This window comes from Erpetoichthys calabaricus, chromosome 7 (genome assembly GCF_900747795.2).
Source record: "Erpetoichthys calabaricus chromosome 7, fErpCal1.3, whole genome shotgun sequence".
NCBI classification, from domain to species: domain Eukaryota; kingdom Metazoa; phylum Chordata; class Cladistia; order Polypteriformes; family Polypteridae; genus Erpetoichthys; species Erpetoichthys calabaricus.
Window position 1 is genome coordinate 57,392,913 of NC_041400.2, and position 288,358 is coordinate 57,681,270.

General features: G+C 36.8%; 1 protein-coding gene and 1 long non-coding RNA gene across 16 annotated transcripts; one reads left to right on the top strand and one right to left on the bottom strand.

Moving 5' to 3' along the window:
• The first annotated feature begins 24,798 nt into the window (after positions 1-24,798).
• On the top strand, positions 24,799-212,071 carry LOC114654283 (myocyte-specific enhancer factor 2C). Of its 14 annotated transcripts, none has more exons than XM_028804737.2 (12): positions 24,799-24,981; positions 73,346-73,485; positions 110,296-110,483; positions 139,415-139,618; positions 179,409-179,468; positions 179,619-179,756; positions 182,988-183,174; positions 185,847-185,894; positions 197,726-197,898; positions 200,116-200,245; positions 202,318-202,453; positions 208,318-212,071. In XM_028804737.2, exons 3-12 carry the CDS (start codon positions 110,430-110,432, stop codon positions 208,544-208,546), a joined length of 1,359 nt encoding a protein of 452 aa, XP_028660570.1. In that variant the 5' UTR covers positions 24,799-24,981; positions 73,346-73,485; positions 110,296-110,429; the 3' UTR covers positions 208,547-212,071. The 14 variants fall into 14 exon arrangements, with proteins under 14 accessions (XP_028660570.1, XP_028660573.1, XP_028660572.1 ...); XM_051930078.1 differs by having other exon boundaries at positions 24,801-24,981; positions 179,409-179,552; positions 208,222-212,071; XM_028804729.2 differs by having other exon boundaries at positions 24,801-24,981; positions 208,222-212,071.
• Positions 66,329-73,418, bottom strand: LOC127528843 (uncharacterized). Of its 2 annotated transcripts, none has more exons than XR_007935446.1 (2): positions 73,267-73,418; positions 66,329-68,037 (listed from the first exon to the last, which is right to left on the bottom strand). It is a non-coding gene; the product is annotated as an uncharacterized LOC127528843 (long non-coding RNA). The 2 variants fall into 2 exon arrangements; XR_007935447.1 differs by lacking the exon at positions 73,267-73,418 and adding an exon at positions 71,935-72,300.
• Positions 212,072-288,358: the final 76,287 nt, after the last annotated feature.

Sequence of the window (288,358 nt, forward strand, 5' to 3'; positions counted from 1 at the left end):
CCTGGCTCCAGAGTGGGGCCCCGGTGACCCGCGTCCGGGCAAGGGAAAATGCCGTCCAAAATGGTTTTTCTTCATAGGAGGTTTGTTTAACCGCTCTTTGTCTCATCCCTCACCTAGGACCAGTTTGCCTTGGGTGGCCCTACCAGGGGCATAAAGCCCCGGACAACAGAGCTCCTAGGATCATTGGGACACGCAAACCCCTCCACCACGATAAGGTGTTATGAAATTTCCTTCTGTGCAATACCAATGCAATGGCACTCAAAATGCAAATAATCAGCTTGTAAAGATTAATGAAAATGAACATGTAATCTGCTTTCTAAGCCCTCTTTTAATCCACAGGTAGCCAGAGCCTTTCACAGAGCCATATAGACAGTAACCTGTCCTGGACAGGAAAGCATTCAATAACTTAAAATTTGGTGGAGGGGTTCCAAATGGTTCAAAACACTTGGATTTATTTTCAGAATATGCTGATGTCTATTAAATGAACCACTTTTTTAGGGGGAAAGAAACTAATCCAACCAGAAAAATCCACACAAAAACAGAAGAAAGCACGAATAACTACATACACTGAAATTGTTGAAACTCAAATATTTCTCACTGATACTGTGTAAAATTCTATTTACTACTGTATTCTACCATTCATTAAAGGATATACTGGTTAATTATATAATTACACTACAAAATACACATATGCCAAAAACAGACCAAACAACTTTAAATGGTAGAGTTCATCCATCCATCCATTATCCAACCTGCTTTATCCTAACTACAGGGTCACGGGGGTTTGCTGGAGCTAATCCCAGCCAACACAGGGCGCAAGGCAGGAAACAAAACCTGGGCAGGGCGCCAGCCCACCGCAGGGCACACACACACACACCAAGCACACACTAGGGACAATTTAGAATCTCCAATGCACCTAACCTGCATGTCTTTGAATTGTGGGAGGAAACCGGAGTACCCAGAGGAAACCCACGCAGACTCCATGCAGGGTGGACCCAGGAAGCGAACCCGGGTCTCCTAATTGCGAGGCAGCAGCACTACCCACTGCGCCGCCAATGGTAGTGTTGTTTTGCTTTTATTTAGCAAAAAAAAAAAAAAAAAATTGCCAATGAGGTAAGCAAAATTTACTTGACAAAAGTTCTTAAGGTAAGCTAAATAATCGTAAATACAAGAAAACAAGATTTACTGTCATGATATAAATACTTTTTTTTACTTGCTCAGATTTCATTTTTTGCAGTGCATGATCCATATTTTTTCACACCTTTCCCTCCTTCAATCATATTCTCTATTGAACATTTAACAACAGTTGACATACATTTATAAGTAGACATAAAAATTTGTCTATGTAAATAAAATCATAATGCATAATGCTTTTTATGACTTAAAATGTAGCTGCATTTGTTGAGGAATTCCAAATGGCTCAAAATACTTGAAAATGCCAGCTAGCAGCTGGCATTTTCAGCAGTTAGCATGATTTGTGGTGCAAAAAAAAAACTCCACAGTCCAACTGTCTTTGTTTTTGAAAGTTTTAATGGAGTTCAAAGCAAACAGTTCACACAGCAAATAAAGAAGAAAGCTAATAATACACACACAAAAAACGGGGAGTGGTCTCCCGTAGACTTTCTCGTATACTCAGATATGGTGATGGATATTTGAGGAGTAAACCACAAGACAATGATTACATTTTTATATTATCTACATTAAAGAACCACCAGCAATAAATCAAATCAAATTAATAATACAGTGCATCCGGAAAGTATTCACAGCGCATCACTTTTTCCACATTTTGTTATGTTACAGCCTTATTCCAAAATGGATTAAATTCATTTTTTTCCTCAGAATTCTACACACAAAACCCCATAATGACAACGTGAAAAAAGTTTACTTGAGGTTTTTGCAAATTCATTAAAAATAAAAAAATTGAGAAAGCACATGTACATAAGTATTCACAGCCTTTGCCATGAAGCTCAAAATTGAGCTTGGCTGCATCTTGTTTCCCCTGATCATCCTTGAGATGTTTCTGCAGCTTAATTGGAGTCCACCTGTGGTAAATTCAGTTGATTAGACATGATTTGGAAAGGCACACACCTGTCTATATAAGGTCCCACAGCTGACAGTTCATGTCAGAGCACAAACCAAGCATGAAGTCAAAGGAATTGTCTGTAGACCTCCGAGACAGGATTGTCTCAAGGCACAAATCTGGGGAAGGTTACAGAAACATTTCTGCTGCTTTGAAGGTCCCAATGAGCACAGTGGCCTCCATCATCCGTAAGTGGAAGAAGTTCGAAACCACCAGGACTCTTCCTAGAGCTGGCCAGCCATCTAAACTGAGCAATCGGGGGAGAAGGGCCTTAGTCAGGGAGGTGACCAAGAACCCGATGGTCACTCTGTCAGAGCTCCAGAGGTCCTCTGTGGAGAGAGGAGAACCTTCCAGAAGGACAACCATCTCTGCAGCAATCCACCAATCAGGCCTGTATGGTACAGTGGCCAGACAGAAGCCACTCCTTAGTAAAAGGCACATGGCAGCCTGCCTGGAGTTTGCCAAAAGGCACCTGAAGGACTCTCAGACTATGAGAAAGAAAATTCTCTGGTCTGATGAGACAAAGATTGAACTCTTTGGTGTGAATGCCAGGTGTCACGTTTGGAGGAAACAAAACACTGCTCATCACCAGGCCAATACCATCTCTACAGTGAAGCATGGTGGTGGCAGCATCATGCTGTGGGGATGTTTTTCAGCGGCAGGGACTGGGAGACTAGTCAGGATAAAGGGAAAGATGACTGCAGCAATGTACAGAGACATCCTGGATGAAAACCTGCTCCAGAGCGCTCTTGACCTCAGACTGGGGCAACGGTTCATCTTTCAGCAGGACAACGACCCTAAGCACACAGCCAAGATATCAAAGGAGTGGCTTCAGGACAACTCTGTGAATGTCCTTGAGTGGCCCAGCCAGAGCCCAGACTTGAATCCGATTGAACATCTCTGGAGAGATCTTAAAATGGCTGTGCACCGACGCTTCCCATCCAACCTGATGGAGCTTGAGAGGTGCTGCAAAGAGGAATGGGCGAAACTGGCCAAGGATAGGTGTGCCAAGCTTGTGGCATCATATTCAGAAAGACTTGAGGCTGTAATTGCTGCCAAAGGTGCATCAACAAAGTTTTGAGCAAAGGCTGTGAATACTTATGTACATGTGATTTCTCAGTTTTTTTATTTTTAATAAATTTGCAAAACCCTCAAGTAAACTTTTTTCACGTTGTCATTATGGGGTGTTGTGTTCAGAATTCTGAGGAAAAAAATGAATTTAATCCATTTTGGAATAAGGCTGTAACATAACAAAATGTGGAAAAAGTGATGCACTGTGAATACTTTCCAGATGCACTGTATATCGAGCAATTATTATAAAAGTAAAGTTGAATAAATCGAACTCTGCAGCTGCATGAACAAAAGGTAAAGTACCACATGTTAGTGGAAACAGTCTAAAAGTTAATAGAAATCTACGTTTTGTACCTAATACTTGTATGCAAAATTTGGTTGAAATGAATGAAAGTGTACTCAAGTTACCGTATTTACATATACACACACACACAGACACACAGACATAACTGACAAATGTTCAGACTCAGGAAGATCTAAAATGTCGAGATTCATCAAAATCTCAAAATGGAATTTTTGGAGGATTCCAGTACAGGTTACGTATCTTCTCTTCACTAATGAAAAAGGTGAGGAGCATAGTGCACTTTTAATGGGTAAATCAAAACTGACACCATTGAAGCATGTCACTATTCTGAAACTGTAGTTTACAGCAGCAGTTAAGGCAGTCAAAATGGATACAATGCTAAAAAGGGAACTTCAAATACCCTTGCAACCATCTGCCTTTTGGTCTGATGGTACCACAATGGTAAAATACTTGGCAAAAGAAAACACTAAATTCAAAACCTTTTTTGGGAACATAATCACAGTAATAAGAGATCATTTATGATGAAAATATGTCACATCTGTCATAAATCCAGCAAACCAAGCATCAAGAAGACTGAGCATAGAAAGCTTCATCAAAAGTGAATCATGGACACAAGGTCATAGTCTCCTACTGAAACCAGAATATGAGTGGCTGTGAAGACCAGATCAAATGAATGATTCTCTCACTGAAGATGATCAAGTGATCAAAATCTGTGCAGTTAACTTGACAAATATTAAAAAAAAAAATCACTGAACCTGTAACTAAACTTGTAACCTACTACTTAGAATGGCCACCCTTAAAGAAAGCTATAGCATGGTTTCTTAAGTTTAAATAAATACTAATGCACTTGAAGGATGAAATAAAAAATTTCAACTTGAGGTCAATCTGAATTTCAATCTGAATTATTTATCATGGAACACATGACAAAGTATAAATTGACATTAAAACCAAACTCAATTTCTCCAGATGATTTTACTAAAGCTTAAACACAACTCATCCACCTCAGTAAACAAAGGAAATATTGGCTGTAAAGAAAAATGCACTTGTGAAAAAGAACAGCCACCTCTTCAAATTCATTCCAACTTTGAAATATGATATACTGTGAGTTGGTCACAAACTCAACAAAGCTGCTACAGCAGAAGAAGCTAAACATCCTGCAATTCTCTAGAAAAGAGCACTTATTATTTCTCTTATACTGCAGCATATCCACAAGAAAATTGGATATTGTGGGCGTACTCATATGCTTGCACAGTTACGACAGAAATATTGGATCCCTCAAGCCAATTCAGTTATCAAAATCAGTTACCATCAAAGTGCACAACATGCAGAAGACACAATGCCAAAACAAAAAAATTGCAGATTTGCCAGAAGATCATTTACTACCTGACCAGCCGCCATTATTTCGGACATCTTCAAATTAAAAGAGGACAAATGTTGGTCAAAAGGTATGTTCATCTGTTTGTTTGCCAGACAATCATGCAGAAATGGCATAAGTGAAATTCACAAAATTCACTTCAGTCAGCAGCAGTAGTGTGCTGGTGCTGATGGGAGGATGCCTTTTTGAAATGTACAACATTTTGTACTAAAAGATCTCATCTAAGACTGCAGATACAGCATTTTCTTCTCAACAAACCTGAACTGCAATTGAATTACCTCACTGGATTACATACTGTTTTTCTCACAGTATGTCTTTTTGTCTAAATGTGGGTTGTGTTTAGCAATGTTAAATTTCCAAAAGGCAGTTTATATTCACCCAGATCCTTTTCTAAGAGAATATATGTGTCCAAAAGAGGAGTATGAAGTTGCCAAACCCTTAAGGAGCAATGGTCATTTCTTCCTAAAAAAAAGTTTAAAACTGCACAATGACCCATTTAGTAAGTTTCACTGTTGGGAAATCACATGCAAAAAAGATGTTTTGTGCCAATTTTGCAAAACTGTATGCAAAAGGAAACTTGGTTGTTTGACTCATTATTACCTATTATATTGTGATGTTATATTTTACATAATTTATGGCAGGAGGTTTGGGTCACCAGCCAAGGGTAGTAGCAGTGTGGTGTATGTTAGTCAAGCAAGCAGATTTCATTGCACACATTGTACACACATATGACAATAACTCTGAAATGAACAGATGGCACTAAATTTTTATCAAAGCAAAACCTAACATTTTCTGCAAAAGCCATCACTATTACACACCTGCATATTGTTATTCTTTAAACTTACTTATTGTATTATTATTTTTGTCTGCACAACTCTATATCTTTTAATTTCTTTATCTTTATACTCTTACCAGGGCCTCAAGCCCCCCAGCGCCTTCGTCGCGCAACCCCCAGTTGCGGCCAGAATATTAGTAAAATCTGTAAATGAACAAAAGAAAAATTATTATTTATTGGAGTAAAAATCACAAAATTCTATAAATATATAAAAGAAAAATTAATTATTATTTAATGGAGTAAAAATCATGAAAAGAGAATAAAATATTTACTCTCTTACCGATTGAAGCATTCCCGTTAAACTGAGGTCCACTATGCTCAATGAGTATTTATAAGAAACGATCCATTCGTTTTAACTGATATTCTTATAGATAAAAAACTCTTATTAAAAATGACTTAAATAACAGGAAAACTCACGTGAAAACTAAGGTGATATGCAATGGGTCATCGTAACTCGACCTTAAATTAACTAAATCACCTAAATACAAACATTGATGTTATGAATAGATGATTTTATTAATAGTTTGTTCCTGTAAAAGAAAGTTTACTTGATCAAAAGTAAAAATCACGACTTTCTTGATATTAAAAACCACGACTTTCTTGAAATTTTTGTTTATAATTTAAAAACGTAATAAGAATCTGAAAATCTAACAACATTCTGAAAAGAATGATACCAAACATATATATGTAGGTTTTAAAATAAGCCCGATTTAAAGTGTGACATAAAAATGTCACATAAAATCGTTGCACTTTTACGCGTAGGATTTTATGTATAGAGAGTAGATTAACACTAGAACTGTTTCTGCCTTAGCAAAACATGAGTATGAATTTGAATCTTGATAAGCCATGATTAAAATAGAATGAAGCTTGATTTTCTTAGGGCATGTCAAGTTGCTGTTCACAATATGGTAGGAGACCGAGGAAACCATTAGTTACTTTTACTGTATCTTGATGGTAGACATTTCTTCAAGTACTTTTTATGACAAGACAGCTCTAATTTTAGGGTTTAATGCCAATAAAGTGTCTATATTGTATCACTTTAAAATCAACTTTGACAGCTTTGAATCACCTATATAACATTATCAAATACCGCCACTGGTACTGTCTCCTGTAAAAATACAGAGACCTGCAGCAATGTCTGTGAACTCAAATTTAACCAGCCATTTATTTTATTTTTTTAATGTGGAATTAAATATCTATTCATGAAGTCACAATAAATCAAAATATACAAAAAAGTTGCATTATTGGTTCAAACAAAGCAAGGAGTTATGATATGTTATGATAATGGAGAACACAGAGAACAAGTCCTTGATTCATGAGAACAGAAAAACTGATAGCTATCAGAGAAGTAGTGTACCTCATGGATGGGACACATGCTTTTGAGCCAGCAATGACAAAAGGATTAACATTTATTAAAACACATAAATATTTACTTTCTTACCTTGACTCATTATACAAATACACTTGAGAAAAAGCTAGGTACCTTCTGTAGTTTGAAATATTCCAGTTATAATTTTATAAAAATGTAAGTTAAATCAAGGATTAACAGAATGTTTAAAGTAAAGAAAAATAAAATCAGTGCATTTCTAGATAACATACTATTTATCCTTTAATAGGGTAGCACAGTAGTTAGTGTTACTGCCTCACACACACACACACACACACACACGCAAACACACATTCAGCATTCTGGGTTAGAATCCCACACTTGTTTGTTGTCCATGTGGAATTTGTAACTTCTCCCCATGCCACTCCTAGTGACCTTCTGGGTACTTGGTTTTTATTTTCACATACACAAAGACATTCAGGCTGGATAATTCATGAGGGTAAAGTAGTCCTACATGGGTGTGTGTGAGGAAACCTTGCAACGGAGAGGTGAAATATCCAGGGTTTGTTCCTGCCTTGCACCCAGTGCTGCTGTGATAGCTGGCAGCCCCTCTGCAATCTTAAATTCAATGAAGCCAGTCTGAGAATGATGCTATTTTTGTAAAATATTGACATTTTATTTTTCCTTTATCGTAGCTTGATTTTTCATAATTTATAAGCACTATTATTTGATGGCTATTTAACTCAGTTGTTTGCTATACACATACAAACACACATATCATACATATTTGAACTAAATGTTTTGTGTTTTACAACAAGCAATTGAACAATTTTCTTATATTTATTGTGGGTATTGATATAATAATAATAATAATAAGGGGATTGGAGCATGTCTTAGCAACACAACGTAGGTTTTGCACACAAAGAAACACAGACTCTTTGAATACATTTCCACTTAATTTGATAGAAAGTAGGACTTTAGTGTTCTTCAAAACTCAACTCAATATTATTTTGGAGAAAGGAATAGGACTGGCAAACTTTGTTTTGCCAAATGGCCTGTTCTCATTGAAATTTTTAAAATGTTTAAATTTGGATGGGACACTAGTACATCACATAGCCAATTTTCACACACGCTCACACTCTTACAGAGGGCCAATTAGAATCACCAAATAACCTTGCATGAACATCTTTGAGATGTGGGAGGAATACTAGAATACTGGCATTATGTTTCATTTCTGATAATCAAAGTTGAAATACATGATAATGCAAAAATGAATATTTGACTTGCTGGAAAATATTGATGACATTACCTGTAGATTGTAAGATGTGAGGCACAAAGACAGTTAATTATTCAAACCCAGGTCTAGAACAATGGGTCTATGCACACTGAGGTGGGAGAGGTAGCAATGTAGCACCCAAAAAAGGTGTAAGGTAATTCCAGCAAAAGAAATTAAATTGAAGACCTCTATTTCTTAACTGACTGACTAATTCATACTTAATTATATTTTAATGATGTAAAAAACCTGTCGGGTTTCTCTGTGAGCACAATGCAATTACCCACACATAACCATGCACTAATAAGGTTTTGATCTGATAGAACTTCTCTGAGGTGGAAGACTTTTACGTCAGTCTAGAGGTCATGCACTTTGATGGTTTTTCTAGTTTTCCATCTTCTGTGCTTCTCTAGCTTTTTTAATACTCTGTAACACCGGTTCAGTTTACAGTTGTTACATCTTTAAAGTTTCCGGTTTCTTCTGTGCTTCACAGATACCTTATTATTATCTGAGGTGAGTGACATCTTATTTGTATACAGTTAAGTTGCAAATATATGTCGAAGGTTAGGATCTGAAGTCTTTAATTTACTCCAAATAAAAACTAAACATAATTTTTCATGGCGGTGCAAGAGTGCATAGGTTAAGAACTACTAATGTAGGAAAACAGTAACAGATGTAATATACTGAAAATAATTGTATTTTTTAATTTTACAAAGAAGATGTTTAATTGTACAGATATATAGAAGCTCTCTAAAATAATATATATATATACTGTGTGTATATATATATATATATATATATATATAGTGACGTGTGAGTCCCTGTCTTGCACCCCGAAACATAAGGCTGAGTCTCAGTACATCTTGGAGGAAACTTTGCGAGCCGCATACCTGGGCCAGACCAATAGCCATTGTTTGCCCAGGTGGGAGATGGTACGTCTGAGTCAGATGTCCGAGTTGATCACAGTGAAAGCAGCTGTGTTTAGTCTGCACTATGGTGTTCACTCTCTGGCATCTTCTATTCATTGTGCTGACGACCCTGAAGATCTGTGTCAGCTGGCTCGAAATCAGGGACAAGCCTGAGTAGCCCCGTTGTTTCCAGGTGGCTTGTGCACCCTCAAGTCTGCGGGTCAGATCCAGCAGCGAGTGGACGTTGTTCCGTAGCATTTCATCACAAAGTCTCTCATCTGTCCCTGACAGGACTGCATCAATGCGCTCAAAAGGGTCTCTGCGGATTCAGCTTTGAATTAGGTCCACTAAGCCCTGGATCTGTCCTCGGACAGGGTGATCTGGTTCAGTATGCCACAACCAAAACTGCTACCCCTTGACCACCAGGCTCACAGCCGTGCAGAGGAGGATCTGTTGCTTCAGTACAGCTTGGAGGGCTTCTCCAGTTAAAAACGGGGCTAAAATAGTTGCCCAGGCTCCCCTGTCCCAGCACATCAATGTTGCCGTAAATTCAAAGCAGAATAGGAAACACTCAGGGTCATCTCAGGGAGCCATCTTCGGCAGCACATCCCATGGCAATGCCAAGGCAGTGGCAGCCAGTGGAGTCTCATATTGCTTTGGGTTTTGACGTATTTTTTGGGGATCCATCAGTAAAAGGACCCCACTCCTGCTACCATGTGACGTGTGAGGCCCTGTATTGCACCCCAAAACATGAGGCTAAGTCTCAGTACTTTAGCAAAACCAACTTTATTCAGCTTGAAACAGGAACAGCACGTTTATTTATTGTAGTGCGATCTACCACTCTCCTATACACAGACACAGCAATCAGGCAGGGTCGTGGTCATGTTAGTGGCCAAGTAATTCTGTTGTCTGCATTTACAATGTTCCTTGCATCACCCATCGACAGCAGGTGCTCATAGCGTGACTGCAATCTTTTCGGATTTATTTTTGCAGCGAGTTGCTCCAGCACTGGGAGCCCGCGGTTGCCCCAGCAACTGATAGGCAGTCTTCCATAGATGCGGCGATCGCACTTTGGGGCGCTCCTCGCATGTCATCCTGTTGGGGACATACACATGCACACACACTATTGTCTGAACACACACCAGAATGACTTAAAAGCAAGAAAATTAAAAAGAAAGAAAACCTTTGACTTGGTAGTCACAGTCACAGTGAGGCACTATGTTGGTGTTTTGCCATTGGTATAAAGAAGCCCCAGTAGGGTTCTGCTGAATGATTCCTTGGCTGAAAGTCATCAGTATTAGCGTGTCATTTAGATGATGTGCTGCACTGTTCATAATGGCACTCAGATTTGTATTAATTTTCTTCATCGCTACTACCTTCGGGGTGCCCAGAATGTGTCCCATAGCTGACCTTGCCCTTTTAAACAGCTTGTTGATTTGGTGGGCTTCTTTTGAAGTGATGGTACCAGCACCCAACACACCAGAGCATAGAAAATTGCACTGGCCAGAGAGATGTAGAAGATATGAAGGATATCACTTCTCATATTAAAGGAACATAGACTCCTAAGGAAAAGGAAACTGCTCTGCCCTTCCTTATATAGTTCCTCTGTGTTCCAAGACCAGTCCAACCTGTCATTAATGTGGCCCTCCAAGTACTCATAGGAGTGAACCACCTCTACATCCATCCCTTGAACAGTGACTGGACATAGAGGCTCTTTGGAGTGGCGAAAGTTAATAACCAATTCCTTTGTTTTGCATATGTTAAGATGCAGACATATCTCTTTGCACAAAGAAACAAAGTCCTCCATCTGACTGCTATACGCTGCCTCATCTCTTTTAACAATACACTCCATAAGTGCAGATAAGCAGAAATACAAATGGCATTATAATGGCATTATAACAAAAGAAATCGTAACATAATATAATATTCTCTAATCCACGTTAACGTAATACAGTGCAGTGGGTGGGTGAAGCCTATCCTGGCAGCATTGGTAATAAAGTTAGAGGCACCAGTCCAACACAGGGCATGGCTATACAATAAAATTACAAAGGAACAATTTAGAAATGTTAATAAACTTAACACAAATGACTTTGTTATTGTGGGAAAAAGACCACCTACATAAAAAAAAACTGAGACACAGGGAAAAGGTACAAAACCCACATAAATCAGGATGTTGGATCTATGAGGTAGAATTAACGGTATTCTTAGTAGAAAAATACAGAGATTGTGTTAACATTCTCAAAAACACACTGGCACAATAACTTTACTGAAAATGTAGAAATTACAAATGCATATCCTTGTAATGAAAACTGTTTCATGCAACATATAAGTGAACGATGAAAGAAAGCAATTCACCAATGAATAACCAGCATAGCTTAGTTACCAAAGACATGCTTATCCATCCCAAATACTCAATTGCATAGTTTCACTCTCATCACGTCTTCATACTCACCTGGGACGCTTTTTTTAGTAACCAAAAATATTTGCTCTTTAACAATTCTTCCTCTGCATTACAGCGTCATTCATTACATAAAGATTTTTCCCTGCATGATTTTATAAAGAGCTGCCTAGAAGACACCCATGTCACATTCATGACAGAGGTCGACATACACACATTACTTCTTTAAAGAAAATAGCTTTTCATTCGAAAGTGGCAGTCAAAAGTGACATTAAAATAGCCTTTCAGCTATGAAAGAAGAAGGCTATGTGAGTAAGTGAACAATTGAGTTTGTTTTTGTGACTTTTAGGTTTTATTTTTCAAAATACCACCTACAAGTCACTAAAGCACTGATTGTCACCACATTACGCATTGGATGTTCACCAAAATATTAGATTGCTTCCCATTGTCTAATTAAATTATTCTGTGAATAAACAGTCTGAGTTTACCACTTGCACTTTCCTGTCCTGCCATATTACCTTGGCAAATTTAACTTGAAAAAGTATAAAACATATTCATGCTGGTGTAAATTTTGCCAGATACTCACTGCTCACCATAAAATGTTTATTAACTCATTTATGTATCATTTTAATTTTAGAGTTGTTAGTATAATGCCAATGTGAACACCAAGCATGTAAAAGAGAGATAAAAGCATCATTTTTATTTTATGATGGATTTTCAATAGTTACCATTATTAAAACATCTTTGTTTCCATAGTTATAGCTACAGAGAATATAAAAAGCCTATCACACACATGAAGCAGCCCCAGACCATAGCAGGGCTCCCAGAAATGCGTAACTGCGTGCACATACACAAGGCAAGTTCGGTTTCATCATTCGACATACTAGTGAGTCTTTAAATTTTGTAAACAAAACAGAATCATCAGTGGTAACAGACAGTATACATACATAAACATTTGATGCAGAAGGTACAATAGTCTTCATTCAAACTGGCATTCAACCCCGTGAAGTGGGAAGTGGAACTTTCTGAGCTACCATGCAATTTGTGTTGGATCAAGGGTACAGATCTCTCTTGATCCTCCTTTTTGTGGGTATAGGCTGCTGCTGTAAGAACCCCGGCTTAGGATCACAGTCTTGGTATAATGAAAGACTATTTGCCTTCTATAAAATTAAGTACACTATGAATAATACAGTATATTTTAATTATTTGATCCACATCTTTGGAATCTTTACATGGTAATTGTCTTTAATATATTTGATTCATAGTCCCAAGGGTAACAGTCAGTTCTTGGCAGTAAACATTTCTGGTTGAGCAGAAGGTTTGGCTTTTAATGTAAATCCTACATAATAAGTAATTCTAAATGCCAACAGAGCTTGGGGCCTGGTTTGGTGCCCGGTTTTAGTGCCTACTGTATGGCATTTACAAATTCTCTTTGTGTTCACATGGGTTTCATCCACAAACTCCAATTTCCTCCTACAACTCTACTGAAACACTGAATTTAAATTAAGTTTATTTGTATCTGTGTATGTTTGCATCCAGTATTACAGTTTCTTGCTTTGGTTCCATTGCTGCTAGGTTAGGCTTTCTTTTCCTCCTCCTGTTATCCTGACGATGTGCCCCTTAATATGGCTACAGTGAAAATGAGTGAGAAGACAGCGATAAGACTAATGATGGAGTATGCACACAACATATCTCCAGTGTCACCCTGCTTATATATTCACTTTATCAGTTCACATTGTCTCTCTCTGTCTCTCTCTTTCCCTTATAGATATATATGATATGTGTGTGTATACACAATCAAAATAAAATATTATATGTAATTAAATTTAAACTGCTCAAGAAAATTTAAATGAACACTTTGAAAACACATCAGATCTCAATGGGAAAAAAATCCTGCTGGATATCTATACTGACATGGACTGGGTAATGTGTTAGGAATGAACGGATGCCACATCGTTTGATGGAAATGAAAATTATTAACATACAGAAGGCTGAATTCAAAGACACCCCGAAAATCAAAGTGAAAAAATGATGCGGCAGGCTAGTGCATTTTACTGAAATTTCATTGCAGCAACTCAAAATCATACTCAGTAGTTTGTATGGCCCCCACGTGCTTGTATGCATGCTTGACAACGTTGGGGCATACTCCTAATGAGATGATGAATGGTGTCCTGTGGGATCTCCTCCCAGATCTGGACCAGGGCATTAATGTGCTCCTGGACAGTCTGAGGTGCAACCTGGCGGGGTCAGATGGACCGAAACATAATGTCCCAGAGGTGTTCTATTGGATTTAGGTCAGTTGAGCGTGGGGGCCAGTCAATGGTATCAATTCATCATCCAGGAACCGCCTGCAAGCTTTTGCCCCATGAGGCCAGGCATAGTCGCACCAGGAAGAACCCAGGACTCACTGCACCAGCATAGGGTCTGACAATGGGTCCAAGGATTTCACCCCAATACCTAATGGCAGTCAAGCTGCCGTTGTCTAGCCTGTAGAGATCTGTGTGTTCCTCCATGGATATGCCTCCCCAGACCATCAATGACCCACCACCAAACCAGTTATGCGCAACGATGTTACAGGCAGCATAAGGTTCTCCACGGCTTCTCCAGACCATTTCCTGTCTGTTACATGTGTTCAGGGTGAACCTGCTCTCATCTGTGAAAAGCACAGGGTGCCAGTGGTGGACCTGCGAATTCTGGTATTCTATGGCAAATGCCAATCGAGCTCCACAGTGTCAGGCAGTGAGCAAAGGGCACACTAGAGGACTTTGGGCCCTCAGGCCACCCTCATGAAATCTGTTTCTGATTGTTTAGTCAGAGACATTCACACCAGTGGCCTGCTGGAGGTCATTTTGTAGGGCTCTGGCAGTGTTCATCCAGTTCTTCCTTGCCCAAAGGAGCAGAAACCGGTCCTGCTGATGGGTTAAGGACCTTCTACAGCCCTGTCTAGCTCTCCTACAGTAACTGCCTATCTCCTGGAATCTCCGCCATGCCCTTGAGACGGTGCTGGGAGACACAGCAAACCTTCTGGCAATGGCACGTATTGATGTGCTATCCTGGAGAAGTTGGACTACCTGTGCAACCTCTGTAGGGTCCAGGTATCACCTCATGTTACCAGTGGTGACACTGACCGTAGCCAAATGCAAAACTAGTGAAAAAACAGTCAGAAAAGATGAGGAAGGAAAAATGTCATTGGCCTCCACCTGTTAAACCATTCCTGTTTTGGGGGTTGTCTCATTGTTGCCCCTCTAGGGAACCTGCTGTTAATTTCATTAACACCAAAGCAGCTGAAACTGATTAACAACCGCAAACTGACCAGATCAATATCCCTGAAGTTACACTGTCTTGATGCTATACTCGGATTAAAAACTGTTCATTTCATTTTTTTGAGGCTAGATAGATAGATAGATAGATAGATGCACATTAAATAAATAAATACACACTCTCACACACACACACACAATCACACACAAACTATGGTCTGAACACACATCAGAATGACTAAAAAGGAACACTTCTCTTATATTGACCCTGTTGCATACTTAGTAATATTTATTGTTATAGAAAATTCCCTTTGCTTTGTTTAGCAATGTCTTATTGTGTCATGTACTATAATATGACTGTATGTTTGAAGTTTGTGCAGCGAGGACTACCAAAATGAAGTTTTCATTGTTCTGTAAGATATAACAATAAATTCAGTGGAGATGAATGGGATATAAACATATTAATTTTATCATTAGAAAAAATCTGTTATCCTAAATAATTAGCATTACAAATGAAAATTACTTATTTTTGTGTGCTCAGGTTCTTCCTTTCCATTTATTTCTGGAATGTGACATACTGACTCTTGAATGTTCTTGACTTGCTATTTCAATAGGAGGTGAGGTGAAATAAACATGTAAAAATATGCACTTTCAGAAGTACTTTGTGCAACTGATGTAAAGGGTTACCTTATTCATTCTAGTAAATTTATTTGTCAAGGATAACATTTATAAAAATCCAGGCAGCAAAATTTCATAGGTGAAAAGATCTCATGTACGAAGTCTAGGCACTCTAGCCTGTGATTGGCAGTCAAAAGCTTCATCTTGTACTAGACTTCAGTATGGAGGCATGTTAAAGGATCTTATAAGTTTTGCTAGTCATAAGAAGAATTCCTGTGACAAGTTGAAAGTTTGTCAATTGGTTGCGAGGGGCAAGGCCACAACTAGGAATGTGGATAATCCCACATTAACTCTATAGGAGAAAGAACACAGATATATAGTGTCACACACATGCGCATGGGAGGCAGCTAAAGGGCTTGAGTAATAATAATAATAATAATTCATTACATTTATATAGCGCTTTTCTCAGTACTCAAAGCGCGATCCACACAGGGAGGAACCGGGAAGCGAACCCACAATCTTCCACAGTCTCCTTATTGCAAAGCAGCAGCACTACCACTGCGCCACCTGTGAGGGCAGTTCCGAATCATACCAGGATGTGGCAGAGTGCACTGACTCTTTTTCTCCCTTTACTGCAGACCATTCACGGAAGAATCCACCTGGCCCTCTTGACGTCACTTCCAGGTCCGAGCCTATGGAAGAAGACCTTGCCGGCTCCGGCCCCTGTGATGTCACGTCCGGGCTCGAGCCTGTGGCTGAAGATCTTAATGAGCCCGACCCCTTTGACCTCACTTCCTGTCTTCCCCTTTAAAAGCCTCCACCTTTTTCCTATTCCCTCAGTTCTGTTTTGTGCACAGCAGCGCTACCATTTAATCTTGATTTGCAGCCAGGAAACCAAATACACGGGAGGCTGCCCCAAACCTTGCTATGGCTCTTTGTGGCTTTTGTGACAATAGATAGCTGGAAAGGTTGTCATGCATATGAAAGCATGTAAGGATAGGCGCCACTATGGATAAGAACACCTTGTGAGTGTAATACATGTCTGGAGGTGCCACAGGTTACGAATATTACATTAAAGTGGACATCAAACCTCATAACTGAAGTGGCTAACAGTGACGGTCTGTAATACTGGCGCTACACTACAAAAAATCATGTACAAAAACTAGACAAGAAAACGTTAAACGGGAGTTGTTTTGCTTTTATTTAGCAAAAAAATCTGTCAATAGGGTAAACAAAATTTACTTGAGAAGATTTTTTAAAGTAAGCTAAATAATTATAGATACAAATATTTTGATAAGTCAGTAATTATTAAAATAAAGGAAACAAGATTTAATGTTGTGATATGAAAACTTTACACTTGCTTAAATTTCAGTTTTTGTAGTGTGGGGTGCCATCCCCTTCCAAATATTGTAAAAACTATACTTTATTAAGTAATGCAAAATAATCTTGAAATAAATTTGTTTATTTGCACAATGTGCCCAGTGTCAGCGCTTCTGCCTCACAGAGCTAGGGCTACACGAATGCTTTCCAGGTATGGCAAGTTCATCCACAATCTTGACACTTATTTTTTTTATTCTGTATTGGTACGTAAAACATGATATATCAGAAAGACAAGCCCCTTTTCTGTATGCAAAGACCAAAATATCTGAACTACTTATTCTTTGTAGCTGAATTATATACATTGTACTTCCAGCTGAGTGCTCATTGGTTCTCAGCTCTCACACACACATAGCCTGCCTTTACAACTTGCATCAAAGTAAACCTTCTACAGACTGGTTACACTAAGTCTCTAGACGTGTCAGACCACATGACTGGAGATTACAGGAGCACGCCATTTCCTGCTCCTGACTTGGTAAGATTATATAAATGAAGTCTGTGATTGAAAATTGCTGGAAAAGTTGAGTAATGTGACAGGGCCTTTAGACAACCCATTACTCTTTAAGTAAGCTAGAATGAGCAAATGTAGGGTTGCTCTTGACCTGGGAAATTACTGTATTTCATGATGGAGTATAAAGCTGCTTCATGAGGATTTCGTCTCCTCCATTTCTTCAACATGGACACTTGAGACATCTGCTTACCCTACTGTCCTATTTTAACTTCATTTTATTTACTTTTTTGGGATATTCTGCTTTTGCATATTATAGTAAGGATTCATATAAAGTGCCACCATCCTATGTTGTTTAACTACATTTTATCCTGCCCCACTTTGCAACCTTTAATCTCCTTCAGGTTGACCCTCTTGCATAGGATGTAATCTACCTTTGTGCATCTTCCTCCACTGTTTTACGTCACCCTATGTTCCTCCCTTTTCTTAAAATATGCATTCACCACAGCCATGCCCATCCTTTTTGCAAAATCCACTGTCATCTGATCTTCTTCATTCCTCTCCTTGACACCATACCTACCCATCACCTCTTCGTCTCCTCTGTTTCCTTCACCAACATATCTATTGAAATCGGCTCCAATCACCACTTTCTGTTCCTTGGATACACTGTCCATCACTTCATCCAACTCACTATAGAAATCTTCTTTTTCATCCATTGCACACCCAACTTGCGGGGCATATGTATTAACAACATTCATCATCACACCTCCAATTTCCAGCTTCATAATCATTACTCTGTCTGACAGTCTTTTCACTTCCATAACACTATTGACATATTGTCTCTTCAGAATAATTCCTACCCCATTTCTCCTCCCATCCACACAATGATAGAACAATTTGAATCCACCTTTGATCCACCTGGCCTTACTCCCCTTCCATTTAGTCTCTTGCATGCACAATACAGTATATCAACCTTCATTCTCTCCATTATATCTGCTAACTCTCTCCTCTTACCAGTCATACTGCCAACATTCAAGGTTCCTACCCTCAGTTTCACTCTCTTTACCTTCCTCCTCTCCTCTTTCCTCTGGACACGTCTCCCACCTCTACTCCTTCTTCAGCCAACAGTAGCCCAATTTCCGCCAGCACCCTGTTGGCTAACAGTATTTGTGGCAGTCGTTCTTAACCTAGGACTCAACTGGTCCGGTATGGAAATCTGTACTGTTGTCCGCATGTTGATCTGGCAAAATTTTACACCAGATGCCCTTCCTGATGTAATCCTCCCCATTTATCCAGGCTTGGGACCGGCACGAAGAAACACATTGGTTTGTGCATCCCCTGTGGCTGGGTTTGCTAATTTTAATGAAGGTTTAATGATTATTTCTGGATTGTAAAAACACATTTGAAGAAAGATGATTTTAGAAAAAAATGGGAAAAGAATCTTTCAGTTAGAGTTTCAGATTTGTACATCACTCACAACACTTACCTTCTTGATAAACTTGAAATGCCACAGCTGGACACAACCTTGTATACGTGGGGCTGGCAAGAACTCTGATGCTTCCTGAGATTAAAGATGTTATCAGATTTTTACTGAGGGGAAAGCCTTTTGGCCCATATGGATACATAAAAGTACCCAACAGATTAATTACATTAATGCAGTTATGTATGAACAAGGTAAAAAATCTCTTATTAAAAATGAAAGCAGGTCTTCCCAAAAAACTCAGAATATGCATGCTGCAAATTAATCTCATTATTGAGAAATGATGCTATGATTATGGTGAAGTCCATAACAAGAAGAACTGAAAAATCCATTCTATCTGTAATTTGCAATTTCAAACAGGACTTGCTAATGTAAAACAAAAACTATTAATCCTTTAATGAATATTCTATTTTAATATATTTTTCTTCTTATAAAGGTCTTGCTATTTTTTCACGCAGAAGAGTTTTTAGGACCCACCTTATAGTTATGGTTTTAACCAGGGTGTCAAAATCAGTTTTATTGATAGCTAAAAACAAACACTTTATATACCCAATACCAACCAGAATATATCAACAAACAACTATTGCTGCATTTTCTTTACAAACATAGGTACCTCTCTGCTTATCACAATCGTATGTTTTCCCTCATGACTCTTTTGGAACTGTCTTTCCTCTTTATCACATTTTCTTTTCTTGGACATTGCAGTGGGATAGGAAAGAAAACAGTGGCCATGGGACCAAAATCAGCACTGATGGAAAAAATTATTTTGATGCAGGAAGTCAATCGATGGCTGCATTCCAGAAATTTGTGAGATTGTGAATTTTTTTTTGTGTAGTTTTGAGATTATACTATTGATCATTAATATGCAAATTTGTGCATAGCTAATGTTTATAAAAATGTACCTAGAATAACTTCTAATTCTGCTTCTTCACATACAGTATACTTGACTTAATTAGCTATGAAAAGGAAACCTTGAGTTTCAGCTCCTCTTTATAGCCTTTGTTTAGTGTATTTACTACTACTAACTACTATAAATTAAGTAGGAATCTAGTGGTTCAACATGCATTGGTACCAGTGTTTAAGACATTTTAAGAGTGAAATTATACCCTTGCAGGATAATTAACTTTTCCAACTGTCCTTAAGCTGCAACATTTTCAGCACAATAGATATCTTCAGCATTATACATTAATTTGCATAACTTGAACTCTTGCATCTCACATTTAATCTTCCAGCAACTCATTTCTTCTATTATGCTAAAGTGAGAAATTTTGTTATAAGACACCTGCAAGGCGTCTCTAGGCTTCCTTCAAAATCAGTGGTAGAAACTATACTGTCTTGCAATAGTGACTATACTTAAGATACACATAGTATTTTCCTTGTGCTATGCTCGTTTTAAAATACTTTACTACTGGACGATCTGAGGAACCATTAGGAAATTGACCTTTCAATTAGAATTTATGGTAAAGAATACAAATCAGCCATTGACAAGATACAGTCCTCACCAGTCCTTTCAAAGCATTGTGTACATGCCTTCTTTGGCTTAGATAGTCTAAAAGTATCCAGGTCAAGACTGTAGTTATGAACAACACCATCAGATACCTGCTTGGCTTGGTTACCTACTTTGAGATTCCCCCTCACCAAGACCAAACTATGAAAAAATCTTTGCCTATCTGTCACCCAGTATTGGAATGACTATTTCCTTTATAGCAGTTTTTGGAATATCAATGGATGGAATGATGTTGTGTAGTGAAAAATGTGGTAAGATATCTACTTTGCTTGCTCAGTACCTTATCTCATTCAGTTCCAATTCAATTACAAAATCCTCATTTATTTCTACTATAACACAGTGAAAAAGAGATGTGGCATTCCATTTAAAATTTCAAAAAATAAAATTTTCTATTTGAAGATCTACCCAAAGCTTCTTTACAATCCGGCAAGATGTTTAATAATTTTGTCATTAAGTAGGCATATTGGACCTCTGTTAACCTTTTACATGATTTAATAGCATGAGTTGATGTTTGAATTGACGTTGAATTTTGATATGAAATGTGATTTTTATTATATGCCCAGAAACTTTCTATCAAACTTGTAGTAAATCTGAATAATAAAAAATATGTATTAATTAATTGAGATTAATTGAGTGCAGACTCAACAGAAATGTGTACTGTAAAAAAATAATGTTAAATTTATGGTAAAGTACTGGCAGCTGTGGTTGCCAGAATTTCATCGTAAAAGAGAAGGTGACAATAATTTTAGGTCTACGGTGTAACATTGTAGTAAATAACTGTTTTTTCTTTACAACATATTCCAATAGAAGTGATTGTTTAACCATAACCTGATATGCATGCACTGTAATGAATATCTTCTTCTTCTTTTGGTTGCTTCTTTTAGGGGCTGCCACAGTGGATCATTTTCTTCCATATCATCCTGTCCTCTGCATCTTGCTCTTTTACAACCAACACCTGCATGTCCTCTCTCAGCATATCCATAAACCTTCACTTAGGCCTTCCTCTTTTCCTCTTACCTGGCAGCTCTAACTTTAACATCCTTCTCCCAATATACCCAGCATCTGTCCTCTGCACATATCCAAACCAACGCAATCTCACCTCTCTGATTTTACCTCTCAACCGTCCAACCTGAGCTGACCCTCTAATGTACTCATTTCTAATCCTGTCCATCCTCGTCACACCCAATGCAAATCTTAACATCTTTAACTCTGTCACCTCCAGCTCTGTCTCCTGCTTTATGGTCAGTGCCACTGTCTTCAGCCCATGTAACATAGTTGGTCTCACTACCGTCTTGTAGACCTTTCACTTTTGCTGATACCCATCTGTCACAGATTACTTCTGACACTCTTCTCCATCCATTCCACCCTGCCTGATCTCTCTTTTTCACCTCTCTTCCACAATCCCCATTACTCTGTACTGTTGATCCCAAGTATTTAAATTCATCCACCTTCACCAACTCTACTCCCTGCATCCTCACCATTCCTCTGACCTCCCTCTCATTCACACACATGTATTCTGTCTTGTTCTTACTGACTTTCATTCCTTTCCTTTCTAGAGCAAACCTCCAACTCTCTCGCGTCTCCTTGACCTGCTCCCTACTCTCACTACAGATCACAATGTCACTATATGCACTGTAATGAATATGCCAATCAATAAACCATTTCAAAATGCTGTCGGGATCAAACACCAAGTACACAGTTTGCATCAGTAAGGTAACAACAGCTAATAACAAACATGTATTACTCAATTATATACATTGAAAAGAATTCAATGTTTAAGGACGTTAGAGCACATTGTCTGGTGGAGAAGTAAAGTTTGCTTTTGTGGTATATGGTGTCCTACAGGTGTGCCAGCTTATTGAATACAACCCACCATAAACCAGTTTCCATAACCTCAAAACACTTTTCAGCATGTGGGGAAAAATAAGTCTGCTAACTTTGTTTTAAGTTTTTTTCTCTACTGTTCAAAGGTATGTAGTTCACCAGGAACAATCTGGTAAAAGGGGGTGTGTCCTTATGCAAATATCGTAACTTCGGTGTTACTGAAACAGAGCTTTACCGTTTTATATTTTATAGTTGTTTACCTTTGCTTTTTAACAGTTTTGCACTGTAAAATTAACAGAGATTTTTTCTGTGTAACTGTAATGTATCGGATAACAGTATGTAGCATATTCTGAAGGAACAAAAAATATTTTACAGAACTTGGCTGTAAAAATAAGGTAATGTAATGTTTAAGATATACAGGTAATTTTCAGTAGAACATAAGGTAACTTTCCTTTTTTTTCAGAAAAGGTATTTTACTTTCACCATTTACAATATTTTACTGTTAAATTTACTGACATTTTTTACAGTGGAGCACAAACTCAGTGAAAGGGGGGCCACAATCTGGAAAGAGAGTAGCTAGAAAAAGACAGGAGATGAGAAAAGGAAGGCTTTGACGTAATTCTGTAGTGGGGAAGTGGACAAACCACATCTCAGATACACAGGTGTTTAAGACCTGTAAAAAATGACCCAGAGGGGCATTAGGTTTTCTTTTTGTATACCTCAGTTGAGCATTCTTCTTAATAATGTTGCCACTTTTCATACATTTCTGTCCTTCTTTTTTCACTTCTGGCAGTATACAGCTGACATGAGAGTTTACTTCTATCACATACGTGTTAAAAAGTGCCAGTACACATACTATTAAAATGTAATTTTGATATGGCATGCCAGACGTTCTACATAAGGAGTCTATATAATTTAAGTATGTTTAAAAAAGTGAAAATCCAAACATGAAAAACCTGTTTATCCCATATTTTAAACAATGGCTTGCATCCCTAATAATAATCATGTAAGTTTGTGTACATTAGTTTGGTTTGTTAACTACATTGCAATGAAAGTGGAGATTCTACAGTTGCCAGGCTATTATTTAAAACCAGGACTCAGAAGCTATGGCTGTATTATAGACAGTAGTAACAATTACACCGTGCCATTCATTATGTTTATGCTGATAATTAAAAATGTATAAACCATGATATAACACTTAGTACTATCATTGCAGTCATGGTGTGTTTTTGAACAGTGAGGAATTGCATATTTAAAAAATCAATAAATAATGATTACATGTTCAAAGATTATAATTTGCATTTCATCCATTTTCTGAACACAAGGAGAACAAAGTCTACAAGGCAGGGAACAGATGGAAACTGCAAAAGATCCGTTGACCTCATGAGGCAAAACCATGCATCTATCTATCTATCTATCTATCTATCTATCTATCTATCTATCTATCTATCTATCTATCTATCTATCTATCTATCTATCTATCTATCTATCTATCTATCTATCTACAGTATGTCTACCTTAATCAACTGGCGTCTGTATGGACTAATAAAAAAATACCATAAATAAATATTGCCTAGCGTCAAATGTTGAGAAACATCAGGTCATAGAAATATTAGCAAGAAGTACAAAGAGCAAAACAAATGAGTAATTTCATCTGACATGTTAGAATTTTATTAATTTACACCAGCAGAGAAAACTGTCCAGTGATTTTAGATGAACAGTGTGGAAAGAAACAGGATATTCTGCTGTCCACTTAAAGCTCTAGCTGAAGCAAGAACCGTAAAAATAATATTTTTTTTGGCTGATGGCCTCTGTAAATCTTCCAGAGAACAAGGCCTTATTCTAAGTCTAGAATGAGTGGTAGTGTTTTCAGCTAGTCACACCTTAGTATTACCATACCTAAATTAATCTGTGCTTTTGCAATGTAATATAAAAATGTCAGATTCCACTAAGATCAGTTACAGCACAAGGAGCTAGAGCAAAAAAAAGGCTATCTGGTTTCTGCCATTCTGCCATTGCCTTTGTAACCTGTTTCTATCAGCTGTCCATCCATTACCACATATTTTCCCCTCATACTGAAGCTATACTTACCCCTCGGAGGAATGTGCTTCTAGGAGTTGAATGAGAAAGACATAAAAACTTTCAAACCCCATTTTGACAGTATGCTTTTTAAACATCCTAAAGGTTCAGAAAATTACAATTAAAACAAAATTTTTTTCAAGAATCTTTGAAATTATTTATTTCAAAATCCCAGTGGCTAGCCAAGCTAGGAACATTGCACACCCACTCATTTTGCCATTTGGGTTGACATACTTCCTTTTAATAATTTTAAAATTTCATTTATTTTCATATATGAACAAAATCTGTTTATGGTTTTGGGAATGAAGGACATTTTTCTTGGACAGATGGTTAGGAAGGCTGTGTTCTTGGAAGGTTGTTTTTTCTGTCTTATGAAAGCAAATTACTTTCCAATGAAGTGAGTTTTGGATAAGAGTGAAGATTCTTTTTTTCCATTTGGATCACTGTGTGCTTTTAGGGGCAATGATCCTGCATTTGCAAGCCAGTACTGACAAAGGTCTGCCTGTTAGTGATACCTATCAGTGCTAAATATACCACGGAGTGACAAGAGCAGGTGCTCGGGGGCCTGCCAGACACTTGCGCGAGCAGATCACAAATCTTACAGGTCAACAACTAAGCAGGGGGGGAAAAGAACTTCAGTCTTCAGTGTGGAGAGAGATCTGAGGAAAAACACAACCCAAATTGGGGGTTTTCTCTTCAAAGCCAGCTGGTCTGGCTTTATTTCTGTAGGATTTTTTTACCTGTTAAAGTGTGATCAACCGAACCCTCAGCAGGTGCTGTTGGGTAAAACTTCCTGGTGAAGGCAACGCTGGCACTGGTAAGTTTTGGCATGCATGGTCGCTTTTGTTACAGACAAAACAAAATCGGCAAAAAAAAAAAAAAATCTCTTTGTAGTCCTTGCACATCAGCCTTTACATTAGAGTTTTCGTTTTTTTCAGAAAGTATATGAAGGAGCATTGGTTTGTAAAATGTATCAATAAATACTTTGAAAGTATTTTGTTATTTTTCCTTCTTCTTTAGAACTGAAATGCAACAATTTGAATTTTATAATATCTTAGTAACTGCAATGTGTGCACATACTTTGCATGTATATATACACATACACTTACAGAACCATATATATATATATATATATAGCTTTTTTTCATTTTCATAACCCATTGCTGTGGAGATTAATTATTACTATGTTCTCTCTAATGCCATTTTCCTTTTGATCAGACAAATGATTAAGACCACCTTACAATGTGCAGTGATCTGTTATTAAAATGTGTATGTCAAAATGTTGCTTGCTTTCAAATGCGCCTACCCCTGAGGTATATACCTAAGTGGCTACAGCAGACTTCAGCTTTAATTTATATCTTGTAACCTACTGCTTAAATATGGCATTTCCAGCTGTGTAGTCAAATAGAAGAAACCTTTTTTTAAAGTAATAGACATAACAGAAGCATGGAGAGACGTTTATTTTAAAACAAAGGGACTGCCAAGTAGGACCAAAAATCAATCATAACATTTATTCAGATGTCGGGTATATAATTTTTGTTTTTTTTGAAAGCCTGAAATCTTTTTTTGTTCCTTCTCTCACAAAATTTTATAAAGAAAATAGCCGAAACCCAAAGAATTAATACATTCTATATACAGGAGACAAATTGGTTTTATAGTGCATCTCTTTCATTTGCTTACTGATGGAATACACAATTGTCTTTAGAAAAGATTGTCGTGCCCCAGTTAGATAGAAGTTAGATTGGAAGAAACAAAGGCTTGCAAAGGTGGAATGTAAAATATAGCTGGGGGGAATATGTTAATTATTTACATGATTGACCCCTCCCTTATTATAAACCTTAGGGAAAGAACATCCTTTTGATCTGAGAAAGATTAAAATATAGATTATGGGGTGGGTTTAAATTTTCTCTGAAGCATTCTTTGATAGAGTTTTTACTATGCAGGAGTTACATATGAAGCAGAGTGGTAATGCTAATATGTGGAAAAAAATGTATATCGTTCATTATGTTAGATACTTTATTAACTCGATTAATCCAATTAATGGACATAGAGGACTGCAACCCTCCTGGTAATATTGAACAAAATGCAGAAGACAACCAGGAATGGTGTATTGTACCACAAACATTATATTCTGGTAAAGACACTTCACTATATTTTAACTACAGACAGCCCAAACCTGCAGAGTGCAAGAACTGTACTGTAAATGCCTTTAGTAGGTACAAGGCAGTTAGCTACTTTCAGCCTTGTACAACACTACAGTTCAAAATATTTGAAGCATTCTTAATTAGTTCAATTTATCTCAAAAGCACATACTGTATATCTCTAATGTTTCCATCAAGAATATTAAATGCACTGTTTCTACTTCAACAAAAATCAAGTCTAGAGGCAAACAACCTCAAGCATTGTGTATTAGTTGAATAGACCGAATGCTGAATTTCCTGATATTCAAAACAAGACTATTTAGAAGTAAGCCATTGTTGAGCTCTAATATTTCCACGTACAGTGCCCTTTTATGAACCTTCAATCTTTCAAAGGCATACAAAAAAGACAATTAAACTTACAATGGAACTACATTAAGTCACAAGGGGAAACACATTTTTAAAATACTAGTTGAACGTAACTGCATTACAAGTTATACTTTATAGCAACTGTTTCTTTATTTACTATTTTGTTGACTACCAGACTTTTATAAACCTGACATTTACAAAATTTTTTCAAAATAAATTAATGGCAGTAGTCCAAGATAACAAAAGTGGACGTACGAGCAGCATGAACACTAGTTGCCGAGTATTAAAGATCAAAATGTCCAAATAAAAGTTTAGCCATGGTTGCTTTTTCGCACTTTCATAATTATACATTAACTAGGCATAACATTTCATTGTTCAATGCATAAAAAGCATTTTAATAAATGTTTTAACTGTATTTATTTAGAAAACATAAATATTTTTTTAATTAAAAATAAGAAATATATACAATATTATAGATTGTTTGCAGACATTACTAAATGTAAGTTAATTTGCAAGTTTTTATTTGCAATTGAATTTTATGACACAGTGGCAGATAAGCAATTAACTGTATAAGAAAATGCAATATAGATAATATGCCAGAATAATAAAAAACAGTTTCCACTTGTAATATGATTATCTTTCTTACACTTGCAATAAAACTGTACTTAACATCCCTTTATTGTTATATTCAAAGTATAAAAGAATAACATTATTGCATTAGCTAATTTATTCCTAGCATAATGGAACAATAAGTCAAAAATACCATTAAGGAAAGTGATATTTATATTCAATTATTAAAAAAGTAGTTGCAGTATATGCTTACATAAATAAATGTACATGAACATATTGTATGGTGTTTTGTTTCAACATTATTTTTTACAAAACACTTAATTTTTTAATTTACTTATATTATAGTTTTATTGTGAGCTGAGCTTATAATTGGAAGTTCGCTTCATAACAATAATTAGAACATAATTAAATATTGCAAACTTAATAGCCAAACATTATTTACTGTGTATAACAGTTTTTATAATAATTATACAGAATTATTTTTTTTATATAATTTCTGTAAATGGCAATACATGTAAAATCTTTAGAAAGGTATTGCAATATCTATGCATTGTCAGTAAAAATGCTTTGTTGTCTGTTGAACATCTGCCAGGCAATATTAAATTATACATACCTTTATAAGTTCATAACAAATGTGTAAATTAAGTATTAGGAGTAAATTCTTTTTAGAAAGAAAGACCTGAAAATGAATATAAAATGTCTGTCATTGTCAAAAAAATTTATGATATATCAAACTGTTAAGTCTTTCCTTAGAACATTAGCTGCAAAGCCTCCTCACATTTAAAGATAAATTGGAAAAGCTTAATGAGTACACCACAGAAGAAAAAAAAATGCAGTCATAGGTTTAGTAATGGAACGTATTTCAAACAGTCTGTTTACAATGTAATATGTCTGTAATAAAAAATCTTAATACTTAAATGGTCCATTAAATGCATATGATACTTAAGGGTGTAGCTGCATAGGGGTTCAGTTAACTTTTAAGAATTTCTAGTCATCTGACTTTTTGATGTTTAAATTGCATTGGTTCCAGGAGTTATCAATTGTTCAAGCATAGCGTGTTGTTTGTAAAAGTTCTGTTACATTTGGAAAAGAAACATAAACAAAAATGATAATATGAAAAAAAAGTATTTTCAACATACAGTATGATACAGAAAAATATTTGGTTTTGACTTATGAAGAATATGATCATTTTGACATATTTCATCATCTAGTTCAACGTTGTTTGTCCAAACTTAAGTGAACCTGTGTCCTTATTCATATTTTGTCATATCGTTCCATTTTGTTCTTTTATAATTGTCAAAAGCATTTTCTGTCTATAGTAGCTATCACCACACATATCGTATTTTACTTGTATTCAAGTGTATATTCAACCCCCTGTTATATGCATTTACTGCTGTTTAACATACAGTAAATACTAAAGTATGGACATATTTACAGTAACTTAACATGTGTCAAATTTTCATTAAATAAACAAAGTGTCATTGAGAAGTTGTTCTGTGGTACAAATAAAACATGTAACATTTTTAGATTACCAGATAGCATGTCTTATAGCACATACTGTAATTGTATCTGTGTGTGTGTATATACTGTATATAAATATGTTGTCATCTACAACAGTGAAAAGATAACTCTGAGACACTGGTGTTAGATGTACAGTTTCAATTAGAAAGCCATATCTAAAACTGGCAAATAAAAACAAAAGGTCAAAATGGAAAAAGTTTGGAATCATGAAGATATTCATCCTCCAATAGCTGTGTCCATTATTCTATTTTAAAATGCCCTTTTCACTGTTGGACACCGGTGTTTGCTGTGTAAAGTCCTTTATCCTGGTTAGATCTAATTTGCCCTTTCTCTCAAGACAGTAATGGGAACATTTCTAGGAAGTCTTCAGGTTGTTAGCAAAATGTTGCTTGGAATAAACTTCTTTTCAGAAAACAACAATAAACGGATGTTTTTCTTGAGAAAGCTGTACTGTTTTGACCATGTTTGAATGAAGAATTGAACTGCACTAATGCAGGTAACTCTGGTAGTATCTGTAGTGATCTTGAGCTATTCTCACACCCTAGCATTACAAACATAGGATATCAGAACAGGGTCAACACCAAGTACAACAACAAAGGAGAAAATTGTGAAATACCTAATACACCACAGTACATACAGTATTTATACAAATAAATGACTCTAGCTACAACGTGGGGTGGCTAGTCCACTTTCTCAGATATATTTCCACTATATTCTTTTATCATTTTCTTCTGCGTAAGGCACCAAAACAATTTTTCCACACCCTTACCTCCCTTCTTTGTGTTGTTTGAGCCCTTACTAAAGAGTTACCTCTGAAATCTCCTGGAGGTTTTCTTTGTTTTCTTAGGCAGTCAAGGCTGGGGGGCTGTCAAGTGGCAGGGCCTGTTAAAGCCCACTATGGCATTCCTTGTGTGATTTTGGGCTATATAAAAATAAACTGTATTGTATTGTATTGTAAATCTTACTAGCACTATAGCTATATAGGACTGTAAAGTTCTATCCATAAACTACATCTGTGTTTATTACAAGGTCCCTGGTGTTGAATAGAAGCCCATTAACATTATAATACAGCATATATGGATCACAAAAAGCCATCCACCCCAACAGAACTCTAAAATACTACCTTCTAGTTTCTCACTGACTCTTATTACCTTGTGCTGAGCTTTGTATGGCTATAAGTTCATCAGGTAACACTCATTGACTCATCCAGGCCAATGAAATTAACATGCATGTCTTTATGATGTGGTCAATGATCAGGGTACCTCAAAAATGCACACAGTAACTGCTGCCTTTTAAAATAAATTAAGTCTAGGCCAGGCAATTTATATTTAATAAAGAAGTTCCCATTTTGCTAATCATCTTACTGTTCTTTGCAAAGCAAGAAAAAAGCAGCATTAATATAACTGCGGCTTTGAATACAAAATGGAGTTTATTTAATTTGCCTAAATGATAGCCGGTTGCCTTGTGGGAAAAGAAGACAACTTCAAAATGCAACAGATAGTTAGTTTGCATAATCACAGAACATATGTATCTCAAACTTCCCTTACCCCAATATTGCCATTCTCCTTGCTTTCTTCTAGTTTTCACAGTGTAGATCTGTCTCTCTGTCTAAGTGTCTTTGTAAGATCACTTTACCTTAACCATTACTTTACTTTAATACTTTAAGTTAAAGTTCCCAGTAAAATTTTACATTAAATTACTTTTAATAGATGTTTAAATCAGTCTAAATTGTCTCTGATATAGATCTCCAAGATTGTGCATTTTGTATTCTTATATATCTTTTAGGGGTGTAAGCTTCTGTAATTTTTAGTGGGTAAGGTTGTGGGTTGGTGGATATGGAAAGTCCTACGTATATGCTTTTAGCTTCTTGCCAGCTCTTGTAATTCAAAACCATAAATCTGTTAACATTTTGTTTATAAAAGTAGAAGTACAAAAGTGAATCATAGTTAATCATTTTAATACGAAAGTTAAAAAAGCACACATGCCATGGGTGAAATAGGATTAAAGGACACATCAAGACAAAAGAAAACCCAACAGTCCATGTGAGCCTGACTATAACTGGCTTGTGGGTCCTGTCAGGCAGGTGCAGTGGTTCATTTACTTCCTCACTTGGAAAGTGCCAGTAAAAACCTTTCCTCACTTTCTGTTACTCTCTATTTCAACAACCCAGATTCTTCCTTCTGGCAATGACCTTTTATCCCCGATTTTCTCCTAATTTCTGAGACAAAATACCGTTTTCCTACACCAGTCTTTAAAACTCACCCTTGGAGTCACTTCTCTATGAGACCCTTGAATTAAATGAAGGACCAGGATCATTCTGATTTAGTTATAAGAACATCAAGCATAGGCTTGTTCTGCTGGCTCCATGACATCTGCATCCCAATTCTCTGTATAACCCTAAAATGGGAGATACAAGTTCCCTCTCTCCTGGGCAGCAGAGTTCCATCTGTAAGTATTCTACTGCCACCTGTCAGCCTTTGGATTTTCTGGTCTCTAGCCACCCCCTCCACGGCCCCTTATTCAGTAAAGAAATACGCCAGCTGCCACCTAGGAGGTAGTTTCTTTTACCAGCACAAGTTTCTACTTAACAGACTATTGTTGTGGCCAGTTGGGCATACCATCACATGGTCTAGAAAAATTGATTTCTAGTGACAGTTGGCAGATTAATTTGGTATACTGAAAGAACACCAGAATGTTATATTAATTGTAGCATGAGAAATAAAAATGGTGAATAAAAGGTAAGACATACTATACACATGGTGTTATGGACATATTTCTGCCAGAACCTAGAGGCATTTTCTTCACTATTACTCTGGATTATTGCCATTTTTGGCATTCTATTTCCTATTTTAAACAAACCTTGAATGATGACAAGCGATTTTCAAGAGAGACGAATATGCAATATTACATGGAGTACTAAATATTAAAACAACAGACACAATTCTTAGTGAGTTAACTGGAGGAATTCAAAGTATACAACTCTAAAAGTCAGTAATCAGCAGCTGCTGGCCTGGCTAACATTGTACAGTACTATATAGTTAATTAAATCTAGAAGTCACATAGGAGTAAACTGTTCCCTGGCAACTAAGGAACGCACCAAGTACCATCTAATTGGCTATTACTCACTCAGTAATTGACAATAATTCACACAAACTTTATCTTACCAGACACAGACTATAAACAATTGAGCAAATGAAATGATTAGTTATTTTACTCTGTTTTTTATCCTCAAAGAATAAGAAAACATCATGTTTGTCCCTAATTATTAAAATTCATTATGACTAAGCTTACGTTAAATACTAATCTATGTATATGGCCATGGTAAATACAACAATTGTATGTTTATATAACACTATTCACATGATTACATGACTCAGAACATTGAAACAGACAAACACAAAGACAATAATCAGTAATGCATTCAAGTTAAAAATGTACAAATAAGCAGCAAAGGCACAACAATTATTCATATGCTGAACATTCCAAACTAAATGGCACCTAAAAAAGGAAAAGGAACTATCCAGCATGATCTAAATGTAAGACAGAAATAGATTCCCTATAGACCCCCAAGTCTTCCCATTAACAAATGATGAATAAAAATAAGAGAGGTGGCTATTCACCCTTCACCTCCATGCCAGAACAACAAAATACAAGTGAGACTATAAAGATAATGTGTCCAATATTGTAACTTGAGAGTTGGAGTCTATTATATAACATTTTGTAAAGCAGTTTGAGCTACATCTTGTGTATGAAAATGTGCCATAGAAACAAATGTTGTTGTCCAAATTTACAAAAGTATTTTAAAGCTCTCACACAGCACAAGATCAACCAAATAGGTAGAAGTTTTCAGGAGGACCTTGTTATTTATTAGTAATTAGAAATATTCCATACATTGAGGTGTGCTCACAGTTATTTTACAATTATTGGTAGGAATCACTTAAATTAGGTAGTGAAATATATACCTTATAGAATTTTACCAAAATTTGCTGCAGAAGACAAAAAAAAAAAAAATTACAAACCAGAACCTCACTTTTTAATCCACAGAAAGAGCAACAAATTATTGCAAGCTTAGGGACTATGTGTGTAGGAAGCCTGGGGTAGTCAAGGTCATTAATTACAAACTTCCCAGGCATATTAGAAATATTTTAGAGAAAAAAAACCATTTGTAAGCATAAATATATATTAACTAACAGCAAACTCTTTCTTATGTCCACATACATCCATTTTCCAAAAATAATCCATCCATCCATTCTCCGACCCGCTGAATCCGAACACAGGGGTCTGTTGGAGCCAATCCCAGCCAACACAGGGCACGAACCAATACCGGGCAGGGTGCCAACCCACTGCAGGACACACAAACACACCAGGGCCAATTTAGAATCGCCAATCCACCTAACCTGCATGTCTTTGGACTGTGGGAGGAAACCCACGCAGACACGGGGAGAACATGCAAACTCCACGCAGGGAGGACCCGGGAAGCAAACCCGGGTCTCCTAACTGCAAGGCAGCAGCGCTACCATTGCACCACCATGCCGCCCTTCCAAAAATAATGAATCTATGCAAAATGATAAAAAACTGGACAGTATCAGGTACACAACTATGGAGAACTATCTGTGCCAGAATTAAATGTAATCTTGCATTCCATGAGCATGCTGTACATTTATTGTTTTTGTGTCATATTTAAAAAGAAATTAATCATGAAAGAGAAATGAAGTAACTTTGCTTTACTTTTAGTTAAGGAACATTCAGTGCTTGATCTAATGGACATGAATTACTTGTAACAACATACTACAATATAAGTTTCTATTGCATTTCAAATTGGCGCATACTGTATAAACTGTGCCATACTGAGAGAATAAAATACTTGATTTCTTTGTAATTAATAAAAAATCAGGCCAAACTTAAATGCCTGAAACGAATATGCATTGCATTTTAGTGTATTTTACATGTTGGATTGCATTTCATTTTGGCACGTATAATCCATACAGAACTGAAATCAAATCTGGTGAAATATTTATTACAGAGCACACTCACTCACATAGATACCCATACTCACCCATATCGGACCACTTTATGTAGAATGTGGATGAAAATCCACAGCACCCAAACACAACCCCATGCAGATGCGAGAACAACTTGCACTCAAACAGTGCTCAGGTCATATTCTGAGCCTACTGATTCCTTCTGTTTGTTTTGATATGTATCATCAAGAAATACTAAACCTACTTTAACACAACTGGGAAAGCTGCAGTTATTTTAAGGTTTCCAGGAAATACTAGCTGGGACCTACAGTTCAGTGTAGTACTCAAAAAAGCCATAATGGCAGCAAGGCATTTTTGCTTTATAAAATACTTTTTCAAAAATAGAGTTATTGTACACATTTAACTAAATTACAATGCATTATTTTCAAGCCTTTGATGAAAAGGTCACTTTAATTCCCTTTAAAAAAAGTGTACTGTATATGAAGGATAAAAACACTGAACAATAAAGAAAAACGAGGGAATTATGGAATGATGGGGTCATATAATGTTTTTTCCCTTTAACATATATGTTTGTGTGGTACAGATTATGAAGGATTCTGCTTGTTAAGTCATAGTGTAGAGGCTCTTTATCTTGAAATCAAATCTGTAAATGTTAGAAGTGCTTCCTGATTTTCTTGTACATACAGTACCCCAGTCATCTTCTTTGAAAAATGTTTGGGATTGTTTTCACAGCACTTTTAACAAGGGTGTCATTAATATTAAACCTGATTGCATTTAAAGATTATTTTTGATTGTTGTAATGATTAATGATTATTAATGTAGCCAAAGTAATGATGTTATGGTTGTCTCAGCCACATAATGATATGCCAAGAAGCACAATTTCTATATTTAAATTAGAGCGGTTTTCAATCTCATATCCTGGAGTTTCAAATTTTAATTCCAGTGACTTTCTTATGTAGTAAACAATGCCTCCTACTAATGGAACACACTTCTCTTGCCTTGATTTTAATTGACTCGTTCTTTAATATTCTGAATCCTGAATGATTTTTACCTTAACCAGCAGCCAAACAAAAAGAGACAAAAATTGAGCCAACAGATGACCAGCTAACTAAGAAAACAAATCAGTGATGGTCTGAGAAATATTGATTTGCTGTGGTTCATAATAAATGTTGATGGTACTTTTAGAAAAAAAGAAAGTCAGCAGTTTTGGATATGTCTGGTGTAGCACAATAAAAGTACTAACAAACCATAGAATGAAATAATGTGTTTCATTAACAGAAAGAATTGGCTTCTAATTAAGAAATTTGTTGGAGTGAAAATGGTGGACCTTGAAGAGATTTGAGCCCCCGTGTTAGCTCGGCATTGTTGCATGCTGGTCAGTAACATTGCAGTTTGGCCCTTATTTGCTGGTGCTTTGTCCACAAGGCCAGGTGTAAAAAGTATAAGAAAGGGAGAAAAGAGGGAAAGAAGCAACAGAATGAAAACAAAAACAACAAATACAATTTTTCTGTTATGGTTATGGAAGACATTAGATGATTTATCCTTTGTTTAGCTTTTTTGGAATCAGAAATCTGGGGTTGGGTGGCATGGTGGCATAGTGGTAGCACAACTGCCATGCAATAAGGAGAATGAGATTTTTATCCTGGGTTCTCCATGAATGCAGTTTGCATGTTCTCCACAAAGGGTTTCCCCTGGGTGCTCTGGATTTCTCCCACAGTCCAAAGACATTCTGGTTTACTGAATTGGCATAGTTAAATTGTTATAAGTGTGTGTTTTTGTGTCAGGGTGTTCACCGTGCAATGGACTGGCACCCTGTCCAGATACTGTTAAAAGCCTTGCGCCCAATGCTTACTACAGCTTACCTCTGACTCTGCTCAGGATAAACGGGTTTGTAAAATGGTGGGATGAATGGATGGAATCTTGGGTTCTGGATTGTCAGAGATACAGAAAGATTAAAGAAATACTGCACCAATATAATAATATATATCTCATCAGTTACTCAATCTGTGTAATTTGTAGTTCTGATCAAGAAAAATTCTTAATTTCATATTTTTTATAAAGAACAAAGGAAACAAAACTGGCATCTATGAAAACATCCATGAGAAAAATTCAGATTACTCATGTTGTATAATCCACCTGCCAAATATCCAGTTTTACGTTCCAGATGTGTATTTTGGCTCAAATATTGTTAAACAACTACTTCTAGAAAATGTGTTTACTCACACTGAAGATAGTTAAAATAGAATTAAGTGTTTGAATTGAAGCCCCACCTATCTTCTCATTAGTTGGTTGTTAAGGCACAGTTTCAATACATTTTTATTGACCATTTGTGAAATTACAGCAGTGAATTGATCTTCTGTTTATTGAAGAATCTCAGGTATAAACAAATGTGATGCATATTTCCTACATGATAATATTTTCAGTCACTTTCTTTAACTCTTAATCTCTAGTTGTACACGTCGGTCTGACCACATTCCACAATACTGATGTCACAGGAACAGGGTGTTAACCGATAAATGCACTATTTCTGGACAGGACTCCTGACCAATGAATGAAAGGATGAGGAAGGTCTTCAATTCAAAATCTTGCTCTCTTTTCAGCTCACTCCATTCTCAGGCTGAGAGGATTTTCCAAAAATGTTTAATTTGCCAATATTTTAGCAAAAATATACGTTTGGAATGTAGTGAGCATATGACTGAATACATGACATGTGGGTGTACTCGACCGGAGAAGATTGAATTTTTTTATTGACATTTTGGTATGGTTTACTGTTGTTCAGCATTGGTTACTATTGATGCCTATGGCAGTGGTTCTCACACTGTGGGGCAGGCCCCCCTAGGGGGGTGCGAAGTAACAAAAAGGGGGGTGCGAAGATGTGAAAAAAAGAAAACAAGAATCGAAAATATGAAAAATACATCTATTGAAACCAAAACAAATTAACTTAAACTACATTCTGATACTAGAAAAATAAATATGGAGTTAGATAAATGTCAATAAAAGTTAAGTAGGTATAATAAAATATGCATCTATGATATATCATTAATTAAAAAAGAACAAATTGGTATTAGTGGGCTCCTTTCAAAAAAAGTTAGGGGGCGCGATTAAAACTGTTATGAAAACTTGGGTCACAAATACTTAAAGGTTGAGAAACATGGGCCTATGGTATCAATAACTTTGTTACTTTCATTCTCCATAAAAGCCACAACTACAAACAACCTGGTGTAAGTACCAGATAAAAAAATGTATCTTGTTTTTGTGTGGAGTATTTCTTTGAGCTTTACGGCTTTTCCTTTTATGTTATTGTTTTTTCAGTGCATGTTCTTTGTGAGTCGTAGATCATCAGCTTTGTTTGATTCCTGTTATACTGAAACATTCTCGGTAACAGAAAGTTGTTTTGATTTTTTCCAATATAGACATCCACATCACGCTAAATTTCTGTTGTCCAGTTCCTGTGAAACCCATTATGTAACTCTGATGTCACCCGTTCAGTCAGTATTGAGTTAATTTTGTAGTATTTTCCTGTTTAGCCAAACATTTAATGCCCAGTGCTATCTTCTTGTTTTACTTTACAGTCACTTTACAGTTAAATAAGCCCCATTTGAGTTAGCATATACCCATACAGCTTTGCTTTTATCTTGTCTGTGCTAATGCCAACTTTCACTTGTGGTGTGCTAGCTGCTTTTTTTTGTTTGTGCAGCCACCCTTCTCTTAATGAATCAGGGTGTTGTTTTTTTCTGTCCAGTTTATAGTCTAGTTTAAAGACATCATATGTCCTGTTTGTCCAAATAGTTTACTTTATTGTTGCTTGCTTTTTGTATTCTTGGTTTTGACCCTTCTGTCCTCTGACTGAAAGTCTGGGAGTTTTGTTCATTGCTGTTATCTTTGTGTTTTCATTTTCGTTTGCTGTTCTTTGAGCAGTATACCTAATTCAGCAGGCAAACGCAAAAGTTTATTGTAATTTTTTCATCACTCTCTTGGCTGTGTAAAAAAAGAGGAAAGATACAAAAGACAATTTTTAGAGGACTTATTGTGATGTACAATCAGAGCACTCATCTACTGTAACATGCAGCTTACATTAAAGCTAATTGATACCTATAAGCACAGCCCAACAATGGTGCCCACTTGGCCAATCCATTGCTTAACTGATAAGGTATTAAGACTCAATAAATGCTGAAGATGAAATAACAGATTAAATCCTACTTTGTTTATGCCAAAAATCAGTGAAAGAAATAATAAAATAAAGAGTTGAAGAATTTGTTACACAAATCATCTGATGAGTTAAATGCTAGCCAGACCCAGCCAGCTGTGTTTACACTTGATGGAAGCAAACTCTTGCGCCATGAGAAGGAAACAAATGTGATAGCTGATGGCACCTTAAAACCAAACTTTTAAACGTGTCATTCACCATGCTAAAAATGTTTTTTAGTAATGCAGATTAAAATCAAACACTGCAATTATAAAAAACTGACTAAGGTTGAGTGTGGCAGTGAAAAGCATAAGAGCCCAATAACCACAGGAAAAAACCCTGTGTTGTTCATCTTCCATTGGTGCCTTAAAAGCAAATGCTTGTTTTGCTTAATGGTTAATTCAGGGCTGGCAACACAGGGTCTAGAACAGTCAAGTGAGACAGACTTACAAACTACCCCTCACTTAATGAGACAGAGATGGAAAATTAAACCCAGAACAACTTTGGTTATTTAAGGGTATAATGCTGTAGACCCATTAATACTTTCAGGGGGAATTTTACTGTTTTTGTTTGGGGTGGGGGTGGAGAGGGTAAATTATTCACATGGGAATGCATTTGGAGGACATTAGAAAATCACGGGTTTAAAATATTTGGGTTGGAAAACCAACAGTGGACATAAGAAGTAGAACTTTACATACAGTATATTCTAGGTATTTTCAATAAATACTTCTGTTTACATCTCAGCAACATTTTGAAAACCATCATCAGAATGCGTGTATGATTTTGAAATATGGGGTAGGAATGCAATTCAATTGAAGCAAATTTAGATAAATTAACTATTCATTTTACAAACCCACTTATCTTGAGCTGGGTCAAGGGAACACTAAAGCCTGTCCCAGCAAGCATTGGGCACAAGGCAGGGACAACTTCTGGACATGGTGCAAGTCCATCAGAGGGTCAATACACAGACCAATTTACCGATGCCAGCTCACCTAACTGGCATGTCTTTGGACTGTGGGTGAAATCCAGAGCGCCCAATGGGAACCCACACATACACAGGAAGAACATGCAAACTACACACGGTTAGCACCTGGGACAGAAACTCCAGTCTCCTTGTTGCAAGGCAGCAGTGCTACCACTGTACCATTGTGCCTCCGGTATATAAACTGTTTACCAAATATTGATAAAAAGTGACTGTTGTTATTATATAGAAATACACACATACTATAACACAGTTTCTTACTTGCATTTTTATAATGACTTTGCTCATTTGTCTTCAAAGGGCTTCATTTTATTTCCTTGTTATTGGTTAGATGGCTTCTTGTTTCTTTATTCATTTCTTTTTTGCATTTGTTATTAAGTAAAAATCATATAAGTACTGGCAAGCAGATCACCGCAAAGTTCTTTTTTCAGATAAAACTTAGAAAAATGAATTAAAACAGCTGTTGATGGGCAAGTAATTTTTATACCCAACAGTTAGATTGCAAACTAAAGTGTTAATTAACAAACTGCAATATGGTGTGAGCTAGTGACAAACATATGGCTGATGACAGTGTTGAAAGAAGTTGTTATATGCTAGTCAACTTTATTGAAAGATCAAACTTTTCATTCACTTAGATTAGAGTGGAGGCAAAACTGTGTGGCTTTTTTCTCTTATGTATCATGTGTTCTTTATCTGATCAGCAACTGCAACAAGGCTTCCCATCCTATGGGTTTTAAGTCTCTAGAGAGTGTGGCACACAGTTAAAAGAGATGCAAGACCAGAGAAACAAAATTTCAATGTGGTAACCTAATGTATATGTAGATTTTTAATATGTAGGTCTGAAATAAAGACAGAAGTAAATGAGAATAATTGCATACTGTAGTACATATACTGTATATATAAATTCTCAAACCTGCTTAATCAAATTTAGGAATGTGGGAAGGGGAGGGAGATTGAATTTGCTGGGCCTTTAAAAAACAAGCTCAAAACAACAGGAGTACCCTGAGAACAATCCATTGACATAGAACACTGAGAAAATACAGTAGCTATATTTTATATTTATAGTACATTATGCCTGGCTTTATTTCAATTCTTTAAAATTTAGATTTTTTTGTTACTTAATTTGCCTAGTTATACATTTCTAAGCAGTGTCCTAGCATTTCACACCATTAGATGAAGTGGAATTAAAAGGTTAGGAAACATTTTAACAATGTACTATTAAGATTGTTTATTTAAATAAATGCATTGAACAAGAAAAGTAAAATATTTACAAAGCATTTTGAAAGACACTGTACAAGCCATGTAAGTATGAATGTGTTCATTTAAAATGTATATTGGTTTTAAGTGCAAAGACTCAAATACTAATTTGATAATAGTTTGCAATAGAGATACTGCGACTTTCAGTATGGTATTGCACTCTCCCCATTTATGATCTCATCTAAAGTGTACTGGCAATAAATTTATAGGTTCAAATGAAAGATTACAGTTCTCCATAACCCTTTTATACTGATACTTAAAAATACAGAGTACCATATATATCTTAAAGATAATGCACATGATTTACGAATATACAAATGACAAATGTTTTCTGAAGTCAAACCTCTAAATTCAGTTCTTTGTTGTATTGTCTATTCCTGTAAAGATGCCTCAGTTTCTTTTCTTCATGTACTTTGAAATATCTACTAACTTTCTGTGCAGATTTGTTTAATGTCATGTGCACTGTGAAATGATTGGTTGATTTGAGAGTTTATATAGTCGGTAAAGTGAAGAGTCTCAATAATAGGAGCCTGAAAAAGCTTTGGTAAGTTGAGCAATGTGTATTAAATTAAAATGAGAAAAGTTTGAAAGCAGAGCTGTTCTTAGTTAATGGCACAAACACATAATGTACAAAAAAATAACATTCAAAGATGCAACAACATATAAATGTATACGTACATACAGCTGACTGAGTACAAGCAGTGGAGTCATTTGGTGGAAAGTAAGCAGCGTGATTTCAGCAGCTATATGCACTGAAGAACTTGCAGCTGGAAAGCTAAAAGTGAACAGTTTGATTTTTGAGGGCAGAGGCAGTTGAGATTCTACAGCTGGGAGGTATGAGTACCTGCAGTATATTATATGTGTGTAAAGCAGTATTTACATTAATTTCTGTATGCAATTGTTTTTATATTAAGGAAATGCAGTTGTTTTTATTTTAGTGTCTTTAGACATTGTAAAAGCTGGAGTTATGCACTGTAGTTATGCAATACAGATGCTGCAAATTATTTAGTCCAAAGAGGAAAGCTCTTCCTCACCATGTATTTGTTTTCATATATATTTTTTAAGTATTACGCATCCTTTTTGCATTTCCCATTAAAAAGGAAGACATATAAGCTGTAAGTGGACTGTTGTGTATTGGTCTGACTCTTTCTGTAACCTTGCAACATCATAAAAAAACGGAGCTTTCTCTTTTAACAAGTACGCCGCACTACAGTTTAGCACTTATTCAAAGTAATCCATTACCAAGCAAAGACCCTGTTCCAGCTTGTTAACCCAGACGGCTATTATTCAATTAATGGGTCAGAAAATAATATTGTCTTTGTTTCCGATATTTGATTTTATGGGTCAGTTTGTATGAAGATTTAAAGGGATGAGTTTAATTTCCTATGGCTCGAATGGACATCTCAATATGTTTTAATTACTGCAACAATGTATGCATACATGGTGTAAGTATTTACGTAATGAACTTAAGTGTGATTTAACTGGTGGAAACATATTTATTTGCAAATAATTTATCAACATTGCAAAACTGCAGGGTGAAGGGGCAATTCAAGATATTTACCAAATAAAATTATTCCACCTTATATTTAGAGGAAAATAATTTATCATAAGAATGGCAAAAAGTGTATGTCACCCTGTGCTACTCTGTGTCAGGTAGGCTACCTCAAGGGACAAATGACTTCTTTGTAATAAATCACTTCTTTAGGGAGCCATTTTATTTTTCTTTGTTATACTTTATTCCCATTATACAAGTCGACCAAGATTGTATTTTTTGATTAAAATAAATCCAAAAACATATGAATTGTTGCACTTTTAAAAATTTGCAGAATGCAGTATTGTCATTGTTGTGCTGAAAATGTCTTTCTTTGCCTGTTTAAATGAATGTTACATGTGGTCTTTGCTTTTTTAATATGTTTTTCTTACCCTATTGATTTTTATTTAATCAAATATTTCTTTTGCATCCATCTCTCCATTTTCTGTACTTGTTTTTATTATGTTTGGTGTTGCTAGGCAATGTTTTTTTTTGTCAGCAGCAATGGTGAAGCACTGTTGAAACTAGCACTGTATGTGAAACTACTGTACAGCAGGGCCAAATATGTCTGTATGAAATAATGAGATTGTGGGAGCATTCATAAAGGAGGCACCTCAATAGGTAGTTGAATCAGGTCCTCTGTAGTATAATGTGACAAAGATATCTGTGACTCACTCACCCCAGTCTCCATTGTAAATAACCATGTAAAAGACTGCTATCAAAAATGCACACTAAATTTGCCACCGTGTCACAACAGTCTATTTCATAACCATATAAACTGGCAATAATAATCTGCAGAATGTCCAATAACAAATATTTTTGATGTACAGTAATCTGTTCGTGATGGTTAAAAACATGTGATTAAAGGCAGAAACAAATACATGGAAACATTTATAACTGACAGGATGACATTCAGTGTTCATGCATTATCATTCAATTAGTTCTTAAAGTTTTTTGATATTCACATTTCAGTTTTACTGCTGGTACTCAGAGCCTTTTTTGTAAGGAAGGACTTACTCATTTTTTGTTTTGAAAAGACTTCCTGCTTTTTACTCTAGTGTTCTCAGACATGCTCTGCATCATAAATGCAGCATTCTGGTCCTATGCCTATGATGGGTTTGCTTAATCTCCCTGTGTCTGTGTGGGCTGTGGACTGTTATCTCTCACATTCCAAACATATAAATGTTAGGCTGACAGGCAATACTAAATTGGCTCTGTGAAAATGTGAATGAGGACGTGTGTGAGTAGGCCATAACGGAAAGTCATCCATCCAGAGGTGGACCTTCCTTTGTGTCCCTTGTGACCCTGAATTAGATGATGCAGATTTGAGAATGCTATGTTATATTTGAGAACTCTAAAGAACTTGGTGTGGTCATTATATAGCCCTATACTCTTCCCTGCTGAAGATTCGAGATAATCAGCTGCCTTTTTTGACAGAACAGGTCGTGACCTTTCATTCTTAGCTGGACCTTGGTGGTCTTCTCTGCTGAACTACTACAGCTGTTATGCCTTGTGATGCATAGGGCCCATAAATGCATATAATGTTGATAATCTGGCCTAACTAGAACAATATAGAATTTGAGCACAATGATATTTTAATTGTATTCAACACATTTTACCATAGGCGGGGCAGTGTTTATTGTAGTTTGATTGTATTATTGGAGGGAATGTGAAACTTATTGCATGAGTTAAGTCAAAAAGGCAGTCTCATCCCATGATAGTCAATTTCATTGTACCCGCATAAATTGACAAAGCTAAAATAGGCCTTAAACCCTTAGCTGATCATGATAAAAATAAGGAATCTCTCTTAGATCAATGAGTATTTCCAAACAAAAATAGAACGAAAGTCAGTTTCAGATGTATTACAGTAAATACACACAGTACTTTGTGTTAATATGAACATTTACAGGCTACAGTAACTCAGTTACTACTGGTAGCTTCATATCTTACAAATGGGATATAAGACATGTATAGTCCCCGTAAAATATCCTCAGAAATGTAATTATTGCAAAGCCTTTACGTCGCCTAAGGAATACATGAGGACTGAGCATGTGTTTTAGAAATCCTGGCATTGTTACCTTTCTCATAAAAACTGTTTTGCCCTTTAGCTGTATAGTGCATGTTTAGTAAACTGTGTTTTCTTTCTTGAACTAGATGTAATTTTTATGTCATTATCAAGCATGGGATATCTGGGAAGTACATATGAACATGCTTTTTTTCCATTTTCTTTTGTGTAGTGTTTCTTGCGGAGTACAAATCCAAAGTTTATAATCCTGTTTACAACAAAATGCATAAACAATAAGTAAATAAATCATTCAGTCTTTATATATAGTATATGTAACACACAGTAAAGCAGAATTAATCTCATGGTTACAATATACAAATTGTGACAATCTAAATTTTAATTTTACTCCAGAAAGTGATGGTGCATGCAGCACAAACCCCATTCAAAATGGCAAGGTGGTGAGCTCACTCAAAATAACAAAAAATAAACAAACCAGTGTAAAAAAAAAATGAATGAGTGTTCTATAAATGCAACGGATTAAGGAAGCACAAGCATTATGTGCTCAAGTATGTATTCATCGATAATGTCTCTTAGGTAAACAGGCTTCAAGCCATTTAAAACTTTTCATGCAATGTTGTACCGTGTTAGCCATTATGGGTGTAGTGAGAAGTCAAGCATTGTGACACCTTTGATTGGCTAACTAAAAGATTACAATATGCAAGCTTTCGAGGCAACTGAAATCTTTTTAGTTAGCCAGTAAAATGTGGTGTGTTGCTTGACTTCTTACTAAATGCTAGAAGAAGGAATTTGATATCTGCCCTCAATTTAACTAGAAGCCAGTGTAAATTTTTAATTAAAGAAGTAATATGACTGAACTTCCCACTTCTAGGAAAAATCCTTGAAGAATATTTTTGAATTCACTAAAACCTAAAAAATAGAACAATGTGAGCAGCGTGTAAATAACACATTACAGTAGTCACTTAAATAAATACAGTAGTCGTTCATATTCTTTGCCTACAAGATGTTGATTTTGATATAGTGTTGTAATGTGTGGGTTAAAACACTGACTGTTGTCAAAGACAACTCTTAACATGTGTGATGATTCAATTTAAACTCAAGTTTAGTGGAAGAACTTGTTGCTATCATTCAGTCAAATAGTAATATTTTTGTCTTTACGTTATTTAAATTTAATTATTCATTATTCTTCCAAATTTAATGCATTTTCATTATTAATTAAAGTTATTAGGTTGTACAGAACAATGCACCCTGCAGCTGAGTATTATCTGCATACTGTTTTTTAGCCATGTCTGCCAAGTAGCAATGTATAGACCCAGTACTGAGTCCTGAGAAGCACCATATGTACAGTACATTCAGATAATGGTTAAAAAGAATTTCTTTAGAAAGAGTACAATACACATATAGAAAGTAGTGTGGTATGCAGGCTTATAAAACTCTTTTCATGTTTTTCTGTACATACTGACATAAATACTCTAAGTATAAACTCAACCATACAAATACATTGCCTAACAATCCAACAGAATTTTAAAGCTTGCGTAATAGTATAGTGTGTTCAAAAGTGTCAAAAGCTGTGATTAAATCTAGCAATATAATAACTGTAGCATTTCATCCATCAAAAGACATTAGAATGTTATAATATGATTAGGGCAACAGCCAGAATTAAACATTAGTGATAAGTTGTTATAAATAAGGTGAGACTGAAGCTGTGATCCTATAACATTGTCAAGCACTTTAAAATGAAGAGGTTAGTTTAATATTAGACTATATGTGAGTATTTGAATATCTGAAACCTCTTCTGATTTTTTTTTTCAAAAGTGATCTGGCAGTCAATACTTTCAGTACATCATGGACTATGCCAGTCAGTAGAAGGCTACTGATAATTTTAAGAGCAGATGCAGCAAGAACAGGGATTGAGCTTTTCACTCTTTTAGGTCGAATTGGGTCTGAAGGACAGGTGGTAGGTTTCATTTTAAAAACAGAAGTTATGATTTCCTGGTTTGCTATGCTGAAATTATAAAATCAATTTTCACATAGACCACTAAGGATTGACACTGCAATACTATTCTTCTCTGATTACTATACTATACTATACTATACTATACTATACTATACTATGAAATATTATCTATTTTATCATTGAAAAAGTTCATAAATTCTATGCTACAAATATTTATTGGGATTTTCCATGGCAGTTATTGCCATTCATTGATTTCCCATTTGTGCATTTAGCCACTATTCTAAACAGTCTGTTTTGATCTGGAATGATATGTAGTGCTGGCCAGAAAATTAGCTTTTTCATACCCTTTCATGTTGTTAGTCCCTGCTGTAAGTTGTGTGAATGTATGCGTACATGCTGAAACCATTATTGTATATAAAAAATTTGAATATGGAGATAGCAGGCTTTATTTATTTAATGTTACAACATAATATAAACCTTCCTAATACAATTCAGAGTTGCTGGGGACTGGAGCCTATTCTGGCATTACAAATTAGGAAACGGCTCTGGACACGGTGCATGTTCATTGCAGGGCTTTTCTGATTTTCTTTAACTCTCTCTGCTTTACATATTGAACTTTAAATATCTATAGTGGATTCAGAAAGTATTCAGAACCCTACTGTTTCTGCACAATTTATTGTGTTGCAAATGTAATTTTATATGGATAAAGTTTATATTTTTGCACATCAATCTACACTCAATAACTAAAAACCAAAAACTGAGAATTCTCATTCATAGAAGTATTCAGTACTTTAAGGAAGTTCCTTTGGCAGCAATTACAGCTTTGAGTCTTCTCTGGTAAGTCTCTACAAGCTTTGAACATCTGGATTTGGGCAGTTTATCCCTTCTTCCTTGTAGATCCTCTCAAGCTCCATTAGATTGGATGGGAAGCATCTTTAAACTGTCATCTTCAGTTCTCTTAAGAGACGTTTTGTCGGGTTTAAATATAGACTTTGGCTGTGTCAATCAGAGACTTGTACCCAAGCCACTCCAGTGTTGTCTTGGCTGTATACTTTGGGTCATTGCTGTGCTGAAAAATGACCTATCACCTCAGTCTGAGGTTGTGTACACTCTGGAGCAGGTTTTCTTCAAGGTCCTCTCTGTATTTGGCTGCACTCATTCTTCCCTCAACTCTCCCTGTTCCTGCTACTGAGAAGCACTCTCATAGCATGATGCTGCCACCACCATGTTTTACCATAGGGATTGTATTAGACAGGTGAATACCACTACTTGATCTTTGCCAGACATAATGCTTTGACATCTGCCTAAAGAGTTGTTTTGTCTCATCAGACCAGAGAATCCTTTTTCTCACGCTCTGAGCTTCCTTTAAACTATCATTGGCCTTTTATTTAAAAGTGACTTCTGTCTACTCACTCTAAAATAAACACCTGACTGATACAGTACAACTGAGTGGTCTGTCTTCTGACAGGTTTTCCCAGCTCAGCAGACAACTTCTGAAGCTCTGTTAAAAGGACCATTGGGTTCTTGGTCACCTTCCTGACTAAGGTTCTTCTTGCCCTGTTACTCTGTTTGACTGGGTGGAACTTTAGGAAGAGTCCTGGTGGTTCCAAACTTCTTCCATTTCACAATTACTGACACCACTGTGCTCCTGGGAACACTCAAAGTTTTTGAAACGGTTTTATACCCTAGCCCTGATCTATGCCTCACCACAATTTGATCCAAGAGGTCTACAGAGAGTTCTTTGGAATTCATGGCTTGGTTTTTGTCCAGAAATGCAGTGTGAATTGTTGGACCTTACATACCAAGATGTGTGCCTTTTTAAATGATGTCCAATCAAATGTGTTTGCCACAGGTGAACTACAGTCAAGTTACAGACACATCTCAAGGATAATTAAAGCAATCTATAATTTAAAGGTGTCTGAATACTCTGAATAAATGAGAAATTTCAGTTTTTGATTTTTAATACATTTGGAAACCTTTCTGGAAACATGTTTTCTCTTTACCATTATGGGTTACTGATTTTAGATTGATGAGTAAAAATGACAAATTTATTAATTTGCAATTAGATCTACAAAAAAATAAATTCTGCAGTAAGTGAAGGGATCTAAATACTTTATAAATCCACTGAATGAACATCAAATTATATTCCTTTTAATATTCTGTTTCAATCTAATAATCTTAGCAACATTTTTAAAATGTATCATAATGATATACACAAATAAATATAATCAAATAATTCCAGCAATTATCAAAACTGGACATGCCAGGACAGCAAATTACAGCAATAAATAAATCATATATTATATTCCAGAAAGACATCTGCACCAGAATTTATATATGACTAAATAACTGTTTAACATACATCATCTGATGATTAATAAAAACATAAATCTATGAAATTAAAAGTACACAGGCTAAACAGAAGTGTTCAAAGTGTATTGCATAATAATAATAGGCATAAAGAAAAAAAAACACACAATAAGATAAATACCACAATCATCCAAACTCTGACTCAGCCCCATAGAGGAAAGTAACAGGAATATATGACTAATAATGCCCAAGGCTGGCAATGGAGAGGTGCAACCTATACAGCAAACCCTGAAGGCTCTGAAATTAATTATGGATAAGTTGCAAATATCACTTGCCATACAACACAAGACCTTCCACACCACAGACTGACACTTTTAAATGTTGTACTTAATGATCTATTGATCCTCTCAAGTGAAAGTTCAAGAAGAACAAGAGGGAAGAGATAAAGAGGGAAAAAAGTCATTAGATTTCCAGCAAGAGTTGTAGAGTTATCTGTGCAGCAATCATACCCACAGAGACCAACATCCACTGGGTGGAAGTAAGGGAAAGAGAGTGTAGAGAGGTGCGATTGTTTGAATATTTGAAACAGGAGAGGGATGGTGATGGATAGAATGGTAGACATGAGGGTGAAGACCAGTACGCAGATACTAGGGGGCGTTCCTAGAATATATATAAAAAAGGGCCTGGGACATTCACAGAGCAAGAGTCGCAGTAATGGTGTTTAGTAGTACTTATAGCATGGCACTTATGAGGGCGTGACACCAACGTGGATAAACTGATGAGTGGGTATTTTTAAAGGAAGTAAAGAGTATTCTTAAAAACTAGGATATAGAGGGTGTAAAAAGAAGGTCTTACTGCCACATTGAGTGAATAAATTGTGTTTAATTGGATGAACTGTGTAAATGTATAGCTGCTGCAGATTTCAAGAAAAAGGCTAGAGAAATACAAAAAGTATACAAAAAATGGCAAGCAAGTAGAAATGATGGTTTAGGTTTAAACCTAAAAATGGTTTAAATTGTAAATATTAGAAAATGAAAAAGGGAAGGAGGTTATATTGAAAATGGAATATCCAGAGCCCATGGTTCTCAAAAATATCCTCAAGAGTCAATGCCTGGGCAGGCCCAGTAAGGAAAGGATATGAATTTGCCACCAATACAAAAGAGCAGACTGCTGAATATTGCAGTACAGTATATACTGTAAGTGCCACATTGGGGAGGGTCACAAATGCTTCTCAACGTTACGCAATACAGGATCATAGGGGTAACATGGAAAGCAAATCAAGAATGAACTTTGAGTTCATTTCTGGGCACACTCATGAACATATTTGTAATCACTAATGCCACTTAAACTAACACCTGTGTTGCTGCGTTGTGGGCAGAATACCAGAAAAACCCCCGAAAGGCCAAAACTACAGGGAAAATGAGACAACTCTACAACCCATTTTCTGGTGCTGTGAACCAGCAGTGTCAAACATTGTGCCAGCCAACTTCTGTCATTTTAGCTCTTCATCTCCATTTTCTTAAGATGAAAAGATTGATCCCTGTCAATCTCTTCCTCATAGCTTGTAATGCAAAATCCTGGAATGTGTGTACTAGTGATGTTTTGTCCTTCTTCTAATGTGTACATCAATCTGTACAGAAACGTGTTCCACACAATCCTTAGCATAAATCTGTGCCTTTTATAACTGTTTCTGTATAACGTTTAGTTGTGATCACACTCATTGTCAATAGGCAATATTTTTAGATTGTGTTCCCCAAAATCTGAATTTGTCCTAGTCCAGTGGCACAGAGATAGGATGTAAGGCAGATATGAGTAGATACAATTAAAGATAAGTGTTTAGCATTTTTTGTGTTGTTTATAGTGATCATTTGTTACTAATTCCATTTTAATATCATCTTATTACTGGTAAAAGATCAGATTCTTTTCATTTGGTTTTGTAAATTTTCTTACTTGTATTTTTGTGTGGGTTTTCTTGGGACACCTTCACTGTTAAAAGAAACAGAGGCCTGCTTAATCTCTAAATTACCCCTTAGGGCTGTTAGTTGTGTTGAAATGTATTGACACCTCCTCTATGGTGTAGTCCACCTACTTACAGTAAACAGGCCCCTCCAGAATGGAATAAAAAAGCTTATGGTAATGGCTGAATAGGTCTTTGATATTTTCACTTTGCCTAAAGCACCCTGGAAACTGTCAGAAGAAAGAACAAAAAAGTGGAGCTGGCGTTTGTATTTCGATTTATGTTAACTTATGCTTTTGTGCAGCATTTAGGCATATTTTCTCTCTCTCTGCACTCAGTGTGTCCCAGATGGCACAAATTAAATGAGTTTGAAGCACACCAGCAGATGTTGTTCTCCAGATGGTCCCATGGATGCTTAACAGTATTCAGATGTGGATTTTGTGCCAGCAGCAGCAATAGATACAACACATATTATATTGTAACCAAGTGACATGTTTTCTGTGCTACTAAATTGTTGGCTGCTGAAAAGCTAACTCTTTTTGAAGCATGTTTTATTTTGAATTCAAGGTTTCAGTTCATTGCAGTGGATTCTGGTTAACATTTTACTGACAACAGCATACATCCATGACACATCCACCTAATCATTAGTAATGGACACATTGGCTTTTCCATTCCCCACCTAAAAACTGAAAATATACATTGAAGAAACCAAGTTTGCAGTAATGGACAAAAATGTAATTTAAAAATTTTTCTTGTCTGAGTAAAACTCTCTAAGAGATGAACAGGTGGTTGAGAGTTTTTATTAAGTAAACGAAAATGTCAGGAATTCTCGCATTTTGAAGCTTTCAGATTGTATGAAGCACCATGAATGTTAAAAGCTCATCTTGAAATTAGAAAAAAACTGTAATGCTTTTCTTTCTTAAGCTGAAAGAAAATAAGAGATGTGAGAATTAAGTTAAAATGGCTACTTTACATCAACCAGCACAAAATGAGGCTAACGCCGAGACAAGTAGAATAATCAGACATCTCTAGGAAAGTATTTTATTTTTACTACAATATGAAGAACAAATTAGGCTAGCCAAAGTACATGATGTGACCTCGGATTACTAGGCAAGTATTGGAACCTTCCTTCTACTTCTGCCTGTGTAGTTATTATAATTGTTTTAGTCTGTAAATATTCCATCCTAAAGCTGTTTCACAGAAGCTAATTGTACTTTCTTTACCCAAAGTTGCTTTGTACTTTTAATAAATGGATACTTCCATTAATTAAACTAATTGTTTCATTTGAATTTTGTTTTTGTTAAGTATCCTCTTATGTGTAAAACCAGCTGTGAGCACCATTGTTGTTCATGAGGGGGAATGCATGTTATTAATGTCTGTTAGGCTCTTCAATGTCTTTGACATACAGCTGCAGAAATGAAAGGATTTCTCATAGAGTAAATGATTACAGTATGTATAAATGAGTGCATTTCACATCCTTCAACTCCTCATTCCTTGGCGTCCCGCCTTGTACCTATCACTTCCAGGAAACACGCTGGCTGGCTGGCAGTGAACCTCACCAGAGATGAGGATGTATAGAAGATGAATCAACTAATGGATCAGATCTCAGCAGGTGCTTTGAAATCTGGTCTTAATACTCCGATAAATAATTTTGCGTCACGCAAACAACTCCACAATGTTTTCTTTCTATTTGTGTAAAATGCATGACCTCATTTGGACTGCCGAGATTTCTTCGTAACAAAACTGGTTCTTCCGTAAGGTTTAATTGCAGTTTTCCGTGTATGAAGAATATGCAAAGTTGTTTCTTTAAATATATTATATGAAATGATGATATACTGTACAATGTATGAACAACCAATTGTTAGACTACCATAATTCATTTTTCTCACACTTACATATTACCTGTTCTTTAATATGTCAGACTAATTCTTGTTGGATTTATGTCTTTACTTTGAACATTTAGCTCAAAATTCTGTAAGTCATTTGAATTTCAAGTTGTAGATAAACTATTTGATGAATTAAGCCAAAACAAGATAAAGGTGCTGATCCTGAAAACAATTTCATTATACTTAAATAATCATTCCAGTGGATAACATGAATTCATCCAGACAAATCAGTGTAGTTAACTCAGCTAATTTACCTGCTTGCTGAATTACATTCTCTGAAATACAAGCCAGTTCTGCGAACCAGCATTGACCGGACTGACAGTCTAAGTGAGAAAGTTTCGTAGTTACTCACTAAAGTAATTCTTAAAAGAAATCCACTTAGAACTGAATGAAATTAATTAAGTTGATGTAAATTACTAATTTTCATTCATTTATTAGTTACATTTCCAAACCTTCTAATTTTATTACTGGCTGTCAGAACAAACTCTCAGCCTAAATAAAATAAATAATTGTTAAAATCATAAAGTTTATAGTGAAATAGTTTTAATAAAACTTTTTTTTCATGGTACAGAACTCTCTTTCATGCCATTTAATATATAAAGTAATTGTTATTTTAGCTCATTCTAACAACATCACCTTGCCAACTCAATAAAAGAACACCCTGACAACCAAATTTATATCTTTGTTCTCTTTTGTGAATTTAGAGTTTTAAAGATTTCATCTTTGATACGATCGCTTTGTAATACATTTTCACCACGTTTTCACTTATACTTCATTTTATTCAGTTGTTCTTCATTTTTTATTGATTTAATTCAGAAATGCAGTTTAATTCATGATTTTTTTATTAAGTCAGGTCTGCTTCAGCAAATCCATGACATGCTATAGTTCAAGTGACAAAGTGAATTAAATGTATGTCAGTGAGAGGGTTTGAATCAAGTTAGTTGAGTCAACAAAAGAGAATGCAAGTGCCTAACATGTGCCTTATGGATTCTCTTTGAAACACTTAACAGTATTGTAGAACTCTGTGTTAAAAGATGAAAGAATAATATAATACCGCACGTCTCATTATTGCAAATTCCTGCTGTAGAACTGTCAGAGAATGCTGATTGACCTTGGATAATCATACCTTGTGGCATGCCTTCTTTACAAAAGTACTCTGAATAACCTATTTATTAAGCATACTTGTCTAGCTGGCCCCCAATTTGCCCTCAAACAGCCTCAGATTTTTAGATCATGCAGTACAGGCATAATAGTCAATGTCTACCCCAGTGTATTCGTTAGTACTCCACATTATTCATACAATTACATCCCACAGATGCTAGACTGGATTAAGATCTAGTGCAGAGGGAGGCTAAGTTTTTCTTGCCTTGTAGATTAGAGCAGTGGTTCTCAACCTGTGGGGCAGGCCCCCCTAGGGGGGCGCGAAGATGTGAAAAAAAGAAAACAAGAATCGAAAATATGAAAAATAGATCTATTGAAACCAAAACAAATTAACTTAAACTACATTTTGATTCTAGAAAAATAAATATAGAGTTAGATAAATGTCGATAAAAGTTAAGTAGGTATAATAAAAGATTCACCTATTATATATCATTAATTAAAAAAGAACAAATTGGTATTAGTGGGCTCCTTTCAAAAAAACGTTAAGGGGGTGCGATTAAAACTGTTATGAAAACTCGGGACGCAAATACTTAAAGGTTGAGAAACGCTGGATTAGAGCATTATCATGCTAAAAATCACTGGTAGGCAAACTCATACCATAAAAGTGTATTCCTGATCAGTAATAATTTTAATATATCCTGTGCTATTCAATCTTTTCTCTTCTTATATCAAGGTTATGTTCAAGAGACAAAATTGGTTCTGCAAAGACATATCCAAACTACATCCAACACTCATCTATGGCTGTTACAGGCCACAGGACTACTTCTAGATTGATGTTTTTGAGTAATGAACCATTCTTGTATATTTTTCAATTCCAAAATGACAGAAAATTATTTGTTGTGAGCTCCACTGGTGCAGAAACATACAGCAACACCACAGTATATGGTTCAACAGCAATTAAAGACAACTGCATTGGTATCAAAAATAAGCACATGGATACATAGCTGATATATACTGTACATGTAACTCATTAATGGTCACTAAAATGTAATCAATAGTGCAGACAGATAGGTAATGTAAATGCTTGCATAATGGAATCTTGGACACAAGTTAACAGTTTAATATCCCGCTTGTAAAAAGTGTTACAAGTCTGGTGCTACTGAACAACGCAAGAAGAACACTTTGTGTATATTCTTATCGGTGCAAATTTCATGTAAGGATGATTCATTGGCACTTCAAACAGCTGTGCACATACAGCATATACAGTATGTTGTTTTAACTGATTGAACAGTTATTTACATAGAAGGATGGGCAAACTTAACATGGTGGCCACTTACAATATTACACCTTTTGGCAATTAAAACAAAAAATGGGGCTCCTTTGGTCATAGCATTCACATTACACCTTCTCTTCTTGTCAGTGTTTTATACTTTTATCTGTTGTCAGAACTTTTGCAAGCTTTATCTGGAGCCATATCTGTTCTCAAAGATTAATGATATAATTTGATTTACATGTATTTATCTGATGGTTGTGTTATGTTTGATTATCTTGTTTATGCTTAATTTGTCGAGGTGAGTGCTTGCTTTATTTTTGTGGTTGTAATGAAAAGTGCTACAAAGGTAGACATAATCAGGCAATACCTCTCAGGAACAAACTTACTAAAATGAAGAGTAACAAGGGAGTAGAGGCTGTCCTCAGAGCATTGGGTGCAAAACAAGATCCAGTTCTGGACAAGGCACCTGTCTATCACACTATGTAAACTAGGGATCAATTAAATGAATGGGAATTTTTTATAGTAACTTTAAGAATAAGTATTCAATCAAAAGCATTCAAAAAGACATTTTATTAGTAAGTTGATTAAATGCTAAGAGAGAATCAGGTAAAGGAAACAGAGTGCAAACCTGACAGTTACTTAAATTTCAAATGTGTCTTTTTAGTCTTATCAATATTACAATTCAGAGTGGCTTTGTGGATGAATTAACTACAGTTGTTTATATATAAGAATAAATCTGATCATTTAGAAAATTAATCCTAATAAAACCTCACTAAAAAGAAAGAAAGCAATGAAAAATTAAAAATGAAGAGAGAAAAAGTAGCAAGTACGGGCATTTGGAAGAGAAATAAAATGGCTGAATGGAAATGGGTCTGCTATATTTCTTTTATCAAAAGCAGCAAAACTTCAACTTGTAAAACTTACACATTTTTTTTTTTACATGTGAATTCTGTTTCACTTGTGTCTCATCCAGGGTTGCTTTCTGCATTACGTTTACTACTGGAATAAACTCCAGCCCTCAATAACCTTGTACTTGGATTAGATTATGTGAGTTTCTAAATTGATGCATGGATAAATTTCAACTTCAGACTTTTTAATTTTTTAATAATTCTTACAGTATGCAGGGACTGTTTTCTTTGGTGCCAGATGCTGATTGTCAAACACATACACTAGAAGTGATGTTAGTGTGTGTTGCTAGAAGTATGACAAGTTATGATTAGTGTTATCTCTAAGCAATTGGATATTTAACGTGTCAGCTTCTTCCACACAGGTAACTATAAAGTTTTATTTTTTAGGTTTTTTAATTGAGTATGGCTGACTTATATTAAAATAATAAATTAATTATAAATGAAACACATGTTCCATTTTCCTATTTAAATTTTGGCAAAAGGCTTATAAGTCAAAGAATGTTAAAACGTTCAGAATGTGAGCTTCACACTTACTGGATCTGAACTGAATATTTAAATAATGAACAGGCAGGGTTAACAAATATATTTTTGATAAGAAACATTTAAAATTCTTAGACACCTTAAGATCACACTTAGAAAAGTCATTATCTGCATATTTAAGTTAAATTTACATATGAAAGTTCAACAGCAGTTAAATTAGTGTCATTTGCATGTGTATAAACTGTAAGTGTTTTATATCCAGAAGTTAAGGAGGGTATACTGTTTTTCTTCCTGAATTTTTATGGGTTTAAAATATTTACATCTGATTAAGCCACAAATGGCCCTGAATTCACAGCTCTATTATAGACAGCTAAATACCAGAAAACACATCTATGAAGGTTGCCCAGAATGTTTTGAAAGATTTTTTTATTACAACTAATTTCTTATAATAAATGTTTAAAGATACTCATGAGTGTACTCCATTTATTTCCTGCACTTCTTGTTTTTCTATATACTCTCGGATAACTTTGACAGACTTGGTGTCAATAAGAAACGAAGAGCACAAATCCTCTTCTTGAGCCAGTTTTACACTTCTTTAATAGTCTCATCATCAATACCAATGGATGGGATCACTGAGGGCCCCTAAGAGGCAGAAATCGAAGGCAGCAAGATTGGGGCTATAGGGAAGATGGAGAAGAACAGTCCACTTGAGTTTTGTGACTTCTTCCATTGTTGTGAGTGGTTGTGTGTTGTTATATTAATGGACGATTTTACCAACATTATGAATACATAAATCTGAGTTAACACTTTCACCACGTCTACCAAAATTATCACTTTTATACCCCAAAAACACAGTGACCATGCTTTTTTCTGCTGAAGGAATAACCTTAACCTACTTCTTCCAAGAAGAAATAGGATGATACCACTGCAATGACTGTCTTTTCATTTCCGGTTGAACATGAGGGATCAATGTTCCATTCCTACAGATGATCACAAAAAAGCTTTAATTCTAAGCCTTATAACAGGACAGCAATTAAACTTCCTGGGACCCAATATGCAGAAAATTTTGATTACCCTTAGACACCAATAATTTTGTTCTCACAACAATTTGGGACTGAGTGCAAAAATTCCAGTTACAATCAGTAAATCGATTTGCATGAGTTCATCAGTATTTTGAAGCCATAGTCAAATGACTATACATATCTGTGAAGCCCAATGACAAACTGTAATTTTAATATTTACATTTTCTGTTAATTCTAAATGAAGCATTAAAAGGATATGCAAAAATGTTTAGGGCATTTTTATATTACTAATGGGATAATTAATGGTTTTTGAAATGTGAAATTAGTTTGTTTCATTTTTGAATTTTTTTACATGTGAATTTCTCATTGTTAATTTTTCTAATTGATAATTTAACAATGGCATTTTTTTCTTGATGTAATATGGTCATTGCCATTGTGATTGTCCAGTTTGGAATTGGTAAAGCACTCGACAGGAAGTGTCAGGCAAGAGAGATTGAGGCACACGAAGGGAAGACAAGGCATAGGAAGGACGCTGAGAGTCGCCTTCAAAGACAGGAAGTATTTACAAGAAATCAAATGATGTTTTCACAGTAGGTAAAAGCAGACAGGAGGCGAGAAAGGAAATTGAAATGACAGCATCTGAGAAGCAGGATTCACGTGAACACACTCAAGAGAGGTTTAGACACACATGAATACTGAGAAATAGAGTATGAGGAACACTAAAAGTACACATAGGGCAAGAGATATCAAATCACAATTATTATAAAATTTATGCTATTACCTGTCATTGAAAAGATATTTCAAATATCAAATAGTTTCAACTTTATTCTATTATCTGTCTTAGACAGATAACGTGAATAGTGACACTATAAACACCAGTAATGTTGTTGGTATTCATAACCATTGACAAGTAAAATAAAATATTCATTGTTGAGCTGTATATTGAACAAGCTGTCATAGTGCCACAGTGATTATTGCTGCAGCTTAACAGCTCCAGCAGACTGAAACGCTGGCCCAGTCAGTGTGGTGTTTGTTAGTATTTTCTAGATTAATCTGTTTTCTTCCCACACACACACATTGCAAATTGCTTTGGATCCTGCCTTGTATATAGTACTGCTAGTATAAGCTCTGGTTCCACTAATACTAAAGTGGATTAAACAGATTAAATATTAGATGGTTGGAAGGGGTTTAGTAAAAGAAAATGTTAATAGGATTAATAGGACACCTTTTTAGCTTTAAAGAATGATCTTTAAGTTTCAAAACAACAAAACTTCCATTCATTTAGCACAAAGCTAACCATTTTAAAAGGAGCTACACAACTGTGCAGTACAGACATAAATTACCTTTCCATTACATTAGTTAAACAATTATAGTGCAGCTATACGGTCAACAAAAGATGCCATGTAATGCTCATGGTCGTTCATCTATAATGCATAGAATGCCTTGTTTTCAGTGTTGCTTAACACATGTAATAGTCATAATGAACTACTATTTTAGAACTGAATACATTACCTTGGTGTTTGTTTGGTATTTAGTCCTGTGGGTCACTGTAAAATATTCATATTCATAATAAAATTATCATTCTCTTAATAAACTTGACATTCTTTAAGAATGTTCATTCATGTATTATTACAAATAGATGTGAAGTATAAATGTAATATTATCATCAATTATAAAAAAGAAAAATAAGTCACGATAAGCAACATAGAAAATATATTACTTTTAAATAAAGAACACCTTCACTTTAAATTGGATATATTAAACAAAGCTTTGATATCAATTTAAAATTAATCTATATCCGTCGTGAAATCATTAACAAATTATTGAAACAAAACTTGTGATATGATGACAAACTTGTCAATGCTAAATACGTAATTGGAAATAAAAAAAAATTAGTGTATATTCTCTTCCTACTAAGGACCCATAGACAACTGTACTCCTTGACTTATTTTCCAGCTTTTGCACACTTGACTCACTGCCATTTCAAGTAGCTTTCAGCTGGATTTCTGTGTGGCAACAAGAGAACCCCCTTGGTCTGGACTGATTATTCACTTCACTGGAGCTGAAGACTGGTTATACACTAGCTAATTTATGAAAATTCAATGCACAGCATATTTTAATGTCTTGCCCTTCATATTCAGAAAAGCAAACGTATTTCATATACCTCAGTACTTCTCTTGGGATCTCTAAAAAATAGGTATCTAAGGGAAGTGGTACTTTTAAAATGAGACTTTGAATGTTAATGACTCAGGACATGAGAAACAGACATCTATTCGCTTGACTGTGGCAGCCTGATTCGTAATTAAGGTTACAATAACATTTGAAATGAGAGCCGTGAGTTCTGGTTATCGGGGCTTGGTGGCATGAACATCATATTACATTGAAGCATAACTGATGACAAGAAAGTAATCCTTAAAGAGGTTTATAGTCCAGCCATTGAGGAGACAGGACTACAGTCTTTTTTTGCCATATGACCTGGTCATTTTCCTTCTTGTAGCTCTGTGCTTTGGATTACATATGGAGATGAGCAGTAGACTATGTACCCTTTAGCTGTTTTAATATAGTATTTGCAGACCATTTTGTTATAGACAATGCTGTGACCTGTAAGTTCAGCCATTATTACTAACCTCAGCACCTAAACAGATTTTTATTTGTATATAGCTTGAAGGTGGATGAATTTAGGCTTTATAAAATTAAAAGCAAAAATTGTTGAAAAAATATGAGTTTGAATGTTTGTAATAAGAAGAATCATTTTTACTGGATGCCTGTATAGCCTATGTCACAGCAAATATTTTAAAAAGTCAAGCTAACTTACTAAAGATATTGAGGATTTGCAAAGAAACTAAATCAGCTGTTACCCACCAACCAATTCATTTTAACATCTTAATTTTTGTCATGGCACTAATAATATAAGTAATATGCCATAAACAGAACACACTCTCCTTAGGTTCAAATTGATTTCTATGAGATGATTATTTGCCACACATACCAAGCATGCTACCTTTGCCATATAGTAAACTATCTCTGCATTAGCCTTCCAAAGGATTATAGATAAAGATCTAGGATGAAAAGTTTCCCTAGAGTTAATGAGCCAAATGATGAACCAAAACATAATGACACTCTCATATGAAGCAAAAGACAATGACTATCTCTTAACAAATACACAGAAGACATGGGGACGTAAGAAGACATGAGTGATTTTGATGAAGGTCTTGTTATAGCCAGACAGCTGGGTCAGAACATTTCGGAAATAGCAAAGCTTGTAGTGTGCTCATGGTCAGTCATAGTGAGTACCTAATGACAGTGATCTGAGAGTGGAGACAACCACAAACCACTGATAGAGTATTCTGCAGCCAAGACTCATCAATGCAAGAGGTCAATAAAGGTTATCCCATCTGGTACAAAACAAAAGATGAGCAACTGTCGCACAAGTTGCAGATAATTTTAATGATAGTTACAGCAGTAATGTGTCAGGGCATCAAACCCTCCTGTGTATGGGAGTGCATAGTCACAGGCCAGTCAGAGTGCTCATATTAACCCATATCCATTGCTGAAAAAGTGCCTACAATCAGCACACCAGAATTAAAACTGGAACTTGGATCAATGGAAAAAGGTTGCCTGGTCCGATGAATCCCATTTTTTTGTTGTATCATGTGCTGGAACAACAAGTCCGATCCATGGAGGCTACAGCTTACAGAATTTAGAAGTTTTGCTGCTAACATACTGGTGCCACATACCACAGGACACCTTCAGAGGTTTTGGGGGGTCCAGGCCTCAGTAGATTTGCTGGCACATGGAGGGGCAACAGCATATTAAGCAGGCTGTCATAATGTCATAATGTTTTGGCTCATCAGTGTGTACTGTATATATAAAAAGGTGTTCTTTGTTAAACACAGTTAATCCACTGATAGTCAATAGATACCATTTGTGAAAATGTGATATGCTGTCTGCCAAACTCAAAAATGACAGATTGTTGCATACACCTGGCAACATGCACTGGCAGCCCAGCTGACTATAGTTGCCATGTATGTTGTCCCACCTTAATCCAGGCCAACCTCCTAATCTTTGACTATCAATTAATAATAAGCATTGCAGTTTACTTTATGTCCAAATAATTCTATTCAGTTACACTTACTTTATCGATCAAATAGTTGTTCTTTACTTTTTGCATTTATTACCTTCTTCGCATTCTCTCATTTCATTTCTGAACTGTAAACCTTCATCACCCATCTATCTGTCTTTCTGTCTAAAACATCAACACAACACACCTCAATGTGAAATTTATTTTTGTTTATCTGTTTTAATTTTTTTTATTTCAGAATTGCTTGTTTTTTTCTTTTTTTCTGAAAAGGTTGATAATTTTATAATCTTCTCTGTCTAATTTCCCTACTTGAAACAGAAGCATAGTGATGGAAATATTTTAACTTATTAGTTTTAAAAACAAAATGACTAAATAATGTGTAGAAACTTGTGGTATTTGAATCTTTTATTTACAATTTTCTTTTCCCTTTTACTAGATTGTTATTGGTGTATTAGTAGTTTCAAATGCTTCAAACCTGAGTAAATTAAAATGCCATTCAAATTATTTTTAAAATAGCATTACGCATTAACGATTACGCTTGAAAATGTTTTTTTTCTTTGAATTGTCAATGAAGACAAGAAAGACAGTTAAGAAAGATGATAGCAAATAACATTTGATATAACCTTGGATAGGTCAACAGATGTCAAAGTGTAAGTGTATAAAACATAAGGAATGAAGTAGCTGTGAAATTTCCACAGACTTACTTTCATTATCACCTTATTGTATAACAGAAATACAGAATTCTCAGTTGTAAATCATGCATGAGTAATTGCAAAAAACCTTTCACAGGTCTTTGGAAGATAAAGTTGCTGAAGTTCAGAGAGAAAAAGCAAATGGTAAATATAATAATGTGTTTTTTGTTTATAAGCTTTAATCAAATTGTTCCCCCAAATTAATTGCTATGATAGAAACTTCATCCTAAGTTGATTAATACATGATAACTACAATAACCATAAAAATAACAAATCCAGTAAATATATCGTTTTTTGGTGAGTGCTGCCATATTTTACTTTACATGCAATAAACCTGTGAATAAAGGGAATAAAAGTGAAGAATAAGATAATAGGGTTGAATTTCAATATGTGTGGATAGATAGATAGATAGATAGATAGATAGATAGATAGATAGATAGATAGATAGATAGATAGATAGATAGATAGATAGATAGATAGATAGACATTTTCTGTATTTATTTATAAAATTCCAGATTAATTTCAAAGACTAAAATAATCTTAACTGTGTGTGTTTTAGAGTCTGAATACATGGAAATACGTGTTTGGGAAATTCTAAAAGATTTTATTAGTCAGAAAACTTACCATTATGCTTTGTTTTATGCTATTGTCTTTTATGAGGGAAAAGGCTATTGCTTTTTAAGATATTCTTCATATTTTAGAAATATATGAATTGAAAAAGTATATCTGCTCAACCTACATATGGAAACAACAGCAACCTAAAGCATTTGTGAGGCACATATTTCAGAAGACTGGAACAAAAATATTTTACTCTGGCCTCCCTTAAAACAAGACAAAAGAAATTTCAGTTTTTTGAAAAGTGTCAACTTTCATGAAGCAAGTTAACATGCAGAAACAAACTGTCTGTTGTGGCAGTGATATATTCTGCCAGAGCCTGCCAAGCAGACAAGCCTCATAAAACTCCTTCAAGATTTCTTAGAAGTCGAATGTAGTCAAAGGCAGATACATGACTGAAGCTAACACCTGCTGTACACAAACACCTTAGGGGACAAAATGTAAACAACACCTCAAAAGACTCATGGAACACTTTCCTATTTTGAGAATATTTACCTATATCGAAAATCTCAAGAGTAAGACAAATATCTGACAACATTATCATCTCTGACAGTCTCTTTGTATTGTCATGTGAGGAGCGTTTGTAGTGACTTTCAAAAACTTCATCTGAATTCCATTCAAAACCTGTACAAATGTGCCCACCATATGACAGGCAGACAGAAAGACTAAAGGTCTCTTTTCCACAAAGAGTGATTCTGGGGAAGCTGACAGCATAATGATTGTTAAAACATTGTATTATTTTGAAGTATAACATGAGATGTAATTAAGACAGCAAGGAATGCCTGACAAAGGAATATTTTCAAATTCATAATGCAAAATCCTGCACAAACATATGCTATGGTAATTTTCCACTTTGTTCAAATTGTGCATCTTACTGGCTAGTAAATATGAAACTTTCACAAATGGGCTTTCTTTACCATATTGGTAATAATAAAGCTCACTCTTTATTAAGTCACTGAAATGGTATGGTGGTTACCTCTATCTTCTCAGCACCTTACTAGCTATTCCATATTTCTCCGAGTTTACTCTGTAGATTTAGTTTCTTGTGTCACATTTTAATGAAAATGTATGAATTCTTACCTAATTATCCACATTTAGATTTGGGAAACAAACTTTGTGAAGAAGCATTGCTGCCTTCCAAATAGGCATGTCCTCTATTTCACATACAAAAATGTGGAATTTCCTCTTTATAGTACTATCATTATTAGTTGTACTATATTATAAATATCTAAACAGGTAGAATACTCTGCGGTGGGCTGGCGCCCTGCCCGGTGTTTGTTTCCTGCCTTGCGCCCTGTGTTGGCTGGGATTGGCTCCAGCAGATCCCCGTGACCATGTAGTTAGGATATAGCGGGTTGGATAATGGATGGATGGATGGTAGAATACTTAGTATTCATTTTTAAATGCAGTTACGATGACAGGTGACCATTTATCAAATTTTGGAATTTTAAACGCACAAGATATTTGCCATTCATTTTTACATTATACAGTAAATTTAATAAAATAATTTAATATACAACTATTTGAATATTGTTTACTCTGTGAAATGTGTAGCTTTTTTCTTCTATTAAACCTCAAAATAATTCATTTACATTTATAGTAACAAATTATTTCTGTCTTACTGTTGAACCCATCCATCATTTCTTAACCTCCTCAAGCTTGAATCAAGTGTAGATAAAGTGCCAGTCCATTCCAGGGCACACTTGTGCACACACTGATAATACATTAGTTTAAAGTTACCAATTAATATTACATGTATGTCTTGGGGATATGTTCTCAAACGGTAACCAGGCCAGGTTACTGTTGCTAACCAGTGAACCACTTTGAAACCCTTGCGCTGTGGCTTGGCTAATGTGACTTCAACTTTGTTGCTTTTATTTTCTCAAAAACTTTCTGTACTGTATATCTACGGTACATTATGAGGCTATTTCAGTAGGGATATTTCCATTCATAATAGAAACTCTTGGATAAAATAAAAAATAGTCTCATTTTTGATATTGTCTTGTTCCAGAATATCCATCCATCCATCCATTTTCCAACCCGCTGAATCCGAATACAGGGTCATGGGGGTCTGCTGGAGCCAATCCAGGGCACAAGGCAGGAACCAATCCAGGGCAGGGTGCCAACCTACCGCAGGACACACACAAACACACCCACACTAGGGCCAATTTAGAATCGCCAATCCACCTAACCTGCATGTCTTTGGACTGTGGGAGGAAACCCACGCAGACATGGGGAGAACATGCAAACTCCACACAGGGAGGACCCGGGAAGCGAACCCAGGTCCCCCAACTGCGAGGCAGCAGCGCTACCCACTGTGCCACCATGCCGCCCTGTTCCAGAATATGATTGTATAAATCTGTACTCTCTCTGCACTCTCTGTACTTTGTTCTTTCTATGCATTTTAATGTCAAGGATTTTATAGTCTCTTTCTTAATAACTTTGAAAAAATGGTTTGGTTTAGAAAATGGTTAAATCTATGTGTGATGTATGATGTAACAGATTCAATGTTTATATTGCACATTTTGATACATGAAAGTAGCCCATTTTGCTTTACAATAATAATAGCTAGAACAATACAGTTACAGAAAATAAAATAAAAAAGAAAAGAACAATTATTTATAAAAGGTCTTTTTAGACAGTAAAAATTAGAAAGTAAATGTCCAGCTTAATAAACAAATGTTAAGATCAGGTGGCCTTGTTGGATCTTGGAGTCAAAGCAAAAACTCCAGGCTGGGAGGATGCCAGAAAAAATAAATCTCTAAACTATATAACCACCTAAAAGTCAAACACTTCTGACATAGAGGAATACCAGAATCTACAGCAAGAGATCAAAAAATGCATTTGAAACGTCAAAAGAGAAACCGAAATAAAAATTGCTAGAGAAGCCAAAATGAACAACAAGCAATTTTTTTGTACTATTCCAATAAAAAGATGATAAAAGAGAATTTAAGAAACCTTGGTGACATGAATTGAGAAATTATTGAAAATGAGAAGGAAATAGCAAATGAACTGAATAAAGATTTCACACAATTATGTATAAAGGAAGAAACAAATGGAATACCTCATGCAGAAGTAAAAACAAACAGAGTTCTTAGATTTTAAAACAGAAGTGTCAGATGTGGTTCAAGTCCTCAACACGTGGAAGACCAATTAAACCCATGGACCTGATGGAATATAACCAATTGTACTGAAAGAAATGAAAGATGTCATCTATAAACCCTTATTGGGCATATTTCAGCTGTCACTTCAGAAAGGAGAAGTATCTATCTATCTATCTATCTATCTATCTATCTATCTATCTATCTATCTATCTATCTATCTATCTATCTATCTATCTATCTATCTATCTATCTATCTATCTATCTATCTATCTATCTATCTATCTATCTACAGTATCTGAGGATAGGAAAGTTGCAAATGTCACTCCAGCCTTCAAGAAGGGAGACAAAATGGATCCTAGTAATTACAGAACAATTAGTTTTAGTACCATGCAAAATTATAGAAACTATAATAAATAAACAAGAAAATTACGTAAATGAAAGTAATATTCTAAATAGCAGCCTGCATGGGTTTATGACAGTAAAATTGGAGGGATGGCAGACATTGAGGAGGCAGCAAAAGGCCTGGACAACCTTCAGAACTTGGTGAACACATGGAATATGCAGTTTAATGTATAAAAACACAAAGTGCTACATGTGGGCAAAAGGAACATAAATTATAAATATAAGATGTGAGACACTGTCATAAAGGAAGCAACCTCTGAAAAGGATTTAGGGGTATATGTTGATACAAAATTTTCATCAACTACGAAATGCACAGAAGCAGTTAAAAGAACATATAAAATGTTAGCTTTTATCATAAAAACTGTTGAATTTAACTAAAGGGACATTATGCTCCAACTATATAATGCACTAGTATGACCACATCTGGAGTACTATGTGCAGTTCCGGTTACCATGCTACAAGAAAAACATAGCGGCACTTGACACTGTGCAGAGGAAAGCAGCCAAGTGCATCCCAGGACTTAAGGACATGTCCTATTCTGACAGACCCTGAGAATGAAACCTGATTAGTCTCATGTAGAGGAGACCCTGTGGGGACCTAATCCAGGTATTTGAAATCCTCAAAGGCATTGATAAAGTAAATCCAGAAACATTCTTTTGGCTTAAGGGTGAATCACGTTCTCGAGGACATCAGTGGAAATTAAGGGGAAGTGCATTTCAAACTGAAGCCAGGAAGCACTTCTTTATACAAAGTGTTGTGGGACTCTGGAACAAACTACAGAGTCATGTAGTTGAAGCAGACACCTTGACAAAAACTGTTACAACTTATATATTTAATGTGCATATTGGCAATAAATTATGGGAAAAGTACATGTTTCTGGCAATTTTTAAGACAGGTAGCACCATGTGGTATTAACATCTGAAATACATTTTCAGAATGATTTTAGTATCACTTTTACTATTTATGCCGGTTGGCTATCTGAACAATAGAAGAAATCAAATAAACTTCACAATTTACAAATTAGCTCAAAAACAATTAAGAGTCACCAAGCAAAATATTACAAAGAAGATTAATTACGTAGGCCATTTTTTTTTGCATAATTGTATAGTAATTGTTTATAAGAATTTAATATCTGCTATTATGAGATATGTTGATGTGGTGGTTAGTGCTGCCTCCCAAAATTCTGGATTTGTACTGTATCTTGTGTTTAACCATTGCCCAAATGGAGTTTGCACATTCTACTGGTGTGTGAGTGGTTTTCATTCCACACAATCAAAAACATGCAGATTAGATTAATTTAAATTTCAGAGTGATGGATTAGTGGATTTGAGAATGTTCTAACTGTAAAATCACACGCGATAACTAAGAATTTCTTCTGCATCACCAGCAGAAAAGAGGAAAACACTAAATTCTTTGTGCTGAGAATATCGGAGGAAATACATAACCTATAGGTCTCAAAGGTCCTTGAGACAAACAAATCTATAGCCACACCAGTTGACAGATCAGATTTGTACTCAGCAGTCCAACTCTGTCAAACTGGATTGTTGATGACCACTCAACCTGAAGAAAAGAATTTCATGCATTATTAATGATATATGAAGGTATCATTGTGGAATTCACTCAGGGAATTGAAAACATTGACAAATATATCATAAATATGTGTTAAATAATCAGAGCAGAATGTAAAATTAAAAAAATATAGTATTTGTAAATATGAATTAAAAATGTGTACTACACAAAATACTGTATTTACTTTGTGCAGGGTAAAAGTTTCATTTTTCTTACACTGCACACTCCCTAGTGAGAATTGTTTGAGAGTTTCCAGTTTCACATACTTATTTTGATCATTTTTGCCATAATGTGAAAAATGAAACATAAGCCTTTTGAGGCAATAAATCATAAGTTATGGTGAGAACCAAACTTTCACAAGTCTAACATTGGCGTGAAAACTGGTGGACACTTAAAATATCATACCATAGCAAACATTACTTTTTAGTGGTTTTATGCTCTTATATTCACTGTGGGGTGCAAAGTAGACTGTGAAATATTCAATATAATTCATATTTAAAAGCATGATGAAATAAATCATTTTTAACTCTTCTTGAGTAGTATTTCCAAATAGAGGCTTGTACCAATAGGAGGCACATAGAAAGCAAAGATCACAGACTATGCAGTGCACCTTTAACTCTTGACATGTTGGCTTTCTTTATTGCTCACAGACAGTTCTCTTTTCCTCATTGGGCAAAAGGTCTCTCTCCTATTGCCAGAATGGAAAGAAAATTCAAGTACTTAATAAGAAAGTTCAAATAAATCATTGAGCTACTGTATGTTCACTATTTCCTATAGTGGGGACTGTCTTCTCCAAGCTAAGCAGAGGTGGGATATTTTAACATAAATTGCTCCATGGAATAGCCTTACAGGGGAAGTTTCCTCTTTTCTCTGACCTCTTTGTTTTGGTGATAATTCCCTTCAAAATCCTATTGTCCATCTGGACGGTGTCCTGTAAGATGTAATTCCAGTTGCTTCCTGAAAAAAAAAAAACGAGCATGCTTTGAGGTATCTGCATTTCTTAGTCCTCCTTTTCATGATTTTCTCTGTGCTTCCATATATTTTTGTACAAGGAAGTAGGGGTTAACAGCAACAGAGCCCCACAAAGCAATCAGGCTGACAGTGCAAAACAACTAACTTTATAACAGCATATTTAATAGGAATAGCAGTTGTAAAATATATACTGTAAATGAAAAAATGAAAATAAATTGTCAATCTATAAAAACTGATGCACCTTAAGTAGTGGTCACTATGCTATTTTTAATTTTTATTTTTTTTTCTAAAATGAATTTAAATAGGCTGTGATTAAAAGAAATCTTATTTTTTAATATACTAAGATAAATATTCTATCTGCTCCTGGATGCAATGAAACTTTTTCATTATTTTCTATGAACTGCACGTATGAATTAAACATAGTATTTTGGGGATGACAAAAACAATCATGGAATAGGGAGGTTTCCATCAGTGATTAGTGCAAAGTAAACAGCTAAAAGTTTCTTCGTTTATACGCCATTGAAAGAATGCATTTAGACCGGAAAAAATGACCAATGGAAGAATGGTGTTGATAAGCACACAATGTACAGTGCAAGAGATTCAGATTTTCCCTTTGCTCTTAATTTTCCATAGTTAGCCACATATAGGCATGTTAAATCTGTTTTATTTGCTACAAATGGTTACCAAGGATTAGATATTCTTTAGTTTTTGTAAAATAACATCTTGAATGATGATTGAATGGCAATGTTTACGAAAGTGCACAGCAAACAAGTACAGTAGTATAGTTAATTGTCGATGGACAACATACACCATCTTTCTCCCTGTGTATACTGATTGGTGTGTCTATCTACCTGGCTAGGACAAAGCAGGAACTGTCATAGCTTTATAAATGACAGATAGGGGGATAGGGAATTGTGATGGGGAAGCTGGCTTTTTGCAGAAGCTCATTAATAAATAAATATTATGGTCTGAACACACAACAGAATGACTAAAAAGAAAGAAAACTTAAAAGAAAAAATCTCTGACTTCCCAGTTACAGTTGCAGAGAGGCATCATGGAAGCGTTTTGCTGTTGGTGTAAAGGGGCCCCAGTAGTGTTTCTATGTCTGCTGAATAATTTGTTGGCTGAAATTCCTCAGTGTTAGTGTGTCAAAGAGAGGATGTGCAGTATTGTTCATAATGGCACTCAATTTTATTTTAATTCCCTCCATCGCTGCTTCCTCCAGTAAGCCCAGAGTGTGTCCCATAACAGAGCCTGCCCGTTTAATAATTTGTTTACTTGTTAGGCCTCTCTTGATGTCATGTTACCAACCAAGCACACCACAGTTTAGACAAAAATTCTTGCTATTACAGAGTTGTAGAATATGTGAAGGATATTACATATTCTTACAGGAAAACAGTCTTCTGAAAAAAAAAAGTCTACACTGCCCTTTCTTATACGCTGTAGTTCCTCTGTGCTACAAGAAATAAATTTCATGACACACATGACACATCATGACTCGCATGGTTGAACAGAAGAGCTTGAGAAAAACATACACATATTAAATATAGATTAACATAAACACATATGCTGCAATGGATACTCAAGGTGAACTACATCTGAGCAGCGATGTGATTTTTTTTAACATTCTTCACTGTGTTGTGATAAAGCCTTGATGTTCTAATAATATATATTCAGAAATGCAGACATTATGGATTTGCTTCTACATATGAAAACTCTGGAATTCTCATTACCATCAGGGGGAAGGTCACTCTTGGTGACTCTAAATTAGAGGACAGCATTTAAAAGACCATCATTATTTTAATAATTTTAACATGCCACAAGTTGCAGAAATTAACCTGAAAATCTAAAGGTTATACTTTAACAGGCCTAGATGTAGATGCCATATGAAAAAAAAAAGTGGGACGGTGCATAGCCTACAAATAAATAACCTAACAATCTCAAACCTGCTCAGTCCATGTCTAGGTGAAAAGGAGCATCAACCTCTCCTGACAGTGTCAGGTGCAGTACAGGTACCACCCTCAGAACGGGTGTAACTACATTGCAAGGCCCACTCATATGCATGCATGCACACACACACACACACACACTCTCTCACATGGAGCTAATTAGCTTAATTCTAGGGGAGGTGGGATGAAAATTGAAGTACAAAAAGGAAAACCCGCTTAGATATAGGAAGAATATTAAAAATCTACACACAGTTAATGACAAAGCACTGTATTTGAATATAGGAGGCTGGATTTGTGAGGCATTGTGCTAACCTCTGCACCAACATGCCACCACCAACTGATGAATTCAGCTAAAAATTAAGATAAATCAGAAAGTGTGCTAGAAGTAAAGACTTTATAGATTAATTGTGCTAGCTTACAAATCGTATAAATAAATATAGCTTCCATTAAAAAAAAGTCCCAGAAAGTAAATTACTCTAACCAAGATGTATTTTCACTTGGGACAGGATCCAGCAAAGGCAGTGCATAAAGAACTCTTGGCCCTGGTGAAAACTCTCCAAGTGAGACCTTGCTCCCAGATGGTGATGAAAACTCCCAGAGGCTCTGTTCTCACATGTAGAAGCAAATTCATAATGTCTGCTTTTCTGAATATAAATTGTGAGAAAATGAATGCTTGAACACAACATTCAAAGTATGTTAACAAAATCACAGTAGCTACTTTGGTTTGAGTGAAATTTTTAAATCTGTGCAGTGCAAATTTTGTTAGGTAAAAATGTTCTATGGCTTCATCTTGCTTTCTTGGCAAACACAGTGGGAAAACAATGAATGGCATGTTGGAGAATGCTTTATTCCCTTACCTTTAGAAAAATAGAGGTTTCTGGGAAAAAACACTTCCTAGTGCACTTTAAAATACAAGACAAAAGTATGCTTTGAGTGCTTGCATAATTTCTTTTTACTGTTCACAATTACTTAATTACCAGCTTTCTCCACTATTAGAAAGAATATGAGTAATAAATGCATGATGCAATACTATTTAAACAAGTTTTGCTTTGAAGGACTGGAGTATACTATAGACAACAGCACTTAAATGTTAGTGTATCCATGGCAATAAATGTACTGATATATTAAAACACTTGTTAATTTGTTATTCTCATTTTTAAACAATTGATAGGGTTATGCATATTTAACATTATAATATTTGCATGGTGTAGTACGAAAACAGAAACGATAACAATACAGTGTCTATCAGTAAAATACACACACATACACTTACACAAGGATTTTTTTCGGAGTGCGACCAAATATGTAGTATAGCGAATATCTTGTGACTCTCTCTGGTAAAAGCGCCTTCATGGATTTTATTATAGGATGGATATAACAAGCACATCTAATCCGGGCCCTCTCGAGGGTTAAAAGAGGAATGGGGAGTCGTACATTGAGATCCACCCCTTGATAATTCGAGCCAATAGCATTTCACATTGATGTAGAAAGTAAAGAATGAGAAAGACAGCTAACAAAAAAAAAAAAAAACGTTCAAGATAAACAATGAATCCTTGCCGTATGCTTATTGACACGGATAATTTAGCCTTGTTTGCTTGACTGCTTTAATTTTTATGTATACTTTTATGAACTTTTAGTGCATATAAATAATTAATGCATCGCAGTTTCCAGATACTAATCGAAGACCAGTCAAATAAGTGCTAGTTTACCCGCATCTGCATTTACAGTTTCCGAGGCTGGGTTTGGCAGTGGGGATACCTTAAAGCTAATTAACATCCGAATCCTCTTCAAATGAATATTATTATCTATGCACTAAGTGATTGTAATCACGACAGTTTTGGAATCAAGTGACACGTTATAACAAAGGAAATAATTAAAAAGAAAAAAAGCAATTGAGATGTGGATGAAATTCATTTTAACGGTGTTTACTTACCAGGACAAACAACGAGTGTATTACAGTTATCATTTCTGAAGAGAAGCCCGTTAGCGAGCACCCTAAAGCGGAGGGATACGGCTTTCTGTATCTTCGTCGACAAGGCGGAGCCGAGGTTTCCAGGAAGATGCGTGACAATTGGTATGCCAGCGCCATAATGCCACTGAGCCTCACCATCTCTGTCTCTTCTTTATTCTTCTATTCTGACACCCACCGGCCGAAGAAAGCTGTTCTCTGACAGACTGTAACGGGACTTTTCAAAATAGCGTATAGAAAGATCTGAACGCGGACATTTTAGCGTTCCTTTGTTGCGTAGACACAAACTGCCTTTCAATGAGTAGCCCTGTTGTAACTTCGATTAACTCTTTAAAGAACAAACAGGCGAGTCTCGCCGCTTTCAAACAATAAAGGGATTTAAGTAAATTGATTTCCCAATGTTACCTGCGCTCTCTCTTTCTTTTTCGCATGCTCTCTCTTTCTCCCTGTCTCTACCTATTGTAGTCCGGATTATTATTTTTTTTGTTTTCTGTTATTGTCCCTTTGAATATGTAACGCCATTAAAACAAATAATTTTAAATGGAATAAAAGTTCCTCGTCATTTATATGAATGTCATGCAAATCACACACTAGTAGTTTCCAAGGTTCGCATCATGCAGTGTGACATTTAGATATTATTAAAGTAGTCTTAGTAATGTTTTTTTCGACAGAAAGGACAGCCGATTTCTTAGAATTGTAGTAGTTTAGCTGATAGGTGTGTGTTGGCAAAGTCCAGTATAATGTCAACTTTTCTTCGTGCCACTCACTCCACGTGCTCTGGCGCTCGCACCTCGCAGTGCTCACTACCTGTACATGACCGCGCGCACGCACTAGTCCTACGGGGGCTGCAAGGTGTACACGACAGAAGAGCGATCGAGCGCAAAGAGGTTTATCAGCTTGCACTTGCATTTCTCATCCTTGACAGCATCAGGACCTTGTTGTGGGTTGTAAACGGCGCTGCTTATGCACCGAGCGCATTTTCTGTTCAGTCTCGATTCAAGCAAGCCCCGTAGCACACAGCAGATGCTTAACCTCCTCAATGAGATAAAAGCCAGACGTGGTGAGAAGGGCTTATGCAGTTAGTTGTCGCTAATGGTTGCAAATAATACGACAGCATAACTACATGAAACCGTCGTTTCTTTCTTTCTTTCTTTCTTTCTTTCTTTCTTTCTTTCTTTCTTTCTTTCTTTCTTTCTTTCTTTCTTTCTTTCTTTTAGATGTTTGTTTACATTCTATCTATCTATCTATCTATCTATCTATCTATCTATCTATCTATCTATCTATCTATCTGCTTACCTGCCTGCCTGCGTGTCTGTCATCATCATTATCATCATCATCATCATCATCATTACCAATTTTGTCCTGTTCCTGCCAGGTGCCACAAGAAGGACCGGAACCTACTCAGTGCCCGCAAATGATACATACATCAGTCTGAAACTCCGAAAGAGAAGTCTGTTAAGTTGAAAGAGTGAAAGAGGCTTGCATACAGGACGACGAGAAGGCGGAGGGGAAGGGGTGAGCGAAGAGTCTTTAAAATGTCATTCTTCACGTTGCATATGTTTAAAAATAGTGTTTCTTTTGTAAAGTTAACGCAGAACAGTGACGTGTGATTTTGTAAAGCAGTTCATGTATCAGGGGTACGGGCCAACAGACCTAGATTAGTTCTCAGGAGTTCCACAGTGTACCAGCTTATTGCAGTTCGTTGCAGGTTATAAATTACATATTTCGCCATTCATTTTTCCGGAATATGCTTAAAACCTTTTAAGGCCAAGAAAGATGGAACTCAAGATCTCCACCGTTTCTACACAGTTTAATTGAATATTAGAAAATTACATACAGTACATAACAATAAATGAGCAAGTATGAAAATGATAAAATCTATCTATCTATCTATCTATCTATCTATCTATCTATCTATCTATCTATCTATCTATCTATCTATCTATCTATCTGTGAAATTGTGCATACAGGTCCTACTTTATAAATAAAGATCCATGGAAAGAAGTACACATTTTTTCTTTACTTTGATGCCCTAAAGCGCGCAGATGTTCTCATTTGTAGAACTACTATTACAAATGTCTGGCCCATATAGCTGATTTTCTGAATAAACAAATACATACATACATACAGTACAAACATACATACATAATTACATAGATACATTTTTTAAAGTGAAAATTTCAAATATACTATAGTTTTAACTTACTTTCCTCATATATGCATGTTAGGTTAACCAACGTCCCTCAATTGGCCTTGTGTGCCTGAATGTGACCTTTTGTAGAACCGGAGCCCCTTCTAAATTAGCTTCTGCCTTACCACCCAAGATGCTAGGACATGGTCCGTCCTCCGCAACCTTGAACTGGATTGAGAGGCTTCGAAAATGGACAGACGAATTTTTGAACATTATCGGAAAATTATGGATGGTGCTTTTATTGTCTGAAGACATTCAAGAACAGATGTCTAATATTATATAACTTATTCAAACGCGATCTGTTGAATTCGGGATCACTGCTTGTATACAGAAACTAAAATAAACTTTTGAAAATCTAAATTTTACATTGATCCGTTGTCTTAAAAATTAACTTTTGAACGGGATAAAAAAAATCGAACAGGTACCATTCAGTTGAAACACTGAAACTAGATACAAATAAATAAAAATAACTTAGTCACTGTATGAAATGTGAGCTGTTATAATATTCTGCGTGGCGCTGAAAAAAAAGTAATACAGTGGGGCATTACCAGGCTCATTAACCTTGTTAATAAGTATTTCAGGGGGCTTGCCAATACAGTGCAGACACATAACTTGAGATTTGTGATTAAAGTTTGTAAATAGCAATTTACAGCGTTTAGGGAAGCTGGCATCAGTGATCTGCGTGCAGTGACACAATCTTGGATGCATTTATCGATCTTTTTAAGAGGAAAAAAAATGACAGGCATTAGTCGCTTTATCGAAATACAATAGTCTGGAAATGAAATCCCGCCCATTTAGTCAAGAGTGAAACTGATTATTCCTCTCGCACTGGAAGAGCCGGAGGGAGAGACTCGGTTGGGATTGTGGGAGAGAAGAGCCACACCAGACCTCATCAAATCAGGCGGTTCTTTGCCTGGTGCGTCTTTTGCCTTTTGCTTCCTTCTTCCCGAAGCTTTCTGCGGAGGGGGGGCGGGGGCTGATACTTTACTCCCCCCTCTTTTCCTTAAGACACTGTCATTTCCTCAGCATTTCATGCCAGACGGGCGATCGGCTACTTTTGTTAACCCAATTTCAGAGGCACTTTCTTTCGTTCTTTCTGTCTGTCTTTCTTTCTTCCTTTCTGTCTTTCTTGCACATACTCTCATTTCGCTCCACGTTTGCCCGATCGAGTTTTTTTTCCTTCAGTTCTGTGGATTTTAAAGAGTTTTGCAAGACACTTTCATATTTGAAGAAAGAAAGGAGAGAAAAAAAGGTTTTCATGATTTTTGTACCAGGTGGAGGAGCCTACGATTGTGTTTTTGTCTGGCAACACTTATTTAACGGACCGGTTTCATGCACTATAAAGTAAGTAGCACAACTGAAGCCGTGCTCAGCGCGCTGTTATTAATAAGCTGTGTAGCGATGATGGTAAATCTACACCACTAACGTGCTTAGACCAAATGGTTTTTGCATTGCATCTGCGTTATGTCATTAGGCATCGCAGGCAAAGTGTTGTATAATTATAGCCGGCTTTTTAAAGCATGATATGAGCAACCGCTTTTTTTGTTACTGAATCTCACAGTTTCGCAACAAGATTAAAATCTAGTCTCCAGGAAAGGGATATAAATTCTGATGAATGAATATACAAATCTAGACCAAGTACTGTATACAGCAATGGGCAGGACTGAAGTGGAAGCCAGTAAGCATTTTTACCCGTTTGAGGAGCATTCAAGGACTGTCATGCGGTCTGTACAACCGTCGCAACCAGCTTCACTTTTTCAGTACTTCTACACACAAAGTGTACGTTTCATCTTAAAAACAGGATTATCGGGTTCGAACTCTACAACATTTAAAATTTTGTAACTTTTTATCCAGTTTGATGATTTTCCACACTGAATATAGCACAAGAAAAGTTAATGTACGTTGAGTAACTTAACAAGGCATTTAATCATTTATATATATGTGTTTGGGTAATGCGCTATATACATATATGTCACATTAGTCTTGTGTGGATATATATATATATATATATATATATATATATATATATATATATATATATATATATATATATATATAATATATACACAGACACTGCATGTGTACACACACACATGCATGCATACTGTGTGTGTGTGTGTGTATATATATATATATATATATAGCACATTTTTCACACACATGTCTACTGGATCAGTTATAAACACACCAGTATCGCACATTTTATATGAAGCCTTATGTATATTATATAAAGCCTCATATTGGAAGGATAATGTTTCATTATTGCTTATTTGATATCAATCAGCACAGCATTTTATTATCTCAAGCTGTTCTTTATGAAGATCTTACAGACCCTAAAAGTTTGATAGTGCTAAGTGAATCGGAATGCAATTAAGCTGAAAAATCAGCCCCTGGGTTTGGCATTATTCGTGTTTCCACTTTCTTCACTGTAATTTGCAGTACTTTTTGTCTGGCCAAATATTATGTGGACCTTGTTTAGCCCATTCCTCCATTCACTTACTTAAAATATAATGATCATGTGTCTCTTTAAATAACATTGTTTGTAGTTTTTGTTAATGGTTCCACATCTTTGAACACAATATTTTTTACATGTACTTATTATCTTACATACACTTATTTTGTCAGCAAGGCTAAAGGTTACGTGTCTGCTTTAACTTTTTAATTCATCTGTCTTTTACTAACAGGTGATCATACTTATAATATTGTTATGCTTACACAGGGCTCTAGCAGACCTTGAACAAACAAGCAGTGGAATATTTTTCTTATTCTATATAAATATATCTGTGCAAACTTGGCTTTTTAACATCTTAAACTCAACAAGACATATAGTTATGGTAATTGCAATAACCAAAGCTACCTTTTTATTTAGTTACGTTATACAGACATAGAGGAGATAGCTTTTTTAGTTATGCCAGGCAGAAAAGTGACTAGTTTTGTTTTTTTCTTGCTCTGCGTTTTGGGTTATTGTGGCTGCATAGTAAGTTGATTATGCAGTATAATAACAGTAATCCCAAGAGGTCTGACACTGATATGAAAATATTGCCACCTGTGAACTCACATTAGCTTTTCAATATATTTATAACATGTTTTAAAGATTGCAGCTTTTACATCACCCTTAAGATATCCAGCCACATATGACTTTATCTGTTCATTTTCTAAAACCATTGTATCTTTTAACGGTTATTTGAATTGTTAGACTTATACAGTAAATTTAATTTAGAATTTAAAGACCAATTTGGAGATGCTTCTTTTTGTCAGGCTTTCATTGGAATAACACATTAAAGACAGAGTAAAGTTAAAAATAGTGTACTTTCACTCAGTGTTCATCTGTTAGTTGTGGCTATACCACATATACGCCCATGTTACATTTCTTGATCATTTAAAATTCAGCTAATGCCCCATAAATATAACATTGCTTACCAATTACTTGAAACTTTCTTAACCATGTAATCATTGTATCAGATGGGATTTTACATACATCGTTGTGATCATTTCTGAAAGAAATCACCATCCTCACTGAAGAAAAAAACTTTTACAAACTTTTATTAGGGCACTACAAAGAAAAAGGGTCTATGTTATATTTGTAATATAATTGGAAATGTTGATACAAGAAACAGATGTACAGATATAAGAAAGTACTATAATGGCCTAAAACACTATAAACCAATTTATTTTGGTAAATTTTTGCTGGTCACATGGCTGGTTTTTGTTTTATGCAGAGCCTTTTTTTATAAGAGTTGATCAATTTGTATAGCCAAAAGGGATATTAAATATGGGCAGTAAAATTAAGTCAGATATATGCATGGCATATTTCAAAATTACTTAAAGCCAACACATTTCCAGGCAACACTATGTAACATGTGAAAAACAAAACAGCAGGGTACTATATAAAATTATCACTGTTGTTAAGATAGAGACCCATGAGCTTTGACAAAAACCAAACTACAGTTAATGTGACTTTAGTTAGTTATTTGATATCTGTTGAAAATAAATAATGCAATTGTGTAGACATTGAGCAAGTATAGAAGTATATTGTATTTGTTTTACACACTTAATTTATTATTTTATGTTGGATTTTTTACATTATATTTGTCTTATGGTTGGGTTATGTTGTTATGCAACGTGTAAAAATTCAGTATATAATTTTTTGGAGTTAATAGACCATAAAAGATACCCAAGTAATTTTTCATCTTTTACCTACTGTTTCTTTTCATATGACACCGTGTTGGTTAGCCTGTTGCTCCTGATGGATTAACAGTAATCAGCTTAGATCTGAAGTAAATTTGCTGCATGTGGACAAATGATTAGACTGGTGTCTTTAGAGTAGTACTTTAATCTCAGATTCACAGTGACAGCAGTTCAGTCCGTTTTGTTCACGGTGACCTGTCATCTTTAGGAAATCAGTCTGGCCTTCACATGCAGTTCACAAAAACTAACAGTGACCACAGAGTCTTAGGTGCCTTACAAAAGAAGGATTAATGGTTCTATGTGTCTGTGATTGGTCAGTGGCGACAGCTGATTGCCATGGCATAGCACGACAGAGTTTGCTTTCGGCTGTTTATTATGTAATTCTTTGACATCTGAATTACTAAGCCTTTATAACCTTTATGTAAAATAATTTCAAATACGGTGGATTTAATGACAACAACTTTATTAGGCATACATATATATTTGAATTACATGAAGAATGTTATCCATTATATGTGTTGTTCCGTTTCAGTGCCTACATAAAGTGCTTTAGCACATGATTCTTTATGGAAGGTTCTGTGTAAAAAAACATTTTGTGCTTATAAATCTCTCATTATTTGTCAGTTGATAAATGACTTTGAATTATTGTTGTTAACAATCAAGTTTAAGGTAAAATATTTGCTTCTGTGTATATAAAATACACTATTATATGGTCTGAAATTGATTGATAGACTAATTATGTATTTTTTAATATGTTCACAATGATTGAAGTTCAGATAAGATATTACAGAAAATATTTTGACAATTTCATGATAAATTGCTGTCAATATGTTCTGGTAGTGAAAATGTCTCTTCTTTCTTTAGCTGGTGTGGTGTAAGTTCAGTATTGATTTTATTTTGGCATATAAATAACAGAATAAGGTGTCTTTTACAGATAAGTGTATATAACATCACTGAGTGGGGTCTTGCTCATCAAGGAAAAGAGAAACCAAATACATCTTTAAAGAATACTTAACACAAGGTTTCGAGGCTCCGGTCTATATTTTGTGCATTATGTTTGGTAGTGCATATGTGTAGCACTGTCCACAGTACATAGTTCTTGGTTGGTATTGACCAGAACAACAAATCACTTTAATTAAAAACAGTAGGACTTAGTATTAGTATGGAATGTTTATGTGAATTTAAAAGAAAAGGTTGCACGTATTGCTTTAGCTACATATCATTTGTATAAATGTTAATTTTATATATATTTATAAATGATTCTCCAGTCAAAATATTATTTTACATTTTTCATAAAACATTTGTTATTAGTTCTGTATTTATCAAAATTATATACTGTAAAAACATATGCATTATCACTTGAATGAAGACGTTACCAGTTATTTTATTGCAACAGTTCTTACCTGTGTCATTAGTTCTTACTGTCACTCATAAATTAATGCAAGTATAACTGAACATATTGTTTCATTATTTTATCAAAACAGTAAAGTGATTGCCCTACATATGTTAGTATATATAGTTAATAAAGTATTAAAAACAAAGATGTTGTCAAGTAAAGGAGAAATGAAGAGTGAGTAAGGAAGGAGATTTACGGCATCGTAGCAACAACAAAAAAAGTAAATTTTATTTATTTATGGCATTTATATTAAAAGCAGATGGTATAGTAAATGCCCAATATGGCAAATAATCACTTGCTGTCACAAGCTGGTACAGCTTGATAACATGGTGAAGAACTAAAACTGGAAAGTGAAATAAAATGTAGTCTGTTGTACAAAGTTGTTTTAAAGATCAATCTTTGGCACCCTAATTTTTTCCTAAAACAAAATGGAGTTTTTCAGGGCTATTAAAATAAAGTTTTTCAGGATTATGGAATTAGTTGTCTTGGTTTCAGAGAGAAAAAGTTAATTGCATAATTTTGGAATTCTTTAGGGGAAGACTTCTTTAATGTCACTATGGTACAGTATATTGTTTGTTATTTTTTCATATATTAGTATTTGTTTATGCTTTACTTAATCATGCACTGTGATTTTTGCCCAATAATCAGAATATGATAAGCACATTTTTTAGTACGACCATCTTTGCATTTAACTCTTTGGAAAAATCCAAGTTTGAAAAGGATAGACATTTCAGAAATATGACTTAAACAAGCATGCAAATAACAGAAATTTTCCAGTAGCTGGTTTAGAGTCTCAGTTGGTTAGAAGTTATGTGACAGTGTGCTAGTGCTCTGGGACCCCTCTTTTCTTCCACAGGAGTGCCTTTTATTTGTTTATTGCTCTTTGTTCTTGGATACTTTTATCTTTTAAAGCTGCTAGTGTGAGCTGATAATTATTTTTTTTTGGTTCTTGTGGTTGTATAATATTCTGTTGTACTCAACTGTACATGAAAGGCCTGTGTATGCCAAGAGTTTTAGAAGGTGCAAACAGGTTATTGAGAAGTCCACTGGTTAAACTTAAAGAGCTTTGCTAGCAGGTGTTTCTCCTTTTGCTGTTAAGAAGGAGTCTATAATGCTTAAAGCCATTTCTTTATAAATGCTTATAATTTAAAATAATACCAACAACAATGTTCTTTGAATTTATACAACAGAAGCTAGATTATAGACTGCTTTGCTAAATGTGCTTGAGTGTTTTAGAAGTGTGGCAACTAGCCATGTCAAGTATCGATTCACCATTCATACTTTGTTGTTCAACCTCACTAAATAACACTGAAATAAATTTGTGAAGTAAATTTTCACAGTTTTACACAGTAGTACAACCATGCAACTAATGATTGTATAAGTAATATTTGTCTTGTAATACCATAGCCGCAATATGCTCATTTCTTAATGTGACATTTCAGACAAGCAAGCTAGATTTTCTAAAACCTTGGCCATTTGTATGTATCAGCTGAAACCTTTTTTTTCAAATGAAAAAGTTCAGGTCTACTTGTTAAGTATGCTTATATTAGTCTATTCTAGGAAATGTTTCATACTGATGTGGTTTAGTGTCACTGCAGTATATATTTTTTGACTTATGTAGCTAGGCTATGTGTGCTTCACAGACTACGCACCATGAAAAAAGTACATAGGCAAAGTTCTTTTAAAACTAGTAAACCTGTCAGAGAACTGACCATATGGTGTTATTTTCTCAGTGTATTTACAATTGTCCACTTTATCAGCATTTTAAAAATGTTAAAATGTAACAGCAAAACTAAGTTTGCTTACAACAGTTGTAGGATGGTCCTTTCGGTCTCGGTGAGTTTTTTGGAGGAGGTGAATTTTAACTACATTTGGTAATAATTAGAAAGCAAGATGAAGTGTTATATAGACGTTATTAATTAAAGAAATCAAATACCAGTTTTTCATTTAATAGGCATGTGGTAAAGTCTGTGGAAAATTTCTTTGCTTACTTAAATTTATTATATTATTTTTTTATTGTACTGACCAACCTCACAATGGCATACTGCTTGCGTATAAAAGTAAGAATCAGGGAGTGGAGCTCCCATGCTTTGATCTTTTTCATGTATTGAAGTTTCCTTCAGTTTCCTTCAGGAATGTGCTGTCAAGTAAGTTGGTGACGCTTTGCACCCTTTGCTGTGCAAGTGTGGGGTGTCCCATATGAAATGAGGTCTGGCCTTGGGTTTTGTTCATTGGTATCAGTCTCCCCGCCTCCTCAAGCTTAAGTTATGAATAAGCAAGTGAAGAAAATGGGTAAAAGAGACTGAGTACATATTCTTTATGTGAACGCTAAATATTTTGTTGTTTAAATGGGAGTTTCTAGAATAATAATAACACTTTGTGTGTCGATGACAAGCTGTGATTGGTGTCCTTATAACATAATATGTAGTTCTTTGAATATGTAAATCAACACCATGTACAAATATGCATCTCGATTTGTAAGATATTTTAAGCGTGGTATACAAGTGCTTGGAATCTTTAGGTTATATTGTAAAAATAAATGATAACTTCAAGGCAGAATTTGTTGTATGTACTGCTTTATTCAATTGTGGTAACACAGTGAAATATTTACTTTTTTTAAATAACATAATGTTGAGAATGGTTTAAGGTTACTGTGAATCACATTTTACAATATAAATGGTTAATAATAGAAAATATATACTTAATAATTCTGAAATAGAAAAACGTTTCTTTTAGAAATAGGTAAATTATTAGAAATTGAATATATTAATTAACAGTGTATTTATCATTTCTCAAGATGCTACAGTATTTCTTTGAATCATAAATAACAAAAACATTAATTTACATATAAGCAAAACTCTTTGCTCCTATTTCTAGAAGCATGGCCACATTCACTGTAATTATTGCCTTCACAAATTCACAAATCAGACCATAAAGATGTCTTTTTCTTTGCCCCAAATTCTTTCTTTTTGTTCTTTGACACTTTGTATAAGATATATAAATTAGATGCCAAGGTGCACAAGTGGTGTTTTTCCACTGTCATCTGCCCCATTCCCAGCAGATGCACGCAATCTGCTCTGCTGTCACAAACAGGGTTTCATTTGTGAAAAGAAAATGTCAGAACATGCCGTTGTCGTCACCCTTAAACCCTGCCTCAAGAGTGACAGAGTATACTCACTTAGTCTTCCCATTTCACCATCATTATGTTGTTATATAGTGCTTCTGTTCATCTCTAATTCGAATTTTCCTTGCATAGCCTATAAAATCAAGTAGTCACCTGAGCCTGCATGTTATTTTAAATGAGAATTATGATGCAGAAAATGTGCTGATTGGTTAACTAGTGAATTGTGTATTGTATAATCACAGACTACACAGCCGTAATGCTCAATGATTAAGTGACCCAGTGTGGCTTTGTGTTTAAGTGTCAAGAAAGAGTGGAAAGTTACTGGAAATACCATAAAGCAAGAGTAAGCAGTCTGAATAGCCTGACCGAATATTTATTTTTAAAGCACATTTTAAGGATTTTTTTTTAAACAAATTGTGCTTTTATTTTACCCTGGCATAAAATTATGTCTTGAGACCTGTAAGCCATCTTACTGTTCATTCAAATCCAGCTTTCACTTTGTGTTTACTTCAGTTGGGCTTAGAAGTTACCCATCTTATTTGACAACCAACAATTTTCATTCAGGTCTTGTAGCTTTACGTTTTGTACTTTTATTAAAGAATCACCATGATATGTTATTTGGCATTTTCTTTAATAGTATTTTTATAATCACTGCATATTTGTGTCAACCCTTGTAGTGTTTTCACAGTGGGAAGAAAGCATTTTACAGATTTCCTAGTGGTTTCTAAAGCTTTGGTTTCTCCTTATAGCCATTAATCTGAATTGAAACAGGCAAGATCACCCTGGGATTTAAAGAAGTGGATATTTTTTAAAGAGTAAAGTAAAATGATTTTTGTCAAACTGTGTTTACTTTTATATTATGTTTGCCACTTCAGTGTGTCTCTTATGTGCAGCGATATCATAGATTTGACTGTTTTTTGCCAGGCCATTAAAAAGTTAGAATAAAAAAAAAAACTTTATCATTACATAAATAATTAATGATTGCTGCGCTATATTTGAACTTTAAAACTGCATTTTGCTTCAAGGTTAGCATCACAGAAAGTAGTGAGCCATCGTTGTTTAAAGTGGCAGTTTAAGATTTAATGGATGCTTTTATTGGACTTTATAGACAACTTGATGGATAGACAAATAGGCTTTACTTACATTAGTTTGATCCTTACATGTGAGCAGACTAGTGCATTTGAACTGAAAATGACTCTAAATACTTGGACTTACTAAAAGAGCTCTCATTACGCAGCACACTTTCATTCTTAAATAGCTTTTCTACTAGAAATAGATTTGGTATAAATCAATATACCTTTTAAGGCACATAAATAGCCTTTTTTGAGTTACAAATTCCACCATTAATTTATTAGATGAAGAACTACATTTTATTATTGTTTTATAATGTTCTACTATAAAGCATATAGTAGAAAACAAAAAATGATTGCACTGTCCTCTAAATTAGAGTATACTAACTTCAGTGTCCAAAAGTATTTATGATTTATGTGTAGTTAACAAGTGTTTTATCTTTTGCATTACAGATGATCTGGATCCTTTAATTGTGTATATTTATTATGTTTTATTGCCTACAAATGACTTTTCATGAAGTGTAACAATTTATCCCGTATTTGCTGTATGTATGCTTTGCTTTTAATCTTGCTTTGAAAATCATAACATAATGTACAGCATATAGAGTCTATAGCATTGAAGGGATGTAGGTGGATTATAGAAAAGGTCTGTGTTTTGTTAAACATACCTATGGTATTGTGTAATAATGTGTTGTTTATTGCATTATAAAAGAGTATGATTTGAGTAAAGACAAAAACGTGCATTTCTTCGTCACCGAATGTCTCCCCTCCACATGGCTTACATTATATCTTCCGGACATGTTCCTGTAGATCAGGACAAAAACAGTAATACATTGATATCTGATTTACCTGGATTTATGTACCTGCCTAAGTATTAATATTTGATATTAAAATGATTAATTAAGCAAACGAGAAATATTTTTTATGTAGGAATTAGCTACTAGATGCCAAGATAGTGAGGTAAATATTTAGGTCTAGGAAGCATTTTGTAATCTGTCTGTTTATTTTCCCACAAGGATGGCCTTCAGTTCCTGTCAAATTTTATTATTATTATTTTTTTCATAGTAGGTGGGGTTAATAGTTTGATGTCTTTTTTAGGTAATTCTCATGTAAACTGGATCTGTCAAGAATAGTGAAGTTGACATTACATTTTTAATAATGCCTGAGAATCTTGTCTTTAGAAAACAGTGTTTTCAATAACAGTAAAACTGTTGACCAGTTCATATTGGGTTTATAATATTAGTGTGTTGATTGGCACTGGTGATTTTGACAAATTGTTTTGAACAGGTTAAAACTATGTTAGGCTACAATGAGAGATTCCTATCTCACTGTTTTATCTTGTGAACAGAAATATGCGTATTCCATGTTCATTGTATTTGAATAGTTACAATAACAAACAGGAAGATAGGAGTATGCTTGTACTGTAAATAAACCATTTTCAATCTGATGTACTTCATTGCCAGTCATTTTGTTTAATGTGAAAATGCTGTGTGGAATGTGCACTCTTTCTTTGTGTCTGCTTGTTTTTTTCTCTGTGGACTCTGGTTTTCCTCTCTAAAAATTAGTTACTCTTATCTGGCTCAGTGTGGGCGTTTATCTGATTGTGCTCTGTGATAGACAAGTGTCCTGTTCATTGTTCATTCCAGCGTTGAACCTGGTGCTGCTGGGATTGGCTCTGTTATCCAATGATGCCATATATTGGATTAGTCAGGATTTAAAAATAAATAGTTTTTACTAGGCATTGTAATATATATTATTTTTGGTATTAATAATTATGCAGCACCCCAACTAACTAAACACAAAGACATAAAAAGTAAATAGAATAGTGCAACTATTTTCGATCCAGCAAGTGAACAGTACCTTTCTTGTGTCTGTAAAATGTTTTCTTTTCTGGATCATTGAGATTTTTTTTAGCTTAGTAACTGAGTGCTGTACAATATACAGAATGTAGCAATAGCGCCTCACTTTGACTTACTAGGCATGTGCAGGCAGAAGACTATTTTACACAAATCTATCTATCTATCTATCTATCTATCTATCTATCTATCTATCTATCTATCTATCTATCTATCTATCTATCTATCTATCTATCTATCTATCTATCTATCTATCTATCTCCATAAGTGTTATAGCCTTGCTTTAGTTTGTAGCACTTAGAGCTTTTTATTCTAATTACCCTAATAGAGGATTAGAATCCCAGTGCAGTTTGGAGTCTTAGGAGTCAGCAGTAATACCTTGGTGATTCTCTTACTGGCGGATCATTATTAAGAAACCATAATCCTGACATTAAAAATAAAAATGAATATACAGAATATATTTTATGGCACTGTTTACATGGTTTTGATATGCGTGACTGTTTCATAACTTTTTATTTTAAGCATCCAGTAATTTGGTCATTTCTTATTTGAAGAGCCATGTAGCAATTGTTTATTAAATAAATAAATCAAAAATTGGTTATATTGTAACCATCCCTCTTAAAGCAGTCTGATAGTAGCATATACAAGGCAGGAACCCATCTTGAACAAAAGTTAAAAAAATCAACCCTTTGTCATTTAATTTCTTTTGAAAATAAAACAATTTACTGACAAATATTACCTAAGGAATCATTTGACAAATGAAGTGAAAAATAAATAAATGTGGTACTTTAAATTTTGTGATGTTTTTGTTTTTTTGCTGAAAAAAATAGTTTCTGATAGCTTAGAAGGTGATATTATTAATAGCATTCTTTAGTTGATCCATTGCCATGCTATCTGTGTTGCCAGTCTCTATCACTGATAATAAAAGAAAAACAACTCCCTAGAACAAACTTAGCAATGAAAATAACCATTAGGCTCCCACAAGTATGTACTCTCGGGGTTAATTAGATTTGTAATTAGGTGTTTGTTTGTGATAATGCACAGCAGGAATGGTGTTGCATGAATATGGGAAAAAGAATTGACATTTAGGTCATTTATATGTTTATTTAGTTTGTCTAATTTATTTAATTGTACTTTGTTGCTAAAATCTCATGTTATAATGGGACCCATCAGCGTGGAAGCTCTGTGAATGAAATGGTGAGAAAGAAAAGGTTAGGACCTACACATGTTCAAGAGGGCGGGATGTGATTTGTTTCTCAGATGAGAAAATAAAATAAAAAGTAAAAAAAAAAAAAAATCCTGAGTTTTGCCACTAGTGCTCTTAGCATCCAATGTATGCCCAGTCCTTTGCCCACTGGTGTCTGAATGGAAAAATATCTGGAGTTCTCCAGGCTGCATGTTTTGCTATCATTAGCTGGGGGACATTGGAGGTTATGTGAATATTGCAGCTGTGAAAAGGGCCCTGGGATTTGGAAACTCCACTGAGATCCTAATCTTCTATTTTGTTGATAGCATAAAGACCCTGAGAAACCCCTCTCCCCTGTTACCAAAGGCACTGATAAAAAAATGACCATTATGTGTTTATTTTAGCTACAAATGAAAGTGTAACATTTTACCAGTGTTTAAAAAAACAAAAATTAATTTATTTTCCGGGAAACAAAATTAATAAAGCAGTTGATTTAACTTTTTTTGTGGGCAGTTAAATTCTCTTAACTCGGCTCTGTGCCTGAACTAGTCTTAAGCAAAAATCTGCAGCAGCTGTTAAAAATACACAGCAAAGGAAGCTACAGTATGCAAATCATGTTGAGTCCTAATCGACAGAAAGCAGGGAAAATGTGTAGCTTTTCTTAATTTTTTTTCTTTTCAAAACAGTCACAAGTAACTTTTGAAAAGCCCACATTGAATAACTGCTCCTGTTCTTAATTTAACCAGTAGGTTGTATTTATCTTTTTTTAATGGTCTATTAGAGAGTAGTTTGAAGTGCAAGGGGACTTGGCAACAGTAGTCCCCAAAGGCCATCTTAAGCACAGTGAGACTCAGTAATATCTGAAAATAGCACTTCAGCTAAATGATAGTCGAGCTTGAAGATGAAGCCGAGCTATTTGTGGCATGATACAATAACACTGCTTGGCTGTACCAGGAAGAACCGTTTTGTTAAGCTAGAAATCTAAACTTTCAGAAAACAAATGTAGTAATTTAATATTTCTGCTTTTCCTAGGAGTTAAGTATTTGCACATATTATCAGATAAACCATCTTCCAGCCCTGGTTGAGGTTTCTTTGAAAACTGTGCAGTTTTGATTTTCTACAGCTGTGCTCTGTCTTTAATCATATACTATCTTTTCTGGAGTCTTTCTGTAACAAATGTTAATTGGCTGCTTTCTGTGACAAATTATGAGCTCTTACTTTGATGAGGTTCAACTGTGATCATGCTGGAGTCGGATATGTGGCATTTCCAGCCCCTACTGGCTCCACAAACCGCCATAAACATCTGCACGTCACTACACTGCTGAGTAATGAGAGGACTGGGTTTGGTCTTTTTTTTCCACCAGCATGATATAATGGAGTGCCACCTAAACATCAGAAGATCCGTGTTGTTAGGCAGTGCTGTCATTTAAACTTAAAAGTGGAATAGTGAGAGTTGCCAGTTGTGATAAAACACTATTTTTCAGCTTGAAGCCGATTAAGGCTGGATTTTTTGTTTTATTTTAATTATTTAAAAAAAATGTTTATGCCTAATATCATTTATAAAGTGAAGGGAGGCTGAGCCTTTTCTAGATTTATACATGGAAGCTCTCAACAAAACATGGTGCTGGCAAGACTAAAATGGTTCTCTTCTGTATCTGTATATTGTAGGTGGTGCTGTTATTCAGATGATGAGTCAGTGAACCAAATTTGTATTTTGCTTTGTGGTCACACATGTTGAACAAAGATTTTTGGAATAAAAACTGTTTTAACACTTGAGCCCAGGCCAGAAAGCTGCATAGCTCTGCTGTTTCTTAAAGCCATCTGCTATTTGCAGGTTGTAGAAAGACAAACTGTCTGTATGGGCAAACTTGTTAAATAGTAATAATTATAACATTTGCAGTAAAGCAAAAATAAAATCAAAAGCATTTTACAGCTTCTTTCAATTTGTTTAATCCATGTATTTTCTAAAGCCACTTAGTCCAACATGGTGTTGTGGAGGGTAGCATCTTAACATTAATTTGTATTCATATAGTGCCCTTCACAGTTGGCTGGATAAGAGTACTATGCAGAGAGCCAAATTCAAACTGTTACAGAATTAGTAATTAACCAAGGTAGTCATTATTAAGGGCAGCATGGGGGAATACGGTAATGGCAAGCGAGGCAATCTCATGACTCCAAGGATGTAGGTTCAGTCCCTGTGTATGGTCTATGTACATTTTTCACTGGTTTACATGCAGCATCATTCTGTCACAGGTTACACTGACATTTAACCTTGCATGAACATCCTCGGGATCTAAGGGGAAAACCAAAGCACTCTGTGGAAACCCCCAACAGACACAACTAGAAAGCACAAACTCTGCCTAGGCAGTGTCCATGCCAGGAGTCAGACTGAGAACCAAGGTAAGTGTACTACCCATTGTGCCACCAGGCCAAACAGACAGTCTTCTTAGGTTAATTAATTGCCTGGTTGGCCTGGTGTTGGGTTGTATGGCAGCGTACCAAGCGATGGATCTGCATCCTATCCAGGACTGATTCCTGTGTTGTATGTGATGCTTCTAGAACAGGTTTTAGCTCCTTACAATCCCTAACTGAACAAAGAAGATTCATAAAATGGATAAATGAATGGATGAAATGAGAGTATGTATTATATCAGCATACATGCACTGGGTAAAAAGTAAGTGACTGTTTAGCATGAGCATGGGACTGAAAGTTTGTGGAAAGCAGAACCTTGTACATAGGTATATTTGTTTGCTCAGTACTATAAACAATATGTTATCTGGAAAAGGGTTGATTGTTGAATTCTCACTTGTCTAACTAGAATAGAGGATTTCAAGACTGTGTGAGAGATTGGTGATTGATAACAGTGCCTATCAACAGAGCATGTAAAATAAACCCATTCATGTCTGAAACTAATTCTTCCAGTGTCCTCAAAGAAGTATGATTTAGGTGACCCTTAAAAACAATCAGCATCCCTTCACCTCCTAGCATGCAAGTTGTTCTGTTAGCACCTGGTGGCTCCACACTCTAATAAGTGACTTTTTATGAAGTTTTCTGTCATTTTGGGTACAGTGCAAATATGATTTTATTTTCAAAACTATCTAATCCAGTTCAGGGTCAATAGGTCAGAGCCTACCACATCACAATCACTACAAGGAAAGAGCAGTCTGCATGGAAAAAGAACATATTTTTACCTAGAATCATTATCTAAAGACATTTTCTCTGTATTTTGAAGGGTAGTGTGGCCTATTGGCTAAAACAATGTAATGAAAGCTACAAAGTCATATATTTATTACCAGCAAATACTTTTATATGCCACCTCATTTGCCTTTGCAATTGTGTAAAATGTAATCTAAACTTTATGTTAGGAATATATGGTGTACAGACAACAGTCACTCATTAACGAAGACCATTTGCATTTCTCTTACTAATGTACTGTTTTCGTTTTCATAATCTTTATGGTAGACCACACTTGTAGTTTACTTTAAAATAAGTTTAGCTTACCGTGGTAATTTGAAATTATATATAATCAGCTTCCCACAGAATGTTTGTTAAATCATTTAGTCAATTTTGTCACTGTTGCTTTGTATTTTTCTTGCATAAAACTTGCATAACATTCTATTACCCGCTCAGTCCAGTTCAGGGTAATGGGGGACCAGAGGCTATTCTGGCAAAACTGACTACAAGGGAGGAAACTGCCTTTAACAAGGCCCACTCACACACAAAATACACTCATGCTCACACTCACACAGAGGATAATTTAGAATCAATAGTCAACCTATCCAGTATGTCTTCTTATATGTAGGAGGCAACCCAAAGAACCCAGTGGAAAACCCACTCAGACACAGGGAGAATGCGCAGTCTGAAACCAGCAACAGCCTGGTTCAGAATGCAAAAGAAGGAACCTGGAGTTGTGAGGTGGCAGCACTACCCACTCCGCCACTATGTTCTCCTTTTGAAAAATATAACTTTTGTGCTCTGTGTGTGTGTGTGTGTGTGTGTTTGTGTGTAAATATGGTACTGAAGATATTTCTAAGATTTCTTCTTGAATGTTGTGTCTTGTGCTACAGTTGTTTGCTTGTTTGAATAAACACTATTTGAAGAAAGTGTGAGCAAAACAGTTGCCTTAGTATGTTGTCCCATTTGTTCTTCAGATCTGCATAGTAGGATTTCTCAGTGGCGCAAGCAGGTGTTGGGAGCCTTGGAATAAAGAAAGCCAGATGTTAACAAGAGCAGCTAAAGTCTCATGGGGCTGTTTTTAATTCAGCTGTCTAATGCGTTGTGCATTTACTATATCTATGAGCTACCAGCCTGATTTATTAATGCAGCTTCCTTCTAAGGCAATGGAACTTTGTTTTATAGCATAATACCATTTTGAGCATATGTGAAAAAAATTAGAGCAGAAATTAAGGTTAGGAAAGGTTAACTCAATTTGTTATGCTCTGGTAATGCAAGTTTGAAGCTTGGTACTACGGAGATGATTTGGGTGAACACAGACCCTTCAGGACGTACAGTAAATTATTTTATTTATTTATTTATTGCTGTGAAGGGTATTCAGAATAAAAAGGGATTGAGTTGCCCTACTTTCAGAATTATTTTAAAATACAGTATTTGTATATTTTAAAGTTTCTGTAAATGATCACTTATACCTTCCCATACATTCACCTATCCATCCTTTTTAGGCCTGTTTAATCCAGTTCAGGAACTTAATATAATGCCTTCCCAATAGATTTAAAAATGGCATTAGTCTTAATGAAAGGTGAAATATTTCCAGATATGCAGTGTAAACAAGTACTTTATATATTTATGTGAGAATTTATCAGCTCTAAATTGCCAATCAACTAAAATTGGTTCTGCAGGCTCTAAAATGGTTCGATATTAAGCTGAAGAGTCTCTTAAGCAGCATGTATTCACTTTCATCTGTTGCATCTGCCTCACCTTATTAGCTACCAACTGAAAATTATATAGTTTATTTTCACAAGACTTTCAGTGTGCAATTACAGTAGTATAATGAAATACAGGAGAATCACACGTTAGAAGAAAGATATGGGGGGAATATTTAGCGCCACAGGATAAGAATCACAGTCGTAAAAACTGAAGTGGGTTTTGGAGGCCTGTAAGCCTTGTGGCTTAATTGGGGTCAGTTGGGAACATTTAATAATTGCTGTCAGAAGATCAAATTTAATTCTCTTTTTCACAGGAACGCTGTGGGGTAGAGTTAAACAAATTGTCATCTGAGATTTAGAAATGAACAAAGCTTTAATTAGGCTGATTAGAATGCTGGAAATGTGAGATGAAGTAATCAGAGAATCGACTAGCCATGAACTGAGAAGACGTGTGCTGGGTGACAATCCCTCTGAATGCTTCTGTTTTACATTATGTACAGTAAGTTTACATGCTGGCAGGTAGCACACATTTACAAAACTGCAAACATATGATAGCTCTACAAGTACTGACTGCTAGATAATGTCATATTCTCAAACCCGTGAAAATGCCTTCATTAATGTTAAATAACTTTCTTTTGACTGACAAATAATGTTATTCTGCCTAATATCCTAGAAATATATTTACTGAAATGAAAAGAAACTTTTACCTTGGCGTGATCTCAGTACTATTATTATGTAGCCATCTGTGTCTATTTATAGGAAATGAATATACCCTATGTTTAAAGTGTTTGAAGTGGTCATCTTAATGAATATGGGAAAATATGGGTTTTGCACCCTTGATCTCATGTCTGCATAGACATGACAGTAGGCAAAAGACTTTTGCTTTGGCTTTGTGAAAGATACATAATTAGAGCTTCATGAAGCTTGGTTTATATTTCTAAAATCTTTGGAACATCACAGCAGTGGTTGCACCTGGAACTTGGTAGAGAACTGTGATGTGAGATAGTGGTTTTTTGTGAGCTAGCAAACATTTTAGGGGTTTACCTTTGTGGTATTTAATCCCATGCTATCTCACATCTTGCAGTTTAAATCATTAGAAGAAGTGATGAAATCATCATTTAAAAAGTTGGTGACACTTAATCTTATCATGTGTGGATTGTGTGCATAGTTTTTACTTTGATGCAATCAGTTGTAAGGAATCATATTTTTGTGTGATAGAAAATGGCAGTAGTGCATTGTGGATTGTTTAATTGTGTTTGTATTTGATTTTATACTGGTTGTATAAGTAAAATACATTATTTAGCATGTGGCAGGGTGTTACTCTATATATTGTTTATAACAGTACGTACTGTTTCTAAAACTAGATACATCTTTTTTTTAATCATAGGAGGTAGCATGTTATTAAGTAAAATTACTTTAGAAGCAAGAAAAAATATACCTATAACTGTACTTTTAGTTATCAGACATAACATATGGTTATAAGGTTAGTCATGGGCATCACAGTTTGCCTATTATGAGTCAAGTGACGCTCTTTTCAATAGTTTTTTTTTTTTTTGGTAAAATAGTTACATACGGTACCATTAAGTTTAGATATGTCTCCAGCTTTCAAATAATTTTAATGATTTCTTTGTATTTGTATTATACTATATTGACTTACAAAATTGGCAGCATTATGGAAGTAATAAGTACCAAATACAATGCTTCAAAAGACATTGGTTTGTCTTATGAAGTCCATATTGCTAAGTGTGAAAATATTCAGAAATAGGAACATGCCACACATCAAAATTTTTACACAGCACTCATTCATTTGTTTTACAAACCTGGTTATTCCAGTATGGAATCAAGCATTTGGGCATACATTGGAAAGACCTGAAGAATATCTACAGCTTTTTTGAGTTTGTTTCTTATAGAATGTACACTCACCAGCCACTTATTAGGTACACTTTGCTAGTACTAGGTTGGACCCCCTTTTGCCTCAGAATTTCCGTAATTCTCAGTGGCATAGATTCACCAAGGTGCTGGAAATATTCCTCTGGGATTTTGGTCCATATTGACATGAAAACATCATGCAGTTGCTCTAGATTTGTCGGCTGCACATCCATGATGCGAATCTTCCATTCCACCACATCCCAAAGGTGCTCTGTTGGATTGAGGTCTGGTGAATGTGAAGGCCATTTGAGTACAGTGAACTCATTGTCATGTTCAAGAAACCAGTTTGAGAAGATTTGGGCTTTCTGACATGGTGCGTTATCCTGATGGAAATAGCCAATTAGGAAATGTGTACACTGTGGTCATAAAGGGATGGGCATGGTCGGCATCAGTACTCTGGTAGGCTGTGGCATTTAAACAATACTCAGTTTGTACTAAGGGGCTCAAAGTGTGCCATGAAAATACCCCCCACAGCATTACACCACCACCACCAGCCTGAACCACTGATACAAGGCAGGATGGATCCACGCTTTCATGTTGTTGATACCAAATTCTGAACCTACCATCTGAATGTCACAGCAGAAATTGAGACTCATCAGATCAATGTTTTTCCAGTCTTCTATTTTCCAATTTTGGTGTGCCCATGCAAATTGTTGCCTCAGCTGCCGGGTGTTAGCTGACAGGAGTGGCACACGGTGTGGTCACTTACTGCTGTAGTCCATTTGCTTCAAGGTTCTACGTGTTGTGCATTCAGAGATGCATTTCTTTATATGTCAGTTGTAATGAGTGGATATTTGAGTTACTGTTGCCTTTCAGTCATCTCAAACCAGTCTGGCTATTCTCCTCAGACCTCTGGCATCAACAAGGCATTTTCACCCAGACAACTGCCACTCACTGGATATTTTCCCTTTCTTGGACCTTTCTATGTAAACTCTAGAGTTGGTTGTGTGTGAAATTCCAGTAGATCACCAGTTTCTGAAATACTCAAACCAGCCCAACTGGCACCAACATCCATGCCACGTTCAAAGTCACTTAAGTCACCTTTCCTCCCCATTCTGCCTAAATGCATTGAGTTGGTGCCATGTGATTGGCTAATTAGATATTAATGTTAACAAGCAGTTGAACAGATGTACTGTACCTAATAGTGGCTAGTGAGCGTATATGTACAATATTGTATAAAATGTGCAGTATAAATTAAATAAAGTTAGATGTAAAAAGGAACGTGCAGTGAAAGACATTTTTTTCGGAAGAAGGAATATCTATTCATCTATTGGCACTCCGGCCACCATAAAAAACCTCATGCTGTTCCATTCCATCTGAACTAGTGTGGTGCTGAGGTGTCACCCATCACATGGCTGCACTCGGGTCCCAATCTGGGGAACCTGATTTGATTTGTCATGTGGTGGGTGCGGCAGTGCGCTGTATAAGCACATGCTCCTAACCTCTCTCTCTCTATTTCCTGGACACACAGAAATGGATGCATAATTTAAATTGTCTCCGCATAGTACAGCAGTTGATTTTAGGGCACAGTCATTAGCATTGAGCAAGTGCTTGCCTTGGTGTAACTGAGAGTCCCTGCTTAATCCGCAAGAGAATGTCCAAGTTGGGATTTGAACTTAAGCATTTTGGAACTCTGAAGCATTCAAGATGCTGCTGTTACATAACTGTTTTGTAGGGCATAGAATGCTAAACACTTTGGTAATTCCACTTGTTTTAAAGCATTACATTTTTCAGCTGCATTATTATATATTCTGTGTATAGTGTTAGACCATTCCACCCTCCTGTTATTATGGTTGTCATGATGTGTTCTTCCATATAGTACAATTGCTATAGTTTTCCAAGAGGGTGTGATCACATGTATCTTCTGAGAAAACGTGTGTTGCTGACTGAGATCTTGGTAGAACCCGCAGAGTACGGATACATCCTTAACTTAATATGAAAGCTTTTCCCCAAACAAGGCAGCCTTATTGATGACAGTCAGAGATATAATGCTGTTATTGTATTATTTGTGTGATAAACGAAGAAGGTTGGAAACATCCATTTAAGAATAAAGAACTGCTTTTATAATCTAAAGAAGGGCATTTATGAAACAAAATTTACAGATGATGACCTTGTTTTGCAGAAGAGGTACTGTATTGAACTTTATTCTAAAATCATACAGGATTTTTTTTCTTAGATTTTTCTTAGATAACAAATTTGAGTGTGGCAGTGCTTATGTAAAGGGAAACATTTGTGTTGTTAGATGAGATACCAGTATAGGACACCAGTAACATTACTGCTGTACATATGTAGCAAACATTATATAGTACTTGTTTTATTAATAAAGGATTAAAAAAGTAACAGATGTCACTGCTTTCAGCTCCTTCCCTGCATTCACATTTTAGAAAGTAAACGTTTAATCAAATCAAGCAAAAATATCAAGCAATAATATAACATAAAGAGTTTACATTCATCAAATCATAGCTTACTAGTTCCTGATTCCTTTATGTTTCCAAACTATTTATTTGAAATGTAAAGATTACATTTGGCCATAATACTAGACAATGGGTTACATACTGATAATCCTGCATGAGTAATATAGTTCACAAGGCAATTTAAAACAGAATAAAGTATTTTACTTAAAGTAGGAATGAACAATGTTACAGCAAACATTTGGCAAAATGTCTGTGTATGTGAGTAGTATACAGAAACAGCATAAAGAAAAGACAATAAAGGTTTGGATTTCTGTCTGCAAATTTTCCATATTGTCCAACACTTTTCACAAGCCTATTGACTCATTTTCAAGATGACGCTAGTGAACAATGCAGGATTATGGATAAGGGAAAGAGATTGCACTGTAGAGCACAGTATGGGGCAATGAACATTACATGATATCTGTAGATAGTGACAAGAGTACAAAAACTAGGTGGTAGCTTACATGAACACAGGCAAAATATGCAGATTCAATACTGACGATATGTCGGTTAAAATTCTTATGTAAAAGGCATGAACTCTGAGTCAGCAGCAGCAATGAAAGGGCCAGAGTTCAAACTGCACTTGCTTTTTTTTTATTTATTTATTTTTTTTTATTTACCACATTCCTTGTATTTATGGTTAAACTATATTCTGTACTTTTTTTAATGACAAAGAGATTCCAATAATGGAATGTTTTATTTTTGATTTTGATTATAGGCATGATTATAGTTGTTCCAACCAATAATTCTTTTTCATTTTCTTTGGATGCTGGAAGTGATTATTTGCTGTGTGATACTCCACACAATACATGTTTTTATTACCCATACAGTGATGGTAACAGCTTTGTGTTTTGTTGTAATGATGCAGATGAAAAGACCAATACAATCAGTATGATGAATTATAGTTGTTGAAGCATTGTATTATACCTTTTTCTTCATCTCGTATGATGATTTCATTACAGTAGAGTATTACAAACACATAGCGCATATATATTCTTAATTTAATAAAGTGAAAAAAAAATGACATAAAACCAATTAAACTAATTAGCGCTTCCCTATTGTTTTAGAATGAGGCTTAGAGTAGTGGTCTTCAAGCCAGTTGTCATGAAGTATCATTCCTTTTTTGTCCTTGGGAATTTTTTGTGACAGGGCCAGAACTGAGTTCTCAGCTGTCACCTTTACTGTTTTGATTGATACATTTCCCTTGCCACCACTAAACTGCAGACTTGCAGCTGTCTGCTAAAGAGACAAAAGTAGAAACAGTGTCACTTTGTCACTTTCAGACTTTTTTATTTATTTATTTTTTTCTCTTGATGATGTGCTAGAATTAAGAGTTTTAAAATAGTCAAGCAGAGCCTTTTCAACATTGGTGCTAAAACTTCTTTCATTGTTTCACTTTATGTAAGCACCAGTTAAAGTTTGGTACGTTTTTATATTTACAAGGCTTTGAATGAAACCCTAGATCTAACATAAGCATTTGCTAGCATGAACATGGATACAGACCACTTAAACAATGAGCTCACTGAAAGCCAGCTTGTACCATTGGTCAGTCCGTAGCACTTTAATAAAATGCATCCCTTTAATGCCTGGATACTCTTTGTACCGTGTCTGCTGTCACACAAGTCATAAAGCCTGTGTTGTTTGTAGATGCCTTGCTACCTGAACAGCAATGGAAAAGAAGGTTATTCTGACAGATCTCAAAAAGATACTGATAAAGCAGTTCAGTGATACTTTTAAATAGAAATGCCATGCTTATTTCAAGGAGTGCTTGTCAGTCTCTCAGCACTTACAGAGACTTCCTAAATCTACCATTTGAAATGCTTAAATACCGGGTTTGTTGACATAAAGGCAGAATTTTCAAAAGTGGAACTGATATGGCTAGCAGAGGTTTATTTTTAATTTGTTTATAAATATGTGTACCTCAAAAGCAAGATCTCTTTTTCATTTTGCAACACAGTAAACTTTCATTTTGAAGTGTACCAGAATAATTAGTCAACAAAGCACCTTGGACTATTGTTATACTTGCAAGACATGAGTAAAAAGATACAGAAGCCTAATAACCAGCTGAGCTAAAGTCTAAACCTCTAGTATTGTCATACATCAACAGATACTCCTATTGAATCTGGTGTTAATTTATCACACTCAGTAATGATATTCTTGGTTCTCTGGCAATCTGTAAAAGAGATCTAAAAAGTTTGGGTTTATGTTTTTGTCCACCACAAATTGCCTCCCAGGTGAGATCAAACCCTGGCTCTCATGCTTTAGCTTTAGTTTCAGAGTGGACACGCAGGCATCCTGCTTACCTGAGCTAAATGAAGCATTGTGTAGCGCATTTAGCTAACGCTGTTATAAGTAACCTCACTTCACCATAGCAGAATGGTTTGTTAGACACTGATGCAGCATTCATAAATACAAACTATAAAAAAAAAAGTCCAGGAAAATGCTTACAATGTCCCTCATCACCATAGCATATTTTATTTTTCCATTGCTTATTTGTTCTACACATAATTTTACTTGTAAATGGGCAAACTTAAATTCTGTTTTATTTTACACTTGAAAGACACAGTTGGTGTGTGCAGGGTCCAGAGAAGTTTGATGGAGTTCAATCAATATGCATCTATAAAACTAAATCAGTAGTTTTTAATAAATATGTTTTGTCCACTATCCATAAAAAGAAAGTCCCTATACGTCTTTCACCACATAAAACATCTATTTGTACATTTTCTAAATCTGCTTTTTCTAGGACAGGTTTACAAGGTGTGTATCCCTATAGGCAGGAACCAATCTTCAAGGGCATTCTGCCTGTTAGAGAGCATAATCAAACACACTAAATCCAATATTCATCTATACTGGGGAAACTTAAAGTTGCAGGCTAAACTAAAAAGCAAATCTTTGGTTTGTGATAGTATATTAGAGTAACTAAACAAAATCATCATCAATACCCAGAGAACATGCTACCTCCATAACTTTCTTAAATGTACCTTATATCCATCTAGAATCTCTCATCCTGCTATTCACTCACCGCTACAAGTTTTTTTTGCGGAAAATGCAAATGCAAAATTGAAATTTTAGACTCATGTTGGCAACAGAATTCTTTAAAGTTAACCACTACATTTTTCACAATTTCTTTATATTTCTTTTGGATCCTTATTGTTACCTAAACATACAGATTACTTCTTTGAGTGATACGAAAGCTTTTCTTTTCAGTTTGTTCACCGCACCATCACATTTTGTATCAATTTAGACTCGGACAAACCCAGAAATGTTTGGCAGAACCACATAAAACAGTATCCATCTTTTGATAATGCTTTGACAAGCTACTTTATTAAACCAATGATAAGGTTTATTATGAAACGGTGGTAGCAGCACTTTATCTGGATCCACTATGTAAAGTCTGATGATACTTTTGGTACCAGGCTGTAGCTTTTTTTCTGGCTGGCCATTGGTTCTGAACCAAACGTAAATTCTTTGCTCTACTGTCTCACTCACAGAGAAAACATGGACTTCTAATGGCTTCACATGTCGCTGCAGGCTCCTGACTCATCACTGTGTTCAATTCTAGCTATATTGTGACCTTGTAATCAAATAAAATAATTTTTGTTTTATACATAGGAAAATATTAAATTCAAATTATCATTAAAATAAAATATTGATTAATTATAATTCAAAAACATAAAATTAACAGCTGAAAAATGTTTTGTGAAAAAAATATTATCTGTTGGAGAAAAATGTTTTTCATTTTTGATTTCTGCTCCCAATAATATATAAAAATCACTTTAAAAATTGAAATAATGCTTTCTATGTATACCTGTGTTAGTGGATGACATCACATTTCTTAAACCACTGCCATTATCATGTTATTGCCTTAATGTGTTTTATATCTCGAGTCCTAATTCAGACTGGAATGCTTTGTGTATTAAAAGTGTATTTATATTTCATGGTAGTCAGTTGGTGTTTTTAGTTTTCCCTTTCCCTAAAGTCAGAAGACCAGCAGTCAGGCTGGTTTCCATATGATACCAGGCAATATGTAATATATTACATTTTGTCAACTGTTGCTCCATAATAGGGTGTATTACTTACTGAAGAAATACTGTACATCTACTTTTACATATTAAAATGGGTTTCAGAAAATACATTGCTTTATGCTTTTAGACATTGTTAAATATAAATGCCTCAATCCATCAATTTTAAGTATTTAATTTTTCATAATCATAGTACAGTCTATTATAAGTGCAACCATCTAAATGGTTCTTGCTAGTTTTTGATGTGTGCGGTCAATACATTCATTTATTATTTTTCCTGCATTTGAACTGTAAATACGTAATTAACATTGATCAGTTATTTGGGGCTTAATAAAAAATAAGGATGGTCTTCAAAAAGAAGGTGTGTTTAGAAGTTGATGATTTAAATTTTGAAAAAATTCTGTATGCTAGTTCTCAACAAAATAAGACTGTGGTTATATACATCAGCAATCAGCAGGCGACAAATTTAATTTGGAATAAGGCAGTACATTTTTTTGGAATTTAAAAAGTCATGTTAGCTTTGTCAGCAAAAGCAGAGCCAAAAGAAATCTTGCTACAGTTTTTAATTGAATATATTTAAATGAGGGCACTCTAGTCACATAGTGGCTAGCAGCACTGCTGTTTCACAAATTTAGAGACCAGGTCTTTGTGGAGTTTGCACATTCTCTCCCAGGTCTCCATTGGTTTTCCCCTGGGTATTCCATTTTTCACATGCTACTATAAAATGGCTCAGTGGGAGTGAGTGGGGGTGTATAAGGGTGCCCTGTGATAATCTGGAGTCTTGGCCAAGGTTTTTTATATTAATTAAATGATAGGACTTCAGTGTGTAACTGCAACCTAACCCTAACATGAACAATGCAAAAAATGAGCATATTCCAGGAAGCATTTTTCTGAGTTCTCATATGTACTCCTACTGTTGTTTTGAAAAGGACTTTACTGCTACATACTGTATATGCTGCATACTAGCATGGAGTCCCTAAACGGTTTATGGCAAAGGTCAAATAAATCAGGGGTCTTTTTGAAACTTGATCATACATACATATATACCTGATTCTTGAATGCAGGTTGATTATTGATTCCTAGTTGCATTTTATGTTTTTTTTTAAGAGTTTTAACTACACACTTTACCATCTTTCTTTGAAAAGCACAGATTCCTGTACAAATTACGCATATGGAGAGAGGCTTAAAGGAGCCAATTAAATATTTAATTACATTGTAGACCTTTATGATTCATTTCTTAATATGTCTAACTGCTGCAGTTGTATAGTATGATTTTTCAAATTTGCCACATTATTAATTTTATTGGAACTCAGCCATATTACTAAAAGATTTTTTTTTTCTTGTGGAAGATGAGATGAGCATTAATAAAAGTAGAAATGTGTTATGAGAACGTAAAAGAAAAAGGCAAGAATATTTTGTCCCTTTAAGTAAAAACAGAGTCTTTCTCTATGGCATATTTTACATATAATAAGGATTTAGTCTATTGGCTTCCTAAATAAAAATCAAACTTCTTTTTTTATATGATGTCTTTTTATACCTAGATCTATCCTTTTTCCTTTCAAATGCATTTACAAAGAGGATAACGAAAAACGTCATTCAGAGTGTGATTTATACATCAAAGTCTTGGGGCATTTAGGTGACTGAAATGTAAAAACGATGACTAAGACTTGAAATGATAAAAGGCTCACTGCCTACACAGCTTTGGAGCAGAGTACCGCTCATTCTGTTTCATGTACAACACAGAAGGATATTACCAGCTAAATAGAAGGTGCTTTCCTAAGGCTTAGTATAGTTTAAAGGGATACTTCTGTCTGAATATACAGTACATGCATGTATTTGAGTGCATGAGAGTCAAAGAAACTGTAGATGCTTCATAAAGCACATTACTGTCTTTGTGCAAGGGCAAGAAAGAAAACTGGTGGAGCACAATACTGCAGAGCTAGCTTCCTATTGAAGTACTGAGAGACACCTCTGTTCTTTTTATCCTTTTCAGATACTATAATCTTTTGTTCTGGTGCAGCCTTATGTAATATTTTCAATGTCTATATATTTGTTCATGAGTTGTTTTGTTGAGTGGGTATGGGATGACAATGATAAAAAAATGTGCACGCTGTTTTCTTTACTATTTTGCATTTCTCTAGACTGGAGTTGTGAGGCTTAAATGTACGAGAAATAAAGATATCATACTGTTTTATTTATTTTTTGCTGTTTAGCTATAGTATTTATCTCAGTAAAGCTGTCAATTACAGATGGTTGGAAATATTTTTCAAGGGACTTGTCCTCAATCATTATGCCATGTTAAATTTCCTTACCATTTCATTATTATTTTTTCAATTTATGATTTTCTTTGACGGGATAGCCAAGCTTGAGGCAGCTCATAAAAATGACTCCTGTAGTTTTTTTTTTTTTTTTTTATTTGTGATGATTATTGTTTTTTCTGAACCTACGTAGAATACTACCTACAAAGGTAACATTCCCTTGTGCATGGAGACAAGTGGTAGTGAGGCAATAAGATATGCAGTAGGGAGCAACTGGTGATCAAGAATAAATGACAAAGCAGCTAGCGCGTTACTTATATTTATACCACCCAGTGACCACTTCAGAAAAACGAACAGTATATAAAGTACGCTAAATTATCAGTTATCTGGCCTGTGAAGACTAGATTTGTTCATTATAGTAATTGGAATGTGGATTTGTTTTCCTTTGTATTCCTTTGGGATTTTCAAATAAACTAAAATGGACCCAATAACAGAAAATGCATTCCAGCTGATGAGCTGAACTGCATTTTGCGCACAGTGTTTTCATATGCTGTGCATTCAGTGCATTAGATGTATAAAGTCTTCTCAAATCCAGTCTTTTTATATTTCTCTGTCTCTTGCCAGTTGCTGACTTTATGTAAAGATGGCTTCTTTTAATGACTTTCAGTGTTCTTATCAATACTGTATAAACACGTCTGTGAAGTTGTGACACAGTAAAATACTTTTAAATGATCAGACTTAATAGAAAAAACATATTTAGTACTGTCTCCCCCTTTTCAAAAATACATTATAGTCAGTAGTCAGTTCTATGTGGGCACAAATTCTGTAAAGGAAAACCAAATTTTATTTTGCAGCTGGCTTTTTATTTATAAAAGGCCATTAAAATCACAAATTCTGCGAAGTCTAAGTAGATTTCATGTTTTTTGGTATGTTCTTCTTTTCTGTTCTCATAAGATGGCTACATGTATTTCTGTTCTGATGCTCAAGCACAAATGTCCATTCCTTAAACAAGGGATTTATTTTCTGTTGCTAGTAAGTATGAGCCAGGCTAACTGTTTTGTCAGAACTAGTCCTAAATACCCTATAGACCAAGAAATGTAAGAAGAAAAGCTGATAAACGAGCAACGATGAGGTGTAAGACACAAGAATCTGTCAAAATCTTGGATAGTAACTGTGCTGCCAGAAAGACATGCTTTTATTAAAGTTAGTTTTGCACTAAGTGAAAAAATGTGTTTGTGATAGGAAAATATTACCCATTTATAAATAACTACGACAAAACAGTGATAATAATACTGTTTTGGCAGAGCTCTTTCAATTTAAACCCTCCTTTGGATAATTATCAGAGTAAGACAGTTAAAGGACTCTGTAGCCTAATCGAAGCAGACAGTTTCTAGTCTGGAGAAGGAAGTGGGAGAGTTTTGGTTCCCATTTTGCACTTTCTGGAACAGTTTAGGGAAGGAAGCACCTTTACACCTTTTGTTGTTTGTGGTTTCTGATGTCACATCCTTCCGTGACCACTGTATGCATGTTTCCTGTCATTCTGTCAGGCTAGTCTGAGTAAATGGTAAGCATTGGACTTACAAGAAGCTCTGCAAAACTCATCCAATGGATGTACTTCCTACTTTGGACTTAAATCTTCCTTCTGTCAGCATAGAAAGCTTCTGCCAAACTGTAAAATGCTCAGCAGATTGCCCATTAAAAGTTCCTCTTTTTATAATTGATATTGAGGCAAGCTCACAATTTGTAAAGAATAATGAACTCATTCTTGTTTTAGTAATTTCAGCTTTACTGAAAGATCAAAAAACTTTTGTTGGTTTCTCAAATATCAAATAATTCATTGCATATAATTTTGTAGGTCGAAGAGGTGCAGCTTTATTGTGATAGCATGTGCTGTTATAATTCCAGTGCCAAAAACGCAAGTGTGCAGCACCCATAACACACGCTGTCGCCACTATACTGTAATAACACAGATGCATACTCACACAATTTAAAGTATTTTCTTAGTCACAGTTTTATTAACAGAACAGTGAATCATAGGCAGACCGAAGGAATCCAACATGTGAGCAATATTCTTGAGCTGTGCCACATCCACCACTTCCAGAAGGCAAACAGAGAATGAAGCACAGACATGTCACAGTAAAGAAGACTAACAGGAGGAATTCAAAGTAAAATGAAACAAAGCAAGTAAAATCTGACAAGGATTTCCCATAATTACGTGTTCCCCACTATCTATCTATCTAGCTAGCTAGCTAGCTAGCTAGACAGTGATGTATAGTGCATATAAACTGGAAATGTGTTATTGATGCATGCCATCCTATTTTACTGTATGTTGAATCTAGTGTTGATATTGTTGTAGGCTTAAGCACCATGTGATCCCTCTTACCTGAAACGTAAACTCAGAAAAGGGGTAGATGAATACATTCATCTGGGAATATAATACCATGTTTCTACCTTATATCATAAATCATAAACATTTTTCTTTCCTTTTTCATTAAAATGGTTTGACATTAACAGGCTGTCTACATATACTAAAAATGTCATGTTTTTCAAGCTACAGTAATTCTCAAATTTAAGGATTTTTAAAGCTATTTTCTTACTTTTATGATACTTTTTTTCTGTTTCTACCCATCTAGTATTACTAAATCCACAAAAAACTCACATTTGTATAATATGAGATAATAATAACAACATTGTTTTATTTTTATTTTTATTACATTGTTTAATAGTGATACACACACCATGAAACACTTTTACTTTTGTGTCACTTTCTTTACTGACAGTTTATATAATGTACACCACATACTATTCCATACTTTTTTGTGAATCTTACCAAAAATGTCTTTGTGAATACTCAAATATAGTTTTCTACTGGTTTTGTATTTTCCATCCATCCATCCATTATCCAACCCGCTATATCCTAACTACAGGGTCACGGGGGTCTGCTAGAGCCAATCCCAGTCAACACAGGGTGCAAGGCAGGAAACAAACCCCAGGCAGGGTGCCAGCCCACCATAGTGGTTTTGTATTATTTTTATTTTAATAAAAATACTGCAAAGTTCAGTTTTTCTTGTCTTTGGATGTTTTATTTTTCTTCTAGCATGGAGAGAAAATGACATTTGTCTGTCAAAAAGCCTTGCTGACAGCATAGCAAAATGTCAAATACAAGCATGCATTTTCCTTTATCCTCTTAACCCTGTATTAAATTATGCCTATATTTAGAGCAAATAATTTAAAAACCAACATAAACTACAAAGAAAATACATAAGCTTATAGGGTTTAGGTCACACTTTCAGAGTCACATGGACTTGCATTGAACAGCTGGTTGATAGCTGCACGCCAGTACCCATATCTTACCAAAGCAGACACAGTCGAAAGTATACCGGATATTCAGAGCTATTTGCCATAATGACATTAGATACACCATATCTAACCTCTTTCTTAATTTAAGAATGTCTGTCAATGATGAACATGAAGTTCAGTAACAAATGCAGCAAATAAGTATTAATAATTTCTCATTTATTAGATACCTAGCTGTATTAAAATATAATAAATTGAATTAAAAAAAAACAGTAGTGATATTTTTTTTTTTTTTTTTTTACAAAAGTCCTGCTGCACTGTTACGATTCTAAAGTATTTTATCAAAAACTGTTTTTATCCTCAAACTACTTTTTTCATAGTGGTATAAATGTTTTTCACTGTCATTGTTTCAAGTGGATGTTGGTAGCAAATTCATTGCAGATGTCTAAAAGAAAGAAATTCATGTGAGTCAGGATAATGACCTAGTAAAGTTGCAAGAAAAACAACCAAGCCTCAGTCTAATCAATCACTGTATGATCTATTAAGGTTAAATCCTTAAGTGGAAGAAAAGAGAAACAAAAAGGCAGTCGTCTCTGTTGTATTAATAAACGACATTTAAGTAAATGTTAAGTCACAATAAACTCCACGAAAGCAGGGTAGCATTTTGCAATATGTTAAAAACATATAATTTCAATATGTAATATATAATATAAAGTTCTATAATGAGATTTTTTGAGGTAAGATTGTTCATTCTGATACATTTTCTTTCTTCAATGAGATACATGTTGATTTTTTTTTTAACATTTGGCTTAAAATATCATTGGTTTTTGTTGATACAGGTTTTCAAACTGTTTTTATTCAGCTCTTATAGAGAGCATTTTCATCTGTTATTTTATTTTATATTATTTTATACTTGTGCTTCCATGAGTCTTGTTATTACCCAGGCTATGAATACCTCAAACTAATGATCAATATTTATTCATTTTATATCTTTTTTTCAAAAGAACACTCTTGTAAAGTCAGGTCAGCTTTCTAGCCAGGATGAATAGCCCTTTAGCTAATTCTCAAACAGCTCTTCAATTCCTTAAGAACGAGCTTCTTGCTGCTGAGTGGGTCTATCCTGCTTAAATACCCCCAGAAGGATCCTGACCTTTAAAGAAGCTCTGCTCCTAGCTAACTCTGTTACAACTCCAATAAGCTATCCACACTGACCTTCCACCCGACTCAGTGAGCAGCAGCTTTGACGAGTGTGGCGTAGTAAGCCGATCGTGCCATCAGGTTCAATTCAAAGAAAGGAAAACCTAATTGTTCCATATGCATTTTGTACGGATTAGTGTATTAGCTTACAGTTCCAGAGAAAGCCCTTTAGCTTCTGTTTAGTCTCACATGTGTGCTGGCTATTTGCAGTTTTTTTGTAGTTGTTGTTGTTATGAGAGGTAAGACCATAATGCATTACTATGTACAATATTTTTATTGACATTTGATAGTTTTTTTAAAATGTGTACTTTAGAACATCTTTTGCATTTTTAAACATATGTACCTACATAAAGAAAGGCATTTTATTTTTTTCTGAGTTAATGTAATGTTTTGTTTATGCTTCATACGTTATAAAGAAAAAGCTCAATGAACTGATTAAGTGCATAGTGTTATGTGCAATGTGCTAGTTTAGCACATTTGATAAATTAAAAGTTGTTACCTTCTACTATTGTACTTTTGAAATAAAGATTAAGCATAGTTTTTAACATATTTAAAGCATAGTTATTAACATATTATGTGTTTTTTTTTCACTTAACTGGTGTTCAGATCAGGGATAAATAGATATTGCGTCAGCTTAGTTATGTAAGATGCTGATGGAATCTGCCAATATTGTGGGAAAAAAAGGTACAGAATGATATGCTCACAGTTAGAGTATTGTAAAATTGTACAACAGAGAGACAAGACAAGCAGTTTATGAGAATTCTGGAACATTAGCTTATGTGCACTTGGATTGGACAGGGCATGAAGGTGAGGATTGCTGATGATTTATTTACAATCAATATTTTTTTCCTGATTAACAAATTGAGATTTGTTAGTTTGTTCAAAGTATGCATATGCTTGAAGTTATGGAAAACAGTAATGTTTAACTTGATCTCATGTATTTGTTTTTTTTTTCTCATTGGATTGGAAGACCTATTTAAGTGATGTATACCAGTGGAGCTTTACATTAAACAGCCTTAAGAGCTGTATTTTTGCTTTTGATAATTTAGATAGTACTAGGTGTGTTCCTTAGTATATGATGAATAATGTGACTGATTTGTCTTCAAAAACTTTGAGTTTTCTCATGTGTAGAAAATTTCTTAGCGGCCCTAAGCTATTTTTAACCAAGTATATTTTAAGCGGAAGGTGTTATTAGAAAGAAACATTGGCTGCATGCATTAATTGCAAAGTGCACTTATTTCCAACACAGAAAAGTAAAACTGATTACAGGTGGTGTTTTTTGAAACAAAAAAAAATACACAAGTACAATTTCTCATATTTTTCTTTAAATGCTAAAAGTATAATTTGTAGTATATTGTAATTGTATAATTAAAACATCCCTACATTTTTAATATTTACTTTTTTGAGTATTTACTCTATCACTCTTTACTGTAACTGACCATCTGCCTTCCTCCCTTGGGGACTGTCGATGTTTGGAATCTTTTGGGGGAAATTATGCTATGTTAACAGGTTATTAAATTTACACTTGATGCCTTTTAATGTATATTTGTTTTATCATTTAATTGATTTATTGTTTACATTGGACAAATGAACTGTCTTAAAAAATAAGACAACCCAATCCAGCATTGTCATGAAGGTATGCGATTTGCAGTTCTTGAGTCCTTCAATACCCGTAAAAAAAACGTTTTATGGAACATGCAAGGATTTCACCTATAATAAAATTAATTTTATAAAATCTTTTATTGAACGATGTAAATAGATTTAATGCATGTTAGACCTCTGTGGGAGTACATATTAGCTCAGTTTTTAAATGTAATCTTAAATACTGTATTTTTTAATCTGGTGAATTTTAAGAAGCTGTATAAATTATTCAGTAAATATTGCTATATCGGTCAACAAATGAGAACAGTATTGTCAACCAATAAGTAATCATTTACATGTAGACTTAAATCGTCATAATATGGATTTAAGAAATGATAACAGTGCTGCTAACAAGAAGAAAGGTGGTTTTTAGCCACGAAAATGGAAGTGTGCTGTATAAGAATAAATCGAACATAAACTTAAATTAAGTCAGATGAGTCTACTGTGATTTTATGTAAAATTCCACATATTTATAATCATAAGAATTTCACTGATATATGGAAAAACAAGAGAGTTTAGTATAACTCAGAATAATGATGTACTGTGTAATTCCATCATTTTGCTTAAAAGCATACAAATGATTATGTCTGAGAGCACAGAGCGGGTCAAGAAAAGAACTGTAGAAATTAAGTTTTATTTTATCACCTGTACAAAATTCTGTTATTTCCGTCCTCTCTATTAATTTCAATTGTCTCCTTAGATTTGTTTATGTTGAAAAGTATTGATGCTTAAAGCCCCTGAATTAAATGTGAATTAAATTTGCCATGCTGTATTGGTTATGTCACGCAAGGCATCATTGTAGGTGTGGCAGCTGAGCTGATACAGAGATTAAATTATTTCCCTCTGCTCTCAAAAAGACCAAAAATTTAGCCCGATTGTTTCAGTGGTAGCTGTCTTGTAGAGTGCCTGGAAGGAAAGAGTATATACAGCTAAGAAACTGAGGTACAGTCAAAGATAAATCATTAGTGTTGACCCCCAATCCCTACATTGTGTGTCCTTATATTTATTTATATCCAGTGCTTTCACATTAAAAGCATCTCTTTCTAAAATTGTTTGTTTCTGTTTAAACTTTTCTGCACAAATGGAAGAAATTGGGGCAGAATGGTAGAGTAGATTTCTAATTTGATGCTGATTTATGAACTTTGTCCTGGAGCAATTTCTGTGAGGCGTTTGCATGTTCATGAATTGTGTGATTCAGGTGTCCGCAAATTGTCTCCTACAGATCAAAATCATAGGTTTGGTTACATAGTTTGGTTACATCCATATAGACACATATATTGTGTTGTTGTATTTAACTCCTATGACACCTCTTGTATCTATGGTTAGGTGATGTTATCAGTTGATAAATGAGAGTCAGAAAAACATACCGCTTGTGCTCTGCAAAAAAAGCCATACAGTTGTCTCAACCAATGTAGGCAAACAGAGACAGTACTGGCAATTGTTTTCATTCACCTTGTTTTGATCAGAAACGATCTTGTCAAAATTGTTAATATTACAGCTTTGAGACATGCTTGTCATTTATGCTTGTCATTAACTATCTGTAGTAAATAAGGAAACAAGACTTATATTGCAAAGAGAAACGTTTGATACAATTTGTTTTAATTTGTGATTTATATAAAGCTTTACTTTTTCAGGAGCAGATGTTGGAACATTTGAATTGAAAGAAAAAAGTGAAGAAGGAAAGGCCGGTTTTGAAAAAAGACAGTAGGAGAAGAAGATAAACATACAGTACTACAGGGAAAAGAGAGGAGAAGAAGAGACGGGGATTATGGGGAGAAAAAAGATTCAGATCACGCGGATAATGGATGAGCGTAATAGACAAGTGAGTAATATGTGTTTGTCAAGATAATTTTTATTTTTGACAGATGACACTTAATGTTTTAATATATTTAAATTATATTTCCAAATAATTCTTCTATACACATGCTTTGAAAAAAATTTTCACAGGTCTTTCAACTGTTTCTAAATATAGCTTTTTAAGCATTTTTTTTTGACTTGGTGTTCTTCCACTTTAAAAAGTATTTAATTTTTATTGACTTGACTGAAGTGGCTGGAAGGTAAGTCAGTAATGCATTATGGAATTTTTTATGCAGTGAGAGTATAATATATAGACCATAAGTAAAGTCAGGCAAGACTGATAATACAAGAATTTCACAATCTACTGTGAAAGGAGTGGACATCCAACATTGTACATTTTTGCAACACTGGTTATAGCGTATGTTAGCAAACTTTAAAAATATCAACAGTCCAAAAAATGGTACAGTGAGACATGAAGTAGGTCCTTGAAAAATACAAGTAAATATTAGAATAAATAATACTATGGCACAGATTAAGAGCTGTAGTCTTAAAAATTTCTTGAAAGATAAAAAAAAAACCTTGATACTGTACATAGCTTTTTCTGAAACTGTTGGATCAAGTAACAGTACAAGGCAAGAACCAGCCCTGGATGGTTCAATGCATGGCACACACACACCCACACACCCAGAGTCGCTCAAAAGATGTACATTTAGAGCTGCTGATTAACCTGACATGAAAGTGTAATTGGTGTAAACAGAGTAATTCAGCACAGACAGTGACCAGGCTCGGAATTAAACCTAGGTCCCTGGAGATGTGAACTCAAACTAATAAGCCATTATGCAGACAGTGGGAATTTGGCATTCTATGCAAATTCTGTATAAATTTATATATAGACACAAACACAGCAGCCACTACACTAAGCACACCTATGTACTACCAGGGTACTCCTTTGCCTATAAATTAGCATGTATTCTGGAGATTGGGTTATATAATTGTGTCTTCTAGAAACAAATAAAAAGAAACATTCTATTAAAGTAGCACATTGTAACATGATGTATCATATAAGGCCTTTATTAAAACCCTTGATCATTTACTCGTTATTTTTCTAACCTTCCAATTCCAGTGTTTCTTTTTTTTGACTTCCTCTGTATCAAGATTCTGAATAGATTATTTGACATGAAGTTTGACATCACCTTTGATGTTTGTTGCTTTTACTCAGTTACTCATGCACCATTTAAAATGTGTCCTGATTATGTTTTATCTTTTCCCTACTGTTTGCTACATTTCTGCTGTATGCATTAACACTATTTTATCCAACATTCACTTTTTTTGATGCTTGGAAAAGACATTTCAGGTGGCATTCTGGTTGCCTCCTTCCTGTTCATGATTATTGTTAATGGGTACGTTCTTCTCAATATGGATCCCCCTTTTTGAGTTGTCTAACCAAAACAACATTGCGGATAATTGTACCATTGTAGTTTTCTGCAGATTTCAATATCCTGTTCCTGCCTTGTCTTGAAGGGTCTGAATTTTGAGGATTGTGTTGTATATTTTTATCTACTCTGAAATGACATTAAAAGTCCTGTAGAAAGTTGGTCCCTGCATTTTTATCCATGATACAGTATATGAATTAATATTAATACATTTACACATGTCCTGTTTACAAAAGTTGTCAGCTTTCATTTAAAATGCCTATTAAAGCATTTATAGCTATAGTCAGATTGAATTCTAATGCCATTTGAACTGTTCTGGCTAGACTGTATAGTGCAGTGCCTTTACATGGTGTTGTGTGTTAACACAGGACTGAGGACATGCTAATTCATATTTAATGAAGTTCTCTTTAACTAGTATATTGTCCCAAGCAAAGGTTGGGAAAAAACCAAGGTGTACAACCTCTTTTTGTAATATTTCTCAATCATGTTCCTATACTGAGACATTAATTTAAATCACCTTTTTAATTGCAAATTTAACTTTAAAAAATACAATATTGTTTGCAAGAAGAGTTGACAACAGAGTAGCAGATATCTAATACAGATATTAGGAGGCATGATGGTACAACAATTTGTAAAGCTATCCACAGGTCCTGTTTCAGTTTTGAGACTTGATTCCCACTGCATTGAGTTTGTCTGTTGTTGCTGTATTTGTGTGAGTTTCTTCTGAGTTTCATCTGACATTTCATAAATGTGTTATTAGACTGATTAACAATTACAGATTGCTTAACCTTGTGTAAGAATGGTTCTCCAATGCAAGGCCCTTTACAAAATACACAGTACTGTTCAACAAAACAAGACAACTAAGGTAAAGTTAAGAAAATAGAAATACTAAATGTGATCACAAAGAAATAAACACTACCTAAACATTACAAATGCCCACTCAAAGATTAGTACAGTGTAAACACTTAAAATAGATTGTAAGTAAGTATTGATGGAAAGCAGTATGCAATTAACATTGCTATGCTAGGAATGTGAAAAATAATTTGAAAACAAAGTAAATATAGTGATAGGAAATTTTAAGGAACGGTTTGAATTGCAATGGACTGACGTACCATCTAAAACTAGTTCTTATCATGCACCCATTGGAGATGGGAAAGGACTTGCAGCTTTACAAATTCTAAAATGGAAAAGTCAAATATGTTTTATTTGAAAAACACTTAAATATTAATTGCTAGAGGATTTTGAGAATCTTTAGTGTATTTCCTCAGTATAATTAGTCACCATTTAACAAAAATACATTTTGTAGGACTTTTACACATATTAAATGGTGTGCTGTCATGGACTGTAGTTGGTTGGACATTTACAATTAATGAAGCCTTTAATTACAAAAGATAGGTAACAGCTTTGCCTCATGCAATTATTCATTCATGTCTCTGAATAAAATGTGTTTCTAAGATTCAGCTATTTCCTTATAAAAGCACACACACATACAATATGTTTGTAAACAATATACCCATACCATGCAGATCTTTGGGGAGATAAAATATGTCAGGACATCAATAGGTGCCAAACAGTAACCAACCCTGCGCAGAACAGTAGACAATTGCAAGGCACATTCACATGCACATTTGTCATTTGCAATACACTTTTACTCTCAACCAAAAATATGGCAGTGTATTTTTTTAATGTGCAAACTGAAGTCCAGAACAAAACCTGAGTGAATAGTTGGAGAGTTTGCAAACAGTCAGCAGAATTCATCTCATTTAGAAAGTGAGACCAGGATCCGAGGTCAGAGAGGCTGTAGCACTTTTAGCTGTGCCACTATACCATCACTCATCACAACACATTTTCAGATTTTAGATTAGATTATTTATTTATAAAGGCACATTTAAAACAACAGGTTGCGCCAAAGTGCTGTACAAAAAAGCATTAAAATAAACACAGTATATACAATGATGCAAAAGCAGATTAATAAAACAACCAATTGTAACATCCACTACAATCCCATCATACACAATGAAAGACAGAAGAAAACAAGTAGGCCTTAAGCTGACATTTAAAAACCTCGATAGAGGATGAAGACCTGATGTGAAAAGGCAAGTCATTCCAAAGCCGAGGAGCAACAACTGAAAAAGCTCTGTCTCCCCTAGACTTCAGCCGAGATCTTGGCACTACAAGGAGCAGTCGTCCAGAAGACCTCAGTGCTCTTGGTGGCACATAGGGGTGAAGGAGGTCACAGATATTTTTGGAGTGAGACCATGCAAGGCTTTAAAAACAAACCACAAGATTTTAAAATGAATGTGACACCTCACCAGTAGCCAATGGAGAGAGGCTAAAATGGGGTAGATGTGATCCCTTTTTCTCGACCCAATCAAAAATCTAGCTGCCGCATTCTGAACCAGCTGAAGGCACGACAGAGCAGATTTTGGCAGACCCACATATAAGGAATTACGATAATCTAGTCGAGATGTAATAAAGAGTTTTGCCTCAGTTGGTCAAAACTGGACTTTACTACCATGGAGATTTGTTTCTCAAAACTTAGTGATGACTCAAAGATGAAACCTAGGTTTCTGACATCATTATGAATCATTGCTGCCAAAGGTCCTATATGTTATTGATGATGTCTTAGATAAATATATTACATCTGTTGTTGTATACATGAGGTTGTTTTATTTAGAACAAGTTTTGGGCATTGAATTAATAGATAATTGACCAAAATATTTTTTTCAACTCTAAAACAACAACAACAACAACATTTATTTATATAGCACATTTTCATAAAACATAGTCAGTATCTGTAGAGGTACATCAGAGCAGCAGGCTTTGGTCAATAAGCGCAAAAACATTTTCAAACTTGTCAAAGTAGTACAAATGCAAAACCAAGCAAAACAATTTTCAATAAAAGCTTATTCCCATATAAATTACACAAAATCTGCTTATTTCCCATCGGGATTAATAAAGTATCTATCTATCTATCTATCTATCTATCTATCTATCTATCTATCTATCTATCTATCTATCTATCTATCTATCTATCTATCTATCTATCTATCTATCTATCTATCTATCTATCTATCTATCTATCTATTAACCTAAGGATTTCTAAACAGAAAAAAAGTATCTTTTTGATATTTTAGGCATTATATGCCCTAACTTAAATGGTAACCTCACATGTAAAATATATATATATATTTTTTTTTCTTTAAAAACATACTCTTTAGTCCACCCATCCATCCATCCATTATCCAACCTGCTATATCCTAGCTAAAGGGTCACGGGGGGTCTGCTGGAGCCAATCCCAGCCAACACAGGGCGCAAGGCAGGAAACAAACCCCGGGCAGGGCGCCAGCCCACCGCAGATACTCTTTAGTTCTCCCTATAAATTTCTTTAAAACAGAATCATGTAAAAAGAAGAACATTTGTTGAGGGGAAACATCAGTAAAGTTAAATTTAGGTCATGTTAGGTTTAACATAAAAAATGCTTTGAGAGTATCAAATAGTATTAATGTGTGAAAATGGAAGAACTGCATTTTAATAAACGAAGACAGTAAATGGATTGCCATTGTATGCTTAGTGGATTTTAAAATTCCTACTTTTCAGATGTTTTTTCATAGAGCCTTAGAGTGTTTTAATGCAATCCTATCAAGAGTGAAGCATGTAGATTCACGGTTTTTAAGTTTAATTAAGTGCATTTTAGTAATCTCAATATGGCATGACTAAGTTATGTTCAATTACTTTACACAGAGTACTGGTATATATAAAGATTTAAGTAACCCTTGCCCTTCTGCACAACTGATTACTCAAGCGTGTTATAGCCACTTTATGCAACATTTATTTAGAACATCAACAATTACCAATGTATAAATAAAGAAAATAGCAAAGCATCTATGTATTTTTATACTGCCATATGCATATCTATATGTACTAGACCTTGTTACAGTGATGCTTTTGTGTATTTTCTGTCAGGTGAATTGGATCTCTATAGCTACCATAGATACTCGCATATAAGTCGAAAAATTTATGCCTTAAAATTCTTTCAAAAAAACAGAATCGACTTATCCGCGGGGCAACACAATTGTCCATAGAATTTGGGTAATGACATGTACACTCAACGCTTCACGGTGCTAAGTCACTGGTCATCTGCCGTTTCCCATGGTCTTTGAAATAATTATAAGCCAGCAATACTATTGCTAATTAGCTAGTTTTTTTCTAATTTCATTAAATAATTCTTTGAACTGTGAAATACTTGAATTTGAGCATTAGCTTTTGCAGGTTTTGGATAACAAACATACTATTAGCTGCCACGTGCAACCAGATTTGGAATCAAAAGAACCAAGGCAATGCACGCTATCAATGCGATGCAAGTGCATCCCGCGATTTAAAAAATTTCTCTGCCTACCTGTTTGTCTCGTCTGACAGTAGCTGAAAAGCAGCATCAGGAGAGAGCAGCCTGAAGTAGTCCAGCAGCGGGTGATCTGTCGTATCCAACAGCAAGCCATGCTGTCTTGTGAAGTCTGGTAGCCAGTTCGGCTCTCACGGATCAATGTCTGGGTATTCCTCCCACGCGAACCTTGCCATAGCTGCATCGGCTGTGTGAATGCGTTCAGCTGGCAGCCGATCAGCTGGTGTGGCATCGGCTGGTGTCCGATCAGCTGATGCCGGCTTCTCACTCTCTTGCTCAATTCCTGATCACTGTCAATAAAATCCGATTCCGAAAAATCAGAGTCCGACTCAGCGATAATGTGCAAAACATCGTCTGCCGAGTGTTTTCTTTTCTGCACTTGCTTCGCTCCCTTGTGACATATCGACGCCATCTTGCCTTTGTTTACATTTCGCAACTCACGCACACGCAAGGATTAGTTGCCGAGTCAACGAGTCTAGCATTTCTTCAAGCACAGAGGGAATGCCTGTGAAGTGACAGTGAGTTTTGTCGCCATTAACAGCTGATTGTCGCCCTCTATCTCTGATAGCTGTCACGTTTTACCCTCGACTTATACGCGGGTCATAACAAATTTCGTAATTTTCGGCTTAAACAATACACTCGACTTATCTGCGAAATCGACTAATACGTGAGTATCTACGGTAATTCAGAAAGCTGTATAAAGGCCTCTAAATAAATGTCAGGTATCCATCCATCCACCCATTATCCAACCCTCTATATCCTAACTACAGGGTCACGGGGGTCTGCTGGAGCCAATCCCAGGTATTCACATACAAAATATCACAAAATGAATTAATGACACATAGTAATTTGATCATATTATTGTGGCTCCAAGGGAAAGACATCAGGCCTTCCTAGTCTTGAACCAAGCAGATCCTTGATACTTCAGGGTTTACTTGATTATTACAGTATTAGTTTTATAGGGTGAAATGAGGCAACTTGCTGATACTGCTGTTACAGGACATAGATTGATAGCAAGTCTTCCCGAATGTTGTTTTGTTCCTGGAGTGATGTATAGCACTCAAAAGACATTCCAAATGATGTCATATAACAAAACGTGTAGTGTGATTCTCAAACAGTTGCTCAAAAGTCAATGTGTTAATAACATAACATTAAGTAACATTCTCAAACCTGCTTAATCCAATACAGGATCGTAGGGGGCATTGTGCACTTACATGGTTATCCACACTAAGCTAAATTAACCTAGCCATTGAGTCTTTGGGGATGTTTGATAAAACTGAAATACATGGAGGATAACCCACACAGTCATGGAGCAAATGTGCAAAAGCCACACAGACACTGACCAGGTGTGAGATTCAGACTGAGAACACTGAATTCTTGAGGAAATAGTATTAACCCCTGCACCATCCTACTATGTTAATATGTCGATTTGTAACTACTATAGTTATGGATAAAAAACAAAAATGGATGTGTACTTCTTTTTCTTTTATTTTGCAATCTATAGCTAAAATTCACATTGAAATTTGGCTATTTGTAAACAGTACATGAGTTTTGTGGTATGCAGAATCCTAAATTGAAGCAAAATTTTACTGATCAAAAATGTATTCATTGTGTTATGTTTGTTGTACAAAATATGGAACAGGTACATGTTTAAGAAACATTCCTGTGTGGCAAGATACTGGATACGATTCATGTTCATACTCAGTAGAAAAATAATACTGTTATCAGTGTTAAATCAGTAAAAGTGACTGGTGATTGAGCCAATGTAAATTTAAAACCACAGAGTTGTTTTGCTATGAATGTTTAATTGTGTATTATAAAGAAACTTTAAAACATTTCTATCTAAAAAGGCAATCATACTATAATAATAACTTACCCTGAATTAAATTAGTACGCTTGTAATATGAGACCATCTTGGTGCGGAGCAATAAAGAGTGAAAATGTTGAGACAGTATTGTATTTCACAGTTTTAAACTTGGGATTGAGACTGGCCATATGTTATTAGTTCAGTATTGCCGAACCGTAAACCTGTAATAGATACAGGACTATGCAAAAAAATGTTGCTCTTGATATTGTGCCAGCAAAGAGTAATGACAGAAGGTGGTCATCTTCAGTGGTAAAAGAAAGATTCCATGATGAAATTGACTTATGTGGTTGTCTGGATGAAAAATACTGTGCTGCACTTATTATATTGTTCACATGTGAAGAAACGGTCAAAAACACTCAGAAACATAAGGGTTGATGCTCTTTAGTTAGTCAGGTACAGTACTTAACAAATCCAATCTTACGTAAATGCAAATTCACAATTTAGATATGATTGCTGTCATGTAAAAAAATGTCAGTTTTATAGACCTGCTGCATCTGAATGTTGTGTTCCTCAAGGCAACAAAACATCCATCCATTATCCAACCCGCTATATCCTAACACAGGGTCATGGGGGTCTGCTGGAGGCAATCCCAGCCAACACGGGGCGCAAGGCAGGAAACAAACCCCAGATAGGGCGCCAGCCCACCGCAGGGCATGCACACACACCAGGGAACATTTAGAATGCACCTAACATGCATGTCTGTGGACTATGGGAGGAAACCGGAGTACCCGGAGGAAACCCACGCAGACACGGAGAAAACATGCAAACTCCATGCAGGGAGGACCCAGGAAGCGAACCGGGTCTCCTAACTGCGAGGCAGCAGCGCTACCAACGAAACATTAAAGCGGAAACTTCAAATACGGTATATGATGTCAATTTCACAGTAAATTCTATAGTGCACTCGCATGTAAGAAAAAAAAAAACAGCTGTGATGCATTTATGCAGGAAGTTGCATCATTTGTAGTTTACACCGGAGTTCCTTGGGTGTTGTTCTGTGCAATCATTTGTTAAGGAAGCCTTATAGGCAACAGACTGAACTTGTTGAATAGTGAAAAAGTATAGATATTAGTTTGAATACTGTTTATTTAATGAATTTTTGAGCAAAGCATAGTGAAGCTGGAGATTTGTCTTATAAAAGAGTGTGTGTGTGTGTGTGTGTGTGTGTGTGTGTGTGTGTGTGTGTGTATATATACATTAAACCCACATGCTTAATATTGTGTAGGTTCCCCTCGTGCCACCAAAACAGCTCTGACCAGTCAAGACATGGACTCCACAACACCTCTAAAGTGTTCTGTGGTATCTGGCACCAAGACATTAGCAGCAGATCCTTTAAGTCCTGTAAGCTGCAAGGTGGGGAATCCATGGACCAGACTCTCTTTCATGATCTTCAAACCATTCCTGAACTTTTTTTCAGTATTGCAGATTACATTATCCTGCTGAAAGAGACCACTTCCAACAGGGAATACCGTTGCCACGAAAAGGTGTGCATATGATCTGCAACGATCTTTAGGAATGTACTAAATGCCAAAGTAACATCCATATGAATGCCAAGACCCACGTTTTCCCAGCAGGGCAGTGCCCAGAGCATCACACTACCCCCGCTTGCGTTTTCCAATAGTGCATCTTGCTGCAATCTCTTCCCTAGGTAAACAACGCACACGCATTAGGCCATCCACATGGTCTAAAAGAAAACATGATTCAACAGATCAGGCCACCTTTTTAAATTGCTCTATGGTCCAGTTCTCACACTCATTATAGGTAATTTTGACTGTGGACAGGGGTCAACATTGGCACTGTGACCAGTCTGAGTATAGGCAGCCACATACTCAGTAATCTGTGATGCACTTTTTGTTCTGACACCATTCTCTCATGGCCAGCATTACGTTTTTCAGCAATTTGTACAACAGTAGCTCTTTTATGGGATCTGACCAGACAGGTTATCCTTCACTCCCAATGCTCATCATTCGGACTTGGCCACGCATGACCGTGTCATCGGTTTATTGATTGTCCTTTCTTGGAGCACTTTCAGTTGGTGCTAACCACTGCATACTGGGAACACCTTGCAAGACATGCCATTTTGGAGATACTCTGACCCAGTCATCAAGCCATCACAATTTAGCCCATGTCAACATTGCTCAGATCCATACGCTCGCCCGTTTTTCCTGCTTCCTATCACATCACTTTCAAGAATGGACTGTTGACTTGCTGCCTAATATATCCAACTTCTTGACAGGTTCCACTGTAAAGAGATAATGTTATTCACTTCTCCTGTCAGTAGTGGTTTTAATGTTGTGATTGATTGGTGTATACAGTATATGTATGTATGTACTGTATAGATAGATAGTGCCTTGTTCAAATCCCAGTCCTAAACACTGTCAAATGTGAAATTTAGGCACTGGGGAATTTTTCATTTTTCATCTCTGTCTACATTGGTTTTTCTCTGGATTTTCTGGTTTCCATCCCACATAACCAAAATGTGTATGGTACAATAATTTCCCTCTCTAAATTTTCCCAATGTGAGAGAGTGCAAATATTTGTTTTAACGTTACTCTGCTGTATTTACCCTTATGTGCTGTGTATAGGTTATTGTTTTCTTAGTTTTGGCCTTTGTTTGGCTTAAATGAAAAAATATACCTAATAAATAAATGATGCCTGTCCGCAGTTTTTTTTTATTCTAAATCATTGTTGTTAAATTCAATTAACTGTCACTGTAGAAGTTAATAACATTTACAGAATTATCATGGAATAGATAATTTTTCTTATTCCATGTCTTATTATCAATTTACCTCAGTTAAATCCATATCTTCACTCATTTACAGCACTAAAGCTGATCCCTGTTACTGTGACACTAGGATCACATTTGCATTGGTTTAAGGGCAGTCTCCACAAACTGGAAAAATTCCATGTAACTTGTAACTAAGTAAGACTGTAATAGAATATAAACAGGGAGTCAGGAAATGATGACTTAGTTTGACTTGTATTTCAGGCCGAATCATGAAATTAATTATTAATGCTAAGCTATGTGCACATCTAATCAGCACTGGCATCTAAGTGGATATTCAGCATGGATCTAGATGTGGGAAGTTCTGATTTACAATTCTGCTTGACTTTGATAAAATACCTTACAAGCATTTAATTTTTAATCTCCCAGCTGCAGGTATTCACAGCACCATGTGCAGACTGGTGCAGCCAAACTTTTTTTCCCTCGGGTTTTAAAACATGTAGAAAGTGTAGGACCATTCAGTCAGGTTGTGGGTACTACTGAAAATGGGGCATATGAGTTACAGTACTACATGATAGATTTACCTATGACATTATAATTGTGGGGATAGCAGATAATCTAAATCTTAATTATTGTTGAATTGAATACAGATAAAATATAAGTTGTTGGAAGGAAAAGTGCTCCATGTAAACAGTTCCTTTATTCACTTTCAGTTTATCTTAATGGTTCATCCTTATTTTTCATCTTCTGATGCTAGAGTACTTTGCATTGCCTTAATTACCTCTATGTTACCAGCAACTCATCTACTTCTGAACTAATTACAATTATTGCTGTATATTATTGAACCAAGTTACAAATACATGTCATGGATGTTCTCATAGTTAATGCTCACATACCATATAGATGCGTTATGTGTTTATATAGCTTTGGTAGAGATACCATGAGATACCATGACAGTTTCACCGAGCACTTACACTAAAATTCATTTTTCTACATATTCTTTTAACTAAAATAGCTTTTGTACATATAGCATTCTTTTACCATTTATTGAAAATGTAAAATTCATTTTCATCAGCATTCATGGTAAGTTTTGTGCTTCTTATGTTTTGATACTTTGGCAGCTTGCTTATTTTTTACATAATACCATGCATGTTAATATTTTATATTTTGCCCTTGAAAAAAAATGTATTTGTACCAATCAAATTGCATGAGCAACACCTGATATTAGATAGGAGGTCAAAATTTTGTTGTTATCCTTTGTTTGGGATTTTGTTGCATTATTTAAATAATGCAGTATATGACTACTGATAGACATAACTTAAAATAAATACACGTAGTAAGAAAGTCTCACTGGAAAGTAGCGCATCTGAAAATCTCAGTGCATTGCAACCGTAATGTAGCTGAAAGGCATGTAATATTCATGCAAGTTATACTGGTAAGAATATGTATGAAATACCAAAAATGTGCTGGTTTTAGTCTATGTATTACAACAGGATGTCAACCACAAAGAATACTCAGTGCTTAAATCTGCTCACTGTATGTTTAAAGAAATGCAGAAGGTATTGTTTATTGTAAGAAAACATAAAATATATTTGAGTAATTTTCCTTTAAATATTTTATTATTAGGCTATATTTTTACTAGTATATAGTAGAACTTTAAGAAATAGACAGCTTAAACAGCTGGTCATTTTTTTTTATTTATAATACAGAACAAACTGAAAAAAATGTTTTTTGAGCACTGGTCGTAACAAAGTGATGAGATAGTGTTAATAAGCTATATATAATACAGTGCCTCCTACTAGGCACCTCAGTCTCAAATTAAATTTCAGATAACATCATCAATTCTAGCCAACGCTGCCCCATTTGTTGTTTTGACTATTGACTTATTTACTTTTGGCAGGGGCTTATCTTTTAAATTCCACCAGTGTTCACTTATATTCAGTATACTTATGGAGGTGACCTTCAATAAAACTATATGCTGATTTTAATTGAAAGGCTAGGAACTGTTAACCAATCCTAGGTTTGAACTGTCTGTTTGAACTGTCTGCCATTATAGCAAATAGAGAATCTGTTTTTCTACTGAGACATCTAGTGACTTGGAGTACTATGACTTGAAGTCCATTAGTCTCCCAAAACACTTCTTTCAATTTGGTGGACTTCCTGTTCCAGTGGCCTGTTAAGTTATAGGTTAACACTGTCTGTTTGCTCACTTTTAAAGATGTTCTTTAGTCAGTACTACACGCTCCTTTCTTTATATCAACTCTTACAGGCTCTTCCCCAACTCTATACCACTTTTGTACCCTTGCCTCTTCTTTTTGCCATCTATGCAACCTGTCACAAGACCAACATACAGCACAGCACACCTTTTAGACAAGATTGTAATTAAAAAAACATTTTACAAAGCACGAAATATCCAATATAATCAAATTGCTGTGATAATTTGGCTATTCTATCCTTTACTATATATTGCATTCCTTCTGGAAACTGAAAATAAATGAATAAGGAACAAGACATAAACTTTAAAGTGAAAAATTAAAGCAATAATATTATAAATAATTTTCTGTGTAACTTAGAAAGTTGAAAAAGGTCAATTCATATGGCTTATGTCTATTGTTTTTAAAATCAGTAAAAAATACTTTATTTGAACATAATTTATTTGAAAAAATGAAAATAAGAAAACTGTGCAAACATAAACCTGAAATCCTTGTAACAAACCAGTATGTCTTATAAAATTATAACGAGTCAACATGCCGAAAACATTACTCAATATGTTTATTTGTCAATTACATATTTATGATATTCCAGGTATCAGTCTCAGATGATCTCCATACCCATACCATCCAGTAGCCCTTGGTAGTTTTTACCAACTTGGCCTTAATTATTTCATAGGTTTTTGTAAGAATGTTAAAACACATAACTAGGAAGTCAGAGTAAAGTGATCAGGAAAAGTACAGACCATATTAATTGTAAACAATAATTGAACAGGAAGTTGTCTCAGTCCTTATGATTTTAAAGTGACCAGTAAAATTCACTGAGGTTCATCTTTTTAATTAAACCTTGAAAAGGAAGGGCAATATAAAAAGAGTTTTTATTTGTGAGAGGGAGAGAAAAGAAAAAGGAGCTGAAAAGAAGGAAATAAGAGATCAAAATATACAAAGAAAACAGTTACAAAGCCATAAACTGCAAAACCAATGCTGTCAGGCTGTTATACCGTACTTGTAATGTAATTCAAGACAATAAAAGATGCCTCACCACATGTTAACAGCGTTGTGCAGGGGTGTATGATGTTCATACAAGAAAACAGTATCACACTTGGGTTGGTATTACTGTTAAAATGAGTTGCAGGAGAGACTTTTGATTGTATCTGTATGCCATATACGCAGCATGGAATACTTGGAGATTGCTTCATGGTTTCTAGACATTGACTACTAAAGGGAGGTCTAAGCAAAGAGACAAGCTACTGTATGATGCTGTGTATTCACTCTTTAATCTTCTTAACCTTTTTCCTGTTTTTAATAAGCTGCTATTTTTCCATACGTTTCAACACTTCTACAAATTTTGATAGATAAACAGGTTCAGTAGATATACTTTATATGAATATTTTAATGAATATATACAATAGAGAATGATTGTTATGCTGTTTTTGAGAAACTGAATTATATTACGAAATTATTTAATTTTTAAAAATTCCTAAGTCACACAAATATTAATATATGCCTTCTTATTCTCCAGAGCCTAATTTTCATCAATTCTGTTATTACTCTCAACGGTACTAATCCTCTCGATTCTCAAGACATTTTAATAATAATGTTGTAAAACTGACTCTGTTGTTTTCTTGGCCACTTGTGTTGAACTAAGGCATATGGACTTTTTGAGTAGTTCAGGGTATATTTCATGTTGGTTTCTTTTACAATTTAAACAGGAAGTACAGCAATTTAGTAGTTCTAAACGTTGCTAGAAAAATATTTTACATCCTGCCAGCTGCTGGTGTTGCTTTGAGCTTCTTCACTCAAGCCCTTTTTTATTATTATTATTATTATTATTTCTGTAAATCTCAAAGAGATTTGGTGCTTGGAGGTGCCTTATTTTGTGTTGTGACAGAAAGTGGGTTTTAATGACACCATACATATATAGTTCTATAGTTATATCCTAGGTTTAAAGTAGTAATGTAATTCTTACATTGAGTTTTTAATTTGGTACATCTAGAGATTACTACTAAAAAGGTCCTTTTATACTACTTTACTCATTCTAGTCTATTCAAAGTGATTTACATCATCATGATTGTTGACTTTTCACAAGTATACACTTGTTTGTTGGACCTCTTTAATTTTATTATCCTAGGTGTGGTGCCTGTTGAATATCTGGTGAAACGAGTTTACCTTAATAAAAAACATATCAGTATCAGTCCTTCTGTCTCCTGTAATGAAAAGACTGCTGAATATACCTGAAAGTACAGGTAATGAAAAACTTCTCTGATGCTAAAATGTTTCTATTTTCTATGTACTAAAATAATTTTAGGTACCTCCCCTATTATAAGGGCTTGGTTGTACTCAGTTTTCTATGCTACATTGCAATACGTTAAATAAAGAAAAACAAAATATATGACACTGAATTATAGATGTCATTGTCTGGAGTTTTGCTGAAACTGTGGTTTGCCCTACAAAGCTGATTTTATTCTTAGAGAAAGCTCATAGATGAAATCCATTATTTGTTTTCTGTTCCTAATGATGAATGTCCATAAGGGAGGTGAAAAAACTAAAGCATTCCAAACGTTAGGTAAATATTATTTTTTATTTATTTTATTTCAACTTTTCTAGCCCAAATTTATAATGAAAGATTTCAATTTTTGCGTATACGTTGTATACTGGTAATTGTTCTTTTCATTTTAACTTTACCAGGGCTACATCCCATTTTGATTCTGTTTCATTACCACTAGGTGAATGTGAATAGGATCTCTCCCATTCAGTGTTTGCCTTTTGAACCTTCTTTATTCATCCATTTATCCATGATCTAAATTAATTAATTTGTCCTGGCACAGTGTGATGGGAACAGTAAGTCCAAGATACCGAAGCCAGCCTTGGATGGACCTTCACTTTATCTCTTGGCTTACTCGTACACATACTGACACTCATTCATTTGGAGCTGTCAGAGACAAAACCTGCATGGACATTGGGAAGAACATGCACAAAGTCAGTCCAGAATCAAACAAGAATCAAGGAAATTTACCTCCAACACCTTATTTGCATGGTTGAACCAACGGTGAAACATCAAGCCACCACAAGTATTAGACAGGCAAGCAAGGCATACTAGAGGCTACATCATACAATTGTGATTGCAGTGTTGAGGACACAGAGTTCACTTCTGACTTAATTTGTGACCTGGAATAGCTAACAACGGACCTGGCTTTGCTACAGCTAAAACATTGTACAAATACACAAAATTGTCTGCTGTACTTTATATTTAAGAAGCTGTCTGTGTGCTCCAGTTTATTAAAATGGTTGTTGATGATAATTTACCATTTGTAACTTATGCTATTATACCCATTTTATTCTTCCATCTGACCTTATAAACATAGTGCCACATACTTCCGAGTTGTATTCCTGTTACATATCCTCAACATAGGAAGCTAAGAAATGTGATTAACAAATGAACAAGTAATATAAAAGAACAAAAAGCAGAATCTTATTTATATCATAATTTCATTGTACAACAAAAGTGAAAGTGAGACAAAAGTCAAACTATTTCATGTTCATTTTCTGAGAGTGATTTATTGCACTTATACACTTCAATAAAAAAATCGAATTGATCTTGAAAATAGTTATAAAATTGAAATGAACAACATTTTTAATGTCTGGTATGACATTTCATAAATTTTTATATCATATAGGTAAAATATATCACTTAACTGATACAAGATAAAACCATATTTATCAAGTCTATAAAAATTAACTGCTGGGGAGTAATTATGAACCACCAGGTCTAGAGCGGCATGGAGGTTCAACCACATATTTTGCATTCAACAGTTTCTAGAAGAAAGGTTGGCATGTGAAATATTTTAGCCAGCTAACAGTTTTAATAATGTTTCTGGATAATGCACATGGTCTTAAAGTTAATTTGATTGCATTTATTATTTTTTGCATATTGTAGGGTATTCAGTTGTAGTGGGTTTTCTAATATCTAATATGTTTTCCATCATGTGGAGTTCTGAATAACACAAAGACCAAATTGTTGTGATGTGTTTGTATATTAGTGCTTGTTGAGTAGTTATTTTTCAGTTCTGTTTTTGGTTGATATTTTGCCTGTTTACATCTATGACTTGCTAGTTTAATGTTTTTTGAGTGTATAAATTGACTTTCAGCTTGATGTCTTATATGCAAAGCTTAGAAATTAGCTGTTGAGGTAAAGCTCCTTTCAGCTAAAAGTGGTTTGCATACTACCGGTGGCTATTATAGATTTTCTCCCTGCTTTTAAATTTGTTACATTCAGGTTTACTATTTTGATTACTGAAAATATGCAAATACCTTCACAAACCACAAAGAACAGAAAAAAAAAAACTTTTTCAGATTACCAGTCCCCTTCTGTTCAAACAAAGCAACGCTGCATGTTTTTTTTTGTGAATAGATAGACCAGTTTCTCATGATGACTATAGGAATTGATGGTCATGATAAGCAAAGGAATGCTAAAGAGGAAGTACCACAAAGAGGAAGTAACTATGTGCAGGAAGGCCAACATGGATTCTACCCACCCACAGTACCCCCTGCTGCTGGTTTCCCATACTAATTTTGGTCAGATTTACATCTATTTATATGAAAGTACAAACTGAAGTCCCAATGTGAAAATGTGTTTACCTCTTGTAGTGATATCAGATTTTTTCATTACCGATGCAAAGAAGCATAGAGATAAATTTAGCATGAGAAAAGTAATGAGGCACTTGGGTTCTCATTTGTCTTGTCTATTTACTATGCATTTTTATTATTTTGTTGTTAGTAATTAGTAGTTTAGAAATATTTTGCTATTGAATGATATGAATTAGAACTGAGAAAAATTTTGTTAGTATTCGTTTTGGAACCTCAGAGTCACCATGTTCTAACATTTAAATGAGGCATTTCTGAAGTATGGTATAGCTACAGGGCATTTATTTTAATCAAGCCATGCTGTTTTGTTAAACTGCAAACACGAAGGATTGATCATAGTACTTGATAGTCAAATTTGTATAAGTTTTGAGAAACAAATAAATGCACTCTGATTTTTAACATATATATAAAATATGTTTATTTCTCTTCTGCTTAATTCCCTTTAAAGTGTTTGTGGTAGTAACTGCCACTTTTTTGTTTTTACTTTATTATATTAAATTAAATAAAAATACACAAAGTACAGTACTGAAATTAAAATAATTTATATGTGCAGTAGTTCTGTTGCACATCATTTATGTATCCATTTAAACGACGCAGTAAAAAAATTTTGTAATTGCAAATAAATGGAACTTTGACGGTACTAGAATACTATACTGTAAAATAACCTGTCTGTTATATATTCCTTCAGTTATCAACATTTGCTAATGCATTAGGTTTTCAATAATCATCCAACCATCCATTATTCAACCTGCTACATCCTAACCACAGGGTCACGGGGGTCTGCTGGAGCCAGTCCCGGCCAACACAGGGCGCAAGGCAGGAAACAAACCCTAGGCAGGGTACCAGCTCACCGCAGGGCACACACACACACACATCCACACACCAAGCACACACTAGGGACAATTTAGAATCGCCAATGCACCTAACCTGCATGTCTTTGGACTGTGGGAGGAAACCGGAGTGCCCGGAGGAAACCCATGCAGACACGGGGAGAACATGCAAACTCCACGCAGGGAGGACCCAGGAAGCAAACTCTGGTCTCCTAACTGCGAGGTAGCAGCGCTACCCACTGCGCCACCATGCCGCCCTAGAATAATCATGCAGTCTACAATTTTCTTTTATTTTAATGGATTTTAGTTGTTTTTTTAAATGGAATATTAAAATGAAATGGGTAAAGGCTGACTGATAATGCATTTTTCTATGTATGTTAAAACAAAACAATCATTTTGATTATTTGGCTTACATACTTACACACTAACATTACATTACTTTGTCGATTATTTAATTTTTAATGGAGTGCTATCCTGTGAAACTTTATGATTATGAACTATCTTTTACACAAGCAAGATCTTTCTCTGTATGTTTATGTGACTGTACTCTTAATGAGTATTTATTAAGTCATTCACTCCCAAATACGTGTATAAGTGATTCAGTTGAGCAAGCCAGACGTTCGGCAGCTGTTCAGTTTTCTAATATTCACTGAGCATTGAAATGCCCACCCCAACAGATGCAGTAGAGGCTCTGGTGGGAGTTCTTACAAACTCATGTAGCATTGATAAGAATTTTAAAAATAAAATAGTGACATTTGATTGACAGACAGCAAGCTCAAATCTTACATTTTCAAAAAAGGGTTGTCTTGTTAAGTATGGACCTACAGGTACTAGTTGATTATTCGATGAAGTTATTGTTCACTTTCAGAAGAACTTGGTCAGAAATCCAAGCATACTTTATGTTATACTTCCTAATCATCTTTTTGTGTCAGTAAAAACATAGGTGGTTAATGGGCATTCAAAAGATAATTTGAGTATTATTGTCAACTTGTAACATGAAGATATTAACGTGAGAATATATATCTGTGTGTACCTTTGAATGTTAAGTAGTTGAAGGCCACTGGAGCTATTACAACTGACTATTGATTATGTCAACTGAAAAGTCAAAGACTATTAATTCCTATGGCTAATATTTGGTCCACAGTTTAATTTCTTTAAAAAGAAATAGAGAGAGGCAGAGAGTTGTTGTACCTTTCAGCATATTAACAGGATAGATAAGGTGATACCAGAAAACACAACACTTAAAAAACAGCAACAGCAAGACATCCAGACCATGACAGAAGCTGCTTCATTGAAACATCAGCATATCTTACTTGCTGGCCATATGCTGTCAGATCTGTTCATTATTATTAATTGAAACATCAGTTAACATTTTCATTAATAAGCTGTCTTGATGATACAAACTTGCTGTGCTACATAGTAGGTGACTGTTTTGAAACATATACAGTCAAGGAATGTAATTCACATTCATTAAAACCATTCGCACACTAACCAATGTTTCCAACCTTATATCAGCACCATTACTAACATACACTGTAAAATTAATATATCTTACTAAGAGTCATAAAAATGGGAAATCATCAAAACAAACCCTGCTGTGGATGGAAAATAGTGTTTATGGTTTGTATTTATTTATTACAGAAATTAGAAAGAAAGAGAGAGAAAGAAAGAAAAAGAAAACATTTAAAACAGTAAAAAATACAAAGGGGTAATTGTTGACTATATTAATTAATATAATATAGCTGGCATTCCTGTGAACCCCATTAACAATACAACTTATGTTTTGCCAAGTACCTTTTAGCTATAGAGTGGAGAATAAAGAGACACTGTTCCCAAAGGCAACATCATGAAGGGTGCTGGGACAAATAGCTGACATTCATCCTTGTTATGAAGTTTCTTTTGGGAGGCCCTGGGGGGAGAGAAGGCTGGAGATAGGAAGTAGAACTGAAGCCATTGTTGAAGGGTAAGGAGTTGTACTCTTCCTGTTATGAGAGGAAATGCAGACAAATGTGCTTCCTGGCCTTCTGTGCAACAGAGAATTAAGTTATCATTGACCTTTCCCTTAAGTGCAAAGGGGCTTTCATTGCCTGGGTAAACATGTTTTCCCTTTGAAATGGTCACTGTGTATACCTGCATGTTCTTCTAAGAGTCGCTAAAAAAGGCTTCATTTTAGAATAACTGAAAAACAAGAAGAGCTCAGATAACCATGGCTTGGTAACCCATATTAAGCAGAGTTAAATACAGTATATATTTCACAAGGGCTAATGGGGAGCTTGTAATTGCATAAGAATTGTAAATAAGACCGATTTACTGCATTTTCATCTCTGAAAACCATTTATTCATCTTGTGAATAATATTTTAGACACTTTTCAAAATAGGCACATTTATTTTTGTATTTACTTTTTTTCTTTGATTCTAACTTGGATATACTGGATATCCAACATATATATATATATATATATATATATATATATATATATATATATATATATACTATATATATATATATATATATGTGTGTGTGTAAATATAATATGTACAGTATGTAAATGATTTTGAATATAATGCATCAAAAGATGCCCTAATCCAGCATTGACTCTAGAACCAAATATCTCAGTCAAGGGTGGTATCTTCTGTGCTCTTTGAGAGAAGCCCCAGGCTGAGTACCATAAAGTCACCTCAAAGAAATTTTGAATCACAGGGAGAAAAACATTGACTGTTGTGTACTTACTCAAAAATATTCAGAGATTTTGGTCTTTTTGTCTGATATGGTGGTTGAAGGAGTACCCTGTGCGTACTTAACTGTAGTCCCTACTGGGAGACTTTAACATTCACATGGTGCTATTATAGAGATTTCTGGAGAAGTCAGATTGGAAGGAATTTCCTGCTTTTGAATCTGCCTAGCGATTTTTTTATTGGACTTCTATGTTATTTATGGATTGTCCATAATGACTACAATATTTGAACACAAAGACACAGGCCTCATCCACATGTATTTGGGTATTTTTTAAAACATGAGTTTTCCTGCTTCGTTTTAAAAAAAATCCTGTCCACATGCGTACCATTTTTGAAAAAAATGTCCATCCACATCAAAATGCAAAAATCCACTGTCAGGAGCACAAAACAGGCAGATAACAAAGGGAATGTCATTTAGATTAATGTCTATCAGCCTTTTTTTTCTCAAATGTGTGTCAAAAGTCCCATTAACAAGGTTAATACCAGCACTACTTTAGCTACAACCACAATTGCACAGAATTGCCTCATATAAACAAAACAGATAATGGCGCACACACTCTGACGTTACAAGCCAAAAACTCAGTTTTCCCTATCAACACATCAACAGGGAAGATGGAGTTTTTAAACATCTTCACCCTGGAAGGAGTTCTTGAAAAGGTCAGGGACCTAAAACACAGTTTGCGTGTGGATGAAAGGCCAAAACGCATACAAAAAGCTATGTTTCAAATAATAAGTGTTTGTGGTTGTAGAATACCTTTAGGCAGAGGTCAGTTATTAACTTGTGGTTATGTCAGCTGATCTGTACTGAAATAAAAAAATGGTGCAGAGCTTTCACTTTATTATGTCTTGGTGATGAGCTGGCTAAGACAGATGGAGCATCTGCTGGACAGACCTGGAAGAAACAAACATGTAACAAAGGTATACTGGCAAAGATGCTTCTGTTTGGTTAAAGTTAAACTCTGAACCCTGGACGATCTTCTGCATCTGAGAAGAATTCAGGGACATAGAGTCTAAATGTACCATGTTGAAGACCTCACTGGGAGAACTGCAACGAACAGTGACTAGACATTTTTCAGTGCCTGTCATGGCAGTGACCCTTAGTGTGAAACTGTCTGATTGAATATACCATACAATGTTATCAAAAGGGCCTCAAGACTGAGGTGAAGCAGGTACAGTAAAGTCCATAGCCTGTATATAGATGATGTTTGCTGAGGCCATGGAAATGACTTTTGTTCTTCCTGAAAGAAATTCTAGAAAACTCTTTGACAACTCTGGAAAATAGATGGCCTATTACCCAGCAGTGCTCAGGTTGAAAACATTGGCCTTAGCTGGGCACATTGAAGTAATACTTTAAAGAATTTGTGAGTCCCATGAATATGCCCTTCCCGGAGGAGAAATAGCTTGAAGAATTGATTGATGTTGGATCCCTCTATATAATTAAGAGAGCCACTCTAACTAAGGTGGAGTTTAGGCAAAGTAAAAGAATAACCAAGACAAACAGAAAGTTAAAAAAAATAGCTTTTGATGCAAAAAAAGTTTGATGCAAAGATCAAAACGCTAAAGATAAACTAAATTCAATGTGCAAAAGAAAAATCAAATTGGAGTTACACACAACTATTTTAAGACTTCAAATCAAAAAAGAGTCTCCTAACACCGCAAAAGGTTTCTTTGTTTTATATACAGTACAGAGTCTTGGACAATCAGGAAGTGTCCTACAACGATGACATCAAGTGTCATGACTTTGGTTGTCACGCAGTAGCAAAGAGGCTAGCAACAGTACACAAAGCACCAATGAAAATGATGGTACTCAGCCCATAAGAAAACAAATTGGTAACATACCAAGACATTAAATATTTTTAAGATCATCAAAATGATCTTAAATCAATGAGATAATAAAATAAATTAATTCCTCATATTATAAACCCACTGATGGAAAGAAACATGAAGAAAACACATGCAGCCAATCCAGATGAAAATTACAAATATTCCAAACTCTTGACGACTACAGTGATTAAAAGCTCCTTCATGGCAGAGTTGGAGGGGAGGGTGAGATACAACCAGAAACACATTGTGGAGATTCAGTCTGATAGTTGAAGCTCAGATCAAGAATTCTGTCTTGCCTGTTGAACAGTGGATGAACTCTTTGTCCTTGCTCATATATTTGAGGGGCCATGGGAATTTCTGAACCATGCGCATGTGTTTTGCAGACGTGGAAAAAGCTCATGACTATACACTGTAGCCTTTTATGGCAGATATTTTAAGACTACTGGGCGTGTGCATTTGTGTAGAAAGAGCTGTGTTAGCATTCTTGCTGTTAAACTGAGACACAGACATTGAATTATGCCTAGGAATGAGTCTTGTCTCCTCTACTATTCATGATCTTAATGTAGAGACATCATAGCACAGACAAGGATCGTAGAGTATGTGGTTTATAAACTTAAAAGTTTTATCTGTGTTGTTTGAAGATAATTTTTTTCCCTTGACTTGACCAAACGATGCTATTTAGTACATAATAAAATGGTTTGCACCTTAGCGTGATGTGGCTGGGACAAGAATTAGTTAACTTCAAATAAGGGTGAACAGCTGCACCAAGTGGAGAAGTCAAGTGTATCCTATTTACAAATGAAGGTAGAGGTGGTTGTGAAATTGACCAATGAATGCTTCAGTGTCAGGAGTTTTGCCAACATTGTACTGGACTGTGAGTGTGAAGAAGTAGCAAAGTCCTCTGACAAAGATTTCATTTACCTGTCAGGCCTCTGAAAAAGTTTCAACTGTCAATGTCAATCCCCATGTTACAGTACAGTTTTTGTGTACTGAGCAAAAGAACATGATCAATGGTACAAGTTGGAAAAATGATGCTTCTACACAAGGTTGCATGGCTCACTTTCTGCAATAGAGCGAGGAGCTCATCCATACAGGAGGACCATAGAGTAGAACTGCTGCTTCTCTGGATGAAGAGGAACCAGTTGATTTAATTGGGGCATATACTGTATTTAGAATTTCCTCTGGACACCTCCCTGAGGAGGTGTACAAGACACATGAAGATGACCTAGGACAGACTCAGGGCGTTCTGGAGTGATTATATCTTATCAACTGGCCTGGTGTTGTCTCCTCTTTCTGCTCATGTCCACGTGCTATTTTGGGCAGTTTCATTAGACTTGCACATTGCTGGCTTGCTCTAAAATATAGAGAAATATTTCTAGAGGCGTGTTATTCTTTTGTAAATTACTATGGAATGCTTTATATATAATGTATATATGTCTAAACTAAAATAGTCCGATTTTATATATAACATTATTTATAACTAGTAAAAATCTACTATACTGCATGTAACCTACATATAAACAGTTTATTTTGAATCATTGTGTCGGAAAAAAATAACTGAAATAATAGACTGCTCTGTTTGTAACAGCAGCCATTGCATTATCCAAAGTCTAAAGGAATACACAGTGCTGTATGAGATGCTAGCAGATTCTTACTGCTCAGTGAGCCAGCCCACTAAGACAAACATTTTTACTGTATACACAAAATTCAAATATATTGTATAACTTGTTTTAGTGTAATACAGAGTAAAATTGTTCATCATATTCATAACTTTTTTTTAACCTTAAACAAATTATGGAGTAGATTGTGAAAAAATAGGTGTTTGAAAATAACATAATACCAAATGTCACAATGAAGTCTAAGGTGTTGGAAATTTTTTTTTTATATAGGTTCAGATTACTCTCAGTAAATCAATGAAAATGAACACCAAAACTGATAACAAAAAGGATTTGATTTCTTTAAAGGTTTAGCAGAATTAAAAATACTACAGATTTGTCTTATGTGATTTTTTACCTATGTTGCTTCCTGATGTGAAATGTATTAAAACAGGCATTTCATTGATAATTAGTGATAGTTTTTTATTAATTTTACAAATCCTCATATTACTACTAATAAAAATAAAACATTCTGTTCAACAAATATTTAGGACCAAATATTTACATTACATGTATATTGATAGCACACAGCAGAAGTCGTGTTTTTCTCTAAAAATAGTCCCTGCAAAGAGTCTCACTTTCATGTAAACCAACTTGCTGTGGTGTCATTTCATAGACTACGTGAGGTTTCTTTGAGTAAGTATATGCAACTGAAACTTAGAGACTGCAGAGGTCTGGGAATTTATAGCTATGAATGAACCAACATCATAATATCAGTATAAATTGTCACTGTCACTGGCAGGGACATTGATGTGTAAAAAAATGTTTTGGCAATGCTATCCTTACGTAAACCTACTCAAATAGTGCTCTTCTCATGTTTGTTAACTTTATTTATTGTGTTTGGTACATTTAACCTTGAATTGTTTAAAGTGTTGCCTTCCTTAATTTATTTCTATAGAACCCCGAACCAGTGGAGAGTATGCTAGGTGTTCATTTGACGTTTGTGAGAAATGTGTTGCAAGTCTGAGTACAGAGTACTTTGCATGCAGAGACAGCTCTTTGAGCAGGTACAGACTGACTGCTGAGATCAGAGAACCTTGAATGTCACACTTTTACTGTCATAAGCAGCTGGGAATCAAAAGGAAACCATTACAGTATATCAAACAGCTGACTTTAGTGACTTCTCTCATTTTCAAGTAAAAGAACAAATGGATAGTGGCCATTTTAGTTTTTTATTGACATTTATAATAATATTCAATTCTTTATATACATCATGCCTCTATCTTCCCTTTTATAATCATGTGCTATTGGAGTCACCTTGCTTTTCCTTCTTCAGAAGGTGTATATGGTACCAGTGTTGAATGCCTTTTTAACTTTACTTTAAATTGTACTATAAGCGCACAGTCTGCTGTAACAGCTAAGTTTAATTTACTTTAAGTAAACAGCAAAATAGTATGGAATACGATTTATTTTTTTTCAGAAAATCTTTCCTTTTTTAAGAAATCAGTGCTAAGGAATTGATTGTATAAAAAAGAGGAAGGTTTGGTTTTCTGTGTTCATTAGTCACTAGGAACATGAGTTGTTGCTCATCAAAAACTCTTTGAATGCAATCTTTAACTGTTTCATAACAACATTTTGGTTTTCAGAATAAGCTTTGCAGTTGTTTTCAGGGAGATTATGTTAAACACTTAATTCTCTTTTTTTCTGCTTTATAGCCATGAATCTTTTTATTTTAAATTGACATATTCGTTTTTACTTAACTCCTTATGTACAGTATGTAACTTACATGTTTCCTACATGCTTCTGTTGGTTCCTTCTGAAGATTCCAATTTGTTCCCACAGTCAAAATACATACTTAGATTTTACGTGATGATTCTAAATTGTTTCACTGGGGCATGTAAGAGTGCATTGGGACTGGCCAGTGCTTTGCTTGAGCCATTACTGCCGGAATTAGCCATGACTCACATGACCATCACTGCGAAAAAAGAAGTTATAAGATAAGATATCATTGGTACATTAATTTTTGCTTATATACAATTTAACTATATGGTGCACTATTTAAATAGATGGAATAAACAATTTTGAACCGCTTTGTTTTCCTGTCAGTTTAAACAAGTCTGTTTCTTTATGTGTACTCATTATGTATGTAGTAATCTGATACGTCTGTATTTGTATCTACCTATGAGCTTGACATAGCACTCTGCACCAGCACTTAAAAATAAACTGGTTTCATTTGAATTGAATATTGTCACAGTAGTTGGCATGTTTGCCTTACAGCGCTAAAGTTCATAATTCAAACCCCTGGTCACTGTCAGTGTGGAGTTTGAATGTTGTTTTCTTGCCCACATGGAGGTGTCTTTGTGTACTCTTGTCTTTCTCCCCAATTCCACAGACATTTAAGCTTGCTTTTATTGCTGACTCTAAGTTAGCCCCATGAGTTTCTGAGTGTGAATGGTCTCTAAAATGGATTAGCACCTTGCCTGTGATTACTTGCTGCCTTTTACCTAGAACTGTAGGGATTGCCTTGGCCTGTCACGACCCTGTCTTTGGAGTAAGCGGGTTAGGAAAATGAAAGAATTAATCCAGTATTCCGTCAATGACCCATAAAATATTTCTTTGCAAACTCATGTAGTCATGCAAAAAATACATTTTAATTATCCACAAACATGGCTCATTATTAAGAACTGCATATGAAGGTCTGATGTTTGCCTTTATTAACTGAGTAAGTCTAAGTCTTTCTCCACTGTTGGCATTTTTCAAATGCAATAATTGTCAACTGCAGTACCTGGAAAATATTTATTTGCTTACTATTTTACCATCATCAGCATATTCTGTTAATCTACCTGTCATCTGTCTTAATGATTAATTACATGTGAGTTGTACAACTGGTTATCTATATGCAGGTGATATCAAATTTGTTTCCAGTTTAATAAAAGGCATATAGTTTGTAAAAATCTGTTAAAACTCTCATTTCAAATTTTTAGACCAATTTTATTGTTGACAGAAGTAGATGTTGGGGCATTAATAACAGTTGAGTGGAGAAACACATCAAGTTCTAAAAGTATTTTATGATAAATGATGAGACTTTATGTTCCACAGTACTGTATATACTAGCTCAAGTACATGGTGTTTTAACTCAACATTCAGAGATCCCATGAACTCTAAAAATAATGTTAATATTGTCAATATATGCTGAGTGTTTTTTTTTCTTGGCACTCAGGTTCTGTCGAACACTTCAAATATAATTTTGACCAGTCTGATGAGTCAGGAATGTGCTTGGGTGTGCCCAGCACTGGACTAGCAATCCATCTTGATTACTTTGCATTCATTCTCTTTAGGATTTCATCTGTTATCTGTGGACATGTACAGAAAACAGTTTCAGGTTCAGAACAGGGAGTGATGTTCAGTTTGAATCATTCCGATTTTGGAAGAAACAGACAACAAAATAATTTAAGATAGAATTTCATTAGATCAATTATGGACAAGGACAGAGTTCCAAGAAGGGCACATAATGAAGCTGATTGTCTTTTTTTACAAGTTACAAAAAAGGTGATCAGAACACCCAAAACTTGAATTAAGTCAATATCAATTGTTTCAAATAGTAAATCTTTAAAATTGGAAGAGGCCTTACATGAAGAATTTCAGTAGACGATAAGCAGTAAACATCATGTTTGATTTTAGTGCTTTGTCGTTGAAAAGCAAATTGTTGAAAATCATGTGTCAACAAATATCTATGGAATTAAATGATCACGGAATACATTATGTTAGAACTCTTGCAATAATAGTCTAAACTAGCTGTATTTTAATTTTTACCTACACTTTTTTTTTTTGTTTGTTTGTTTGTTTAAAGCAATGAAGTTGCTACTTTTGAGTAGCATTTAATGCAAGTGATACTTCTCTGAATGCTTATCTGACACACTGCCCACATGTTTTGGCCATAGCAGATTTTTTAATCCCAGTGCTTTATGTGTATTTGTTTCTTTTTCTATTTTACAGCTCTATCTTATTTAGTACAGATCATATCTCTGAATTAAGACTATTTGCACATCTAATTAAAAATTAACTAAGAGGATGATATCTTCTAGCACATAACCTACATACATACAGTAATAAGCAATATACTGTACACTGCCGGTTACACATAGCCTGTTATAAGCTGGTTATTCATATAACAGGGAAATATAAACTTATTAATTGGTATGCATAGAAAAAGTAATAGATAGGGAACCCAAATATACAAAAACTCTGCTCTAGTTTAGGACATTTAATAAGTAACAAATTAAAAACAGTATAAAAATGTCTAAAACCATTGCAACATAAAACACTAACAAACTGAGCAAACCTTATCACATAATTTTCCTTTGCAGTATCTTTAAACAGAAGTGTTCCTGTGGGACCCGCATGCAATATGTTGTTGGCCTGACTTTTTGGAAAAATAAGGTGAGGGGATCAGGATGTCAGCCTAAATGATCTTTAGGTAATACTAATGCATTTTCTTCACTTGGGCCACAAATAGAAATACTAATAGTTTAAGTATGATGAAATAATTACGCAAATAAACAGCTAACAGAAAGGTACTGCCTTCATAGCATTATTTGTAAGTTTTATCTGAATGCAAGAAAAAATATAGTGGTGATTAAAATCTTGATGTTATATGTTTATGATTGTGTTTATGTCTGTTTTCTATTTGTAGGTGACATTTACAAAGAGGAAGTTTGGTTTAATGAAGAAGGCCTATGAACTGAGTGTTCTTTGTGATTGTGAGATAGCTCTCATCATCTTCAACAGCACAAACAAATTGTTTCAGTATGCCAGCACGGATATGGATAAAGTACTGCTGAAATACACAGAGTATAATGAGCCACATGAGAGTCGAACCAATTCAGACATTGTAGAGGTGAGTAATTTCCTTTAGATCATGAGAGAAGACTACCATATTCGTTTTTAAATTCAAGTCTCAGTGCAAACTTCATACATTTGTTTTGTCCTATTATAATGTGAAAGAAAAGTAAATTACAAAGTAAAAACATTACACTATTTGTCCTGTTTAGTCAGCGATTACTTCTTTTACCACCAAGTAAAACAAAACAGATCCCTCCTATATTAAGGAAATTAGCAAGTATTCTTTTAGAAGAAAAAAATATTAACACTTTTGCATTGTGACCATTATGCCTGCTTTCATACAGAGCAGAAAAATTGATGTATTCTACTATACACAGCTGACCTAAATGAATGTTCCTTTAGATAAGGAAGCCATGATAGCTTTTTCTGTTGCAGGATTGTAATGCAATTTCTTCCCATTTGTAACAGGTACATCCTTAAAATTTACTACAATATTAATACACTGCATTGTCTTAAAAGCTTATTTATGTCTAGTTGAGTTACATGTTTTCATAATATACTTTTGTAAACTTTCTTGTTTTTGCACTTTAGGTGTAGTCTTAAAGTGGCATACAATATTGCATACTCTAATTTTTTCAATAATTTATAATTTCCTCAAATAATAACCCCTTCATAGTAAGCTTGTGGTTTTCATCACAATTAACAGTGTTTTGTTCATTTATGAGGGCTGCGAGCTTAAAGAAAATAAGCTGGAATGTTTATTACTTAAGTTTGGACTTCATAGAAAGCCTTGTTTTAAGTGGATAACCTATCCATGTCAGTCACACTATTGTTCTCCCTGCATCCAAGGGATGGCTGCCAAGGCAACATTGGGGCAGGATGAGAGACTTGGAATGCAAACAAAGGAGAAGATATCTTCCTCGGCTTACGTAGGCTGTTGTTTGAAACTGAATGGACTAAAGGTTGCCTGTCATCTTAACGATTTGTTTTCCAAAATTCAGTAGAAGTCCAACAAAGCTTAAAATGCATTTGTTATTTGATCCATGAGTCTGGTTTTCAAACTATTCTATATTATTGTGGAACATGGACCAATGAATGGATGCAAGGCATGATCCAATATAACTTTTATTAGGAGGAAACCAGAGCCTTAGGAAATTACTTGATGTGTAAGTGGATAAAACATTCAGTATTAGTAGAGAAGATGATCAAATCAGAATTTCAACCTGCTAAATTTGTAGTTAAAGTTCAAAAAAAGAATAAATGGTATAAAGAATAGTCTTTATACCAGTAAACCAAAAGCAAAATGCTCTCGCTAGATTCAGTGTCATTATTCAATCTTAGATGACCTGGAAACCCTCAGGTCTGACCTTTTATGTCGTCATGGTGGTGACATCACAAATTAGCATAACCATTAGTAACATGGTGGCAACCACAACACAAAATGATGGTGCCTGCGAAAACCAAGATGACATCACAAAAAGACAAAAATAATTTTAAACTGCTCAACACAAAACCAAAAAAATAATAATAATAATAACATTGGAAATGAATCGAGCAATTCCAAAAACAGAATCACTATGATTTTAATTTCAGGAATCGATCGACAATACAAAAATATTACAAACAACACATAATCATACATTTGACAATCATATTTTCAAGTTCACTTTAAAGATAATAGAAAAGAAATAAAACAATAATCAAATGCATGATGAGCTTAATATTTTTTAAACTGATTTAAAAAGATCATTATGCTCTGAACTGTTTTATTTGGGGTATGGGAGGCTACCATTAGCCAGAAATGATTATATGGAAATGACAATAAATACCTGGATGGTTGTGGCAGTGACAATTCTGAAATAATTAGGGACTCAAAGGTGTGAGTTCCCCTTAAATATCAGCAAGAGTAAGACCCTGTAAAGTTGTCATTATAATCAAACTTAGTATTACTCTTTTTAATTTCTGTATTCACTTATTTTGTTAGACATTTGCAGAGAACTGGAAGCTGTCCAAATAGCATTTATCTCTAGGCAGGAACCAAACCCCGGATTGAAGGACAGTCCACCAAATGACATATTCATACAGCCAATTACTGTCACTAATACTAGATAAACTTAACATCAGCAATTAACGTAATATGCACATTTTTTCACAATTGGTGCCTGGAGTGTCTGGAAGAAAAACATCACTGACACTAGGAGAATATACTTAAGCAGTACATTAAAATTCCTATTAACAGTGCACTGGAAAACATCCTTAGTGTCACATGTGAAGGATGTAGCTGCAAAATGTTGGTTAGAAGTATAGTGTTTATAGTCTAGTCTCTTTAAGGACAAAACAATATATCCTCTACAATCCCAAGATCAATTTAACCTTGTTACATAACTAGCTTAAGGACATCAGGACAAGTGAGGTATTCTGTTGCAGGACTTAACTGTAACTCCTTGGTTCATGCTTCTTTAGTGCTTATGATAACTACTGTGCAACTCTGAGGGCACGTGTTTGCTCAACAGTTGGAGAGCAGGTGCTGTTCAGTTAAATCTCCGGCTGGTCGATAAGAAGTAACACATAAGGTCAGATATCCATCTGGAATGCTAAATGTTGATTGTCTTTTTCATGTGGTCATTCTTTACCACTTTCAGTTTAATATTTTTCTAATTTAGCTAAATATAATCAAAAAGACTTTCATAATGTCATAAAATGTGTGAAATGTGTTTGGTAGAAGTGCACGTAAAACAGTCACCTGATACTTTATATTTTTCCCTTTCTCCCATTTCCTAGTTCAAAGCTGTATGAATAATTTTATAGTATGATGAGGAAATATGGTGAATCCTTAGTATTCTAACATTGTTACAAACCATCAAGGTGAAGTACTGTATCTGGAGAAAAGGAACAGCTACTTAATAAAGCTGCTCATTTATGTTGGGGCTGCACTGCTTCAGTGGCAGCTGACGCAAAGTTTGTCCAGCCATGGTGGAGATTATGCAGTCTCATGGCAGGAGGGAAGAGTTCTGCAGTATATGCGTGTGGGTGGCTGAAAAGAGCCTTTTATATTAACAATAAAGCTCTGTGTAATTAGCATGTCTTTGGTTGATAATTAGCGCTGTTGCTACAATGGGACAGGGGCTTGTGAAAGCTCTTCAGAGATGTTTATACAGACTGAAGAGCTTTACTCTCAGCAAGCTTTTATAGCTGCCTTATTCTTCACAGTGTCATTCTAACTGCACTTTTTCCCCAATACACCATAATGAAAAATGGCATGACATTTGCCAGAGTGGCTCTTGTATTTTTCAAAATCTGAAGAATGTTTGTCCAGCTTGGTTTAGTAGAATGCAATGTAAAGTCGACTTCCTTCAGGTTCCTTTAATGTAGGTCTGAGACGCAAAAAAAAAAAAAAACTCCCCTTACAGAAAGCTTCACTTACCATCAATAAGTAGCAAATACAAGATCACTACCTAACTTACACAACCAAAGATACTTATGTGGTGATTTATTGAAAACAACCCCCTGACAGATCAGAATATGAATGAAAGAAAACTGAAATACTATAAAAACCTGTTATCTGCAGTCTTTTTAAATGTTCATGTTCTTCTAAATGCAGTAGTATAAAGTGGTTGCATGTTTATTTCTGTGTTGATGTTCAAGGGTTTAAAAGCGTTATTTTTCCCCAGTGAAGCTTATCAGTATCAATATATTGTACATATATGTTTATATAAGGTGTTATTAATGTTGCTAATTCTTTTATCCCATACATTCTTACATTTTGTTCATTTTCTTCATATCAGTACTACAGGCAGCTAAAGCCTATCACAAGCATATCCAGAGCAAAAATCTATGGATGGGATATCCTCCATTATAGGTCATACAAAGTTGCTTACTCACTTACAACATGGCGCTATAGAAATTCAGTCAACAAGAGTGCCTTTAGGTGATGAAAGAAATGTGAAGAATATAAAGGAAACCATTAAGAACAGAAAAAAAACATTCAAAATAAACACAGAAGATATTCAAATCCACAAATGAATGTAAGACTCAAATGATGTGAGGTGGCAGTGTTACTTGTCACCTCATAATCTGACATATTTTTGAATCAATATCCATATTATATAGTCTTAAAGTTTGAATTGTTATTGTGAAGAACAGGACCTTGCAGATATAATACATTTATTACTAGGTAAGTCATTGTATGCAATTGTTATAAATTCAATGCCTCCTTTTTAACAAGAAGACAACTCCAGATCCTATACTTGTACCATGTTAGTGATAACTGGTTATCAGGGTGTAAATATGCGTTGAACTATATTTTAGATGGGGAAACTTCAATTCTGATATTTATCCTCACACACAATAAAGATTTAAACTAGTATTTTCCACTCTAAACCTTTCATCAGTCCATCAATAAATTGTCAGAGCTAAGCAGTGTAGTTTACAATTGCAGGGTATTATCTTGTAACCTGACAAGTAACAAAATGACCAAATAATATTTTAGAAAAAGAGTTCCTGCAATAGGCTTATGATAATGTTTGTAATTAGAGCACTTCATTAATTCACATGCATTAGAAACAGCCTCCTCCAAAAACATATTCCTTCTTATGGCCATATACTGTAGGATAGCATTGCCTCTGAGAACAAAGTACATTCAGACCACACAGCTTTATTAATTATTGTATGAGAAATGCCAACAAGTCTCAGAAAACAGACACATTGTGGTTAATTATTTTGTATAGATTTATAGTAATATTGCTTACTGGACAAGAACCCCTATCTTGGTAGCATAGGGTCATACAGGCAGGAAAAAAACATGGTCCGGATTCGATTTTATTTCAAGGCACGCACCCCTTCTCTTTTACGATATATCACCAGTCAACAGAGCAAACTTGTCTTTGGCATGTAATATTATTAATTATGGTCAGGTGTAATTGATGCCAACATATTAGAAATTTAAATTAAATACAGTATATCTGTTTCAAGAAACAATGCAAGTGCACTAGCCTCATAAGAAATGTAGAAATCTTGAAGATCATTATCTGCTTGACAGAGCAAGAAATGGGTTGCTATGCTGTTTTTCAATAAAACTATTTTGCAGCGCCACACAGTTCTACCACTCTTAAGTGTTTCATCAGAGGGCTGTGCTTGATTACCTCTAAACTGGCCAATCTTCTATAATGTGGATAGCTCCTAGTGTTTGTTATTTTTTATTTTATTTTTTTTAATTACTGTTTTTTTTTTTAATTAGAATTAATAGCCAATTATTACACCAATTACTGCCATAGCATTTCTTGTAGTTCTTGACTTGGTTTGTTGGCCTCATATGGATTTCACGTTTCACACTCAATTATATTTTAAATCTAATTTTAAAATTCTGCACCTACTGAAAACCACTACCTGAAAGATGAACAATATATTTATAGGCTTTTAAAAAATGTTTTCCACTTTTATAAATGACGCTAAAGTTCCACTGTTACTTTAAAAAATGTCAGATTAGTTTAGCAGCTGTTAAATATCTAGTCAGTTAAGGATGTGCTTTTAATAGTTAGTAAGGCTAATTGCTTTATTATAATACAATGTATGCCAGAATAGTCTCTGATTTTCATAGTCTTGAATTAGATTTAGTGGGTTAGCTTTTGAATTGCTGGCTGGATGAATGGATGGAAGGAGAATACATATATGCAAGCATAAGGTACAGTATAAGAATCAAAGATGTTTTTTGTTGTCATGGTACTGGATGCAAACTAATAAGATTTATTTGTATGTGGTATTTACATAGCTGATGAAAACAAAATATATTTCACTTGTGTTTAGCTTTATTTTGAGGTACCATGTTGGGGTTTGAACTGAATTCTAGAACTGTCAAAAGAATCTTACAAATTATGATATCTATTTTAGAACTACAAATTGGGAAATCGGGTGTACCCTTTAAGAAGGGATTACTGAGACAAGGATTACACAGATACATGTGTCTCTGGCATTCCTTGTTAAGATTATCAACCTCTTGTTTAGGTAGGAAATCCAGATTTCACATGACACACCATGAGGATATAGAACATTGTCTTAAAGCAATATAGCAATCCTGTTTCCTTGATTATCTTAATCTGAATTATCTCTCTTAAATCTTTCAAACTAACAGCAGATTCTAGTTTCCCCCCTGTCCACAGATGTCTGAATGAGAATGAGTAGAAGAGAAGAAAAAAAATCTGTTAATTATTTCCAAAGGTCGCAGTGTTAATGGCTAGCTGCAGGGTTAATGAGATTCTGTAAAGTCTTTTTGTTAACATGTAGTGCCTTGTGTGCCTGCTTTCTTTCTCCAATAAATGAGGGCCAATGTGTAAAGATGATATTTAAATTAGTAAATGGTAACTGTTTCTAGAGGTAAAAGAAGAAGTAAATGCGCTCGAGGTAGCCTACTTTAGCAATCCTAACTTGCAGAAGCATTTGGTTTTAGTATTAGTATTCACGTATCAGTGCTTTATTATACAGTTGATATGTTATGCTTATTTTATGAGTTGATGCATTCATTACAATGGTTTACTAGTAATTTTTAATGTAAGTAATAGCATTTGAATTTTTAACATCTGGAATATTGCAAATGCCCCAAATAATTTTATTTTACACCTTATATGCAAATAGTAGGTGGTGTCATGGTGTAATGGTTATTGCTGCTGCCTCTGCTTCAAGGACCCATTTGCTGGGAATAGCACATTATAAAATACATGTTTGTTTTGGCTGGTACACTACCTTTTCATCCAGTTTTCCACTTTTGAAATATACATGACTATGTAGTATATGCAGCTTTGTTTGCTGACTCTCAAACTTATATTTCACTCATTTGTTTTGTCATAAGCATATCAGTTTTATTTCTAATCACTGTATATTTCACTTTGTTTTCCTCATAGGCCTGTTTTTCTTTCAGGAGGATAACCATTGCAGATACTATTTATCTTAGACTGAAAAGCAAGTTTAGAAAACTTTGCTAATAAATAATGTATATATACTCCAAAACATATAACCAGATATATGCATATATATCTATATAGGTATAATGCATTCTTTCACTGCATGTGTTAAATACAACCCAATTTAGAAATTCCGCGGTCAACTTATTTGATTTAGACAATCTTTCAGAAGGAGAAGTAGAGGAAAATGGCAGTTGCCACAAAATACTTATTTTTTCATGTTCTTATTTTAAGTGTTGATAGCTACTGATGGTGTGTTTGTCTATGATTAATTTGCATGTTTTTCTTAGGTCTGTATGAGTTTTCTCTGGATATTCTGGCTTTATACCAAAGATATGCAGGTTAACTTGATTGATGGCATGAAATGTGTGTGTGTTCCTTATGATAATCTGGCATTCTGCCCAAGGTTGGATCCTGCTTAGTGTTCAGTTATTCCCAGATAGTATCTGACTCTCCAATGGAAAAAACAGATTCAGAGAAGACTCACAGGGTCTAATAAATATTATAATGTATATACAACCTTTCATCACACAAAGTCAAATGTGTTTCACTGAACAGAAGATACATTAATAATGTAAAATTATATCCTACTTCAAAAGAAAAACCTTAAAATGAAAGATTATTTTGTATTTAGCTATTCTCTGCATGACTTCATGGGTGCTTCGGTTTCATTTACCGTTGTTGTTGTTAGTTTAATTAGGAAGCTTATATTAGTTCTTTGCAAACATGTGATTGAGTGTACACCGCAAAGGATGTGTCCTGTCTGGGAGTTAGTACCTGCCTAGTACTAGTACTGGAGTATTCTCCAGCTCTCCATGCCATTGGATAAATGGGTTTAGAAAAAAGTTAAATGGATGTTTTTGTGTGATTCACCAATAAAGCACTGCAGTTCATTCTTCATTTTATCTCATGCATGGCAGCTAAAGTTCCAGTATTCTTTTGATTAAGCTCTGAGTATGGCTTATTTTGTGTTTGATTTTGGGTGTTGCAGAGATGCTCTCTTAGCCAGTTACAGTTGCATTAAGAAAAATAGTATTAAAGTCAATTCAGACCTTTAGAGATCCGGGGCTGTTGAGCCAGCCTTGGAAAATTTGTGTGTCTTACATATTTTAAAAACCCTGAGGGCTGTTTCATACAAACCAGACATGACAGATCACAGCTGTTCACACCTGAATATAAGGCAGTGCAGCAAGCATAATTCCATCTTAAACAATATAAATGAAAGAACTAATCTGCATTGGGATAGTTGACAAACAGGTACAGTATATGTTCTGTAGACATAGGAAAGTTTCTGAGGCGGCTGACAAATATATAACTTATCAGAGTGCCTTGGGAAATATCTGTAAAAAAACTTTTCGTTATTTCAGAAAGATTAATTGCTTATTACATCTTTCCTTACCTGGAAAAAAAATGTAGAAAAAATGTAGAAAAGTCAAATTCAAAGATGAAAACATAACATTTTTTATTACAACAACTGAATGTTACTTTTTATTAATCAAAATAAATGTGTTTATCCTGATAGAAAGTTTCATCATTTTCTTATGAGCTTCTGCTAGGAAAGTTGGAAGGTTTATAAAAAGTGTGATTTGGATCACATAGCAACATCTTGTTGTATTTTGGTCAGATTGCCAGAGGGTAGGGCTATTTTTAAAGCTCTTGAATACGTTTTTTTTTCCTGTCTCAGATTGGAAGCAGCTGAAACGCCTGCAGATGCATGTTAAAACTAGCTCGTTTGCAAGCTATGTGCCTGCAAGCTGACTCCATCTCCCCTCCTCCTTTTGTTTTTTTTTTTCTTTTTGTTGTATTCTTTCCCTAATAAACGCCTCATAACCGGTAGTTGTCTAAAAATAGAAGGCAGCACAACTAAAAATAGCTTGGCTCATAGTCCTGCCAAGGAAAATGGGGAAGAATAGGCGTGGAATAGCAGACTGAGTAATCCAGCTCTATTCATTCAGAGATCCCTCCTGAGAATGTGCTGCACGATAAAGTGCCCTTGAAAACCACTGGCTCAAGCCTCAGTCTTCAGACTATTGGGTGCCAATAAACATTTTAGCCCAAGGATACATTTTTTTTTTTTGCTCTCTATCTGAAATTGTAAACACTTAAGAAATGAAAGGCACACTTTTGTTTTCAGGAGGCTAAATGGCTAAAGGAAATTTCAGTCGTAATCAGCAGTAGCCTCCACCCCAGCTTTTCTTTTTTAAATGCTGATTTGTTACTAATGTCTTCTCTCTGTTTGAGTTGGTCCCTGAGGGTTTGGCTTTTGGAGGTGAAGAAAGAATTTAAAAAGTCTGATTCCATGGTTGTTTTTCAGAATTGCTCGCTGCTTTGTCATACCACTTATTAAATATTTTCATGGTGGGCTTAATATCACATGCAAGAACTTGCATAGACAACACCCAAGTTTCAGTCAGCACTGTTAAGCTGTGATAATTGTAGTGCAGTAGTGTGTGACATTGCTATTTATTTTTGTTTTGTTTTAATTTTTGAGTGTTTATTGTTCAAAGCAATCAGATAAAATCACTGTGGGGTGGTTGCCATGGGGAATATATAAATATTGAAGTTATATCTCAAACAGGAAACGGGATGAGTTCTTAAGACAATCATTTGAAGTTTAAAAATTATAAATCTATACTTTCTGTGCACTTTACCTTTGAACAGATTAGCTTTAACTCAAATACTAGCATCCTATTCTCTGTGGGCTCCTGACGTATGACAGTTACTTCCTTCTTTGACTGCAACTATGTGCACTAATAACCAAAGTATGTAATTTTTTAAAAAATGTTTCTATATTTTAGACCTTTTTTGGTACTAAAAACAGGCTTCATATTGTATAGCTCCTTGGTTACAATAGGTATTTTAAAATACATATTTTTACTAAATTGCTGTTTATATAATTGAAAAAAATACATGATAAGTGGCATGCTCTAGGTCACATTCTGAATCAATGTGTGACTTGTACCTTAGTGGCTGCATAGGTTAATCATCTAAAACCTTAAAGAAGGTTTCTTATAATTTTTTTGATCTGAGTACTCACTGATCAATATTTAAGAACATGATAAGAGTAAAAAAGTATTGAGTAGCTTTTTATCAGGATTTATAGTTTGATTTTTTTTTACCAAGATTTGAATTAATCAGGTTCAGAAAATGGATAATTGTTCTTATAAATTAAGTGTCTTTTCCTATATTAAGTTAAAACAAAATGTAAGATGGCATGAATCTTATACATTTATTAAACTTGTTGTTCTCTGCATAAGCAATGGCCATTGAAATCAGATGCAATCTATGCCGCACCTTTCACTGCTCTCTGTTGATGAACATGTAGTTACTGTCACCTACCACTGAGTTTAATCTTTCACTTAGACTGTAATAATGACATCATAACATAATATTTTATTAACTTTCTAATTTTTGAAAAGTGCGGCATGGAGGTGGACACCTTAGCTAAGTGACTCTCTGTCCACACATCCTTTCCATGGTCATGTGAGTTTACTTCATGTACTCTGGTTTCCTCCCTCATCCAAACACATGTATTGACCTGGTATGACAGAATGTGTGTGAGTGTGCTGAATGATAGACTGGCATTGCATTCTTGATTGATCCTTGCCTTGCACAGGATACAGCTCAAATAGTCTATACCTTCCTATGACCTTGTAAATGAGAATTTCAAAAATGGGTCTATAGATAATTACTGAACAGTATTAAACCACTGATTGATTCACAAAAAGTGGTTACATCTGGAAAATATAAAATACATAGGCTTACTTGGCAAAATGATGATAATTTTCATTTAAATAAACATTTACTTTTCACTTTTAAATGTACCCATTGACAAAACAAATTTCCAACCTGACTTTTTTGTCACAATTAATATGTGTTGTGGGAGGTTGAGACATTGACGTCTACATATTGTGCTTCTCCCCAGCCTTGTCTAATCAGTAACCATATCACTTTTACATTAACACAAAGAAATAACTATTATTTAAAGCTATATTGATTTTTGTCAGTTTTTTCCTTAAGTATTTTAGTTGAGACTGTATTCATCCACGGTGGCGCAGTGGGTAGCGCTGCTGCCCTCGCAGTTAGGAGACCCGGGTTTGCTTCCCGGGTCTTCCCTGTGTGGAGTTTGCATGTTCTTCCCATGTCTGCGTGGGTTTCCTCCGGGTGCTCCAGTTTCCTCCAACAGTCCAAAGACATGCAGGTTAGGTGCATTGACGATTCTAAATTGTCCCTAGTATGTGCTTGGTGTGTGTGTGTGTGTGCGCGTACCCTTCTGTGGGCTGGTGCCCTGCCCGGGGTTTGTTTCCTGCCTTGCACTCTGTGTTGGCTGGGATTGCCTCCAGCAGACCCCCGTGACCCTGTAGTTAGGATATAGCGGGTTGGATAATGGATGGATGGATGGATGTATTCATCCATTGACTACTGCAAGGTTTTGTCCTTGAACCTTAGGATTAATTTGGAAAATAAACCAATCACATTGTCATCAGGAATTATGGAAGTTATTATGCAGACCATCTTTTTTTAACTAAATGAGGTGTGAATGGAAAAAAAATGCATTTTTTCAAATAGTAACTTTTTTATATTTTACATAACTGTGAGCTATTTTCATTTGCTTTCTAGCAAGATAATGAAGAAAATAAACTGTGGTATGATGGAGTGTATCCTATGTACAGTAACAGAACTTCTATAGAGAGCTGTAATAGCCATACATTTCTCCAGATTTGTAGGATTAGCAGGATGAAGCGTGATTTTACAAAAGGCTACAGAACCATGAGACAGCTAATCTTTGTGCCACCATATTATCCTATGTTGTTTTATAATTTTCATGAATTTGAAATGTCAGATTAATCAGGGATTAGTACTTCTGAAGCACTAAAAAGCACCAGACTTTATTCGTGAGAACTACACAGTGTACAGTATATAATTTCTGTGTGTATGCAAGTTCTTATTTAATTCACATTATTAAATCTTTTTTTTATTTTTTGCATAATTCTTTAAAGTGATTGTATGACTGACATTCATACACGTTTCTTTTCAAAACTGTTTCATATATATGTTTGTAGCTGCCATCAGTATTTACAGGCTACATTCCATTCTTGCGGTGATATCTACCTTTGTTGTGTGTAATTAATTACAAAACAGCAGCAATTACAAAGAAGCCAAACAGGTGTAAATGACTTTATATTAATTGCTTCCTGGGAGTATGTATGTATAATCTACTTACAGGTTCTACTTTAAAAGTAAGAACAGGTCAGCTTGTTTCAAGTATTTAGATAAGCAATAATAAATGAGAAAGTCATGTATAACTAATGTCTTTGACAAATGTTGCTTTGTAGTCTGCTTGGAATCTAAAAACATTTGTTAAAAACCTGCGCAATTGTTACCTTTCCCAATTTTAAAGATTTTGACTAAAGTGTAATGAGAGGAACTTGCAATCCAGTGTTCACAGCTGGCAACCCTGAATTAGATTACCTAAGCTACATAAAATGTCATGCTATTTTGATCATACTTACATCAAACATAAAAGGGACAATAAAGGCTAAATGCATTTGTACATTTCTTGTTACTGCTATTGTTATGTCTAAGAAATAAAGCATTATACATAGAGACTGACTGATTTAAAACTGCAAAGTTATCAATCATCCATCCATCCAGGGCAGGGCGCGCGCACACACACACACACTAAGCACGCACTAGGGACAATTTAGAATCGCCAATGCACCTAACCTGCATGTCTTTGGACTGTGGGAGGAAACCAGAGTACCCAGAGGTAACCCACGCAGACTCGAGGAGAACATGCAAACTCGGGTCTCTTAACTGCGAGACAGCAGCGCTACCCACTGCGCCACCATGCCGCCCAGTTATCAATCAATAAAGAACAATTTAAAAGAAAGCCCATGAAGCATAGTACATTATCTAATCCCAAAGCTAAATGAAAAATTAGAACTTGAACAAAATAGTTGGTTGAGTCAGTACAAATGAAGTTATCCAGAGGGAAAACAGGGAGTTGGGAAGCTGAAGCAAATGGCAACATGGTTTGTAATGTGTTGTGTCTTCAAGAGGAGATTGAATATAGCACACGGAGAGCATATGGGATGGTCTTGGGAAGCTCATTTCAGAGCTTGTAGACAAGACTTGAAAAATATCTTGTTGGAAAGGCAAAACAGAGGACAAAGGTGAATGGAGACCAAAAAGTAAAGGTGTTAAGGAGCAGAATGATGCTAGGAACACTAGCTCAAAGCAAGTGTTTTCAACTTGATCCAAACTGTAACTCAAAGCAATTAGAGGTAAAGAAACAGAGAAGTACAGTAGTGTAGATGAAATGGTGCTGCATTCCAGAGGAATTAAAGAGACTAGAAAGCAGTTATTTTAAAAGTGTCTAAGTTATTTACCTGGTATTAGCTACTATTCCTAATACATGTAATGCAGTACCCTAAAAAAATCTATCTTTAGCTTTTACAAAAGACTGATTAAAAAAAATTGCTAACCCTTTGTCATTAAGAAGCAGTGGTTGTGAAAGGGTATTTGTTGTAGTCTTTCCTAGAAAATGCCTTCACCAACAACAGATCTTACCTATTCAAGGAAAAAAATCAGTGGACAAATAGAACATTTTCAAATTTATAAAGTTTGATAATAAACATTACTAATAAAAAATCTAAATATATTTTAGGATGCCATATATGTTATAAACATATTTGAAAGCTGCATTTTGTTTACAAAATCTGCATGCCTATTCCCTTTTGATATTTTCTACAATTGAACAGAACGGGTTGCTTTAACATTGACTAAGCTGTTGTTATGCATGACTTGGATTGTTAACTGTGCATAATCATGGTGATTCCTCTATCTTCAAAGGGCATGGTTTTTAGAGTTCATTTACTGTTTAGTTGAGTTTAATATAATGAGGCAATTTTTTTAAAAATAACAACCATGTTACATATTAAGTTGCACAGTAGTAGCATATCACATTTAAATTCCAAAGCAGCAGTTAGCTATGAAATACCTACTATCATGCATTTTTCTTTGCTAATAATTTATTTACCAGTTGATAAGATTAAATTGATTCAGAACCATCAGCATGGAAAAATGAGCTGGAAGTTTGATGTTAATAAAGTTGCTTAGCGTAAAATACAACTAATCATTCTTGTACAAGTAATGACTGAGCCATTCACAGGTGAACATCTGTCAATGATAACTTTAGTAACTAATCACCTGCGAGTTAAACATCTGGTCTGTGGGATGGTGGGAGTCTGTGTTCAGTGATTATTTGTTCGTTGGAATGGAAAAATATTTTGAAATTGTTAATTGTATGGCAGATGTGTGAAACACAAGGTACTCTTAGTCCTCTCTGAAAGACCGTGAATTTGCATGAGTGTTGCATGTCTCTCCACAGCTAATTTTGCACTCTTCAGAATATTTTAATCCTGCGTGATTTTTTTGGATGTCCAGCAGGTTACATCAAGATCCACTATCATTCTTATAAATTATTGATATTGAGAATATCTCATACAGTAGGTGCTATGTATATGCAACAGCCAGTTTTTAGGAGGAATGCATGCATGTCTGAATGCATTCAAAAGCTGCAGTGTTCAGAATATTTTCATTTAAAATCTGTCTCTGATGTATAGCAATTTTACAGCATATAATGAAATAGTCAGTCAGTTTATTCTCCTTTTTAGTCACCTACATTATTCCTAACCTAGGTTTGTACAGCTTTGATTGTTTTCCAGTCTTTTACTGGTCTGTTTGTATGTGGCCAGTGATGAATGTAATCCTAGCCAAAGATGTGCCAAGTGAGCAGCAGGCATCAGCTGGAATGAAACTGATGTTTTTAGTGGGTATTGTGTGATATGCATTCATGCTTCTTAGCTATTAGGTCATACTGCCCCTTGTCAGTTGTACACTTCTGCATGTTAAATTGTGAGAATGAGGTTTTATAATGAAATACAGTAAGAATCGAATAAACCAATAAAAGCTGATTCAGCAAAATAGCTGCAGAGAGTTACAATATTGAATCAGAGTGACTGGTGATAAGTGCAAGACCTTGAAATATCTGCAGACTTTATAAACCTTGAGACTTTATAGTTTGTGTAACATTTATATTGTTTAAACTGCAAATACTGTTAAGTTGTTTATCTGTTGTTTTCATTTTCCTCTGTAGTGAGAAGTCAAGCAAAATGACACCTTTTATTGGCTAACTAAAAAGATTACAATATGCAAGCTTTTGAGGCAACTCAGGCCCCTTCTTCAGGCAAGATGTAATACAGAAACTGGAGTTCCCTGTGTTTATATACACACTAGGACAAATAACAGTATTGGAAAACCTTTAAGTGAAACATCTTAAATGTAAAAAATGAATACACCTCTTCAGGCTAAGATTCATTTAGCAAGAGAGGAGAACAATGTATAGTCAAGATCGTTGGATAAGATAACTGTCTAACAAAGTCTTTTGAAGTTTCCTCTTTAAATTCTGTAAATGTAGCCAAAAATAAACATTGTTTTCTTCCAATGAAGGTTAAACATGCAACTACTACATGTTAACTTTAGTAAAGTTAATAATTATAAATTATATTTTTATAATATTGACTTTCTTCAAGCTCAATGTAGACTACACTGCATAACAACAGCAAGTGGCAGCCAATTTGCTCCTTATTTCTTGAAGACTGTATTGAAAAATTAATAGCTTTTTAGCCTATTCCTAACATGTCACCATGTACAATGAACTGTGGAGAGTAGCCAGTTTATGTGCAGTCTTTCCCTAGCATTCTGAACTTATATAATATAATGAGAACTATTTGAAGGAATTTCATGCTGTCACCCTACATCCATCCATCCATCCATTATCCAACCCGCTATATCCTAACACAGGGTCACGGGGGTCTGCTGGAGAACAACATTAATATTTTTAGTAAAAAATACCATGCTGATCTTCATTGCAAAAGTTAAATTTAAACTGACCACAGTTTAAATTATACTCTTTTTCAGTTTCATCCAGGAGACTGTTCAAATCCCAGTGTCTGTGCATTTTTCATCTAATCCTTTTAATTTGTGTTGTTGTCCCCAGGTACTTCATTTTTCTTTTGACACTGTAGAGTTATGCATGTTACATTAACTAGCAAACCTAAATTGTTCCAATGTGCATGACTTTGCCCTGTGGTGAACATCCACGATTGGTTACTGCTTTGTCTGAAACCCCATAACCCTAAACTTGGATTAAGGTTCAATAAATGAATGGTGGATGAATTTACAAAAGCAGAAATTAAGTGAGTTGTTCAGGGTCACACAACCAAGCTCAAGCCATTACATCACCCTGCCTTTCTTTACAAGTCTTTGGCTAATATAACAAATATGACCCACCAAACACATTGAATTCTGTACTGACATGTAGAGTAATGAAAATAACTTTCCTCAACTCAAGCTGTATTGTAGCTGCTTCTTCTATTACAGTCATATAGTGGAATGCTTGAGTTGATCATGCTCATTCTCATTGGTCATACACTTTTTCATTAGGTAAAAATGCTAAATGAACAAAATTGCAAGGAAAAATTAAGAAAATTGGCAAAAATGAAAGAGAACACAAGTATTTTTCTTTTAAACAACAAAATATTTCACCTTTTCTCACTTGCCCCATCACACTTTAATTAACATCAGTACATTAATTTTCCCACAACCTCATAAGCTTTGCTTTGCCTCAGTTCATTTCTAGACATCATGTTTCCTGGATATAATGGGTGTAGGCTTTCTAGTCAGCCCCCCACCCAGACTTCAATTGTCTCATGTCAGGGTCGCCTGAAAAAGTCTTTGACCATTTTGCAGATGCTGCCTCCCAGTAGCCCTAACCTTTACTGCATTCCTGAGCAAGCATACATGTAATAAATTTAATTGAGAAGGAGTCAAGGGTTACCCACCTCTGGCCTTTTGGGAGGCCCTGTTGACCCCTAAAGAGGATCAGCATTGAGCCAGCACCTGATTACAAATGCAGAACATAATCTGTCGTAAAGAGGTATCACAGTAGTGCCTAATTGAGAATCTTTCCTCTGTCATTACTTTCTTGTAAACATAATGGAAAAACTTGTGTAGTTACTAAGGGTCAGACGCCAGAGTATTGTTGTATTGAATGCCACTTCCTTTCCTGTAATGCTGATTGTGATAAGGCTCTACAGACAAAAACTGGTAATTGATGAAGGGAGTTGTGACTTAGAAAAGAATCAGATTCCTTGTATCTCCATACATTGTCTATTCTAAAGCCCCTTCCCTTCATTGTAAAGCATTTTGTTCATTTCTCTTGTTGGGGCCCTGTGCGCCTGTCTGAAAAGAAGTAAGACCACAAGTGACTTCTTTATCCAGTTACACTGAGTGGCCTTGTGCTAGTGTCATGTATTACCAATTATTTAAGAAGAATTACCAGATTGTTTCTTTGTAGACATTAAAAAGCACACACTGTTTGCTGTAGTGCTTCTCCGAGTCCAGGATGAAAATCACTCCGTAGCCAAAAGGATTTTTTTTTTATTTTAGGAAAAAACAGAGTATCCAGGCAAAAAAGAGAATTTGACATTTTCTTGTGAATACGTGTCTTTAGGAAACCTGTTATAAAATACAGCATATATTACTGGTATGTAATGTACAGTCAATATTGTCCTTCTGTGTGGAGTCATCAAGCCACAGAACCCCAGGCACCACTAGATGAACACAGTCCCAGGTTCAAATGACTGCTTTTATTTTCACAAATAGCTTTAATAGGCATTTTCAGTCAGTCCAGCAAAGCACAGTACATTGTTAGATTATGTTACATTCCAATCCTTACATTTTCTCTCCTTCCACCTCCTCCCAACTCCCTAGGTGAGGAAGACGGGCTCCTTTAATGCCGGACCCAGAAGAACTTAAGGTGACACAGCATTGCACATTTGGTTCAGGTGGAGCAGGCATAAAGTAGCGGAAACCTTCTCCAGCAGTGCCCCCTGGCGATCCCCAGGGCACCCAACAGGGCTGTTCTGTGGGAGACCAAACTGGAGACACACCAGAGGAGCACTTCCACCTAGTCATCTGGGGGATTTTTTGCCCCCACAGGCAGTCTCCCATTGTTCTTCCATTATCTTACACCTGAGGCAGAGGACAGCATTCATCCTGGCCAGGACAACCATCAGTCTTGCTGCTCCCTCCAGCATGGTGTCCTTCTGGTCAGGCAAATAATGACCTTCAGTCCACTTTTACTTTACTCTTGATTTTAATTTCATAACCCGTACACTGCAATAAAAGTAAAACAAGCCTGTCCACCTGTCTACTCCTAAGTCATCTCAGCCTTGGTAGTAGTATACTGTTTTTTTTTTTTCTCACCTCACCATTTCTCTTTAGATGACAGACAGAAAAAAAGGTTTTAGGATTGACAAATGTTCAATAAATAATAATAGCAAAATAAAATGGCTGAAACTGCCAGGAACCTCAAATGCAACATTGCACTCTATATAGCTTATAGGACCTACATGATTATCAAACTTCAAAAAAAATGTATTCATCTTTTACTGGCTTGATTGCCATTGTTATGTGTGATAAGATGTAAAATGTTCTCTTTAAGAGGGCTTAATTACCTTCTAGTTACCCTTATGCTGGCTGATTGTAGCAGATCTAATAAATGATAGAAGATAGCTTTGCAGCTTCATTAGCCCCATACCATATCTGTTGTAGATAGATAGATAGATAGATAGATAGATAGATAGATAGATAGATAGATAGATAGATAGATAGATAGATAGAATAGAAAAATGTAAATTGTGATTTAAAAAAAAAAAATTAATATAAGAATACTGTCTGAAAAATTAAAATAGTGTAGCAGCATGATACCCAAGAAACTAGAATGTAGCCTACAACTTTGATGGTTCAGTTTCCAACATTGACTCTTTGTGTGATCTCAGGTGAATCTCTTAATTTGATGGTACTATAGTCTTAGGACTATAAAACCTTATGTAAATATTTGATAGCAACATGTTTTAAATATATCAATGTGAATGTGGTTTAGTTAAAGCTTGCTTTGGGTCATCCACTGTATCCAAATAAGAAGACTTAATTGGCGGTGTTCACAAATGGTTTAAGTAGTTTATCATTCTGACTATTCATACACATTTTAAAACTTATCCAGTGTGAAGCCACCATAACCCATACATACACAGGCAGGACACAGGTTCAACAAAACACCCTGTTTATTTACAGCTTAACGTGCACAAAACACCAACACCGCAACACATCTATATACAATCCCTTCTTGCTGCCTGTCCATCCGCCTCCGCTTTGAGTACTGAGAAAAGCGCTATATAAATAAATGTAATGAATTATTATTATTATTTTTATTACTCCTCATTACTCCTCCTCAGGCTCTGTCTTCTTCCTCCCGACTCTGGCTTTTCCATGGAGTGAGGCAGCTCCTCTTATTCAGGTCCTGGGAGTGTTCTCGGTGGCTCATCAGTATTATCTGGAATCACTGCCAGGTGCACTGGAGGTCCCCTATAGGGCTCTGCAGCTCCCCCTGGCGGCCCCCATGGAACCCAACAGAGCTTCACCAAACTCCAGCTCCCGACATGCCCTGTGGGAAACCTTGGTGCCACAGCTGCCCAGGAGGAATGCCCTCTAGTGTTCCAGTGGAGTTATTGCCTCCCCAATGCCCTTTCCCCTGGTCCTTCCACTCTGTTGGTGTCTTGCCAGGTAGTGGCCATGGCCGCCCATCACACCAGCTTATGTTATACAGTATGGATATCTTACTGTATGTAATATATACTGCCATGTTTTCAAATATTAAATTCAATCTTTACCTTCTTCTTTTGTTTGATACCACAGTGTATTGTTTTGTTTGCATTTAAGACAAGCTATTAATTATACTTAAACACATTTTAATGATTTACCAATAAATAAGAAGGTGTTACTGCCAAATTATCTTAGTTATTGACAAATTATTTAGAAATGTATAGCCAGATAATAGTCTATACTGTTACTCTATTATGCATGCTCAAGATTTAAAAAGTACTGCATAAGATCATAAATAATTTAATAAGCACAGATAACCAGGAAAAAAATTGTAATCATTAGTTAAAGGGTGTCAAAAGCCAAGTGACCCAGCCATAGGGATATTAGCTTTCATGAGAATTAGCTATCAGTCAAATACAGTAAGTTTAGTAAGAAAGTACAATTTCTTCAAGTGTATGAAAATCAAAATTTCCATTTCTCAAATTCTAAATGATATTTCCAGGAGATATGTCCAGAAGATTGTGTTAGCCATGTTGGCCAAACAAGAATGTGCAATAAGTGCACTGAGCCTCACGTTTATTTTCTCAGCAGAGGCTCCTTCATGTGTAGAGCTGAGGCTGGTGTCTATTGTAACAGCCTTAGATTTCCACTTCTTAATATTGTAATAATAACAATGAAAAAAGAGTGCTCATCAAAGTGTGAGGCAGGTGCGTAGATAGGTTTCTTACTTTCATATCTGGAGTTCACATAGCCAAGGGGGCTACTGTGACTGCAGACGTAAGAAAAAGTATGTCGGTCTTAGTCCTTTTGACCTCCAGCTAATGAGATATAATACTGGCTGAATGCTCTACAAAGATTAGTTGTTACAAACTGGGAGAAAGCAGAAGACTCTTTATTGATTGGGAAGATGTCTGAATGGAAACTGAAGCAGAAAAGGAGGTATAGTATTACAGAAATGGGTAGAATCCTGGTTATAGTCAGTAAGCCTGGAAACACATGACCACAGTTAGGAGGTTGTTTATATTCTCATCTGCTGTTCTCCTTTTGATGATGATTTTTTGATTTTGATATATTTTTATAATCCCTGAGGGTAAATTGTCTATTTGCATGACCTTTGGGGGTCAAAGCACAGGATCATCCCCATTTCTCATGTAAATATGCATGAGCTATATTCTGTTTTACATTTGCTAGATTTTTTTCCTCCTGCATCTCAGTCACATATGTGTTAACTTGATTAGCAGCAACAAATTTGGGTTGGCATGGGTGAGTGTGGGTTTCAGTCTTATGTGTGATAGGGACAGCCCCATAGCACAGGTGATATAGTTTAAGTAGTTGCTTAGAGTGTGTCAGTGTTGCAAGACTGCATAGATGCAGTATCAGCATGTTGCAGAGGTAATTTATGTGGTTGCCTCAGGGATGTCAGTTTGTGTAGGATGCATGGATGTGTTATGCAAGGACCTTTCGTATGTGCAGTCTTTAAAACCATAGATAGCCATTTCAGTATTTTTAACTTCTATTAACATGATTTTCCTTTGCATTGTTCATTATAGTTGAATATACAGTACTACAATGAGTGGAAGTTGTGAACAATCAGATATATTTTTTATTAGTCTCATTAGCTTACTTTTCGAGTTACAATTTGAATAGTTACATTATAGTGGTTGTGCAGTTTGGAACAAGTTCAGTTAATTGTTTCTTTAATTGTAGACAACTGAAAAAAATAACTCAAATGATTACAAATAAGTTTTAATTAAGATGGATATCATGATGTTATTAATAACTTCATGGTTGAGATTTAGCTAAGAATTCAGTAGAGATATGTTTAAGGTTTTATCTGCAGTTCTCCTTACTTCTGCCTTGTTTAGCTGTAAATTCCAAGTGAAGTCATGAGCGATACCAGTCTACATGCTGTCCGTGCCATACAGATAGAAGCAGGAGTCTCTCCCACAAATGGTCCAAATAATGCTATCTCCAAAATGGAGATACTGAGTCATTCTTTGTTGTCTACAGAACTTATGGTTATGAGTCATCCTCTCCTTAGATGTCACAGACATGATGCAGAGGGGGAAGGGCATATTTCGGTCTAATAGGAGTGTACACAGGATCAATGCCAAGATTCACATAACGCCCTGATATGGTACCTAACCTTCCAAGCTCTTTTTACATGCAGCAGTCTCTTTTTTTCCCTTGAATTATATTACAAGCATCAGATACAATATAATGTTCCCAGAATAACTTTTCATAAAGTAAACTTTTTTGATATTTCAACCACATTCCAAAATGTGCAATAATGTAACAGCATGTTGTAAAATTCAAATGTAGAGTTTAGCCAAGTCCTAGTATTTGATGAGAAATCCTAAATTGAGGTGGCACGGTGGCGCAGTGGGTAGCGCTGCTGCCTCGCAGTTGGGAGATCTGGGGACCTGGGTTCGCTTCCCGGGTCCTCCCTGCATGGAGTTTGCATGTTCTCCCCATGTCTGCGTGGGTTTCCTCCAGGAGCTCCGGTTTCCTCCCACAGTCCAAAGACATGCAGGTTAGGTGGATTGGCAATTCTACATTGTCCCTAGTGTGTGCTTGGTGTGTGGGTATGTTTGTGTGTGTCCTGCGGTGGGTTGGCACCCTGCCCAGGATTGGTTCCCTGCCTTGTGCCCTGTGTTGGCTGGGATTGGCTCCAGCAGACCCCTGTGACCCTGTGTTCGGATTCAGCGGGTTGGAAAATGGATGGATGGATGGATCCTAAATTGAGTGGTAAGTCAGTGTTGCCACCACTGCTCTTCTCAAGGTAGACATATCTATGGTACCAAATGGCCAGCGGTCCTGAGAATATCAGCAGGAGACTGACAATCCTAACTTCATATCTTTAGGAATCTCTATTACAAAGTTCATACACCCTGGCAGAAAAATGCATAATTGGTTGGATTGGATCAAAAGGCACTTTGTCACAGTTCAGTCGTGTGGAAGCATTAAGTGGTTTAAAGCATTGAAATAGATGGGTTAAGTCACTCATTTTCCAGCTGAAAGCCAAAGAGAGAAAAAAGGGGTCATTTTGTTTGAATTACTGATAGCACAAAAAAAGAAAAAAAGACATTTAAACAGGTTTACTGTATGTCGTCAAGCTTCACTTCATTACAGACGTATAAGGATCTTTTGAACTTTGTATATGTATTTAGGTGTTTCAATATATTTTAAAAATACTACTGTGTGTAGATGAAAAAAAGCATAGCTTAGCTGTTGTATCTGATAATCTACCAAGTTAGATAAGTAAGTGTGAAAATGAAGAGAAGGCAATATATGAAGCTAAAATATATGCTTAGGTGGCTGGGGCACCCTGCTTGGGATCACCCACTAAATTTTAGAGTGAAACGTAGCCTATGATGTTTTCCTGTACAAATATGCGCAAACTTTGGTGGAGATAGGCTCAACAGTGTGGATTTGTTTACCGGACAAGCACACACATTTATTGATGATGGACAAAAATAGAAACAATACTGTACTGTACCACTCCATTCTCTGCTGGCACAGAAATGCAAACATTCCCACCGGTAGTGAAAACAGAATTATTTTATGTTTAATATTTATAGTTGGTCATTCTTTAAAATCTAGTAATTAGCTTTCTCCATTAAATGTAATTTTCTTGTTTTTTTTTTTGGTTTTTTTATGTTGTGTTAATTATCGAACGTTACAAAAACACATTTTTTTTTGGCATTAATGCATGATTTGTGATTCTCTGTGTAATCATTGAAACTGTTCACTAAATATTTTATGAGTAGCAAATATTTAAAGCTATTGTTTGAAGCAAACCTTCTGACATTGAACAGAGGAACAAGGAATGTTTGTTAAAAAGTGAATTTTTAGTCAGTTCATTAATTTTGGTTGTTAAAATCACTTGTTGATTTCTTTGTTCCATTATTGTACCATTCAGACAGTTCAAAGAAGAAAAATATATAAAAAATTACCAATATGATTCTTTAAAATGATGCACAGCTGTTATAGATTCAGTGGAGAAAACCATTGGCAGCAGCCCAGTTCATAAAATGCTATAAAAGGGTTTTGTTCATAGGAGGTTAAATGTGGTGGCTTCAAAAGTTATCCGCAGCATACGAAATTTAATTGCTGTTAACTGCACTGCTGCTTTGTACATGTTAAAACTAAACTTAATAAAATAAAATGATTATTTTTTCTAGTGCAGAGTTTTCTATTGTTCTGTGATGGAATTCTCACTGGAGCCTGGATAAGGAACATTCATTATGGAAAAAAGAATTCATCATTATTAAAGAAACTATTTGCGCAAAGTCTAATTATATTTTATATTCAGATGTTTTGAAAAACCATGATTATATTTTGATTAGTATGAACCCCCTTTATTTTTATTTCTTGTACTACACAAAATCCCACTAAAATATTTCCAAGTATGAGATTATCACCCTATACAATATAGCATAACATCCTCAGATCTGATTAATCCAGTTCCAGGTTGCACGGGACTATAATTTATGCCTGCAGCGTTGGTCTCAAATCAGCCTTGGTTGGGATGCAGGTTCATCACTGTGTTTAGTTTATATTTTGGGAAATTGTTGCCTCTAATGAACTGAACACAAGTAGGTTTAGCATTTCTGATAAGAATATGTGAAAACTGGAAGTAGGGGAGTATGTATATCTGCTCTGGCCCTGTGAGTTATTATAGTAGCTCCATACCACTTCAAGTAGTGCTAAGTTCTAATTGGCAAGCTGGATGTCCTTTGGTCTTTTTCATGTGTTTTGAGAGATTTTATCCAGGGAAGAAAAGTAACTACAGTAACTGAAAAACTATAATGCCCTTTTGAGTGTGGTATTTTTCAAAGTACATTGTACCAAATCTAGGAGCTGCTAGTTTTATCTTAAATTGATAACTCAATGTTGTATTTTAAGTGAGTTAACTTTTTAATCTCTTGCAATTGTAATGAGAGTAAAATTAAATTTTCAGTCTCTGAGTATTCTGAAGTAACTAACATTTTAACTTTTTCTTCTCAGAATGGGCTCATTGAAAATCTAATACTATATATGAATCTATATATCCATTAACTGTATCAGCTGTGTCCACGTTAGGGGTGTGTGGGGTGGAGCCTATCTTGGTGACTTTGAGTATAAAGAAAGAACCAACTGGGAAAAGGAAGCCAGTCCTTCAGAAGGCACACAAACACTCTCACACATACATTTTACAGTTGGCAGTTAAGCTAAGTTACATATAATTGACATCTGGAAACTTACATAGACAGATAGTATGTGAATGTGAATCCAGCCTCCTGAATAAGTAAAAGCACTAACTACTGCGCCAGCCACAATTTCTGTAATGCTAAGTGTATTGAAATACTGAATAGCAATTTTGAGTATTTCATTTGAGTTTTGCTTGGTTGGCTATCTTTCCTAAAAACTGTATTTTTCTCATGCTCAGCTGACAGGTAACAGGAAATTATTGACACCACATTTGCGACAGTCCTTTGGTGAACTGAAGAAACAACAGGTGGCTTCACTAACCACAGTTCTTGACCCTAAATGCACACAGGGGATGCTATTTGCTCTTACCTTCTAGTTGCTTGATGTCTAACAGTTTGAAACATAATAAAGAATCTGATCTTGCTCTGCTTCACTACTCTTAAACATTGTAGGGTTAGCCAGCTGTACTGACTGTGTTTGATTGTCCTTTTAGATAATATGCAGAAATGTACTACGCTTGCTATCCGTTTATTGCCTTCAGTTTATAATAGGGGTCATGTATTTAGAAATAAAATGGCTCAAAAATGGTCCTCAATGTTGTCTTTAATCAGTAATTGTATAGCTTTAAATTTGTGTAATGCATAATGACTCTTCAGAAAATAATAAATGACAACACTTTATCAGCTATTTCAGTGCATATTGAATTGCTGCCATTCAGGGCTTCAAAAGGAAAGTGTAGAACAAGAAAACAAAAGAGAATAACAGATGTGCATAATGGTAAATGATGTAAAGCTAAACTGCATATATTTGACGTTTTTGAAATCACACCATATTGTGATGTATGGTACCTGGCTAACAAGGCTCTCACAGGGGCAAGGACAATACCAACCTTGTGCAGGGCCGGATACAGATCTGTAGAGAGACCACTGCACTGGCAGAGACGGAACACTTCAGCACACCATTGAGAGAGAATGGGGGTGGGATCTGGGGTGTTTGACCTCCACATGCAAGAGCATTATTAGAGTAGAGACACCTTTTTGGGCAACTGAATACAAGAAAGAAGCTGATGTCATAGTGATGATCCAAAGAAAGAAATTCCTCACAATGGCTACATGGCTGAGAATGCATTTGTAAATTATAACAATGACACACACATTATGAATAAGTAAAAAAGCTATGAAATTTAGGAAATAGACCTGAATAACTCCTGTCTGAAGGTTGGCAACATAGTGGGTTTAATGTGCTGAACATTTTTGTTATTTAGCAGCATGTACATTAAATAATGTCACAGTCAACATTGTGCAAATCTTCTGAACTCAGAAGTAGTCTCTCTCTTTAGAAGAAGGAACCGCTGAAACACATTGAGGCTTTTTAAATATGTGTCTTGCAGTTTTGCTCATACTGTGTCTATAGTATGTAGATAGTTCAAGACACACATGCTTTAAACACAGGTAGTGTTTTTCACGCAACCTGAAAAATTGCTTTTCGATTTGGTACCTTTTAAAATCCATGTTTCCATAAACCTATATTTTAATTTGAAACATAGCAGTTTGACTGAAAAAGATAATGCTGCGTTTTTGTTATATGAATGCTTAGCACTTTCAATGTATTTAACTCTTAAGTCCTAGAGTTCTTATTGATGGTACCCAGCCGGAACGCCCAAGAGGACCGGAGGAGGGCTTACGCCTCCTCTAAACCACGAGGGGGCGACTGCCCTGGTGGCTTTGGGGACCACGGGTAGAGAGCTTTGAAGCTCCGCCCTGTAGGGGCCCGTGGTCACCGCCAGGGGGCGCCCCGATGCCTATGGAGCCCTGGACCTCAGCACTTTTGCCACACCCAGAAGTGCTGAGGGAAGAGGATCGGGGACACCCGGAGTGTTTCCGGGTGTGCAGCCGGCACTTCTGCCACACTGGGGAGTGCCGGCGGAAGATTGTCAGGAGGCACCTGGAGCACATCTGGGTGACTATAAAAGGGGCCGCCTCCCTCCATTCGGGGGCTAGAGTCGGGAGTGGAGAAGGATGGAGCTCGGGAGAAGAGGCAAGGAGGCGGCCTGAAGAGTAAGGCATTGGACTGAGGGCCTGGACTTTTGGGGACTTTGGGGGTTTGTGGTGCACTGTCTTGTAAATAATGTATAATAAACGTGTTGTGGGTGACTTGAACATGTCGGCCTGTCTATGTCCGGGCCGGCCTCCGGACTTAAAGATAAAGTGTACTGATGCTCAAGCGTATTTATGTAGGCATTATCATTTACTTATAAAAGGAAAAAATCTGATAGTAACTCCAATATGGAAACTAAAATAAATAAAGATACTTAGAATTCAGTTGGTGTGTACCTAGAGTGGAGTATGCTGATGGAGAGGAGAATGGGGAAAAACTGTGGTTGGGGTTGGGGAGTAGCTACCTGAGAAGATAACAGAGAGGTTGAAAGATTAATTGTCTGTAGAAGTGCTAAGGAGATTTGAAAACTATGTTTAAGAGTCAGTTCATTTTTTCTTACTTACAATAAACTACTGGATGTGTTTTACAATCTAATAGAACTATGGTTAAAAAATCAGTTCAATTAAATTAAAATTAATTTAGACAGAAGGTGTATAGGTGACAGTATTGTTTAAGGCACTGTATTGTTTAATTTCCCATCGGGATTAATAAAGTATCTATCTATCTATCTATCTATCTATCTATCTATCTATCTATCTATCTATCTATCTATCTATCTATCAATAATATCTACAGTCATGGCCGAAATTATCGGCACCCCTGGAATTTTCCCAGAAAAGGCACCATTTCTCCCAGAAAATTATTGCAATTACAAATGTTTTTGTATATACATGTTTATTTCCTTTATGTGCATTGGAACAACACAAAAAACAGAGATAAAAAGCCAAATCTGACATCATGTCACACAGAACTCCAAAAATGGGCCGGACAAAACTATTGGCACCCTTTCAAAATTGTGGGTAAATCGTTTTATTTCCAGAATATGATGCTCATTTGAACTCACCTGTGGCAAGAAACAGGTGCTGGCAATATAGCAATCACACCTGAAGCCAGTTAAAACGGAGAAAAGTTGACTCAACCTTTCTGTTATGTGTCTGAGTGTGCCACACTAAGCATGGAGAACAGAAAGAAGAGCAGAGAATTGTCTGAGGACGGGAGAACAAAAATTGTGGAAAAATATCAACAATCTCAAGGCTACAAGTCCATCTCCTGAGATCTTCATGTTCCTTTGTCCACTGTGCGCAACATAATCAAGAAGTTCACAACACATGGCACTGTAGCTAATCTCCCTGGATGTGGACGGAAGAGAAAAATTGATAAAAGACTGCAACGAGGGATAGTCTGAATGGTGGATAAACAACCCCAATCAACTTCAAAACATATTCAAGCTGTTCTGCAGGCTCAGGGTGCAACAGTGTCAGCTCGAACTATCCGTCGACATCTGAACGAAATGAAACGCTATGGCAGGAGAGCTGACACAGAAACATAAAAAAGCCAGACTGGAGTTTGTCACAATGTACTTGAGGAAGCCAAAATCCTTCTGGGCGAACGTCTTGTGGACAGATGAGACCAAGGTAGAGCTTTTTGGTAAAGCACATCATTGTACTGTTTATAGAAAATGGAATGAGGCCTACGAAGAAAAGAACACAGTACCTACAGTCAAACATGGTGGAGGTTCTAAGATGTTTTGGGGATGTTTTGCTGCCTCTGGCACTGGATGCCTTGACTGTGTGCAAGGCATCATGAAATCTGAAGACTACCAAAAGATATTGGGGCGCAATGTAGGGCCCAGTGTCCGAAAGCTGGGTCTGCGTCAGAGGTCATGAGTGTTCCAGCAGGACAATTACCCCAAACATACCTCTAAAAGCACTCAGAAATGGTTGAAGACAAAGTGCTGGAGAGTTCTGAAGTGGCCAGCAATGAGTCCGGATCTAAATCTGATTGAACACTTATGGAGAAATCTAAAAACTGCTGTTGGAAGAAGGTGCCCTTCAAATCTGAGAAACCTTGAGCAGTTTGCAAAAGAAAAGTGGTCGGAAATTCCAGTTGAGAGGTGTAACAAGCTTGTTGATGGTTATAGGAAGCGCTTGATTTCAGTTATTTTTTCCAAAGGGCGTGCAACCAAATATTAAGTAGAGGGTGCCAATAATTTTGTCCAGCCTGGTTTTTGAGTTTTGTGTGAAATTATGTCAGGTTTGGCTTTTTTTCTCTGTTTTTTGTGTTGTTCCAATGCACATAAAGGAAATAAACATGTGTATACCAAAACATTTGTGATTGCAATAATTGTCTGGGAGAAATGGTGCATTTTCAAGTAAAATTCCAGGGGTGCCGATAATTTTGGCCGTGACTGTATGTAATGTACAGGCTCTTGCCATGGTAGAAAATTACATTGTGGGTGGTAGTGCTAGATTAAAATGGAAGCAGTGGACAAGAACTTTGGTGAGTTGTATGACAAAAGAATATCATGAGAGAATTTGGGGAAAAGAACTCCTGTGGAAAGTTCATTTGGAAGCAATAGTACTGTCAATGTGGGTGAAAGGAGATGATCGGTGGAATATTCTTTTGGTTCATGCTACTTTTCTATTGGTAAAACATGAAGATGAAAAAGTTTGCTGAACTTTCCAAAGATGGTGGTTTTGATTTTTTTTTTAATATTGTAGATTACAGTTTGTCCTATTTTTAGAAAAGCACCCGGATGCAGTTCTACTCTGAACTCTATTACGATTATGCAAAAATTACTGCATGTCAATGGTTGCTTTTGTAAACTCTACTGTTACACTGTTCTGTAGTCAGATATTGAGTGTTTCAGGACTATTATTAACACGCAGCAGTAGATACCTTAATGTAAGAATTCCAACAGCTCTACTAAGGGTGGATGTTGCTGTTGACATAATCTGTTCAGAGACAGAAACAAGTGCAGATATCATATTTATGGTAAAACTGGCTTATTGTTTTTTGCAACAGCAGAGGATGCAGATAAAGCAACAATGGAAAAATTCAGAGTACTGGACGTTATGCAGATATATGATGGTTGATGGATGGCAGGTGGAAAGAATTTGAAGTTCAGGATTAGGTACTATCATGCATTGTACTTTCATTTTTTATGATTTTTTTTTATTGGTGCAATGTATTTTAATAATTGAAAAAAGAAAGCAGATAAAATTATACATAAACCAGAATATTTCCAGTTTAGTCTGGTAAAGGAGAACAGTTTGAACTCTTAATAGAGTAACAGTGCATGTAATTAAATTATTTAATTCAAGCAGTATTGTCATTTTATACTGTACAGTGAACAGAGTATCAATTGTAAAGTGATGTTATGGTTACCCTGCATACGAACTTTTCTTATCATTACATGGATCAAACTGAAGTGTAATGTATTTGTATTCATTTATATGACTGAGTTCACATTACATTTATACATTGTGTAACAAAAGATAAAATACACTATGGAAAACTGTTACAAAATTTTAATTATTTCAATTCTATTTTTCTAAAGTGGTCATTGGTCCTGTGAAATGTATGAATGTAATATACAACATTTTCACATATCAAATCATTAAGACTTGATTGCCATGCCATCATTGAAACCATAACTGTTTTGGAACAATATTGTATAATATCTTAGCTCAATGACATTAGGAACTTATTCTGCTTGTAGCCTGAATGCTACTTTGTATTCCTTAGCACAGGCTGTAGTTGCTAGATGTTTGAGTTACATGCTTGTGAATGTAATGTGGTACAGTCACTAGTGAAATTAATTTTTCAGCCAGAAAAATTCACTTGATATACCTTTTATATTGCACATGTGCCTTTTTGTTTTAGCAGTTATGACACATTGCTGTTACATCGATGAGAAAACATGTCTAATCATTTCATGTCAGATAGTACTTTTAATGTGAATTTCCCCTTGGGATTAATAAAGTATCTATCTATCTATCTATCTATCTATCTATCTATCTATCTATCTATCTATCTATCTATCTATCTATCTATCTATCTATCTATCTATCTATCTAATATTTGCCCAAATCATATAAGGGAGTTAGACAGCTAACAAACATATACAGGATGTAGAATACAGAAAAAGCAAATTATAACAAAAAAACTGTTTTGAGCCAGACATATTAAGACAGTTAATGGATTCTATATATTTTGTATTATCCTGGTCATGCTTTCAGTATAATTCAGATTATAGTATGCACAGAAAATCATTAAAATATAAAACAATATTGATATACAGTATCTGTTGAAATTTTCTGATTTCTTTTAGTTGGAAATAATTACAACAAACAGTATATTTCTTTATCTGCAATACTTGTAAATTCCCTTAGAGGTGTTTATTTCTTTTTATTTCTCACTAGCTAATAATCAAAATGATTATGTTTAAATAAGATCACTTAACAGGATCTAAGAGTGGACGTTTGACATTAACATCACAAATGATAGAACTAGTAGCATTAGACCTACTTTTTATTCCATGAAAATTATAAACAACAGGCATTTCCATATATCAGGAACTTTTGAGAAACACAGTTGGAGAAAAAAAATCACATAGATGTACAGTATGTGGTGGGTAATAAAGTAACATAGTGGTTAGCACTGCAGCTTCTTAGCTCCTGAGTCGTGGGTTAAAATCCCAGCCTGATTGCTGTCTGTGTGGCACAGGCATATTCTTCCTGCATCAGTGTAGTTTATTCTCTGGTTACTCCAGTGTACCACTCACTTGCCAAAGATGTGTGTTAGCTTAACTGGCAAGTCAACTAGCCTGGTATGAGTGATAATATGTGTACTTGCTGCAATTGGTTCCCATCTAGCATCCAGCAGTATTGATATAACTTCCATCTCCATCTGGATTAATCAGATTTGATATTTAATAGGTAAATCTCTCATGGTGTATTTGTTGTGTAATGCATGTCATTGTTTGTGTTTTTTATGTTTTTTTTGCTTTGAATTCATATGTTATGAACTATACAAGGGTGACAAAGTGTTTAGTACTTACTATTTCAAAGCTGATAAAGAATATAATGTTTCTTAAATTGGCTGAGAAAGTCCAGTCACAAACGTATATATACAGTGCTTGGGGACACCTCTGTGCATCATGGTAGTTTTGTTCTTTTTTTCTTCAGTTAAAACAAACAAACAAAAAAAAAAACAAGAAAAAATGAGTCGCATAAACAAACATAAAACAAACCAAAGTTCTCTCACCTAATTCTGGCTCCTAACTGCAACTCATCTCCCAATCTCTCTTCTTCTCTCTGTCTGTCTCTGTCTTTACCAGTTGAGCTTTGTCCCAAAATCTCCTCTCTACAGTAAGTGCAAAGGCTGTCTGGCAGGTAACAGCCATTAAACCTTCTCGCTTGAGGGTAGAACTCCAGAATTACTCCAATGGCCAATAATGTTCAAAAGTCATGGACTGTTACCACAAAGCTTCCTTATGAAGTTCCAGGTTTGCCTACATCCCTGAGCCCTAAGTCCTAATTAAAGGATCATTCACTTTAGGTATTTACATATGGCCTGTAATATGCAATGAGGTTTTATTTTTCCCTGTGGGAACCCTATGCTGCAATCTGTCCCATGTTGTGCCCCATGAAGTATTTACTCCAGGGGAACCCTTTATGGAATATTCCCTCAGTAGCCACTTAACCACACTGGTAGTTGGATTACTTTACAGTTAGCACTATACGTCACTCCCCTGTTGTGTGTCTGTAATAAGCTTCTTCTGTCCCAGCTGCCCTTTGCCAAATGGGCAACCGGTGACAATATACGGTACACAGGCAAACAGATTTGTGTACCAAAATTGGAAAATTTAAATTTATTTCAGTTTGTTTTATTGGTGTGGCATGTGCCAAATTTGTGACTTTTATAACTATATTGTTATTGTGCTTCCCAATTTTAACAAATGATAAATTAAAAATTTCAAATTTTATTTGACCTCATATTTAGTACTTTTTGCCTGTTTTTAAGTATAAAGGTTTATACTTAATTTTAGTTTGAATTAACATCACCTTTTACACTTTTCCATGTTGCGATGTAAAACTAAATCATTCAAACCCAAAATGTATTGCATATACTTATGTATTATTACATGGGCATTTAAAACTAAATATATAATGTACTGATTGTGTGTGCATATATAGTACTTGTAACAGCTAAACCCTTAAATATCTAGAAATGAATAGTATGTTTTAATTGTAAAAATGATTGCAGTATTGTTTTTATTTATCACCCCATTCCATTCAAACCAAGCATGTTCTCCCTTTTGTCTTGGGGGCTCTGGTATCTTTCCATAGTACAAAGACATGTAGATTTATAGGACACTAAATCAGCTTGTTGTGAGTTTCTTCCACTTTTGGTTTGGTTCCTGCACTATGTCCTGTACTGATGGCTGACTTCATCTTTGCAATGAAGAAGACAGATTAAGAAAATAGGGGAAGGTCATATGAAAAACTTCTAAACCTTTCACTCCTGACCTTTTTTGTGTGTCGAATATGGTTTGTAATCATACTGAGAGAACAATGGCTTCTGAAGCCTATAAATATACAGTCTTGCATATGGAGTATACAGTATATGTTGCATTTGTGCTACATTACACCAGTGCTTTGCTAATTAAACAGTTCAATGTTCATGCGTTAAACTGATTTTATAATACATTTTACATGGGATCAGTGGATGCTAAATTATTCGTCAGATCGGTTTAAAGTATAATTGAATTATATGATATGAAGTCTGATTAGTTTATGTATGTGAAATTTGATTTATATTAATATTTTTTATTAAAGAGAGAAAGTTGAAAACGGTGTTTTTTACTGCAGTAAATGGTCATTTCTTGTAATACAGTGCATTTGAGCATAATGTTTGTACCTTTTAGTTATTTCTTGCTTGCTTCTCACTAAAAATAATCAATGATAATCTGATATGGTAAATCACATTTCTAGCAAGATATGTGGACAATGCTTTTTCAGATACAATATTTAAAGGTAATCTAAAAGATGATATTTTAACAGTTTTTCACAATTGGATTACTGCAAAGTGCCATCGGAGATTAGTAAAGAAGGTGATTTAGTGGAGCAGCATAAAACACAGGCAGAGAATAGGACAGGTTTCTATTCTGCTGAAGAAAAATAAATGTTTTAGTGGTTAGAGGCTATTAAATGATTACATTTCCACGCTTGGTTGTGATCCAATGAGCAATGTTTAAATATTGACAGGAATCTGTCATCCAGGTTCCTGGAATCATTCACTAGGATCAGAAATAGAAAAAAAAAAGCCATTACACGACATCTTATTTTAGAAAAAAATCGTCTTTTTTACTTGGTTTGTTTGCTTGTGGCATGTAAGTGAACTGTTTTATATTGAGTACCATTAGGAAGACTAAATTACCACTGGAATTTGTTTAACATTTGAAAAGTGAGGATTCATAAAATTATAAACTGATCAATTGAAACGGTTTATAGGGCTTTACTTTCACATGAAATATCGTTTTATTATTTATTTTAACTTTCTGAAGAAAGTATTAGCATAATGAACACTAAAGTAAAATGCACAGATATAGAGATAGCATGTAGGTGTGTTTAAATGCAAATATGTGTGTGTGTGTGTGTGTGTGTGTGTGTGTGTGTGCATAGGGAGTGGATTAAAAAGCACAATTAGGGTCTGGTATGCTCATGGCATAGACTTGAGTGAGTTGTTTGCCATGAAAGGCCATGGACTGGCGTCAGATGGACCAGCTGTACAGCCCGCGCCAGCCTTGTAATGTACACCCACAGCTACAAATCTTGAGCTGAAGGTTACAGATGATGGGAATATGTAGGACACCATGTCTACATTCTGCTTGGCACAAAGCTCTGCCCTGACAAGCAGAGCCATGAGGGAAATTGATGAGGAAGGAGTTTAATTAGGAGCAGAGCTCAAAGGGGAAAGCAGGGAATAAAGGAACAGAGTTCTCTCTCTCACTCTGTTCTACTCTTTCTCCGTATTTCTGCCTGGCTCTATGCATATTTCTTTACATTTTCCCATTTTGCTTATATCACAAGCTGTAAAAGTAAACGGATTTTGTAAGAAAAAGAAATATTGTTTGTCGTCTTCTTGCTTCTTTCTTTGATGAGATTAAAAAATATACATTCAAAATAATTCCTGTTTTCATTTCTAATATCTAAATCTTTGATAATTGTATTATGATAATTATAGCAATTTAGAAACATTGCTTTTTTGGTTTAACATATTTCTGACTTTTTTATATGTTAGGAAGCGCAATACATTTTTTAATTTGTAACAAGAAGAGGTAACCTATTTTATTCATGTGAAATCCATTCAAAAAGTGTCTGAATGGGATATAAATGCAGTAAAGTAAGAAGAGCCCATTATGGCACTGCATTAAAGCATTTGTAAAATTTCCTTTATTTATGATGTAAATGTGTTCATTGAAATACACTATGGTATACAGAGTTGCTGATCTTAAATATAGTATAATAGCTAATTGTAATTAAAATCAGTTTTAATAATAGAATATAGCTATATTCAACATTAAGTAAAATGAATTTAATGTCTGAAGTTATAGGAATATCTTTTGGCCTCATCTTTCAATCATTTATTACCAGAATACATTAACTAGGCAATGAATAAGATGACAATATTTGTGTATATAAAACAGGAGGGATGCCCGAGAAGAGGTTGTGTCAGATGGTTGAAAAAGAATGAGTATGACCCCAAAGGATGCTGTGGATAGTGGAGGAAAAAGATTTGAGGGGCAACCGCCTCATCTGGGTAAACCCAGAAAATGGCTGATAAACTGGTGAAGATGATGGTAATGATTATGATAAAGAGATTGGTATAATGGTAAAGTTTCAGAAGACTAGATTTAATTTTTTGTCAAGTTACTGTCAGTGTGCAGTTCCTACATTCCCTCCCTGATGGTGTGGACATTTTTCAGAGACTCCAATATTCATTCAAAAGATTTGTGTGTTAGGATAATTGGGAAATCCATCCATCCATCCATCCATTATCCAACCCGCTATATCCTAACACAGGGTCACGGGGGTCTGCTGGAGCCAATCCCAGCCAACACAGGGCACAAGGCAGGAACCAATCCCGGGCAAGGTGCCAACCCACCGCAGGACACACACAAACACACCCACACACCAAGCACACACTAGGGCCAATTTAGAATCACCAATCCACCTAACCTGCATGTCTTTGGACTGTGGGAGGAAACCGGAGCGCCCGGAGGAAGCCCACGCAGACACAGGGAGAACATGCAAACTCCACGCAGGGAGGACCCGGGAAGCGAACCCAGGTCCCCAGGTTGGGAAATCCAAATTAGGCAAATATGACTGTGTGCATTCATCATGTGATGTACTGGAGTTCTGCCCGTGGCTAATTCAGCCTTGCTTCCAAAGTGAAGGTAAGATAGTGTTTTTGAAGAATTTATTATGCAACATGTACTGTCTTGAGGGATAGTTGTCCTGTACATTAAAAGTAATCATTAAGCACATATAACCAGTTCCACTCGTGAGTTTAGGAGGTACACTTTCAGCAATTAAATGATTTATAATAATCGTCATATATGTTCAAGGTGAGCATTCACTTTTCTGCTGTCAATGGATATCACTTTAACATGTGCACAATGTGGTAATCAAAGCTATTGATTCTGATATGTGCATTGTTGTCACCCATTAAACTGCACGTAATAAACTTATGAAACTTTCTTGTAGGCTCATTTGTACAGGATTGATGACTACTGATAACATATACTTTATTCAACAGAGTGATACTGAACCAGTCAAAAGCTACTAACCTATCCTATGGGACTGAAGAATACTGTAGAATGATAAAAATGATTACAAGTGGGATTTATTTCTATTTTATATGTTAAGATTTAGCTTTTTTTAAAAATGAGCTGCATTCCCCATTTCCTAACTCAAACCATTCAGTTTTTATTCCAAAAATTATATACCTAAATGCATTTTAATATAGAAATCTTTCTGTATGATAACACCACAACAAACCGGTCACCTCAAATCTGTTACTTGTGATGTAGAATTTGACATTATTGAATGTGAATAAATACCGTAGAAATATAAGGTTACAGGCTTCCTTCCTGTACTTCAGACCAGCTGAGAATGCAGGAATGCAAAGTCAGAAATATAAAACTTTTTTTTTTTTTTTTACCTAAGCATATTTATTTATTTAACATTTTGGAATAAACATTTCAGAATAAACATTTTTTTTTCTTTTTGTAACAAATTACATTAGTGCCTTATAGTAAAGTGTCACATTTTTGTTTTGAACATTTGACACATGGCACTGGACTGAAAAATAAGTAATCCAAGTGGTTGTATGCCACGCAGGGATGAAGAGAAAACAAGCCTTCTATGGTGAGGCTTCTTAGCTGTCAGTTGTGATTGGCTGCTTTTTGGCATCCCTTTCTACCAAGCTAGACAACAGGTGCAGACCCGCTGACAGGTGTGAATAACTCGCATGAGTAAAATTGCTGATGGCTAGTGATGTAGCCGCATGCTGGGTTGTAAACTGCTGAGCTCCAAGAGAAAGCAATGCCAAACTGCATACCTACTGATCACTTGATGCTGGCGCTTTCCAAGCTGCTTTAGAAATCCCCCATAACTGAGTTATCTATCCTAGTACTGTTGCAATCAATGTTGTCTGTCAAAAAGTGAGGTTTTGTGACACTGTCAATAGGGCAAGAGTTTTAAAGGTGTGTGTGCGTGCGTGTGTGTGTGTGTGTGTGTGTGTGTGTGTGTGTGTGTGTACGGATAGTTAGATGAGATTTAGATGATCTCATCTGAAATTCTATCCTCATATTGTCAACATTGATCCAAGTAGTGTAAACATGTAAAATAACGTGAATATTCTTCATAATTGCTGAATTAAAAAAAAACAAGTCTTTTGATTTTGTATTTGGTCGTCCAGCCATTCATTTTCTTAACCTGTTTATTTCTATTCAGGGTCATGTGGAGCCTTAACCTGTCCCACTATTTGATGCAGCAGCATACTAAAACCTATCTACACGATTTCTGCCCCTCAGCAATAGGGCACTGTATATTTGAATGTGTATTTTTGCATTTATCAGTCTGTTTGTAAAATTGATCCACCTCATTATTAAAAACCTTACAGTAAAAATGAAATTTTATTGGCTTAAAAGAAACTATACCATACCATTTTCTAAACCTAGTCCATCACAGTGTGAACACACATACATGCACATACACAGCAGGATCAACTTAGCGACATCAGTCCACCTGACCTGTATGACTTTGGACTGTCGGAGGAAACCCATGTACACACAGGGATGACCTGCAAACTCCATGCAGGGAGGACCAGGGATGCAAACCCTGGTCTCCTTACTGCAAGACAGCAGCGCTACCACTACGCCACTGTGCCGCTCTAAAAGAAACTATGTCAAAATAAATTAATTTGATTCAGTAATTGTAACTGAAATTAATAATAATTAAAATGTGAATAAAAAGCCTGCCAATTTCTTTATCTTATTTTCCATTTTTTTTAAACACCACTGATTATTTAACATTTGTGAAAGCCTGTAAAAACTGCTCTTCTTCTTTCACCATGAGTTGAAAATACTGTGACTTTAAAGTAAGAATCGTCTTGTTTTGTGTGCTTGACTACAGGGTCGAGACATTAATGAGCTTCTCTTTGGGTAAAAATATAACAAATCTTTAGGCTAAAGTATTTGATCTTGCTGTGTGAAAGTATGAATTTGAGGGCATTCAGTTTTAGTTTATGCGAATTCAGCCCTCAGATGCTGCTGAAAAACACACATACAGGAAGCACAATGACATGTGATGTCTACGCCAGAAATATAAGCATGCAAAAAATTTTGAGTTTCTAATAGTACAAGTTACAAATTGAGAATAGTTAAGTATAGAATGATTTTATATACATCGTTGTTCATTTCTTTGAAAACAGGTATCTTGTAATTATTACGATTGTGCATTGTAAATTAGTAGAATAAGCTAAAGACAAAGCATGTCATCTGGCTATGCTTCATCATTACACATCAAATGCAGGCTTTCATAAAGTAAATTTAATTACTGTAGTCTCAAGCAAACACTGACACAAAGGCATCTAGAGTAATGAGAACACAGTAATCAACGTTCAGATAGCTGTCCAGTGATAATATTCCCTTATGTTAATCTTCGTTTATTAAGCCAAGCCAATATGAAAGGGAATGATTAACTGTCTCTTAAAAATGCTTTGGTCTCGCAGTCTTACGATCAAATGTCTGTCTTCCAGCTGTAAGAGTGTGTCACATTTAAAATGACTTGTCACCTGTCAGTCTTCCCTTTTTATCTGTTTTTGAATAATAAAAGGAGTGGGTGCTGGACATACAAATTCATACACTTCATATATATGAAATCTATGAAAGATAAATGCATGGTTAAAAACGATATGGCAACAGAAGGGCATTTTCTCCAGTTAACCTCACACATTTTGATAAAGTTTTTAAGAAGACACAGTATGAATCATTTTCATTCATAATTTCTTTGCCGTAATACAAGAATATGTAATATCTTTAAGAACATCTTATTTGGTAAAGAAAAGTCTCAATTTGTCCAGTAACCGGCAGCGTGCTGTTGACTTGTTATCTATAGGTAGCTTTATTTCTATTAGAAGGTGGCCACCAGGTGGAAACAGATGGTAATTGCTGTTTTTTGCAAAGTGTACAAGGGTAAAGATGATTTCATTGGGTTTGGTGATATAAGGGTTTTACTGTCAGTTGCTGGCGTTTTAGGCATGGATATAGTGTTTACTTTAATTCTTTTCTGTTCTGGTGAATTTTAAAATAACTTTCTTTTAAGTACCGTACAGACATTTTTTTTTTCTACCCTACTCTGTTTTAATTTCATATTTCTCTATTTAAATGTCAGTCTGTAAGTTGCTTTTGGAGATGCACTAGCAAAAACTTGAAACTATAAAAATTATTTATTTCAGACATTGAGAAAGAAAGGCCTTAATGGTTGTGACAGTCCTGATCCCGATGCTGATGATTCAGTAGGTCACAGTCCCGAGTCTGATGACAAGTACAGAAAAATTAATGAAGATATTGATCTAATGATCAACAGACAAAGATTATGTGTAAGTATTCCTGACCCTTGCCTTTTTATTTTTTATTTTTTTCTGGTATTTCCCTGAACCCGGCAGGCATTGAGCAAGAAGGAGAACAAGGGTTGTGACAGTCCTGATCCTGACTCCTATTACAGTATTACCCCACGCACTGAAGAAAAATACAAATCAATTAATGAAGAATTTGATAATATGATCAAGAATCTTAAAATGCCCGTAAGTACTAGAGACAGCTGGTCTGCCGCTCTCTGACACAGCAAATTGTCTTAACCCTGCTAGTGTGGGTGCTCTTCTATCCTAAATTACTAAATTCACTATTATATTTTGCATAGTTTCTCCTCAATAATGAGATTTTAAAAAATCTGTGGCCACTTTATTAGGTACACCTGCCTTTTTGGCTTAGTTTACTGCTTAGTGAGTGACAGCATCACATGTACAGTCAACACTATTAAGGCAGGTTGGGAGGAACCAATAGATCATATGTGTGTGTGTGCAATTTGGAGGAAGAACGGTAATGAATAGATTGGGAACTGTTAAAAATTTCATACATGACAGTGGCAAAGGTGTATTGACACTAAGGCATACCACAAAAAAACAGGCCAGTGGTATTCCTGTGATTAAAAACAGACTGGTGGTGGAACAGGCCCATGGAGATAGGCACAACAGATAAGACACAGATTACCTTAATTCCCCTAACAGCTAAATGTAAGAAGAAGAGTAAGCATACAGTATTATACATGTATATTTGTTCATGGCAGAAAACAACCCAAAAAGAAGATTAATTTGCAGTGGGTTAGCACAAACACTGGTTACTGAAGAATCAGAAAAACATTCCTTGGTTTAAATAATCTCAGTTCCTGCTCAGTCATGGTGATGCAAGGACCAGAATTTTGCAAAAACGTATGAATCCAGGGGGCCATTCTGCAAAGAGTCAACAATATAGACTGGTGTGAGTGATTTTATATTGTGAATGGGACGTTCTTTTATCTTACACACTGTCTTTCAACGTGCAAATACAGCAACATTTGACTTACCACTAGATAGCTGAAGTGAATTGATTTTCATCAGATTTCTATTCAGTCAGACATTTGTGGATTGAAATGTTCAACGGTCATGGAGCACACTGGTGTTGACATGGACCAGCATTTTTGTTACACAAATTTGTTGAATCCACATGTCAAAAAATTTAGGTTATTCAAGGGTGATCTTACTATTAGTCAGATGTACTTAATAAAGTGGCTTATAAGTGTTTACTTCTTTAATTTGATTAATTTGCTATAATCCTGATCAGAAAAGGACATTTTGTAATTGGATGACAGGATGACAACTGATTTTCAAGGACGAAATTGAAGTTCAAATATATAAATTTTATTGTAGCAGCAACATTTCCATCTACTAGCAGTATATCAAAATTACAAAGTTAAATCATAAAACGATTACAAGACAGTGGCATGTAAAGATAACCTCATTGACCTACACTTATAGGGTTAAAGCTAGCTATGGGCTGCAGTGTCAGATTCATGCATGAGGCATTTCTCACTGAGTTATAATCTTTTAGCATGTTAAGGTGAATTTAACCTAAGCCCACAAGACCCCAATTTACTGAATTAGAAATAACACCAACTGCCCCACCACCACTATCCATGTTCTAATGCTTTTTTTCAAGACAAAAATTAATGTTTAACACTCACAAGCTTTGCCAGGCAGTTAAAACAAAAATGTTTTTAATTTTATATTCTGCATGTGTTTTCCATTTGCAAAACTTGTAAACCTGCTTATACCAAATGCATTTTGTACATTTGTTCCCAAACCTCTGTTCTACCCTTTTTGGCAGAATGATTCAAATAAATGTCAAATAAAAGGCAATTCAGTGCTCCCATGAGAAATGATATAGTTGGCCGGATGAAAGAGCTTCCTCTGCCTTGTGATAATGAAGTCTCCTCGTTCACTTTAACTTGTTCAAAACCCAAATATTGTACAACAATAAAATAAAGTTTATAGGTTTAGCCAGTGTTGTGTTAGACTGTAGAAAATGGCCCTCAAAAATCCTAAGAAAAAGTTAATATAATTGGTATTAAATATATTATTCATTAGCTATTTTAAATTTTATTATTTTGATAAAGTCTTTGAGCCCTAGATAAGAAAATTGATGTAATAAACTGGATATGTCGTGAAGGAAATGCAAGTTAAAAGTTAAACTGTGGAAGTGAATAAGAAAAAGAAAATGAGCATTTTGTTTGCAGCCGTTCAGAATGTGGTTACTATGGTTGTGAAGTATAGGGTGTTCAGATTCCAAAGCTGGATGTGATCATTTTACACAGGAAGGATGGCACCATCCAAATGACAGCTTACTGAAGGACCAAGTGTACAAGTTGAAGCATATTCATCTGATACCACTGCGCCCACTCGACCACAAAACGAGGCATGGCAAGCAGGCAGGCAGGGATTCTGTAAAAGAAAACTAAAATGGATAAAATGGTGAAAAAGAAAGGCTTGTCCAGACAATAATTAAAGAGCTGCACAAACTCTGTCTGATGTGCTTCAGAAAAAACAGTGTAGAATATGGGGTGAACATTAACTCACTCACTGGAGCTCCTGCTCACTGCTAAAATTAGAAGGAGGGCCTGGCTATGGTTAAGCATTAAATATGGAGACACGGATTTGTTATTGTTGAATAGTTATGGCATTTTATCAACTACAGAAAAAAAAAAGTTTACTCCGCACATAGTACATTATTTATTTCTACTATTAGAAGCATCTAAACAAGAAATTTGTTTGAAATTATCTTTTTTTTTTTTGTTAAAGCATGGGTTTGTAAGTGTTTTGGTTTTCATGTCATTTTTGGCTCTATTAATACTGATTAGCATTTTTACAAAATAATACATGTTGCACTAAGGAACCCAGACATGTCCTGATGTTGTGTCATATGAAGGTATTTGATCAGCCTCTTGGAGACATCTGCTGGTGGATGCTGCAGAAGTATAAAACTGAAAATGGATGATTTTAAAGTAATGTAACAAAGTCCACACAAAAGGAAACACAAGGAATTTTGAACATTTTGAGGAGTAAAGCTTAGCTTAAAATACAAACAAAACGAGTTCCTAAATTTTGTTTGTTAGAAATGAATGTCTTTTTAAAATCTAGTTTAGGAAATTTGGAATTCTGTTTTTCTTCAGCACTGTAAATACAGTATAGTTTATAGTCACATTAATTCAAAAACAGAAACTAAACCAATAATAAACTTGAATGTTTGGCAGAAGGACTTACAGTATTTGCAGCGTTACAGTGGACTTCGTATTTTTTCAATAGTTTGTAGAAAGCATTAGATGAACTTGGTGAGTTTTCATATGGAATATAAAAGTAAAACAATAAGAATGAAAACTTCAGTGTTGATGTAGAAATATAATTATTTGCGCTACTATTCATCTCATTAATTCTAATGTGCAGGCAGTTCAGCCTTCAAACTACGAGATGCCAGTTTCAATCCCGGTGACCAACCCAAACAGCCTGATATACAGCCATCCTGGCAGCTCTTTGGGAAACCACAACCTGCTGCCACTGGCTCACCCATCCTTGCAAAGAAACAGCATGTCTCCAGGTGTAACGCATCGGCCACCTAGTGCAGGCAACCCAGGTAGGTTATTTCATAATCCATATTCTTCATATTTTTCCAGGTCATTTGAAACTCTGTTTATGGTGAAAAAGTGTGCGGCTTTGAAGTGTTTTCTGGAAAAACAAATTGGCAAATGTACTATATAATAGGTAGGCTACTGGTAACTTTCAAAATCTTGCATGCGATATACATTCAACAAGCATTCTTATATACTGACAGGTTAAATATTCAAAATTCAGTAAACTAAATGGATTACCCTAGTGTTAGCATAACCATTGTAGGTGGTGGTAAATGAAGTTTTATTGTAATTAAATGTAACGTATTTTTCATTGAAAGTCAAAATATTAGGTATAACTGTGTTGTAAGTTGGTTTTAAACAGTGATAGATTAGGGCATCCTGGAGCCTCATCACTCTTTACCACCAGATACATTGTTTTTAAATTCTACAGGATGTTGGGTTACAGTATGTACCTTGCTGTATGAAGTATAAACCAAATGTGGTTATACTAAAGCATTGTAGTTGACTTGTAGAGCCATAGTTTAAATGTGTGTATTGCATAAAGGGTATAACAGTACTACATAAGGAGGTTTACATAAATTCCAGGATTGTTGTATATGAACTGTTTGGAAGGACTGAAGTTGAATCTTTTTTTATCTTAAACAGTGTGACAGATAGGGGGCGCTGTCGTCCCCTTGAACCCTCAGATCAGACCCCAGATAAAAGTCCAAGTGTTGACTTTATTATAATAATAATGTGCGCAAGCACCTCCACCTCCATTATACTTAATAATAAACTCAATACAATAATCAATAATAACACCAATAATCACAATCCTCCACACCTCCCAGCAGCTCAGTCACCCTTCCTCCCAACTCAGCTCCCTGCTGGGATCTCCCACAGTCCTTTTATACTTCTTGACCCGGAAGTGTTTCTGTCCCTCAGTCCATGTGACTTTATAACACTTCTGGGTAGGGTAAAACTCCTTTTTTTCAGCCTGGAAGTACGTCATTTCCTCTGTCCCCTCGACTGGGAAGTACTTCCGGGCTGTAAGGCAAATATAAGTACCTGGGCCTTCCGGCAGCATCCCCTGGCGGCCCCCATGGTATCCAGCAGGGCTGTGCATTAAAAACTTCAAGGTCCATGAGGCCCTGCTGGAATTCGGGGCACCTCCATGTTGCAGGGAGGGCTGCATCTGGCAGCCTGGGGGTATTGGCCGGGATAAACTGCCAGCCATATATCACAACAGAAATGGTTAGATGCCAGAAGTGTTAAATATCAATAAAGGGAGTAAGTTGGACGCCAGCTGTTACTTAAACTAATGTCTTTGACAGAAAGTCCCAAATTGAAGATGGCTAAGGATAGAGTCCATACAAATCTTAAAAAGTTTTCTTTTTGCAGAGAGATGAAGTTAAATGGAACAAGCTAATCCAAAGTGATTTCAGCCCTATATTTAAACCCGTTAGCAAATGTATGCTGTCATACTACAGTGTCATCCATCTCCAACTAAAATATTTGATTCTGTTTATAGGCAACTTTTTGTCAGGAATTCTTTGTTTTCTAAAACTGCTCGTCAGTCAGCTTGGTGACTACAGGCTAAACCATTACAGAAAAGCACAATATTCATATACTATCCTTTTTATTCCAAACAAAGGTAGCAGCACTAATAATATTTTCCTTGTCATCTAGTAATATTCAGTTGATCAACTGGTATAGAACATTATTAGAAAGATTTATAGTTCTCAAATGCAGGTCTCAATGCACTCTGAAATCCAATAGAAGTACAAAGCTTTGTAATTGAGCCTGTGGCTGCTTTTAAAATCTCAGATCAACCACAAAAACTACCTTTTATGCTTTGTCCTTTATATGTGATGTGAACATTGATGCCATGCTGTATGTGATGACCTTGCAGTACTCTAGATTTAGTAATGTGTGCAAGTATAGGTTTTTGAAAATAATGTATAAAATTCAATATATAGTACATAATGGTTTTCATAGTTGTTTTTATTTTTAATAATACGTGGATGTAATAGCCATCAGAATAATGGCAAAAAATTAACTTTACACATTGTTAAAATAAAAGCATCTGCACTCATTTAAGCAAGCCCCCTATCATTTTTTTTTCTTCTTCTAAAATCTGTAGTTTTGAGGGTTGGCATTCTAGAACTAAAATGTTAGTGAAGCCAGTGATTTGATTAAAAACACTAACTTGAGATATTCACTTCATAGATTGAATTTCTAATGTGAAATCTGTGGCCAGTTTAATCTTTCAGTTGGTTTGTTTTTATTGTCTAAAAGCCGTATTTTTTTCTTCTGGTCAGCTTCCTTGTGCCCATGCCGTGAGCAGCATGATTATCTTTGGCTTCCTGATGCAATTTGCTTCAGATTACAGGAGCAAAACAAAATATGTTTTTTGGCAATGAAAGCAATACCTAAACCACACAGATTCTGACTTTAAAAATATATAATTTTTCTTGGACTGTTTCATAAGCTCAGAAAGTCTTTTTTTTTCTAGAATGTGTCGGTGGAAATTGGTAAAAGTATTTTTTTTTTCATGTAAGCTTGTCATTAGGGGAATATTTGTTGAAAGGACATAGCTAGACCTGCCATACTTAATGAATATTATAGCAAAAATGACTTAAATTTACAATAATAACAAAGAGTTTCCCTGAACAGTTTTATTTTTTAATCATAGGTGGCCTGTTGGGTGCAGACCTCACAACTGGTGCTGGCACCAGTGCTGGTAAGTGCCTTAATGTGCCACTCATTATGCATGTAAGAGTTCAATTTAAAACAGTGACGTAGACTAAGAATCACCTAAGCATGTTTTTAAACATATATATATATATATATATATATATATATATATATATACACATAGATATACAGTATGTAATTTTTTATACTACTCTGAACGTTGAAGAAGCATGTAAAAAAATAAAAGTATCAACTGAAAGCATGCATTAATTGCTTAAAGTTTTAAAATTGAGAATATTGATGTGCCAGTATGTACAGATGGCAAAGTAACATGTGACAATTATATTTCCATTCATTCCCTAAAGAGTGGAGTGGCAGATAAGGCTTTAAATTAATTAAAATGTTCTCAAAAATTGCAGTACATTTTTCAAAAATAGTTTGTTTAATTACCACGTAATATAGTCACATAGTAAGCAGCTCTGCAATGGACTGGCATCCCATCTAAATTAAAGTCCTGCCTTGAGCTCGGAGTCGCATAGCTAGAACCTAGCTCCCACAAGACATTAATGCAATAAGCAGCTTTGAAAATTAATACATTTCAAAGAAATATTATTTTAATCATAATGTGACCATTTACCACATTGGACATTAAACCGGGCAGCACGGCGGCGCAGTGATAGTGCTGCTGCTTCACAGTTAGGAGACCTGGGTTCGTTTCCCAGGTCCTCCCTGTGTTTAGTTTGTATGTTCTCCCCGTGTCTGCGTGGGTTTCCACCGGGTGCTCCGGTTTCCTCCCACAGTCCAAAGACGTGCAGGTTAGGTGCATTGGCAATCCTAAATAGTCCCTAGTGTGTGCTTGGTGTGTGTGTGTGTGTGTGTGTGTCCTTCGGTGGGCTGGCACCCTGCCCAGGGATTTGTTCCTGCCTTGCACCCTGTGTTGGCTGGGATTGGCACCAGCAGACTTCCGTGACCCTTTGTTAGGATATAGCGGGTTGGAAAATGACTGACTGTCTGACATTAAAACTGCAAAGCTGCCTGTTCTTTCTACAACTCTAACTTGGGGCTTGTAGTGGTCCTGCATTTTTCCATTTTTCATTGGAGCATACCAGCAGTAAATACCTATCAGGTATCGCTCTCTGATGTAATGCTAGAAAAATCATCCTGATTGAAACTGCAAGGGGGTATCTCTCACCAGTCTAATGTATGTATATCATACAGGTAACCCCACCCCACCACCATCGATTAATAAATCGGGTAAAATTTTCAACGCATCAGGAGGAGAATTAAGAAGTTGACAAAAACACAGAGTACCAACATTTATTTTTTTCTACTACAGGTACTGCTCTATCATGTAGTCATGTAAACCTGTACAATTTACTTAAACTATTACGTAGTTACATTTTAAAATAGATACACAAACAATGACTCTGTATTTGTACAGCCCCATGTGATGACATTTGCCAAAGAAAAAACACTATATAAAATAAAGTTTTGTTATTTCTATTAATAGAAATAGTTAATCTCCACTAAAATCACATTCTCCCTTTCATTTAAAACATTAAAAACCAGAAAAATGTTAGTAGAACTATAGGACACTATAGGACATCCATTTGCAGTTACCAAAACAAACAAATATAGCAAGTAAAATGACCCACTTCTGCTTGTTCCCTCCATAACAACATCTAATTGTTGATGTATGTGTTGTTTTCACTTGTTAGGGAGAGGAAAGACAGCTGAACCTAGTCACACAACAAGTGTCACCTATATTCATCAATTTTCTCAATCCAGTTTGTCTATTGTATAGTCACAAAGAGCCCGTTTCTATGATGGCAACATTAAGACACATAACAGGAACCAACTATGGATGAGACACTAATCCATCACAAAACCCATTGTAATAAGAATGACCAAGAGACATTGGAAAGGTTTGGTGCAGCCACCCGTATAATATTTCCCGGCTGCAAAATCGATCAAAAAGAACAGACATGTTCACACGACTGAGTCCAAAACAGAACTGACTATTGTCTTAAGATGGCGGCTTTTAAATGCCCACAGAGGATGTGATGTTATCAGGACCAGAAGCGGAAGAGACATTGTCAGTTGCCCCAGAACTGGGTGGGATTTCCCAAGAATGGTCTGCAAGGAATTGATAGAGAGAATCAGTGCACTTCGCCACCCCCTGGTCTGGAGTGGAATTACATCTGTTCAGGCCCTTTAGCTGTCCCCTAAACATGCTTGTGTGACACCATGCATCCACTCACTCACACCCATGTATATCAGGCATATTTACCCAAACATGGACATTTTTGGCATGCAGGGAGAATTTACTCTTGGTTCAGACATTAACAAGATCATCAGACATCAGACAGGAATCAAGCTTATATTCTTTAAGTGGTGAGCCAATAGCACTAACCATTGTTTCACTACGCCATCCCCTCATCCACACAGTCTTGATGTATCATGGGACACTGTTGCTTTATTTCTGGGGCTCCATATATACAAAATAGGGTCACTTTTTATCTGGCTTTAGTTTCCCAGTCACAACTACTGGAAGGATTTTCATTTTATACCAGCAAGGCCCACTTTGGGCCAAAAAAGGCCCACTGGTTGCTTTGTGAATTCTTATCACAACTTCTCTCCAGCAAACCTTAAAACCAACCAAAATATGCAGAATTACAGAAAGGCTTACAAACAGTGTCTTATATGGATGTGAAATATTGACAAGCAAATGGTTATAAATGAGTTAAAATTAAAGATGTTATTAATTAATGCAGGCAGTTTGATTTAAACATGTCAGTTGTGTATGATTTCACCAGAGGCTTATGTTAGGTCACGACAAAAATGTAATCTGCTTGTTTCAGTTATTATTCTTCGTATGTGTTGTTAGTATAATCAATAAGGGAACACAAACACAAAAAACTGCATTTGCCTTATGAAAGGAGTTTTAAAAGCAAATAATAAATTTGAAAATAGGAGTTAAAGGATTTTGTTACAGTCCGAGCAGACATAAAATACTATAATTAGAACCGAACCTAAATTTACTTAAAAAGATGCATAGTGTTAGCAAAGCCTGTTGTTTATCTTGACTTGCATGCAGTGACAGGATAGACGCTCCACAGTGGAAAAGGATAAGTAGAAGGTCAAAAAGAGGTTTGACCGTCTAGGCCATGTGTCATCGACTAGACAAAAGTACCATTTTTAGCATGCATTCTCTTTGCCAAATACTGAGAAACAACCATTAAATGTATTCCTTCTTAGAAGAACAGAAGGCACTGTTGTTACTTTATGTGCTGACTGAATAAAAGAGAGATGTCAATTAAGAAATTATCCTGGAATATCATTACTTCTTGTTTTTCAGATAAACACTTTTTTATTCAGCCATTTTTCAACACTGCCCAGCATATGTTTCAAAAAATGTAGACATGCCATTTGTGTTAAAGCTTTAAAAATAAAGAGTTAATTATTGACAATATAGCCTAGACTTTATCATATTTTGAAAATGTTGCCAAGAAATGACTAGTGATGATTTAAACCAAAGTACTTGTTCTGGTGTTAACCTATATATCATGTTATGCAGGTTTTTAATAGTAAAAATTGTGACTTCCAAAATTTAAATAGTAAAACACAGTACAAACTTAGTGAGCGAGTCTCATTTATTCTTTTTGAGTCTGGATAAGGAGCCCTGTGGTAATATGTATTTGTTAAGTTTTACTGTATCTTTTGACATTATCTTTCCAAGCTGATCTTTATATTTAAAATTCATATTTTATATTTTTATAAAATATAAATAAATATATCTAAATTTATATTTTATTGATCCTAAAATTATGAGTGGCAAAATGAAAACACTGGGTGGTGGAATGACTTTAAAACACATGCAAAATTTGCTTTTATTTCAACAGTAGAAAATGGAGACATTTACCTTGGTTCAGAATATGTTGTGTAGCATGGAGCCAGTTATTTTGTTAGTTTATTATGCTGAGTAACTTCCTTAAAGCCACCCACACATTTACCTCAGTTTTTTTCCTAGGACGGAAATAAAACTTTTGCAAATGATAGAGATATTTACTTGGGATTGCTCTTAACCAAAATTATCCACACACACAGTTCTCATATTCATTTTTAAGGTACATTATGGTTAAATGTTGAGACCACTCCAGTGCAAACATTTTGATCTTACCAGCTGGTAAAAGTGTCTGATGAGGTTCCTGCAAACTTTGAGCATCTTCAAAGTCAAAAAATTGTTTTCAGACTCCACTAAGAGGAGGTTTTTGCTTGATCTTTGCTACCTAACAATAAATTTACACATTGTATGAAAATTAAAAATGTATGACTTGCCAATACATGTTGACTGAAACAAAACTGTTTTTTTAGCTCTATATCTAAAAAGAGAGAGAGGCCATTGTGTTAAAATTGCACTTAAATATATAGTGTGCTAGCTGAATGCATTAAAATCAATGCAGTCTTCAAAATCCTTTCTTGCATTATTCTGTCATTTGATTTTTTTTTTAGGTTTGTTCCATATTTTCCCAAATGTTAAATTTGGTCTGTCCTTGCTAGAATTTAATTTAAATTATTACTGTGCAACGTAAATATTGAATTATCTGCCAGACAGTTCTTTTTCTGTATTTTTCTTTTACTTAAACTCACAAATATCATGAACAAGCAACATTTCAGAATTTTTAAGCTACAATGAATCATACATACAGTTTCTCTTGAGGCTGCACAATACCATATTCCATTTTTACAGGAATACTAGCTTGGACCGTGCTATGTGAGAAGCATCAGGCATATTTGTCCTGGATGAATATTTACGTTACATTTAACCCACTGAGCAGCAGCAGACAAGCAAGTTGCTTCCGCAATTCATAGAATAGACCAAGAGAGGCCTTTACTTAAAACACAGTAGTGAATGACTCTTCATTCTATCAAAACACCAGCAAGCCTCAGATCAAAAAATGTCTTGACTGAACCTGACATTATTCATAAATTGTGTATGACGCTATATAATACCCAAGTATCAGCATTCCGAATATCCAAGATTTTCTTGAGTGTCCCAGTAATATTATTTGTAAATTTCTCAGCTTATATAATTTGAAAGGCTGAAAGTTGGATGAAATTAGTACGTTTGTGTATTGCCAAAATCACTTTATCATTTTATAGTACTTTAATACTGTGTCCTTTCAACTATTCTGTTTCTAAAAAATAACTTTTAATTTTACGACAAAGTAAAGTATTTACTGTATTTGTTTACTGTTGTTACTCAATTTCCATTCAACAAAATTCAAATATACTTAGCCAATAAAATTGAGTTAGTATTTTTGCAGAATAGGAGAGAGTGAGAGATTCAGTGGCTATATCAGACTGCACAGTGGTTTAAGTGATTTGTCTAAATTAATGTCCCATGTTAAAAGAGCATATTTCCATTCCGTATTTGTGTGTCTGAAAGGAGAAACTGGAGGTTGGATGAATGTTTAGGTAACATACAGGGCTATCCAAAGCTTTTTGGTGTTTGATTTGTGCTTCATTGACCTGTATCCACAACTCTCAAGGGAGACTTAGGGGTAGTTGAGCTTGAACTTGTCACCAAAGCACAATAATAAATGCCATTTAATCATATCAGTCAGTGTACCATCAAAGGATGTAATGCTTTTACTTTTGATACCAGTTGCTACATTGAAATCAGGACAAATGTTTGTGGATCAATTTTGCTTACCAGTAGCTTTTGTTTGAATTCAGCAATAATCATTTTTAGAATGCAAAAAACATTCATTATGTTATATACCTAACCTATAGCATTCCAAAACTTGTGATTCCAAACATGAAATCAATTTTTATTATTGTTAAAGAAACAAAAATAATGAAATCTACTTAATGAACCTTTAGTGTATTTCTTCCTTTACACGGTTCAGGTTTTATGTTCAGCAAAACAGGTACTATCAATGAGGCAATATCTTCATTTTAAAAATTACAAACTGTAATTTTTTCTTGTTTTTCTTTGTGTTACATTATGTTGTCAATGAACTCATTATTTAATAAGATTATTAAACTCATATTGAAGAGCATTTCACATTTTAAAATGTGATACATGTGAAAATGAAAGTAAAATCTTGAAGGAATAACCAAATATGAATATGCCTCTAATAAAATGTAAATATAGAATTAAAAACAGCTATAATAGAGCATGTTAAAAATCAATACATTTGATTGAACACCTACATTTAAAAAATAAAATAAAGTATTAATTATCATTATGCCACTCTGCTAAAAGTGATTTACAAAACCATCAGAAAAAATTATAGTAAAAAATAATGCATAAATAAATGTTGTAGATTTAGGCAGTGCAGTAGGAACACATACAACAATAGAAAAGACAAAAAAGAGGGAATGAAAAAAGTGATTCACCGTTTATGTCAATTTATCTTTGACTTCCATAGAGAAGAGATGGACTTTTATTTGAAGGTCAGTGCACTTATGGGAGCCCCTAATAAACATACATGTTATAATCAGAGCATCCCAGATTTGTTTGTTTTGTTCGTGGTTATCACAAATAAAATAATGAATATACCAGATTTTCTTGCTAGAGGAACAACAGTAAAGGTACTTTTAATTTTTTTCCCCCAAACCTCTCCACTGTTCCTAAAGCATCTTTAGATGCTGGCTCTATTTCACAGAAGATATACAATATATTATCCTATAAGTATATTTTAGAATATTCTGTGAAGCATTTACTGTCAATTAGTGTAGTTCCATATCAGTGAACTTGCTTTCCTCTGTGTATTGGCTTCTTTTTCAACATATTCAGCATTCAGAATTTTTTTTCTGAATTATTCTAAGATGAACTGAGATGCCATTAATGTTGTTTTATTTGGAGCAGGAGTCACAGTTTTATTGTATGCATTAAAAACAGCAAATTAAGACTTCCTTAAGAAATGCAGGCAATATTGAAGGTGTTTCCATGGAAACAAACACACTTGTTACAGCAGTTGAGTGATTAATTTGAAATAATAGTGTGGCAGATGTAAGCAAGAGCAGAGGCGTTCCTGATAGGAACCTTTGTTAACACTAACAGTGGGAGTGAGAGTGACAACAGTAGGTTCTCTCAATCTAGAAGGGAAAATAGCATACCAGTGCTCATACGGTCTCTGGGGTACTCCACAGAAATAAACTAAGAGTCTTAATGTAGCAAAAGCAGCACAAAGCTCAACAGAATTACTTTTTTTCACCTTTCCAACATGTTCCAACTGTTACACCTTACCGCTTGTTTCACTTCTCCACCTACTATATGCAAAAACACACCAAACTCTTTTACCTTTCAAATGTTACCACTAAATTGTTCAAAAATATTTACGTGTGTTTCTAAAATATGTTGATCTGTGCAACTACAGTCCAGTGTTAGGGTTACAGGAGGCTTCAGCCTGTCCTGGTAGAATGGTATACAAGGCAGGTGCTAAACCCGCCTTTGGCGACAGTTGTTCACACTGCACACTCATACATACACCTTCATTCAATCAGAGTGGATGAATTTAAAGTCGCCAGTTAACTTATTACACATATGTTTGGAAAGTTGGAAGGGAAATCCAGAGCACCTACACAGAAAACTTTGAGTATTAATACTGTTTATGATTGGAACCGAGTCTCCTAGAGCTGGGAGGTGGCACCACTGAAGGTCAATTTCACTCTAAACAATATTTAGAATGTCTGAATTGGATTAACTACATCTGAGAATGAGATGAACCCACATTTTCCAGTACTGGCCCATGGAGAATTGAAACCAGAAGTACTGGGTGCAAGGAAGATGCCGTTCCATCACAGGGCATAATTCTGTATAAACACCCACAAACACTATCGGTTCCGTCAGGTGAATTTTGAACTACCAGTGCAGGACTTTTATAGTACCTGAATACCCAAGAAAAGCTTATGGAAATATGTAAAGAAAATTTAAACTCTAAACAAGTTGTTTCTGAGCTTCTGATGGAACTCAGGTCCCTAAAGTTGTAAAGCAGCAACACATCCTGAGGTAGAACCCGGGTAAATGAAGTTGTAAGGTAGCAACACCAATAGTGATGCCAACCCATATCAAAGGCTGTGAGAAGAAGCACAGCTCAAGATTTTTTTTAATATACTATGGTATTATATACATTATAGTGTTTAAAAATATAGTGATTAAAGAAGTATATGACGACATATTTGACTTGGCACAGTGGGCCCCATAGTTTCCCAGGACACTATGTTGGAATAATCAGGAAAACCATTGACGAGAACAGGACATTCTGCCCAACGAAGCTTGCCAAACCTATCCACCTAATTTCTCCAAAATGCTGTAGTTTAGTCTTGGATATTCAGCATATGTTACTTTTTCATTTTATGGTACTAACCCAGCATTATAAATTGCTTTGACATGCATAACCATGTGAATCTAAATTATCTCTTATTTTTTTCTGTTGTAATTTAGTATTGGAATTGTATATCTCCTTTTCATGTTACAAATTGTAACTTGAAAACTTTCATTTAAAAACAAAACCCTTGCTTCAAATTAAGGTTACATTTTTTAGGAGAACATCTGTCTTTCATTTTCTAGCAATATATGATTAGAAAATGTATTTGCATCTGACATATCATTCCTCCCACTTTTAAGTGGGGCATGGATTCTGTCACTTTGCACTCAGACTTTAAAAGAAAGTAAATACAGATGCCAGCTCCTGAGAACTTCCCAAGTTGGCCAGAAAAAAACAGGATGGGAGCTTTATAAAGTTTACATAAATACATGGTTTAAAGCAGATAAAGTGATTGATCTGGTAGAGTTGTTTGCCCCTGACAGACGTACTGTCTTTTGATTAAATGTATTTTTTTGTTTTCTTTCTTTTTTTGACTGCATTTCTGATTTCTCTAGGATAGATTCCAGCTCCCCATGAATTTATAATGGAAAAGGGATTCCTGGAAAATAGATGAAAAAATACATACATATTTTTTATCAAATCCCATATGTTATAGTTTATAGTTAATAATTTCAAAAATAAATGCTTTTTAGATTGAACCTCAGCATTTATGTAGCCCTGGACTGTTCAGAGAAAAGTCCTCCCATCTTACTGACACACATTTTATATTTCATATTCAGTTGTATTGTCTTGTCATTTTCTTTTTTTGCTTAACAAATTAATGTATAACGAAGCATACACCGATCATTTAATATGAAGTTGTAATTATAAGAAACTGGAATTAATTAATCAACAGTATCAATTAAGACATCTGAAGAATGTACTGCAAGTACCATTAAAGTTTTACATTTTGTAAAATTGTGTTATTTTGGTAACTCATAGAACTTGCAGGACACACACACACACACACACACACAAAAAACCCTTATACCTTTTCAGAAACACAGGACATTGCTCTGAAATTTGGTGGCTATTCCACTTTGCCAATTAAATGCACTTCTTAAAGTCTTTCTTCCCCACCACCTTGCCTGCTCTTCTGTTTCTGGTTGCATGCTTTCTCTGCTACTGAGAGAATTATTATTTTAACTCACATCCAACCCCTCTGTTATCCATATGGGTAACTCATGTGTCTGTCAAATGATCCAGGTCAGTGGTTATTCCAGAAATGAATGAAGTCTACAAATTCAAACATTACTGGAACTCCGTGCAAACCCAGATGTTTACTCACTTTAATTTGTAAGGCTGCATAGGAGCCTTGTTCTACTAGCTCCCAGGACCCCCAGTACAGATTTCCTGATTGGCATTACTCTTCTAAGGAATAAACAGGATTTAGGGCATTTTTGTGCCAGTCTCCAGATAAACTTGCCATAACAAAGTGTCCCCATAATGTCACACTCAGGTACTTACTGTGTTTTTTTAAATGGGGCTGCTGCCCTCTAGTGGTATCTGTTAGTTTAAAAAAGCCTTCTGGAAATGTGCTCCTCTGGTCTTTGTTGGGACTCTTGATGTATTGCCTTGCTCTAACTTTAACCTATTGTTCAGTTATTCTGATAACCTTTTGTTCTTGTGTACCACTGTCACAGCAAGTGTGCCTCTTTTACATTAAAAATTAATACATATATTTATTTAGTTTATATAGTTACACTTTAAATGTCATTTTAATACTGTCATTTTTGCAATGCAGTGTAGAATGGATGGATTGCGTTTGATGGACCAATATGTCTGTTCTGTATCATATACAGTATGCTGTATTAACAGACTGTGTTCGTTCTGTTTCACAAATTGTGCTAAGGTCTTGGTTCTGTCCTGCATATAATCTTTGTTTATTGCCGATATTAACTATTTCAAAAATAAATATACAAATAAATTGAAGCCACATATTATTATAAATACAACAAGATTATAGTGCTTTTTACAAACTATCACCTTGTGGGCACAATCTGAAAATGTAAGAACTATAACTATTTAAAATGAATGAAATATCAGTCATGTCAAAAGAGACAGAAAAATACTAGTGGACATAAATGTAGTTTTCACTAGATATACAGTAGTTTCAAAATGTTACTTGTATACAAGAATTTATTTTTTGTTGGAGTTTGTGTAATTAAATGGTAGACAGCATAACAAAAAAAGAGTCTTTTATAAACTCAAGTGGCTTATTTTAGGATGATTGAATATGTTATATTATTTGCCATTTTCACTCCATTTAAGAGAAGAAAGCCTATGTCTGTAATTCTGTTATCATTAAGAACATGCAAGAAACCACAGTGTGAACAAGTAGGGCATTTGGTGGATGTCAATAATTATATGACATTGCTAAAGATAGCTGATAAACTGTGATGTGCAACTTAGAACTTCTCACTTAGGAATGCAATTGCTATATCGTACCACAGCACATTGACAGGCTTTTTCATACTTCCTTCCTTATCATGAAAAAATCTGAGAAACTAGGACTGATGCTTTTTTTTTGTATGGTTTTCTATTGATGTGGGATTTGCTATTCCAGCTGAAGAAGACTGCATGGTTTTCAGACCAAGTATGATTTCTAAAGTCTGACCTCACCACTAGTCTTGTACAGCTATGATGAATGTACATTCTCAGTATATATTCAAAAAGATAAAGTGAAATGGACCAATGTAAGTGTTGTCTTGTGCAAGATTTATTTTAGGACATGAACCAAAGTTTTTTTTTCTTCGAAAATGTTCATGATATAATCCAAATGTGGTTTGTTTGCTAGGGCAAAAATTTGTACCTTACTCAATTTAAATGTATATGGATAATAAAAGAATACCAAAGAAGTCCACAATTATCAGGATTAGTTATTACTTCAATACATGTTGTGGCCAGCAGGGGATGCACCAGCTCCCCAAACCTGACATAGTGCTTATATATATAAGTTCCTATATATTTAGCATAGAGTATGCCTTTAAAGAGGTAAACCTAGTCTCCTGCTTCAGAAATTTCATTTTATGTATTTTTAAGTAAAAAATGGACAAATACACCCATTTAAGAAAGAAATGATGGTTTCCTTGACTTTGCAGTAGATGATTGTGCTGATTTTTACATTTTTATGTGATCATTAGAAACGTGAAATAGAGAAAAACAAAGTTAAACATTTGTTGATTCAGTTATAAAGGTTTGGTAGGAGGCTGGACAAATTGAAACAAAACCTCACATCTGCAGAGATCTCCGTTCAGTCCCCAACTTCCTCACTGCCTATGTTTGCACATTTTTACCACAATTGTGTGGGATTTTCTGGACGTTACAGCTTCCCTCCACTTCTCAGAGATTCGTAATGTTAAGTTGATTGTTGATTATAATTTGGCCCAGTGTAAGTGAATAGGGTCTGCAAAACCATCCTTTACTGCACCTGATGTTGCCAGGATAGAGTACAGGATTCAGTTTTTCATCTAATATCTAAGGTGTTCTTCTCATACAGGAAATGGGTATGGAAATCATCGTAACTCACCAGGTTTGCTGGTCTCGCCTGGAAGCATGAACAAGAACTTGCAAGCAAAGTCACCGCCCCCAATGAACCTGGGGATGAATAACCGCAAGCCAGACCTCCGAGTGCTCATTCCACCAGGCTCCAAGAACACAATGCCATCAATAGTAAGAAACATGTATTATTATGATCCAATATGTTATTCTATTAATTTTAGAAGTAATATACAGTCTGTAAATCTAAGAAATATGTACAGTAATGGTGTTCCAGTTTCAGGTTCATGGTTTGAATGTTATCTGTGTAGTTTTTTTGTATTGTCTCTGTGGTCGTGTGGATTTATGTTTGAAATTCTGTTTTAAAATGAAAGGGCATTTCTAAACCAACTTAGTTTGTTTTTGTGCTGCTCAGAGTCACATTATGAGAGAGTTCTTGCCTTGGGCTCCCATGAGCCGAGACAGATTGCCATTGTTACAAAAACAAGTGGTCAAAAGTTGTAAACTGTGTGGAAGAGTTAATGCTTAGCTGGCAAAAAAATTTTGTGATGTAATAAGTTGAATAGTGTGAAAAAAGATAAATGATTTGCAAAAATGGTATACTCCAAGGAAAATACGTCTTTATATACAGAGGGTATTTAAATTTAAATAGTAGGGTTTAAATTAACAGAAACAAAACATGGCCATGCCTATATTGTTTAGAAGACCCATAATCAGGTAGTTTTGAGGTATTTACTGTTTATCTATACTTACCAGCTTCCAAAATATGCTTGTTTTACTACATCATTTTACAATGAATATAAGCCAAGGTTCTTTTGTGTACATTTTTTCCAAACATGAGTTTAGTGATTTCTGTTCATTGACACAATGGCTGACCTGACATGCAAAATTGCAGTATTCATCCTGACTGCTTAGCGGTCCAGGTAAACAGCCTACAGCAGGATATGTAACCTAAGTGTTTGAATCTACTAGGTTAAGTGTTCCATGTCACTGCCACAACACTGTTATTTAGTTTTGATGATATTTATTTCTGTAAGCAACTCTGTGTATTTCTATTGCTTTGGTACAGTACAGCAGAATGAGAGTAATTGACCAAAACATGAAATTGTGTTCAAGCACTCGCCTCACTATATTTTGTGGCACTATGGATTTGGTCATTAGATTGTAACCCAAATTCCCCAAAACATTTGGCAGTGTTAATAAGAACAGGAACAGAATGATCAAGACATTTTTGGAAGCAGCCATTCAGGCTTCAGTCGTAAAGCACAACAGTGTTATAATAGGCTCATTCATTGTGCATGTTAGACCAAAGGCTGTAATGCAGAAGTATTGTTGAGGGCCATTCACACTATAATGTTTTAAATGCACTTAGAAATAAGCAGAAGCTTTGTACAAAAGCATGAGCAAAACTATAAAGTGGACTACTTCCTGTTATCAGTAAATCTAAATGTTTACAAACCCAGAAATGAATTTGACACTTTCTTTAAATATTAAAATATTAAATTCTCCTGGAAAAAGTTGAAAAACTCTAGATTATTGTCTTAATTTGGTGTTTACATTATAAACAGTCAATAACCCGGAATTGTCAGCATACTGACCAAACAGAGGCTGCTAAATGTAATATAGTTTGCTGCATTAGAAAGAATACTAGACAATGTTTCTAAAATACAAGCCCACTTTTACTTCACTTAACTAAATAAACTAATTATTACTTATTGCTCCCTTTCTGTGCTGTCAGTCAGAGGATGTTGACCTGCTGTTGGTAAGTGGGAGCATTTTTTACCCTACAGTCACAGCATCAACCCCTTAGTTCACCAGGGAATATTCTGAAAATGCTACTAATGATTTCATGCATGTGGCTTAGCACTTTAACCACAATAGAAGGTGCAAGTCTGCCCTCTTCTGGCCAATTGATGAACTACACTATATTCTACAGAAAGATAATCACTCCAAATCAGATTTAGAGCATTTATGTTTTACTCTCTAGGCATATGAGAAAATCAATAGTTTATTTTTATTTTTGTATTTGAATAGCACTTTGCACACTGAAAAACAAATTCTGTAGCTGGTTATACACCTTTTGAGTTTTTCATTCTCTCCTCTTGCTACCAAAATTAAGTAACCATTTATTTTTTTTACTTGTGCTGCTCTTGTTGCCTTGGAGACAGTGATGCAAAATGTTACTATGGTGACCGATAGTCTCCTAAAGTGTTGTAAATGATAGGGTTGGCAAAGTTCATTGGAGCCGCATGTTAAATGATTAATTTAAATTTGAATTTTTGAAAGGCTAAAAACAAATCTCCTTTTCGTCCTTTGTTCAACTTAGAAATGTATTAAATCAAATTTGTGAATATTTGTTCTTAAAGTTCTATTTCATATGTATTATTGCAGAATCAGAGAATAAATAACTCACAGTCTGCACAATCATTGGCTACCCCTGTGGTTTCTGTAGCAACGCCTACTTTACCAGGGCAAGGAATGGGTGGATACCCATCAGCCATTTCTACTACATACGGTACTGGTAAGTATGACTGACTTTTTAACAGAGAACACATACGCTATGGTCCAAGACAGACAAGACTATTGTATAATATTTTGATGAGTTAGTATGTATTAACAGCCCCCTAAATAGTTTCCATGCAAATAAAGTAAATCAATGTTTCTATGGATCAGATATATCTACTATCAGTTTGTAAATCTTATTTAATTTCCATAATAGATTATAATTCAAACTAAACTTATTTTATATTATGAAAAGAGTCATCCACTTGTATTTATGTATGTATATGTGTAGACACACTGAGCACAACTCTCTTGACATTAAGAATCTGTACTTTTACATTTTCCTCCCTATTATTTAAAAGATTGTGTTATGTTACCATCCTTCGGATGAGACATATAAGATAAGATCTGGACTCTCTAAAAGAATCCTGGGCATCTTTTGTAAAGACTTGGGTGTTTCCCGATGTCCTGACTAAATTGCCCATCACAGCCTGGTCATTCTGGCCTCCTGATCATCCCCCATCTCAAACTGGCTAACAGTCTATTACTCCCCTTCACCACCTAATAATGTCTGATGAGCATACCGGTGCAAAATGACTGCTGCCGCATCATCCAGGTAGATGCTGCCCATTGGTGGTGGTTTAAGAGACACCCCCCTGCAACCTATGTAAAGCACTTTGAGCAACTTGAAAAGCACTATATAAATGCAATATCTTCTTCTTTTTCTTATGTTGTTATCCACTTGTCTGAAAAAGTCATGTAACACACATAAACGGTATATGATATACCTGTACATAATCTCATCTATATTACTAAACCACAGTTGTATAATTATATGCACGGACGCAGGACGCACCGAGGCGCATTCGCACAGCGCCTCAGCACCCCAGAGTCAAACCCAGCAGCTTCCCGGAGTCAGTAGGTGGTGCCCAAACAACACAACCTGTAAACTAAACTTGCTCTAATCCACTGTGCCAGCAGTCAGTGTGGCGTATTTGAATCACATAACGGTAATTCAGTATTAAAAGTAAGTTGAATTATGATTCCTAACAGTAAACGACTTCTACCTAACGACACAGCCACAGAAAAACAAAAATGAGACCGCATGGATAAGAACAATAAACGAAGGCTCCTACAACGCGCTTCAGAGACACCAGAAGCAAAGAAGTCACGGCTCCAAAAAGAAAGAGCTCAACTAACGGAAATACAAAAACGAGCCCGTATGGATAAAAACAATGAACGAAGGCGCCCACAACGCACTTCTGAAACAGCAGAGGCAAAGGAGTCATGGCTCCAAAAAGAAACAGCTCAATGATTAGAAATACAAAAACGAGCCCGTATGGATACGACCTGTAAACTAAACCTGAGGTAAAGCGTGCACGCCAGGTTGTACAGTATATATGTACAGATGCCAGAGGCAACAGGCAAGCTGTACACACTACCACCGCTGCCCGAACGCGACAGCCCACACCACCACATGTACCACCTTCATTTAGTACTGTGCCCCTCCAAGCCTGGGTCCGCCACCATCGTCACTTCAGCACGCGAATCCGCCGTCGTCAGCAAACGACTTCTAGCTGACAACACAGCCATAGAAAAACAAAAACGAGACCACTTGGATAAAAACAATAAATGAAGGCACCTACAACACGCTTCTGAAACACCAGAACCAGATGAGTCACAGCTCCAGAAAGAAACCGCTTCAGTACATATATGTTTATTTAATTGAATGAAAAATTTCCCAGGACGCACCCACCCTCCATGATTTTTCATCCCTCCAAATATCGGAGGGAACTGAAAGTGATTGGCATTCTTGGATTTGCGATTCTTTCGAGAATCGCGGGGTTACTGGTACAGTATATAATATACAGTATATTGGCTTGATAAAAGTCAAAACTGTCTTTTTATAGATTATGACTCTTTCATTGATTTTTACATTGCTCAAAATGTTTAGTCTTGTAATTGATAATCCTTCCTATAATATATTTTGGCACATACTGTTAATTAACCCATGATTTTCCTCTCAGTTGTATTCTTAAAAAGAAAAAAGTGCATTCATCCATTTTATTCTTTTATTTTCTGTAATTGCAGAATATTCATTGACCAGTGCAGACTTATCGTCACTCTCAGGATTCAACAGTGCTAGCACTCTTCATTTGGGATCAGTGACAGGCTGGCAACAACAACATTTGCAAAACATGCAGCATTCAGCTCTTGGCCAGTTAGGGTAAATATGCTCTATACTTAGCTGCTCTTATCTTTTGTTTTTGTGTGTGTGTGTTTTCTATTTTTTCTGCCTGTTTTTTTTCAATGCAAGGTCATGGTAAGCTGAGACTGTCATGGCAGCAATGGGTGCACCTTGGCAAGAACCATGGAACTCACTCACATCATTTAGTTCATAGTTGCCAAACAAACTAACAGTATGTCTTTAAACTGTGTAAGTAAACCAGATATCTCAGAGCCAAGCCGTGCAAACACGTAACATGCACACTCGAAACAGAGTGCAGTCCAGGTGGAAAATAAGCCTGAGTCCCAACACTATGAGTGCACAAGAAATAAAATAAAATGAAAAATTACTGTAGCACAGTCGTCAGTATTGGGTCTTTGGAGTGAACAGGTCCCATCTTTGAATTTCTTTATGAAGATGCATGTTGTACTGTCAGTATATTCATCTAACTTTGACCTCTCAGCTGTGTTGTTGGTTATTTAATTTTGCTAGATTGATCTTGTGGATTTGTGTGCATAAGACTGAGAAGGTTTATCTGTGCATCCTACCACATGTAAAAATATCTTGCACCTGGTCAACATTTCTTATATGCCATCATTGATAGAACAAAGTACCTCATGATGGGGGAAGAGTAATGAAAAAAAGATTAGAATATTTGTACACTTTGGTAATAAGTTATTAAAATTGAAGAGTGAATTTGTATGCGTACATGTTTATGAAGACACACATTTATATAGAATGTAATAATAAATAAAAAATACTCAAATATTATCTTTTGTTTCATGTCATTTTAATTGTTTAGTTAAGCACTCAAGTCACTCAAAAAAGAACAAAACAGCTTTTACACAAATAAGGAAAGACAAGAATCCATCTGTCTGCCCATTCATTGTGTCACTAAGTTAAGGTCATGGAAAACTGGTGCATATCCTGACAGCACTGGGCACAAGAAAGGAACCAAATCTGGGTGTGATGCCAGTCCAGTGTAGGGCACACGCACACACTCCCTCACCAGCACCAGATTGACTCCATACACTCAGAGTTTACGTATTCAGTGTAATAGGAAACCATACATACAATTAGTACGCATTTAAGATTATTTAGGAACTTAATGCTTGTGTATTTTGTATTCAATGAATCAATTTAAATATTGTTTAATATGAAGATTAGTGAGCTTTAAACAATACAATACAAAATACAGTATGCAAGGAATTGTTAAGAAAGCATACAGTATGTCATATTTTATCATAGAAAAGTGTAATACTTCTGTTTTTCAAATAATTTAAAAAAATGTTTTCTTTGTTTTAATATCTAGCTATCAGAAGTGAACATTCAAATACATCTAGATTATAAAACATATTTAGTCTGAAATGTCAGCGTTACTTATTTATTCATTTATTTTAGTCATAAGGAAAATACTGGCAATCTGGTTAACCTTAAACACTTTGCACTGCTGACATAGATCTGATGTCTTCCTTATAAACCTGCCCTTCATATGGTTTTGATTTTCCTCCTCTAATCCATCTGATACACTTAGAATTAATTTAAATGTTTCATCTAGGGAAAAAAAATAATTTTAGGATTAAAATACCAATATTTGTAATTTATGCAAAAATATGTGCAATTAAAATAAATATTATTGTAGTGATAGCATTTAAATGTAATATTGTGCTCTATTATTTCCTCAAGCCCATAAGTTTCGATTAATTTTCTATGAAAGAGGGTTACTTTGTTTTCCTCATCTGTTTCAATTTTTTTCCACTAGTTCAAATTATTGTACTCTTCTCTTTTTTTAAAAGATTTTCGAAAAATTGTTATAAATTAAAGTTATTAATTGTTGTCAAATTAAAACTTATAAAATAGGGCCTATCCAGTAATATCAAGCACCAACATATCGGGCTGTATTTGGTCTCTATATCAGCATCAGTTGAACCTCCACCAACATTATGAAGCTGAAATTTTTCCAATCACATTAGGTTATTTTTCTAGTATAAAAGGCCACAGTTTGAAAATTCAGCATTAGCAGTGTACATGCTAAACAATTCCATTTGCTAAAAAGTGCTAAGCTTTGCACACATTCATTGTCCCTGGAAATGAAAATAATGCTGATTTCTATGGAGAATGTTTAAAATCATTCATTTACATTACTTACTGTTATACTTGAAGTTCTTAATTTCCATGGTAAAATGCTGTTATTCCATATGTTTCTATGTTTCCCCATTGTCTTCACCCCTGCCAAAATGGTTGTTGCACAGCCTACTCTAGGAATGCACAAGGTTTTCCCTTATTAAGTAAGATCATCTCTGTTTCAAAGGTCAGGTGAATATCCAGTAAAAACTGCAGAAGTTTCACCTTCAAATGATTATACATTTTTGTGTATGCCACAGGGATTGCTTGGCAAAGCATGTACACTGTGAGAGTGAGATAAACATTCCCCCCATTTGAGAATTTGTTTATTTTTTTTATATCAAAGTGACATGCAGGTCTGATTTTTGACATTCTAAGACATTTAGACTTTCATATTTAAGTTGCAGCAATTGCTGGATAAGAAAATATATTTGTCAATAAATGCATGACGACCCATATTTCAACTATCGCCTTCTAAACAGTTTTTATTCAGGATCAGTACTGTTTTTAAATGTCAAAACTTTCTGATATTATGATCTGTGATTTGTGCCCTTATGTTGTTTATGTTATTAAATTGCATTATGTATTAAACATAAACACACTCTATTAGTCCATCAAGTGCTCCCGGTAGAACTGTTTGTACTTATAATTACAATTACCTCACTATAAACTTGCACTACAACTTTAATATTGCACAACCTGAGCCACTTTATGAACCGTTTGCACTATCCACACTATATGTACATGCACGTCATATTATGTATTTTGTCATTGTTTTTTATCATATTTTATAGGAAAATTAATTTATGGAGGAGTTGCATATTGAATCTCATTGTACCATGCAATAACAATAAAGGAATTCAATTCAATTCAAATGCTTTTTCTTTTATGACGGTTGTTCATTTATTTTCCTAGTCTACTGTCTTAGCTTATTTTCCTTCCTGCACTTTTTTGCACTTGACTTCTTGCGTTTGAAATCTACTAATGTGAGATTTTGGCATCCATGTTATGATAAGTAGGAGTTTGGAACATAAGCAAACTTAAACATTCCAGTAAGCTATCAAGTCTAATAAACAGGTACTGTTTCATTTAGAAGTCATAATTTGTGTAAATCAAACTAGTAAAAGCTTTAAAAAGCTAAAAAAGAGTAAAAATAAATAAACCTGAATACATCTGTGATAAGCACAGTCCTGGTTGTATAACAATAATGTTGTTCATTAAATAATACATATTATTAGATTAGATTAAATTAGATAAACTTTATTAATCCCATGCATAAATGTATCCATTTACATAAATATAAATCAGTTTATATTTCAGTTTAATTAATTTAATTAATGCAAGAATCTCTCAGGATATATATACATGTCTACTGATTCATTTATTCATTCATTAATCCCTTAAATTAAATTCCCACATTGTGTAATCATCAGAATAGAGTCCATAATTCAACACTTTTGCTGTTAGTGAAGTTTATATTTATGCATTATCTGTGTTTGTGCACATGGCACCTGCCATGTCCACTTAAGACAGAGTCACAGAGTGACAAACATCAGATTTCTCTATGCTTTGTGTTTATTAAATAACGAAACAAAAACAATCATTTAACCTGTTTGAATGTTAAATTAAAACAAGTTTACCTACTCATAAAAACACAATACACTTAAACGTTTTCTTTTCATTCAGATTTTTATCTTGGAAAACCTTATAAATCACACCTGGAATTTTGGTGCAATCTGTTGTCTTTGCTGCCCACATATTAATATCGGTACTGGTCTAAAAAATCTCTTATCAGTCGGCACCAAAAGTAACAGTATTCTGTTTCGACTTGCTGATGCAGTGCATAGTGCTAGTGGCTCAAGGGTCTACCTTCCTGGGTTAAAAATATTGTTCACAGTAAGTTCTGTATGAGGAGTTTGTACAGTCTGCTTGTTTCTGTGTGGGTTATCCTCAGGTTTTCAATCCACATCTAAAACAACATGCAAGCTGGTTTGATTGGTGACTCCATATTGGCTCTAGACAAATAGTGAGAGGGGGGTCTTAGTGACCCATCCATCCAGTATTGGTTTTTGCCTTCCACCCAATGCTGCAAGAATAGTCTCTGTCCCCTCACACCCTGAATTATATATAACACTTTTTAGATTGTATGTGCTGTATATCTATGTTCTGTTCTAACTCTCATAAAAGAGGAATTCTTTGGTTTTTTTTCTTCTCTTATGTACATAACTTCTTTTTTGGATTATTAAGACATATATTTCAATAATTTTAGAACTTACTTTAGGATAATAGCATGGTGTTTTTTGTTTCTTTTTATTATTCTGTGTTTCAGTGCTTTTTGTTTTGCGAATTATTGTTATTATTGCCTTCTTCTATACATTTGTTTACAATTATCTGCCTATCTTCTATCTTACTCCACATTTCCTAAGTCCTTTCTTGATAAATTTAATAATATGGTGTACAGCAACTCATTTGACCCTATCTTCCACATAAGAGCTTTCAATGATTGTTCATGAAAATGTAAATTTAGTGTAAAGTAATCCAGTCGCAGACTGTAGGAGCTGAATGTAGTTCAAATTTTCTAAACCCACCTTAACACTACCGGCTTATGCAGAGACAATGCCTTTGGGCATAAGGCAGGGACCAGGTCTAGATGTGACACACTCATGAATAAACCCACATTCACTCACACCAGGCCTGCTGAGAATTGCCAGGGTACCCAGAAAACCAACATGAGCACAAAGAGAATTTATAAATCCTGTATAAACAGTGACCAGGTTGGAAATTAAACCTGGATTCTTGGGAGCTTTGAAATCGCCTGCTACCATTAATACTTACAATAAGTAGAATCAAAAGCCATGAATGGAGTTCACTCCAAATGGACGGTTCAGGTTAGCACACTTACACATAAAACAGCTTTTATGAAGTGATTCTAAAATTGTTTACTTTTGTTCGGCTTTCCTGTTATTCATTTAACATTAATGGTACTTTTTTATGATGAGTACAATTTTAAATATACTGTATTTTACTAACCATTCAACTTCTCAAATACAAGAAATTGTTTTCACAGGAATTTTTAAGTAACCAACCACCAAGTTGACAATTCAAACTATTCAAATACTTGCACAGTATCACACACTATTACCATGGATGCTATAATTTCACTAGGTTAAACATTACCTATTATTAAAAACATCAACTATAGAGAATGTGAAATTTGACCAAGTATTGTAGTTATATAAACTTTTTAGCAATTCTAACAAATGACTACTATTTAATCAATATACTGTATATTATGCTATGGTTATACTTAACATTTTCAGAATCAATTCTGACAATTTAATGACTGTAATTTACCTCTTGTTTTGACTGATAAATGTGCTGAGCCACTAGTGTTTTACTCACACTGGTGTTACACAGCAGGATAAAGGAATATTTATAGTAGTAGTATTATAATTTACGCATACACCCAAAACACATGCGTTTTATATCTACATATCTACTTATAGCATACACAAGCACTACATCAACTTTGTGTGCTGTATGTTTTGACTTTCCATCGGACACGTAAGTATTGTAGGAATAGAGGGCGGTGCATGGCCATGTAGGGTCCTCACTCTGTAACTGGGTTTCCTTTCCTTCTACAGACCTTGCAATAGCACTCACTTATCTCAGAGTTCAAATCTCTCCCTGCCTTCTACTCAAAGCCTCAACATCAAGTCAGAACCTGTTTCTCCTCCTAGAGACCGAACCACCACGCCATCTGGGTACCCACAGCCGCACTCACGCCACGACTCCGGAAGGTCTCCTGTTGACAGCCTGAGCAGCTGCAGTAGTTCCTACGAAGGCAGTGACCGTGAAGATCACAGGAATGACTTCCACTCGCCAATTGGACTTGCCAGGCCCTCAACAGATGAAAGAGAAAGCCCCTCTGTCAAGCGTGTGAGGCTTTCTGAAGGATGGGCGACATGATAGAATAGCTGTGTTTTTTTTTTTTTTTTTTTCCCTTGCAGCGTGTGTGTGCTATACATTTAATGGGGTAACATTATTATGGGGAATGGGTTGGGGGCGGGTGAAAACTGGGGGCTGGAGGGGTGGGGGGGAACCTATGCATTATTTGTGCTGTGTGTTGACAGAAAAAAAGTCAGGTACTCTGTTTTGTAAAAGTACTTTTAACTTGCCTCAGTTATATAAAAATGAATACAATGAAAGCATACATTGCTGAGATAACAGCCTAGCACTTGAGTTGTACAACTAAACACTTGTACAGAGTAGGTTTTATTGCTAACTTGTTTTCCTTGCTGTACTCCCTTGCAAAATGTATGTTGCAATAGATAGTGTCATGTTGCAGGTTCAACGTATTTACATGTAAATAGAGGGGCGGGGATGGGGGGTTTTAAAATTTGCCAGACTTTGCAGATTTATTTACTGAAAGAGAAAGCTGTTATGCAACATTTAAAGAAAATGTACAGATGTTGTGACAGACCCAGTACCCAGAGACCTTTTATAACAGAGGCCACCAAATATACCTGCCAGAATTTAAGCATAGCCATTTGTATTATGGCGCTTAGTTCTAAAAAATTAATAAACAAGTAAAATGGAATTGAAAAAGTGGACCACACATGTATAAATAGCAAAATAAAATTAAAGATACTCAGAAGTTATAATTTATTATTAAAACCTGGGTCTGCATTACAATATTACCTATAAATGAGATGTACATTACATTTTGCTTATATTTTCATAAAAAGAGGAAAAAATTGCAAAGCATTTGTGGCTTTTTGTAGTTAATCCAAGCCAGAATGTGTTTTTTTATAGCTTCGCTAATTAAATGAAGAAGAAGGTCATAGACATAAAGAAGGTAAATGAGCTTTTTTGTATAGAAAAAAGCACTACTCTAAGCCATGAAAATAAAATTTAAAATAAAAATCCACGCTTTGCTGAACAAAGTAACTGTTTTCTCTTTGTAGACAATTTTTTTTGTTTAAAAAAGTGTATTTCTAATTATATATAATATTAAGAATCTTCTAAAACAAATCTGTGAAATGAATAAGCTTGTGTATACCTTTCATACATACATTTTATATGACTATATATATATGTATATATATATAACTTTATATAGAGTATCTATATATATATTTGTATATATATATAGTCATAGCAAGCATTGTTTTACCTTATTAGTGGGGATATATTATATTTGTGCAGTTGCACATTTCAGTATCAAATGTTTGCTTTTTTTTTTCTTTCGTTTATTACAAAATCGGACACACTTTTTATTTTAATAATAGTAACCAGCCAAAACAATCCTTTCATCATATTGAGTGTATGGAACAGTCCCTTTGTAGCAATATCTTGCTATTACATGACTGGCAGTTATCCGTTGTGTATAACTAAAGCTTCAACTTAATAACAATGACCAACGAAAAAAACATAAACTATGTAAATAACATCTGGAGTGAAGTGGAAACATCCAAATAACAAGGTTCAGAAATGGTTGGTAGGTCTCTTGTTATGTTTTCTCATTTTAGTCCCAAGCCAAAAGTTGAATTATCACTAAATATTTATCCAAGTGTATATTGCTAAAGTTGTTTTTTTTTTTTTATTATTACCTACACGATCCACATTTTCACCACATACCCATACTTCAAATCTTTCGCGAAACTTGTGTCTGTTATTGAAAAAAAAAAGAAAAAGAAATATTCAGAATAAATTAATATATTAAACTTTTGTTGATCTCAGGTATTCTGTGTATTTAGCTATGAAGTCTTTTGACTTTTATGTGACTGAACTTGTAATCTGTTTGGACAATGGTGACACAAATGGATGCCAGTCAGCCCGTTGTGTTCCCCTAATCACTGTATACTTGAAAAGATGGCAGCAAAAACAATTAAGAAAAAACAAGGAGCTGGTTAACGAAAGAGAAGCACAACTCTCATCAGCATCAGCCCCTTATTTATTTATTTTACTATTATTTCTATTTTTTAATTATTAGCAAAATAAAAGCTATCATATTCTTTCTTGTCAAACTTGGCATTATCCAGTTTATTTAATTGCTATGCGTAGCATTACTTTTTGTTCAATTCTGGGGCAGAGCCCTGATTTAAGGTTCTCATTCATTGAATGAGACAGCACAAAGTTAGTTGAATATAAATTTAAGAAAATACAATACCAAAGTTTTCTTAAGTTGCAATTTTTTTAAAGCAAATTCCAGGGCTTAGTATTATGTACACACACAATGTTTTCTGCTTTTACCTTTAAGCACATAACACCTAAATATGTGATGTTTACAACCTGATCTATAAATGTATGAATTAAAAATTGATAGAACCATATATACAGTGTATATACACAGACAAACATACACACATGCACACACAGAGGTTCTTAGAATACAATTAGAACTTTTCATTAGCAAAGTTCTGCAACTACCTAGTCAGGTTGTGAATTTTATATGTTTGATGTTACTCTGGGAATATAGTGGTTCATTATGGAATAATAATAGTCATGATGTCTTCCTTTGTCCAGGCTTTGGTCAGTTAATCTGGCCTCTTCCCTCTAACATCTACTGTATGCTTCTTCTACAATCAATACTGTTTTGACCTTGCTCATATTTATCTTTTTATTAAACATATGCCAATTGTCTCAATCAGCATTTGGAATTCTATATGCATTTACAAAAAGGATAAATTGGACAATATATATTATCAATTATTGCTTGTGCCACCTGATTCTTAGAAGATAAAAGGTAAAATATGAGGTGCAATTTTTGTCTCTTTGGTAATGCTGGTTTCCTCCCACAACAGATTTTTAAAAAGGACTGATAGAATAAAGATTTGATAACCATGAAAACTTTAGGTCACACATGAAGACTATTGTCAATATATTTTAACCAAAGAAAAGAGAGCAATCCAGGATTACTTTCTTAAATGAATCATTTTTATTGGACTACTCTCTTTGCTCATACCTCAATAATTCATGTAGTACCTGAAAAAAACACAAAAAGGTCAGTTCTGTGAAGGATGATATGTTGCATTTACTGGCAAAAATTAAGAAACGTACATGTCAATATTTTCAAAAGTATTTCATAACTTCTTGCATTAAACCCACAGAATTCTTGGATTGCTCCAGCTGGTTTAATATTTCATTTCTTCTTCTTGTTTTTGTTTGTATTGTTTTCTGAAAATTGTGTCCATGAAAACAGTAGTACAAAATGTAGCTTGTAGTAAAAAAAAAAAAATACAAAAATGGGGAAATGATAATGTTTGAGGCAAAACTAGAAAAAGAGGCTTACAGCGGCATAAGCTGGACTTTGTCGCCACTTGAAAACAAGATGTTATTACTAAATTAAACCACATCTGTTTATCTCAAGGGACTTAATTCAGCTGTATGTAGAGAATAAAATGGGAAAATATTAAAATTTCTCCTGCTGGAACATAAGGTATTATTTGTATTTTGCAGACAATTAAGTAAAGATACTGGCTTTTTTAGTTGCCTGAAGTCTTGGTGTGATTGATTGATTGATTGATTAATTGATTATTGTCATATTTATTTCTACATGGTCTGATATGTTTGACGCACACATTTGTTTCTTTTTAAATGTGTGACTTAAAATTTTTATTATGCAAACATTTGAGGTTACTATCAAGAAATGAAAGATAATCACTGAACTAATGCAACCTTTTTTACACTTTCATTAATGTTTGAAGATTGTGAGTATCACACAAACCGTGTTACTACTGTACAGCTCTGTAAATTTAAATTATAGTTTCATTTAATACATTCATTTAAAATTGTAGCATTCTTAAAACAAAACATGTTTACAACTGCATAAAGTAAGGGCTCATAGAAGTGCTGTTCTCTTTTTAGTTCACTAGAGGAGAAATCCAGTTGTTTCTTAACATCGTCTGGAAGAATCTCATGAACAACTGGATTGGCTGTTGCTTAGGTTTTGGTTTAATGGAAAGACACATCTACAGAAAAACATTGTACAGTGTATCAGTGAACTTAAACCCAGGTAACATACATCGTCACTACTGACTACAATACTGTAAATACTACATCAAGTGCTAAAAATGTTTAAAAAGTATGTCCAAATTACAGATTTTACATCATCAATGTGGGGACTGTTCAGAACAAGCTTTCACAAGTTTCCAGTTGTTTAGCACTTAAAAATTTTGATGACATTTTGAACTATTTTTCTTAATACCTTAAAAATCTGAAAGTATCCTTATGTACACATAATGGTTTGGAAATATAAATAAGAATCATTCATTAGGACACTGAAGCACCTTGTGCCAGCAAACCACCTTGTTTTTCCCATGATCCAGAATATTCAACTGACTGGAAAGTTATTGGAAAGATGCAGTGATGTTCTTCCATGAGAATGTCAATCAAATCATAACTTGTTCCATCCATCCATTTTCCAACCCGCGGAATCCGAACACAGGGTCACGGGGGTATGCTGGAGCCAATCCCAGCCAACACAGGGCACAAGGCAGGGAACCAATCCTGGGCAGGGTGCCAACCCACCACAGGACACACACAAACACACCCACACACCAAGCACACACTAGGGCCAATTTAGAATCGCCAATCCACCTAACCTGCATGTCTTTGGACTGTGAGAGGAAACCGGAGCGCCCGGAGGAAACCCACGCAGACACGGGGAGAACATGCAAACTCCACGCAGGGTTGACCCGGGAAGCGAACCCGGGTCTCCTAACTGCGAGGCAGCAGCGCTACCACTGCGCCACCATGCCGCCCTCATAACTTGTTGATTGATATTAAAGAATGACTATGGGTTGGAAAATGACTGACTGACCTATAGTAGAAATAATTCCTTCGTTCAAATCTAGTAACTGAGAAGGACATGACATATAAAGAACTACATTGCCTTGCTCATGAGACTTTGTTATACTATAAAAAAATGAAAACAATTACTTAAGAAAGAAATGATGTATTTTGGAATAAGATGACTATGCAACATCATTTATAAGTCATTAGAACTGACTTTGCATCCTAAGACATGAATGTACCAAACTATGCAAGGAAATGCATGTTAGTATTGAACCCCTAAAGATTGGTGACTGGTGCCAAGCACTCATGTGTGTCAGTTTTCTAATGGTGTGGCCTTTATCTCTACATACGTTTGTGGAGAACATTGTAAAGAATGATTCATCTGACTGTGCTACATTTACCCACCACTGTTCAATTTATGAAACAGTAGGAACATGTATTTTTTAAAATTAGTTCTTTTCACTGATTATTTCTTTTAGCCCTAGTTGCATCCTGACATCACCTCATACATTGTTCGTGAGCCACCAGAAAGTTGTTTCTGAATCCTTTGTCAAATTTGTCCTTGCAATTAAGATTTTAACATCAATGAAAACTGCTATTCCTTGATCAGCAAAATGTTAACTACTTGGTTAAATTGGGAACCACAACTATGGGAAAGCATGTTCTTTCAATTTCAAGTGAAGTGTCTACTAATTTTTATTCTTTAGCATTAAGTTGTTACACTTCTGGAGAAATACACTACACAAATGTATTCCAAAACACTGGTTCTGAGGAATGAAGAAACATTTAAAGTTTGAGTGAGAGTCAGCATGAAAGGAATTAGGCTAAATAAAGGTAAGATGAATTACGCAAATGGTAAACATACTGTTTATAAAAAAGCTGTAGAAACTCAGTGATGGGGCAGAACACTCTTTTCCTGGAGCTTTATGACATTCCTCAACATCCAGAATCACTGAGAATGTATGCCCAGATCCTCTAACACTTGTACCGATCAGTCCTTATGTTACTGGCTAATGGATTTTCCTTTTGAAATGTAGCAAATGGTAAAGACAAAAATCTCAAAGCTTCTCACGCTGTATACATGTGCCTCAGGGCATTTTGTCTTCTTACCACTCTTTTATTGAGTGTACATAAATAATTACATTTTACATGCGGATTCTTTAATAGTAGTTTTGTTGAAGGAACCACTTGTTTCCATCATTTCACAAATTGTGAGTCTGTATATAGAAAGGAGGAAACAGAATCGGTTTATCCTTGGTGTATCCTTCATAATCTGGTCTTACAGTAAATGTCAGTAAAACAAGTTGTTCCTGGACTTTAAGACTGCCAAAACATAACTGTCTTCTTTATACATCAAATGGGCAGAATGACAAGGAAGAGGAGAATTTCAAATTTCTAGACACCATCATTCACAGTAATATAATGTGGGTGGTTTTTTTTTTTTTTGGTCAAGAAAGCTCCCCAAAAGTGTGACAGGTCCATATTTGAAAGTGTATGGATGTACGCTATCACAGAGTGGTGTATGTCATGTCTGAAATGAGCTGTTACCCAACGATGGATTCAGTCAACTTTTGCAGACTGAAATAATGTTCAATCTCCTTGTGTCTAGCAAATAGCTTGGGTCAACCAAGGCTGGACTACCAGATTTTATAATAATACTTATCCAGAATCAGTAAGGTGCATGCACTTAACATCTTGAGTCATCTACAATAATCTGATGAATATGTTTTAGTGTGTTTGTGTTAAATTGGTTGTGTGTGAGCTGTCTGGGAATGGCGAGTACTGTTGAATATATGTTGTATGCTTTATTTAAGCTTCATTGAATGAAAGTCCATGCAGATAATGTTATTTTGGCTATAGAGTATTTACATTAATTGTGACATATGTGCACAGTAAATCACATTATCATCACAGCAAAGTGTTAGAAAATAACACCAATAATGTATATTGATCTCTTCTTAGTTTCTGAGAATGGAATTTATCATCACCATATATTGCTTGACTTTCAAATGTGTCAAATTCCTGGTTTAGGAGAGATTCATGGAATTTACCTTGTTATTCTGACATTGAAGTAAATGTGTATTTTTATAGACGTATTGCTTGATTTCACTTCTTATTCTCTTGTTTATGGGGTAAGGCAGTGTTTGACACTGTTGCCTCACAGCCCAGGCAGACTACTGCATATGTTGCAGTTTTGGTCTGGTTACAATCTATGTGATAACTATAGTATTCTCTGCCTGTTTTTCTCTTCACATCTTAAAGACATTTAACATAATATATAGTAGGGATATTTTTGATGAAGTAATTGTACACGGAAATTTGAATGGGTAGGCCAAGAGATATTCCTCATAGAGGTTAGAAACCTGTCTGATATTTTGTCAGTCCAGGGCAGGGTTAAACCAATGGTTTTGATTGTCAATTTTATGTTTCTAGGTTAAGAAAGACATATTGTTAGATCGTACCATAGATTACTACCACCATTTCTACACACATAACAACACACTGCATTGTGGGTTGAATGTTGTTTGGCTGAGCAGAGTGTTGCATTCATGGTCTGTGCTGCTATAGGAATTTATACTGGAATTTCTGAAGGCTTGCAAAATGTGTTTCTCTGAGCTTCTGGTGGAACTACAGGCTGGCCCACTCAGAGTTTGCTTCTGGACCGCATTTTTAGAGGCCGGCACTACTACATTGTTGGAACTAATAAGGAAAATACTAACAAAGCTCTTGCAGACTATATATTAAACAAGTCTTCACAGTTTTGTTGGACCAAGAACAAATTTTGTTTTTGGTTGTTGAATCTTCTATTCACTCAGTTGTTGCAGCTTACACTTGGTCAGTGTAACATAGTGCTAGAATAAAACGGAAAACAAATTAAAATTGCAGACTGATGACTGCTTTAAGCCCAGTCTGCAAAACAAACATGCCAAAATGTGCACCTCCCCAAATATGTAGAGTTTCAATAGGTTTTACACCCCACAGGTATCCTATATTGTTGCCCTATTGATATGATTCCAAAAGATTTAATTTTAATTAACTGATCAACCTGAATATAAGAAAGCCAGAGTATGATACATGCAGACTGAGTGAAGCAGAGCAAGACTATGGGAAGCCATTCTTTTACCTTATAAGAAAATGGTGTGTGACTGCACTAATTTCAGGTTTTGCATTCTGCTCCTACTGTTCAGCTGGTCTACATGTTGTGACGTGTGAGGCCCTGTCTTGCACCCTAAAACACGAGGCTAAGTCTCAGTACTTTAGCAAAACCAGCTTTATTCAGCTTGAAACAGGAACAGGATGGTTATTTATTGTAGCGCGATCTACCATTCTCCTATACACAGACACAGCAATCAGGCAGGGTCGTGGCCAGGTTAGTGCCCAAGTAATCCTGTTCCCTGCATTTATAATGTTCCTTGCATCACCCATCGACGGCAAGCAGTTATAGCGCGACCGCGATGGACTCTGATCTGCTTTAGCTGCAAGCCGCTGCAGCGTTGGGAGCCCGCGGTTGCCCCGGCAACTGATAAACTGTCTTCCACAGACATAGCAATCGTGCTTCAGGACGCTCTTAGGCATGTTGTCCTGTTGGAGGGAGTCCCAAAAGAGTTTAGCAACCTTACAGTGTACCATAGATAAAATTGCTGAGAATACTGTGACAGAGTCAAAATTTCATCTTCAAAATTATAAGAAATGTACATGTTTAAAGCACTCCAAATATGGTTCACGCTTAACATGATGTCTGTCTGTATGTCAGGATATTAGACTAGATTAGATTAGATTAGATAAAATGTATTAATCCCATGAGAAAATTTAGATGCATACAGCCACAGAAACATAAAAGGCAAGGATACAGACTCATAAGACAAATAATACAGGCAATTAATCAATCGATATGTAAATAAATAATAATAATAATTCATGAATAAGACTAAACTTACCAAGTACTTTGGGTAAACATTGAATTGCCTGATAGCAGTGGGCAGAAAAGACCTCCAGAGATGCTTCTTAGCACACCATTTTTGGAATGAGCCTGTGACTTAAAGTGCTTCAAAAGAGAGCCTCCTTGAGGGGCATCTATTTTTGCCTTCATCCTCTTTTCCACAACAGCTTCCAATGTGTCCAGGATTCTCCTTGTGATGGAGCAGACTTTCCTAGTAAGTTTGTTCGGGCATTGTGGTTCTTTTCAGCTCAGGAGATTGTAGCCTAGAACACCACACTGGCTACAATAGGCGGGTAGAACATTTCCAGTAGCTTGCTACATATATCAAAAGACCTGAGTCTCCACTGTGTTGTCAGAATTGGAATAAGAATCAGAATCAAAATCACTTTTATTTGCCAGTACTTAGTGCACAGGAATTTGACTCAGTCCAAATTTGACTCAGTTTGTGTTAATGTTAACCCCCAGGTTCTTGTAGCTCTGCACCACTTCCACATCCTTCCCCTGAATGAAGACTGGTCTCAGAGGCTTCTTGGCACGTTGGAAGTCCACCAACAGCTCATTTGTCTTCCTGATGTTGAGTTGCAGGTTGTCCCTGCACCAGAAGATTAAGTCCTCCACAACCTTCCTGTGGAGGTTGGACGAGTCAACTGAAAATTTCTGTAGATGGCAGGCACTGGCATTGTGATGGAAGTCTGTTGTGCGAATGGTAAACAGGAATTGCATGAGGTACTTCAGTATTACACACCACCATTTCTGATACACAGTTCCTCTGCCTCACAAATTACTGACTGTTGGTCAGGTGGTCCATGATCCAGAAGATTGTGGGGGGGGGTAACATTCAAAGTCTTGAGTTTTTTTCTCCAGTCAATGAGTCAGAATGGTGTTAAAAGCACTGGAATATTCAAACAATATTATCCTGACTGTGGTGCCAGCTTTGTCCAAGAGGGATTAGGTTCTTTGGAGCATGTAGATGATGGCATCTTCCACACCTACAGTCAGGTCCATAAATATTTGGACAGTGACACAATTGTCATAATTTTGGCTCTTTACAACACAACAATGAATTGAAATAAAGCAATCATGATGTGACTGAAGTGTAGACTTTCAGCTTTAATTTCTGGACATTACCAAAATTATTGTATGAGCTTTTTAGGAATGATAGACATTTTTATACATGGCCCCCTATTTTCAGGGCTGCACAAGTATTTGAACAAACTAACATAATCATAAATATAATGATCATTTTCAATATATGGCTGAAAATCCTTTACAGGCAATGACTGCCTAAAGTCTGATATCCCTGACCATCTCAAAATGCTGGGTTTCCACCCTAGTGATTCTTTGTCAGGTCTTTAGTGCAGCTGTCTTCAGTTGCTGTTTATCATTGGACGTTTGTCTTCAGCAAGTGACATGCATGTCCAATTCGGTTGAGGTCAGCTGATTGATTTGACATTTAAAGAATCTTCCACAACTTTGCATTTAAAAGCACTGGGTTTGCTTTCACAGGATATCTTGACTCATTGTCATCTGTACTGTGAAGCATTGTCCTATCAGTTTTGCAGGATTTGGCTGAACCTCAGCAGATAGTATAGCCTTGTTCACTTCAGAATTCATCCTGCTACTTCAGCCAGTAATATCATCAATAAACACTAGCCAGTGCCATAATACTACCTCAACCATGTTTCACAGATGATGTTGTATTCATCGGATCATGAGCCATTCTTCTCCATACTCTCCATACTTCTCCATACTCCTCTTTCAATCATTCTGGTACATATTGACCTGGGTTTCCTTTGTCCACAGAAATGTTTTCATGAACCTGACAGGCTTTTCAAAATGTTTCTGGTAAAGTCTAATCTGCCCTTCTAATGCTTGAGGTTTACCAATGGTTTGCACTTTGTAGCAAACCCTCTCTATTTACTTTCATGAAATCTCCTCTTGATTGCAGTGATAGGTCTACCTCCCAGAGATTGTTCCTGGTTTGACTAAATGTCATCCAGCACATTTGCATTTCCATGATTGTCCAGGACTTCTGGAGTTGCTGAGCTCACCAGTGCATTCCTTCTTTTTAAGAATGTTCCAAATGGTTTATCTGACCACTCACCATGTTTATGCTCTCTCTAAAGGGTTTGTTTTGTTTATTCAGTCTAATGATGGCCTGTTTTTGCTTGCATGCACAGCTCTTTGGACCTCATTTTGAGAGTCTACAGTGACAGTTTCCAAACACAAATTCCACACTTGGACTCAATTTTAGACCTTTTACATACTTAATAGTTAATAAAATAATGAGGGAACTGCTCTCACCTAGCTATGGAACAGCCTGTTAGTCAGGTCAGAGCAGGTTGGGGAGCATGCACTGGTAAAGTGTTTGTCACATCCACCACACAATGAAACAGCTCAGGATCCCGGTTGGCAACCCATCAGGCAGACACACGGTCAAGTCCCACCCTCTGGAAATGACCCTCTATCTGCCACAGCCAGGTGTTATGTGGGCGTCCCCTTGGCCTGGTCCAACTACACAGGTCCTCAACAATGAGGATCCTGCGAGCCGGATCACCCTTGGCGAATCGTGCCACATGGCCGTAGTAATGTGCCTCATTCGGGACTCCATAAGCAACGCTCATTCGACACAAAGTCAAACCAGTGGTATCCAAGGATTCCCGAAGAGACACGGTACCAAAGGAGTCCAGTCTTCAATGCAGGTAACTGGATAGCACCCATGTCTCACAACCATATAGCAAGACAGGAAGCACCAGGACTCTAAAGATTTGGTCCTTCGTCCTTTTGCTTAGATATCTGGAGTGTCACACACCCCTTTCCAGCGACCTAATGAACTCCCATGCTCTCCCAATCAGTCTACTGACTTCATAGGAAGAGTCACCAGAGACATGAATGTCACTGCCAAGGTAAGTAAACCTCTCGACAAGGTCGATACTCTCCGCAGACAGACAAACTGCTTATGGTTGTGCCTAAGAGGTCATTAAATGCCTGGATCCTGGTTTTTATCCAGGACACTCGCAAGCCCAGACACTCAGACTCAGGAGAGTCTTGTTAGTCAAATGAAAATAGGGGGACCATGTAAAAAAATGTCTTTCATTCCTAAACAGATCATACAATATTTTTTGTAAACTCCTTAAGATAAAGCTGAAAGATGATTGCTTTATTTCAAACCCATTGTGGTGGCGTACAGAGCCAGAATTATAAAAATTGTGTCACTGTCCAAGTACTTATGGACCTGACTGCATATGTATCTGACAGGCAAACTGCAGAGGATCCAGATGTTGTGAAACCAAGATTTGTGGCTGTATTAGGATCAGCCTCTCAAAGGTCTTCATTTTGCAAGAACAACTAGTCTGAAGTCCTTAGGATCACTGGAATGCTCTTTCTTAGGCACTGGGATCACACAGGATGTTTTTCACTACTGGAGAACCTTCTGCAAATTCAGGGAAAGGGAGAGCAGGTGCTGATGGATCCTTCAGAGCTGGCCAGCACATGTGTTCAGCAACCTGAGGCTCATTCCATCCAGTCCTGCAGCCCTGTTTATGCTTTGTTTTTCCAGCTCTGCTCACTTGATCAACACAGACACAAAATCCAGGAAATACAATGGAGCTGGAGACCATAGGTGGGATGTCATTGTAGGGGAAGGTTGTGCAGGGTGCAGATATCAGTTGAAACCCCCTCAGCTTGTACACAATGGCTAGTAGTGTTGGGGGAAGGCTATACTGACAAGAATGAATCAAACCTATTGAAGAACTGGTTCAGTTCATTAACTCTGTTCTTATTACCTTCCTCTGCATGTTTTGCACCCTGCTTGTAGCCAGTGAGAACTTGTGCTCCAGTTTGTCTCTGTAGTGGGCTTTCACCTCAGTTCTGACTGCACAAGCTTGATTTCATCCTTATCTCTGGACCTGAATCTGCAGACATGGTAACTGAAGAACAAATCTTTCAATACAAATGAAAAACAGAACAGTTAATAGCATTGTTAAATGCTTAAAACCTCTTAATTCTTTTGATTTTACAATATAAGCACTGTGGATTTATTTGTGTGTGTTTTTACTAAAATTATGTCTTATTTACACAATTAATGAAGGAGAATTCACCCAGAGGTGATTCTTCAATTTCCGTCCTTAACAAAAATAACTGGACTGCAATATTTTACTGAAAATGTAAAGGTTTATGCATCTGAAGAGATGAATTTACATTAGTTTAATTTGGATAAGTTGGGGTATACAATTATCAAGAAGAAGGCTAAAAATCATTAAAATCAGTTCATATTGATGCAACTTTGTAATTAGTAATTTTATTGACAGGGTCAAGAACAAATGAAATGTTATTCAGTGGTGATCTTAAATTGCTCCATTTACCAGGATAATAATTACATTTTGTATATGAATTCCAAAAGTAATAATTACAAATAATGCAGGACAATGAGAGTGTGTTGGAATTATTGCACATTGGTAAAGCGCTTTCATCTCTTTCGGAAAGCCCAGAAAACATTTTGTACAGGCATTTTCTCAACATCGATGTAAATATTAAAGTCATATTTTTTCATAGTTTATAGTTAGGTCATTCAAACATTGTCTGAATGAAAAGTGTTTGACAGGCATTTGTAAAGGAATACTATAATTGTGCTTGATTCTATTGTAAAAAACTAACAACAGGCAAAGTCCACATTGCTGTCAAGGTAAAATTTGTTATTCCACAAAGAACTTGATTGACTGAATGGTTTTCTTTCCTTTGTCATATCTCTCTTTCTAAGAGAAACTGATTTGGTTATATACAATAAAAAAGTGACAAAAATATTAGAAAATAAGAAAGGGAAAGGAAAATACACTGTGAACCACAAAAAAATCCCTTGCTTCATTACAAGATGCATGCAAGTTTAATTCTATCTAGTCCACTATTTACATTTCTAGCAGGTCTTGTATAATTGTTGGTATAAAAGACTTTTCATTCTGCGTGGCAGAGTTCTATCAGTTGTCAAACTGCTAAAATGGAATTTACAATGGAAAGGATGAGCAGCATCATTAAGGATTTGATTAAGTGTAAGATTGACATGTTTTCTGTGAAGATCTGCTAATAGAGTGAAGATCTCAACAACACAAGTGGACCTTGAAATACGGCCGCTGAATCTTTATGACTGGAGGAGCCATTTGAGGTGGTTCAGAAAGGGAGAAAACTGTGAAAATGGTTGAAGAATTATATCACTGAGATTACAGGAATTAAAAAACTTCCCAGAAAGACCTGGGGCCCCATACGTAACGATGTAGGTAGAATTCACACTAAAACATGGCCTACAGACAAAAGTGGAAAGGTGCGTATTTTAAAAAAATTCAGATGCCCAAAACCGTGCGTAAGCCAACTTCCACGCACTTCAGCTCTATAAATTCCGGTCAGCATGAAAAGTACCACTCGTGCACACACCTTCCGTCCCACCCCAACTCCTCCTATAATTTTGCATATTTTAATATGCAAATCAATATAAATATCACCTTCCGTTCAGCATTTGGTTAAACGAAAATGGCAAAAGCATAGGAAAAAAAAATTTCAACGAACACGAAGTGGAGGCAAGGAAAAATGTACTATTTGTTGGCTTAAGCAGTGGTATAAACAACTAAAGGAAGTTCAAGTGATACAGCGTGGCAGAGAAACTCAAAAAAACTCGAAGAAATCAAGTTCAGAAAGTCACACAGTGTCCGAAATAAAAAAGTAGTGGTCAGATATCAAAGTCGCCATGAAAAGGCAAGTCGTAGCCCACCACCTGAGTGTCATATGGAAGCATATTAGGGTACAAAGAAAAGAAAAAAAATAGGAATAGAGTGAAAAAAAGGTTGAAATGTCCACTTTAATCTTGTTTATTTTGTCATTAAAGTAGAACATCATAAACTTAATATTAAAATCAATGTATAATTTGCTAGAGTTTCTCAGATCCCATCGTAACTAAAGTAGCACATTAAATGTTTTGTATTCTTTGTGTTCTTCTATGTACTTTATGTGTGTGAATCACTATGTGCTTCTTAAATGGGCTTTCTCTTATGCTGACAGGACACAGAATACATTACATTTATGATATTACAGGTCTCTGAACAATTTAAATACTAAGATGTAAACTTGACATAATTTTCATGATGAAATGAATTAAAGCATGTATTAAACATGGGGGCACGGTGGCACAGTGGTAGTGATGACCTGGCGCCTGTCCAGAGATTGTTCCTGCCTCCAGCAAAATGTTTGCTGGGACATGTACGACCTTCGATAAAATAATTTATTGCAGCAGTACTGTGTGCTTCAAATGTACCAACTCCCAATTCTTGTCCTTCCTTTTTTCTGTACGTAACAAATCGCCATACAGTAAGCTCTGTAATAAATGTCAAGCCTTCTGTAAGCTTAGACCGCTGATTCTTCACAGCTTTTAAGGAACATTGAAATTAACCGCCACCTTATCGTGGTGGAGGGATTTGCGTGTCCCAAAGATCCTAGGAGCTTTGTTGTCCGGGGCTTTATGCCCCTGGTAGGGCCACCCAAGGCAAACTGGTCCTAGGTGAGGGATGAGACAAAGAGCGGTTAAACAAACCGCCTATGAAGAAAAACAATTTTGGACAGCATTTTCCCTCGCCCGGACGCGGGTCACCGGGGCCCCACTCTGGAGCCAGGCCTGGAGGTGGGGCTCGATGGCGAGCGCCTGGTGGCCGGGCCTGCACCCATGGGGCTCGGCCGGGCACAGCCCGAAGAGGCAATGTGGGTCCCCCTTCCCATGGGAGGGGCCAAGGAGGTCGGGTGCAGTGTGAGTTGGGTGGCAGCCGAAGGCGGGGACCTTGGCGGTCCGATCCTCGGCTACAGAAGCTGGCTCTTGGGACGTGGAATGTCACCTCTCTGAAGGGGAAGGAGCCTGAGCTAGTGCGCGAAGTTGAGAGGTTCCGGCTAGATATAGTCGGACTCACCTCGACGCACAGCTTGGACTCTGGAACCAATCTCCTTGAGAGGGGCTGGACTCTGTACCACTCTGGAGTTGCCCCCGGTGAGAGGCGCCGAGCAGGTGTGGGTATACTTATTGCCCCCCAACTTGGAGCCTGTACATTGGGGTTTACCCCGGTGGATGAGAGGGTAGCCTCCCTTCGCCTTCGGGTGGGGGGACGGGTCCTAACTGTTGTTTGTGCGTATGCACCGAACAGCAGTTCGGAGTACCCACCCTTTTTGGAGTCCCTGGAGGGTGTGCTAGAGGGCATACCTTCTGGGGACTCCCTCGTTCTGCTGGGAGACTTCAATGCTCACGTGGGCAATGACAGTGAGACCTGGAAGGGCGTGATTGGGAGGAATGGCCCCCCTGATCTGAACCCGAGCGGTGTTTTGTTATTGGACTTCTGTGCTCGTCACGGATTGTCCATAACGAACACCATGTTCAAGCATAGGGGTGTTCATATGTGCACTTGGCACCAGGACACCCTAGGCCTCAGTTCAATGATCGACTTTGTGGTCGTGTCGTCGGACCTGCGGCCACATGTCTTGGACACTCGGGTGAAGAGAGGGGCGGAGCTGTCAACTGATCACCACCTGGTGGTGAGTTGGCTTCGATGGTGGGGGAGGATGCCGGTCAGGCGTGGTAGGCCCAAACGTGTTGTGAGGGTCTGCTGGGAACGTCTGGCAGAGCCCCCTGTCAGAAGTAGCTTCAACTCTTACCTCCGGCAGAACTTCAACCACATCCCGAGGGAGGTGGGGGACGTTGAGTCCGAATGGGCCATGTTCCGTGCCTCTATTGTTGAGGCAGCTGACCGGAGCTGTGGCCGTAAGGTGGTCGGTGCCTGTCGTGGTGGCAATCCCCGAACCCGTTGGTGGACACCGGCGGTGAAGGATGCCGTCAAGCTGAAGAAGGAGTTCTACAGGACCCTTTTGTCCTGTGGGACCCTGGAGGCAGCTGATAGGTACCAGCAAGCCAAGCGGAATGCGGCTTTGGTGGTTGCTGAGGCAAAAACTCGGGCGGGGGAGGAGTTTGGGGAGGCCATGGAGAACGACTTTCGGACGGCTTCGAGGAGATTCTGGTCCACCATCCGGCGTCTCAGGAAGGGGAAGCAGTGCAGTGTCAACACTGTATATGGTGGGGATGGTGCGCTGCTGACCTCGACTCGGGACGTTGTGGGTCGGTGGGGGGAGTACTTCGAAGACCTCCTCAATCCCATTAACATGCCTTCCAATGAGGAAGCAGAGCCTGGGGACTCAGAGGTGGGCTCCCCCATCTCTGGGACTGAGGTCACCGAGGTGGTCAAAAACCTCCTTGGTGGCAGGGCCCCGGGGGTGGATGAGATACGCCCGGAGTTCCTCAAGGCTCTGGATGTTGTAGGACTGTCTTGGCTGACACGCCTCTGCAACATCGCATGGACATCAGGGTCAGTGCCTCTGGATTGGCAGACCGGGGTGGTGGTCCCCCTCTTTAAGAAGGGGGACCGGAGGGTGTGTTCCAACTACAGAGGGATCACACTCCTCAGCCTCCCTGGAAAAGTCTATTCGGGGGTTCTGGAGAGGAGGGTCCGTCGGATAGTCGAGCCTCAGATTCAGGAGGAACAGTGTGGTTTTCGTCCTGGTCGCGGAACAGTGGACCAGCTCTATACCCTTAGCAGGGTCCTGGAGGGTGCATGGGAGTTTGCCCAACCAGTCTACATGTGTTTTGTGGACTTGGAAAAGGCATTCGACCGTGTCCCTCGGGGAATCCTGTGGGGGGTACTCCGAGAGTATGGGGTACCGGCCCCCCTGATAAGGGCTGTTCGGTCCCTGTACGATCGTTGCCAGAGCCTGGTCCGCATTGCCGGCAGTAAGTTGAACCCGTTTCCAGTGAGAGTTGGACTCCGCCTGGGCTGCCCTTTGTCACCGATTCTGTTCATAACTTTTATGGACAGAATTTCTAGGCGCAGCCAGGGCGTTGAGGGGGTCCGGTTTGGTGGGCTCAGGATTGGGTCACTGCTTTTTGCAGATGATGTTGTCCTGTTTGCTTCATCAGGCCGTGATCTTCAGCTCTCTCTGGATCGGTTCGCAGCCGAGTGTGAAGCGGCTGGGATGAGAATCAGCACCTCCAAATCCGAGACCATGGTCCTCAGCCGGAAAAGGGTGGAGTGCCCCCTCAGGGTTGGTAGCGAGATCCTGCCCCAAGTGGAGGAGTTCAAGTATCTCGGGGTCTTGTTCATGAGTGAGGGAAGAATGGAGCGCGAGATCGACAGGCGGATCGGTGCGGCATCCGCAGTAATGCGGGCTCTGCATCAGTCTGTCGTGGTGAAAAAGGAGCTGAGCCGCAAGGCGAAGCTCTCAATTTACCAGACGATCTATGTTCCTACCCTCACCTATGGTCATGAGCTATGGGTAGTGACCGAAAGAACGAGATCGCGAATACAAGCGGCTGAAATGAGTTTCCTCCGCAGGGTGTCTGGGCTTTCCCTTAAAGATAGGGTGAGAAGCTCAGTCATCCGGGAGGGGCTCAGAGTAGAGCCGCTGCTCCTCCACATCGAGAGGAGTCAGATGAGGTGGCTCGGGCATCTGATCAGGATGCCTCCTGGACGCCTCCCTGGTGAGGTGTTCCGGGCACGTCCAACCGGGAGGAGGCCCCGGGGAAGACCCAGGACACGCTGGAGGGACTATGTCTCTCGACTGGCCTGGGAACGCCTTGGGATTCTCCCGGAAGAGCTAGAAGAAGTGGCCGGGGAGAGGGAAGTCTGGGCATCTCTGCTCAAGCTGCTGCCCCCGCGACCCGACCTCGGATAAGCGGGAGACAATGGATGGATGGATGGATGGATGGATGGATGGATGGATATCCTTCCAGGGTCACGCCAGTCCCAGCAAGCACACAGTGCAAGGCAGGAACAATCCCTGGATCGGGTGTCCGCTCATTGCTACTGCTGCACCATTGTGCCCACATGTTTAATTATTAACAGTATACATTATTTAAATGAAGTTAAAATTTTATCTGTATAATGTAATATTCATACTTTAATGCATTTTATCTTAAAAATGATATCAGGAGCTCCAAGAAAATAGCGCTTGGAAATCTAAATCGACTTAGAAGCCAGTTGTGATCATCTGTAAATACAGTAATCCCTCGCTATATCGCGCTTCGCCCTTCGCAGCTTCACTCCATCGCGGATTTTATATGTAAGCATATTTAAATATATATCGCGGATTTTTCGCTGCTTCGCGGGTTTTTGAGGACAATGGGTCTTTTAATTTCTGGTACATGCTTCCTCAGTTGGTTTGCCCAGTTGATTTCATACAAGGGACGCTATTGGCAGATGGCTGAGAAGCTACCCAACTTACTTTTCTTTCTCTCTCTCTTGCGCTGACTATCTGTGATCCTGACGTAGGGGATGTAAGCAGGGGGGCTGTTCGCACACCTAGACAATACGGACGCTCGTCTAAAAATGCTGAAAGATTATCTTCACTTTGCTACCTTCTGTGTGCAGCTTTTAAGTATGCTGCACGGTGCTTCGCATACTTAAAAGCTCAAAGGGCACGTATTGATTTTTTTATCTGTCTCCTCTCTCTCTGTCTCTTCCTGCTCCTGACGGAGGGGGTGTGAGCTGCCGCCTTCAACAGCTTTGTGCCGCGGTGCTTCGCATACTTAAAAGCAAACAGCCCTATTGATTTGTTTGCTCCTTTGAAGAGGAAGATATGTTTGCATTCTTTTAATTGTGAGACTGAACTGTCATCTCTGTCTTGTCATGGAGCACAGTTTAAACTTTTGAAAAAGAGACAAATGTTTGTTTGCAGTGTTTGAATAAAGTTCCTGTCTCTCTACAACCTCCTGTGTTTCTGCGCAAATCTGTGACCCAAGCATGACAATATAAAAATAACCATATAAATATATGGTTTCTACTTCGCGGATTTTCTTATTTCGCGGGTGGCTCTGGAACGCAACCCCCGCGATGGACGAGGGATTACTGTATGCGCTCTCTTCTATTGAACTGAATTGAATTCCTGTATGTTTATTGTATGGTACAATGAGATTCAATATGCAAATCCTCCATAAAGGTAAGTTTAAAGCTGGTAAGTTTACTACGTAAACTTTATAACCCTATAATTTGAAAAGCATCAAATTTGTTTTTTCATTCATCCATTCTCAAATAGACTTCTTAACTTTATGATAGTCAATGCAGCAACAAAGTTAATAGGGTACACAAAATTTCCCTTTCCCCAATAACATATTTCTGCTCTTTATTTATAAAGCTTGTGTACGCACAAAAAGAAGCTTGAAATGTCCATTCTCAACTTCCACCACAAACATCAGGATTTATAAAAGAAAACTTGAAGCGAAAGCTTGTGTATATTTAGAGCAGCTCTGACTCGTGTGTACTGTGATCTGTAGATCACCGACTTGCACAAGAGAAAAGGAGGTGAGTCCAGTTTTCCGAGAAAAATAGGCTGTACTGTAGTGAAGACAGTAACAGTCAAAGCATTTAATTAAACAGGAGGGTTGTGTTGAGTGTCATTGCAAGGGTCCCGGGGGCGGAGTACACAGCATTTTGGAGAAACTAGGAAATGATAACACCCTTGATCAAGCAGGGAAATGCAGTCAAATTAACTAACTAATAACTGGCTGAACCCTCATTGATTCATATGGCCTGTGCAATTTACTGTATAGCAGCAATCATGTCATTACATGTTCTGGGTGATAGTGGCTGCCTGCTTAGACGATTGTGACTTACAGTGGTGTGAAAAACTATTTGCCCCCTTCCTGATTTCTTATTCTTTTGCATGTTTGTCACACAAAATGTTTCTGATCATCAAACACATTTAACCATTAGTCAAATATAACACAAGTAAACACAAAATGCAGTTTGTAAATGGTGGCTTTTATTATTTAGGGAGAAAAAAAATCCAAACCTACATGGCCCTGTGTGAAAAAGTAATTGCCCCCTTTTTAAAAAATAACCTAACTGTGGTGTATCACACCTGAGTTCAATTTCCGTAGCCACCCCCAGGCCTGATTACTGCCACACCTGTTTCAATCAAGAAATCACTTAAATAGGAGCTGCCTGACACAGAGAAGTAGACCAAAAGCACCTCAAAAGCTAGACATCATGCCAAGATCCAAAGAAATTCAGGAACAAATGAGAACAGAAGTAATTGAGATCTATCCGTCTGGTAAAGGTTATAAAGCCATTTCTAAAGCTTTGGGACTCCAGCGAACCACAGTGAGAGCCATTATCCACAAATGGCAAAAACATGGAACAGTGGTGAACCTTCCCAGGAGTGGCCGGCCGACCAAAATTACCCCAAGAGCGCAGAGACGACTCATCCGAGGGGTCACAAAAGACCCCAGGACAACGTCTAAAGAACTGCAGGCCTCACTTGCCTCAATTAAGGTCAGTGTTCACGACTCCACCATAAGAAAGAGACTGGGCAAAAACGGCCTGCATGGCAGATTTCCAAGACGCAAACCACTGTTAAGCAAAAAGAACATTAGGGCTCATCTCAATTTTGCTAAGAAACATCTCAATGATTGCCAAGACTTTTGGGAAAATACCTTGTGGACTGATGAGTCAAAAGTTGAACTTTTTGGAAGGCAAATGTCCCGTTACATCTGGCGTAAAAGGAACACAGCATTTCAGAAAAAGAACATCATACCAACAGTAAAATATGGTGGTGGTAGTGTGATGGTTTGGGGTTGTTTTGCTGCTTCAGGACCTGGAAGGCTTGCTGTGATAGATGGAACCATGAATTCTACTGTCTACCAAAAAATCCTGAAGGAGAATGTCCAGCCATCTGTTCGTCAACTCAAGCTGAAGCGATCTTGGGTGCTGCAACAGGACAATGACCCAAAACACACCAGCAAATCCACCTCTGAATGGCTGAAGAAAAACAAAATGAAGACTTTGGAGTGGCCTAGTCAAAGTCCTGACCTGAATCCAATTGAGATGCTATGGCATGACCTTAAAAAGGCAGTTCATGCTAGAAAACCCTCAAATAAAGCTGAATTACAACAATTTTGCAAAGATGAGTGGGCCAAAATTCCTCCAGAGCTCTGTAAAAGACTCATTGCAAGTTATCGCAAACACTTGATTGCAGTTATTGCTGTTAAGGGTGGCCCAACCAGTTATTAGGTTCAGGGGGCAATTACTTTTTCACACAGGGCCATGTAGGTTTGGATTTTTTTTTCTCCCTAAATAATAAAAACCACCATTTACAAACTGCATTTTGTGTTTACTTGTGTTATATTTGACTAATGGTTAAATGTGTTTGATGATCAGAAACATTTTGTGTGACAAACATGCAAAAGAATAAGAAATCAGGAAGGGGGCAAATAGTTTTTCACACCACTGTACATCTTTCCCAGACCCCCAGAGCACAGGGAAGAGGCGGTATAATACTGCACATGATTTCGTCTTAATTGGGTTCTGAGCACATCAGGACGGAGAAGCTACTGTACCAGTCAATGAAGTTCTGCAGTATTTTAACTGCATATGTATGAGTTTGATTAGCATACTCCATATATGGATGTTTCAGAACGGCATTCAAGGCATGCTAATGTACACATATTTACAAGATGATTGTGATTTATAAATGGTAAATTGCATAGAAATGTACACACACAAATTTTAGCAATCTGATTTTTTTTGGCATATGCATTTTCCTGTTTATTTGGCATGCACATATTTTCACACTTGAATCCACACAAAATTTTTTATAAATGAGGCCCATGGTGAGATCCATCCCAATACCAAAACCACCTAAGCAAGCTACTGTCTATTTAGAGAGGCAAAATCTTTACTGTAACATTACACACTGCTTAAAAAGTAAGGTCAGCAGCCTTTCAAAGAAACACACTTTCCCTTGGATGCGTCTGTTGCATCTGTGATTAGGCACTATGCACTTATAAATAAGTATTGTATATACAGTATATTGTGACGGGCAGCCTCGGCCATTACCTGGCGGGGTTGCCAACAGAATGTAAGGACTGGGTGAGAGAGTTTCGCTGAGGAAATGCCTCCTCTGGGTCACTAGAGGGCAGCCCTCCTGGGCAGCTGTGGCACCACAGATTCCCGCAGGGCATGCTGGGAGCTAGAGTTTGGCACAGCCCTCCTTGGTTCCCAGGAGGAGCTGCAGAGCCCTATAGTGGACTTCTACCACACCTGGGAGTGATTCCAGGTAATCTTGATAAGCTACCTGGAACACTCCCAGGACCTGAATAAAAGGAGCCACCTCACTCCATTCCGGGATGCAAAGTCAGGAGGAGGTGGACGAAGTTTTCAGAGAGAGGAGTGGAGTTAGTGAAAAGAGAAAGAGAAGAAAAGGACTGGGCTTTGGTGTGCTTTGTGTACTGTGCTGTGGAGAGCAGAGAAAAGCGCTCCCCAGCTATAAATAAATGGGTGTGCTGTACTGGAACTTGTGTCTACCTGTCTGTGTCAGGTTAGGGTGGCTGTACACACCCCGGTGGTCTACAAGTGGCATCCCAGATGGGACCTCCTGGCTGTTAGAAGGCAGGAGACCCATACTAAATAATTTCTTGTGGCCAACCCGACACAGAACCACAAGCACATGCACTTACAGGGCAGCAGCGCGGCAAAATTTCTAAAAGCACTGCCCACTTGTCTGCGATGGGAAAAAGACAGCACAAGCAGGGTCCGAAGATGGTGACAGGCCAGAGTCGGGAGGAAAAAGGACAAAGCCTTTGTGGATGATTGGATGCGGAAGAATTGTGCTGTCATTCTTGACATTATTTGTATACTGGGAAGAGGAATAAAGGTGCGTGTTGTGTGGTGAACCTGTGTCCTGCCTGTCTGTATCAGGTTGGGGTGGCTGTATGTGCCCAGGCATCACAGAACCAGTAATGTTCTGTGCCATCCTCACTACCCTCATTAATGCTTTATGATCTTGAGCTGAGCAGGTGCCATACCAGGATGTAATGCAGCCAGTGAGGATTAGCACCACTGTATACCAGTAGAATTTCATGAGATGAGACAGAGAAAGGCACTGGTGAGCCTTTTTTAAGAGACGCACACAGGCACACAAATGATGCACCCTCTGACTGGCTTTTCAGGATGCCTTCGCCCAGTGTCTTTCTTTCAGGCTTGTGTAGCCCCACCAAAATTATTATTTCAAAAGTGCAACTGCTCTGGAAACCTTTCCTATGCCTTGATATTGTTCTTATAAAAAATGACAAACAGGCATCCAGACAAGCTAAAATTAGTTCTATGAATAAATGAACACAAGTTAATATTTTCTTTTTTTGTTTTTGATTAGCACTGTTTCTTATAAACCTACACTATTCTGGCAGCAACATGTACCAGGCAATACTAATCCTTGGATGGAAAATTTGTGCATATTAATAAATACAAAAATTCTTGGTAATTAAATGAAGAAACATAAGATAACATTATGAAAGAAGGGAATTAGGCACATACACAATAAAATCTGAAAAACAGCCACAAATAATGAAATATTTGGCATGCAAAAATAAACTCATATTCTGTTGATAATATTTTGAAGATGGGACCAAATTATTATTAAAATGTTTTATTCTGCAAGACAAGTTCTCTACAATACCCATTATAAACCTTTCTGTATACTGTATATATTTAGTTTGAAATACAATATATGAAGCATTAGAACAATATGGAGTCTAGTATTCTTTTCTCATCACATTGAGTGAATACAAAACAGATCTGAATACTATAGAATATCTAATATACTATTAAAACAGGGAACAGCAAAATTATTCAAAGATTTGTAGATAGATTTATGAATTACAATATAAAATACATTTTCTCAAAAATCAAGCTATACCTCCATATGTTTTCAATACTTAATAGTATGTTATATTTTGCTTTTTACGTTTTTCGGTTAACTTTTCTTTTAAATATTACTTTCTAAGACAAATATCAAATCACTGTCATTGTTTTATTTTTTGCATTAGTTTGACAATTTCTACAGTACACTAAAAATATATATTTTTCTGTTTAACCATGAGTACCTATTATAAAGTATCAACTGTCCTCCTGATTAGACTTTGTCCATTCATCCTTCAATCGAAGCTACAAAATCGTAAACTCTTCATCTCCTTGAAGCAAACTACATCATTGTGAAAAGAAGTCTGTCTTAGAAGTCCAAGTAAGCCATATGATGCTGTTCTTGATGATCTTGGCCCATGTAATAACTATATTAGATAAGGTTAGTAATTTGGCTTGCCATTTGGTGCCACTTTCCCTCTTCTATACAAAAAGCTTCAAATATTTTATAAAATATTTCACAGAGGTTTTGCTCTACCAAACTTCATTTTTTACTACACTTGATTGCAGTATCATTTTCTCATTATGATGGTCTCTTTTTCATGCCCATAGACTCTCATTCACAGAATCCACCACTAGTGCATTCAGAGATAGCTACCAGAATGAAATCTCAATGACCATTTCCTAGTTTTGAACTTATATATAAGGTTAGAATAGATCAGCATAAACTTGGCTCATTCATTGCCACCATCTTTTTTTATCCTGTGGACTTATGTGATGTCAAATAGTAAATGTATCACACAGTAAAACTGGTAAAATGAAAGCAAGTGTTCTGACCATTACCTGTGTGGAGTTTACTCCTGATCCTCTTACACAGATGGGTTATAGTCTGGTACACTGGTTTCCTCCTCCATCTCAAATACGTGAATATTAGTTTTATTAAACCCGTGTGTGTGACCAGAGATGCGTTGATGAGTGTCCATTGTGATGGACTGGCAAGCTGTTTAAAGCATAATTCCTATGTTGCTTCTGGTGCTGCCCAGAAAAGAATATAAGAACTTAAGAAATTTAAAAAAATATATATAAAAATACTTTTTAAAAACCACGCTTATATTAAGTTAAAAAGTGTACTAAAAAGTAATAAATAAGTCTGTCATACATCACTCGTAAAATAAAAGGTGGGTGCTTTTGCTAAGATTTTAAGAAGTGTTTTTTGAATGTTGATAGATGAAAAGCACTCACGCTTTTATTTTACAAATGATGTATGAGAGACTTATTTTTTACGTTTTAGTACACTTTTTAACTTAATATAAGCGTGGTTTTTATAAATATAATTTTTTAAACTTTTTAGTCTTGAAAATTTTTCAAATATTCTCGAATGAAATGTTCTAACCGATACTAACGCCATCTATTGGTGAAATCTCAAACTATTCTTCATATGAAAATTTCATTTCTTAATTAACATGGATTAATTGATCAATTAATTATTGATTCATATATTGTCATCGGAACTGAGTAAGTGTGCAAAATTTCAAGTTATTTATACAATAGGAAGTGGGTTAAATATCGATTGCAAGACTTGTACCAGACAACAAACAGGTGAAGTTAATATAATCCATCTATCCATCATCCAACCTGCTACATCCTAACTACAGGGTCACGGGGGTCTGCTGGAGCCAATTCCAGCCAACACAGGGCACAAGGCAGTGAATAAACCCCGGGCAGGGTGCCAGCCCACCACGGGAAGTTAATATAAGTGTGGTAATAATAATAATAAGATGAGATTATTCAGTCTTTCACTACAGTAGATGGATGAATGGATGGATTCTCTTTAGAACCAGTATTACAGTGATAAGGGAGCAGCATTCCAATTAATGATTGTGAATTTATGGATTCCAGACTTCCTCAACGCATCATTTTATACTTTATGTAAAAATACAATCACAATTATCAGTAAACATGAATATCACTAAGTTAGTACTATTAAGTGTTTTGTCCAGTCAATGAAGGGACAATTTACTGTAAAGGCATAGTTAAACCAAAGAGAAGAGGTTGGGAGTAAGCACTAATACAGTGTATTGCCGCACCCACCACATAATGGACCACCTCAGGATCCCAAATTCGTACCCAAGTGCAGCTGTACAACGGGTGACACCTCAACACCACACTAGTTAGAATACAGTGGAACAGTGTGAGTCTTTTTTTACAGTTGCCAGAGTGCCAGTCCTGAGTTTTCCCTGTAAGTTGGAGGACCTTCTTGCAGGGCTGGATGCAGGTTAACGTCATACCCATAGCGGAGCAATTCCAGCCTAAGGGTTTTCCTCAGGGGCCCTACAGAGTGTAATTTCTACCAGCATATTTATGGGATTCAAACCGGCAGCCTTACAAATAGATCCCTAGCCTCACAGCCACCACTCAGTTATATTAAAGGAAAGTAATTATTTTTGTCACCTCAAATCAAAGCAATTTTAAGTCTCTATCTTCTACAATGTAACAGGTGAATACAGGAAGATGAAAAAAAAAAACTACCAAACTAGTGAAAATACCTGTAAATTGGTTCTGTGAATTGGATCATTTATAGTTCAATTATATTTATATACCTTTTGTGATAGACCACCTGAACCCACTGCATTTTGCCTATTGGACAAAGACTGGAGTAGAGGATGCAATTATCTATCTGCTCCACAAGGCTTCTACTCACCTTGACAAAGCTGGCAGCACTGTGCGGATTATCTTTCCAGCTCCTTCAATACCATCCAGCCATCCCTGTTAAGGGGTAAACTCAGAAATATGCAGGGGGTTGAGCCCAGGATGACCTGGATAATGGACTGTCTGATGGGCAGATTGCAGTTTGTGAGACTCAAGGACTGTGTCTCTGATGTGGATATGAGAAACACTGGAGTACCACAAGGAACAGACCTGTCTCCTTTTCTCTTCACTCTGTACACCTCCAACTATAAAAATAGCATCGGGTCATGTCATTTGCAGAATTTCTCAGATGAGTCTGCACTTATGGAGTGTATTGATAAAGGGAATGAGAGTATAGGAGTCAGGTGGAGAACATTGCTTCTTAGTGCAAAAAGAATTGCCTGCACCTTAACATCAGCAAAACCAATGAACTGATTATTGACTTTTGCTGCACCAAAGAACCTCTATGTCACTATTTATGGAGTGGATGTAGAAGTTGTTCACTCTTACAGGTGTTTGGGGGTCCACATTAGTTATAAGTTGGACTGGTCTTGGAACATAGAGGAACTATATAAGAAAGAGGAGAGCAGGGTCTTTTTCTTTAAGAGACTGCTTTCTTTAAAGTGGGAAGTGACATCCTTCACATTTACTACAGTTCACTGATGGCCAGAGCTGTTTTCCACACTGAGGTACAATATGCTGGGCTGGTAACATCACTGCAAGATAGACCCACCAAATCAACACAGCTAATAAAAGGGCAAGCTAAGTTATAGGATGTACTCTGATCCCCCTGGAGACAGAAGCAAGGGAGAGAACTAAAACAAAACTAAGTGCCATGTTAGACAATGCTGCACATCATCTATCTGACACACTAACCCTGAGGATTTTCAGCTAACAAATTATTCAGCAGAAGTGTGTCAAAAAATGCTGTGGGACTCCTTTATACCACCAGCAAAATGCCAGCATAATGCCTCACTGTGACTGTGATAGCCAAGTCAGAAGTTTTCTTTCTTTTTAATTTTCTTGCTTTTTAGTCATTCTATTGAGTGTTCAGACTATATTGTGTATGTGTATTTATTTTTTTATTTATCTACTTATTTATGCATATATTTATATAAAGAGTTTAAGTAAAAAGCCAAATTTCCCCAGGGGGCAAATACAGTTCTAAAGTTCTGCCTTTCATGACCCTTCAAGCTCTCTCTGTACATTTGTTCTTACTTTCAACTGCGTATAGATTTACTCTTCATTACAACATCATGTATTCATAGTGGCTATTACTAGTTATTCTTCAACAGTCTGTTACATTTGAACTTTTAAAACACATTAATTGCACACTCAGCATCAAGAATGTGAGGTCTTCAAAAGTCTGAGAAAGCGCTACCCTTTAGAATTTCCGATTAAGACAGAAGTTTAGCTTTCCTTTGGACTAAAATAATTTAAAAGCAAAAATAAAAAACTGGAATCATTTAACCATACTTGATTTAAATTGTATCACCTTGGTTTTACCACCTCACATTTGGAAAGATGACTGAGCGCACCTGTAGCTTTAAAAATCGTTCTGCTTTTATATCTAACTTGGAAGTAGTAAATGTGCCATATTGTACTTGTATTATCTGGACTTGATTAAGATTTTTATTTTTTGTTGTTCTTATGTGTTTCTTTTTGGTTCAGTATGTTTTTGGTTTTGGTCATGCAATGGTTTATTCTCAAACTCCAGACATAATTATTGTGTTGTACAAGACCCTGCCAATGGCAACAGGTGCAACTTTCTCTGGTAGATCTGCTCAGCATTTAAATAAAACTCATGTTGTGTTCACCTCAAGGCAGAATAACAGAGAAGAGAAGTACTGTGGCTACAAACAGGAAAAAGCCAGGCTTTAGGGCAGATAAAGATACAAGACAGACACAGCCATCCTATTTTTGAAATTTAGTAGTTTATTGAAATTTGCAATCACGGAACATTGTGTGTTATGTACTTAATTATATTTAATCTAAAAAATCCCCAGAAAAATCTGTTTTGCATGAGTAGTGCTCACTTGTGCTTTACAGGAAACCTAATGTGTAATTAACTCTGAGAGCCTTACAACGTAGGGATGGGCGTAATTTTCCCTTAGTCTACTAGTATCTAAAAATGCTAAGAATATCAGTTCATTTTTTGATTTTCTGCAAAAATTCACTTTTGCTGCTTATGTGCATTAAGCATCCAGGTGATGATTTGCTGTGAAAAGCTTTTCAATCACAAATTCTGATAAGCAAGGAGTAATGAGGGGATAAGGGCAAGTAAAGAGACTGTAGTGATTAATAGTGAGAGCAGAGGTGAAACGAAAAGTATCTTCAATCAGGATATGACCATACATTGCTGGAAAGGAGCAGGTTAACTCTTTTTGTTCTTTGTTATTTAAGTTAGATATATTGTATATCTGTTAAGTTTTATAATGATTATATGGGACAGCCATGTAACAAAGTAAATTGTGCACAAAGGACACCACACCAGACAACTGGGTTTTCCTTTGTATTTTGAAAGCAAAGATTCAGTTTCAATGGGAAGAGCTTCTTTTTGTGTAAAACTTTTTTGAAAGATCTAAAGTGCTATTTCTATTATTTTGTAGAATGTACAATTACTGTAATGGGTTAAATTATAATTTTATTAATCTTTGAATGTTACAAACATAGGAAGAAACATATGATCATGCTTGATTTTCTGCCACACACCATTAATTTGCATTTCTCTTCTTCTAGACCTAAATTCAGGAGTAACAATGTAGTTTAATTGCCGACTTTACAAACTATTTACGCAGAGCTACACTGTAAAAATTGCCAATATTTCACAGGAATTATCTGTAATCTTTCACAATAAAATATTGAAAAATGTATCATGTAATCACAGCAGACTAAGCCATATTCTGTCATAAAACAGCAAATTACTATAAAATTTAATTTGGACTAGTCCACACTGCATTGTGGGACATTTTCAGTTTGTCCCTTTTCACACTGTGTCACTTATATGTGTGGTAAGATGACAGTTAAAAGTGAAATATTGGCTGCAGGGACACTGATTGAGACTTGTTTGATATCACATAAACTTTAGAATGTTTACATTCACACAGAGAATCCGAGACACAAGGAATAAGAGACCAATTAGTGACATGGTCAGGAGAAGAACTTTAGGGACCTTCAAAACTCAACTGTACACGTACATTTTTAGGAAAATAAGTGAATACACTGTTAAAAAAATCCTGTAAAAATACATTACACTAACTGTGTATTTTCACAGTTGAAAAACTAAATGGTTAAAACAATGATTTTTAAATAGATAAATGCGTGTAAACCTACATTAAGGCAGTGTTTTAGCTGTTGGTTTCAATAAATAATTTTATGAATAATTGTTGTATTGCTGTAAAATGGCACAAAAAAGAAAAGAGAGCTGAGCCATATGGCAAGGCTGTCGATTTACCAGTCGATCTACGTTCCTACCCTCACCTATGGCCATGAGCTTTGGGTAGTGACCGAAAGAGCAAGATCGCGGATACAAGTGGCCGAAATGAGTTTTCTCCGCAGGGTGGCTGGATTTTCCCTTAGAGATAGGGTGAGGAGTTCAGTTATCTGGGAGAGACTCGGAGTAGAGTCGCTGCTCCTCTGCATTGAGAGGAGTCAGTTGAGTTGGTTCGGGCATCTGGTCAGGACGCCCCCTGGACACCTCCACGGGGGGGGGGTGTTCCGGGCATGTCCCATTGGGAGAAGGCCACGGGGCTGGCCCAGGACACACTGGAGGGATTATATCTCCCAGAGGAGATGGAGGAGGTGGCCGGGGAGAGGGAGGTCTGGGCTTCCCTGCTTAGGCAGCTGCCCCCACAACCCGACCTCGGATAATAGATAATAATAGCATATTTGCATAAAGAATGCCCCTTTCTGCAGCAGCACTGTAAATTGCTTCAGATGGCCCCACACTTTTGCAATGTGAGAACTTAAAAATGGCCAGCACAGTCATTTTTCTGTGTGTGCTGAAGGGGTTTTGTTGTGGTCATGGAAGCTGATTTCAATAAACTGGTGAACCTGGAACACAATTGACATCACAAAAGCAACCTTTCCTTTTCCACCAGACAAGATGAACTTGTTCTATTAAACATTGAAATTATATTAAGGGACAAAAATGATGGTCTGATGATTGGTAGCTGAATTTCTAGTCATTTAACTATTATGTCATATACATTGATTTTATTCCCACTTCTTTTAAATAAAATTGTTTGTGTACAACCCCAATTCCAAAAAAGTTGGGATGCTGTGCAAAATGTAAATAAAAACAGCATGCAATAATCTGCAAAAATTTCATAAACCCATATTTTATTCACAATTGAACATAGAAAACATATCAAATGTTGAAAGTGAGACATGTTGAAAGTGGGATATTAGCTCATTTTGAATTTGATGGCAGCAACACATCTCAAAAAAGTTCGAACAAAGGCAACAAAAGGCTGGAAAAGCAAGAGGTACAAAAAGAAACAACTGGAGGAACATTTTGCTACTAATTAGGTTAATTGGCAACAGGTCAGTAACACGATTGGGTATAAAAAGAGCATCTTAGAGAGGAAGAGTTTCTCAGAAGTAAAGATGGCAGTGGTTCACCAATCTGAATAAAACTGCTTTTAGAAATTGCATAACAATTTCAGAATAATGTTCCTCAACATAAAATTGCGAAGACTTTAAATATCTCATCATCTGCAGAACATAATATCATCAAAAGATTCTGAGAATCTGGAGTCATCTCTGAGCACAGGGGACAAAGTTGAAAATCAGTATTGGAATCCATTGATCTTTGGGACCTCAGGTGGCACTGCATTAAAATCATTCAGGATTCTGTCATAGAAATCACTGCCTCGGCTCAGGAACACTTTCAGAAATCATTCTCTGCAAACACATTTCACCATGCCATCCAAAAATACAGGTTAAAGATTTATTATGCAAAGAAGAAGCCATATGTGAATATGATCCAGAAGAGCAGCAATCTTCTCTAGGCCAAAGCTCGTTTAAAATGGACTGAGGCAAAGTGGAAAACTGTTCTGTGGTCAGATGAATCAAAATTTTAAATTCTTTTTGGAAAACATGGACGGTGCATCATTTGGACTAAAGAGGAGAGGGACCACTCACCTTGTTAACAGCACTCCGTTCAAAAGCCTGCCTCCCTGATGGTATGGAGGTGCATTAGTGCCTATGGACATGGCAGCTTGCACATCTGGAAAGGCACCATCAATGCTAAAAGTTATAGACAAGTTTTAGAGCAACGTACTGTATGCTCCCATCCAGATGATGTTTTCTTCAGGAAAGTCCTTGCATATTTCAGCAAGACAATCCTAGACCACATACTGCACTTATTACAACAGCATGGCTTTGTAGTAGAAGAGTCCTGGTGCTGAACTGGCCTGCCTGCAGTCCACACCTTTCACCAATTGAAAACATTTGGCGCATCAGAAATGAAAAATATGACAAAGAAGACACAGGGCTGTTGAGCAGCTAGAATCCTATATCGGACAGGAATGGTACAAAACCTCACCTAAAGGTCCAGCAACGTCTCTTTAGTTCCCAGACGTTTATGGATGGTTGTTAAAAGAAGAGGGGATACTACACAATGGTAAACATCGCCTTGTCCCAACTTTTTAGAGACGTGTTGCTGCCATCAAATTCAATGCCATCATATTCTATTCTTAAAATTTTCTCAGTTTAAACATTTGATATGTTTTCGATGTTCTATTGTTAATAAAATTTGGGTCTATGGGATTTGCAAATCTTTGCATTCTGTCTTTATTTACATTTTACACAGCATCCTAACTTTTTTGGATTTGGGGTTGTAAATTTACAATAAATTACTAACAACTGAATTAACTTTACAGTTAACATTATAATTAACATAAAAATTCAGGAAATTACTGTAATTCAACAGAAGCATACTGCTACATCATATTCATTTTGTGGTATAGTTAACTGTGAGGTCACTCTATAGTATTGTATTTTTGTTGTAATATGTTACAGTAAAATATTGGAACGGCAATGCAATTAGGAGCCAGTAATTTATTATACATTTACATTCAATTTTCTTACAGTGTATTCTTGTACGGTCAGACGTATAAAATATACATCTGGAGACAATCTTGAGTGAATTATGCCTAAAACTGAGTAGGGCAGTGTTTCTGAAATGCAAATGGCACTGGTCTCTTCTGTCACCTGATCTTACAGAGGACAAGCTTCTGATTACGATAGCTGAAAAGTCTCCTAAAAAGACACTAATAACACATATAAATATGTGTTGCGTATGAAGAGAACACATTGCATGTATTAAAAATAAACATAACATTTTATAATATTACCTTTCTGTAATATCAAATTGTACATTGGCATTCAAAGACATCAACAGACAAGTGGTAAAAATGAATAATACATTGTCCCGGGCGCTTTGTGTGCTTTCTTCAGTTAAGATAATCTAATAGTTAATGTAAGGTTGAAAGAACTGGCACCTAAGTTCATGAAAATATGAACAGCAAAATATGCCTCCAAACTAAACGGTGTCAAAAGAAAATAAAAAGGACTGCCGTTAAGAGAGTTGATAATGAAGAGCTACAGGAGGTGCACATTTTAGTATTTAAAACACAAATCTGTCTAACAACACCAGTAGAAACACAAATGATGCTGCACAACCTGACTGCATGTCTAAATGAATAACTAAAATAAGTTAACAGTATTCTGTAATTGGGAATGCAAACATGCCAGGCCAGATGTCGCCATAGCGTTTTAACGCATAGTAAATACCTACAGTAGATGCATACCTAAGCTCTGTTTGCTGTTGTTATGCCATATAGCGATGCAACAGTCAAAATGGCAGAAAGATATTGTTGCAGGTGATAGCACTTCCCAAGTACCTTGACTGGTCTACATGTGGTTGTGTGTGCGTCTGTCTACTCTCATGCAGTGCTCATTACAATGTGCAAATTAATCATTAAGCTTCAGCTACCTTGTGCTACTGAGCTCCTGAATGGATAAAAGCAATTTCAGCTTTTTATTTTTTCTCAGGATCAGGTGTTTAGTTTCTTTTGATCTCTTTCTAAAACCCTGGAAGAATTGGGTGGAGTGTGTTTCTGGAAGACACCCTGTGGACGGAGCCTTTGCCCACCCCTGATCTGCAAGGATTTATTTCTCCTAAGGGCCCAATACCAGCTTCTAAGGCCAATGGTGTAGACCATTACATCTTTTGATATTTTTGTTGATAAATGATTGAAAAGGCAAATTATTCTTGTGTTTTTATTCAAGTATATCATTTTTATCTGTAGTGACTGCATATAGATCAACTGTTTGTCTGTACAAATATGTTGGAAAAGTCAACAATTTCCACAGGGCATACTTACTTTTTCACATATATGACATGAGAATCACACTAAAGATACTCTGTGATAACAGCAAACAACACCAACAAAAAAAATATTATTCCTAAAGGCAATAGTTCATTTGAGACTGAATGAAAGCTCTAGGTAGAGGAATGAAGCATTGTGAATTATACCAGGGATGCTTCTATTTCTGCTCACTTATTGATATAAATGTTTTGTCTGCAGACTACATTAGTGGCTGTTTAGCCTGAAGGAGAAGAAGTAGATAATATTGGATAGATGGTGTTTGCTTTTATCATCTGTGATTTTTAAACATATTAAACAGTTTTGCAGTTGTAGTCTGAGAGTTGTTATAGTCCATTATTACTATTTAACTGATTCTTTTGCTATCGTTATGCCCTAAAGAGAGAGGAATGGGAAAAGTTATTTTTAGTACAATTGTAAGCAATAGCATTCTGGAAGAAACAGCAAGCTATTTTCAAACAAGTCTTTTATAAGCATTATCTATTTCTTTAATTATACATCATATTAAGTGACTGGATTTTATCAAACACTTGATTTCTTCTAATCAAGTATTCAAACTAATCTAGAATTTTTTTTAAACAAATTATGTGTTAAAGGGAAAAAAAACTTTTTTCTATATCACCTTTTAAATACCCAATTAAGTAAAAATCACAAATAAAACTTAATTATACATATTTTCCCAGAAATCACACTACCTTTAGATAACCCTAATCAGGATGAAGGATATTGAATAAAAAATATAAACTGGTTATATAACTTTAAAAAATTATTCAGTAAATATGTGGATTGTTTGTACACTCTCCCAGTGTCTATGTGTTTTTTATGTGAGCACTCTGGTTTTCCATAAGCCAAATACCAGTATGCATTGGTAAATGGTGATTTTTAAATATGCTCAGTCTTAGATGTATGTCATAAGTGTGCCTTGCAATAGAGTGACACCTTAAGGGTGGGTCATACCTTGCACCCAATGCTGCAAGCATAGGGTTTAGTTCCCTATAACCCAAAAGATCTGAGAATGAATGGATTATTGGGTAAGCACATTGGTATATATTAAAATATCTGAAATGCCAATAAATGAAAATATGTTTGTTTCAAAAAGTTAAATGGTTTCGTAAAAAATTGCGGTGCAAAAGCTTTGCTTTTAATAGTAACTTAGTTTTTGTAGCTGGTCATTGCAAAACACAATTTTAGAGGAAAATGTATTCTTTTGAAACAAACAGGTAATTAGCAGGAATATAGTCAGTTGTGCTTTTATCTCGTACCATTACAATGTTTTGGAGAATTTAGATCAAAAGCAGAATTGTGACTTACCCTAACGTATTAAATATGACATTGGTATTTGCAGGCTGCACATTTTCATGTCCCATGAAATGAAGTCAAGGTTTTAAAAATTGTACAGATTAAAGCAGATGAGAATTAGTAATGCCAGGAACTAAATGCAATGTCCTCTAAGTTCTGACCATAGAGGGGGCCTTGTAATGAGCTGCACAAGTGTAAAAAATTTGACTAAGGCATGCCTTTGCTGTAGGCTGGTGTTGTACATAGGGCTTGAAATGGGCTGGTGTGCTGCACCAGCAGTTCCCTGGTTCTATCAGACCGTAGCAGAACACAGTGCAGGATTTACGTATAAGCTACACAAGCTATAGCTTAGGGCCCCCGCCTTCTTGGAGGCCCCCAAAACAAATTGTCCGAGTGAGCAATTGTCATATATACTTAAATATACTACAGCATTATTTGTCCCAATCAGGCCCGGCCTTAGGCATAGGCGAAGTAGGCCCTGGATCGACTCCTTGGTCTAATTTTCACGCATTTCACAGAGCTTCCAGGGGGGCTCTGCCCCCCTTAGGGGGCCCCTGGACCCCCCTTTCGCCTAGGGCCCCATAATACCTAAGACCGGGCCTGGCAGAACATCACAGTCTGATCTAAGGGAACACCTTAGTTCCCATTAATATTGCATGTATTTTACCACCAAGGTGTCCACCCAGCCCCGCCAGTTCTTTGAAGTTTATATATATATAAGAGCATACAATAATCTAATCTGGTTTGAATTTGTATGCATTTTACCCCATTGCGAGGAGTAAGATGAAGCCAGCAAAACAGGTAGTACAGTGTGCGCCGAAGTCCACTACTTGCTAACCAAGTTTTGTTTGAGTTTTGTCTAACTGTGCTTTGTCCACCTCATGTCTCATTTTCCATGCAGCTCACCACCTCATCTCTTTTTCCTGTGTGGGGCACTTGCTCTTTTTACTCTCTGGCAGCACCATTTCTCTGTGCAAATACAGCATCAGCTATTACAGTGGCAGCGTTCAGTTGCATGAACTTCATGCCCCCATCTCTCCATGCTGTCACAGCCTAAAAATTCACAAAGCGCTACAGTTTTATTATTGACAAATATCAAGAAATAAAAAAAACTTGTGTTGGTTAATTTTCCTTTTTCTCTAACATTACCAAATTTCAATCAAATCAGTCAAAGTGCTTTGGAGATTTTGGGGTGTTTAGTGATTTCAGTTTGTGGAAGGGGTTACTCTAAATATGGATATATCGAAATGTATATAAATATAAATATTGTGACGTGTGAGTCCCTGTCTTGCACCCAAAACAAGAGACTGAGTCTCAGTACTTTAGCAGAACCAGCTTTATTCAGCTTGAAACAGGAACAGCACTGTTATTTATTGTAGTGCGATCTACCACTCTCCTATACAGACACAGCAGTCAGGCAGGGATGTGGCCAGGTTAGTGGCCAAGTAATACTGCACCCTGCATTTATAGTGTTCCTTGCATCACCCATTGATGGCAGGCACTTGTAACGGCCGACCCCTTTTACCCAGCCGGCAGCTACACTCCCAAGACCTGTGGCTTGGATGATTTACTGAGAAATAATCTAATTATCAAGCCGTACTTCTAACCAGTTAAACTTTACCCCCACAATTGACGGTGAAAACATAAGCACACAAAAACAAGATGTAAAATTAAACGGATTATATGTATTAAGTGAAATGACATGCAAAAAACAAACATATAAATATAAATATCCCTCCACCCCAGCAATAACAAGACACCACCAAGTATATATATATACACAACAAAAACCCTCCCTTGTCCCTGTAACAAATAAACACACAACACGAATAACAACAATGACCGATAAACTGAAAATGAATGAGAACGTGAGTCCGGTAATAAAGAAACTGTCCTGAAAGCGGTTGACTGAATTAGTGAAATTGCGTTGTTTGATTCTCCCCGGAAAAAAATGGAGCAGCTTCACCGTGAATCCTCGTGTGTGTGGTGGATGATTAAGTCCTACCCCGGGGTCTCTCGTGGTGAGGTCCTTGAAGTAAATCCGGCAGATGGAAAAACAAACTAGGTGGATAAGCGCGATATGGAAAACAATCAGGTACAGTTTGCTCGTGATCGTGATTGTGAAAAAAAAAAATCTCCTTCTCTCCTCTCCTCTTCCTTCTCCTCCTGCTGGCTTAAATAATCCTGTGATGGCTGTGATTGATTAATTGTAAACAGGTGTTTTCCAGGTTTGTGGCTGTGGTCTCCTTCCATCATCCGTCCCCCTTTATGGGGATGGCATTAACTGATACACAAACAGTAAACGGGACAATGAAACAAGACGCACTCAGAACTGACATTTAACACTAACTATGTGGCCCCGCTACATTCGCCCCCCCCCCCCCCCCCCCCCCCCCCACCAACCTTGGACAAGGGAGGGCCGAAGTACGGCTTGAGATTGGCCACATGGATTGTGTCTATCTTGGAGTCAGTGCCGATACCCCTTTGAAACTGGAAATTAACGGGACCTGTTTGCGATATGATTTTGGCCGGACCTAACCATTTAGGTGCTAGCTTGGCGGAGAACCTTTTGCTGGCATCCGAGAGATGGTGAGCTCTAATCCAGACCAAATCACCCGGCTGAAAGTGCGCTTCCTTACGCCGGGCATTATATAACTTGGCATGTCTGGATGTCAAACTCACCAACCTCTGTTGGATTCTCCGCCGTAATTCCTCCATTTTAAATAAATTATTGTAACTGGTGGTTTCTGGATTAGGGGCTCTGGGAAGGAGTCGGTCAAGCGGGCCCTTTAGCTGTCTGCCCAGCGCAACCAAAACAGGCGTCTCACCTGTGGCTTCATGCACAGCAGTGTTCAGGGCAAACCGGAGCTCGGGGAGCCATTTATCCCAATCCTGATGGCGTTCACCCACATAGGAGGCGATCATGTTCTTCAGGGTCCGGTTCACTCGCTCTGTCATGTTGGCCTGGGGATAGTAAGCTGTTGTCAGGTTTTTCTTCACTCCCCAGGCTGTATAAAGTTCATCTAATACAGAGCTCGTGAACTGCGGACCCCGGTCTGAGACGATGTTCTTCGGCACCCCCCAGCGGGTGAAGATTTCGTTCTTCAGGGTGGAGCAGATCTTGTTAGTTTTTGCGTCTGTTAATGCAAACAGCTCCACCCACTTTGAAAAATAATCAATCACCACCATCAGGACGGTCTTCCTCGAGCTGGTAACAGGAAATGGCCCCATCAGGTCGACTCCCAAAGTCTCCCCCGGTCTATCCGCGATTGTCGATTGTAGAAATCCTGCCGGTTTACCAGGTGGGTTTTTGAGCTGCTGGCAGGTGATGCACTTCTTCACGTGGTGGCAAACGTCTTTCCGGACAGACGGCCACCACGCAACCCCCAGGATCTTTAATAAAGTTTTTGTCCTTCCAAGGTGACCACCTAAAGGACTGTCATGATAGTAAGTTAGGAAGTCTGGGATGAGCTCTTCCGGGATCACTAGTTGGTGTTGCAGACCCCCAAGGGAGGATGGAGTGGTCCTGTACAGAACCCCCTGGAGGTCCACGAAGTGTACCCGGTCGGTACGCTGCTGTTCCAGTCCCTCCCTGATGCTCTGGCAGAATGGACTGGTGGCTTGTGTTTGAGCCAGGTCTTCCAGGCTTCTTGGCAGAGGGAGGATCATTTTCTTTGCCTCTGCCAAACACACCATCCCCGGTGGCTCTGACACCCTGGACAGAGCATCAGGCACAATATTGCCACAGCCCTTCCGATAGGTCACCTTGAAAGTAAAGTTCTGGAGGCGTAGTACCCACCTGGTTAGACGGGAGGAGGTCTTCGGGTGATTAAATACCCAGGTCAGAGCGTGATGGTCGGTGTACACTTCAAATTCAACCCCCTCCAGATAGTGTCTCCATTTTTCCACAGCCCACACGACAGCCAAACACTCTTTTTCAGCTGTCGAATAATTGAGCTCAGCGCCGTGCAAGGCTCGAGAGGCGTAAGCGATGACATGTTCAGCCTGGTGGATTTTCTGAGTGAGCACGGCGCCAAGCCCCAGGTTGCTGGCATCGATTTGTACCTGGAAAGTGAGCTGCGGATCTGGCTGGGCCAGAACGGGCGGCTCTTGAAGGTGGCTTTTTAGTTGCTCGACCGTGTCCTGGCACTCTGTTGTCCAATCCCACGGGACATCTTTTTTTCTTAGGTTGTTCAAAGGAGCCGCTATATCAGCCATCCGGGGAATGAACTTGTGATGCCACCCTACTAACCCAAGGAAACGCTGCAAAGATTTCAAATCCGTGGGCGTGGGGTAGTCTCGGATGGCTAAGGTCTTTTCGGGGTCTACAGCGACCCCCTCAGATGAAAGAATGTGCCCGAGGAAGCGTATGTGGGGTTGAATGAAGGTACACTTCTTCGTGTTCAGCGTAAGGTGCGCTTGATGTAATCGTTGGAAGATGGTGTCCAGGTCCTGGAGATGTTGTTTAATAGAAGGGGAGTAAATAATGACGTCGTCGATGTATACAAAGCAGATCTTGCCTATCAACCCCCTCAGGACTTGTTCCATGAGCCGCTGGAAGGTGGCCCCAGCATTTTTAAGCCCAAAAGGCATGACTTTGAACTGGAACAAGCCTTCAGGGGTGAAGACTGCCGTCTTCTTCTTACTCCCCTCGTCCATCGGCACCTGCCAATAGCCACTGCGAAGGTCTAGTGTGCTGAAAACTGCAGCTCCATGCAGTGACTCCAGAATCTCATGAACCTGGGGCATGGGATATGCGTCCAGGCTCGTCTTCCCGTTAACCCCCCTGTAGTCCACGCAGAAACGATAGGTGTCATCCGTCTTCCTCACGAGGACCACAGGGGACGCCGAGGAGGAGGAAGATGGTTCGATTATTCCCTCAGTGAGCATTCGTTCAAGGTGTTCTTTAATTATGCCCTTCAAAAGTGGAGAAACGCAGTAGGCTCGGTTCCTTATTGGAAATTCGTCCGAGGTGTGGATCATGTGGGTAACTCCACGGGCGACTCCTAATTTCTCAGTCCACACCTCGGCCCACTTCTTCAGCACCGGCCTCACCTCTTCGGGCTGTTCCTCCACAGGGGCTGCCGCCGAGGTGCTTACGTCACTCCTCACTGCCGTGTAGAAGCCAATGAATTCTGAGCCCAGATCTTCATTGGATTTATGTATGAAGTCGCATACCCCTTCCCCTGGCACCGTATACCCCCTGGGACTGAGATGGATGGTCATCCTCATGGTGGTTAAAGAGTCCAGCCCAAGGAGTAACGGGACGGACAGGTGCCAGTCATCCAGGACATACGTATCCATTTCCCAGGTGGTGGAGAGTACACTGTACCTCAAGGGGACTTTGCCCAGGGCTCTGTGTTCACTCCCATCTGCAAATACAAATCGGACAGATGGGGCAGATGTTAAGTTGTCTGTCAGTCGGCTAATCCTCTTCCACATGCTTGAGCGGATTAAGGTGTGATGGCTCCCTGTATCCACCACCGCATCCATCTGCCACCCCCGCAGCTTCACTGGGACGATCAGGAGGGACGTACTCGCTTGCATGATGGCGAGATCGGCTTCCGACCGGCAAGGTTTGGCTCGCTGGGGTTTTAGGGGCTGGGTTTCTCATGTACTGGCTTGTACCTTGTTCCAGTACGTTTTTGAGTTTCCCCAGTCCCATTCCACTTGAGAGCCCACCTTCACCAGGTCTTCCACCGACCCCACAACCCCCCTGAGACCCCCAGCTAACCGCGGGTTACAGGCATTAAGGATGCGGCGGACCACCTCTTCTTCAGACATAGCCGGCCGCCACTTCAAACACAAAGCCCGATATTCATAGGCGAAGTCCCGGATGGATTGCGAAGGCAGTTGCACCATGGATCGCAGGTTGTCCTCCAGTTCAGATTCATAGTCTTCCGGAAGAAAAGCCGCGAGGAAAGATCGACGAAAGGATCCCCAGTCTTTAATGTTCTTCTTGGCCGTCAGCCACCAGCTCCGCACCGGCCCCAAGAGGGATGCCCCTATCACCCCCATAAGCTCTTCTGGGGTTAAAGGGTTAACAGCCAGATACGCCTCCCCTTCTTCCACAAAGTTGAGGACATCATCAATGTAATAAGGGGCCCCCAACTTGGGAAAGGAAAGGCGCACCCCAGGAACAGAGGGCCGATTGATGTATTCACCCCCCACCCCACGAGACCCGTACGGCGTTGAATGACAGGGTGACTGACGTAACGTCTGGAGACTCCTTCGGACCTCCCCCTGAAGAGTTTCTTGCCAGCGTTGATCCCGCCTCTGGAGGCACAACACAATTTTCCGCCCCAGGAGTTGAACTTGCTCATTGAGATATTCTTTTACTTCCTCCTGGGAGCTGCTGATGCGAGCCCGCAAGGCATCTTCGCGCCCGAGCGCACTTTCAGCAACCTCGCGGACTTTCTCATCCAGTTGGGTCAGTTGTTGCGCCAGATCTTCCCACGGAGGCGAGACATCCTCCAGGCATTCCTCCTCAGGTCCATGGTGATCTTCGAGGTACAGCGACTGCAACGAATCCACCACCTCCCGCACCGCTGAACACACTCTGACCGTGACGTGCTGCGCCTCGGCTACTCCATCATCACACCGCGGTGAAGCAATGGTGTCGTCCTGCTTGGCACACACTATAGACATGTTAATTGGGGAAATGTTTAAAGGCAGACAGCGATAGATATTTATTAAGATTCCTCAGAGAGGGCACCACTTTATGTAACGGCCGACCCCTTTTACCCAGCCGGCAGCTACACTCCCAAGACCTGTGGCTTGGATGATTTACTGAGAAATAATCTAATTATCAAGCCGTACTTCTAACCAATTAAACTTTACCCCCACAATCGACGGTGAAAACATAAGCACACAAAAACAAGATGTAAAATTAAACGGATTATATGTATTAAGTGAAATGACATGCAAAAAACAAACATATAAATATAAATATCCCTCCACCCCAGCAATAACAAGACACCACCAAGTATATATATACACAACAAAAACCCTCCCTTGTCCCTGTAACAAATAAACACACAACACGAATAACAACAATGACTGATAAACTGAAAATGAATGAGAACGTGAGTCCGGTAATAAAGAAACTGTCCTGAAAGCGGTTGACTGAATTAGTGAAATTGCGTTGTTTGATTCTCCCCGGAAAAAATGGAGCAGCCTCACCGTGAATCCTCGTGTTTGTGGTGGATGATTAAGTCCTACCCCGGGGTCTCTCGTGGTGAGGTCCTTGAAGTAAATCCGGCAGATGGAAAAACAAACTGGGTGGATAAGCGCAATATGGAAAACAATCAGGTACAGTTTGCTCGTGATCGTGATTGTGAAAAAAAAAAATCTCCTTCTCTCCTCTCCTCTTCCTTCTCCTCCTGCTGGCTTAAATAATCCTGTGACGGCTGTGATTGATTAATTGTAAACAGGTGTTTTCCAGGTTTGTGGCTGTGGTCTCCTTCCATCATCCGTCCCCCTTTACGGGGACGGCTTTAACTGATACACAAACAGTAAACGGGACAATGAAACGAGACGCACTCAGAAGTGACATTTAACACTAACTATGTGGCCCCGCTACACACTTATAGCACGACCACGATCTTCTTGGATTTGCTTTCGCAGTGAGCCGCTGCAGCATTGGGAGCTGAATATATATACTGTATATATATATATACCTGTATATATAGAATATATAGAATATATATATATACTGTATATATATATATATATATATATATATATATAGAGAGAGAGAGAGAGAGAGAGAGAGAGCAAGAGAGAGAGAGATTTATTAGTTATATATTAAAATATTTTATCTATATATATTATATTAGTGTGTATTTTTTCTTATTGATGATTTTGTTATAGTATTTCATATATACTATTTTGAAAAGTTAAGTTACAATGTGAGTTTATTGTACAATTAATACAACTTTTTGACATTTCCATATGATTCACAATTAAGAATAAAAGTATCTATAATCTTAATTTACTTTGTTTAAAAATCTCCTCCATCCCACCTCTGTATTCCCTGTGGGAATACAACTCTCACCACTCTCCAAGTAGTGCAGGTATAAATTAAATAAATATCTAACACTGAAAAATGGGTGTGTACCCTTCATGAAACTGGTCTGATCTTGTGAAATATTAGACCAGAGGTTCTCAAACTCAGTCCCAGGGACCCTTCTGACTGTAGACCTTTGTTCCAGCAATCACAAGCAGCATGTCATTTCACATCTAATCTGTCTAATTTAATTAGCTAGTTGTTTTCTTCACTTATTCGGCATTTAGAAAAGCGCATTAATGTGATTTTTACATTTATAAGACATGTGGAATTATTTGTATTTTTGCTCTAGCTTTAAATACTTAACTCTATTTTTCTGTTTTCCTATTAATTTGCCTTTTTTCAATGTAGTTCAATCCCTTAAATGTATCCTAATAATGACATTTAACAATGAGCAGAGCAGAAACTCAGGAAAATGACAAAAAATCTGCCACCACTTCAGAGTCAGACCCACTAATGTGCTCATTAGTGAATAATGGATTAAATACTAGAACACCTGGACAAGCAGAATGAGACTTATGGTGATGGTGAAAGTCTTAAAAACCAAGTTAAAAAAATTAATTATCCCCATGTAATTATAAAAAATGTACCAAATTTATTTTTAATATTTTACATTAACCCCAAAACACAGACCATGGAAAACAGCAGCTCTGCCTAATTAGGCTAGGAGTGCAATTAAAACAGACGTTGGCTGGAACAACAACAACCTTCACTCACATGGGTTTCCCAGAATTGAGTTTGAGTATTGCATTAGAAGGTACTTCATTTTCTAGAGAAATGTTACACTAAATTTTAAACCTTTTGGAAACATTAGTGTTGTTAGGTAAAATTCACCAAAGCGTGAATATGCTGCAATCCCCAATAACCTTGTTCACTGAACATTCACATGGTAGTCTGCTGTATGGCCAGTTTAAACAAACTTTTTTTTCCCAGCATTCCATGGTGCTTTATGTGGTCAGCATGACATCATAGAGCTGTAGCAGCCAATGTTGGATGGGACAGCCCCATGCTTGAGTATATAACGCTGATCCTAGTAGAGCTTGGGAGCACGTGTTGATAGCACGTTGCCACACCCCCAACAGAACGAACCACCTGGATTGGGACCCGAGAGCAGCATGTGACACCTCAGCATCATACTGGAACACCAGTGTGAGGTTTTTTTACAGTGGCTGGAGTGCTAATCCTGCCACCAACCCACATGTTTTCCTTGTAAGTTGGAAGACCTGTTTGCAGGGCTGCATGCAGATTAACATCATACCCAGGATGAAACAATTGCAGGGCAAAGGCCTTCCTCAAGGGCACAACAGAGTAGAGTCACTTTTGAGATTTACGAGATTCGAACCTGCAAAATTCCGATTGCTGGCGCAGATCCCTAGCCTCAGAACCACCACTTTGCCCTAGTACTGGTCTAAAAATTAGCAAAAATTTGAAAATGCATTTTAATATTTTAAAATAAAATGCTCAAGCAGAAAGAAGCTGTAAATATGTTAGTGTATTTGTGTGTTAAAGGTAATGTCTTTGTATATGGGCTTGAATGTGACCTGTATGTAATATGTAAGCCTACTACTTTAATAATATTCCCCAGAGTGCTATGCAGTGAAGAATCAACATGCCTTAGTGTTGCACGTATTTGTTAACAGTGGCAGTGAGCGAACAGGCATGTCAGGGAAAAAAAAAAAAAAAGTACTTTTTTGGTTATAGGGAGGTGAGTACCTGCTATTGAATCTTTTGGGAGAAAGCTTTAGTGAACTCATGCTTCATGTCTGCAAGAAATTTTAGTGTTCTGATAATAATTCTATTACTTTTATCTCAAAGTGACACAGGGGCACAGCAGTTAGCACCACTCTCTCACACTTCAGATCACATTTTTGGCCACAATAATCGGTCCAGCATAGTAGGCAGACATTTTCCCCCAGCCATTCTGGACACTTAAAACACCATTACTCCATTAAAATATACTCAAAACTAGTTTATGTTTTCCTTCCCCATTGATTTTAATGTATTTTGCTGAGTTTGGGAAAGTTCCTGAATGGGGTCCGGGATTTAGTCGAGCTCAAGGCAAAGCAAATTCAGTAGAGTGTGAGTGAACATATTTTTTGTTTTTGTAGCTTCTGAATGATTTTATCATTCCAGTGAAACCATTTTGTGCTCTGTTTTTTGGAGGATCAGAACTATTTTACATTGCTACAGCAATTTTGCTTACAGTTGGCATGTCCATTGTTAAATATGTGATACATGGATGTCACATGACATATTGTGCCATCATAGTCCTCCTACATTAGATAGCAATGGCCAGCTTTTGGCATCTGTGTGTTGAATTTGTTTTTTAAAGCTCTTAACCCATTTTATTATTAGCCTGAAAGTTAAAAGAAAGAAAGACTTTAGTGTTATGACCTCTTTCTTTGACTTTTTTGACACCAACTTTTGCTTTTTTGGTTTCTGACCATCCCCAGTTATTTTTAGTTATATTTGTACGTAATTTCTTTAAGGTATGTTTATGATTTAATATATTTATGTACTGTGTCTGTAAATATTCTTATGTTCTTTGTATTCTGTGGGTGGGACCCCAAGAGGCAAGGGTCAGCCTGACGTCACTACTGCTCAGTCCTCTATCTGGTTTTGACAGAAAAAGAAGACCCAGCATTGGAGCACTGAGTTAGTATTGAAGTTTGTTAGTATTGCTTTCCTTTTTTTTCTGGTTTATTGGATTTTGTTTGTTGTTCTTGAATTTGCCTTTGATTGTGTACAGGGATTTATTCACTGCAAAATGCCTTTTAGGCAAATCTTTTTTGTATTTTTCTATTTTTGACAATAAATCCATATTGTATTGTTCCTCTTTTGGTCATTTTAGGACATTTATAATATTTTGAACTGTAAAAGCATAGTCATTTTTAGGCTCATGTAAATGGCAGTTTGGGCAATTGCTGCTTTGGGTGAGCCACGTCTGGGCAGACCAGTGAAGGTCTTGGCCTGCTTTATGGTCTTTTGGTGACCACACATTCTCTTTTAGCCCACTTTGTGACTCCCTTACACAACAGTCACAATCCTCTCTATTTTGCTTCCTATCACTCAGTTCTTAACAATGAACAGCAAACGCTTTTTTTCTAAAAAATTGGCATCAATGTTTATGAGTGAAATTGGTCTACTGTATATTGAAGCTGGGTTCAATGTTTCCTCAGGGCTTCTTTAAAGTAATAACATTACTAACATTAGTAATTAGTAATTATAATACACAACTGTTTTATTGTAAAATATGCCTATGGTTTCATCTGGACCTGCTATCTTTGCTTACATTTTATAGCCCGAGACAATGATAGTGGCTCGAATGTCAGAAAGTTACTTTTAAATAAAACCTAATTATTTGTATGGTATAATGAGTGTAGTGTTCCGTAATAATTCCTAAATTTTAATTTGTTTAATAGCTTTTGGTCCATCTGTTGTATTAATTTCAGTAACCTGTGTATCTAAAGGGTTAAAATTTAAAATGCTTTTCTGAATATTTATAAAATGGGTATATTAAAGAAACAGTTATTCAGAATTTTTCATCAATAAAATAACCAATTCAGTCCATATGACAAACTATTTCAAAGGTGGATATTTGTGGTGTTTTTCAACATCTCCTTGTGTGTTGTTTCCTTATATATAAATAACATAACATCTCTTAGGTATTTTCAGATATCTCTGCAGAGTATTACTGGAAAAAGCCAGACTGGAATTAATTTCAATCAGAAATTGTATATGTGAGGAGATGTAATTAAAAAGTGTATTATATGCAATGAGAATTGAATAAAAGCGATGAGGACTACATCTGACATGTTGGTCTGTAACTGATAGTTCCATATATTATGGAGCATAACCTAAAATTAAAATAGCTAAATAACCATGGCTACATGGAAGACAGCAGTGTATTGTGAACAAAGAAACAATCAATTAAGAAACAGTCTCGATGCCCTGCTGAAAAAATGAGTACTGTCTTCAGTGAACAAGTCAGTAAATCTACCCATGGCATAATATTAAGGTGTGTTCAAGTTGAAAGTTGGTGCATTTTATAATTTTAGTTACTCCATCAAAGAGTTAGTTATTACATTTTTGTTTATCAAAATGTTTTGTAACAATAAATCATATTAACAGCACTTTACAAAATCACATAGTTAAAAATGAGTACAAATTTATTTGTGGTGGCTCAATGGCTGTCATAGACAGCAGAGTATAATTCAAGTGATGTAAAAATGGCAACAACTGAAGTGCTGTTTTTAGTTGTGGGGGGTCTATGACTAACTGTTGTTCTAATTTCTTAAACATTACCTTTTTAAAAGAAGTACCTGATAGAGAGTTAAAATCTTTGTTGAAGTCTCAAGGTAAAATTGTCAGTCTGGATGAACAGCAGGTCTGTACCTTTGCAGATAAATTTATGTGTCAGAGAATTATTGAATTATTATGTATTGCAAGGTTTTTTAATTAAAAATACAAAAGTCCCAATAACCACCACAAAAAGTATTTAGTGCAGTATTTAAGTTACAATCGTGTGTTTCTCAACTATAATAACAATACCACACCACTCACATACCAAGAAAATACACAATAAAGTGAAACTACCAAAACAAATAAAACAATAAATGCAAGACAACCAATACTAGCATAAAATCACAAGCAATATTGCTCCATAAAAGGAGAAAAGCAACTGCACTAAATTCCCTGTCTACCTTATCCACTCACTATGAAAAGAGCTTTGAATATTGAGCAAAGCACTACATACATTTAAAGAATTATTATTATTATTATTACCTACTAATATTAGTACAGAAATCGTTAAAAAATCCAAATACCTGAAGAAACTGGTAAGGAACTGATTTATTGTGTAATGTGAATAGCTAAGCTGACGCTGATCTTAAAGAAACTGATTTCAGTCTCAAGAAACACTGAAGCAAAAGTGGCTCTTCAGACAGGAATACACTGCAACCTCAACTCAGTCTTTGTCATATGTTTCACCACTAAGTAACCGTTTCAACACAACACAAGCTGTAGTTTTCCTCCATCCTTGCTATTTGTGGCATAATTAGCCTCTCTGTGCACTACAGAAACTATACAGATAATGCAGCTATTAGATTATTATTGGCATAATATAAATATTGAGTATATATTTTTCAATTTATATTTATCAAGCCACCACACATAATTAAAACATTAGATAGATAGATAGATAGATAGATAGATAGATAGATAGATAGATAGATAGATAGATAGATAGATAGATAGATAGATAGATAGATAGATAGATAGATAGATAGATACTTTATTAATCCCACGGGGAAATTCACATACTCCAGCAGCAACGTACTGATACAAAAAAAAATATTAAATTAAACAGTAATAAAAATGTAGGTAAAAACAGACAATAACTTTGAATAATGTTAACGTTTAAACCCCCACCCCCACCCCTCGGGTGGAATTGAAGAGTCGCATAGTTTGGGGGAGGAATGATCTCCTCAGTCTGTCAGTGGAGCAGGACATTGACAGCAGTCTGTCGCTGAAGCTGCTCCTCTGTCTGGAGATGACACTGTTTAGTGGATGCAGTGGATTTTCCATAATTGATAGGAGCCTGCTGAGTGCCCGTCGCTCTGCCACGGATGTCAAACTGTTCAGCTCCATGCCTACAATAGAGCCTGCCTTCCTCACCAGTTTGTCCAAGCATTACAAAAATGTAGATGAGAGCAGGCTGTTCAGCCCAACAAAACCCAGCAGTCCAATCCAATAAATATAATCTGGTCCTAGTAATAAATTTGTTTTCATTTTATTTAATCTGAGCAATATGTCTCCCCCTAGAATTTCCAAATCACTCTGTTTCCTTGGGAGGTTATCCGTTTCCTCACATGTAAAGACTACAGAAAAAATGCAAGTTTAGAGCATTCACTTTTTCCTTATCTGTAACTTTTAAGCCCCCCACTTACTATCCTTAATACACTTAACATCCTCATTGACTTTTCTTTTACTACTAAAATACTGTGTAAGTGCTGTGGAGGAAGGGCAGGCATCCTGGCCGGAATGGAGGATGATTTCCTGCCCGGACAGGAGGCCATAGTAGAAGAATGACAGGGCTGGAGACTTAATCTGGACAGAATTCCTTAAATTATTTATCCTGACAAGGAGAGAAGTATAATGGATGGACCTGTCGAACGTGCGTGCCAGAAACAGTTTGTTCCCCCACATGGCAGGTCTGTGTTCCCCCAGGCTAAACCTAGTTAAGACAACAGCAAGGAGGCATGGGAGTTTTAATCTAGAAGTGCAACCCTGCCAGTGTCCTTGGGTGCCGCCAGTTTCCACATAACCCAGAAGTGTTCCAGATGACCGAAAATGATTTAAAAAGAAGCCTGCAGCCTCACCTCTTAGAGTCAGAGTCAGGAGCAGCAGGCAAAACTCACCTGTAGGAGAGAGAGAGGGGGGGAGAGAGAGAGAGAGCACGTCAACTTTGTGTATCATTGGGATATTTTGGATGTATTCATACTGGGAAGGTGTTGGAGGAAATAAAACTCTGGAGTTGTGTTAGTTGATACTTTGTCTAATGTTTGGGACTCAATGGCACCCCCTTTTGGTTACATCTGAAAGAATATATTTGGGTTGTTTTTCACTATATGTGCTATATTTCTCTTTTAGCTTCCCTAATATCCTTGTTAATGGTTGCCCTCATGTTCTCATACACCCCACGATTTGCTTTGGAGTTACTAGTTTTATTCAATAGTTTTTTCCTTTGCAGTTTTTTTCTCAATTTTTTATTAACCCACTAAAAAGTTTTTATTTGTTTTTTTTAAATTTCTTACTAATTACAAATTTTGGGATATACCTGTTCTGCATTATATGTAAAACATGTTTAAACCCACTGCTCCTTGACTCCTTAAAAGCTTATTCCATTTTATATGTTTTTGACTTTGCCACATCTGTTCAAAATTTGTTCTAACAAAATTAAACTTATCAGTTTTAGTCTTGGCATCTGTGCTCTGCCAAAACACTTAGAATTGTATTTTATTATGGTCCCTTGATCCTAGCAGTTAAATCACCTCTATACCTAGAATTCTATCCTGGTTATTACAAAGTACTACAGTATATCTAGACAGGCTTCCTCCCGCATTGCTGCTTTAACATACTGTGTCAAAAAGTAGTCATTGATTACATCTAAAAACTCCTGCTCTTGTATTCTGCTGTTTGCAAGGTCAGCCCAGTTAATATTTGGGGAGGTGAAGTCCCCAATGACTAAAATATCCCACTGTAGACTTTCCTTTTTAATATTTTTAAAAAGTTTTGGCATTGAAATCACTGTCTGCCCTCCTTTTGGGTTTGGTGGTGGTTTTATAGTACACTGCTAAAATAAGGTGTCTATCCCTAATCGTTTCCAGACAGATCCAGACGTCTTCACTAAGATGTGGTTCATCGTTTATGTCCTCAGCTACATACAACTACAACTCACTATTTTTGATACTGTAGCACTAGGTCAAGCTATTTTAGTGTGTTATTTATTTAACTTGTGCCTTTAATCTTCCATTCACTTCCATGTAACATACTTTTTTTTTTTTTTTTACGTTTTCACTGAGCTTATCTCAAACAGCAGAAGACATGAGCTGGTATGGCTGATGGCCGACTGCTTTAGCACTGGGACGATTATCGCTGTCTTTAGGCATAAAGAGGTGATGGACTGGGACAAGGACAGATTGTAAGTGTCAACTAAGACCTCTGCAAGTTGGTAGGCACAGTCACTGAGCACCTTTCAATTTTATCAGGGCTACCAGCCTTCCTTTCATTTACTGTCCTGAACACTCACCATACATCCTGTGCTTGCACAGTGAGTTGGCTGGTTGGTGGCTAATGGGATGTTACTTCAATCTCTGTTCCTCATGTCTCAAAATAGCCAAGGAATCAGTTGAGCTCCTGTGCCAGTGAGGCACTGCTGCCCGTGGATGTTTTCCTGTTACTCTTAAAGTTAGTAATGTGTTGAATGCCCTGCCAAACTTGACATGGGTCATTGTTAAAGCCATGGTCCTTGATCATCTGTGTGTATGTAACTTTAGCTTATAAATTGGATTAACTTCTTTCAAAGTAAATTTGAATCAGTAAACTAATCCATTAATGAAGTTGCCCAAAATGTTTCTTTGTTTCAAGATAGATGAGTTCGCAAAGTTGCAAAAGCTTTTCAAAGGTAAGGTTTGAAGTTTTAAGACTTTGTATAGCATGCTATATTCAAGAATCCTCAACAAAAATTGAGTTGTCCTGACAAATTTTCTCAAGGAATAAGTGTGCCAAATTTCTACAAAAATGGTGTACATGCCTAAAAGAATAAACTTAGTTCTTCAAAATTCATTTGTCTTTTTATGAACAACATTTACTTTTACTTTCAATACTTAAGTACATTTAATATTAGAAAAATACTTTGATACTTAAGTACAGAAATGATGAGATACTTTAAGACTTTTGCTCAAGTAAAATACTAATAGGAGACTTTAAATTTTACCAAAGTAATTTTCTGGTAAGATACTTGTACTGTTACTCAAGTGTGGTTTTCATGTACTTTATACAACGCGCTATATTGGCTGTGGGCAGAAGTAGGTATACAGTTGTGAGTATGCAAGGCCTGCAATTTGAGCACTTACGAGATTTATCCTAAGTGCACTGAGCCATTTTGACATTCTCTTGAGTTAATAGTACTAGGGTGTTGTACCGTGATAGCCATTATGAATGTAGTGAAAAGTCAAGCAAAATGAAACCTTTTATTGGCTAACTAAATAGATTACAATATGCAAGCTTTATTGTAATCTATCACAATATATATATATATATATATATATATATATATATATATATATATATATATATATATATATATATTGTGATAGATTAAGGTCTCCGTGACCCCTTGAACCCTCAGACTAGACGTCAGACACCAGATAAAAGTCCAAATAATATTTATTTTATAATAATAATGTGCACCAAGCACCCTCCTCTCCACAATACTCAATAAATAATCAATAATTCAATAATCAAATAACAATAAACACAATCCTCCACTCCCAGACGCGTTGCCCTCCTTCCACCCAGCTCAGCTCGACGTCTGGGATTTCCCATCGTCCTTTTATATCCCCTGACCCGGAAGTGGTTCCTGGCCAAACCCACAAGTCCATTTCCTTCTGGGTCATGGTAAACAGTCCTTTTATTCATCCCGGGAGCACGTCGCTCCTTCCAGTCACGTGATGCTGACGCACTCCCGGGTTATAGGGCACACAAAAGCCCACTAGCCCCCTTACAGCGACTCCCGGTGGCCCCCAAGGTATCCAGCAGGGCTGTGTATATAAACTACAAAGTCCATGAGGCCCTGCTGGAACTCGAGGCACCATCATGCTGTCCGGAGGGCTCCTCTTAGCAGCCTGGGGGTGGCGACCGGAGTCTGTAGCCGGTCGTCCATCACAGTTCCCCCCTCCTTAGTGACGACAACTGGGGCGGAGCGTCGATCCCCGAGAGGGACGTCCTCCTACAGGAGAACGCGTCATCCGAACCTTGGCTACGTTGTCTAGATCCCCCGGCGAACCTTGGGGGAACGGTGTATCTTCTTTCCCACCGCTCCCCTATCCTCCGGGGACAACTTTGCCACACGTGGCCCGGTTGCCGACAGTTGTAGCACCGCCGACGTCCTCCTGGTGGCCTTTCTTCCCGAGACCTGAAACATCTCGGGAATTCGGTCAGCTCCACCTTCTCCTCTGCCAAGGAGGGGTTAACGGCCGCTTTGCTGCTCTCCACCCTTTTCTTTACCCTGTCAGGAGACCCGCGTTTTATTTCGGGGAGCTCCTGCTTTATCTGGGGCTTGTGTTCAGCTTGAGGCTCTCTATGGAGAAAAGAGAGCCTCTTTGCTGTTTGCACGCCCATTGTCCTATGCAATTTAGGGGGCGGTGTCATTAGCACCACATCGCTCCGGGTAACAGCACTTTCCAGCTGCCCCGGTTTGATTGGCACTTCCTCCGCCCCTCCAGTACCTAGTGACAACTCCCTCATTACACCTGTCGGGGTCTGGAGTGGCGACTCATTCCGGAAGGCCACGTCACACGCATGCCTCAGGTTGATCGCTCCTCCCGCCGACCACTCAGTTACTGTGCCACGCTCAAGTGTCGGGTTCACAGTGCTTTGGCAGCTGCTACTTATTAAACGCGGTGCCGAATCACACTGTGTCCCCTTATGATATACGAAACGGACAGGACTCACCTGTATTCCCGCATCGATCATCAGAGGAGCTTCTCGGCCCAGTCGCCGTAGGAATTCCTGCAGTCCTTTTAGTGGCGCCTCGGCTGTAGCTCCCAGCTCCTCCACGCGCGCTTTCATGTCCTTCAGATCCTGAAAGAAAGCATATACGGGCTCGAGATATTTCTCGAGCTCCCGTAAGTCTATAAAGTTACTTATTTCGGCCGGAGGTAATTTCGCTTCCGCGTTCGTCTCACCTGCCGACCGGGAGCCAATGAGCATGTCCGCTCCTGGTACGTGCTCTGCTGGGCTTCGCGGAGGCTCTTGGGAATTTGAGTCCCGCATTTTAGACGGCCTGGGTGCTGCTACCGGCCGAGAGCCAATGGGCACGTCCGTTGTCGGCACGTGTTCTGCTGGGCTTCGCGGAGGCTTCTGGGAAATGGAGTCCGAAGAGGAACGGGTAGCCTCAAGCGGCTGACTGCGATCTGCCGCTTTTAATTTGTCGGCAGACCGTTCAGTCACCTCCCGCTGCTCTTTATCTTTTTTTAATTTTGCCGCTGCTTCGCTTGCCGCCCCCTTCCCTTTCAGGGAGCTCAGATCTGTCGGGGAACAACTGACCTCACTGAAGGCTCCAAACTGACCGTATCGTTCCTGGCATCCATCGTGCGAGGTCACGTGGTCCTTGTCCTCGAATGGGCTTATAGATTGTCGACTCCTAGCCTGGCCTGCCTTCTGGGTAACGCGGCCATCTTGCCAAGGTATGATAAAGGCATCTGACCACCGTCTGCTTTCTGGAGGCATGCCTCTGTAAAACAGGAATAAAATGTACCCAAAACTTCGAGTGTTTTCCCGGTACATACCTCCAGACGTGGTAGCGATGTCCCCAATCCATTCAGGGATTCCGGCGCGGCCAATGGCTGACAGCAACCCTGCTGTTGCGCCCTTCGGGCTTGTTCAGCCTTTATCGGCTCTCGGTCCTCCTCACACCCAGTCAGGTAAGTCCAGGTCAATTCGGCATCTGTCATAGCCTTCACCCAGTCGGGACTGCCCTTTTTCTTTCCCATTTTCTTCCCCATTACGGTTCGAAGGGGCACAAGGTTTTCTGCGTGTCTGGACGCTGCCTCCTTGGGGTATTCTGCCCACAGTAAAATTTTATTTAAATACAGGTCCTCTGCCAAAATCGAAGGCCAGAGACTCCTGCCGACTACGCCAACTGTGATAGATTAAGGTCTCCGTGACCCCTTGAACCCTCAGACTAGACGTCAGACACCAGATAAAAGTCCAAATAATATTTATTTTATAATAATAATGTGCACCAAGCACCCTCCTCTCCACAATACTCAATAAATAATCAATAATTCAATAATCAAATAACAATAAACACAATCCTCCACTCCCAGACGCGTTGCCCTCCTTCCACCCAGCTCAGCTCGACGTCTGGGATTTCCCATCGTCCTTTTATATCCCCTGACCCGGAAGTGGTTCCTGGCCAAACCCACAAGTCCATTTCCTTCCGGGTCAGGGTAAACAGTCCTTTTATTCATCCTGGGAGCACGTCGCTCCTTCCGGTCACGTGATGCTGACGCACTCCCGGTTTATAGGGCACACAAGAGCCCACTAGCCCCCTTACAGCGACTCCCAGTGGCCCCCAAGGTATCCAGCAGGGCTGTGTATATAAACTACAAAGTCCATGAGGCCCTGCTGGAACTCGGGGCACCATCATGCTGTCCAGAGGGCTCCTCCTAGCGGCCTGGGGGTGGCGACCGGAGTCTGTAGCCGGTCGTCCATCACAATATATATATATACAGTATATCTATATATATATATATATATATATACATAATGCGAATGGGAACAAGAATCCTTACCCAGCAGAGAGCCCATTTTGTAGGGAGGACCAGGAGAGACACCAGCATCAAGGTGCTAAGTCGTCCAATACATTAGTAGGCAAAATCCCTAGGATTCATTTCCCCTTCAGATAACCACAGGGCATCTTTGGAATTGGAGTGTTTAGAATACACCACTGTTGGGTTCCGTGGGTGCCACCAGGGGGCGTTGCAGGAGGATATGGTCCCTACTTTATTGGACTCCCATTTGACCTGGAAGTGCTTCCTACGGACCATGTCCTAGCTCCGGAAGTACTGCCGGGTCAAAGATAAAAAGGTGCTGCGTCATTTTGACCAAGCAGATGTGGATAATGCATGACCAGAGGAATGTGGAAGAAAGAGGATTGTTATGTGAGTTGTTTACCTTGGTTGTCTTTATTTTATGTGTGAAGATAATGTTTGTCAATAAAAAGGGACTATATTTGAACCCATGACTAGTTTCGGTGTGATTGTGTTTGGGGTCTGGGGCTCAGTGGTGCCAATATATATATATATATATATATATATATATATATATATATATATATACATATATATATATATATATACTAGTAATTAAGCCCGTTACAATAACGGGCACTAGAACAGTAGTGCATAAACATTAGTAGGAACAGTCTATATTAAATGGCAAGGGAGCTTAATATTTTTGCAAGAAGCCTAAAGTCAAATAATAATAAAAATTAAATAAAAACGTATATGACAATACAGTAACTATAATTAATATTACATTTATCCTCTCCTCTGTGGCTGTTGATTGATGTGTTGTGTCTGTTTGAAGATCTCTTATCCTGCCTCTCTTTATTTTAGCTTGTTGCTGACGCAGTGATTTTCGTTCATCCGCAGTAAGACTTGCTGTCTTAGCTCTGTGTGTTTTGGCATTTTTCTGAGGCTCATTTTCCTCTTCTTCAATAGATCTATTTGCTCAGCAATGGATTTTATGTGTGCGAAAATAAATCTACTTTTAAAAGTCATCCTATTGTAATATCATGAAAATTCGTATATTTAGGAAAACCCCTTCAACGACTGACACTTTAACGGGCCAAGCTTCTTAATCTCAAATCTGACATCCTCAGAGTGAGGAAGCTGGTCTCCCGCGTCTCAGTACCCGATTGGATTTTTCATGCGTTATGTTTTAGGTCTTACCTCATTTACCGAAATCCGATTGGATCGGCCGAGCGATATTTTATAGGTCCCGCCCTCTCTGTCTTGTGTGACGCGTCAGGCGGCCTTTGAAGCATCTGCTAGAGGCCGGTGACTCTGCCACTCATTCCGCCCTTCCCTGTACTTCCACCTTGTCCGTAATATGCGTTGAAGAGTGCCACGCGCATGCGCACTTCACCAGAAGACACACACACACGGACACATGGACGCACACAGGGGTTTTATTAAAGAGGATATGAGGGAGAAATACATTTATGAGACATATTGAGATGCTTATTAAAATTACTAATTTTTATTTAACCAAAATGAACAAAAGAGGTAGAACAAATGAGAAAAGGAAGATAGCTGATAGCAGAGAAAACTGTGAAAAGAGGATTAAATTGCATATTTTTCATGATCATTTGTGAAATAAAAATAATAGATGCACACAAGTTAAGTTAAGATATAAAAACCCTCTACATATGTATGTAACGTTCCTTCTGCTTTGGCATTTCAGTGTTATGTTGTATGTTTATGTTGCATGGCATTTTGTGTTATGTTTTAATAAAACTCTTAATATTTTAGTGTAATTATAAGGCTGCTTTAAAAGACTAAATTAAAATATAAAGAAAAAAATTTCACATTCACTACTTTCGACATTTATTTATTTATTTTACTAATAAAAAGGGTCTATTCCAGATTCACAAGAACTGAGAAAAAACTCTTACACTTTCATGCACAAATCACAAATTCAAACATACATATACTCTGTAAGCAGTATACTGTATGTTCACCTGGTCTGGTGCTTTAGTTCATATTATTTTTGTGGTCTAGGGCCACCCATTCAGCTTTAACCACACTTTGCTGGCTCACGCCTGATGGGATTTTCAAATATGCCTTTACATCATTTAACATAGTGATACCAATGTGGTCTTTGCCACCTCATGTCAACATCAGAATGATACCTTAGTAAGCTTTTTCTAGACTTTTGAATATTGTCTTAAAAAAATAAACAATTGTAATTATTCAATTTTTTCAAATCTTTTACAGTTTCACCATTTTTTTTCTTCTTAATTCTACTTGTCCAAACAGCTGCATGTTCCACACCCTGTACACCAATTTTTGTGCCACCCACACTGAAATGGACCTTAATTGTGGCTTACTAGCAAGTTCAGATGAGTCATAAAAAGACAATTATTGCATCTGAGGGAAGGCAAGACTGACCAACAGTGCAGTTTATTTCCTGAAGATTATGGAAATTACTTTTTATAAAGATGAAAACTTACCTAACTCCATGCCCTGTGTTATTCTGAATGGAAACAGTTACAATATACAGTATTAGGTCTGTAAAGAAACTGATTTTTAGATAATGTTGACACTATGCTGATTCCGTTATTGATATTTGCATAAGACATGGTCAAATCCTTATTGATATTAATGGACATGCAATGGAACATGTGTGTATTCTTTGTGAGTACATATCACTGATGATTACCAGTGTTCCTGCATACAACCAATCTTATTAAAAGGCTCAACAAATGAATCTTCCCTGGACTTACATTAACCTCTGTAAGTGCACACTGACACACTGCAGACTGACCAAACTGCATTACAGACTAACATGGTCTCTGATAGAAATATTATGAAGTGGTGCAAAAATGGTTTTAGGACCCCTTTCCAGCTCCATTAGCTATTGCGTTTTTATCCACTACAGATTTACACATAAGGTCAGAAAAGATGTTAAAAGTGAGAGGGGGTGGAGTGGAGCAGTTTATTGGGCCTTATGCCCCTGTACTCCCTTCACATGATAAAGAGTGAAAAGAAGAGTCAGGGGGATGAATGCACACTTGAACATTTTTATATGTTCCAATGCAGATCAGGTGAAAAATATTCTACAATACATATGTCAAATACGTGCACTTGGAAAGCAGTCGATGGGCTCGACTAAGTGTGTGGTAATATCGAACCAAGGGTTCACAAGGTGTACTAATGCCTCTCTTCCTTCCAAGTTCAAGTTCAAGTTCAAGTTCAAGTAGGCTTTATTGTCACTTCAACCATATACAGTTAGTACACAGTGAAACGAAACAACGTTCCTCCAGGACCAAGGTGCTACATGTAACATAAATTTACAACATAAATTAACAGAAAAACTAAACTAGCTAACTAAGAGGCCTAGTTAGCTGGCTAGCAGAGACAAGACAGATTGACCTAACATAAATTACCTAACATGAATTACAACATAAATCAACAAAAACTAACTAACTATCTAAGGAAGACTTTTTTAACCAGACAGCAGACAACAAAGTGCACGTGCAATGTGCAAACAAAAGCAACAAAGTGACAGTGTGACAAAAACACAAACGTAACATAATAATAAGGTGTTGTGGTGATGAGTTGAGGTAGTGGAGAAACAGTAAACATTCCTTAGTGTAGCAGCAAAAATTAGGAAGTAAAGAAGTTAGTGCAAAAAGTAGTCCAGTAATGGATATTGTGCAAAAAAAGCATTGACAGGTTGGTGTGTACGATAGTTTGGTAGTGTAGGTCAGTGTGTTTGCGCTTGTGTTGATTAGTCAGTCCAATCTCAATGTTTTGAGGTAGTTGAGTTAAGCTAAGTGATAATGTTTGTGTGTGTGTGTGCGTGCGTGTGTGTGTGTTTATCAGTCCAGTCCCTTTTTGTTGAGGAGACGGATGGCTTGTGGAAAAAAGCTGTTGCACAGTCTGGATGTGTGTGCCCGAATGCTTCGGTACCTTTTTCCAGATGGCAGGAGGGTAAAGTGTGTGTGAGAGGGATGTGTCCGATCAGCCACAATGCTGGTGGCTTTGCGGATGCAGCGTGTGGTGTAGATGTCTTCAATAGAGGGGAGAGAGACCCCGATGATCTTCTCTGCTGTCCTCACTATCCGCTGTAGGGTCTTACGGTCCGATATGGCACAATTCCCAAACCAGACAGTGATGCAGCCGCTCAGGATGCTCTCGATAGTTCCTCTATAGAAGGTGGTCAGGATCGGTGGTGGGAGCTGGGCCTTTCTCAGTCTTCTCAGAAAGAAGAGACGCTGTTGGGCTTTCTTGTGTAGGGAGCTGGTGTTGAGGGACCAGCTGAGGTCCTTCTCCAGGTGGACGCCCAGGAATTTGGTGCTGTCGACGATCTCCACAGAGGAGCCGTTGATGCTCAGCGGAGAATGGTCGCCTCGTGTCCTCCTAAAGTCAACAACCATCTCCTTTGTCTTGTCAACATTCAGAGAGAGGTTGTTGTCTTTACACCAGTCCGTTAGCCCCTGCACTTCCTCTCTGTACGCTGACTCATCGTTCTTGCTAATGAGACCCACCACGGTCGTGTCATCAGCGAACTTAATGATGTGATTTGAACTGTGTGTTGCTACACAGTCGTGAGTCAGCAGTGTGAACAGCAGGGGACTGAGCACACAGCCTTGTGGGGCACCTGTGCTCAGTGTGGTGGTGCTGGAGGTGCAGTTCCCGATCCGTACTGACTGAGGCCTTCCGGTCAGAAAGTCCAGGATCCAGTTGCAGAGGGAGGTGTTCAGGCCCAACAGGCTCAGCTTCCCGATCAGTTGTTGGGGGATGATCGTGTTGAATGCTGAGCTGAAATCTATGTACAGCATTCAAACGTATGTGTCCTTCTTGTCCAAGTGTGTGAGGGCAAGATGGAGTGCAGTGGAGATGGCGTCGTCCGTTGAGCGGTTAGGACGGTACGCAAATTGCAGTGGGTCCAGTGAGGGGGGCAGCAGGGTCTTGATGTGTCTCATGACGAGCCGCTCGAAGCACTTCATGATGGTGGGTGTAAGTGCAACAGGACGGTAGTCATTGAGACAGGACACAGAAGACTTCTTGGGCACGGGTACGATGGTGGTGGCCTTGAAGCACGTGGGAACGACGGCGCTGCTCAGAGAGATGTTGAAGATGTCGGTAAGAACATCTGCCAGCTGTTCTGCACATTCTCTGAGCACTCTGACTGGGATGTTGTCTGGTCCAGCAGCTTTACGTGGGTTGACTCTGCGTAGAGTTTTCCTCACATCCGCTGTAGTGAGACACAGCACCTGGTCGTTCAGAGGAGGGGTGGTCTTCCTCGCCGCCACGTCGTTCTGCCTGTCGAACCGAGCGTAGAAGTTGTTCAGCGCATCTGGGAGGGAGCCGTCACCGTCACAGGCAGGTGATGTCGTCCTGTAGTGTGTGATGGCTTGTAAGCCCTGCCACATGCGCCGTGTGTCGCCGCTGTCTATGAAGTGATTGTGGATTCTCTGGGCGTGTGCGCGCTTCGCCTCTCTGATGGCCCGCGAGAGTTTGGCCCTTGCTCTTCTAAGGGCCACTTTGTCTCCCGCTTTGAAGGCAGAGTCTCGGGTCCTCAGAAGTGCACGCACTTCCGCAGTAATCCACGGTTTCTGGTTGGGTCGTGAGATGATGTTCTTGGAGACAGTGACGTCATCGGTGCACTTACTGATGTAGCTGGTCACTGATGAAGTGTACTCCTCCAAGTCAGTGAAGTCGCCGTAAGTTGCAGCCTCCCTAAACATGTTCCAGTCAGTGCTCTCGAAACAGTCCTGAAGAGCAGAGATGGCTCCTGCTGGCCAGGTTTTCACCTGCTTCAGAACCGGTTTTGAACGCCTGACAAGTGGTCTGTATGCCGGAATTAGCATAACAGAGATGTGGTCTGAGTAGCCGAGGTGGGGGCGGGGCTCAGCCCGATATGCGCCGGGGATGTTTGTGTAAACAAGATCCAGCGTGTTTTCCCCTCTCGTTGCAAAGTCCACATATTGATGGAATCTAGGAAGCACTGACTTGAGATTTGCATGGTTGAAATCTCCAGCAACAATAAACAGTCCATCCGGGTGTGTATTTTGCAGTTCACTGATCTTTGTATACAGTTCCCATAGCGCTTCCTTAGCATTAGCGCCAGGTGGAATGTACACTCCGATAATGAAAACGGTGGTGAATTCCCGTGGTAAATAAAAAGGTCTGCATCTAACAGTCACAAACTCCACCAGCGATGAGCAATAACTAGAAACTAGCACAGAGTTCTTGCACCATTTCGCGTTGATGTAAACACACAAGCCGCCACCGCGAGTCTTACCGCACAGAGCTGCATTTCTGTCGGCGCGAAACGAGGCTAGCCCATCTAGCTGAATAGCGGCGTCCGATACTCTGTCGCTGAGCCATGTCTCCGTGAAAACAAAGACACAGCAGTCTCTAACCTCACGCTGTGTAGCCTGCTGGAGTCGGATGTAGTCCAGTTTATTGTCCAGGGAGCAGACGTTGGATAGGAGGATGGACGGGAGAGCCGGCCGGCTAGGGTTTGTTTTTAGCCTAGCACAGACTCCCGCCCGCTTTCCGCGCTTCCGCTTCCTCGCGCACCGCTTCCTTCTCCGGCCGCCGGCATCAGGCAACGCCGAGGCTTCGAGGCCTGGTTCGCGCAGCAAGCCGAGGTCGCGTAGCATTTCCCGCAGCTCATCATTCCTTACATATATGACTAATATTACTTTTATGATTTTCTTTGATATAAATGAATTTGTTCTCTGTACATTATTTTTAACCATTGTATACACATTTTCTTATAGAGTGCCAAATGCTGATGACAGGAAAGAAATATATATAGTTTAAACCTTATATTTTATACTTTAAATCTTATGTTTTCATCACACATTCTTGGAAACAAAACATCAAATATTATCAAAATGACTGGACACAGGGCATCCCTAGGACTGAATCTGAAAGCCACTGTTCTATGATACTGAGCTTAGTATGATTCACTCATTACTTACCTGTATACATGTGAGCCACATCGTTTGTTATGGCTCCAGTTTATGTATTTGCATGCACATGCTTTGTCATGTCGATAACAGTGATGGAATTGCCAGGAATTTATTTTATTTCATTCAACACCATACTAAGTCAGTTAGACCTAATAGTGAGTTGGCTTAAATTAGTGAACAACTTTGCTACCCTTTGCCAGCTGTAAGATACACACTGAAATGGCAGTTTATCTTAATACTCAGCTAGTCATGATCTGCTACTCATACAAAGCTCAAGTACACACTGCAGCAGTGCTGAGGACACGATCATCTGACCTCCCATTAATGACCATGCACCATATTTTTGCTGTTCATTTCTACTTTTCCCCTTAAGTCATCTCTTGATCTGTTTTCTTTTTTACAATTTTTTTCATTCTACGATGATCTTTCCTTCATATGTGGTTCATTAACAGAGTGCTATGCTTTATAAAACCAAAGCATAATGAGAGCAGATGCAGTTGTCATTTATCTAGTATATCTGTATAATGTTTGTTTAGGCCTGATGAAGTGGTCCAAAAGGACAAGATGTTTTACAATTGCAAGACAAAGATGAGTAAATAAGTAGGCTAATAACGAACAGAGGTCTAGTATACATGATATTGTGAGATCATTAGTAAAAAGAAAGCACTAAAAAGTCTTCAAAATCAAAAACAAAACAAAGTCTTATCCAGTAGATTTGTTAGTAATCTTATACTGTATATCATGTCCATTATTGTTATGTTATAGCCAGAGATTGTTCCCTGGCTTATGTTTATTTCTGTTTTATTATTTTTATTGTTTGTGAATTATTTTGTATAACTTTTAGTTTTTATGTAATTTTTGTTAATTTTGTTATATTTATTATTTAGTATTTGTAGACCGTGTATATAAATTAATTGAATAAGTTTCTTGTGTCTAAGGATGAAACTCCTAGAGGTGAGGCCATCATGATGCTACTGTGGGACCACCCTTGGCCTTTATATAGAGGTTTAGGATGTGGTCCAAGTATTGAATCATTGGAGTTTCTTGAAAAACAATTTTAGCTGTGAGTGTTGCATTGATATTTTTGTTTTTCTGTGAAACTGTTGGTTCTGTTTTTGGATTCTGAGTATTGGATAGTGTGACAGTGTGGATCTGCCCCACGCTATCGGGTCCCAACGGGAACCTCTTGAACCTGCCACCACTGATAACGTTTCCGAAGGATGAGCCAAGCAAATGATGACACCAAACAAAGCAAAAGGAGGGTGAAACAGTGCTCAGTGTTTTCATTAAAACAGTCCAACAAAAACAAAGTGCCCAATTAGCACAGTGCCAAAAAGTTGAACAAATAAATCATCCATAAAAAAGTGAAAGTGGAAGTAAAAATCAGTCAAAGAAATAATCCGTTAAAAATGAGTTCAAAATAATGCAAGAGACTCCTTTAAAATTCAGTCCCTTGTGCTTCCCTTTAAAACCGACGCCTCTACGGATTATCCTACTTGGACCTCACAGTACGGAGAGACATCAACCAACTGGCGCAGACACCCTTCAATCCTGGCCCGTGTCCCTGCCACATGATCCATGGTGTCCGATGGGGAGCCACGGGACCCTGCTCTGCTCCACGCTCACCGCTGCCTTTCCAGACTTCACCCGGCAAAAGCGTGATGTCCTCCCACCTCTGCCGGTCGCTGGCTCCCCCTAGCAAGAGGACACTCCTCAGTGTGATGATCACTCCAGCTCCCAAATCGCTCAACAGAACTGATCCTCAAGCCCCCTCCTCAGCGCTGGCCACGCGCTACTCCCTGGGCTTCATTCTCTCTAACCATCAGCATTCTGTCTCTCCTGCCTCTCATCTTTCTTTCCTTAACCTTCTTCCTTTTTTATCTCAGTTCTCTCTTTGTTTTTTTCTCATGCCGGCTTGTTCTTATAGGCCTCCGTGAACGCAGCATCATAATTGCGCACCGCAGGAAGCTGATGAAGCAGTTGAGACAGACCGCCCCCTCATGTGCAGGTGCGTCCCGCTTCAATTACTCCACCAACTCCCTGCTCTTGGAGCTGTGAGTGGAAAAAGATATACCATATATACTCTGTTTTAAGTTCTCGTATGGATAAGTCAGGGCTTGATTTTACTGTATAATTTCCCGTATTTTATAATGTCGGTCGTATAAGCCGAATGCAGAAAACTCACGCTATTGGTCCAAGAGATTATGATACGCTAACGCCCACTTGAGAGAGTAACCTCGGAGCACAGTGCCTTTTTTTATATGTATTGTGCCTACGTGACCACACGGTAATACCTGAACAATTCCGAAGCAATGTTTGCACTGTTTTGTGTTTTTTGTATCTCACACCCTCATACAACTTTATCATAAGAGCATCCCTTATCTTTGATGGAGCATTCGATCAGAAGAAAATATGAAGCTGGTTTTAAATTAAAAGTCATTGAAGTGGCGAAAGAAATTGGTAACCGCTGCTGCAGCAAAATTCGATGTGTCTGAGAAACTGGTGCATGTTTGGAGGAAGCAAGACAATGTAAAAAAAATAATAATAATAGTGTCATATTTTTGAACGGGCGTATGGATTTGGGGTCTGATTTTATGATCGATTTTTCATGTTTCAAGACCCGACTTATAAGTCAGTACATACGGTAATGACATCAGTGACAGTGCCACCTTCTGCCCTAGAATATTAGTGCTTAACTGTAATGAGCCCAGAAGGTGACCCTCTGATGCACATGCATGACACAGAACATCGGAACACTTGTCAATAAATCAGGCAGTATTACAATACAGTACAATACAATTTACTTTTGTATAGCCCAAAATCACACAAGAAGTGCAGCAATGGGCTTTAACAGGCCCTGCCTCTTGACAGCTCCCCAGCCTTGACTCTCTAAGAAGACAAGGAAAAACTCCCAAAAAAACCCTTGTAGGGAAAAAATGGAAGAAACCTCGGGAAAGGCAGTTCAAAAAGAGACCCCTTTCCAGGTTGGTTGGGCGTGCAATGGGTGTCAAATAGAAGGGGGTCAATGCAATATAATACACAGTACAGAACAAATCCTCAATTCAGTATAAAAATAAAAAGTGTGGAGCAGAATTTAACAGTAGATGATATCCCATAATATGATTTGGATTTGTTTAGAGTCCTGGAGACCTCTGCCATCAAGCTGCCTCCCCCATTTGGCCATTCCACAGCTGAAACAGTGCTGGGCCAGCCAATCAGATAAAAAGACCCCTCTACCCCACGATTCATGTGATCCTCCATCAGGGATGAATTTACCTTAGGCAGGCAAAACAACTTGGCAGTTGGGTCGTGGCAGCAAGTGCCACATTTCAGTACCGAGAAGAGAAACAGAATAGGTGAGGGTTAGTAAGAAATTATAACTATCATGTTACTTATGTTTTAGTGCTAATGACTAACAACAAAGATGCAGTCTGTACAGTTAATCAGCAGCTCTAGTCAGGATGTGCTAAACTGAAGTAGTGAGTCTTCAGCTGGGATTTAAAAGCTAAGACCGAAAGGGCATCTCTTATAGTAGTAGGCAGACCATTCCACAGTTTAGGGGCCCTGTAACTAAAAGCTTAACCTCCCACTATTATTTTATTAATCCTTGGAATCATAAGCAGACCGGCATCTTAAGATCTTAATGTGCGCTCTGGTTTGTGAGTCATGATAAGTTCAGATAACTAAGCCGGACCTCGGCCATTTAATGCTTTATATGTTAAAAGGAGGATTTTGAAATCTGCCCTAAACTTAACCGGGAGCCAGTGTAAGAATTCAAGAACTGGAGTTATGTGTTCGTACTTTCTTGTTCTTGTAATAATTCTTGCAGCAGCATTTTGGATTAACTGGAGGCTGTATAAAGAACAGTTTGAGCATCCAGTAAACACCGCATTGCAGTAGTCAATCCTACTAGAAATAAATGCATGAATTAATTTCTCAGAATCCTGTTTATTTAGAAAGCGCCTTAATTTCCCACTATTTTTAAGATGGAAGAAACATGATTTGGACAACTTTGTAATATGCGCTTTAAATGACATGCTAGAATCAAAGATAACTCCTAGATTACAGACTGATTCAGTAAAATTAATGGTGATTCCAACTGAGTTAAATGATGACAAAATATTGTTGTGATCAGTGTCATTCCCTCCAACAATTAACATCTGTTTTATCGGTGTTTAAAGATAAGTAATTCTCATCCATCCACTCCTTTAATTCACTAACACAACTAATTAAAGACAACATCGGAGAAACTTCATTTGATCTAAATGAAAGGTATAACTGGGTATCATCTGCATATGAATGAAAATTAACATTATGTTTCCTAATGATAGATCCCAGTGGAAGCATGTAAAGTGAAAACAGTAAAGGTCCCAGTACTGAGCCCTGCGGGACACCATATCTCACTTCTGTGTATAATGATGGAGTACTGTCAGCATATTTCTGTACATATTGGAATCGATTTAATAAATAAGCACTAAACCAAGTGAGCATGGTGCCTGTAAGCCCAACATCATTTTCTAGCCTGTGCAGTAAAATAGAATGGTCGATGGTGTCAAATGCTGCACTTAAGTCTAACAACATAATTACAGTGGAGTTTCCTTCGTCAGAGGATATCAGAATGTCGTTTACAACCCGAGTTGTACCAAGTAAAGTCTGAATGAATTTTCATCCATTCTCAGAATATATATTTTTTTCTGTATGGTATTCATTTTTCTATTTAAAATAATAATTAACATAAAAATGAGAGATGTTTTAGCATTTAAAGTTTCATCCAAACATCAAAAGAAGCATGTGATTGATTGTAATAAACTGAAACCAATAGACCAATCTGATCTTTGAAGTCTTCTTTTATTTCAAGGTTTCTGTACTAATTACAAATAGACTTTATACATTGTGATATTGGCACTTGGTTGGCGCCGAACCGACAGGGACTGACAACGGAGATACGTGTAAAATAAACAAAACAATTTTAATTTCTTGTTCACCTGTGGGGCACGTCTTCCCCGTGAACCCCACAGGCATAACACAGTCCCAAAATACAATGAAAAATCACCCCAAATCACAGTCTTTGTCTTCCACTCCTCCCAGGGCAGCTTTGTCCTCCTCCTTCAGACTCTGGCGCCCTGAGTAGTGGCTGCAGGCTCCTCTTATACACCCGGAAGTGCTGCAGGTGCTCATTGACCTACTTCTGGCTGCATTTCCAGGTGTGGCTGCGCTCCCGTCCAGATGGGCTCGTTAAGATGTGCTGCCCTATGCAGCTCCCCCTGGCGGAGGCCACAGAGCCCAACCAAGATGAGCTCCGGTGTTCCACGAAAGTGGCCCCGACACAACCCAGGGGGGCTGCCAACAAAGGTTCCGAGGGACGTAGCGTGGATCCCATGGCTGCTCCCCCAGATCTAGTGACAATGGGGCATCCCGGCCGGGCATGGGTCCAGCCATTACTGGTAAGTTAGGAAAGGTGTGTCAAACAATTGACTGGTAGGCTTGTGTTGTAATAAGGATCAAGTGGGTGATGTTCGTTTGACCGATTAAAGTTTGACTGTTGATCTTTGTAAGACTACATAGAATGTCAACTGAGGTAGAAAGCAACTTTTGGTAGCACATACTGTATATCAGATAGACAGTCCTATGGGGAAAACACTATAAATAGGCAGAATGTTCCAAAATATGCCTGGATAATGTTTGGTGTAAAGGTTTTACTACACTGAGCATTTAAATGTATTCACTTCAAGCACAAACATACCAAAAAAAAGAATCCACTGTTCACTTAAGCATTAAAGCTATTAAAATCTATCAACTTTTGTTAAAATGTTAAAAAACATCTTTCTTTTCTTCATAGAATCCACAGGATCTGAGAAGCCCAGCTTGCATGCATTTATGATAAAAGGTACTTCAGAAAACATGTCAAAACTTTAGATCATTTGATAATAATTACATTTTAATGCAACAGTATGGTGTCCTCTTCGATGCCTACCACCTGGGGAAAGAATTAATGATGAAAGGAACACTACTGTTTGTTTAGGCTGCTGCTGTACTCTTAGTTTATTTCATATTCTATCAAATCTTTAGTACCAATAAAAACACCAGTGATTAAAATGAGACTTTTATTGAGCAAATTAAAGTCATTTACAAATGTGTTAGCAGTGGTCTCTTTGACACGGCCCTTTCCCTCAAAGTAAAGAGAAATAAAATGAAGAATCACAGATGCTGTCTTCTTTATATTCCTCTATGGAAAAAACAGAAAGGGTGGTTTCTTGACTCACTCCCTAGGACTGCAGGCTATTCTGGTTGTCCAGAAGTCTGGAACTTTTCTCTTTTGACACTTTTGTTTTCTTCTAGGAAAAGAACAGAGCAGGCATTCCAGAGTTCCTCCTTCTGTTTTATACATTTCCTCGTACTCTGTAATAAAGCAATTTATACAACAAACAAATTCTTTAAATCAACAAACACTACATAAAAAAGTTTTCAATTACATGTTGCATTTATAGCCTAAAAAGTGAATAAGCAAAGAGCAGAATAGTACAGTGGAATAGAAGAATATCCTTAGTGAGAGAATCAGGATTAGTACATATTTCACAGAAATGTAGCAAAGACAATATGGACAAGTGAATTTAAATGCAGTATAGATGAGTCGAGTGTTTTAAGCAATATAGAATTTAGTCAACCAATGGCATTCATGAACAGAACTAGAGAGAGTTCCAGAAATTAGGAGGCACAAAGATGAATGAGCATTCACCAAAGCTGCAAAAAATCTCTGTGCAATTATAAGAAGGTTGACATCTTAGTTGCGTGAATGTTGGTAAGATTCAAGAACAGTCAGCTCTTGCGATTCACAGATGTACAATTCACGGGGCCTATTCGTGGGTTTGTCATCAAATAATTAAAATGGAAATTATTTTCTGAGCTTTGCGACCTACTGTGGAAAAGCCAAGACAAGGCATGTAGACTAGAAGATGTAAAGAACTAAAAAATTCAAGTAAGTCATATATGCATAAAATACATGTAATATTATTCATTTTTATCATTTACTACCATAAAAATGCAAATTTATTATAATAAGCTGTGAGGGATTGCCGGCCATATATTCCGGCCAACACCTCCAAGCCGCCGGATGGAGCCCTACCTGCAACATAGGGATGCCCCGAGTTCCAGCAGGGCATCATAGACTATGGAGTTTTAATACACAGCCCTGCTGGATAACGTCGGGGCCGCCAGGAGTCGCTGCAGGGAGGCTCACAGGGTGCTACGTGCCCTATAACCCGGAAGTGCGTCACAAACACATGACAGGAAGGAACGACGTGCTTCCGGGGTGAAGAAGTGGAGTTTTTATATGACCTGGAAGCGTTCCTAGTCACGTGGACAGAGAGGGCGAAACACTTCCAGGCCAAGGACTATAAAAGGACTATGGGAAATCCCAGAAGTCGAGCTGAGCTGGGTGGAAGGGTAGCAACGCGTCTGGGAGTGGAGGATTGTGATTATTGTTTATTGATTATTGGTGATTATTTATGAGTATTGTGGAGAGAAAGGTGCTTGGTGCACATTATTATTATAAATTAAATAATAATTGGATTTTTATCTGGTGTCTGACGTCTGATCACTAAAGAACTGTGGGTGAACATACTTTGTCTGGTAGATGCCACGCAACTTTGTCTAAGCAGCCAGTTTCATACATGTGATTTGCTTGCACAATGGTCATTCTTTCTTGCGTTTCCCAAGAAACTAATGACCCAACAAGAAAAGGTTGTATTATTGGATATGTTTTGTTTTGTGAAGTCAGTTGCTGTGGTTGTTACAAGTAAGGTATATCAAGAAAAAAGAGCAGGAATTACATGAAGCCAGTGCAGCAGCTACTCCAGCTGGGAAAACAGAAAACAAAGTTTTTTCAATATTAAGGTAGGCCTAAGTGTATAGTACAAACTTGGATTCTGTATTTAATTATTATCTAAATACAATAAATGAAATATTGAAATTGTGCTGTACATGTATTGCCTCTCTCTCTCTCTCTCAGCCTCAGCCTATGTGTTGAATGAATTTGTGGATTTTCTCAATTTTGGAGTCCTTCACCGCTAATCCTAGCAAACTGTAAGAGCTGACTATATAAATGATAATCTGAGGTGCTGAAATAAGTCTGCAAAGGGTTTTTTCATGTTTTTTTGTTTGGATGGAAAGGCAGCTGGGGGAAAAAAATACATAAGATGTGGCTAGTTGTTGTTCAGTGTTTAAGTTACTGTTTAATTTTTCCGTGCCCCATTAGATGATTAATGTTACAGTGGTGGGGAGAGGAGAAGGACCATGGAAGAATTTAGAGGAGGGGTAGGGAGGATCTGGGAATTAAGACTTGTTTTAAATTTTCTTCCTCAGGATATTTATGGAGTAGGGTTGGCACAACATGCCACAACTTTTGCATTTCATCCAACAACTAAAAGTTTAGTTTTTTCCTTGTTTAGCTTGAGGAAATGACTACTCACCCATTCTATAATGCTAGTAAGACATTTAATTAGAGGGCATAAAGTCTCAGGGAATCAGGGGATATAGATATGTAAAGCTGTGCTAGTTCTCCTTGTGTTTTTTAATAATCTTTCTTAAAGGGAGCATGTAGATTGAAAATAATAGTGGACCTAGAATACATCCTTGAAGTAAACCATATACCGGAAGTCCCCAACTCCATTCCGGGAAGACCGCAGTGGCTGCAGGTTTTCATTCTAACCCTGTTAGTGCAGTGACCTGTTTTTGCTCCTAATTAACTTCTGTTGAATTAAATTTATTTGACTCGCTCTCGAAGACTCCCTTAACTGTTTATTTTTCCTTAATTAACAACCACACAGTAATGAGACACAAAATGAACCAAAACATGACCAGGAAATTGTGTCGATCATACAATATTTGAAAATAAAAAAGGTGAAGGTCTCAGGAATGCTGATCTGCTCAGGTCCCCAAAATATTTTAACAGTTGTCATAGAAAAGAGAAAATCAACAATTTTGTAAATATCTGCTATTGCACAATGAGAGCAACAACAAGCCGTGGAATTAAAGAACAGGTTTAATTAATGACAAGACTCGGCGCCTAATTAAACAACTCGTTGGAATTAAATTGGTTGGAGTTTGAGGCCCTGACTTAGTTGGTCTTCTGTTGGCTCACTCAATTCACATTTCATTTCTGTTTGAGTGCCATTTAAGGAAAGAAATGAAGAAAGTCAGAGGAATGATGAAGAAATTCAGAGGAATAAATCTTCAACAACAAGTCAATTAAAATGAAAGGGAAAGGAGTTAATTGGCAGCAAAAGCAGTGCACTAATTAAAAAAAGGGTTGGAGTGATAACCTGTAGCCACTGGGGACCTCCAGGGGCCTCATGTATAACGCCGTGCGTAGAACTCACACTATAACATGGCGTAAGCACAAAAGCGGGATTGTGCGTACGCACAGAAAAATCCAGATGCAGGAATCTGTGCGCACGCATACTTTCACGTTCTTCTACTACATAAATCCCGATTTGCGTGAAAAGTAACGCATGTGCACGCGCCTTCTGTCCCTTCCCAACTCCTCCCAGAATTACGCCTCTTTGAATATGCAAATCAATATAAATAGCCTTCTGTGAAAAGACAATGGGAAAAGCACGGGAGAAAATATAAGAATTTCAGCGAATACCAAGTGGAGGCAAAGGAAAAATGTACTATTTGTTGGTTTAAACAGTGGTATAATCAACAAAAGGAAGCTGATCGAGTGACATAGTGTCGGAGAAACTCGAAGGCTCAACTTCACAAAGTCGCACAGTGCCCGAAATAAAAAAGAAATCACATATCAAAGTCGCCGTGAAAAAGCGAGTCGTAGCCCACCGTCTGAGTGTCATATGAAAGCTTATTAGGGTACAGACAAAAAAAAGGCACACAGTGGGGAAAAAAGCACGAAATGTCAACTTTAATCTTGAAATTTCCACTTTAATCACGTAGTTTATTTTGCCATTAAAGTAGAACATCATAAACTTCATCTTAAAATCGTTTAATTTACTAGTTTCTCAAATCCCATTGTAACTAAAGTGGCATGTTAAATGCTTTGTTCTGTATTTGATCTTCTATGTGCTTTATGTGTATGAATCACTACCTGCTTTTTAAACGGGCTTTCTCTTTCTCCGACAGGACACATAATCCATTACATTCGTGATATTACAGCTCTCTGAATAACGAAAATACTGAGATGTATACGTGATATCTTTTTCATGATGATAGGAATGAAAGCATGTTATTAAACATGGGAACACGGTGGCGCAGTGCTTGTTCATGTCTCACGCAAGAGGCTTGCTGCACCATGCGCAACCTTCAATTAAATAATTTATCACAGCAGTACTGTCTCTTTCAAACGTACTAACCTCCAATTCCTGTCCTTACTTTTCTTTCTCCAAAAACTCAATCGCCACACAATAAGCTATGTAATAGACGTGAAGCCATCTGTAAGCTTAGAACTTCGATTCTTCAAAACTTTTAAGGAACATTGAAATATCTTAGTAGTACGTGTTTAATTATTATATCCGTCTATCTTTCCAGTGTCGCGTCAGCACGAGCAAGAATACAGCGCAAGGCAGGAACAATTACTGAACTAGCTAGCGCTGCGGTACCGTGTCCTCACATGTTTAATTATAAACAATACAGATTATTTAAATGAAGTTAAAGTTTTATCTGTATAATATAATCAACATGTTTTGCTGCATTTTGTCTTAGAAATGAATACCATCATCACATGTAAATACACGCTTTATAAAGTGGCGCAGGTTGTGCAATATTATAACTGTAGTGCAAGTTTACAGTGGGGTAATTGTACTTATAAGTCCAAATATTTCTACAAGGAGCACTTGATGGACTGATTTAGTGTGTTTAGAGTTCTTGGGATGAAACTGTTTCTAAACCGCGAAGTCCGTACAGGGACTAAAGCGTTTGCTGTGGCTCAGGCAGCATCTGCTTCATGCTGTGTACCGATAATTCTCTTTGCAATCAGCTGCTGCTGTGATTTCCCACTCAGATACAGTGATATAAATACTCCGAGTGGTGCAGTGAGAGTAATGTGGAAAAAGATGATCTGCTGTGGCAACCCTTAACGGGATCAGCTGAAAGAAGATGCAGTGAGAGTTACAACGCTAAAGCAGTTATGGTATTTGGAATACTATTGCTATTCCCTGGACCATTATATTGCTACAGGTTAATTACAATCAGATGCATTACACTAATAAACAATATGCAGTTAATTTCAGTGTATTTATAAAGCCGCGCCAGGAATGTGGATTTAAGAATGAAAGGGAGATCACACAGGAACAGTAGCACTGCTTTGACACTGGGTGCCGCCAGTCTGCAAAACCGGGCGGATAAATTGCGTACGCCAAGGAATGAGTTACCGTGGAAATGTGCGTGGCTTTACGCCAAGTTTAGGTTTTATACATCGCGATTTGAGCGTGGAAACGTTCGTACGCAACATTTCTGTGCGTACGCACCGTTTATACATGAGGCCCCAGGACTGGAGTTGGTGACCCCTGCCATATACCGTATCATGGATTTCTAACATACAATCACCACAGCTTACAAATAATTTTCTTTACCCATATACCCATCCATTCATCTTCCAATCATGCTTTATCCTGAGCAGGGTTGCAGGGAAGCTGTAGACTACCTGTTACATAAAACTGAAAACAATTTAAGACACTATCAGGGAAATGGACCCAGTGTTTGCATTAGCATTAACACACAAATCATCAAGTACTTTGATCAGCACAGTTTCTACTATGACTGGGTCTAAAATCTTAACACATAACTGTTGAAAAGCTAGTTTTTCTAGATTTTTACTTAGAGAAGGCAGGTTAGAAATGCAGTAGATGTGAAATTATCCGACAGTGGAGTCAAAATTATTTCTCTGAAGTAGCTGTTTTACTACTTCAGTCTTCAAATAATCTAGAAAAACAGCAATATTTGTTGTAGAGTTAATTATTTTTAGTACACAATCAATTAATACCTTTTTGAAAAAGCTCACTGGGACTAGGTCAATGACATAGTTTGATGGCTTTAGTTGAGTAAGTATTCTATAAAGTTCAGTTAAACCTATTGTAATAAAGGTTGAATGGTGTTGATTGTTGAAATTCTCCAAAGCATTTTTTATGGCAAATATGCTGTGACAAATATTTTCATGGAAATCTGCCAGCTTAGTAAAAAATTTTTCCCAGCACTCCTTGATACTTTGCGAGGCCAGCATGACATCACAGAGTGGCAGCAGGCAGTGCTGGCTGGGACAGCTGTCCTAGTAAATAATGCTGCCTCCCCCCACCATTACAGGCTCTGTGGGTGTTAGTTAGTCATGATGTTAGGAGCTTAGGAGACTGAGAGAGAGACAAAGGACTCAGAGTACTGTGTGGCGTTATTATGACTTCATTTATTCTTTGTTGTTCAGAGTTGCTAATTTTTTTTTGTACTTTTCTATTATTAATGTTTGTGGTTATTGTTTTATCTGCATCTTTTGTTGTTTGAAGAAGGGGTTGTCTTTGTGGAGTATTTGTCCTCTATGATTCTTATTTGATTTGTGTCTTTCTATATTTTATACTTTATTTTTGCAGCCCTTTTTCTGTTAGTTTCTGCCCCAAAAATGGTGGTGAATTCCTTTTTTTTTCTTCTTTCAAAAGTAAAAGTGAAAGCTGGAGGAATAATTGCTGGTCCTGGCAGTGATCCTGGTTGTGGCCTTGGCCATATAGCTGGTCAAGGGTGCAGCACCACCAACTCATCCATGTCCTGTCAACCACAAGTGGCAAGACCTGGCAATCTTGCTGAGATGGACAGTAGCAGCAGCAAGTAACTGCTAATTCCAGCAATTGATTTGGATTTACCATAAAATTATTTATAGTTTTGAAAAAGCAGAACTGTCTCTCAATTTGGACTGATGTGTTATATTTAGTTAAATTTGAGCCTTCGTTGTTTTGCAGTGGACTGTTAATCTAGTTTTCCTTCATTTTGTTTATCCTTCTGTCAGTCTCTTTTAGTTTTACACACTGTTTAAAATTTTGATGGTATTTTAATAGTAGAAGGTTTTTTGACAGCTTTTTTAGAGGCTTCTATTTCTGTTGCAGCTTTCACTAAAGCTTTAAAAATGTCCACCTTACTGTTTATACTGCGGGCTATATTTGGATAAGCACTAAATTCAGACTGACTATTTAATAATAGCAAAATCTGTAGCAGCACTGGAGTAAAAATAAAGTCTTTTAACAACACACTGCTCATAAGTTGTACTTAATGATATTTCTACATCAAATAAAATAGCCGAGTATGCTGATTTCTACGACCTGCTTCACATCAAAGTCCAGTGTATGTCCTCCTTTGTGTGTTGGCTGGGTGACATGCTGAATGAGATTAAAGTAATGCAGTGTGTAAATAAATTCTATTAATTTGGGGTCACACTGATTATCTATATGAAAACTGAAATCAGCTACCATTCGGAACCTATCATAATCATGTATTATTATAGAAGATAAGCATGAAAATTCATCACTAAAAGATAGATAGATAGATAGATAGATAGATAGATAGATAGATAGATAGATAGATAGATAGATAGATAGATAGATAGATAGATAGATAGATAGATAGATAGAATTCTTTATTGTCATTATGCATTCACATAACGAAATTTTTGTTGGTATGACTCTGCTTCAAGGCAGAATACTTAAAATACACAATACACTATAAATAATAAAATAAACATAAAAAGTATAAAAGACAGCAGCAATAAAACATCATCAAGTCCAGACTTTTCCTGAGGTAGTACACCTGCAGAGACCAGTGATCTGTGTGCGTGGGTCTGCAGGGGAGGAATACGAGTGTGTGTGTTTGATTACGAGGGAAAGTGCGTGTGCATGTCTACAGGGGGGCAGATTAGGGGTAGATGTAGATGTATGTATCTGTATCAGCAGGGGCAGATGGACTTCACAGCTCCGTGGAAAAAGCTGTCTTGCAGTCTGCTGGTATGTGTTTTTATGTTTCTGTACTGCTTTCCCGAAGGCAGTGGTACAAACAGTCCATTTCCCGGATGGGTGAGATCCACAGCTATACATTTGGCCCTCTTCTGCACCCTTCCAGCATATACAGAGTCCAGGTGTAGGAGAGGACTACCCACGATCCCCTGTGCTGTTCTCACCACCCATGCCAAGTCCTTCCTGTCCTGTGCTGCGCAGCTGCTGTACCAAACTGTCATACTGTGACAGAGAATGCTTTCTATAGCGGATCTGTAGAAGTTTGTGAGCAGCCGAGAGGAGAATCCAGCAAGTCTCATCTTCCTGAGGAAGAAGAGTCTTTGTTAGGCCTTCTTTACCAGGTGAGATTTGTTCAAAGACCAGGTCAGATCCGATGTGATGTGGATACCCAAGAACTTCATATTGTCCACACACATTACAGCCTCCTCATTTATGAATATAGGAGCATGTTCTGTTTTTCTGGACCTCCTATAGTCCACAATGATCTCATTGGTCTTGCTGGTGCTCAAGATGAGGTAGTTGGCTAAGCACCATAGTGCTATGTGTTATATCTCCTCTCTGTAGTTAGTCTCATCATTGTCTGATATGAGACCCACCACGGTTGTATCATCCGCAAACTTCACAACCATATTTGTGGCATGGATGGCAGAGTAATCGTGTGTAAATAACGTAAAGATTGCTGGGCTGAACACACAACCGTGTGGCGTGCCTGTGTTCAGAACCAGTGTGGCTGATGTATGATCTCCAATTCTAACCACCTGAGGCCTGTTGGTGAGAAAGTCCCTGATCCAGAGACACAACGATGTGGACAGACCCAGATTATAAAGCTTTTGTACCAGCTTGTCTGGGATTACGGTGTTGAATGCTAAACTAAAATCGAGGAATAGCATCCTAACATAAGTGTTAGGAAACTGCAGATGAGTCAGGGCTGTGTGAAGTACTATTGAGACGGCATCCTCTGTAGATCTGTTCCTCCTTTAGGTGAACTGATGGTTGTCAAATCCAGCAGGGATGGCATCCTTGATGTACTTTAGAAGGATTCTCTCAAAGCACTTCATTATTACTGGGGTCAGAGCCACAGGGCCGTAATCATTAAGGCAGGTGACCACTGATTTTTTAGGCACTGGCACAATAGTGGGGGATTTGAGGCAGACAGGGACCATTGCAAGTTGTAGAGAAAGGTTGAAAATGTCCAGAAAGACTCCTGCCAATTGATCAGAACATAGTTTCAGTGTCTTACCCGACACCTTATCTTGTCCTGCAGCTCTGTTGGTGTTGATCCTCCTCAGGGTGGACCTCACTTGGTGCAGTTGCAGGACTAGAGGCTGATGCTGCTCCTCCAGCCAAGGGAGATGTACAGTCTCCCTGCTGCTAGATGCATCAAAGCGTGCAAAGAAACTGTTCAAGGTGTCAGGGAGACTAGGGTCATAGCTGACCTGCTGATCGCTGCGCTTATAATCCGTTATGGTCTTTAAGCCTTTCCACATGTTCCGTGGGTCGTTGTTATCAAAATATTCCTCGATACACTGTTTGTATCTGTATTTTGCCAGATTTATTCCTTTTTTTAGTTCTTTTCAGGCTTTGCTATATGCCAGCCTGTCACATGACCTATATGCAGCATCCTGGGCTTTAAGCAGGGACTTCACCGTACTGTCCAGCCAAGGTTTCTGATTTGGAAACACCCTAAAGGTCTTTGTGGGCAGGACAGCATCAGTACAGAACTGCACATAGGAGAGAACAGATGATGTATATCCCTCTAGATCTGAGCTCTCTTTGAACACTCCCCAGTCAGTATGCTCAAAACAGTCCAGTAATGCTGAAGATGCCTCCTCAGTCCATACCTGTACTGTTCTGGTAGTCGGTTTCATCTTGCAGATCATGGGATCAGCTCCCATCCAATGTGGTCTGACATGTCCAGATGTGGGGCTGCTACAGCCTTGTATGCTCCTGGGATGTTGCAATAAATTTGATCCAGAATGCTATTGTCACTAGTTGGAAAGTTTATAAATCCTCGAAATTTGAGAAGCACTGCTTTTAATTCTACATGATTAAAGTCACCAGCCACAATCAATGTCGCATCTGGATTGGCATTCATTTGTCTGCTAATCAGGCAGTACAGCTGTTCCAATGCTAATTTAGCGTTAGCTCGCAGTTGGATATAAACAGCCACTATCAGGATGGAGGAGAACTCTCTTACCATCTTGAATGGTCTGCATTTTACTGCCAGATATTCCAAGTCGTGGGAGCAGTATGTTCCAATAATGTTTGTAGCTGTACACCTGAATTTATTAATGTACAGCGCCAGCCTTCCACCTTTACATTTAGTGGAAGCTGCATTCCTGTCTGCCCGGAACAGAGTGCGCCCCTCTATCTCCACCACAGCGTCTGGGATGTTATTATCCAGCCAGGTCTCAGTAATAATTGCGGCACAGCTGTCCACCATACGTGAGGCAATCCTCAGCCGAATCTCGTCCATCTTATTGGTAAGAGACCTGGCATTAGTGAGGAAGAGACTGGGAAGAGCTGGTCTGTATGGGTTAGCATGTAGCCTAGCGCGTAGGCCGCTCCTTCTGCCCATGATATCTTGATGGACGAGAAATGGTCAATATGAAACAATGCAATACTCCTTTAATAACTCCTGCAAGATAGTCAAAAAATGTTAAAATGCAAAAACTGGTATGATGACTGAAGAAAATACTTGCTATACCACAGCCTCTATTGCTTGAAGAACATGTTAAACAAAATTAAAATTCAGAGGTGCTGCATCAATTAATACTGCATCACCATCTCTGCTGTGCCATGTCTCATATTGATAAGATAATTTGCATGAGTCTTAATACTTTAGACTCTGTTATTAAGTAAATTCATACTGAGAGTCAGAGGAAAAAAGGT

What these genes read in the sequence shown, in the direction of transcription:
- LOC114654283 (XM_051930078.1), top strand. Translation starts at nt 110,430, where the DNA reads ATGGGGAGAAAAAAGATTCAGATCACGCGGATAATGGATGAGCGTAAT. An exon ending in ACCTAGTGCAGGCAACCCAG is followed by an intron (nt 183,175 to 185,846) that starts GTAGGTTATTTC and finishes TTTTAATCATAG; the next exon opens with GTGGCCTGTTGGGTGCAGAC. An exon ending in TGGTGCTGGCACCAGTGCTG is followed by an intron (nt 185,895 to 197,725) that starts GTAAGTGCCTTA and finishes CTTCTCATACAG; the next exon opens with GAAATGGGTATGGAAATCAT.